The following is a 288,358-nucleotide window of genomic DNA, read 5'->3' on the forward strand; positions in this document are numbered from 1 at the left end:
CCTGCGAGGGCTACCCGGAAGCGCCGGAGCTGGATTTCTCGGCAGGAGAAATAGGCAGCTGCTCGTTCTCAGCGCGTCAGGAAGGCGGGGCTGCGCCAGCGGGGTCTGCTCTGCTCTGGGCTTCGGCAAGTCTGGCTGCTCCGTTCTCGTCACCACCGCGTGTGTTTGCATAGGGCAATATCGGTAATATTTATACCTTTAAGGTGCCGAGATTGACGTAAGGATGGACATAGATACGTCAATAAGGATGTCATACGACCAGGTCGTTAGCACATTCTTTTGCTGAAGTTCTCGGTGAAATCAAAACAATGGCCGCAGGGTTTTTCCCAGGTCTGTCATAGGTTTGATTTGTTTTGAGAACTCCGTATGCCTTATCAGGGGCTGGAGGAATATCGCTTGTCTAATTAGATGGCAAGCGTTATGACCTAATCAGATAACACGTTCCTGTGCCGTAGTGTGGCTTTATCAGATAACGGTTCCTGCATCATGGGGGTTTTCTGCCTCATGAGATGGCTGCTAGTTAACTTGTTAGTTTGCTAACCAGAATAGGGTCAGGAATAGGGGGATCGATACAGAATCTATAGGAATACATCACACTCCCAAGCCTTCAAATCTGACCTCAAAGTTCTCCTTCTTCAAAGACATTTCCAAATGTAATTCATGCCTTCTCTGCTATCTGAAGGAAGCCCTTCAACTACTGAAAAACCTACTTTATTTGACTATGGAAGTGTCTTCCAAGTGTGTTCTTGTGGTTTGAAAGTCTGCCTCTTATTGCAGTATTGTCCTTCCTCCTGTGTCTGGGACTCGTGGGTGACTTGCACCCGTCACTCTCTCCGGTAACACACTGTTTTCTACCTCCTACATTTGTTTGTTTCGACACCTGCACAAGTGCCACCAGTGCCTACGTAACGTTTGTTCTTGTGCTGGAGTGTCCTCCATATATTGCAGTATTATACCTCTATATTTATTTTGTACGCTTTTTGTAACCTGCACACGTCACTTTTTCCTACTGCAATGCACCGTTTGCTACCTCTTGTATTTTGTTGACTCACGATTGTCACTTTTGTAATGCACCGTTTACTACCTCTTATACTTTGTTGGCGCACAATTGTAATTTTGCTTCACTTAATGTAACGTTTGCCTTTGTATTTTGCTCACTTGTAATGTTCTCATGTATCAGTTCTGTTCCTAATGTGAAGCGCTCTGACACCTTCGGGTAAAGTCCGCGCTATATAAAAATGCATAAATAAATAAAAATAAATAAAATCGTCATTATGTATCTTCCCCTTGAGATGCTGCTGCTACTCTAGATGATTGCAACACATGGGGAGCAGCATTGGCAAGTATTTACACTATAACTCATGGAACCTCCTCATTAGCAGTACTACCGGGGGTATTAAAGCAAGTGCAAAATGAGCATGGACCTGGACCAGCTCTAGATGTATGAATTAAATTGATGCGTAATTTTGAAACAGCCTCTTCAATCATTCTGAGCAACATTCAAGTAGAAGCTGCCATGCTGGAGGTACGCCAGCGGTTAGCAACTATCCCTTTCAGGAACATGAATGGGAATTACTAACAATTATTTCTGGAGTTTACACCTCTGTGTGGCATGATACATTTGGCTCTTAACCTCATCTCAAAGCAAAAGGTAAGACTGAAGCTTGCGGCGAAGAGAAAGCTCTACCGGAGACTAAAAAGACATAAAAAGGAAAACTGAAAAAAATGGATTGGATCTCCCTCAATACAGGAAAACAGCTGGGGTATATCAAAATAAAAAACTGGATCGGTATCACAATCACTATGTCTGTTCTTCCCATTTTTTTCAGGCCTCCAAAAGTTGAAGGACAGAAGCAAGTGGACTGACTGAGTATCGCAGAAAAGCCGAGTATGTCAAGCAGAAACGTGACTCGGGATGAGAGACTGCTTAGTGTAAAGAACGAAGAGAAAGGTTCGATCAGACTCCAAGACTAACATTAAGAAAAAGACCCCAGGGGTCTTTGACACATTCCATGGGGGTCCTCAGGAGCAATTTTAAAAGCATTGAAAAGTTCCTTGTATAATTAGCAGTTTTCGAGCTACAATAAAAGTGTCAAGATAACACCAGTGATTAATGTATCTGCTCGGACAGAGTTTTGTCCAGTAGCCGCTTTGACTTATCTAAAGTAGCACAGAGGGTTAATACGCCTACTGCAAAGAACGTGTGCCATGCATTTAAAAAAACAAACTATTTTATGTGCATAGGTCAGTGGGGTACTGCTTTTGTCACAGATATTCTTTTGTTACTGTGCAGTTCATAAGTGACAATCGTAATCGAGCACAGTGACCTATAAATTGTCATCAAAGAGCTGCTTGCAAACTGCATGGTACAAGTTAGTAACTTATGTTTTTTCCCAGTCTTTCTGTAACCTGATTCTGCTAAAAGGTCTATTTGGGTGGAAATACATTTTTATTGTTAAAGTCAATGCTAACCACTGTGTTATGTTCTAAAACCTGAGTTTGTGCTTCTCCAGACCAAACACTGTTTACAAATGCCTACCAGTATGAATGACATGTGAATCCTACACCCTGTACTCCCCTTTGCCTTATGTAACATTTTCTATACACTGGTTTACACATATGATACATTGTCTCTATATGTGTTTGCTGTAAAGTGCTCTGACATCCTACAATGGTATGAGAGATACTATAAAACAAATAAAATACACGTGACAGAGGGGCTATGGAGAGATGAGAGGCACTGTTGGTGGGGGATAATAAGGGAATCATTGAAGAACCCCATGGTGCATTGTAAGGTCATCATTTACTTTTCTTTAAAAGCTAATACATTTCAATATATAATGATAAATGTGTTGTAAAATGCACTCTTGTTTCCTAAATTTACTTTAGGGGAGAGACTCCCAAAGCTCCCTTTGTAGATGTCAGGCTCATTCACTGCACTAGGGGTGCACCGTATGGGAACTGGTCTGAAAACATTTGCCAGGGCTGCTTTGGGTTTCCAGTCTTTCCCTGATAGGAGCAGGAGCCTTGTACTGCGAAATAAAACCAACCATTTAAAAGTTCGTCACAGAGATGCAGCACTAACCTTCCCATTAAAATATTTCCTTTTTTGCAAATTCTTTCAATATAAACTACTAAAATCCTTAGTAATTCAACATGTTTTTTCTGTGCACATGTGTGTTTATTTTTTTTTAATTACTGTTTTAATGTTTGAAATTTAAATCATCCAAATTGCTTGGGCATCCCCGGCTTCCAGTAGTGACTCAATGGGGGTCCTCAGGAGTCAAAAGTTTGGGAACCTCTGCTGTAAACTATGGATTCTTCTGTGGAACAGGAGTTGGGCAATAGTGCTTCTGTGCACCAGAAGTGGGGATAGTTCAACTGAATCTCAAAGAGCATCTGTTGGTGATTCCAACTAAAAAAATGTGTAAAGGTTGCAAATCCAGACCGACACACAAACACTCCTGCTAAGGCTCATAATGTAGAACTAAAGATTGTGGGGGAGGCATAGAAGCACTAGTCTGGCTTCTTTTATCGGATGCTTATGGTAACATTCTATAGAAGATGATTGGCCTCCAGTTTTCGTAAGGTATGCTCTTTAAGGGGAGGAGGTAATAATGTAAACCTTTTCCAACTTAGTACCTGAAGAGCTCAGGGAAAAATATGTGTGTGATTGGGATTTAAAGCAAGCTCCTGTGTTGTATAGAAACTTAGTGGAGAGGGATAGAGCAACAGTTTCACATATCTAATAAAGATTTCTAGCTGCAGATTCCTTACCTTTGAATTTCTCCAGATATCAGACAGGATCCAGAAGATTTTTCTTGAGAAGTACTCCTGCATGCCAGTAGGTGGCATTGGTCGGCTCTGTGTGGCATTGGTGTCATCTGCGCCGGAAGTGAAATCTGCGTCCCCTAAGGCGCCACCTCTGCAGTTCTTTTCTTTCGGCACAACTCCAAGTTGTGCTCTGATTGCTGGGCCATGACACTAAAGGCTTTGAGGGAGTGGTCCCTGAAGCTGTTCGCAGCCCAGCATGTGACTCCTTGGAAGTCCTGGTCCTTGTCGAGAGGAAGGTCCCAGGACCGTTACACGGAGTCCGAAGTCCTCTTAGTCCCATTAAAAATCATTAGGGCATACAGGTAAGAGGAACAAAAACATAAGAAGTTGAAGCGTGCTTTGATTTCTCCTCTTCCATTGACCGATGAAGGAACACCGACATTCGAGGCCTGGTTCCTTGGATTCTGTGCATGGGCCAACTCTGCACCTCCCCAGTTTTCTGGGAGCCAGAACGACCGCCGCTCAAATTAAAGAGTTTGATGAGGCCATGCATCTCATATTTAAGCAGCCTGACCCCTCTGTCGTGTTTTTGGGTCCTGCAGGGTCAGAGGGGGCCCCATCTGGTTTTGTGCCAGTGGCTCCGGCCCCCGCTCTGATGGGCCCCATGCATTCAGGTACGGATCCAGGCCACCTCCAGTCATGCCATCATCCCAACCTTCCACTGTTCCCAAAGCTCCTGGGGCCCACCAGCGACACCAGCCCCATTGTGATCCCTGAATCTGACACAGAGCTGCATCTACATACACCGATTCCGGTACCGACAGACCTCGTGTCCTAGGTTAGAGCCTGAGCCCTATTCCTAAGTGCTACACCTCAGGGAGGAAAGGGAGATGTCGCTGGACCCTTTAGAATACCAGCCTTATGATCAAGAAGATATGGACTGGTGTGAGGATCTGGTTGATGCCAGCGGACTCGATACGTCTCCAGATACCGGCATGTTTTCTCTCTTTGCCCTGGCTAGGGAGGAGGGAGCTACACATGCAATGGTGGTGCAGAGGACAGCTGAGGTCCTTGATCTTCAGTTGCCCTCTGCAGGGCCGGACTGACTATCGGGCAGTTTGGAATGCTGCCGAGCTGCTGGCTGATTTTACTGCAGTGGGCGCTGATTTTGTACATGGAGACCTACTTGTTCTTCGAAATAATGAAAACAAAACAAATTTCATTTTGTACCCACAGGTTCCCATCAACAAAATCAGCCCCCAGCTCAGCAGCATTCAAACTGCCCGGTAGCCATTCCGGCCCTGGCCCTCTATGTCAGTGAAGACAAACATCTTAACAGAGGTGACACAATCAGGAGTAGGAATCTCCTCCTCTGAACCCCTACTCCCGTTCAACAAAGCCCTCACCAATGTCCTTCTGGGGACATGGTCGAAACCCAGCACAGGGACTCCTTGAATAACTCACAATTTGAACAATTTGAACTCACAATTTAGCAGACCGTCATTTCACCATGCCCTTCAGGGTATTGATTATAAACCTCACCTCACGTTTCGGGACTTTAGAGAGAACCACCTGTTATCTTTCACCTTTGCATCTCCTCATTATTTCATTGCAAGCACCATGGGGCGCTTCATAACATGCGTCAGTTGGAACTTTAAACCAAGAAAATATTTCCTTTAAATATTAATTCTGTGAACGTCTACAAAAGACAAGTTCCATGTTGACGAAATTTAACACAAGGCACTTTAACACACGCCAAAATTACAGAATGGGCCCAAATTGATGATAAAAGTGAAGGTTGTAAAGTAAATTAAAAGTTTTACTTGATTTAGACCTCTGCAGAGATCAGCAAAAAAGATAAAATTAGCAATATTACAAAGCATAATTTTCATTATAAAAACCAATCACAATTTTTTTTTTAGAATTAATTTAACAACATTAAAAAATGTGAACAGATTATGGCAATCAAATTAAGTAGATGGCGATCTTATAAGCACAATTAGACCTTGCACAGTGAATACATTATATCTAAAGCATATTGGTTTTTTGAAAACGACATAAGGCCTCTACCAGTATTTTGTTTGGGCAGACATATAATACATAAGTTAAATCTTGTTTGTACACCTCCCTTACAGAGGTCGCATAAGCCTGTCCTATTGTCAGATTTAATCACATTTTTATTGTAGAATTTTAGTGGTAGAATCCCTAAGCGCAACTAAATAATGCAGCATTGGACGCTATGTGCTAACGTGAACAGCAGGTATCTTTTCTGAATCTCATATTCTCTTGCATCTACGTACGATTATAGTGTGAAAACTGAGAGCAGTGCTTTACGTCCATCTCATTGCTTATTCTTAGAGTCAAATTCTTCAAGAATAACTTAAAAAGTGAAGGAGTCCAAGACTTTAAAAGACGTATTGTGCACTGAGAAAGTTCTAGCTCTGTGTTAAGATTCTTAATAAAAGTATATTGCACAGATTCGCTTTTAAATGTTTCAAGGTTTAATAAGTCCCTTAAGGATCCTACTTCAGCATGTAATAAATTGCACGCCCATCTTATTATATTTACTATAGCCCCAGGAAAAGAGCTAACTATGGATAACTGGAGGCGCAGTGCTTCAACAGGGACCGCTGGATTAACCTTTACAATTTTTCGAATCAGGTTCCCTTCTTTAGGGTCTGGTACTTGCAATGTATGAAAAGGAATGTATTCTAGAGCATAAGATAAAATAGCAGGGAATTCAGGCTTTACAAAGCAGTTACATATGTGTCATTGGGTAAGCATGGACTTCTCCCTGTCGCAGTAGAAAAGAAAGTGTGTGGAGAGGGTGTCTGCTTTTAATATATCTTTTTGTGGAACGTAGGTGGCTCGAGGGTGTCTGCTTTGAACATCTCGTCTTGTTGCACGTAGGTGGCACGAAAGTGACTGAAGCACAGCTGTTTTGCTGCTGATATAGTGAACTGATTATTTGGCTGTTAAGTGCGCTAAGGAGAGTCGGTATGTAAGACAGACGTAGAAGGAAAGAATACAATGAATAGTTAAATGTAGAACCTAACGAAGGCACCGTCCCTTCTCCAGAGATACCTGGCTTTCTCAGACTATCATGCTGCCCAGGAGGTTCATTGCCAATGTTTCTTACATTTAATTCTCAAGAGTTGTCAAAATGCTCATTTAAAAATTGCTTTGTTCGTGGATTTCGAATGAGTCGTCCGTTCCAAAGATGTGAAGCGCATGCCAGGTTTATTTTCTGCCAAAACCCAATTGAATCTAGTGCGTAAACAATGTGCAGCTTAACGCCCGTTTTCTCTCACTGCTGTATCTACAGCAACTGCAAACAGCCACTCCTATGGTATAATAACAAATGCTGAGGTCACTCTATTAAATATTTGTTTTACCTCATGCAACGCTCTTAGCAACACCTCGCCTGGTGCTAAAACAGGGCTGCACCAGCGAAGATCCCTCCCGGGATTTATTATGCAGTATAATATGATATAAACTGAATTTTTGACCTATTTCCCTGCTTTCCGAATAGTTCAGCACCGATTGTATTGTGTTGCTCGTCTGTATTCTCTGGCTTGGTAGCTGAAAGCCACCGAGTGCAAGCACTGGTCCGAGTTAAGGCGGCATCTGCAGCAGAATCCGGAGAAACCTGTGTGCCCCCAAAAGGTACGTGCTCGCGCGTGGTGTGTACGTATCTGACCCAGGGGGTGCATTTTGTTCCTGAACTATGCACGTGAAATAGTTTCAAGAAATATTATAATCGTCTAGGTATGCGTTGACAAGTATTTCCTCCAGGGTTTTGCTGTAAAAATTGTGGTGTCAACTGCCCTCCGGTGGTCATCCAGCAGTGGTGGTTAGTTTAATGAAAGAAGAAGCCAACTAATGTATTCCGAAAATATCCTGAATTAATTCAGAAGATGGGGCGCTGGCTTTTGTCCTTGTCTCCGGTGGCAATTTCAAATATTGGAACCCCGGGCATCATACCTGCCAACATTTTAGGACAGGGACGTGGGAGATTTAAAGTAAAAAATCGGGAGAATAAAAATTCCCCATTTACTTCTATTGTTGAAAATGCAATTTCAGACAACTGAAATAAAGCCATTTTGGAAAAATCGGTAGTCTCCCGCCTGAATCGGGTCTGTTGGCATGTATGCGGGCATTCATTACTATACAGACAAGCCGGTGACGATGTTGTAGTACTGGGAAGCAAGGAAGTTCCTCTTCACACCCCGCTTCTACACTCCTAAATTAACCCAACTAATATTCACCTGGAATCAACAACAGTTGTTTCTAAAATTCTTGATATAAGCAGGTATTACTGTGAATTGGGCTCGGCTGCTCGGCAGCCCTGATAAGCGGTGGCACGTTGCCAGCGTTCTGCTTCGAGGCTCGAGCCCACTGTTGCATGGTACACGTTTCTATTTCACAACGTCTATGAATTTCAACTACGTTTTTTGTCTCAAATACAGACAGCCGTGCCTTTCTCTTGGAGATCTCATGTTATCAATCAATACTTATACAAATTCGTACAAAGGCGCAACTAGAGCCAAATTTCTGGGGTGGGGGCTAGGAAAACATTTCGGGGGGTGGCTGAATCTTTAAGCAATAGTCAGAGTGGAGCTGCAGGGGCTCTTAGAAGGGGTGAAACAACAGCAAGGCCTCATTAACATGCAAATGGTCTGAAAGACCTGTGAAGTGCTCGGGTGCGGCTGTGTGAGTGACCGGGAAGCTGTCTCATCCTGACACACAGGACGGGGTGGGGAGGCTGTAGCCCTTTGAGTCCAATGGGCATTGCGCGCCTGCATACGTACATGGATACAGTACAGTGTGGTGAGCTTTTGGTCTGCCCCCTATGGCCATTGGTGTTGATGTTATCATTTTTGAGAAGTTGCTTTTGGCTGGATAGACTACCCATAAAACCATGGCATTTTGTGGAAGGTTACATGGGCTTTTTAGGGCTTTTTACTCGTCCCCTGTGGTCATCACTCCACTGTTCTGCTACCGGTTTACTATTTATTGTGCCCTACCACACGGTCAGTCCCCACCCACGCAAAACTACAGGGGCGTAGCTTGGTCAGTAAAATTGGGGAGGGGCGAGGGGAGGGGGAGATTCAGATTTCCCAACAATCATGCTGGCATATAAAGTTAAAATACATTACATGACAAACAGGACAGGAGTGCTGATTGTTAGGGACACTTAAAACACAATAGGGCCAGATTTACCACTCACTCAAGCAGCACAGTCAGCTGCAAATGCTGCACTGCATGAAAAGGAGAGAGGAAATGGCCCTCTCCTCCCCTCTCCCTAGTGCCGGGGCTGCCATGTGCCACCGACACATCTTTGCATTATAGGGCAAGAGTGTCTCCATGAGTCAAGCATAGGTTTTGTACTGGAAGGTTACCCTTCCAGTACAAAATACTATGCATAGACGGACTTTAACCCTTTCCCCTCTTTGTATGTGTGGTGTACAGTGCAGCACACATACAAAGTGGGAAAAGGAAGGAGAAATGAAAGCATTTCCCCTTTGTTGCGCCTACTTTAAAAGGCCGGAGTTTTCTGACGCTAAACCCCATCTACTTTATTTAGTAAACAGGCTTTAAAGTCAGAAACCTTGGGTGGTTGCATGGGAACGCCCATGCTTCACCCATGGTATGCCACAAGTCTAGCGCTGGAAAGTAAATAGTAAAAAAAAGATTGTTCACGTTAGTTTTGTGCTGCAAACACTGCATAAAATCTTAGTGAATCCCCCCAATAGTTTCAAACGAACCAAGTTTTAAGACAGAGAGAGAGAGTATGTGTGTGTTTTTTTCTGTGAGTGCATGTAAAAACCCAGAGTGACCTCACAATACCTGACTGAAAGCACCCGTAACCAACTATTTACCATAAAATATATTTTTTAGGGGATGTAACACCCCACCCCAAACTCCCACCCTGAAGCTACGCCCTTACAAAAGTAGGATAAATGGCTCTGCCAAAAGATGCTCCATCCCACCCCGCAGGCACACACTCAGGCGCCAGGATGCTCCTACTTTTGACTTTGTCAGTGCTTGTTGAATTGCTTCACAATCATTGGAAAAGCCATATTATTCAAATATTGTATGTTTTATGTTTTATGTCGTCTTATGCTAATGTAATGAGGTGCTTTTTAGATTCGTGGATGTGGTTGTTGAGGTATTCACGGCATACATTTTTGAGTGCTTTGTAGGTAAGCAAAAGCAATTAGAAAATTGTGCATTTCTGGAAGGGGAGCCAGTGGAGGTCTATGAGGTGTTTGGAGATGTTTGCTCATTGAGGGAGGCTGAGTATGAGTCTAGCAGCCGAGTTTTGACCCATGTGAAGTCTGCTGGAGAGCTTTGTGCCAATGCCTAGGTAGAGGACGTTGCTGTAGTCTAGTCTGGAGAAGGCCACTGTGCATGCAGGAATGTACAAGGCTTCTATTGTGTAATGGATTTTCTTAATTGTTTTAAAAAATACATTATGAGATGACCACCGAATATGTATGTACATGCACAGCAGTCAACTTGTAATGGAGCTTAAAAAATGAGAAACCCCATTACAAGATGGGCACTGTGCACAAGGGTAGATTTACAGTGGTCATCTTGTAATTTAGATTATAAACAATTAGAAACTTATTTACAGGATGGCTGCCATGCATGGTTATGCATGCTTGACAACCATCTGGGCGGAAAAAACTGGTCAGTGGCTGGTAGCAAAAGCGAGACCGCTTGGATTTGCCAATGCTTGTTTTAGTTTAGTGCACCCAAGAGAAAAGATTCCTACCATGCAAAATCTATTTCAAAGTTTATCTGTAATTTCAGTGTTGTGTGTATACATGTGAAAAAATGCTCCTTTTTGCGTATTGACCCCCATTATTTACTGCATTTTACTGCTGATTTTAAAAATTGTTAACCGGGCACTGCTGTAGTGTATGTGCTCTAACACATAAAGAGCGTAGAAATCCCTGTTTGGTGTATTTAACTCTCCAACAAGGCCTTAGTACAAATTGCACCCATGGCATGGAAAGTTACATGCTGCCTGTGAACTGCAGCTCTTATTGTGCTATCCTCTACTGTAACATGGAAGACATGACTTCAGTCCAACAATTGTAGCCTGGCTGCTGCAGTTTACACTTGTAGTTCGACCTGTTAAAATAAACTTTGTTGCCAGGAAAAAACTTCCCTTGTAAATATTACTAAGTCACCCCTTTGCGTCCTTCTATCCCAAAAGGTGGGGTGCATGGTATTTAAAAGTGGTGCATGTAAAAAATCAAAGTTACCATGTCCCTACAATGAAAAGGCACTAATAGCAATTTTCACTGTGGAAGGTGTAGCTATCCTATGTAGTAAATTACAGTACAGATTAAAAACTGATACAGTACAATCACATCCCTAAACTTTTATGTTCCCGTTTAAAGGGGTGTTGGGAACAGAGTGGCGAGGTACTCCGGGGCCTCCCTGTTGGGTGTTCAGGGTATTCTCTACCGCAACAGATGCTCTAATTGTAAGGAAGTATTGGGGTGGGGGTTGGGGGCGGGGTTTCTTTTCAGTAATCAAAATGTTTTTGTTATTATAATTTATTGTACACAGAGACACAGTTCAGGCCCCATATGCGTAGTGACAGGTGACAGTCATATGGGTGGGGATGACAAGCTTGATACAACAGGCCCCAGTGGGGGAACTTTCAATCGTCAGCTGGAATGTCAGGGTGATAATGGACAAAGTTAAGCTGGGGGCATTTGTACAACAGGCCAAGTGCTGTGCAGTGGACATCCTCCTCCTACAAGAAACACACTTAGTTGGTAATAAAGCTCCCTGTCGGTCCAGGTTTGGATATCAGACGGTTTATCACTCCGGATTTGCCTGGGGCTCCCGGCGCACGGCTATACTCATACACCGCAGGGGCCCCTTTGTCCATATCAAGGTCTGCCTAGACCCGGGTGGGAGATATACTACGGCGTCCAGAATGCTATATGGGGAACAGATAACCATAGGTAGCATATGCCCTCCCCCCCTCGGGAACACCTTTGTTGAACAGATTACGCAGCTGTGGGGCGAACTCCTTGAGGGTATGACACTGCTGGGGGCGACTGGAACGACGTGATGGCCCCAATAGATAGGCGACTATCCCAGGGAGGACGGCTGAAGGGGGAGAATCAAAGTTACATCTCCTAGCCACTCCGTTGGGATGGGCAGAAGTCTGGCGGGACTATCATCCGGAGGTATCTGGCTATACATACATGTCCTTGGTTCATGGGTCCCTGTCCAGACTAGACTACATTTTCATATCGCGGCAGTGTGTTTCTAAGGTCTCACATACATCTCACCTACCGCGGGGTCTTTCGGATCATTCCCCTGTTCTGTGCAAACTCAGCACTTGGGCCCAGAAATCCCCCTTCAGATGGCACATGTCCCCATGGCATCTCCGGGATTTAGAATATCGGGAGCCCATATCCAAGACAGTGTCAGAATACCTGGCAGATAAGGTACCCTCAGCCCCATTCAGAGCTACTCTATGGGAAGCATTCAAACCCACCATTCGGGGAGTAGACATAAGCTTCTGCTCCAGGAGAAAACGTAAAAGACGAGCAGAGTTAGATGATCTTGAAAACTGTTAACGGACCCTCGAAGATCAACTCATAGCAGATCACAACCCACAGCACCAACGAAATCTACTGTTAGCGCAACAGAACATATGGCAACACCTCTCACAAGAGGCAAGAGTAATCTGGTTAGCCTCACAACACAGGGTATATCAGTGGGGGGACAAATCTAGTAAATTGCTACACAGGCTGACAGGCTGTGCCAGGCGAATAACTCCCCTTCTTGTATCCCAACACTGCGGGGGCTTGACGGGACTATATATTCCTCCCCCACACTGGTAGCCGAAAAATATGCCAGGTACTTCTCTGCCCTGTATAGATGCACTGAGCAAATTTTGGAAGCACAACTCTCCGAATTCCTGCAGGATATTCCCCCTTGCACACTCTCGGATGATATAAGAGAGCAGCTAGATGCCCCTATCACGGTTAGATGAACTTACTACCACACTTAGTAATATTCGCACGGGCTGAGCCCCAGGTCCCAACGGGTTCCCGGCTGAATTTCTTAAATCCCAAATAGGGGTTTTAACCCCATACCTCTTAGATGTAATTGATGAAGCTTGCGACAACCAAATGCTGCCAGCAGACTGGTGGCATGCAGAAATCGTCTTATTTTTAAAACCCGGCCGTCCACCTTAAGATACATCGTCGTATCGCCCAATCTCCCTCATAAATTTTGAGACCAAGCTACTGGGCAAGGTCTTTGCAGACCGTCTTCGAACCTGCAACTTGGATCTGATCCGCCCTGATCGGTCTGGCTTTATGCCTCATTGCTCCACCAGGCATAACATACAGAGAGTTCATAATGCATTGGCCAAGGCTCCTTAGCTATGTCGTCCCATGGCGATCTTATTAGCAGATATTGAAAAGCTTTTGACTCCCTTAGCCTGACATATCTGTTCCAGCTCCTGGAAGCTGCTAATTTTGGTCCGCGCTTTGAGACATGCATCAGACTATTATATACAGATCTAACTGCCTCCGTCCAGGTGGCTGGACATAGCTCGACTCCCTTTACGATCGGCCAGGGCCCTGTCACCATTACTGTTTGCTCTAATTGTAGAGCCCTTGCGGCATGGGCCCAAAGGGACCCGGTGATTAGGGGATTTGAATGGACAGAATCGTGCTCTAACAGCATAGCACTTTATGCTGACGATGTGTTATTCTTTATGACAGACTCCTGGATTTCTAGACCTCGTATCTTACAAATACTCTGAGTGTTTGGTGAAACATCCAGTCTTCATACTAACCCTGCAAATTCGGTTCTGTTCCCGGTGAGTGGGGAACAGGGATGCTCTACTTGGGTGGCGCAACTGTCACATGCGACTACAGGCTTTACATACATGGGCATATATGTCTCTCCATGCCCGAAAGTCTTGTGTGCCTATAATATAACCCCACTACTGGCTGGCTTGAGGGATGAGACGACAATTTGGTCTCACTTACCTTTGTCCTTGTATGGCCGTTCAACGATCTTTAAGATAGTCTCTCCCCTGAATTTTACATAGAATAAACAATTTCCCATACGACATAACTCGCACATGGTTCTCAAAAATCAGTGCTATTCATAACTAATTCCTAAGGGATGGTGGGGTGGTTAGAGTGGCAATGAGCACTTGTGCACAGTCCACGTACTGTGGGGGCATATCGGTGGCAGACGTGTTTGCGTTTTATGAGGCATCCCATTTATTGGTCATTAACGAGTGATGCCATCATTCACCAATGGATCCAGCCTACCAGTTGGAACATAGAGCTCTGGAACGTAAACCTCTTCTCCTATTCCTTTATAGTCACACCAGTGTGGATTTCTTGCTGCCTGCCGGTAAAGTAGTGATAAGAATTTGGCGACTTGGGGTTCAGCGGATTGGGTGGCAGGGCCGCATTACCGGTTTGACACCGCAATGGAAATGTACCTACTTTTGTCCGGTAGCAGCGCTGGGAGGGTTTCAGAAGTGCAATTTACTGGGGATATCCACCCTGGGTCACCGTACTAAAATCCTTCACCCAGATGCAGAATAATTTACAATTTTATAAGTCACAATTGAACAAGTATCTACAATTGAGACATGCACTTCACACCCAACTTAATGCATTAGAGACTCTGCCCGAATATCACCTGCTAGAAGGGTGACTGATCACAGGGGACATTGGGGCTCACAAAATACGCCAGCTATATCAGACGCTGACCACTCATGCCCAAACCACCATACATAAGACAAGGGCGTCGTGGCTCAGGGACCTACCGGATATGACTGATGATGATTAGTCGGAGGCTCTGGCCAGCCCCCGAAGTGCAGCAGTGTCCTCGCGATATCGCCTTATTCAGTTTAAATATATACATTGTATATATTACACCTGTGTACGATTGTGGCAGATGGGGGCTATTCCATCCCCAATGTGTCTCTGCTGTGAGACAGAACAGGGTTCTTTTCTACATACAGTGTGGAGCTGCGGAGCACTGCAGCCATTCTGGCGTACGGTGATGCCCTGCCTAGTGCAGGTCTTGGGTTGAGTCCTCCCAGTCGACCCGTGACTTTACCTATTACACAGCACAGACAGGATTGGAGGAAACATTTACAAACAGCAGTTGCTTTTCCTGGCTCTCACCCTGGCTAAGAGGGACATCGCAAAGCAGTGGAAGGCGACATCTCCCTCAACACTTGGGGGTTGGAAGAAAGCTTTAGATTCGTGCATGGGAGCAGAGGTCGCAGTATTCCAGGCAAGAGGGTGCCCCACAAATGTAAGAAAATATGGTCTAGGTGAGCGAGTTATCGAGGAATAGAACTACCGCCTCTGCCAGACATAGACCCAATATAGAAAGGCCCCCAATGAGCTGCCCATCCATACACTACTCAGGACCTTTACAAATGGGTTGAACGTGTGATAATTTATCTAGTCTTCTGGGGTTTTAAATGCTCTGTGTCATATTTCTGTTTAAGTTGTGTAGCCTGCAGGTTATTCAGGTGTTTATATTTGTTTGCTAATGCAGGTACTTTGGCCTTATCCGATGTGTCAACTGTTTAATGCGAGCTCCCACTCGATTTATACCTTGATAAATCAATAATATATGTTAAAATAATTTAAAAAACTGATACAGTAGCTCATGAATGGGACCGGCTAGAAAATAATTAAACAACAATTTTTATTAGGTATTAAACATCGAATTCAATAGTGAAGCCAAAGTTTTAATAAATATTTGGGAAAAGTAACTTTTAAAAGATACCTTTTCCCTGCCTGAAGTTCGTGAAGACTATTGTGCATAAACCCTCCAGAAAATCCTTTTACTGAGAGAGGTGTGAATGAGGTATGGTATTCTTCCCAGAAGCTACACATTAGGTCACTGTGATTGACCGGTTGAACTGAATGTGCAGGGATGACTCCTTAGAGCTCAGCAGAAGGTTGGGGATTTGCCATCTTGTTGGCTCTACAATGTCAAATTCTGCCTGACACATGTAACACTAAGGTGCACTTGAAAGAGAGCAAAACAAATGCTAGGACAATTCATGTGCATCACCTTTTCCTTGCTGATGAACCCTACTCTTGTCCTCCTGTCTTCTGGTTTGTTTTGGGTACAGGGCCTACTCAAAACTGGATTTTAGTCTTATATTTGGGTGGACACTATTGATTTTCTTATGACACCCCTCCGCACACCCCAGCCCTCACAGCGCAAGTTTATTGTGGCTGAAGACTTTCGCCAGCTTGAGAATGCCCTGCCTCCTGACATTTTGCATCTGTTTGCGGGAAAGCATACAGGAACTACAGAAAATATCGACAACGTTGCCACAAAGTATATTTACTCCATTGTAATAATAAATTGCAATTGTATAGCACTTACTACCTCTGATGAGGAATTGAAACTCTGGTTAAGGAGTGTCCAGGAGTCAACCCCCCATCCCCCTCCAACTAGTTGGTGCCAACCATAAAACTGGCAACCCCAAGTTTCCATCCTCAGAACATTTTCTGGAACTGTGGAAGAACAGAACCTGCTTTTTAAGTTGTAGGAGAACACATGAGTGGCTGGACCTACTTCACTTGAACAACTCTAAGGATCAGTTGGATGACCTCCTAGGTGTACAGGGACACAATAAGCTGCAAGAGGCCTTTTTCCTTAATGATCCAGCTGATTACCAACATTTAGACTTGACTGGACCCTTTTTTGGCATCTGTCTGACACTCTGAGTCTCTAAGTGTCTCCCAAGAGGTCCTGGAGGGGTTAGAAGTCTACTCTGTGGTTGTTTGGGCACCAGAAGAAAGTTTAGAAATAAATGAAAACTTCTTCTGATCAGTGGGAGGCTTTAAAACATTATACAACATTAATGTTTATACATTTTTTGACTTTCAGACATTGACCGGGACCAATCCACTTGGTGTATCCAGCCCAGGCTCCATCGTGGTCTGCCTGCAATTGCACTTTGGTCCTGTCTACCAGAACCATTGACTGTCATTGGCTGTTTCCTTTTTTTTGGCACCTGTTAGAAATGGGGGTCTCTAGTTGGCAAGGGTTTGCACCTTTGTTGAAGTAGGGACACTTCTTCCTAGTCATAGTAAGGGGGATACACTTATAAGATAACCTCAGCTCACCCCGTTGGTAGCTGGGCATGAACAGACAGTCTTATCTCAGAGATAGTTGGAAAGCATTTGCGAACACATACAATAATACAGCGAAAACACTACAAATGGATATCACAACAGTTTAGAAAAATAAGTAATCTTTATCTAAACTAAACTAAACAAAACAAGACCAAACAACAAAAATCCACAATACAGTAATCAAAATATTACTTTTGAAAGGTAAAAATAGTTCTGTTCAAAGCAAATTGTTGATTCAACACTTTTCACACAAAGTACCTTGGATGCAACGCTCACACAAACAAAAACTGATGAAGGAAGGTGATACGTCGGTTCCTTACGCCCAGGAAAGGTGATGCATTGGTTCCTTACTTCAGGGGAGGTGATGTGTTGGTGCCTTACTGAAGGAGAGGTGATGAGTCGGTTTCTTACTGTGCGGGGAGGTGATGCGTTGGTTTCTTACTGCAACCCCGGTGTTCTTGATGTTGTGGTGCCCAGATGCGGTACGTGAGGATCAGGAATGCATCGGTTCTCAATGCGGTGGCGGTGACGACACTGCGTTGTTCTCTTCAGCCGTGGTCCCATGATGCTTTGGTTCTTGCAGCCGCACAGTAGGGCCTGCGTTAGAATCAGTGCGGTGATCTCGGACTTTGGAGATCGTGCATGGGATTCAGCGGGCGGCGATTTGTTGAGATGCGGCAGGCACTGCGTTGATTTCGTTGGCGATGCTTCGGAAACAGGTGCAGATGCATCGCGCTTCTTGAAGTTGCATTACTTTTCCAGCTTCCAGCGGCAAACAGCCTCCAAAGGTCCAAATCAGCAGCAGGCACCTCTTAGCAGGTCAGAACTCCCAGCAAAGAAGTTACGGGGAGCTGGTGGAGAAGTCTTTGTGTCCCTAAGACTTCGGAACAGAAGACAAGCTCTATTTCAAGCCCTTGGAGATCTTCCTCAAGCAGGGGACACAGCACATAGCAAAGTCCTTGTCCTTTACTTTGCAGAAACAGTCACTGCAGGCGAACCCCAGACAGCAGACAGAAAAGGGGCAGTACTCCTCCTCAGTTTTTTCAGCTCTTTTCCAAAGCACAAGTTCCTCTTGATTCCCAGAAGCAATCTATCCCAAAAGTCTGGGGTCTGGGCCCCTCATTTTATAGTACAAAATCCTCTGTTGTCTGTGGCAGAGAATCTCTTTGCCCAGCCAAAACCAGTTCTGTCCTCTCTTGTGCAGCTTCCTTGCAGGAGGTGGAGACAGCATTGTCTAAGGCAGCCCAGGCCCATGCAGGTGTGAAAGAAATCTCCTGCCCTTACTCTGAATGCAGCCCATGTCCATTAAGCCCAGCCCTGACTCACTCTGGAAAAGCAGGACACACCTAACCCCCCACCCGCCAAGTGGTTGTGGATACACAGTATGCACATCCCCAGCCCCTATCACTCCAAGTCCAGACAGTCAATACACAAACATAGCAGAGGCACACTTTCTAAAAGTGGTATTTTTAAACCCAGAATGTAAAAATCACCTTCACTAAAAGATGCATCTTAACATTCTGAGTTCAGGCATATTTAACTTTATTTTCCGATCTTGTTCCTATGGGCAGTAAAACTCATAAGAGGTTATGAGTAAACTCCCCATTCTATCCTATGGGACAGATAGCCTTACAATAGAGAAACACGAAATTGGCAGTATTTCAATATCAGGGCATGCCACACACATCAGGGCATATCCTACCTTTCACTCACACTGCACCCTGCCCACAGGGGTACATTGGGCCTACATTAGGGGTGACTCACTTGTAAGAAAAGGGAAGGTTAGGGCCTGGCAAGTGGGTGCACTTGCTGGGTCAACATGGGAGTACTAGACTGCACACAGGCACCGCAATGGCAGCCCTGAGACTCTGTTGCAAAGCAGCTTGTGTGGGTGGCACAATCAGTGCTGCAAACTCACTAGCCGCATTCGGTTGACCGGCCCTGGGCACACACAGTGCACTGTACTAGGGGCTTAACAGTAAACCAAATAAACCAATCAGGGGAATACCAATCCATAATAACAATTTACAAAGGGAGCACTTGCACTTTGTCAGTGATCAGCAGTGGCAAAGTACCCAAAGCATCTAGACCAGCAAAACGAAATCCATCACACAGTCAAAATACAGGAGGCAAAGACAAAACATGCAGGGAAAACCTGTGCCAAGGCTGCCAGGTCTAACAGAACCATTTCTAATTAAATTTAAACAAAAAAAATCATATCTCCTGTTCCCCTTATTTGATTTTTGTCATTTTGGTGTCATTTTCTTCATTTGTTTTTACTCTGTGTTTCCAAATTGGAGTGAGATTTCATTGTGTTGTGGTTTCAACTTATTTACTTTTTTGGTATTTCTAATTACTTTACACTTTTTAAAAAATTAAACCTGTTTGTTCTGTGCAATAAATTCCAGGGGTTGAGCTCGGGATACAATTACTGAAACCTTTGGTTGGACTTAACAAGAAAGTGATTTTATCATTTGTCATGGATGTTGGAAATTAGCATATTTTGCCTGGTGAACCTGCAGATTTCAATGAATGTTTGTGCTGGTTGTAGAACCCTCAGCTTGTTATGCCTGCTATCCAGGGATAAAGTGCAGATGCTCTGCCTTTCAACATGCTGAAAATGTCATACCCTGAATTGGCATCTTTAACTTGGCAATAGGTCCCTGGTATAAGGTATGTGTAATGTACACAGGGCCTCTAAGTTAAATGTCTCCAATAGGCTGCAGGACATATTGTGCCACTTGCTGCAGTGACAGGACAAACACGACTTCAGGCCTACCACCTGTAGTACAGGGGTAGTGTTTTTTAACTGCAAATTCGAGCTGTAAGAGTAAACCCTTTTGATAGGCCTACACCCTGATTTTAAATATTAATAATAAGCCCTCAGTAGACCTTTTGCCCACTAAGGCCATGCACATGGTTTGTAGAAGTTAGATACGTGAACGTTTAATGGAAAACGTGCCTTTAAGTGAAAAGGTCCAAAAGGCCATTTTCACTATAGTGAGGTTAGGTGTTCCATAGGAAAGCACTGGGCTATATCATTAAATGTGATATTGCTATTTCCATTTAGGGAACATTTTCAGAATTAATTCTTGGACTTAAAAAAAAATATTATAAACCCAATTCATTGGTAAAGTGTGATTTGTAATAAATATTTAAAAACAGGTACTTTAAAAGTTTCCAGTTACCTGCCTAAAGTCTCTTCAAACCCATTTGTCTGAGCTAACAGCTGCTACCCAGGTGGTGTGAACTCGCTCTTAGAGCTGAGACAAAGGCCTTGAGTGTGGGGAGGTGTTCTGTTTCTCTGGCAGGCTAACTATCTGGGCTGTGCCCAGGAACATAAGTTCAAAGGGGCTTTTTCAGTCATAAGCAGATATACCTAACAACTGGACCTGCTCCTTTCTCTATTCCCTAAGACAGTCAGACACCAGGCCCAATAAGAGGAGCTTCCCCCAAAGCTGAGTGCCCACAGGAGTCAGGGTTGCTCCTTTCCATGGCCACACCTCCAGGGTGGTTAGAGGAGCCCTCCACAGGTGAAAGGTTTTTCCACGGTGGATTTGATCATAGAGGGGCACTCTAGGATTGATTACAATAAAACATACAGGACGTTCTGTAAAAGTGGGTAAGGTCATCTCTGGGAACTTTTACCCCTATTGGTTAGGGAGTGGGCAGGAGTTTCCCCCACCCTCATGCTGGCAGTGAGCATAAATGGTGTACCCACTGTACCCTCCTCAGATCACGTCTGGACCTGTGGAAGAACAGAAGAGGACTGGACTTAGTGTCTGTGACCTGAGAAGACTGGACCTGCTCTCCCTCTTGTACCCAGTAGAAAGAAGTGAATAACAAGGGTCAAAGGCTGGGCCACTGTAATTGTGTGGCAGGAGAGGGCTAAGTTATGCGGCAGGGTTGAGTAAATTATTTGTCAAGAAAAGGTAAGTTATGCAGCATAATGCAGCACATTTTACAATAGTATTACTTCATTATTTCGTCATTATTAAACTTGGTAACACTGTCTGGGTATTGGTTGCGCCTCATTATTACTTGGTTAACACCTGAATATAGCAATAAGCAACAGAAGGGTGACCAGACCAGCTTTGCAAAGGGCCTTCCACTGCACGGCAACACATGTCACTGCTTCTTTAGTAACTTTTGAACCGTTCGAACTAGAAACACATTTTTTTTGTTAACATCTGCAGATTATGTGGCAGATGAAGGATTATGGGGCAAAAGCGACACATCTGTAATTATGTGAAAATCACTGCGGCTGCGCAATCACATAATTCCAGTGGCCAAGGTCATAGGGCTGAGCTCATGTTTGAGCTACAGGGACACACAAGCTTCAAGAGGCCTTTTTCTGCATTCTCAGCTGACAAATTCTAACTAGACCTGCCTGCGACCCTACAGCTGGCCTTTGGTGAAGTGAGCCTTCACTCCCAAGTGCTGTCCCCTCATGACAACCTGTGTATGTGTATAGGCTCTGAGTCATTTCAGCCCATGCTGCTAGGTTCTCCTGTGATTTGGGGTCTTTTCTCGTCCTTCTAAAGTGTACTGCTTCCACTCCTGCCCACTCCACTACATTCGTTTCCTTAGCCACCCTTGTTGGAGCCGAGGTCAGTGGATTGCAATTATCTTTTTTGCTATAAGGAGGCCTAGAATAGCGTACCATCTACTGAGCTTCCTTTTTGGGTTTTTTGGAAGAAGGCCCAGCAGACACATGTGTATTGTCTAAGGAATCACCCAGCCAGTGGCCTCCTGTAACTAACTCGTCAGACCAAAAGTCCAGTATCATTGGGCAATGCCAACTCATGTGTAAAAAATCGGCAGAACCTGTGCGGCATCTCGGGCAAGTCGGATCCCTAGATGGATATATTCTGTGTAGGCGTTCAGGGTAGAGGTAGGTCATGTGTTTAAAATTATATTGTATTAGCTTAAAATGGACACACACCGCCACTTTTTAAACTCCTGCATCTGTCCTGAGGCACTCTCGTTGAGTCACTGGGTCCTCAATATGCTGCGGGCCTGCTGTTTCTATTGGGAGGTGTTGCAGTCATTTGTCGGAGTGCAATGCACGATATAAGTGTGAAATTAGTTTATAACTCCCGCCATCGACAGCAAGGTATCCAGAGTGTGAGTATGTTCCAGCACTTCTGGAATTGAGTTCCGGGAGTATCCTAACACCTTTCATCAAAAGTTCTCCCAATTGATACCATTTATGGGAATACTCTATCAATGCTCATTCCCAATGTGGTTCCTCATCCAGCCAGTGTACTGCATGTTGTAGCAAGTAGTATAGTTCCAAATTTGAGATCTCATTCCCTGTTCAGAGTAGATAGGCTCGCTCTACATCACTTACACTGCCAGGGAACTGTCATGATCAACTTGTCGAGCTCTTCAAACACCATTCTCGGAAGCTCGTAGAAGGTATCTTGCATAGCATAAAGACACAGAGGGAATAGCACCCTTTTCAGCATTGCTATTTTCCCCATTAATGATAATTGTAGGGTGTTCCAAAACTGTATAGAAGGCCTAAGACCTGCAACAACCCTCCCCATATTCAGATTAAAGAATTGCTTCTTATGACGGGCAATATTAACACCCAAGTATTTAACATTGTCCATCTTCAATGGTAGGCCTGATTCTGGCAGAAATTCCTTCGGTTGACCAGCCAGGAGGCCCAATGAAAGCAGAACCACTTTTGAAACATTTACCCAGGGCAAAGCCCCCCCTGTCTTGTTCCCCATTGGAGGGATTTTTCTTCTGAGTTGCAATGATCCGTGCGGCCTCTCGCTCTTGTGTTCGTGTATAGCAACTTGACCCAAATTATGTAGGGGGTTCCTAGTCCCACCTTGGCAAGAATAGACCACAAATACTCTCAATTAAGGGAGTCAACGGCTTGTTCGATGTCTAAAAATGCAAGAGCAAAGTTCCCCTCCTGAATTACAGGGGCAGTCATAACATGGACCACTCGTCTCAGATTACGTTGGGCATTGCTATGTGGAATAAATCCAAAGTGATCAACGTGGATCAGAGGCGGAAGGTGGGGAAGAAGGTGTGCCGCTTACATATGACTGAGGAGCCTAAGATCCACGTTCGGCATCGAGGGTGATAAGACCCAGGGTCAAGAGGGTCTTTTCGAGGTTTTAGTATAATGGAAATCAGGGCTTCACACATGGAACGGGGGAGTTCTCATCCATTGTATGCTTCTTTGAGCACCTGTATCAGCCTATCTATTAGAATATCAGGGAAATTCTAATAGAATTTGGATGGTAGGCCACCCCCTCCTGGCGCTTTCACTCTGGCCATTGACTGTAAGGCTTCCTGCATCTCTTGCATACTAATGGAATCCCCCATAGTAGTCTATCTTCCCACGATATGACCAGCAACGGGAGGTGATTTAAATATTCCAATATCACCCTACCGCCCCTGGCAGTCATGGCGCCACATACACATCATGGAGATAAGCTGCAAACTCTGAGTTAATGGCCTGCTGCATATGGACCACGTGGCCTCCTTGGTCCCTAACAGCAAGGATAGGATGCGAGGCTGATTCTACGCCAATCAGCCTTGCTAACAATATACCCGCTTTATCTCCTTGCATATATCAGTGCTGCCTACCTTTTTGCCTGTCATATTTTTCTAACTGGTCCCATAATTCACAAAGTTTGTACCTTTGCCGGACTTATCCCTGTCTAACTGATCCATCCACCCCACAAATCCTTTTCCATTTCCTTTAGGGTCTTTTCCTGTTTAGTTAGTTCCTGTTCTAGTGTGCGACAGACCCCCATTGCAGTCGTCAAACTTATTACCCAGATAACTACCTTCATCGCATCCCATTCTACGGCTCTTCTGCCAGCTATCTCCCAGTTCTCATTGAATTATTGGGTCAGCGACATAGTTAGAGTGTCCTGAAACACTGGAGCAGTCAAAGTTTTGGTGTGCGATTTGGTAACTTGTTATTGAATCGCAATTTGGCTTTGCAAATCGGTATTTGGAAGGGGTGTGTTTAGGGCTTCCCTTTCAAATAAAGATTCACAGTGGTATGTATCAATGTTTTGCAGCCGAATTCCGGTCGCGAAACATTAATATTTTACTGAAACCTCAAAGGAGGTGATAACCCATGGGACCTCTTCCCCTATGAGAACGTAAACAAAAATATTTTTTAAGAGCAGGCACTGGTCCCACGGACCACTGTCTACTCTAAAAAAAAACCCGTAAAGTTTCATTTTCTTTTTGAGTCTGGTGTAAGCCAAAACCTTTTGACATTGAAAAAAGAAATATGTGTAATATACTTATTCTGAGGGGCTTTCAGCCAGTTGTCATCATCCATTGGTCTGTTATCACATGTATGTTTGCCTTTATCCTTTCTATTGTATCTCTGAAAATTGCCTGCATCTTATTTCAAAGATCACAACCTCTTTCAAAGTCATACTCATACCCTGCACCTTAACAATATCTAATCTCCTGTAGCTCATCTATTAATACTGCCAACCAATGCGTGAAATTCCCATATGCCCCTCCACCACTAAATATTAAACCAAATTCCTACTAATGTAATCTACAGCATAGAAACTGGAGTAAAAGAGTGGAATGGTTCCTGTAGAGCATACAAGCAATCCCAATAACCAACAATAATTATAAAAAAAGCCACTAACCCTGGAACCTGAAGAAGGTGCTTCCCAGTGTAAATGCACAACAATGCCTCGACAGGGGTAGTAAGTGCTATATAATGCAATTGCAATACAAAATGTAACCCACACTAAAACTAATACCATAACACTTAGCAGTCGTACAGTCAATTGTAGTTCATAAATGCTGCTTAATAATATCCTTTTATTGCTTGTCTCTCTTACAACCACATAAGATAAAACTGCTAACAGTCATATCCATCACCCAGCACTATACCAGTCCACTGCAATAATTCACTCATTACCAAATGAACAGGCACAGAATACCTGCAGAGATCTGTCACATACATCTGGCCAACGAGGGTCTCTAATTTAGTACAACAATGTAGGTCCCAATTAGCAACCTACTACAACCACTTCTTGGCATCTCACATTGACACACAGGTTTGGGATGATATATTAATAAAGTCCATCCCAGCATATCTCTCCACCACATCTCCCTTTAACCTAAGCCTATCCCGACCATAAAATGAAAACAAAATATCTCAGAAATGGACAACCGAGTACACTGACCAGGTAAGTGGACTATGAACATGAGAAACACCCAAACAATGGACCAGCAGTGCGGCTCAAAGCTGCCAGTATATTGAAACCCATAAACTGCACACCTATTTCTCACACTTCTTCATCCATCACATTGCACAGCACTGCATTCCGTAACATGTCACACAGGATCAAAACAAAGACAGTGCAATTCTAACCAAACACCCTACACCGTGTAGCAAGCTACCCAAATAGGCAAGTGCTGCAGTGACCCACATAGGTTTATAAGCACTATGTAAATGTTGCAATACAACTGTAGCATATGAATCTGATTTTTAATATAAAAAAATGTTTTGTAATTTCTGGACACCTTTGTTAGCCACAAAGCTTTGGAGGTCAGGGACATTGTTGCATTGATTCAACGAGTAGGTAGCCAAATTCTTCACATGGTCCTAGTTATTTATTGTTCCTAAATAGGCCTTTTTGGGGGGCTAGAAAGGAGCTATATGAGCAAGCGCTGGGACTCAAACACATATCCCTTTGAGGTCTCTAAAAGGACTAAAGCACAGCTGTTGGAAATGACCATCTTCTTTGTGGAACCCCCCCACATTTTTGCCTTCCGTTGCTGAACCCATTTTTTATGGCCATAATTATATGTCCACTTTGTCCCTTAAACATGGAAAAATTGGTACACACCTAATTGCCATATTTAATTTACTTATAGGTCCCTAGTATATGACCGGACTATAACCAACTCTGGAGGATTTCTGGAAACATAATTTTCCAGCACACTCCTCTAGAGATCAATTTTTAATTAAAGCAGTGGACCTTCTGAATAAATCATTCCCGGTACCACTAGCTTTATTTTAAATTCACTCCTCCACGCCTACCCTCTTTTCTGGCCCCATACCCGCACTTCATCCATACGGCTGTTGGAAAAAGATCTCCGCCAAAGAGCCCCTCTATGAGGTGTTGCCCGTTGGGTATTGCACCGCCGACCCAACGAGGAGCAGGCCCAAATGATGATGCATGACACCTGAAAAAAATGGGTGTGTGAGGGCATTAAATCCAACGAAATGGATTCCCAGGGTTACCTTTCTGTCACCCTGCTATAATCATTCGCATCACAGACTGTATCTCCTCCCCCCCCCTCTTCCTTAGGAACAGCACGGTAAATCTTGTAAGACGTACCCTAGTATATGGTACCACCTGTACCCAGGGGCGGCACATTAAATGCCACTAGTAGTCTGTGGTCTGCTACTGCAAAACTTGGTGTACAGTTTTAAACTGCCATTTCAGCCTCACAAAATAATACTTGTAAAGCCTTCCTTTTTAATACATACAATTCCCCCCAAGTAGGATATGTATGTTAATGTTCTTGACTGTGGCAAGGCTGGGTCTCCCATAGCTTAGCAATGGTTTTCACTATTACCTTTAATAAGTGCTAAATTAAGTTAGGGACTAGCTAGAGAAATGATTGAAAGATTAATTTTAAAGGTAACTTAAAACAAACTTGGTGGGTGGCGCTAGGCAGGCCATGGCAAGGTGGCCGCACCTTAGTACAGCTCAGCCGGCCGTGAGCCTATGATCCGTCAATATCCTGACAACAGCCGATAAAAACGGGCCATCAAAGCTGGACGATACTAACGGAACCAGCAGGGACTGAAAATAACTACTAACACACAGGGGATGTCATTGATCTAAGCCCTACAGACCAAAAACCGCGACAGGTGAGGCCGGGTAAAATTGCAGCGCTGTTCGACAGGAAACTGAGTCCGTAACGAGCTAGTGACCGCAGCAAAGCCTACCAGAATATCCACAGACCTCAGCTTTGCCATTACGAGTGAATGAGGTAGACCATATCACCCGGGCAGGAGCCCTAAGCCGCCAAGTCTTACCGTAGTCGCGGGCAGTCCGCAAACAGCAATAGGAGATTGCGCCTGTGGCGCCAAGTGGGAATGCAGAGCCAGCTAGATGAAGCTAATCAGGGAAGGCGTGGTGAATCCAGGGATACCTGACCGGTCTGCCACAAACCCTGATCACCACTGAATCTACAGGTGAGCGAGGGATTGGGATCCAGTGCCTGCTCCCCGGTGTGCACAGACATCGGACCATATAATGCACTGGGGGCTGATACCTGTGTTCGTAGAGGAACAACAATCTGCCATAAAATGAGAAATGAGTGCCCTTTATGTGCGCAGAGGAGGCAAAAAGTTAGACTAGTTGCACAAAAGGGAAAGACAGATATGTGGAAAGTGCACCTAAAGAGACTGCAGCATAACTGTTCTGCACAGCACAGCACAAGTGGCAGCAACAATACAGAAGGCAGAGCAGCCCCCGCACTAAAGCCTGGAGGGACCAAAGCATTGTTGCACAGCTCCCGGTTAACGGCAAAAAGTGCACAGCGAACGTGCAAAATAAGAATCAAGCACCTGTGTGTGATAGCGCCAGAGTCCCATCACACACACCAGTGTGTGATGGGACTCTGGTGTGCCCCCCACAGTGGGTATGCCCCGAACTGGTAACCTCCGGATAGTATGGAACTTAAACGTTACAGTGCTATTTGACACATGGATGAGTTTTGTTTTACGGGGACTTCTGCAGCATGTTTGTGATGCGGAAGTCAGAGGGGGGTAACTGTTTGTATTGTTAACCACTATTGCCCACATTCATAGACTACACAATAATAATGCACACATAAAAGCTAGACTGCATGTGCGTATAATTATGTACCAAATACGCATGAATGCATAGTCAAGGCAGAGTTGCGCAAGTGCAACCGATCACCTAGAATGTGAGAGGTCCGAACAACCCTAAAAAATATTGACAAGTGTTAGCATACCTGGTTAGACATCAGGTAGAGATAGCTATGCCACAAGAAACCCAGTTAACTAAGACCACTGAAGCTGGAGTAGGGAAACGATGGGCAGAAGCAATAATAGCCTCTTCCTATTCTTCATACGCTAGAGGTGTCATGATCCTAATTAAAAAGGGAGTGCAGTTCAGAGTAGAACACATCATCACATATGATCAAGGCAGAGACATAATCGCTAGTGAAATAATACGTGACTCCCGTGGGCCCAATGTAGACGATCCAGGGTTTTACATGAACATATGGAACAAACTGAGAGACCTAATGCAGATGGAAATACTGTGGGATGGGGACTTAAATGTGGCACTGGATGGTGCCAATGACAGATTGATAACAGCAGTAGAGCATAACAAACAACCATATAAAGCAACACTTAATGGCATGGAAGAATTCAACACGGTAGACATTTGGCGGCTGCGCAACCCACCGACACAGGAAGGAACATACACCTCAACAGTACACGAGAGCTGGTCCAGGATTTATCACTGGTTAACAACTTGTGGTGCCAGTAACTGGGTACACAATGTTCAGCATCTACCCAAAATGCTATCAGATCACATGCCAGTGCTATTGTCCTTGGATGTCCCAACATACGTACCTCCACAATACACATGGAGATTCAACGCTACAGCACTACTAGACCCAATACATAACAAAACAATTAAGGAGGCAGTGGAAGAATACTTCCAATTGAATAATGGCTCTGTGAGGGATGCAAATACGCTATGGGAAGCATTTAAGAAAACCATTCGGGGGTCTGCATCAGTACAAATGTGGGAATACTGAGGGACATACGCACACAACTGCAGATCGCACACATCATGCAGATAAACTGGGTGCCATTAGAGAACAACTAACTCTATATAATGAAGTTGCAGACAACAAAATTAAATATATGGCTCAGCAATAGAAAGCTAGACCCTATGGCGAGGGAAGCAGGCCTGGCCACACATTGGCACATAAAATACGGGACAAAAAAGTGGTACAGACAATAATAAAAATAATAGACAACAGAGATATAGAACACTATGACACTAAAGGAATACAAGGAGCAGTTGCAGAGACATATGGCAATCTCCATGCATCCTGCAGAACAGCAGGAATGCAAGAAATTGCAGAATAGATAGACAACACTGCCATAGCATGGCTATCAGAGGGTCAGAGGGAATATATATCACAGCCAATCACCTTACAAGACGTACAAGAAGCCATTAAGGCGCTACCAAATGGCAAAGCTCCAGGGCCTGACGGGTTCACAGGCGAATTCTGTAAAGAATGTGGAATTGATAAGTCCCCATCTGGAGGGAAATGTATGAGGATGCATGCAATAAAAAGATCTTGACACCCACACTGCAAGAGACCATGATAATTGCTCTATTAAAACAGGACAAAGATCCAGATAGATGTGGCTCATATCGTCCACTGTCACTTATTAATATGGAAGCTAAGATACTGGCTAAAATCATAGCCATGAGACTGCAACCCTTAATGCAAAACCTCGTATTACCAGACCAGTCTGAATTCATACCAGCACGGTTCACATCACATAATATACGCACCATCTTTACATTACAGCACCAACGAACCCTAAAATTGGAGGCGGAGGCAGTATCACTTGATGCGGCCAAAGCTTTTGACTCATTAGAATGGACCTGCTTATTCACGATTCTGCAGAGAATGGGAATGCCAGGAATGTTGATACAATGGATACAATTTTTTTACACTAGGCCAATGGCATGATTTAGGCAAACAGACAGATATCGGAAACAATTCAAATACAACGGGGAACTAGGCAAGGGTGCCCTCTTTCCCCCCTACTGTTTACTATTGAAATTGAACCCCTTGCATGCAAAATAAGGCAACAACATGCAGACACAGCGCTTAAGTTTCGCTTATGCAGAATAGGTATATCCCTATATGCGGATGACATGGTGATATATGTCCGCGACCCTAAACATAATCTATCGCCATTATTAAGAGAATTTCTTACGTTCAGGAGGCACTCCGGACTCATCATAAACTGGAGCAAGTCTACGGTGCTCCCATTAACTGAGATTACTAACCCGCACCCACTAGAATTCCCTCTAACATGGAAAAAGGGTCCAATCAAATACCTAGGAATATGGATCCATGGGGACCCAGCTGAAGTGATAAGAGGAAATTATGGGGTGGCGATTGATCAATTGGAAACGCAAATCAGCAGGTGGACCATATTTCGTTATCCTTGGCAGATAGAGTGTCCATTTTGAAGATGGTTGTGCTGCCCAAATTTTTATATTTGTTCGATAATATCCCAATAACCCAACCAAACTAAGTTTTCAATAGGCTATAGATTTGCATGATCAGACTAATCTGGGCTGGTAAACAGCCACGAATCGATTGGAAGACATTAACACCACTGTATATACAGGGGGGGGGGGGGGGTTTGCAGCCCCGGATTTGCTGCTTTACTATCTAGGCGCACAGTCAGAATATGCACACTATTGGTACCATCCAGTACGCTACATGCAACATCTGGCGGTGGAGAAGGGAGATGCGCATCCCATCCAACTCAGTAGTATACTGCCGCACCTGCAGACACAGGAGACCAAGAACAAAATAAACATGATACAAACGACTGTCACAGCATGGCACCGCAAGGGAACTCTGTCACACAAACTACCACTATATGCGCCAGTATTACCTTTAGAAAAGCACTCAACACAAAATATTCAAGAATGAGACGGCTATGCAGATACCAAAGAATACAGTATCTATGAGATGTGTGTTGTAATGAGGAGATGAAGCATGACTATATTATGTTCATTACATGTTTCAAAGAAAATTTAATACAAAAAAAAATTAATCCAAAATTAAACTTGGTGGTAAAATTAGATTTTATATTACTATTTTGGAAATGAGACTTTTAGAAAGTTTTAATTTTCCTGCCTAAAACCAGATGGGTTTCCTGCCACTGTCCAGCTGTTAACTGACCTGTGATGGCTCCCATGTGGTGAGATGTGTATTGTGCCTAGACTGTAGAAAGTCTCTCTGAGTGGGCAGGGGGTTTCCTTCCTCTACAGGATGGTCTGGGGGCTGTGCTAAGGCCCTTCCTAAGTTTCAAAGGATCCCCACCCTGTCCGTCACTGGCAGATGAAGCTCACACCAATGCCCGCATCCCATTTGTCTCTCTACTCAGACTGACTCTGTAACCACTGAGAGGAGTAGAACTGAAAAGAACAGGTTTACGGGACGGACAAAGGATTACTCTCCATCAACAGGCTAGCACTGGGTATAACAGTGGGTCTCGTTGACCACTCCTCATAACACTCCTGCATATGTGAAGAATCAAAAGAAGTACTTCCCTGCTGTCTGAAGAATATGAAGGAAGGCTGGGCATACTTTCCTTGAACCCAGAAACCCGGTAGATGATTCAGTTGGCTGTCCTCCTGTTTAATCTACAGGATACAACAAACTTCCTGAGGCCTCTCTGCCAGCAAATGTCCATCTGACCACTTCCACCTGGACCTGACCTAGACCCTGCTGCTGGCCTCTGTTTGAATGTGTCCTCACTTCTAAGTAGTGCCCCCAACGTCCAAGACCCTTGGCAGGTATTAGAGTGTACTCTTCTTGCCCAAACATCAAAAGCTAGGACAAAGAATCTTTTTGTTGACTTTTTCTCCAGCAAACTGGCAGGCCAGCAATTTGACGGTCAGATCAAACTAGCCACACTGAAGAAGATCCCACCTCCAGAAAAGATACTAAGTATGAATGTAGAGGCATTTACAGAGAATGACGCCAAGCCAAATTCAATCGAAGAGGTGGTCATCCTGCGCATGGATTTCGCCCACTCAGATCTTTGTTGATGACCGCACTGGGACCCTCTTATCAGCAGCTGCCCCACCGATGACTCATCAGCGACTAATTTTTCTCAATAACAAAATCAGAAATTAAACTTTCCACTTGGATGAATCTGGTCTTTTTATCTAACAGGCGATCCATCGCTGTCGACCGTAACTTTTGACTTTGACCCAGTCTAGGCCCAACCAGATACCCGTAGTTGGCGCTTTGTGTTTTTTGGCGATATTTTTATTTCAAACTTCAGAATTTGAATCTATTGGATGACTGTTATTTTGTTGTCATTTAATTTATTAAATTTGACTCTGCTGTTCTAAATTGATTTGGGATTTTTCTTGTGATTTGTTTTGTGGTTAGTGTTTGAGTACTACATTAATACTTTACACATTTCCTCTAAGTGAAACCTGACTGCTCTCTGCCACAGCTACCAGGGGGTTGACAACAGGTTTATTTACTGACTATTGTGGTTCACACTAACATGAATTGTGATTATTATTTGTAGTTTGAATTTGAAGTTTCAACTAATATTCCAATTTCAAATGGCCCTGTCTCAGATTGCACCAACGCTTAACAGGGGCATTTACAATGTGACTATAGGGTCTCTGACCAGGCTTGGTGAAACGATGTTCACACAGAATACCATCAGGCTATGTTTGGAGTGGCTAAAGTACCTAACACCAGACTTGATCCTGAGGTGCTAAGATGGACCACAGCTTCTCAGGAACACATCTAAGTGTGTTGCAGATTTACCGGATCTTATCTGCAGATATAAAAATTCAACATCATGCCATTAACTCAGAAGACCATCTCAAAGGAGTATTCTGTTTCATGTTTGCCACACAGAAGTGAATCATCTGGAAGACTGGGACCTGATGGTGTTGAAAAGCATATATCTTAACATAAGAGAGGTGTTTTTGTGTTAGACACATGAGCACCTGAATGTTGCAAGCCTCATAGATTTGTCCTGGCATGCAGATGACCTGGGTGCTGCTTTTGTATTTCCAGAAGCTGGCATTTAAGTTGAGAGCACCTTATCACAGTGAAAGGTGTGGTCTACTGGAGAAGTTTCCGACTTTGCACCTTGGAATGCTACTTTCTAAGGTCATCTTAGGACCTTGAACAGACAGTGCATGATGCTGGGCAAATCACTTCATGTCCCTCTGCTTAACACAGTAAATAACTGTACATATTACCTTTGTGTATAAGTGTAAGGTAAATATGTGTAATTTACACTCTGCTTTCAAGTATAGTCTCAATTAGATGTTCTTACCACCGTTCCCCATCATATTTAAGATTTTGCACCCCAATTTCAACCAAACTTCCAAACAAACTCCACATTGTTCTATATATAACAAGTCGTATTTCAGTTTGTTTGACACAATACAATGTTCTGTCTTAAACTCTTTGCACCAACCTGGAGCAGGTTTTCTTCTACACCAAATTCCTGATATATAATAAATAAATGACTCATACAATTTCAATTGCTCTGGTCTTTTAATGCACTGACGCCATTTAAGTGCAGGGGTCCAAACTATATATTTGTATAGCAAGTGCGTGTGAGGATGGTCAGAGACTATAGATTTTTGAAAACATCAAATGTCAAACATAAGCAAAACATAACTTAAATCATCATAGTTCATAGATCCAGTAGGTATTTTATTTTCATACATAGGTAACTGGATATTCGGTCTAATTCGCTGAGTACCCAAAGACATTGGGTTGCAAAGTTATACACACAAGCATATCCATTAATTTCATAAGTACATTAATATTGTGCACCTGAATGAGGAACAAAACAATATATATTCACGATTCTTTCTAAGGATAGCTTGAATATTGTAAATCAACATAGCATAGTATTCACATTTCAAAACGATGCGCTCGAAGTGAACAAGAAAGGAGATAGTCAGAAGGGATGGGTGTGATGGAAAAGGGTGAGGACTGGGTAAAGGTGTTGTGATCCTGTTACAATCACAGTAAAATCAAGTGAAACCTTTACAGTCTAGTTTAGATCCTAAGTTCCACGAAGCTCTTAACCGCATGCGTGCGGCATGTTTTCCGCCCGTACGCTGGATTTTGCGGATTCGCACTTTACATGACGAGCTGGGCTCGTCATGAGCGTGCGAGGAGGCTACCTCATGACGAGCCCAGCTCGTCATGAGCGTCGAAGGGGTTAAGCATAGGATCAGTATCGTTCCATATTTTACTCCTATATTCAGAGCGGTGGCATGGTCTAGTCGTCGACGTTTCGACCCCTGGTTTAAGGGTTTGTTAGAAACCTCATGCTGGGGTCTTCATCAGGACAAGAGGAACAGGAGCGCCTATGGATAATGCAATTAAGATAAGTATCTCAAAATGGTAACTTAATTCGTTAATATACTGGAGCTGAGCTAGGGAAAAGATAGATACTTTGCGTAAGGCCATCCAGTGACTCTTAGGTAGGAATCATCAATGGTTCATGTAAGGAGATGTACCTGTAAATGGTCAAAAGGATCAACTAAAAGCTGAGGTGGAGGGTATACCTCCCCATAGAATACGAAATAACTGAAGTTTGTAAGGGGGGCAAAGAACTTACTGGGTCGGTGAGGCTTTCAAATCCATTTCCTCTTGTAATCCACTGGTAAGTTGCGTGCAGACAGTATCCAGTAGGGTGCGTTAAGCGTCACACTCTCTGTTTGTATCTGCGGATTAAAGTGGGGTTCTTGTTAGGGCCTGATCAATAAAGCAGCTAAAGAGATGCTAGATTCGCATGGACGCAGTCTGAATAAAAGAGACTCCATACAATGAGTAAAGTGAGAGCACTAGGTAAATACTGTGACCGGGGTTGTGGTCTGGTTAGTATCGTACCTGCATAAACAGTGATTTATCTAGATACAATGACTGCTTTGATTGAGTATAATTGAAAAATAATCAAGCCAGTCATGGCGGCATGTGTATCACAACTGTACCCAAGGTTGACAGTATTAAGTTTGATAAAACGAAGTCCCCATGAAGCTGTGTGGTGATACTATCGTTGATGGAAGAAAAATGTGGTTAGTGCCCCCAAACGTGCCTTGGCGGATGATGAGGTGCACTTTAGTGGTGCTTGGTTCAAGTTTAATGAAACTGCAACCTAGCAGGTATGCAATGGGCCTTAGCGTGCCTTGGCTTGGCGGGTGGTTGTCTACTCAGTGGCGGCGCTGAGTGGGGGTCTAATAAAGCTACATCCTCGCGATGTGCAGGGTGGAGAGAAAGGAGCCTAAGTTACCGGCGTCCATAATCGCGCTGCCTGGGAGGATAAACAGATTGGGTGCTTGCATCCCAATGATCAAGCTAATAAATAAATGTACTGTTGCCTACATTAAAGGAAAGAACACCTAAGTTAAATCCAGTGTAGCGTCAAGAAATCCGGGCGGGAGCTCACCTCATCTCTTGGGAGGCGTGCATGAATCTGTCACCGCCGGCTGCAGGAAACAGTCTGGGCTGCCTCGCGGTGCAGCAGCAGGATACTGCCTGGGGGCTCGCCGCCAGGCAGCCAATCAGGGAGCATTGTCAGATCTTCAATAGGGATCATGGTAAAAGAGCTGACGTCATTTTTGGAAAGAGTTTGTACACTGTCAAGGGGCCTCATCTGACGTAAACTGACTGGGTGAGACTAGTCAGAGGACATGGCGGGGCGTGGTGTCAAATTATCCATTTACCAAGGATAGTATTTACTATGTAAGGCACAGGCATGATAATGGAGGGAGGCTTCCTGTCCAGTAGAACTCAATTCACCTATACGTATATAGTATAAAAATGGATAGGGGCCCGCCCCGAATCTAGCAATATAAATGGCCACAAAGTATGCAAACAATAGAGACATTGTCCCGGGGTTAATATATTGCAGAAAAAGTTATATAATCATACAACACATTGAAGATTGAACAGACAAGCATGTGGACAACGTCTACATGGGTGTAATTGTACAAAGATACATGGGAGCACCAAATTGTGTCTGTATTAGCACAAAACAATTATCTCTGAGTGGAACAAATCATGAGTGTCAGTCTGGATTGATTAATGCCATTTTTGCAAAAGTGGCATCCACTTCATTTAATCCATTGCGGACAGAGTTAAAGGACTGCATCCACTTGCATTCTCTTACATTCATGATAGAATTGAGGTCGCCACCCCGAGGGCCTAGCGTGATTTTCTCTATGACAACCCACTTCAAGGATTCAGGTGTATGGTTATTTTCCCAGAAATGTTCAACCAGGGGAGCCCCTGACGTTTGGCATCTTATTCTGCTGCAATGTTGCAGTACCCTGTTTTTGATTTTTTGCTTAGTTTGCCCAATATAATTCAGGCCGCATGGGAAAAAGATCGCATAAATCACTCCATTGCTATTGCAGTTTGTGAATGATTTCAAAGGAACCGTCAGGTTATTGTGTGTGATTGTTTTAGTTTCTATGCATAATGTACATGCCTTGCAATTGCTGCATTTGTAATTGCCAAGAGTGGTGGGTAAATTCAACATTGATTGGATGGTGGGGATCGGTGGGCTTTCCAACATGGATCGTACTACACAGTCTCTAATACTTTTAGCCTTCTTAAAAGCGTGCATCGGTGGATTGGGTATTTCGATAGCATCAGACACAATGTGCCAGTGTTTGTTGACTATCTTCCTTATTGCGTGGCTCTTACTGCAAAAGGTAGTAACACATATCATCTTCTCCTCTGAATTACTTTTGTTTTTAGGTATCAGCAAATCCTCCCTATTGTAGAACCAGGCCCGTTTCCTTGCTCTCTTGACCAGCCTTTTCAGGTAGCCTCTTTCCAGAAGGCGAAGGATAAGTTCATCAGATTCCGCAAAGTAGTCATCTTTGAGAGTGCAGTTCCTCCTGATCCGGAGGAACTGGCCGAAGGGTAGGTTGTCCCGTAGGGCCCGTGTGTGGTGGCTTGAGTATCTCAATAATTTGCTCCGCTCGTTTGGTTTCTTGTAAAGAGTTGTGTATAATGATCCATCTCTTTCTCGAATGCTAATGTCCAGAAAGTCAATTGTTTCATTGCTGCAGCTGGAAGTGAATTGAATGTCCTGTGATTGGGTATTGAGCCATTGAGTGAAAAATTCCAGTTCCTGTTGTAGCCCTGTCCAGATGATCAAGATGTCGTCTATATATCGACGGTATTCAGAAATGTTATTGAGATATGGATTGTGTGGAGAAAGGATGTAGTGTTGCTCAAAGTCACTCATATAAAGAATAGCCAGGTCAGGGGCAAAGGCTGCCCCCATGGCTACTCCTTTGCATTGCATGAAGAATTTATTTTGGAATACAAAAAAGGTTTTAGTCATGGCAATTTCCAATAGATCTATTAGGAATTCCATAGGTACTCCCGTTGGTTGTGGTCTTCCAGCCAAAGCTCTACGTATTGTAGTTAATGCCGGACCCTGGGGAATGCTCGTGTACAATGACACAATATCCATGGTGACAAGCAGTTGGTTATTTTTGTCAAAGGGTCGTTGGTCAACCAGGTTGATCACCTGCATAGTGTCCCTTAGGTATGTAGGAGTTGCTTCCGCTAGTGGCTTCAAAAAGACGTCTACATACTTGCAGAGAGGCTCCAACAGGGACCCACAGCCCGATATAATGGGTCTCCCTGGTGGTTTAGTGGGATTCTTGTGGACCTTCGGTAACACATAAATGGTAGGGATGCGTGGTTGATTCACGTTGAGGTATAGATACTCTTTCTCAGTCAAGAAACCATCCTCTTTCCCCTTCTCAGTGACGGCAATGATCTGTAGTCTGATCTCCTTGGTTGGATTGGTTGCTATCGGTCGATAGCTGATTCCATCATGTAATTGGGAATATATTTCTTGAGCATAATCATCGACGTCCATGATGACTATTGCCCCTCCCTTGTCCGCTGGCTTAATCACTAGTGCTTTGTTGTTCTTCAACGTATCGAGTGCTGCACGTTCATTCTTTGAGATGTTATGTTTGACGTAGGGTCTCTTGGCGCAGGTCTTCAGTACATCCTTGAGTACCAGGCTCTCATATGTTAGAATCCGATGATTAATCATTGCCGTGTGTGGCGTGAATGTGGATGGAGGTCGTAAATCAGTGAATACTCTTGTCGCAGTAGAGGGTCTGTTCAGAAAAAAAAATTTTAGACGGATTTTGCGGAAAAATTTGGCAACTTCGGTTTGGATGTTGAACAGATTTGCGTGGGATGTTGGAACAAAAGAAAGGCCTTTACTGAGAACCCTAGTTTCATCCATTGTTAAAGTGTGTTTGGATAGATTCATAATGGGACAGTCCTTGTTCACCAGCGATAGGTTTTCCTCCGGGTGCTGATTTCCCCATGATTGTCCTGCTGGAATCTCACTTGTTTGCTGTTGTAAGCTTGTTGTCTCCCTTCGTCCCAGTTCTGTGGGGTTTGTCCTCTGGTGGGGCGTCTGTTCCAACCACCACCTCTTCCCCGAGGGGGTCTCCATGTGCTGTCCTCTAAAAAAGCCTGTTGCGGTCTGTTGGAGGGGTCTTGTGGGGGTTGATACCATGGATCTTGATTTTGGTAGTTGCCACTGGGTCCTGCTGTTTCGTTGTCACTGCCACCACTGTACGAAGAATCAGAGAAGTTTGTATATCTTCTTCCACCTCGGTAGCCTCCCCTGTAGCCTCCCCTGCCTCTGTAGAAGAAGCGGCCCTGGTTGTCTTGTTTAAAGTAATCCTCAGCAAGGTACGGGTATGTTTTCTTTTTGTTGTAATACTGGATGTCCTTTGATAGTTTTTCCAATTTCTTGTTTTGTGTTTCAACGTCGAAGTCCTTGAGGGTCTTGTTAAGACGTTCGAGCGTTTCCTTTGCGTTGGCAAAGGCTGAGTGACTTTCAATTTCAGCTTTCAGGTCGTTGATCTCCTTGGATAGCTGTTCAACCTGGTTGCGTGCAGTCTCCACCCCAAGGCCCATCCAATGGCGGGAACAGTTGTTAGCAACAAACCTAAACCCCGCCTTAAATTTAGGGTTGTCCACAAATATAGCTGGTTCGTTTCGGACTTGTAGGCCAGTGGGTATAACGTTTGCTCGGAGATACCCCGTTAGTAGATGACCATGTAATTTTGTGCGTACTAATTTTTTCTCCAGGCGTTCTAATTTGTTTATTTTCTCATTGAGCGAGAAATCAACAGTGGTGGTGTTGGTTGAGAGGAAAGCAGACCCTGTCTCGCCCCCTATGAGATCTCTAATATGGTCTTCAGTCTATGAGAGGGTTTCGGATTCAAACATGATCCTACCCCCTGCAGAATCCTAATGGATGAATGCACAAGAAATAATAGAATAAGATAAATTTGAGTAAAAGAACCCTCGCAAGAATGCTCTTGCACTGAGAGTGATGAGTTATAACGGGGAAGGCCCTGAAAACTCTCTGACCTGGGTCAGTTAAGCAAGTGCGTGTGAGGATGGTCAGAGACTTTAGATTTTTGAAAACATCAAATGTCAAACATAAGCAAAACATAACTTAAATCATCATAGTTCATAGATCCAGTAGGTATTTTATTTTCATACATAGGTAACTGGATATTCGGTCTAATTCGCTGAGTTTTCAAAGACATTGGGTTGCAAAGTTATACACACAAGCATATCCATTAATTTCATAAGTAAATTAATATTGTGCACCTGAATGAGGAACAAAACAATATATATTCACGATTCTTTCTAAGGATAGCTTGAATATTGTAAATCAACATAGCATAGTATTCACATTTCAAAACGATGCGCTCGAAGTGAACAAGAAAGGAGATAGTCAGAAGGGATGGGTGTGATGGAAAAGGGTGAGGACTGGGTAAAGGTGTTGTGATCCTGTTACAATCACAGTAAAATCAAGTGAAACCTTTACAGTCTAGTTTAGATCCTAAGTTCCATGAAGCTCTTAAACATAGGATCCGTATCGTTCCATATTTTACTCCTATATTCAGAGCGGTGGCATGGTCTAGTCGTCGACGTTTCGACCCCTGGTTTAAGGGTTTGTTAGAAACCTCATGCTAGGGTCTTCATCAGGACAAGAGGAACAGGAGCGCCTATGGATAATGCAATTAAGATAAGTATCTCAAAATGGTAACTTAATTTGTTAATATACTGGAGCTGAGCTAGGGAAAAGATACATACTTTACGTAAGGCCATCCAGTGGCTCTTAGGTAGGAATCATCAATGGTTCATGTAAGGAGATGTACCTGTAAATGGTCAAAAGGATCAATTAAAAGCTGAGGTGGAGGGTATACCTCCCCATAGAATACGAAATAACTGAAGTTTGTAAGGGGGGCAAAGAACTTACTGGGTCGGTGAGGCTTTCAAATCCATTTCATCTTGTAATCCACTGGTAAGTTGCGTGCAGACAGTATCCAGGAGGGTGCGCTAAGCGTCACACTCTCTGTTTATATCTGCGGATTAAAGTGGGGTTCTTGTTAGGGCCTGATCAATAAAGCAGCTAAAGAGATGCTAGATTCGCATGGACGCAGTCTGAATAAAAGAGACTCCATACAATGAGTAAAGTGAGAGCACTAGGTAAATACTGTGACCGGGGTTGTGGTCTGGTTAGTATCGTACCTGCATAAACAGTGATTTATCTAGATACAATGACTGCTTTGATTGAGTATAATTGAAAAATAATCAAGCCAGTCATGGCGGCATGTGTATCACAACTGTACCCAAGGTTGACAGTATTAAGGTCGATAAAACGAAGTCCCCATGCAGCTGCGTGGTGATACTATCGTTGTTGGAAGAAAAATGTGGTTAGTGCCCCCAAACGTGCCTTGGCGGATGATGAGGTGCACTTTAGTGGTGCTTGGTTCAAGTTTAATGAAACTGCAACCTAGCAGGTATGCAATGGGCCTTAGCGTGCCTTGGCTTGGCGGGTGGTTGTCTACTCAGTGGCGGCGCTGAGTGGGGGTCTAATAAAGCTACATCCTCTCAACCAACACCACCACTGTAGATTTCTCGCTCAATGAGAAAATAAACAAATTAGAACGCCTGGAGAAAAAATTAGTACGCACAAAATTACATGGTCATCTACTAACGGGGTATCTCCGAGCAAACGTTATACCCACTGGCCTACAAGTCCGAAACGAACCAGCTATATTTGTGGACAACCCTAAATTTAAGGAGGGGTTTAGTTTTGTTGCTAACAACTGTTCCCGCCATTGGATGGTCCTTGGGGTGGAGACTGCACGCGACCAGGTTGAACAGCTATCCAAGGAGATCAACGACCTGAAAGCTGAAATTGAAAGTCACTCAGCCTTTGCCAACGCAAAGGAAACGCTCGAACGTCTTAACAAGACCCTCAAGGACTTCGACGTTGAAACACAAAACAAGAAATTGGAAAAACTATCAAAGGACATCCAGTATTACAACAAAAAGAAAACATACCCGTACCTGGCTGAGGATTACTTTAAACAAGACAACCAGGGTCGCTTCTTCTACAGAGGCAGGGGAGGCTACAGGGGAGGCTACCGAGGTGGAAGAAGATATACAAACTTCTCTGATTCTTCGTACAGTGGTGGCAGTGACAACGAAACAGCAGGACCCAGTGGCAACTACCAAAATCAAGATCCATGGTATCAACCCCCACAAGACCCCTCCAACAGACCGCAACAGGCTTTTTTAGAGGACAGCACATGGAGACCCCCTCGGGGAAGAGGTGGTGGTTGGAACAGACGCCCCACCAGAGGAAAAACCCCACAGAACTGGGACGAAGGGAGACAACAAGCTTACAACAGCAAACAAGTGAGATTCCAGCAGGACAATCATGGGGAAATCAGCACCCGGAGGAAAACCTATCGCTGGTGAACAAGGACTGTCCCATTATGAATCTATCCAAACACACTTTAACAATGGATGAAACTAGGGTCCTCAGTAAAGGCCTTTCTTTTGTTCCAACATCCCACGCAAATCTGTTCAACATCCAAACCGAACTTGCCAAATTTTTCCGCAAAATCCGTCTAAAAAATTTTTTTCTGAACAGACCCTCTACTGCGACAAGAGCATTCACTGATTTACGACCTCCATCCACATTCACGCCACACACGGCAATGATTAATCATCGGATTCTAACATATGAGAGCCTGGTACTCAAGGATGTACTGAAGACCTGCGCCAAGAGACCCTACGTCAAACATAACATCTCAAAGAATGAACGTGCAGCACTCGATACGTTGAAGAACAACAAAGCACTAGTGATTAAGCCAGCGGACAAGGGAGGGGCAATAGTCATCATGGACGTCGATGATTATGCTCAAGAAATATATTCCCAATTACATGATGGAATCAGCTATCGACCGATAGCAACCAATCCAACCAAGGAGATCAGACTACAGATCATTGCCGTCACTGAGAAGGGGAAAGAGGATGGTTTCTTGACTGAGAAAGAGTATCTATACCTCAACGTGAATCAACCACGGATCCCTACCATTTATGTGTTACCGAAGGTCCACAAGAATCCCACTAAACCACCAGGGAGACCCATTATATCGGGCTGTGGGTCCCTGTTGGAGCCTCTCTGCAAGTATGTAGACGTCTTTTTGAAGCCACTAGCGGAAGCAACTCCTACATACCTAAGGGACACTATGCAGGTGATCAACCTGGTTGACCAACGACCCTTTGACAAAAATAACCAACTGCTTGTCACCATGGATATTGTGTCATTGTACACGAGCATTCCCCAGGGTCCGGCATTAACTACAATACGAAGAGCTTTGGCTGGAAGACCACAACCAACGGGAGTACCTACGGAATTCCTAATAGATCTATTGGAAATTGCCATGACTAAAACCTTTTTTGTATTCCAAAATAAATTCTTCATGCAATGCAAAGGAGTAGCCATGGGGGCAGCCTTTGCCCCTGACCTGGCTATTCTTTATATGAGTGACTTTGAGCAACACTACATCCTTTCTCCACACAATCCATATCTCAATAACATTTCTGAATACCGTCGATATATAGACGACATCTTGATCATCTGGACAGGGCTACAACAGGAACTGGAATTTTACACTCAATGGCTCAATACCCAATCACAGGACATTCAATTCACTTCCAGCTGCAGCAATGAAACAATTGACTTTCTGGACATTAGCATTCGAGAAAGAGATGGATCATTATACACAACTCTTTACAGGAAACCAAACGAGCGGAACACATTATTGAGATACTCAAGCCACTACACACGGGCCCTACGGGACAACCTACCCTTCGGCCAGTTCCTCCGGATCAGGAGGAACTGCACTCTCAAAGATGACTACTTTGCGGAATCTGATGAACTTATCCTTCACCTTCTGGAAAGAGGCTACCCGAAAAGGCTGGTCAAGAGAGCAAGGAAACGGGCCTGGTTCTACAATAGGAGGATTTGCTGATACCTAAAAACAAAAGTAATTCAGAGGAGAAGATGATATGTGTTACTACCTTTTGCAGTAAGAGCCACGCAAAAAGGAAGATAGTCAACAAACACTGGCACATTGTGTCTGATGCTATCGAAATACCCAATCCACCGATGCACGCTTTTAAGAAGGCTAAAAGTATTAGAGACTGTGTAGTACGATCCATGTTGGAAAGCCCACCGATCCCCACCATCCAATCAATGTTGAATTTACCCACCACTCTTGGCAATTACAAATGCAGCAATTGCAAGGCATGTACATTATGCATAGAAACTAAAACAATCACACACAATAACCTGACGGTTTCTTTGAAATCATTCACAAACTGCAATAGCAATGGAGTGATTTATGCGATCTTTTGCCCATGCGGCCTGATTTATGTTGGGCAAACTAAGCAAAAAATCAAAAACAGGGTACTGCAACATTGCAGCAGAATAAGATGCCAAACGTCAGGGGTTCCCCTGGTTGAACATTTCTGGGAAAATAACCATACACCTGAATCCTTGAAGTGGGTTGTCATAGAGAAAATCACGCTAGGCCCTCGGGGTGGCGACCTCAATTCTATCATGAATGTAAGAGAATGCAAGTGGATGCAGTCCTTTAACTCTGTCCGCAATGGATTAAATGAAGTGGATGCCACTTTTGCACAAATGGCATTAATCGATCCAGACTGACACTCATGATTTGTTCCACTCAGAGATAATTGTTTTGTGCTAATACGGACACACTTTGGTGCTCCCATGTATCTTTGTACAATTACACCCATGTAGACGTTGTCCACATGCTTGTCTGTTCAATCTTCAATGTGTTGTATGATTATATAACTTTTTCTGCAATATATTAACCCCGGGACAATGTCTCTATTGTTTGCATACTTTGTGGCCATTTATATTGCTAGATTCGGGGCGGGCCCCTATCCATTTTTATACTATATACGTATAGGTGAATTGAGTTCTACTGGACAGGAAGCCTCCCTCCATTATCATGCCTGTGCCTTACATAGTAAATACTATCCTTGGTAAATGGATAATTTGACACCACGCCCCGCCATGTCCTCTGACTAGTCTCACCCAGTCAGTTTACGTCAGATGAGGCCCCTTGACAGTGTACAAACGCTTTCCAAAAATGACGTCAGCTCTTTTACCATGATCCATATTGAAGATCTGACAATGTTCCCTGATTGGCTGCCTGACGGCGAGCCCCCAGGCAGTATCCTGCTGCTGCACCGCGAGGCAGCCCAGACTGTTTCCTGCAGCCGGCGGTGACAGATTCATGCACGCCTCCCAAGAGATGAGGTGAGCTCCCGCCCGGATTTCTTGACGCTACACTGGATTTAACTTAGGTGTTCTTTCCTTTAATGCAGGCAACAGTACATTTATTTATTAGCTTGATCATTGGGATGCAAGCACCCAATCTGTTTATCCTCCCAGGCAGCGCGATTATGGACGCCGGTAACTTAGGCTCCTTTCTCTCCACCCTGCACATCGCGAGGATGTAGCTTTATTAGACCCCCACTCAGCGCCGCCACTGAGTAGACAACCACCCGCCAAGCCAAGGCACGCTAAGGCCCATTGCATACCTGCTAGGTTGCAGTTTCATTAAACTTGAACCAAGCACCACTAAAGTGCACCTCATCATCCGCCAAGGCACGTTTGGGGGCACTAACCACATTTTTCTTCCAACAACGATAGTATCACCACGCAGCTGCATGGGGACTTCGTTTTATCGACCTTAATACTGTCAACCTTGGGTACAGTTGTGATACACATGTCGCCATGACTGGCTTGATTATTTTTCAATTATACTCAATCAAAGCAGTCATTGTATCTAGATAAATCACTGTTTATGCAGGTATGATACTAACCAGACCACAACCCCGGTCACAGTATTTACCTAGTGCTCTCACTTTACTCATTGTATGGAGTCTCTTTTATTCAGACTGCGTCCATGCGAATCTAGCATCTCTTTAGCTGCTTTATTGATCAGGCCCTAACAAGAACCCCACTTGAATCCGCAGATACAAACAGAGAGTGTGACGCTTAACGCACCCTCCTGGATACTGTCTGCACGCAACTTACCAGTGGATTACAAGATGAAATGGATTTGAAAGCCTCACCGACCCAGTAAGTTCTTTGCCCCCCTTACAAACTTCAGTTATTTCGTATTCTATGGGGAGGTATACCCTCCACCTCAGATTTTAATTGATCCTTTTGACCATTTACAGGTACATCTCCTTACATGAACCATTGATGATTCCTACCTAAGAGCCACTGGATGGCCTTACGTAAAGTATGTATCTTTTCCCTAGCTCAGCTCCAGTATATTAACAAATTAAGTTACCATTTTGAGATACTTATCTTAATTGCATTATCCATAGGCGCTCCTGTTCCTCTTGTCCTGATGAAGACCCCAGCATGAGGTTTCTAACAAACCCTTAAACCAGGGGTCGAAACGTCGACGACTATACCATGCCACCGCTCTGAATATAGGAGTAAAATATGGAACGATACTGATCCTATGTTTAAGAGCTTCATGGAACTTAGGATCTAAACTAGACTGTAAAGGTTTCACTTGATTTTACTGTGATTGTAACAGGATCACAACACCTTTACCCAGTCCTCACCCTTTTCCATCACACCCATCCCTTCTGACTATCTCCTTTCTTGTTCACTTCGAGCGCATCGTTTTGAAATGTGAATACTATGCTATGTTGATTTACAATATTCAAGCTATCCTTAGAAAGAATCGTGAATATATATTGTTTTGTTCCTCATTCAGGTGCACAATATTAATTTACTTATGAAATTAATGGATATGCTTGTGTGTATAACTTTGTAACCCAATGTCTTTGGGTACTCAGCGAATTAGACCGAATATCCAGTTACCTATGTATGAAAATAAAATACCTACTGGATCTATGAACTATGATGATTTAAGTTATGTTTTGCTTATGTTTGACATTTGATGTTTTTAAAAATCTATAGTCTCTGACCATCCTCACACGCACTTGCTTAACTGACCCAGGTCAGAGAGTTTTCAGGGCCTTCCCCATTATAACTCATCATATATATTTGTATAGGCGGAGGTTATTCCTTCTTTAACCTCTTTAGGCATGGCCATTCTTGGTCTTGTAGTGGTAGACATACTTGAGGTAGGGCGTATGTCACAGACACGTATTCCTTAGAGATTCTGTGAGAAATGAATTGATAATGCTTAAAAAATGAAGTAATCTGGTGATAACGATTCTGAAATTGCTATTGGCGTCCTTTCTCCAATTCTTCTTGAAGTCCTTACTTATTGGCAAGGTTTTCAAAGAGCTTGTCACAGTAAGACAGTGAGAGACACTTTGTTGGGTTAAGCTGGGTGGAATTTGGAAGAAAATCGATGACTCTGTTAAGGCTTGGTTCAAATCCACAACAGACCTGATACAACGGAAGGAGGTAGGAACTACAGGGGACACCGCAATAAGCCCCCTGCAGACTTTGCATTTGACACCGCAGGCTCAGACGCCGGCGCTGGCCCCCTCTAAATTCACGTCATTACCACAAAAGCCACAAAAGCCTGATCAATCTCAAGATAATCAGTCTGTTTGTCTAAAATCTACGACTCAGGCCTCTGCCCTGCTACCGCCTGATGACGTCATAATGCTGCCATCCGAGGCACAGGCACATCCCCAGACGCAGTCCTCATTGTTCTGTGAGGCTGTTTCAGATTGCTCAGATTGCTCAGACCAGTTAGCTGAGACCCAGAAGCAAGATGGGAAGTTACAACAGAATGGGGCTCAGCTTTCGACCGAAAGAGCGAATATTCATCAGATTGACATAACGACTATGCTGAATCTTATTCTGGAAGAAGTAAGAGAAATGAAGAAATCTCAGGAAAATGAGACAGCTTCTCTTCATCTGCCCCTAGGAGAAATTGAGGAAGCTGTGGCTTGTTTTCCATCTAGAATTCAAGAAGCAGAATCAAGGATCACTTTAATTGGAGGATCAAATTTAATCAATGCTCCTGAAAGCAAATGAGTCAGCAAAAGATAAAATTGCTCTGGAAAATAAACTTGAGGAACATGAAAATCATTCTCGACGCTCGAATTTACGCATCGTTGGATTACCAGAGGGAAGTGTGGGTTCCCAAACTCTCCAATGGGTTGAAACATTTATCAAGCAGAAGGTCTTACCAGAGTTTACCGGCAACCTTACGATAACAAGGACACATCAAGTTCAGGCACATACCCTACCTAATTCAATGATCCCATGTACAATTTGAATGAACTTTGCTGATTATTGGATCAGAGAGAAGATTTTGACTAGGGCGATACACAAGAAACAATTTCCTATAAATTAGGTTTCAAAATGTCGGATCTTTTCCGACATGTCAGCGGCAGCCGCACTTAGGCAGAAAGAGTTTGTGAAATTACTGCATCTTTTTAAAGCCCAAGGGGCGCAAGCCTCTATAGCTCAGCAATCAAAGCTTTGAGTTCTCATTAAGGGGAAATTCCACGTGTTCTCTATGATAGAAAAGCCCAGGGTTTGCTGAAAGAGATTTCACCTGTAAAATGATAATATATTTAATCGGATGCCAGCTTCTCCAGGGTCGGGTTGAGCAGAGAGAGTCACCTAGGGTGCGGTCCCAAGGCACCCCATAGCACAAGGAGAGGGTGAGACGTGGTTGGTGGGGATTTTCCACATTTCTGGGGGGAGCGTTGGGGGGAAAGGTGGGGGGTTGGTCACAGTAAAAGGAGCAGTGGTAAAAGGAACAAAGAGAAGAAAAAGCAGGGTTCTGAATTTGATTGAGTATTATGACTGTTTAAATCATAGTTATGGCTAGTAATTGGCGTGTTATTTCAATAAATGTGAATGGTATGCTAAACAAACAAAAATATGGAGGGCTTATAAGATGGCTGACCTCTTTTATGCCCCAAGTTCTTTTTATTAAAAAAAACACATCTTAAAACAAATTCACCTAGGCTCTTCCTGCCCAGAGAATTCTCAGATGCCTTTTTAGCTTCAGCAGGGTTGGCATCGAGAGGAGTAGCTATTTACTTCTCTAGCAGTATAGCTTGGAAATGTGTCCAAGTTCGGAGAGATCCCCAGGGAAGATGGCTATGGGTTATGGCGAAATTAAACTGAAATATCTTGAACTTTATCAACTACTACGGTCCGATTATGGATGACGTCTCTGCGTTTGGCAAATATCAATAAGCTGCTTAGGGGAGTCCCTGGGCAGATCATCGTTGGTGGCGATTTTAATTTTATCCAAGATTTAAAAAAAGATACTTCTAATAAAAACAAAAAACAACTGAAGCCCAAGACTAAAAAAGTCTTTAATGCCATATTAATTGATTATCAGTTGATGGATCCATGGCATAAAGCTAACCCGGCCATAAGTAATTACACATGGCATTCTCGCAAACTTCAGACTGCATTACGAATCGATTTTTTTTTTAACATCGCGGTACTTGAATATTATAGAGGCCGAAATTGGGGCTAATTCATTTTCAAGCCACCCCTTTATTAAGCTTGATTTAGAAATGAGGGGAGGAGGGAGAAATCCAGGTGGCAGATGGATTGTCTTCTTCCTCAAGAACAACAATGGGTAGATTTTAGAGTATTTTAGGATCAATGAGGGGACAGCAGAACCGTTCTTAGTGTGGGGGGGTTCAAGGCAGCTGTGCATGGGCAAATGATCACCTTCTCGGCCGCCCAGTCAAAAATATGACGTATTAAAATAGCAGAACTCCAGCAGGCAGGTGAGAGTGTTCAAAGTCTGTGAAATGTGTCTTAACAAAGTAAGCTTGAAAAAGCGAAAAAGACGTTAAGGTAATTTATTTATTGGAAGAAATGAGTTGTTCCCGAACCTTCCAACAATGGGTGTATGAAGAAAGCCAAATGGTGGGCAAACTCTAAGCTAGGTCCACAAAATCAAACAGGAAGCTGCTTAATCACAGAGGTGGTAGACCCAAAGACTGGATTTGTAGTGACAAGTAGGGAGGAGATTGTGCAAGCTTTTATAGAGTATTACCAACAGCTCTATACAACTGAATATGTAGTTGAGCAAAATTCAATAAAGAATTATTTTGAGGGCGTAAATCTCCCCAGTCTGTCTAACTCCCTCTTGGAACAGATACAACTAGATATAGCAAGCGTTGAAATTCTGGCAGCCCTGAATTCAACCGCTGGAGTGAAAGCCTGTGGCAATGACGGGTTGCCCATAGAATTTTAAAAATATTTGCAAAGGAATTGACCCTGTTCCTAACAAAGTTATTCAACTTTGTGAAGAAAGAGGTGCTTTGCCTTTGGTCTCTAAAGAGGCTATAGTTGTCAGCTTTGTGAAGAAGGGTAAGAACCCTAAGGATGTTAATTCCTATAGACCTATCAGCCTTCTCATTGCTGATTATAACATTTTAATGAAGACTTGGGCACAGCGTTTTATACCCTTAGCACAGGAAGTGATCCACAGAGACCAGTCTGAATTTATTGCCGGGAGGTCATGTCCTCAGACACAGAATTTTTAATACAGGCTCTCGATTATTGCAACACTAACAGTACCCCGGCTTGCATTATGATGGTCGATGCCGAAAAGGCATTCGACCTGGTAAATTGGAATACCCTTTTTTATGCTCCCGGTAGGTTCGGAATTCCTCCCGAGGTTATTAAAATGCTCTGGAATATCTATCAGGGGGTCTAGGCACAGGTGGTGATAAATGCAAATCGAGTAGGTACAATAAACATAAACCAGGGAACGAGACAAGGGTGTCCGCTCTCCCCTTTGTTATTTACGTTTTTTATTGAACCCCTAACCATTCAAATGTGTGACAATGTAGCAATCAATGCTCCAATTCCGGGTATGTCCAAATTAAAGCTGTTTGCAGACGGTATTATTTTAAATCTCAGTCCAGAGAGCCAGGATCTGGAATTTGTTTAACAGAATTTAGCCAATTTGAGTTGATTGGGGGCTATAAAATAAATCAAAATAAAACAGAAATTCTAATCCTAAACTCTGGTAGGAACTTTCTCCCCGTAAATCTTAAACATCAAGTCACTAAGTCAGAGCCAATGCGCTATCGGATTTATGTCTCCGATCAATTTCAACAACTCTATAAGCTGAATTACGTAGCTATGCAGGGAGAAATAAAGAATTTGTTGGACGATTGGTTGCTATTACTCGTAACATTGATAGGTCAGGTAGCTCTCATCAAAATGTTCATACTCCCTCTACTAGTCTTTCTTTTCATAAACATACCTATTAAAATTAATATCAGTTTTTTTAAAGAGCTTGAAACAGCGTTTAGAAAGTTTGTCTGGGGTAAGAAGATACCAAGGGTTAAACTTCCCAGCGGTACAATTAGCCATTGAACAGGGTGGCTTAGCTTTATCAAATGTTCGTACATACAACAAAGCAACTTTTTTAGATTTAACCGCCCGTTTGCTGGTTTCTAATGGTTTAATGGACAATTTTTTGTTGGATAACATGGTGCAGGAAGCTGGTTTGTAGATCCTGATATTTTTATTTATTTATAATCATTTTTATTGAATTTTTTGAGAAAGAAAGAAAAACCAATACAGCGATAACACACATAAATAAATAAATAAGTAATAAAAAAAGTATGTTATACATTATAAAACCATAAATTATAAGTTATAAATTGCTCAAGTGCCAAGATATTTTTAAAAACTTCTAAACTCCCCAAGAGGACTAGATACAAGTCTCTAAAGGATTATTCCTTTAGATTGCAATCCTTTTTCAGGCAAGTTGGCTCTTCTGGATTTCACTTTTTAAAACTAGGTGAATGTAAAAATCTGGGTCTCCAAATTCAATCTAGTCTCTTTGGGAACTGGAAGGACTGTGTGCTTGTAGAGCTAGGGCACTTTTCAATCCTGAATAGAGTAATCACCTGGCAAGGGTACAGAATAGAAGTAGGGATGGGATCTTTTAAATAGACATAACTTCTCGTTTAATGGTGCCCCCTCTAAGCTGGTGACTGCTCTTTTTGGAGCTAAGCTAAGAGGGGCGGGGAACTGTACCATCTACTGAGCACTTAAAGTGAAACTTTATTGGTCGAAAAGCATTTAGAAAGGATAACCCGAGAAACTCAATGTTCCTTCTCTAGTCAGGTTGGCAGGTCATATGCCAGTTAGGGAGTAAGGCCTTGAGAGCAGCCAATTTTAAGAGAATGACCTTTCTGTCCCGGTGGCTGGCATACTTTACACCCAAAGTCCTCAATAAAAAGTACCCAGAAGTCGAGAATACATGCTTCCGCTGCCAGGCAGAAGGGGAAGGGGCCTGGTTACATATTTTTTTAACGTGCCCTAGTTTAGGGTGTTTCTGGGGTGAGATTTTCTCTGTTTTAACCCGGGCGATTCAGAAGAGGGTAGATCTAGAGGCTGAGGTTGCCCTCTTCGGAATTAGTCAATTTAGGGCAAATTTGATAAAAGCAGAAGAGACTTTCATAGCCATATCTGCCCTTGTTGCTCGATCTCTAATTTTTCCGAATTGGAGTTCGGCAGAAGCACCTACATATGAGAAATGGTTAAATCAAATGAAACAGACCAGGATTTTTGAAGAAGCCTACGCAAGGCGGGTGGGTGCTTCTAAAAAGTTTACTGCAATCTGAGAAATATATAGTTATGCTTGAAACCCAGCATGATTAGTAGTCTTATTTGAGGCTAGTGGAACTGGGGGAAACAGGGAGAAATATCCTCTGGAGAGTTTTCTGGTAGATTTAGCACCTTAGCACTAGTTGTACTTTATCACTTTACCACTTTAGCACTTTAGTAAGTATGAATTGTATATCCATAAAGTTGTTATATGAATTCTAATGTTAACATGAAAATTAAAAAATACAAATAAAATAAGAAAGATACGTTGTTAAATTATTGATGTAATATGCTTCCTGCACCTATCTTGCACTTTTTTTGTATTGGTTTTATCCATGCCTGGTATATATTGATCTAACGATGTTTCCCTGTTATTTAATAATAGTGTCAGGTCCTTGTTGCTCTGCTCAACAAAAAATAAAAAGAAGGAAAAGTGTCTTTAATGGAATTCAGGGACACACTAATTTGTTGGTGGTGCCTCAAGAAGTGCGCGCAAATGTATTGAAGTTGACGCATGAAAGTCACATAGGGATGAAAGCAATGAAGAGAAAGATCAGGAAAACATTTTGGTGGCCAGGAATGGATAGAGAGGTGGAGCATTGTGTGCGAGAATGTGTAGCTTGCACTGTCACTGACAAGTCTCAGTGCACGGTGCCAAGTCCACTGGAGGCAGTTCCGGTACCGGAAACAACATAGATTTAACTAGGCATGGACTTCATTGGACCCATGAACATGCTCAATCAGGGTAGTAGGTGCGGCATTGTGCCAATGGATAATTATTCGCCATCATTCGCGATCATAACATCTTTATTGTGTTATGTTTTGTATTATGATCTGTTATGAAGAATAAGCATTTTCATATATTTTGTATAAGGGGATGATGTGTTGGGCTTAGCTGGGTGGAATGTGGAAGGAAGGTTTGGAATGTGAATTACCGGTTGACTTCACTGTATGGGATTGAAGAATGTGTTTGAATATAGGCAGTTGATGTATCCCTAGTTGCTCTGCCGGTTATACTTTCCTTTAGTGAAATAAACTTACTTGTTCTTGTGTCACACAACTCCTGTGTCATCATTACCAGGGACCTTTCACACGTCACCCTAATTTCAAATCTGTATTGAACTTTAGTGGTTGAAATTACTTGCATGTTTCTGCAGAGTGACAATTCGGAGCTTCTTGCCATGCTTGCGTCTCCCAAGTCTCTTGTTCCAAGTTTGATGTAGCTGTCACTGTAATGCAACCACAAGCTATGGAGACAGCACATAACATTTAACATTGGCGCTGGAGTTCAGGAACAAAAATGAGGACCACCTTCCAATTATGCTTCACCAGAAGAAAAACAATCTTAACATGTAAACACTTAGTCGCAATTCGATTTTTTTAAAAGAATTCGGTTCTCCAATGAGGTCCACTTAAAAATACACACGATTATTATATAAATACACATTAAAATACAAACTCAGTTCATTGCCATCGTAAAAAAAAAAAATTAACATATTACACTTCCGTGTAATTGTATCAAAGTATACTAAGATACAATATTTATAACTATATAACAACGGCAGTATTAAATTCAAAATAGCCCCTCATCAGAGAAATGTGCCCCTTCATAGCCAGTTCTCAAGATCTAGCAAATGGGAACAATCAGTGGCACGGAATATGCAAAAGGAGACAAGGATATTCATTAATCGACAAAGGAGATACATTTAAATACATTTGCAATTTTGTAGATAATATATTACAATATAATATCAACTTCACAGTAGATCTAAATTAAGTAAAGTGCAACATGGAGCAGCAAAGAATTATAAACAAAGCAGATTCTAAGGAGGTAACTAAAACATTTGTGACTAACAACTGTTTTTCCCTGGCAATGGCAAATAATAGCAAGATATGATCCAATTCTGTGCAAAGTGCATTTTTATAGCAGCAGAAACATATGTAAACATTAGGATAGTGTACGATATCAGCTTTCATGATGCTTCATGTAGCAGCAGAAAGTTGTAAACCAGACAGAGTTCCAAGGAACAAATTAGCAAATGTATAATTAACGATTCATTCTCCCTTAGCAACAGCAATTAAAAACAACATTAAGAATAGGGACTAGAATAAATAAGGGTAGTGAAGACTAAAATATATTCATAAACTCCTTAACAAATTGAATAATTATGTACACACTTTTTTCATTTTTTGGAAAAAGAAGGTGATGATGCATTCTTTTTAAAAAAAATCTTTTTTTATTAAACACAAGAAATGGCAAAAACATGAACACAATGTACAGTGGATCATCATTGTCTTCACCTAAGCCAAGTGCAATAATACAATATCTTTCAATCTGCTGCATGAGACCAGTTCAATTACATCAGATCTGGTGACATTCCCTATGTTATACATATTCATTCGTCTAAGTGGTCCCCTGCCTTTTGAGAGGTGACGCTGAACAGTGTACATAACATTCCGTGACTCTCGTTTCATGCTCCCCAGATTCTGGTCCATTTTTGTGGGCAACCTCTTCCGTCATATATCACCCGCTCTGCCTGCATGCACCAATCCATATCTGCCTCCCAATATTCAAATTTGAGCCTAATGGTTCCCTTCCAGGATCTAGCTATGTTACGTTTAGCGATCATGCACCCCAAGGAAACCCATATTCTCTCAGCCCTTGAGATGTCTGTAGCCTCCCACATGTTACGAAGGCAGCATCTGGGCGAGACCTCTATTGTTTTCCAACATCACCTTCCCCCAATATGTCTGGAAAAGCGGGCATTCCCACCACTGATGCATATATGTGCCTGTCTGCCCTCAGCCCCGAGGACACGTTGGGGAGTCCAAGACTCCCATTTTGACCAAAGCTGAACTTGTATAGTATGCTCTATGCAGGAGTTTGAGTTGTATAAACTTGAATCAGGATCACATCGCTACTGATAGAGCGCGCAGGTCACCTGACTATCAATTTTACCAAACACGTACTGGGCCCATATACTTTCAGTTTACCATATTTATTAGTCAGGCGACCTTACACTCTACTATCAGTAACCCTTGTTCCTTCCTATTTTATTTCCAGTGTACCCGACTTACCATTCCACAGCTACGGGTACCTAATGACCACAATGGATCAGGGAGCTAGCTGTAAAAGAAAGGCAGACACCAAAATACTTGTCTATATTTGCACTCATATAATAACCAGAGACACAGGAAGTTTTAAAAATCTTTATCTAATATTCGTCAGTTTCATTAAGCATTAGGTTTACAACCAATAAGCTGTCAATAACTAAGATTATGAAGAGCACGTATCCATATAGGAAATAAATCAGGCCAACCATTTAGAATTCTAAAGGTAGGTAAAAACCAGGGAACATGCTAGTAAGAATTTCAGGAATTTAAGCTAGACGTGGAGTGACTAAAGGACGGGAAAGATAAGGAACATACTAGAATGTATACTATAGCAAGAGAGAGCAAAATACGAAAATTTAGTTTGGTCTATAGAGACTCAAAGTAACATGTGACTATAGGGAGGGTTAAAAGTGGAACACGCTAATATTTCAGAGCAGATTACTTTATTTTGCTAAAGGAAGGTAAATAAAAGGAGCATCTATATCTCATGAACTGTATAGAAAATGTACTTAAAGGAAGGGAAAAATAGGAACATGCTAGAATAACAACGATAATGTATGACCTTCTCATTTAGCAGTGTGAACAGGAAAACATGGAAAATCAAATATGCAAGAGTACGTCTTTATTAAAGCAAAGAAAGAAAAAGAATGCAGAATAAGTTTTCCCAGCACTATATTTACCTAGTATGGTGTGAAGACCAACCCTGGCCACGGGTCAGTTAAGGACAGGAGAAACCCCAAGGAAGGAAAGTCGCCAGTAGGCCAGCAGGTGCAGAATGGATACCCCAGGACAGGACAGGAAGACCAGATTAGGATCAGGACAGGACCACCAAGGTAAGACCAGCACCCGCAGTTCGGAAGCAACGCCTGCGCTCCACCCTCTCTGCAGCTATTAGTCAGAACCCCGATTGGGTTACCGGATTTCTCCAGCAAAGTGCTCCGCCATCACTTAAGGTCTAAAACCCCCGGCTTGGGTCTGTGGAAATTAAGGACAGAGTGCTCCGTAGCTCTCTGTATCAGTCACCTAGTGAGTGCGTTGGGTCAGTGACAGGTCAGCTATTCAGACAAGTCGGACAATTTCTCTAGCTAAACCTAGGCTAGTTATACTGTTTTCGGGTCAGTGTACCACCCCCCAAATGTTGCAAGTGTAAGAATCCCTAATTTCGATTGGTCCACAAGTAGGATAGGTCAACACACCAACCACTTTTCACTTCAACAAGTCCTAATTTACATGTTTTGGGACCGCCTATTGAATTCGGGGTTCCCATGACATGGGTCTCAATATTACAATAGCGCATCTATGAATTATGATACATTTAGTACATTTCAGCTTCTTCTGCTAGGCGAAGGTGCATCTTCCCAGGCACATCTTGGCTGGGACCTCGGGTTGGCAAGGATTCAATGCCATAGAGTTCATCCACTGGCAGAAGACTGTCATGCGCAGAAAGGCTGTTCAATATGGAGTATTCCCATCCCTCATGCCCAAGGATTTCAATACATGAAAAGTAAGCGAAAACAATTTAGAACACAGAAAATAAATGAATACACTGCATACCAGGAATCCCTATATGACTCCCCTTATTTTATATTAACTATAGCATTACGATTAGTGCAAAACGAACAGAAAAGCAGAAAGCGGCAGGACAAGCTTTGGCATGTGAGAACACAAAGCGGCCATCTTAAGTCAAATGCGCAAGCGCGAAAAGTTCCCACCAGAACTGCGAGTACGTCACGTCACGTGAGTGTGACCAACGCATGCGCAGAAGAAAACCCCGCCAAGCAGCGGCCATTTTTAGAGGCAAGCGTGTTAGGGTTACTAAACACATAGGCAAGCATCACTCGGATACCCAAAATGTCAGAATAAATGGGAAATTAGTAAGACAAACATGTTGGTTATATTTCATTATTGTTATTTGAGGTTCTTGATACAAGCAAGCCGCTTTACGTGCGAATTTTTGCTCCATCAATCCCCTCTTTGATGATATTTTATATCATCACAAATCAATAGAACCAGATGCCAACTTTCTCACATTTTACCCAATTCAATTACTTCAAACATTCGATTCAGCTTCTCCTTTGTCTCCTTATTAGGATGAGAATTTTTCACCCTTTTGTAAATTTGATTATTCAGTTCCTCTAATTCAAGCTCATCCACATTCCTTTTCACTCCTCTCTTATTCACTGTGTACTTCTTTTGGTGCTTTCGATATTTACAACAAAGGAATATGATGAATATGACTGAAACTATTCCCGCAATTGGCATCGGTACTTTAATCAAAACCTTTTACCTAAGTTAGAAAACCAATGACCTACTGCAGAGAGACCATCAGTAAGTCTCTTCCAGGCACTGTCAACCTCCAGTGGTTTGAGCTCTTTTTCCAAATTTGAAATGTTCCTCACATACCTTTTAATTTCCACACTTTTATCTGTTATGTAGGTGCAACAATGATGTGCTTTCAACATTCTGCAGACCCCGCCCTCTTTGGCTAATAAGGTGTCAAGAGCAAGTCTGTTTTGTAAAACCATTGATCTGATCGCAACCACTTCGGTATTGACCATCAGGAAACCTCTAGCAGTGTCAGTAGATAACCGATCCACTACTGTTGACAATTTGCAAATTCTGTGTGTGTTCAGAGTCACTCCCACTGCAGGTATCAGTGCACTAAAAATATCTCCTACAATTTCAGCAGCACTTTCTCTTTTACTACGTACTAATTGATTAGTCTGTTCAGTGCTTCCAGTGATTTTCTCCACATGGTATATCTTTGGGAAGACAATACCAAAATAGCAACTCCCGTACCAATGGTCGGGCAATTTGAAGTAAGACTTGTTCCCCCAAATAAAATAAATTCCAGGAAACACAGGCTCTGTCCCATCTTTGAACCCCCAACCTCCAATTACCTTGTAATTATGTTCGCACTCACTGGCACCAATGAAAACATTGTTATAATAACTGGTCATTTCTCTTTTAATACAGAGCTTCCCTTTCTTTTCCAAATCCAGAAGCATTGCAGCACTAGTTCCACCATTTGGGGTGCTCCCTATGCTTTCTGCCCATTTAGGAACCTTCTGGTTCCTGTCTTTGGCTTTCTTTTGGAAACTCTCTCTTCTTTTCTCTACCATGTCCAGAAATTCCTTTTCCTTTTCATGTAAGGAACAGGTCAGGTTATTTTTATGTGCATCATCTATATTAATCTTTCCTACTGTTAGAAAATAATCACTCATGTATTTAGCTACATCCCTAGTCGTATGTACAGGGTTCAGGTTTCTTCGAACAGGAAGTTCAGAGAATGACACGTCAGAGTTTGAATAATAATACTGCAAAGGTCCTCTTTTGTAAAATAAGCTAGTTAATATGCTACAGGAAATTCCATAGGTTAAGGGCAAGTGGTGATAAGTCACACCTTCAGCTACTGAAGTGGGTAGCTTCATGCAGACATAACAGTCGTTTATTTCCATAGTTTCTACATAATGCAATAACAGGTTTGCGAAAACATTTAAATACGTCTTGTTCTTAATTTTGTTAAAATGTAGTCCTTCCTCATCTGGTGCTTCTAAATTTACTTGTCTCCTCTTCAAGCTAAGTGGTTTGTCCAATGAGTCTACTCTTCGTGGTGTATTTCTAGTGTGTGATTCTACAGTGTTGTCAGGTAAATTATTATTTGGGTATAAACTCTGATTTTTTCTCATCATAGAAGGAATAGTTATTGTTAGTCCTATCCACAGTATCAGTACTATGGCTACACTACACAAACATACTTGGCAGCATGTTTTACAACAACTTCGTCTCGGTCTCCCACTCTCAAAAGAATCAGACATTTTGACTCAAAAGAAGTTTTCAACCCCTCTTTGTAACTCTGTACAGCTTGCTTAATCGAGTAACTTTTCAGGTTGGGTTTGCTTCTTCACTGGTCTGTTCAGCAATCAACTCCTCATCACTTTCATCACTTTCGTCACTTATTTCTAGATTCTCGAACTGTTCCAATACAAAGTAGGTCCATTCAGGGCTCGCGTACTTGTTATTCAGCTTCTTGATGCGAGCACTTCTTCTTTTTATTTTTGTGTGCACTGGATCAGTTTGACTTGAAACCTCGTTTATTTGTTCAGGCTCCTAGTTTATTGTCTTCAGACGCAATCTCAGCCTTTTCACAAATCGAGGTACTGAATCACCTTTTCTCAGTCTTTTAACTGGCACTGTCTCTTGTCCTTTGTCCAACACTCTTTTGTTTTCGTTCAGCTGTGGCACATTTGGGTCAAGTCTGTCTTCAGTATCATTCCCTAACTGACTAGGTCCAGGTCTTTTGTTTGTTTCTTCTGCCTGGTCCCTAAACTGGCCTTGTTCAGGTATATGCTGAGTTTGGCTTTGATCTGTTTCGATCTCTTCTTCCTGAACACAATTGTCTAATCCTATCTGTTCCTGTTCACGCTATTCGAACTCTTGATTTTCTTCCGCATGAACTTCCGCCCTAATTTCTATCTGTCCCTGATCTGGTGCAGGTGTTCTTGGTGGAGTGTCAATTACCTGCTCTTCCCCTATCTGGTCCTCCTCAGAATCAGATCTTACATGGATTTCGATGATCTGAGTAGCTTCTTCTTCACCTGTCTCGTCCTCACTATCCCACTGTCTATCTAGCTGGGCTTGACTTCTGGTTCGTATAGGGTCGATTGTCAGATCGATGAGTGGAACCCAATCTTCTTGACTGGAGCTCGGTTGTTCCTCTTCAGCTATGTCAGGACCGATGGCTTGGGATCCTTCAGCTTGGCAACCTTCAGCTTCAGTTAGGTCTGGTTCAGTCACTCTCTTCGTGTGGCTGGCATGGATCCAGCGAGGTACTCCTGCACACTTTACAGCCGTGGTGGTAATCAGGATCACCTGTCGTGGCTTTCCCAACCTGGGCTCAAGGCAGCTTTTCCGAGTGTGCTTCTTTATTGCGACCCAATCACCAGGATTCCGGCCATGGGCTGGAGTCGTTGGTCTGGCGACGTCTTCTCCCCCAACCTGGCGAGAGATAGAACGTACTTGGTCAGCCAGCTCTTTGCAATATTCCAGTACCAAATCATCAGATATGCTTATTATTTTGTATCCTGGCACCCATGTTTGCCGCATTGCTCTTCCCATCAGGATTTCATGGGGACTAAAGCCCGTGTTCCGATCTGGAATACTTCTGAGTCCCATCAACACAAGAGGCAGAGCATCTGGCCATTCCAGTTGAGTGTATTCACACATCTTTCCCAATCTTGAATTGATCGTGCCATTTATCTGTTCTACCACTCCAGAAGCCTCTGGACGATATGCACAGTGCAGATGTTGCGTGATTTTGAATGCTTCACAGATTTGCTTTATTATTTCATTCTGGAAATGACTTCCTCTGTCAGATTCAATTAAGACCGGGAAACCGTAACGAGGTATAAGCTCCCTAAGCAATAGCTTTGCTACTGTGATGCTGTCATTTCTATGTGCAGGGAAAGCTTCCACCCATTTTGAAAACAGGCAGACAATGACAAGTAGGTATTTCATTCCTCGACAAGGGGGCAACTGAATGAAGTCAAGTTGTAATCTAATGAAGGGACCTTCTGCCTTTCCAATTTTCCCTGGTAACACTATGGTCTTCTTTCCAGGGTTAAATTGCGGGCAGGTCAAACACCTCTGGCAGAGTGCTTCTGCTACGCTTCTGAATTTCGAATTGAACCATGTCTGGTGGAACATGTGAATCATCGCATCTCTGCCCACATGTGTGTTTCCATGAATTAATCTGGCCATAGGAGCAAGCATACAGTCTGGCAACACAGGCATCCCATCAAGGTAAACAATGACACCATCTGCATCTCTCCTGCGGCACCCAAAGTTTCTCCATCTCTGTTTCTCTTGTGGCTCTGCTACTTCCTGTAAGTCTCTCACTTCCTCCCAGGTATTCACTCCTTCTAACATCAAAAGTTGGCAGCTGCTTCCAGTTCCCCCAACCCTTATATTGATTGAGATTTTGTATTTTGCGCAATGTTGGGCTAACTGGTCAGCATATCGATTACCTGCTGTCGCATTGTCATCGCCAGATGTGTGAGCAGCACATTTGACCACAGCCAATTCTTTTGGTAACTGGATTGCTTCCAGTAAATCCTGCACATAATTTCCATTTTGTATACGGGTACCTGAGGAAGTCAGGAACTCTTGATGTAGCCACAATTGGCCAAAGGCCTACACAACCCCATAACCGTACTGGCTGTCAGTGTACACGGTTATTCTCAAATTTCTCCCAAATTTACAAGCTTTAGTCAATGCAATTAATTCGGCTATTTGTGCAGACTTAACCCCATGTAAAAAGGATGCTTCCACTGGTCGCTCTAGAGTGCATACTGAGTAGGGGGCGCTTAGGCCACTGTCCTCGTGTCTCATGCATGAGCCGTCTACAAACAGCTCATAATCTTCACTGTACAAAGGGTTTTCTTTAATGTCAGGGCGGGGTTTTGTACTGATTTCAGTCAAGTCAATTGAGTCATGCGCAAATTCTTCCCTCACGTCTTCTGAAAATGAGCTAGGTAGTAAGGTAGCAGGATTCAAAATGTTACATCTTTCGATGGTTACATTTCCTGCACCTACAAGGATTCTCTCATACTTTGTCAGCCGACTGGGAGTGAGATACTGTGTCTTGGTTCGCGTCAGCAGAATTACAACAGAATGTGGAACATATACAGTTACTGGATGTCCCATTACAATGGATTCACTCTGTTCAAGACTCATGCAAGTTGCAGCTACAGCTTTCAAACACCCAGGTAATCCAGCTGCTACTGGGTCCAATGTGGAAGAAAAGTATGCCACTGGACGTCGAGTCATACCATGAATCTGGGTCAGGACTGAAAGTGCACAATTATCTCGTGTGTCACAGAACACTGCAAAATCTTTTGAGTAATCGGGCATTCCTAAGGCAGGAGCAGTACAGAGACAGTCTCTTAATTTGGTGAAAGCTGTTATGCTTTCGTCATCCCAATCTACAGGGTCACTTGCTCCTTTCTTTGTCATTTTTATCAATGGTTTTGCTAGGACTGCAAATCCCACAATCCACTGCCTGCAGGACCCTACAATTCCAAGGAACATTCTGATTTCCTTCTGGGTATTTGGTAATTCTATGTTTCGAATTATCCTGATTCTTTCTGAGGTGACTTTCCTGATACCTCTCTCTATCTGGTGTCCCAGATATTTTACTGATGTGGTGCAAAATTGCAGCTTTTCTGGTGATACTTTATGCCCTCCTTCACCTAAATGGTTCAGCAAGGCAATGGTGTCAGTCACACAGTCTTTTCGACTCTTAGACGCCACCAAGAGGTCGTCTATGTACTGCACCAGAACTGATTTTCCGGGCAAAATTAGGGTCTCAAGGCACTTTTTCAAAATCTGATTAAAGATATAGGGGCTTTCTGTATACCCCTGGGGGACACGATTCCAGACGAACACGTGACTGTCGAATTCAAATGAGAAAAGAAATTTGCTGTCTGGATGCAATGGGATTGAAAAGAATGCATGACATAAGTCTATGACGGTGAACCATCCAGCATTCCATGGAATTTGGTATAGAATCACATCAGGGTTTGGCACAACAGGACAACAGGGAACCACAATTTTGTTAACCCTTCGCAGGTCCTGTACTACCCTGTACTTACCGCTAGGTTTCTTTATTCCAATTATGGGTGAATTGCATGGACTGCTCATTACTTCCTGAATGATTTTGGCTTCTAGCAATCTTTTTATTTCAATAGCAACCCCTGCTTTCACTTCAGCACTCATTTTGTACTGTTTAATATTTGGGTATACCGCATTTTCTTTTATGGCTATTTTAATTGGGTCAACATTTTCCATTAATCCTACATCTTTTCCAGTAAAATCCCATACTTCTGGTTTCACTGTTTCTTGGAGCTCTTCAGGCAAGTCTGCTATGGTCAGTCTTTTAATTTCTGAATCGGGTCTTGCTAACATTAATTTGTAAATTCCATCTTCGTCTGGGGTCTGTATTTCAACGCCATTTGGTGTGCAAAAGATAGTGCAATTCATTTTACACAACAAATCCCTTCCTAACAGGTTTACAGGACTAGTGTCACAAACGACAAATCTGTGCATCTCTTTAAAATTTCCAATTTTAATTTCCATAGGTTTCGTAACTGGGGTACTAATTAGCTGATTAGAGACACCAATTACCTTTATTGCTTCTCCCGAGAGGGGTAGGTTTGGAACGTCTGCTCTTCTGACAGTAGAACGGGTGGCACCAGTGTCCAATAGAAAGGTGACATCATTTCCTTCAACCTTTCCTTCAATGTATGGTCCTGACTGGTCCACAAGCAAGGAGGCGCCAAGCACGCACTCCTCGTCCTCCCCCCTCAGGCACCGTCAGTAGGTGGCATCACAGAGAAATGTGTCATATAACAGGAATTGCGAGGTTGCTGCATTCTTATTTTCCCTTACTTCCCACACTTCGGTATCTTCACCCTGCTGTGCTTTGCTCTTATAATTCTGTCTAGGTGCACGAGGCAACTGATTCTGTTTTACCTGTTGCTGGGTCTTTCGTGGTTTCTCATTCTGCGTCTGTGGATTTAAATCATTAATTTGAACATTATCATTCTGTGCATGTGGACACTCGTCTCTCCAGTGACCTATCTGACCGCACCCGTGACAGGGGAACTTCTTTTTGGCCTCTTCTCTACTCATCTTCATTCTGGGCTTTCCCCCAACCCCGGGGCCTTGTTTCTGATTACTGGTTAATTTATTTAGCTGTTGTTCCTGTTGCTCTGTCAACTTTACCTGTGCCCACATGACCTTTTCTTTTAACGCTTTTCGTTTGTCTGCCATCTCATCCTCACAGTATTTGGCATACTTAAAACCTCATCAATTGGTTTAGACTGCCAGCAGATTTTATTGTCTTTGATCCACTGGGAAATTTCAGGTCTTAACCCTAATACAAACCTGTAAATAAAATGTGTCATGTCCTTCATCTCAATGTTATCTAGACCACTGTACGTTTTGAACACCTGTAACAGTCGTTCATAATAGGAATGCACAGTCTCATCTCTATTCTGGGTAGTTCTGTCTATTCGGGTCCAATCGGTTTCTTTTGCAGGCACTTTTCCCTTCAGATGTTACATCACCTTGTTGTACTTTTTCATCACTTCGGCTGAGGGTGCCCCTGTATTTGGGTCTCTCGGGTATTCCTCACTAGGCCAATCAACTGCAATTTTACATTCTGTCCACAGATCTACAGGCACCACAATGTCGAAAAACCCATCTAAATCTTTCCAGAGACATTTCTGGACCTTCACAAATCTTTCCACCTGTCTGTACCAATCTGCAGGTTTCTCTCGTAATTTCGGGAAGTCATTAGTAAAGGACACAATATCTTGTCGGGACCATGGAACATGCACATATTTTCCACCTGGCACTTCTCCCATAGGATATAATTTTTCTGCCTTGTCTGCTTCTTTTAAGACATACTCAGAAGCCATCTGTTTTGACCTTTTATCTACTTTTTTCTTGGCCCACCTGGATTTCCATTTTTCTAAGTCTCCCCATTTTTGTAACAGGTTTAACAATTCTCTGATCTGTACCTTTTTCCCTGACACATTCATGTTTCCCAAATCTTTGTCTGAAAATTCTGCTCGATAGTGCTTCTGCAAAACTTTTGATTTGCTAATATCTATTCCCTTACTAGCTGCAGTGTCCATTAGTTTCTCATGGAACACGCTGGTATTACGGGTTAGGCTCTTACAAATGAACAGCAATTCATCCTCGGAGAAAGTATTTAACCCCACATTTCCAGCCATCAGTTCTTCCAATTCTATTCTCAATTTGTAAATATCTAATGGTTTCGACTGAGGATTTTGTTTCTCTAATTCTCGACTCCATCTCTCGATTACTTCAGGAGTCACTACGGTGGCACTTCTAGTACCAGAGGCTGACTCAATCTGCACTTCTCCTGAATTGAAAGGAGAGTTCTTTCTCCGTGAACCTCTTTCAGGTTCCCTTATCGGTAAATCCATCAAAGAAATCACAGATTCACATTCACTTGCCTGGTCATCTACAATTAAGGGTTCTTTTCTCGGCTGCACTACAGCTGGGGTAATAATCGGAGTCTTTGGACACCCCTGTTTATCCCCGTACAAAGGAACAACTGGTCCAATGGTTACTGGAATTGTCAAGGCTTCAGGACTTGCATTTAGTTGAGAGATTTTCTGAATTAATTCTGTTCTCTGTTTAGCTATAGTCTCTCGCTCTCTCTCCTGCAGTACTCTTTCCAGGCTTGTTTCATGTAATATTTGCGGAGTCAGGGTGGGGGCATAAGTCGGGGCAGTTGGATGTGTCATACTTGGTCCCTCACCATAATTAGGTTTCAGGAATGGATTCCCTGTGCTTATGGGCCTTGACTCCTCCTCATAGGGAGGTCTCAAACAGGAGTCTCTAGCACTGAGGGGTCTTGAACTTTCATTATAAGGAGGTGGGTTCTTCATTAATATCTCCTCCAAATAATCATCATCTGAATCTCCACTAGTCATTAAATGCTTTGTTTTCTCCATCCTCTTCTCTCCCAGGGGCGCTTCTAGGGTTATTACGGGGTATAGTCCTTCTGTTATCATGTTCTGTCTCCACTGCTTCATTTTTTTCTCTCGGGTTTCTTGTTTCAATTTTGGATACCATTTGGTTAACCCCTTGTCCATTCTGGGGTTGTCTCGTTCAAAAGCCTCTATCTTCCATTCTTCTAAGGCCTCATATTGCGTTAATCTGGGTCTGGGATGTAAATCATTCATTCTGGTTCTCAAATTAAACAGAATCCGGCTATTAAATGTACCATCTAATGGAAAGGCCAAAACTCCGTCATTTTTAGTATATTCCACCCAATTTTCCAACCACACACAAGAGTGGTACCCTTTATCAAACATTATGAATGATGCAGGAGTATTAGGTGGCGGAATTACAGCTCCTTCTCGAGTTTTAATAGGTTTGTCTTTTTTAAAATAATTCTTTACTTTGTTTACAAGAGTCATTTTCCTCTTATTTACGCACATAATGCTGCAGTTACGACCTTTCCACTTTTCTTTAGCAAACCCTAGATATCTTGGATCAGGTCTAGTCTCCGGAGTATACGTATGCCACATATACCTTTTCCGCAATTTACTTTTGTTTACAAAATCACTTTCCAATCAAAACGCGTCTCTTATTTTCGTACAACCAATCAAATGCGTGATTTCAAAACAATTCAGCCAATGGGTGCGCGGCGTTTCTCGCAAGCGAGTTCTCACGCTCCTGTTCTCACCCCTCCTTCACAATTCCTCCTCAACTACACGCCTGCTGTCTCGACCAATACCAGCGCGGCACTGAGTGACGTCAGCGCAGCTCCGCAACTGACTCCCTCCTTCACAAGGTAAGAAACGCTACGATTTCAACCCCTTAAAGTGCAAGTGCTCAGTTTAGTTAACAACATAAACACATTCGCCACTGTACTCGAGTGTCTAGAAAGAAAAGATTTGTTTCACTGCAAGTAAACTTTTTCTATTTACTTTTCAAATACTGCGAGTAGATCCCTTCTGCCTACCCTTCACACAAGCATTAGTGAACCTGCTACTCCTTCGACTCATCCACTGTGGGATATATACTAAGCCAAAAGTTTCACTAGTGAACTCCGTTGCTACCAATCAAGCTTAGACGAACCTGCTACTCCTTCCGTGTGACCCTTACTAGGTTATATCACAATAGAAGTTTTGCCAGCGAACTCTTTGCTACCATTTATTCAAACATTTATTCAGAAAAACCCTAATCAGTGCTTCCAGTTCTGCCTAATCTGCACCAATTTTCCTCGAGCCACTGACCTCACTACGGCGTGGATTCTCCTCACCACCCGTTATTCAATTCCCCGGGGATTCCAGACAAACATATAACAATCACTAACGAGGTTTGTTAGAACATATATCAATATAGCAGCAAGAAAAACAACTTAAAACATTTCATAATTTTCACAGCAATAAAAATCAATTGTACATTCGATCAAATAGCAGCAAAATTTTCACAATTAGCAGCAAATAACCTACCTACCTATCTTAACTAGTCCTACCTAACTTTAACTAGTCCCTAACCATTTCCTCAGCTACCAGAAAATTACTGATAGAGCGCGCAGGTCACCCGACTATCAATTTTTACCAAACACGTACTGGGCCCATATACTTTCAATTTACCATATTTATTAGTCAGGCGACCTTACACTCTACTATCAGTAACCCTTGTTCCTTCCTATTTTATTTCCAGTGTACCCGACTTACCATTCCACAGCTACGGGTACCTAATCACCACAATGGATCAGGGAGCTAGCTGTAAAAGAAAGGCAGACACCAACATACTTGTCTATATTTGCACTCATATAATAACCAGAGACACAGGAAGTTTTAAAAATCTTTATCTAATATTCGTCAGTTTCATTAACCATTAGGTTTACAACCAATAAGCTGTCAATAACTAAGATTATGAAGAGCACGTATCCATATAAGAAATAAATCAGGCCAACCATTTAGAATTCTAAAGGTAGGTAAAAACCAGGGAACATGCTAGTAAGAATTTCAGGAATTAAAGCTAGCCGTGGAGTGACCAAAGGACGGGATATATAAGGAACATACTAGAATGTATACTATAGCAAGAGAGAGCAAAATACGAAAATTTAGTTTGGTCTATAGAGACTCAAAGTAACATGTGACTATAGGGAGGGTTAAAAGTGGATCACGCTAATATTTCAGAGCAGATTACTTTATTTTGCTAAAAGAAGGTAAAGAAAAGGAGCATCTATATCTCATGAACTGTATAGAAAAATGTACTTAAAGGAAGGGAAAAATAGGAACATGCTAGAATAACAACGATAATGTATGACCTTCTCATTTAGCAGTGTGAACAGGAAAACATGGAAAATCAAATATGCAAGAGTACGTCTTTATTAAAGCAAAGAAAGAAAAAGAATGCAGAATAAGTTTTCCCTGCACTATATTTACCTAGTATGGTGTGAAGACCAACCCTGGCCACGGGTCAGTTAAGGACAGGAGAAACCCCAAGGAAGGAAAGTCGCCAGTAGGCCAGCAGGTGCAGAATGGATACCCCAGGACAGGACAGGAAGACCAGATTAGGATCAGGACAGGACCACCAAGGTAAGACCAGCAACCGCAGTTCGGAAGCAACGCCTGCGCTCCACCCTCTCTGCAGCTATTAGTCAGAACCCCGATTGGGTTACTGGATTTCTCCAGCAAAGTGCTCCGCCAGCACTAAAGGTCTAAAAACCCCCGCTTGGGTCTGTGGAAATTAAGGACAGAGTGCTCCGCAGCTCTCTGTATCAGTCACCTATTGAGTGCGTTGGGTCAGTGACAGGTCAGCTATTCAAACAAGTCGGACAATTTCTCTAGCTAAACCTAGACTAGTTATACTGTTTTCGGGTCAGTGTACCACCCCCCAAATGTTGCAAGTGTAAGAATCCCTAATTTCGATTGGTCCACAAGTAGGATAGGTCAACACACCAACCACATTTCACTTCAACAAGTCCTAATTTACATGTTTTGGGACCGCCTATTGAATTCGGGGTTCCCATGACATGGGTCTCAATATTACAATAGCGCATCTATGAATTATGATACATTTAGTAAATTTCAGCTTCTTCTGCTAGGCGAAGGTGCATCGTCCCAGGCACATCTTGGCTGGGATCTCGGGTTGGCAAGGATTCAATGCCATAGAGTTCATCCACTGGCAGAAGACTGTCATGCGCAGAAAGGCTGTTCAATATGGAGTATTCCCATCCCTCATGCCCAAGGATTTCGATACATGAAAAGTAAGCGAAAACCATTTAGAACACAGAAAATAAATGAATACACTGTATACCAGGAATCCCTATATGACTCCCCTTACTTATATTAACTATAGCATTACGATTAGTGCAAAACGAACAGAAAAGCAGAAAGCGGTAGGACAAGCTTCGGCATGTGAGAACACAAAGCGGCCATCTTAAGTCAAATGTGCAAGCGCGAAAAGTTCCCACCAGAACTGCGAGTACGTCACGTCACATGAGTGTGACCAACGCATGCGCAGAAGAAAACCCCGCCAAGCAGCAGCTATTTTTAGAGGCAAGCGTGTTAGGGTTACTAAACACATAGGCAAGCATCACTCGGCAACCCAAAATGTCAGAATAAATGGGAAATTAGTAAGACAGACATGTTGGTTATATTTCATTATTGTTATTTGAGGTTCTTGATACAAGCAAGCCGCTTTACGTGCGAATTCTTGCTCCATCACTACCTCTCGGGGTGACACTAGTGCCTCCTGCCAGTCCTTGTCACTAATATACCCTACATCCTCTCCCCATTTGGCTCATATTTTCCCCATTGCATCTGGGGTGTTGTTAAGTATTTTTCTGTACATCAGGGAGATTGCCCTGTCGGGAAGGTAATCATCGAGCAGCCTATCTTCTAAGGGTGAGGAGACAGGTAGATACCCCTGGGATTCGCCCTTTGTAGTGCATTTCTGTCCCTGTTGTCGAACACTGGGTGTTTTACCAATAACCCCAATCTGTCTGATTCTAGCAATGGGGTGACTTGTGTGATCTTGTTCTTCCACCCCAGGACAGACATTGCCATGTGCCAGAGGGTTATGATAGCCGAGGTTGGGGTGTACTGAGGTGTATTCTTTATTCCCCCGTAAATTGCTCTGTGGTAATCACCAGGGGTCATATTGTACCTGTCCAGCCTATAAGCTGGATCAGTTACGGGACGATGAACCCAGTGGTTAGTGACCATCAATTGAGAGGCCCAATAGTAACTTTTAAGTGCTGGTAGAACTATCCCTCCATCATACCAGCTCTTCGTTAGTTTAATCAATGCAATACGAGGAGCACAACTGTTAGTAAGGAACGCCCTTCTGACTCAATTGAGTGGAAGTAATGGGCTGGAACAATGTGAGGCGTATTCTGCAAAGCATAAAAAAAGCGGGGAAGCGCCATCATTTTATATAAGGTGGCCCTGCCCAGTAACGTAAGGGGCAGGGTCTTCCAATGTAGCATATCTTCCTGGAAATGGCATGGGGGGAGCCAAATTACTCTAGTAAAATAAGGTGGGATTAGCCGTGATGTATATCCCCAGGTATCGAAACCCTCTGTGATGATTTTAGCAGTACAGCCACTAGGCAGGGAGGGACGCTTCCCACACAGAACATATACCAGGGACTTGTCCCAATTAATGGTGTACCCTGAGTACTTTTGAAAAAGAGTGAAGATGTGCAACGTCCGATGTATGGAAGAATAAGGTTTGGCCAAATAAAGGAAAATATTGTCTGCATAGAGGGAGAGTCTCTCCTCCCAATCTGTCGTCCAGTTCAAGCCTCTGGTGAGGGCATCCCCCCGATCAAGATTGCTAGGGGCTCGAGAGCTAGAGCGAAGATCAAGGGAGAAAGTGGACAGCCCTGCCTGGTTCCCTTTTGCAACCTGAACATTTTAGATCTTCCACCATTCACTATGATTAGGGCCAGGGGTTCCGAGTAGAGGAGTCGTACCCAGGATAGGAATTTCTTACCAAACCCGAATCGTTGAAGTACAGCAAATAAAAAAGGCCACTCAATCATGTCGAATGCCATCTTTGCATCCATCTAACCCTGATTGCTGCTGCCCTACCCATGACACCATGAAGGTGCCTTAAGTTAAGGGCAGTGTTTCTGCCAGGCATAAAGCCGAATTGATCCGGATGGATCAGTTTGCTTAGTAGGGGAGACATATGCATGATGATGCATTCTTTTTTTAGAGAGTGCACAGCTTTTTATTGAATAGTTACATTGTCTTTCCTTTTCACACATGCAGTTTAAGTCAGTTAACCACTTTCAAAACTGATATAACACTTGCAATTCTTTTTTTTAACTTTTTTTTTTATTAGAACCAAATAGCAGCGTTATTTGACAATACAGAGACATCTCAGCAGAAGGTGTACAGATTTGGCATGATATTACCGTTTGCAGTCCACCCCTAGCCCTCCCTAATAAACAGTATAAGAATTACAAACGTTCAATGAGGGTCACCCTATGGTCTTCGGGTTAGAGAACGCCCTCAACACACAGGGTTTTGGTAGATCGGAATTCACGTTACCATGTTCTCGTCCGCCCCCACTAACCTGGCTAGTCTCTCCCTTCTGAGTTCTATTGTCGGGGAGATGCAGATTTAACCCCTGTATTTATTCCAGTCTCCCCACTTGTGGTCCCATTTACATGGCCAGCCACTCTGTTTATATAGTTTTTTCCGCTAAATGATGCATTCTTAACGCTGTTTTGCAAAAACATAGGTTGAAGCCATCGGTACTGAAACTAAAGGAAAACTGGGCAAACACACAGAATCTGATCAAAATTCTGAATGCCCACATTAAAAAAGTCACAATAATTTTCAATTTTTGTGGCAGGGTACAAATTAGCTAGTAGAACATTTAATGGCAAAAGGTTTATACGACATAATGTAAGCCAACGCTGAACACCATGTTCTAAATTCCAGTATAAATATCTCTGAGGGATTCTTTGTGTGTTTGACATTGCTATTATCTTCAGCCTTTCTTTGGATCTGCAATACTTAACATCTCTCTGAAAGCTAACCATAAAACCTTCTTCTTTAATATCCTATTTAATTTAAAAGCATGGGGGATTACTTGATATATCCATCTAAGAGTTGTTCTGAGTAGAATAGCAATGCCTCCTTTTGCATGTCCTCTGTTTACTGGGAGCGCAGGATGGCTCAGCACAATATAATCTATCATGAACCAGTCCTCTATGGTCCAGGATTCTTGTACGCAGATTAAATCAGCATTCTGTTCTTTCGAAAATAACAGTTTGTTTTTATTTGTGCTTAAGCCAGCTGCCTTCCAGGAAATCTACCTTGTTATGTAGAGTTCCTGTGTCTCAGGCCCTAAGAACTATTCACGTTAAGAGCCCCTGCTACCAACTCCATTTCATGTTTTCCTCGTCTGCAGTTAGTAGTTGGGTATTCTTTTTCTCCGCAAGGAGTGAAACTCTCCTTCCACCCTTTCCAAAAGATGTCTGCAATATGCTTTCTTTCTTTAAGTAAGGCAAGTCCCTTGAAGGACGGTCTAAATAGGAGGAGGGTTGTTGATTGTAAATCACTTTTTTAAGCTATTTCCTCTTTAGCCACCAAAACATCAATACCACAACTTCTTAATCTATCGCTATTTGACAATACTAGATTGGATATGATCTTAGAGCCAAACATCGCTCTAGCTTTCCCATAAATGCTATGATTTTGAACTTGAACACTACTCTGGATCATATGGAGGTCAGGAATTACAGCAAAACTATTCAATAAAAATGTATATACATCTCATTATCAAAAATAAAAGAAAAGTCTAGGGAAAGTGGTACAGAAGGTAAATGGCTAGCTTGACAAACCGCCTCAGGCACCATTCCAATTAGATTGTAAATGACATTACTGCCTAGAGAGGAGGAAAATAAAGCAGCATTAGGGTTCAGATTACAAGGTGCCATCGATTTAGAACTTTAACCTGTAGTTGAGACTTCTTGTAAAGTTGGAATTGAGGTGCTGAAATTCAATAGCAGAGATTGAGGCCCCTTGGAATAGTTTCAACCTGTCCTTCTTACCTCTTTTGAACATTCAAGACCAAATTCAGGGGCACATTTAGGATTACATTAGGGTCAAAGCGTAGGCGTTTAACTCTTTTTTTATTTATCCTTCGACGTTTTACCCTATTTACCTTCTTTTTTCTATGGATAGATTTACTTTTGATTTCCTTTTCCTTTAATATAGGAAGTTCAGCCTTTAGTTCCTCCGTTTTAGAATGACCAGCTTTTTTATCTACTCTTTTTAGAAAAATAGGGAAACTTTTCGCTCTATATTTGTTATTTCCTTCTCTGGGCCCTGGGAAGACAGGTATTGGTGGAGGGATAGAGATCACAAAAAGCTGTTGTAATGAGGGGGGTAGAATTTCATCACAATATCTACCTTTTCTTTGCCATTATAATTTCTAACACCATAAGGTGTGCCAGTCTTAGTGCCACACTCCCGACAATTTAGATGGAAAACAAAAGTTTGTGTAGATTTGGACTGATTAGGATTACATCCTGAAAGAGGTTACCAAGGGATCCTGTTACAAGAGCTGGACTTATGACAGGGCATTGAAGTGACTTTAATGGGTGGGGATCTTCGATCAGAAATAACATTTTATGCCAAGGACAGACGTGAGTCCAAGATTTAATCTGAATTACTTACAGATTTCTCCACTAGGGCTAAAATAGACGACATAACTCTTTTCAAGTATTGCAGAGATTCAGACATCCAAGTTTTTTCCTCTGTGTCAATATTTAATACGAGGAAGTTTGACGATAGATCAGAAGTAACGGATGGCCTTGAGTTAAATATTTATATTCCAACTATAGATGTGCTAATAAACAGCTGCATCTTAATGGGAGAACCAAAAAGGAAAATCCTGAGAATTTGAGAGAGTTGAAGTATCAGCAGTGTTAGACTTTAGGAGCTAGGAGGACTGAGGAACCTTTGGGAGTAGGTTCAGATTAATATTGATATCTGGGAGAGTTAGGTCTTCCCTTGGAGGGCTTTCCACTTCAGGTTTGAGCCATCTTCCAACCTCGGCCTGAGTCCCTCCATTTTCAGGAGAGTAGACAGTAAGATTTAACAACAAGGAATTATCCACTTTAGGTTCAAGGATAAGTTCTTCCCCAGACTGAGTCACTTTGGTTTCAGAAGAAAAGTTGGTAGAATTTGCTAGAAATTATTTTTTTGAGTTCCGCTTCAGACACTTCGACCGCTTCGACTTTTCCAGGAAGAAATTCGAGCTTAGGCTTCAACATCACTACTTTGTTTATACTTGTTTCCTTTTTTGAGAAGAAGGTAGAAAATGTGTTAAATACTTTCAGGGTATTCAACTGTATTGATTTATTCCTTAAAAGGTTGTTTTTTTTTTTTACAGGCTCTTATATAAACCAATTTCCTGAGCTGAGTTTATTTGCAGTCATACCTCCAAGTAGGTAATTCACCTACAACCAAAGGGGTCCAGTGGCCTCCCGAAGCTTTTCCTGAACCCAAGGATCCAAATCCTGGGATTTAGGCTTAAGCTTGGAGAGGCACCTAGGCTTAAGCTTAGAGAGGCTACCAAGCATCAGTACTGGGGCTGCAGTTGAAGAGAATGACAATGATGATGGAAGCTTAAGCTAGCCGCAGACAGCAACCAACAGCCAACAGCTATGTCAACATTGATGTCAGCAGAGAACTAGCTGAGGACTGCAGTAGAAACAAAGCCAGCATGAGTGGGGCCCTACAGTGGATGTAAGCTGCACCCAGAGCGTAACCAGACTGCCTCCGCGCTCAACTGTGACACATTTGCTGGGCCGGGGGTGGGGGAGTGTTATGCCCTGGACTGACCGCCCTCCAAGATGTGTCCAGATTGAGGCAATAGGGGCTACTACTGACCTTCATTGGCCTATGGCGGGATACTAAACCTATGCTGGAGCACGGGCACCAAAGAGGACTATAAAAGAATACAGATGTGACGATAGGGAGACTATCTTAGAACCAGAATCAGGGAGGAAACTCTCCCTTTTTCCTCCACCTCCTGGCGGTTCACCTGCGGCCCAACGACCCTCCTGTGGCTCTGCTCACCGACTCTGGACTATGGTCCAAGTCCGAGTCCGCTCCACACCAACTCCACAGCCCTTCAGCACCAAATGCTCCTCAGTGCTCCTGCAGCTTCACGGCCTCCCCAGTCTCCGATCTCCAGTCACCAGCCCCCAGTCTAATATGGAAGGTCAGGCCGGGTTGAAGCTGGATCAGGGACAGGAGCAAAACAGCCCAACAATGACGGGCAAGCATGATGTCACACTTCACACAATGACACATGCCCCAAGTCCCAGGCTGGAACAGGGTATCAAGCAGTAGCCATCCGGCGCCTGCAAGCAGGGGGGTAACAAACGCCCACGCAGGCCCCGCGGTGCGGGGGGCCCCTCTCTCCTCACTTAATGAAGGGGGCCCCGGCCCCCCACCTCAGCTCTTTTGAGAGCTGTGAGAGAGGCTTGCAAGCCTCTCTCCCTCGAAAGCAGGTGCAGGATGCAGCCTGCTCTGAGCCCCTCGCCCCCTCCCTCTGACTGAAGAGAAACAAAGTATCAACATTGTTTCTCTTCAGTCAGAGCCAGGAGCAGGCCCGGGACAAGGGTGGGGGGCCCAGAGACAGCAGTCTTCACTGCTCCTCTGAGGCAGAACAGAGCAGGGACCCTGACAAGGAGGGGGTGGGGGCTGGGGGCCCCAGAGAGCAGGAGACGGCACAGAGCAGGGACCCTGACAGGGAGAGGGGTGGGGGGGTGGGGGCCCCAGAGAGCAGGAGGCAGCACAGAGCAGGGACCCTGACAGGGAGACGGGGGCTGGGGGCCCCAGAGAGCAGGAGGCAGCACAGAGCAGGGACCCTGACAGGGAGACAGGGGGCTGGGGGCCCCAGAGAGCAGGAGGCAGCACAGAGCAGGGTCCCTGACAAGGAGGGGGGGCTGGGGGCCCCAGAGAGCAGGAGGCAGCACAGAGCAAGGACCCTGACAAGGAGAGGGGGGCTGGGGGCCCCAGAGAGCAGGAGGCAGCACAGAGCACTGCTCAGGACCCTGACAAGGAGAGGGGGGGGCTGGGGGCCCCAGAGAGAGAGGAGGCAGCACAGAGCACTGCTCGGGACCCTGACAAGGAGGGGGGCCCAGAGAGAGAGCAGGAGGCAGCACAGAGCACTGCTCGGGACCCTGACAAGGACGGGGGCTGGGGGCCCCAGAGACAGAGGATGCAGCACAGAGCACTGCTCGGGACCCTGACAAGGACGGGGCCTGGGGGCCCCAGAGAGAGAGGAGGCAGCACAGAGCACTGCTCGAGACCCTGACAAGGACGGGAGTTTGGGCCCCAGAGAGAGAGCAGGAGGTAGCACAGAGCACTGCTCGGGACCCTGACAAGGGTGGGAGTGGGGGCCCCCAGAGAGAGCATTCTCCAGGGCAAAGTTCATATGAGAAGGGAAGAGGCAGGAAAATGGTAGATAGGAGAAGGGTGCAAGGCGGAGAGGAGAAGGGTGCAAGGCAGAGGGGAGAAGGGTGCAAGGTAGAGAGAAGGGTGCAAGGTAGAGAGGTGAAGGGTGCAAGGCAGAGAGGAGATGGGTGCAAGGCGGAGAGGAGATGGGTGCAAGGTAGAGAGGAGAAGGGTGCAAGGCAGAGGGGAGAAGGGTGCAAGGCAGAGGGGAGAAGGGTGCAAGGTAGAGGGCGAGGAGGGTGCAAGGCAGAGGGGAGAAGGGTGCAAGGCAGAGGGGAGAAGGGTGCAAGGCAGAGGGGAGAAGCGTGCAAGGTATAGGGCGAGGAGGGTGCAAGGCAGAGGGGAGAAGGGTGCAAGGCAGAGGGGAGAAGAGTGCAAGGGGGATGGTGATGAAGTAAAAAAATTTGCCCCCCCTGGAAACATTTCTGCGGACGCCCATGGCAATGCACACTACTTTGTGAGAGAGAGTGGAGTGAGAGAGAGTGGAGCAAGAGAGAGAGTGGAGCAATAGAGAGAATGGAGAAAGAGAGAGAGTGGAGCAAGAGAGAGTGTAGAGACAGTGGAGAGAGAGAGAGAGAGTAGAGAGAGAGAGAGACAGTGGAGAGAGAGACAGTGGCGAGAGAGTGGAGCGCGAGAGTGGAGAGCGAGAGTGGAGATGAGAGTAGAGAGTAAGAGTGGAGAGCGAGAGGGGAGAGCGAGAGTGGAGTGTGAGAGTGGAGAGAGTGGAGAGAGAGAGTGGAGAGAGAGAATGGAGAGAGAGTGGAGAGAGACAGTGGAGAGAGACAGTGAAGAGAGAGAGAGAGTGGAGAGAGAGTGGAGAGAGAGTAGAGAGAGTAGAGAGAGAGAGTGGAGAGAGAGTGGGGAGAGGGTAGAGACAGTGGAGAGACAGTGGAGAGAGAGACAATGGAGAGAGAGAGAGTGGGGAGAGAGAGTGGAGAGAGAGTGGAGAGAGAGAGAGAGTGGAGAGAGACAGTGGAGAGAGAGAGAGAGAGAGAGTGGAGAGAGAGAGAGAGAGAGAGAGAGTGGAGAGAGGGAGAGTGGAGAGAGAGTAGAGAGAGTGGAGAGAGAGAGAGAGTAGAAGAGAGAGTAGAGAGAGTGGAGGGGGAGTAGAGAGAGTGGAGAGAGTATAGAGAGTGGAGAGAGAGTAGAGAGAGTGGAGAGAGAGTGGAGAGAGAGAGTGTGGAGAGAGAGAGTGTGGAGAGAGAGAGTGGAGAGAGAGAGTGAAGAGAGAGTAGAGAGACAGTGGAGAGAGAGAGAGTGGAGAGAGAGTGGAGAGAGAGAGTGGAGAGAGAGAGAGAGTGGAGAGAGAGAGAGACGGGGAGAGAGAGAGAGAGAGAGTGGAGAGAGAGAGTGGAGAGAGAGTGGAGAGAGTGGGGAGAGAGAGAGAGTAGAAAGAGAGAGTAGAGAGAGTGGAGGGGGAGTAGAGAGAGTGGAGAGAGTAGAGAGAGTGGAGAGAGAGTAGAGAGAGTGGAGAGAGTAGAGAGATTGGAGTGAGTGTAGTGAGAGAGAAGGGAGAGTAGAGAGAGAGAAGGGAGAGAGAGAGTGGAGAGGGAGTGGAGGGAGAGTAGAGAGTGTTGGGAGACAGTGAAGAGAGAGTGGAGAGAGATTAGAGAGAGAGTAGAGAGAGTGAGAGACAGTGGAGAGAGAGTGGAGAGAGAGAGAGTGGAGAGAGAGAGTGGAGAGAGAGAGTGAAGAGAGAGTAGAGAGACAGTGGAGAGAGAGAGAGTGGAGAGAGAGTAGAGAGATAGAGAGTGGATAGAGAGAGAGAGTGGAGAGAGAGAGAATGGAGAGAGAGAGAGAGTGGAGAGAGAGAGTGGAGAGAGAGTGGAGAGAGTGGAGAGAGAGAGAGAGAGAGAGTCGAGAGAGTAGAGAGAGGAGAGAGAGTGGAGAGAGAGTGGAGAGAGAGTGGAGACTGACTGACACAGAGTCTGAATACTGACTGATGGAGAGACAGACTGGCTGAGAAACTGACAGAGAGAGAGATAAAGAGACTGACAGAGAGAGAGAGAGTGACCGAATGACTGACTAACTGACAGAGAGAGAGAGAGAGAGAGAGAGACTGACAGACTGACTGACTGAGATAGACTGAATGACAGAGAGAGAGAGAGACTGACTGAGCGAGAGAGACTGATTCGTTGAGAGAGAGAGAGAGAGAGAGAGATAGAGATAGAGAGAGAGAGAGAGAGACTGTGATGGAATTGGGGTCACAGTGTGTATGAAGCTATGCAATGCCTCTTAAGATTGCTATTGTCTACTAATAAAAATGTATTATCAAAATGTGCTCTTTGTAGTTACATCTGCTTTTGAAATACTGCATTGTTGCTTTGTCTAATGTTTTAAAACGGCAACCAGAAGGAGCAGTGTATGCACTTTTGTCAAAACTGAACGATGAGTGGGCCCGATGTTGTATATCATGACAGGAGTTTGCATCAGGAAACCCACCTAAAATTGGGCAAACTTCCCCGGCGTACTGATGGCAGGGTCCCTGTAATGAATGGACCACCACCTAAGACAGCCTGCTGGCAGACTAAGCCCAACCTTTAACTCCACCATCCAGTCTTACTTATAATGGCTGCAATGGTGACAGTGGCGTAACAATCTCCCCGCATCCCCTGAGGGATGGCGGGTCGCTGGTCTGAGAGCTCTAGACTGGCACGGAGGATGGGAGGGGGGCCCCTCCATGTAGTTTGCAGGGGGGCCCCCTCAAGTTTCGTTACGCCACTGCCTGCAAGCCGCACCCAGACCTAGCTGAGCCGCTTCATCGGGTGTCCGGGCTCTCAATAAGCGAGGGACAGCTAACCCCCTTGCGCTTGAAAAGAAATGGTTGAACACGGCTGCGGCTCACCTATTCCTACCTCGACTTCACAGCCGCAGTTGCAGCCACAACTGTAGCCGACGGTCCCCAAGCCCGGCTTTCCTTGCATTGCTGCCACGCCACAGTCGCACAGCCAGCCGCGCTCTCTCTCGCCTGACTCCAGGGTGTCACATCTCGCAGTCGAAAAAGGACCTTGCCACCCAGATATCCATTACGTATTCCTTGGAGAGGTGTTCCGGCATATCCTGCCCTCCTTCCTCAATGTTTTCTGTGTAGATTCGAGGATGGCAGTAGGACGTGTGGAGGCTAAATCTGGCTGCCATTTAGCACTCCATTTGGCTGATCTTGGCTCCTCCTCCTTCGTTTATTTTATTTCAGGCTTTTGAGACAGTAAAGCTGTTTTTCGGTCGGTCTTCTGTCATGATTTTGATTCATATTATGGGGTTAAAGCGGCGACCATATGCGCGGGTAATGCAGACACAGTTCAGTATTCCTGTCTCTATTTCAAGGTACAAACATTGAGTCACAGACGTAACATCTAGAGATTTCCAAAATTTGGTAAAAAATTTATTACAGTGAAAAATTGAAAGGTAACACAAAACAAATTCCAGTATTAGTCCTAGATCACAATGTTCAAAATAAAAATTTAGCATTAATATTTATTTAATCTGTTGCTTTTCGAAAAACTCGGAATATCATCCCTTGTTGTCTACAACTGTCTACAAGTGCATCGAAAGCAGAGAAACATAATTTGGATAGGAAAAGCTTTTGGATTAATAAAAACTGATTAAACTAAAACAATGACCAAACTAATGCCATGCCTCCAACAGTTACAATACAACTTGCTGTAGCCTATTTAGTATTTACTCCACTGTTAACTGCCATCTGCGTTTGGGAACCAGAGTTATTGGTGTTCAGCCGGGTAGTGTTTTTTCTTCCCATTGAGTCATTGTGAATGCAGAAATGAGAACTCTAGTATGTAGGATAACATTATTTTCAAAGTACTGTTATTTCCTGGTCTACTTAGACAGTTATTTTACATAATTAATTTTAGTCATTGTTCTGCATAGGAGTTCCTAACATCATGAAATCCCCCTAAAAGCACTCAAAGACTGAATGAGCCTAAATGGGACGAAATGGGATGGTTGAAATCTTTTTATGTAACTGATTGCAACTGGTAAAACTAAGATTCCATATGTCTAGACCTGACAGACATCACTAGGGGTATTTTAAGGCTTTTTCAGATCCTGCATTTTTTTCAATATATATGTCAAAACTTTAAGTCAAGTTCTAGAAAAAATGGGCATCCAGCTACATAAAGAGTAGATGTTGAGCAGCTTTGCTTAACTCTCCTCTGTAAATAGTATCCTAATTCACAAAAGAGGCATGTAAAAAAATTTCTTCTGGTCATCTGAGAACTCTTTAAAATTCAAACAACAGAAAAAAGAAGTCTTATACATGACCCACATTGTGAATATAATATTACCCACCCACCCCATTAACAGTAGAAAAATCATTGACAACTCACTTCCATTGGTACCCAACATAAAAAAAGTTTACCCAAATGGCTAATTTCCATCTACATCAACTACAAACAATCAAAAACCTCTCTAACATCACCTAAAGACTACCGTTCTCACACTCATAATCCCCAGACTAGATGTAGACAGTGACCTCCTATCTGGCCTGTCCTAAAAGCAGTTGTACATTCAACAGTTCAGATGATCTAAGAGAAAAGAAAATTTGACCACATATTCCCTACCCTGAGATAACTTCATTGACTCCCACCGGAGGCAAGAATCACATTTAAAACCTCATGCCTCATGTTCAAAGCCATTCACATGGGAAGACCAATCTACTTATCTGATTTCTTTAAAATATTTGGCTGCACCAGAATCTCACAGAGCGAGGACTCTCTCTCAAAAAAATACCCAAAATTCAAAATTGCAGTAGGTCATAGACAATTCGTTCACATGCTTGGCCCCTACCACCTGGAACATCATTCTGATAACTAAGAATGGTGCTAGACATCCTCTCAACCAGGATGAAACTCAAAACCTACTTGTTTGCCACTTTGCTGAATCAATGCCTTCCACTAAATTGAGAGACCCCACTCGATTCGTAAGTCACACATTTCTCTTGTAATTTAATGGACCATAGTCTCTTAATTTTCTATGTAAATATAATTTTGCCACTCTCAATGGTTATTCTATGACAACTGCCTCTTTTCTCTTCCCTCTCCCCTCTCCGCTCCCTCCATTCTCCTACAGTTTGATTGACCCTCTTGTTACTCTGTTAAACATATGTGTAATATGTAGTTTTAATTGTATGTAAAGAACTCAAATAACTGGTTGGTGAAGCAAATCTATAGCAAAGTGTACTAAATAAATAAATAAAATCAATAGGTTTCTTCCCTGAACATTAATACGCCTGCTACGCCTGCTACCCCTACACCTTACCCACCCTGAGGCCTAAAACTCTTTACTACTCCTAAACACAACACATCCCTAGGCTAAAAATTCTTTACCATCACTATCCTATACCCTTTCCTGAACCTTAAAAACTTCTTACTACGCATAGATACTATCAAACCCTAAACGCTAAAACTCCTAGTACCCCATACTCTACCCTTCCATGAAGATGAAAAATTCCAAACATAATGTAGTGTTTTATATATATCTAAATATGTCTATATTACAAATGTTACAACTTCCTAACCCTTTGGGGGTGTCATGCAGTGCCGAAAAGAGCTCCCAACCACAGTAATCCAAATGTACCATCTCCTTTGAAAGAAAAGGGGTCTGCGCTTACTCAGGATATCCATAAAGCATGATTTATTGCAATGACTCATGACACATTTTGACTGATGCTACTGCCTTAATCAAGTACATAGCTTGTATGTGCAGCACTAAACTTGTACAATTAGTTTTAGAAACAAGACTTAACTGAGATGCCTGGTTTGGATGTCATATTCGAATGGAGATCATTCCCATATTGTTCAATAACAAACATTGTACCCTGTAATTAATTTATGTCTTAAGCAAAAATGCACATCCGCTTTGGTACAAAAATAATCATAAAAGCAACTGCGCCTGTAACGTAGGTTACACTTAAATATCCTTTTTCTGCAATGCGTTACAGCAGCCAATATTACTAGTCACAAGTACGATACTTGTTAAAATTGTATTACTTCATGTTGCATGTCACAAAAATAGTGGTCCCAATACTTGATGTAACACAACTCCTGAGTCTTCTCATTGCATTTATCAGTTGAATCGGTGAAAATGTATTAAAACACATTAGGCCAGATTACGACCTTACAGCAGAGCGGTGGTGCAGCGGTTAAAATTGCCACACCACCATTCTGCCGAAGGTCACCGCCGCCTGCCAGATTACTACTTTACAGTGGTCTGGCAGGTGGGTGATGTGGTAGTTCCCCCTGTGGTGCTCCTTAAAAGGCAGTTGTGCCTTTTAAAAGGGCATCGAAATGGGAACGACTTGCAAGGTTCCTTCACGGCATGCACTCGAAAGTCCATACCGTGCAGGAACCTACGTGCATGCACACAGGGGGGCACATGTTATGCTCCACTGTGTGCATCCACGAATGTCTGAGGCACAGGGGGGTCCTGCCATGAAAAGCCTGGCAGAGAGGAAAATCATAATATGCTTGGTGGGATCTCGCTGCTCCTACGCTAGGGAACAGCAGTTCCCTGGCAGAGCCGGCGGCCTAGTGCTATCCGGCTGTCCAAGTCATAATCGGGTGGTCGCACCACCAGTGCTGCAGTGGCTGTATTCACCACCAGTGTACCACTATGAGTCTGGCGGTCCTTGGACCGCTAGACTCGTAATCTGTCCCTTAGTGTTATGTCCCCATAATGTACCATTGTATACCATGACCAATTTTCACCACACTTTCTAGGAGATAAAGGGTTGGGTTAGGGATACTTGTTGACTAGTCCCAGATGGATTACCCATGGGGTAAAATTAAAAAAAGATTTTTTTTTGTGGCGCCACAGTATACTCGTGTGACACTCACAGTGCCCCCCCCCCCCCCATGTAATTTCACAGAAGTACCTTGGTACCCCAGCATCCCAATGAAACATGGAGGCATTGCTTGTTGCAAGACCATGGGGGTTAGCCAGAAACAGGGTATTTGGCGCAGGGCCTGGCCGCATTTAGGTATGATAAAAAAATATGACTTCATGTTACACACAAAAAAATTAAATTAACAGAAAAAACTAAAGGTTCAAATCAAATTATAGTTAGGGGAAAATGTCAATTAAGATGTAACATTTCAAACAAAAAAAAACACTGAAATTAACCAGTTACAGTTAACTGAAGTAACTACTACTCAGACCAACCCATGCATTGCTTATGACCTCATATATTACATAGTGTATGACAGCATTGATAACATCAATGCGATATCTGAAATTACATCATTGATGACAACACTGTGCTTAGTGCTGGGGTCACTAGTTATAGTTACTTGAGTTAATTATTACTGATGATTTATTTTAGTTTAAAATGTAATGTTGCACTGTCACCTAACTGTAACATCACTTTATTTTTTTCAGTGAATTTCTAAGGTTTTTTGAATACCTAACTATAACTGTCACATTAACCTTTGTTTTTGTTTTTCAATCAATTTCTAAGGTTTAAAAAAACTGTAAAGTCAGATATAATCACAGTTCCTAACTTTGATACCACTTTAAACTTAGTTTTTTCGGTGAATGAAACATTTTTTTAACATACATTGAGATGTTCATTGTGGCGCCCGTACCCCCGTGGATGCAGGCCAGGATTCAACTCTATTCATATAGGACAGGCGTTAAACTCCTATTCCTTTCACGAGAGCCTCACATTTGTCTTGAATGCAAAATGTTAGCACTCTACTTGATCATTGGAAGTCTCTAGTGAAGCTGCTGTTTATCACTAGGGAGCTAACAGACATACTACTGCTGGTGTTAGAAGTACATGTTTCACTCTGCATACCAGACTTTTCTCTGACATTGATGAGGAAGACATTTGAGAGGTTATAGAAAATGTGCTCTTGTTTTCTCTCATCATAGAGCACTAACAGGAATACTATGATGAAATGAACCCCCTCATTTTTTAATTTGTAAAGGAAATATTTCAGTTCACAGGATTTATTACACCAATATGGCATCCAACTGTGCCACACTTCGTCGTTAATAGAGACTGTTAAGGCTCTAGTTGTTCAGTAGAACAAGGCAGTGAAGCTGCAGTAGAATACTAGGGAATCAACTGACACTGCTGGATTTGGAAGTATACGTTCACTCATCATGCCAGACTTTTTTCTGACATAGATGAAAAAGAAATTTGAGAACTTATAGGAAACTTGAACTTTCTAGAGCACAACCTTAATTTCTATGATAAAAATAAATCTTTCATTTTGTACATTTACTGAAGTATCCTCTTTAGGAAATGCAATGATGTTTACAGCTTTAATTCCATCTTGATGGTGTTCAGGTGTGCCTCACTTTTGTCATAAGTACAGAATGCCGGCGCTCTGGTTGTGTATTAGAACACTGTGGTGAAGCTAAAGGAAAACATTGCGGAATCAACTGACATTGCTGAGACTTTTTTCTCATAGGGAAGAAAAGATAGTGTGAATTCATAGAAAGTGTGTTCTCATTTTAGCTTCTGGAGCACCTTCTATGACCTCTTTTAGAAAATCATGAAAGAAAAAGATTTTCTCTCAAACATAGTTCATCAAATCTGTTAGACCGGTCAGCCTTAGGGTGATGTTCCCCAAAACGTTGGCCTTCACCCTCCTACTTTGCTGAATTCATTTTTGTTGGTTTTAGGACTGTGAACTTTACCACTGCTAACCAATGCTAAAGAGCTAGTGTGGTAATATTGGCTTACACCGGATTGACATATTTCATTTACTTATAAGTCTCTAGTAACGTGGTATACCATATACTAAGGGCCCGTACATTAAATATTACTTAGTGGGCCTGCAAAGCGATACCAAAGGGGATGATGGACGGAGCGTTTGAGCAAATCACACACTCACCCCCAGTCAACTGATCTGGGTTTAATCCATCATCATTCTTTAGCTCACTCCACCACCCCAGTTCAGACGTGAGTCCTGTGCTCTCCATGCCACTGGAGTCAAGCTATCCTGGCTGATGAGGGCTGAAACTTGGGCGCAGGGTCAAGACTGATTTGCATATGGCTGGGTCCAAACTGGAATGGCATGGTGAGGAAAAAAACAATGGATTTAGGCCAAGATCTTTGTACTGGGGTGAATGTATGACATTGTTCTGCATTCTGTCCATCAATTGTTATTTTTGCATTTGTCACTCCGAGTGGGACGGGTATGCTCAGACGTGAGCCCGGTGCTCTCCATGCCACTGGAGTTAAGATATCCTGGCTGATGAGGGTTGAAAGCCCGAAACAGGTCCTAGAATGCTTGTTTCCAGTCCAGAGAGGACCTGGCCTGCCTGTTCAGGCTGGACTGTTCCCATTGGGCGCAGGGTCTAGACTGGTTTGCATATGGCTGGGTCCAAACTGGAATTGCATGGTGAGCAAAAAAACGATGGATTTAGGCCCATATCTATGTACTAGGGTGATTGTATGACATTGTTCTGCATTCTGTCCATCAATTGTTGTTTTTTCATTTGTCAACCCGAGGGGGACGAGTATGCTCAGACGTGAGTCCCGTGCTCTCCATGCCACTGGAATCAAGCTATCCTGGCTGATGGGGGCTGAAAGCCCGAAACCGGTTCTACAATGCTTATTTCCAGTCCAGGGAAGACCTGGCTTGACAGTTCGGGCTGGCCTGTTCCCATGGGGCACAGGGTCAAGACTGATTTTCATATGGTTAGGTTCAAACTAGAATGGCATGGTGAACAAAAAAACAATGGATTTAGGCCCAGATTTCTGTACTGGGGTGAATGTATGAGATTGTTCTGCATTCTGTCCATCAACTGTGGGTTTTGCACTTAGTGGGCCTGAGGCACTTGTTATACTACCCACTTAAGTTGCCCTGTAAAACATGGTATACAACGGTAACCACGCATTTTTTACAACGCGGTACCGTTACCACGCTACTTTTACAACGCAAGTCGTTACCACGACTTGCGCTGGGGGGCGCTCCAGGATAGTAAATAGTTTAATTTACTATCCAACTCCTTTCCCTAGAGTCCACGGGGACTGGAGTTGGAATAGTAAATAAAAAAATTTACTATCCAGCGCCCCTCCACGCAAGTCGTTGTAACGACTTGCGTGGTAAAAGTAGCGTTGTAACGGTACGCGTTGTAAAAGTACGCGTGGTACCGTCATACATCCGTAAAACATGTCTCAGATCTGCCATTGCACCAGCAGCAGCCCTTGCAGGTAAGAGCGGTGGGGTGGGGTGGAGGGGAGTTTTGAGAGATGAGGACGAGGGAAAATTAGTTATTTATTTAATTTCCCCTTGTGGTCGTCTGTTGAATCCCCCCAACCCGGCCCACAGCCCCACCGATCTTACCGGCATGGGCCGCTGCTTCATTGCACTGCACTGCATGGCAAATACGCCACCCCTGAAGTAGGCCGTAGGCAACACATAGGTCAGGGTGCATTGCAGTTAAAAGGCAGGACATGTAATTTTAAGTTTTACATGTAATGGTAATGAAAACACCTAAATAAATTTTTCACTACTGTGGGGCCTTCATTTTCTGTAGCATAACATTGGGTTGCCTTACTACATTTAATAAGTGCTAAGTATTTACTGGGAACAGATGAATATTTTGTTTGGTGTTCAAGATATTATAATTAAAATACTCCTTAATGGTTAAGTCAGATTTTCAGTTAAATTTCCCTACTTCAAAGAAGGCACCAGGTATAAAATAGACCCTCAGACCCATTCTTCTGTTCACTTTCTAGATCTGTGGAAGGACTCTCAGAGGACTGCCTGCTGCTGTGGCCTTCTGTGTACTTCAGAGGGCTGCTTTGCTACACCTGGAAGGACTGATTAATTGCCTGAAGACTGTCTTGAACCCTTAGAGGCCTGCCCTGCTGCTTGAGCCCTGTTCCTTTTCTTGAAATTAGAAATACCAGAGTCACTTCAAGGGCTAATTGATTGGCCTCCTGATCAGAGCCTCAGGGACAGAAGAGGCTCCACCATCTTGCACCTGAACCTGGAACCAGCTGGAGTGCGTACTAACCGCCCAAGTAGTGCTCCTGCAGTCCTGGACCCATTATGGTGGTGTTAAAGGTGCACTGACAGCTAAAAACCCACACTATAGACTTTGGCTAAAAACTTTTCTGCGAACCGAGAAGAGACTGGGACTGACCTACTTGTCTATCCGCCTATGGTGCACCGTCGGTCGACCTGACTTTGCAGCAGTTCCCGATAAATTTTTCTCTGCAGCAGCAAATCCTGTTCAGTGGGCCTTCGAAAAAAAGGGGTAACCAGGCTTGTGGAACTCTCCTAGGCTACAGCCTTCAGCTTCAACCTGCTGGAGATTTTCGACTTCCAAAAAAGAGACTACGTTCGAACGCAGAACCTTTACCAGGACTTCGTCCAGTGAATATCCGATGATGGTGTCTCCTTCTTGGAGACTGCATGCAGCCTTGACCCGCTGAACTTCTCCCTTCTCATAGACTTTTTCTTCAAATTTCTTCTACGTCCAAAGATAAGCACAGACAATTCACTCTGTGTATTCGACTCGTGCTCCATCGAGGTGGGCCATATATTTCGACTTTCTCACAGTCTTGCGCGACTAGATGCCCGCGGTTGGCACTTTGATCTTTTAGGCACTCGTTTTTACATTAAACTTAAATATGTGTAATTCCGGTTCTACTATTTGGATTTTTGTCCTTTTGGTGTCAGATCATTTATTGAAATGTACTCTGTTTTTCTAAATTGATGCGTGATTTTTCTGTGTTGTCTTTTCACTTTATTACGTTTTGGGTGCTGCATAAATACTTTACACGTTGCCTCTAAGTTAAGCCTGACTGCTATTGTGTCAAGCCACTAAAAGGTTAAGCACAGGTTAATTTTGTGACTTTTATGGATTAGCTGACAGGGAATATGGCTGTTGTTTGTACAGGGTTATTACCCCATTCAACCAACAACCCAATTTCTCACCTTGGTGATCACTATTAGGATCCAGAACTTGTGTTTGTGCAGTGCCATACAATGACTGGTGTAACTCACGAATCCCATTTAAATAATCTGATTTCAGTTCTTTTTTGGTTTTCCATTGGCTGTTTTCGCCTTCTTCTAAATTTAAGTAACTGATCACCATTTGTTTTACCATGGAGACTGAGCTGGTAAACTTCAACACCATCACCAGGGCTGAGTTGCAGAAGCTCAGCAAAAAACAGAGAGGTAAGCAAAGCAAGAAGGCCACAAAGTTGGACCTTCAGAAAGTCAGAAGTAAGAAACCTTGACAGAGTGAAGGTGCTAAAAGTATCCACCTGATGAAAGGATTTTATCTGCTGCTAAATTTGAATTTCTCCTGCTTGGAGCTGTCCCTGCCAAAAACAATGGCTTCAGCAGGACCTTGTCTAACAGCCGTCCAACTTCAAGAGAACTGTGCACGATACTTCATTTTAGAGAGTTAGGGACTAATTACGAGTTTGATAGTCTATCGGACCACCAAACCCACATAGGAGGTGCAGTTGGTGGTCGGGGACTGCTGCACCGGTGTATGGCCCGCCATATTATAACCACGGCATTCGGACTGCCATATGATTGGCGGTGCTGCTACGGCACCACCAAGCATTAACAATTTTCCTCACCACCAGTGGTCACATGGCAGTGGTGCTCATGCAATGAAAATGCTGCCAGTGAGTAAACTAAGGGGGCCCTGTTGCCCCCCTGTTGCCTCTGGCCCTGGGAATACATGCAGGAGAGCACATGGTGTGCCCCCCTGTGTGCATGCATCCTCTTTCCTGCATGATATGGACTGCACAGTCTATGCTGTGCTGGAAATGGCTTAGGCACTCCCACTGCGTGTCTTTCTAATAGGCACAACCGTGGGACCGCCAAAGGACTGTCCAGCAGAAACTTATAATCTGGCAGGCAGCCAGTGGTTGAGTATGGCAGTGTGGGAGAGGGGTGCTAGAGTGGTAGATCGCTCCCACACTGACAAACTCGTAATCAGGCCCTAAGTCAGAAGGTAACAATTTTGACGGATGACGCACATGTTGTATTTGACTAACGCTCCATGACTGTTGGCTTGAGTTCACACCTAGGTATTGGTCACCAATGAACAATAACTTCTGATTTCCACCTTATTCTTACTTAGTACTTTTTACCTTAGCTCTTTACAAGTTCATATTGGATTGTTGATGTTTTGGTTTAATTTTGCTCAATATTTGTTTTTCTATTTTTTTTTAATTGGTGTGGGATTTTTATTTCATTGTGTTTTAGCTTTGTAACTGTTTTGTTACTGCTAAATACTTTAGAAATGTCCCTAACTGAGACCTGTCTTCTATGTGTCTTGAACTCAGGTTTAAATTATTGAAACTGTGTTTTACCCTACCAAGCTTGCTGCCTCATTACTTGTGGTGGACTCACATCCACCCCTAATTAACCCACTTTTTTACACAACCCTTAACCTGGCATAGTCACTTAAGGATTGGTCACAAAGAGCTCCCTGGTTCACATGCATTTCCCACAGGCTAACATTCCAGTACTTTCGTATGAGGCAGTTTTAGTTTTCGTTATTATCTTTGATCTCATAAACTAATTTTTTATTCATTTTAAGCCATTTTTATTATTACTTTTTTATTTTCATACCTAACTTTGTAGCTCTTAGGGTATGTATTTCATAGCTATAGTGCTGCTTCGGTTAGTTGTTGCACTAATGGCACATGCATGTTCCATGAGAAAGGAGTTGCTGCTTATGCCAAGCATCCAAGTGGCGAGCCAGGAATTCCTAAAACAACATTTCGCCTCTGTGATGACATTTGGCCTTGTGGAAGCTCAGACGCAGATCCCCTCATTGGATGGGCTGGTCTGAGGATACCCGTACTCAGTATAATTATATACATCTCAGGTGCAAAAATGCACTACCACTGAGGGGTGCTTGGACGATGTACTTTAAGGACAACATAATTACATTTTTAGGAAATGTAGTAGCTGATGGGATTGACAGGCAACTGCAGCCTTAGCCCCTGTTGTATACGTGGTGGGGTCTCTTTTGCCTTCTGAAAATATAATGCTGTGTAAAATCACTTGAAAGGCACTCTGTCTCCCAATCATAGGTATTCCCAGAAATTGTAAAGGAAACTACAATTGACAAGTATAATTATAACACCATGCAATTACTTTAGGTGCCTGAAAGAACATGATAAGTGACTAATGAAAGAAATATAGAGGAAGTGCCGGTGACACAACACACTCTGGCTAAACTGCACAGACCACGTGCTGTCTTCTGTCAGGAAGAAAAACCCACAAAGCCTATCTTTTATGATATCCTATTTTCTCAACTTTCATTTGCAGTTTCTTCAGACAATATTCTGCCTTCCCGAGGGAGGAAAATGTCGCTTCAAAGCAAAATAAATGGATTCAGTGCCTGGATAAACGTTCGCCTCTTTGTCTTCGATTGCCAAGTCAATAACGTATTAACTGAAATATTCCAAGGCACTAATATGAAGCATCTTCTTGAAAGTAAGTTAATATCTGTCTCTTTCCTCCACTAGCTTGTTCTGCAATTTGACGAAAACTGATTTTGGTCATGGATATGTTATGATTTATACAATAAAAGTCTTCAAATGTACCATACACGTGATGTGCAATATCTTTTTTTCGTAGCAGTGAAAGTAATAAATGAGACTCCATGCTCACATTTAAGCATGTGCTGTAAAACACACAATCACGTCATCATGGTAAAGATGAGTTTCCACTGACTCTACAATGCAGGGAGCCTTAATTTGATTGTTCTCAGCTAAGCAGATGCCATGACTAGCAATGTCAACTTGTTGATGATACCCGTCTGCATTTCACCGGAGGCATCTGTGGGCTGTAGGAATTGCTCACTTGATTTGAAACGTGTCGTGAACTTTAATTTAACAGTTGCATCTCCTTCCACCAACCACCCCGATATCTAAAGAATATTTTTTTTACTTTTCTATCTCAAGTGTGAACTAATAGTTTGTTTTTGCAGTTATGCAGGCTACTATGCCACTACAAATGTCAAAATATTGACGGCACAAATATAACGGTATAAAAATATTGTAAATTTATCAACATGAATATTGAGTTTAGAATTGTAATGTATTGTACAAAATTATCGACTACATACATAAAATGTAACAGCATATCAAAATTGTAAAATTTAAAAATGATTATAATGATAAATAATAGCCTATAAACATAAAATAGAATGCTAAATAGTTTTATAAACATCAAATATATCACAGGCTTTTAAATATCAATGTTAAAATAATAATTTGTAGGTGTATATTTTCTAAGCTAAAACGTGCTTTAAATAATAGTTTCAAAAACGACATTTAATACAAAACAGACAATTTTTTACATAATGCAAAATAGAGAACCAACGGTGGCCTCCAGTTGCCGCAATTCCTCTGTGTGAGCCCCAAGTAATGAGTTAGTAATAGTATGAGAGTCGGTGTGCACACTCTGCTCCTGCACCCGCCATTGTGGGGTGCCAACTGCCAAGCAGATATACAGAATAATGAGAACACTGGAGCGGTGCACTCCCAAATGAGTATAATGTCAACAATGAAGCTCAACTAAGTTTCTTTGTTGCAAAAATATAAAAATCTTTATTTGCAACAATCCATAAGGTTTGTGCAATGCATCAGCCAACACGTTTTGTTCAAAAGGTTGAACTTCGTCAGGGCTGAAAGAAGTATGACATAGATAACATAAAAACACTGATTATGTAACACATGAAAAATACCATCAACCACAATCTGTTAACAACCTAATATCTTATATTTAAGGAAGGCACTAGAAACACATTGATCTTGTCAAAATGAAATAGACATGATACATAGGATGAGTGGAGACAGTGGTGATGAAAAGACAATAACTGTTCTCCTGTCAAATTTGTGTACAGACCATATAAGACCATATAGCAGTTAAAATCTGTGCAGTCACATGCATTGACAACACTACAGGTACAAGACAATACCTGTTATCCTATCAAATTCGGGTTTATACCAACATACTAGGACAGATGAGGGGATTTACACAAAAGTGCAGAACATATAGCGGTTAAAATCTGTGCTGTCACAAGCATTGACAACACTACAGGTATAATCACATAGTTCATCATTGAATATTCCTACTCCAAATGGATCCTATAACCCAGACTCATAAATTTGGTAGACAATAGGTGAGGGACGGGGATGTACCATCCTTTTTGCCGACTTTGTGTTAGAATGTAAGTATGTGAAATGTTCCCTACTTGGTAGTTAGCATGACTGGTCTGTGTATGCTGTTCTTTGGATGAGTCCTGGCAGAGGTGCTGTCTCACAATACATAGACCAAACATTGGAATGGGGAGTGTGACTGCTGTTCACATAAATGGGGATACCCCCTACGTGTGTGCATGACACCATTACACTAATACAAACATTAGGTGCAAGCAGGGGATTGGAAGGATATCACCTACATTCATGAGAAGGACATTTCTGATAGCGCTCCCCCCGCATTATCATCTTCGTTTTTCTTAGACACACTACTGAAGCCCTTATCAAGAAGGCCCACACAGTGGCAAGCAGTCTTCAGATCTACAGCTTCTGACATTTATCCGGGGAACATCCTTTACGACGCGGATGTTACCCCACAGTACTGTTACGACGCGTCTTTTACAACGCAAGTCATAACCAGGGCGCTCTAAGATAAGGAATAGTAGATTTACTTTTCCAACACCTTCCCTACTGTACGTCGGCTGGTGTTGGAATAGTAAATTTACCTATTCCTAAGTCCAGCACCCCTACAGCGCAAGTCGTGGTAAAGACTTGCGTTGTAAAAGATGCGTTGTAACGGTACGCGTGGTAATACCATGCGTTGTACCATCGTACATCCCATTTATCCGGACCGGGGTCCGGCCCAGACCAGGCCCGGGGACCCATCCTTTAGAAGCACTGTATTTGCTGTATTCGCCATCTATCACACTCGATATGTACGGCCATGGCCATATTATACATTGTCTTTCTCATGAATGTTTTGTCTAAATTGAATATTGGGACTATCAGCTCACCTAGGTTTTTTTTTATTGTCAACTCAAATATACAAGTAATCCTAACTCACAGTGTACTGTGAAAGTTTAGTGACTGGTTTTCACCCCAAGGGGGATGTAGGTGATAACCTTCCAATCCCCTGCTTGCACCTACTGTTTGTTTTAGTGTAATTGTGTCATGCACACATGTAGGGGGTATTCCCATTTATGTGACAAGCAGGCACACTCCCAATTCCAATGTTTGGTCTATCTTATGTATTGTGAGACAGCACCTCTGCCGGGACTCATCCAAAGAACAGCATACACAGACCAGTCATGCTAACTTCCAAGTACGGAACATTTCACATACTTACATCCTAACACAAAGTCGGCAAAAAGGATGGTACATCCCCGTCCCTTACCTATTGTCTACCAAATTTACGAGTCTGGGTTATAGGATCTGTTTGGAGTAGAATAGTGCATGGATATGTGGGGGGCACTACATGTGCAGTGGCATACGGGGGACAGGGACCCTGGTTGGGGCCCTCAAGTCCCTTTTAGGCTGCCTTCTTATGGCGGTGAAACCTTCATGAAAAGGTAGTCGGAAAGGGATATCCTAATCTCTATGCCAGTGCCTGCGTAGACACTGCAGTCATTGTAGGGTTTCTGAATCGGACTGCCATCCCGATGAGGTCTTTGATCCTGTCGGAGGCAGCAGTCCTACCCCCGACCTCTGCGCTCTGACCGCCTGTATTGTAATCTGGCGGTCGGATCGATTCCCAGGCTGTCGGGCAGACCACCAACATATTGCCTGTCAGTGCCAGTCTGTCCAGCATCGTGATGAATCCCTTAATTTGGGGGAAAGTGCAGGTATTAGAAGGGTAGATGGGCCAGATTTGCTATTCTAATGCCAGAAGTAGCAATTTCCCTTGTGGCTTTCATATTTTGACCATTGTGTCTTAGTTCACAACAATTACGACAAGTCCTTCAAAATACCTGGCGTGTAATCCCACATAACATTCCGTGGTAGCTGCTCAGTCAGAGTTGTTCTCTGTTAAATCTTATGCACAGAAGGAGCAGTTGTTTGTTAAATGTATTGTATGCAAGTGTATGGATGACTGACTGGTGAATGGGATTTAGGTGTGGATATTAGGTTAGTTTTATGAAGTTGTTGTATAGTATAAAAAAAATGAAAAGAATGTATCATGACGATGAAGTATGTTTTTATATGTGTCCTGTTTGTCTAAAATAAGTATAATGAATTTGTAAGTGAAGAAATGATGGTATATGAAAAGAAAATAATACAAAAAAAGTTTTGTGATATATATACACTTACTTTTTCCTTTTTAAAAAAAAGAAAATAAAATCTGATAAATACATGTACGCTTGTTATTAGCATATTTTGAAGGACTTGTCGTAATTGTTGTGAACTAAGACACAATGGTCAAAATATGAAAGCCACAAGGGAAATTGCTACTTCTTGTATTGATATTTTCCCCTCTTTTCCCTGGCTAAAAGTACACTGAGAGGGGGTCCCCATTTTCATACTATACTATTCTAATGCCAGTCCAACAAACATTGTGGAAAGTGCTTATATTTGGGGCACATATTTACTTTTCTAACTTTGAATCCCCTTACATTGAGAAACGTGCTGATGTTGTGGGATTTTAATTTTACAATTCAAACTCTTACTCCAGCACCACATACATTTGGGACAGCACGTATTTACTAATCTAGCTCAGGTCCATATACTGGGTGGCGAAGGGGGCAGATTGAATATTCTAACATAAGGCTCACAAACATTTAGTGGGGTGGCTGCAGATTTACTATTTACATAGGAGAATTTTCATGTGCTGGTGGAAAAAGATCAACGTTACTAATTAAACCCCAGGAAACAAACTTAGAGGAAAGAGTAATTTACATGGGATAGTGGAAGCAAGAGGTAACTTTCAATATCATAATTGTACATTTTTAATTTTTAAAATAATTAAATACATATAATGAATAAATCAACAAACATTTTTAAATAAAATGCAGTATGGTATACATTAATTTCTATAAAAATCTTAGTTCAGATATGTTTAATAATTTAATTTAGATATGTTTTCCTAAGTGAGAAAGTATATCTTTTACATGGTTTAGCAAAGCACTAATGTTTATTACTTTGTGCTCCAAAACTAAATTCTAAGCACCTGCTTTTCTGATTATCTTAAGATAGGTGGAGTCATTTATATTTCGGTTCTTGTTAATATTTTTCGACATTATTTATTTCTCTGTTGTTTAGGTTTTACAGGGAAGTCTGTGAAAAGATTGCAGAGTTTGGATGGACTTACTAAGCAGCAGATACTTACCCGAGTGGAATGGTTTGTAGCTGAAATGAAAAAGCATGGTATCATTGAAGAGAAAGCCAACATGGACTGTCAGAGCATTGCTCTAAGAAACGTGGATCATGTATGAACTAATATTACATAGATGCTTATTTAAAAAAAAAAGTAGTATTCATAGCGCTAAATGTAAAATGTTTAGCCACAGGGTGATTAGCTAGCCACTTCAGACGAGATCGACTTGATTAAGATACTGATAACGACTAATGAGTAAAGGTCTTTCCTTAAAAGTGAGACATCAGAGATGTGAATCTTGTAAAAGTATTACTAGACATTTCTATGGGACATGGGATTAGAAAAGCACTGTTTAACTCGTGCATCCCCAGAGACGTTTTAAGACATGGACAAAGTGGGATTTGGCCCAGGGCCCCAACCTTTCATGGTGCCCCCTGATAGAGCCAACTCTGTTTTGCAGTCTAGTCCCATGACCTTGAAGAATTCTTATACAGATTGTTGTAAATACTGTTTTCCTTTAATTTATTTTAAATGTGGGTGATGGGGGAGAGTCTATTACAGGTATTTTGCAGAGAAATGTTGTGTTTATGTTTCATGCAAAAGTTTCTTTTAGATCAAAACAGGACCTCACTTATGAGAAATGGGAGGGTGTCAGAGAGATTATTTTCAGTAATATTAGTGAGCTGCTGCTGTGTTACAATATTGAAAAGACAAGTCACTATCCCTGAATATTAGATGCAAACACATTTAGAATTTTGACGATTGTGCCCCTGCACTGTCAGTGACTGGCCAAAGAGGGCCTGCACGAGCTGAAATTGGACCATAAATTCAAAACTGTTCCGAACAGTGGCCCCCAAAATATGTTTGGCCCAGGGCCCCCGAAATCCTTCAGATGCCCCCGGCATTAACATGCCTGCTTTTATGGAAATTCAAACCTGAAATTTATGAATTTATGATATCAGACAGATTCAGTATAAAACATGGCGTCTAATGGCGTAATATGTATGGATACAACGTGTCCAGGGGGCTTTGAGAACATTGCGAAACTACATAATTGACAATGGTGTCTTGAATTTGTGTTATTTTGAATACGAAAATACATTCTATCCGGAATCTTGGATAGTTTGACATGTAATACCACTCACTGACTATAGGTAGAGCTCGCTGCTAGCTGTTACAACTCGGTCATGCCATGAACCATACTGTTAGTTTCACATCAATCATTATGTTGTCCACGAAGACTCTGACTCAATGTTTGTTGTACTGTTCGGATTGAATTAACAAAAATATATCCGACTTCATTGCATCAATGAACGCGACTATGAAAACATTCAACTTATAGAGTTGCCTTTCGTGTTGTATTCAGTTCCCTTTAATACCCTTTATTTCGGTAAAATACCATAAAAGAGATAAACAACGACAGTAAAATATGAAGCACTGGGTATCAAAAATAGAACTTTAAAAATGTACATTCAATTCTAAAATTAGATATAGATAATAAATAGTTAAAAACGGAATGCTTGGTTTCCTGATACATATATATTCTGAACTTTAAAATCAATCATATCAGAAATTAATAGGCAGAGGAATGGATTGTACTAGTTCATATTTCTTCGTAGCACTACATATGCTTAATGAAAATCTAGAAACAGCAAACACCATAGGCACCATCAAGTCAGTCTGCATAACTTTACACGCCTCCAGATGTCAATTAACTCCTAAACTTCTACATATAGGGATGATCCACCCAGCCCTACTATAGGTTAGGCATAAAAACAGCATATGGGCTACGGTTTCCCTATCATGTCCACAGGTTTGGAACCCACTGCAGCTACATTTATTGAAGTTGCCCCTCTTGAGGTGAAAGTGCATAATGGCAAAGTGCCATATCGAAAGTGCATATAGATTTTCCTTGCCAGGATTGGCTCAATATCATCTAGAAAAGGTTCAGTGCACTAAATATCCTTTATCATTAAGAAAGAGCCTGTTGGATTACCAGGTGACGATGAGGTTAAAAGCTTATTCAGCCTATATCATCTGCATCGGATTTTTAATTCCTTGGCTGGCTGGCATATTTAACACCTGCCTCAAAAACCTATTTTCCATCAATTCTAGGCTATTAAGGTTTTTATGTCCTCGTAGCCCAGCCCCGTATAAGGCCACCCCCAAAGCCTGGCAGGAATAAAGCTGGGTAACCGATGAGTATGGTTTAAAATGAGGGCTTGATATATCTTTAAGAGCCCTCCATTCTGTTGCTCTAATTTATTTAGAGATATGGTGACCCCAATCAATCATTCCACTTAATGTGACACCCAGGTATTCAACCGATTAAGCGTTGGGTGCGATCGAGTCAAATGCCATGGATTGAAAACCATGTACTTGGTCTTGGACAATTTATTTCCAGTCCCATATCTGAGCAAAACTGCTAAACTGGTCCAGTAGTTTCTGAAACCCCATAGGTGATTTAGTCAGAAGAAGTGTATCATCTGCAAACGTGTGGGCAGAAACCCTCACGTTTGCTAGTCTGTCGCATTTTTATCGCATTTGTTTAGGTAGCTAACCAGATCGTTATTAAATAATGTAAAGAGGGTCGGGCCATCACACAACCCTGTCGCATACCTTTGTTTACAGGGAAGGGTTCGGTCACTTCACCGAGTTTTCCACATCGTACCTGGGCAAAGTTTGACTCATGCAGTCTCTCTATAATTGTACTTAAGTAACCAGGGATCCCATCTTTGCTAGGACCTTCCAGTGAGTATCTCTCGGCACCAGATTGAATGCCGCTCTAACCCCCAGAAATACAGCATAGAGTCTGCCCCACCAATTGCAACAGTCTTCCAGTATATTAACTGGAACCTGACAATCTGATCTATGGTCTCTGTACTGGAGTGAAAGTCAGCCTGGAGTGGACATAGGACTTCATGCTCGTCTATCCTTTGCAGGAGCTGAAAAAGAATGAACCTGCAAAAGATGTTCTGGGTAGTATCTATTAGGCTTATTGGCCTGTGCTTCTCAGGGTCTAAAGGAGAACCCTAGTTGTACAATTAAAACATGTCTGCTCCAGCACAGGGGCGTGGAACCTGTAGACCCTTAAGAATAGCATTACATATCAAAGAAAGGTAGGGGCCCCATAATTTCTATTCTGTCAGATATAAATCTGCTTGAATTTTGTCTATACCTGGGGCTTTGTGGGGAACTACCTTCCAGATAGCATGTTCAACTTCACAGATAATGAGACGGTAATCATCAAGACTTCAAATTAGTTATGTTAATAACTGTAGAAACCAGGGCATTCACATATTGAGGTCCACTACCTTGCGGGGTTGAGTATAAACTTGAAATGTGGGAAATCCAGGCCTCTGCCTGCTAAGTTGTTATCTATGTTGGCAAGTCCTTCTACATTGCCCTTGGCAACCAAGTTACAAAAAGTTGTGTGATTTTTTTTCCCTTATTGCTGTCAAGTCCAACTCTCATTTACCATGGTCCCACTCATTTTTTGCGAGTTTAGTATTTTATTGTAACCAGCTCTACTTTGTTGTATCTCCCCTCTATCCTTAGTTTTTAAAGCACGTATCAAGGCTTTTGTGGCCAAACTACATTGTTTATTATACCAGGTAGGTACTTCACTTGCTTCACCCATATTTTGCTCTTCTGTATAGAAAACATTTTTGGAGTCCTTAGAAAGGTTAAGGTGGATCTCCCCTGGTGCTTTTAAAGAACTTGCCTGATTTAAATCAAGTTCAAGGTTACAATAAGTTCCCAGGTCCCTTTCAACTCAGCTGTTTATGTGCCTCATGGTTTCCTCTGAGTGACTCACAGTCTGCCATTGTACTCTTTGCTTATTATTTGATAACTGGCATTTATAATCTATGGGTTTAGATATTGTGGCCGCAGCTTGTTTCCTTACTAGACCAGGTGAAAGGTCTAGTGCATTGTGATCGCTGCCTATTTTTCTGTTAACCGTCATGTCCGAAACACAAGGCCATTGTTAGAACTGGGGGTCTCTAGTTGGCTGAGGTAGGTACCTTAGTTCAAATAGGGACCCTTGCTTTTAGTAGGGGAACGGAGGGACACACTCTCAAATAACCCTGCTCACACCCCGGTAGCTTGGCCAAGCTTATCTCCAAGGCAATGTGTAAAGTATTTGCAACCACACTGCCAATAACGCAGTGATAACACCACAAATGGACAACACACTGGTTTTATAAAATTAGCGGTATCTTTATCAAAAGGGATACGATGAAACCAAATGATAGAAATGCAACATAGGCGTATTCGTAATATTTCACTTTGCTGGTTATTAGGCCAGCAATCACTTGTAGGTAACTTGCGTTATTAATGAGCAGTTCATGATGATCTAATGCAGTCCTAATGCAATGCTATGCAGTTTGTAATGCAGTTCGTATGTAGTAATAATACAGTCCTTAATGCAAGAACTAATGCAGTTTGTAATACAAGAATCAGGCAGTTCGTAAAGCAAGGAATAATGTGGTTTGTAATTGAAGAATCAAGCAGTTGGTAATGCAAGAATAATGCGGTTCGTAATGCAAGAATCAGGCAGTTGGTAATTCAAGAATAATGCGGTCCGTAATGCAAGAATCAGGCAGTTCGTAATGCAAGCAATAATGCAGTGCGTAACGCAATAATCAGGCAGTTCATAATGCAAGGAATAATGTAGTTCGTCATGCAAGAATAATGCTATGAGCTAATCTGCGAGGTCAACTCGGGCACCACTAGGCCCCAACAACAGAGACGACGGTCGTAAGCTTAAAGAGGCGGCCCTGGTACTGTTGGGCAAGTACGGGCCACTCAGGGGCTCAACGCGGTGCAGCGGGAGTGAGATTGGAGCACTCCTGCACACCTCCTGCACACCTCCCCAGGCCGCACACGCTTGCGGCTCCCGACCGGAGTCCAATCCTTACCTGGGGCTGCGCTGCCTCACTCTCTCTCCCTGCTCGTCGGACGTCCTGCTCGGCAGCCCCGACGATGTTGCAGCTCTGTGGCTTAGGCAACGCTGTAGCTGGACAGGTTACAGTGCTTCCTTCTCCTTCTTCGACGATATTTGGCAGATTCCTCTCGCGAACAGCGATCACGATCCCTTTCACCTTGCAGCTTCTTTAGCTTCAAGAAATCCTTTAGCACGTTGCGGCTCGGGCTGGCGGCGGCGATACTCACTGTTGGAAAGGCGGCCCCAGGGGAGACAGAAGGTGTCTGACTGTCCGCCCCGAGTCCCACCTCTCTCTGGGAAATAGGCCGAGCGCCGTGGGGAGGCCTCCTTGGCGAGGCTCCACTCCTACAATCGTACCAGCAGAGCAATCACACTACTTACAGATAGACACCACACAGGAAGGATATTCACACGAATCTTTATATAAGTGATCAAAGCAAGTTCTTGGCAGGGTAGCGGCAAGGATCGAGGGATCCGTAATGTCGTGGTCTCGGGGAAAGGGGGTAGCGGGACAGTCTTGGCACCCACTGGTGCGTGGATAGTTCAAGGGTTCAGGCCGCGACAGCGTCAGCAGGGCCTCGGAGATAGTTCAGCTTGGTCAGGCCGCGACAGCGTCAGCAGGGCCTCGAAGGGGGTTCAGCTTGGTCAGGCCGCGACAGCGTCAGCAGGGCCTCGAAGGTGGTTCAGCTTGGTCAGGCCGCGACAGCGTCAGCAGGGCCTCGAAGGTGGTTCAGCTTGGTCAGGCCGCGACAGCGTCAGCAGGGCCTTGAAGGTGGTTCAGCTTGGTCAGGCCGCGACAGCGTCAGCAGGGCCTCGAAGGTGGTTCAGCTTGGTCAGGCCGCGACAGCGTCAGCAGGGCCTCGAAGGTGGTTCAGCTTGGTCAGGCCGCGACAGCGTCAGCAGGGCCTCGAAGATAGTTCTAGGTGCAAGAGTTCGGATCAGGATCAGCCGCGACGAGGTCAGCAGGGCTTCCACTCCAGATACAACTGCTGTCTTGCTCCGGGGCTGGCCCAGATATAGGACTGGAGGGCTTTGATGTCCGGACCCTCGCGCCTGGGGGTCAGAGGGGCCGGGATGAAGGTGTCCAGACACCCAGCAGGGGGGCGGAGCCAGTGCCCAGGGAGCCGGGAGAGCGATCGATACCAGGCGTCCGGGGGCGGTGGAAGGCCCATCGAGACTCTCCTCCTCCGGGATCTGGTCGAGTGGCCACTTTACCACCTAGGAGGATCCTGGTGCCTCAATGTCTGGGCTTCGCTGGGGCCGGGCCCGGGATGGCTGCGGCCACGTGTTCGGGGCGTGAGGGTCCCAAGATGGAGTCGGGCCGGAAAGGGTGGCCTGGTCAGGGTGCCAGGCTGGCAGCGTTGGCGAGCAGGTTCTGCCGGGGTACCAGGGAGGGGGAGAGCTGTAGGTGGCCGGGGAGGCTGCTCGCGCCGATGGTTCACGAATGTGCGTGTCAGGGGGGTCGATAGTAGGTAAATGGGGGGCCGATGTCGTCCTGGGCCCTCCATGCGGACGGGGTCGGACCACGCCACGAGGCCGTGTCCAACACTCACTCACAGCCTCAGTTACGATAACGGCTCGAGCCACCAATAGCAATGCAGCAGCATGGATGATGTTTCATGCTGAGGGCACCTCGTAAACTACACCACAGGCCACACAGCAGTCTCAGGTGTGCAAAAGCTCAGGCACCAAGTGTCGCTGAGAACGGTTGAAAACTTTGATGTTCCTGAGTTTCCACAACAGGGGACCAGCTCTCCTCGAGCCCTTGGAGACAAGTTACTTCAGGACACAGCACACAGCAAAGTCCTCTCAAGCAGGGGGACACAGCACACACCAAAGTCCCTTGTCCTCTCCTTAGTCAAATCAGCAAACTGCAGGCCAGCCCCAGAACACACAGAAAGGGTAGTCCTTCTCTTCAATCTCTTCAGCTGTTCTTCCTTGGCAGAGGTTCCTCTTGATCACAAAGTAGTTTCAATCCTTTTTCGGTCGGGATTTCAGTCTTCAGTTCAGGGATTTCAGCTCTTACATTTACACCCCTAAATGCCTTTGAAGTCTTTGTGTTCAGGGGGCTCTCAGCCCGGCCCAAACCAGTTCTGGGTGTCTTCCTGCCAGTGCACACTTCTTTCTATGATAGTGAGGGTCTGGGCCTCAGACACTCCACAGGAAGTGGAGCCATTCTTTTTTGGCAGCAGCACAGGCCTTTTCTCATCAAAGGGGCTACTCCTCCCACCACACCAAATGCTGGCCAGCCTGTTCTGTCTCATCTACTCCTCCCTGGTGTCAGGACACTCCCCAGACCCTGTCACATCCAAACCCAGGGGGGTAGGACAAGAAACCAGCCACTTCTAAAAGTGTGGTTTCTAAACAAACAATTTAAAAACCATCTTCATAGAGAGATATGTTATTAAATTCTGAATTCAGGCACATTAAACTTCATCTCTCCATTTTATGACTATGGGAAGATATGCTGGAAACATGGGACCCAGAATTCTCCATTCTGTCCTATGGGCAAGATGGTCTTGCAACAGTGAAAAACGAATTTGGCAGTATTTCACTGTCAGGATATTGTACACACCTCAGTACATGTCCTACTTTTCACATACACTGCACCCTTCCCAGGGGGGTACCTTGGGCCTACTATAGAGGTGTCTGATCTAAACAAAAAGGGAAGGGTAAGGCCTGGCAAGTGGGTGCACTTGTCAGGAAAACAAGGCAGTTAACAAACTGCGTGCTGGCACTGCAGTGGCAGGCCTGAGATCTCTCTTTAGGGCTACTTGTGTGGGTGGCACAATTAGTGCTGCAGACCCACTAGTAGCTTTTGCATAACCAGCCCTGGCACACATAATGCACTTTACTAGTAAGACAAACATACCAATTATGGACAACCAATTACCATAACACTTTATATAGGGAGCACTTGCACTTTGACACTGATCAGCAGTGACAAAGTGCCCAAAGCTTCCAAGCCAGTAAAGCTAAATCCATCACAGCATCAAAAAATAGGGGTGGTAGAGGCAAAAAGTCAGGGGTAACCACGCCAAGAAATGCCAGGTCTAACAGCCATAATCTAACATCCACCAAGATGTAATCTAATAAACTCGGACTAGATGCTCTGTTGAAGGTGGATTTCCCAACCTTGTTTGAGTTTGTCCTTTCGTTACATCCTTGTATGCCCTGATTCAATGTTGTATTCACAATGGTGATGATTTGTTACAAATCACATGTATTGCTAATCTCTTCTCATTACACTCCTGTTTCTGGCGACGAACATGCCAGAGGCTTTGTAAATAAAATATTTGGTAGCAATCACACCAAGAATTTTTAATTCTATTAAGGACATGGGAATGAGGATTATACTTCTCTTTCTTTTACTGCAATACACAGCAGCCAATGATTTTTTTAACCCCAACATAAACAACATATACCATGATACCCTGTTTACAGCTACCAATCATGGCCCAGAAGTCCATATAAGAGCCACTATCACCAACTTGAGAGCCTCTCTCTTTGCACCAAACAGTCGATACTACCAATCATGGTCCAGCAGTCCATATAAGAGCTGATATCGCCATCCTGATTATATTTTTCTTTCCTTTACTGCAAAACACAGCAGTCAATGTTTTTTTTTAATACCAAGATTAACAACATACCCCATGATACCCTGCTTACAGCTACCAATCATGGTCCAGCAGTCCATATCAGAGCCAATATCACCAACTTGAGAGCCTCTCTCCTTGCTCCGAACAGTCCATACCACTCAAACTGTGACAATAACCAACTGTCTCTGCAGGACCAACTCTTGAGGCCATCTTCAACCTCTGAGAAACAGCTCATCCAGCAACAGGGGCATGAAGCGCCAACACAAAGATGAAAACTAGGCGGGATCACTCCAACTTCTGAACCGAACCTAGAAATGAAATAAGACCCGTAATATTCATATAAAACAGGCTAAATAGGGGCAGGTAAACATTTGAAGGAGCACAATGAAAGCATGACAATCAGTCAATGACTGATAATTCTGAGTGGGATAATCCTTGCCTTATTGTCCTTAAATAGAATTGAAAATTCTTGGAACAAATGCTAGCAAAGTTTTTATTCTATTCCAGGACCGAAGGCTCCAATTATGCTAGTTTAACGCTTATCGAAAACCAGAGAAGTAATATCACCCACAGGTTTATAATAAAATTGTTTTAAAGTAGATTCTGATGACCAGTCAGCTGATCTCATGTCCTGAATGGTGAAACCCAACATAAATGATTTGGAAGTCTTAGCCCGTTGAATAGAATGAGCCCTGAACATTCTATCATCCATACCAGCCTCAGCCATTATTAATTTCAGCCATCTAGCACTTGTGGCAGTTGACACTGGTTTAAATGGCTTCTGCAAAGCCATCAGCAATTGCATAGAATCATCAGTTCTCAAATCACAAGTACATTCCCCATAAGATTTCAAGCATCTAACAATGCACAACTTGTCATTAGTAGGAAAAACATTGTATTCAATACATCACAACATAGTTTTTGTTCTGCCAGTAAAGGGAAAGGAAACTCCTTCCGGAGTAAAAACTCTACCTGCTAAATCGAGAACTCCTTATTCAAAGTTCTTCTACATGCGGATAGACATAAGAGCATTGCTAATTTAGTTAACAACTGCTTCCTGGGAAGATGAGCATTATAATGCCGTAGATGAAAAAGAGTCAAAATCAAAGACACATAGAAAAGAATACTTAGCTTTGAGAGGATTGGTCACCCTGATACCTTTAAGAAGTTTACAAATGAAAGGGTGCATTCCTACCGGCCTACCATCAAACTGCATATGTCATGCTGAAATAGCAGAAGGAAAATATTTAATGACCTGTATGACAAACCATCAGAAGCTTTCAAATACAGACTGTTCACAGTGTGGGGTAATTCTGCCATCATGGGAACATGTGCCGATCCAGGCACCAACCAATCCACCATCTCCATGTTGTGCAATACCTCTTCCTAGTGGAGAGGGCTCTGGATCGTTTGATGAACTCTGAAACCCCCTTCCCCCCTCCCCCTGAAATGCCTGGCAAATTCCACTAGTACTAGAAAGCCCACAGACCACCAGGGAAAACTGCGCTGAGATTATGATTGAGTGCAGTTCTCAGTTTGGGCCCTTGAGTATCAGCTGAGACCAAGGCAGAAGGAGGGGGCAATCACACGTCATCCCTAAAAGAACCGGAAACCAAGTCTGTGCTTTCTAGAAAGAGGTAACTAACAGCACTTCCGCCACCTGTCCGTAGATCTAAGTCGCTACCCTGGGTATCAGTGCAAATGAGGGAAAATCATAATTCGTTGTCGTTCACCAATCCTGAGAAAAAGAATCCATCACTTTTGCTAACGGGCCTCCTGCTGAAGCATGTCTCTAACTGTCAGTTCAGTCTGGAGGCAAAAAGATCAGTTGTGCATGGGCCCTAAATTAACTGCATCCACCGAAACATATGTGGATGGAGCTGCCAATCCCTGTAATCTGTCAGATACCTGGAGTTCTAATCCGCTACTTTGTTGGATTGTCCTGGAATGTGTTCCACTATCACAGATATCTTGTGACTCAGGCAATAGTGCCAAAAGTCCTTGGTCTATCTCCACTAAAAGTGATGACATTGTACCTCCCAATTTATTGGTGTACCTCACTGAAGATACAATGTCCATCCTGAGGAGGATGCAACAGGATACTTTCTTGGGAGAGAGGGTCCTGCTCACAAAGGACCCCTCTAATAACTCCAGACAGTTGATATGGAAGGTTAATTCTTGGAGGGACCACCTGCCACCGGATGAGCTGTCTCCACAATGCCCTCTGCAGCCCCAATGGCTGACGTCCGCTCTCTAACACTATCTCTGGGTGGGACCTAAAGATGGCTCTACCATTCCAGGCAGTCACGTGTCCCAGCCACTAACGGAGTTCTTCTCTCACGTCCTCCATCAGGGGAACCTGGACTTTGTAAAACCAGATCTTCTGTAGTGTCATGTCTTTTAGGATAGTCCCGTCATGTATACTCTATTTTTATATACATTGTCCCATCCACACGACAATAACGATTCTAAACAGGCTTGATCCTGTCTCTTTGACACCAGGCTCTTAGACTCCTATCATAATTTCTGTACCTGACGTACATAAACATGTCCCCAGGCACAGAAGAATTATTCTGTATAAGGGTCACCACTGTTTTCATCCTTGGCCTACAGCCAGCTGTGCATGACCACACTTGTTTAGAAAAAGCATTGGTGATTGTTTTCAAAACATTTATGATTGTTTTCAAAACATCCATGATTGTTTTAAAAACATACTGATTCTAGGAAAAACCCTGGTGTGACTATTTTAATATTAAAGACCTTCACTACCCCCTACAAATTTGAGAAGAATTCCTTCCAAGCTGACACGGAGTCCTGCATACTGAATCTTCGAGACACAGCGGGTCATCCTCGAAGCAGAGACGGGGTCTTTCGTTCTTTCGTTCTAAACCATCAGGGGTTTGTTGGCTACAGATAAACATAGCTACATAGACGCATATACATGACACACGTACAGATCTTGGCTAGCTACATTTAGGCAAATTATGTAGGGCACCCATTTTAGGAATATGCAAGTGCTATTGGTTTCATCTGAACTGCTTAGGTTCATCTTATTAGCACTATGGTAGAAATGTATCTACTATTTACTATATTGATACTAGCAATCTCTTTCGCATGCTTCTGTCTCCTGATTGTTGGAGCCCATATGTTTTACACCAAGCTGTCGCTGGACCAACAAATTCTTATTGAAACATCTTAATCGCCATCTTGTGTATTTTCTGAGTAAGCAAGCATGAGTGTCTGAGCAATATACACTGTACTGTTTTTTATAATCCCTGAGGAATCAGGGTTGTCATGTTCATTGGTTGCCAGAGACCACCTACACCACTATAGAATTCTGGGGGGTGGTAGTGGCACTGTAGAGCTAGCTGGTCTACCAGCTGACATATCCTGTGGGGGTGTCCGCAAACGGTTGGGACAGCAAGCCCTCAGTTTAGGTCATCCAAAACGCGCAGATCCTGGGGGACTCCTAGGATTGTTGAATATTCAATTTCTGGAGTGCTTTGTAATGAAGAGGTCCCAGAAAGATGGCCTAGATGGAGGAAGCCAGAAAGCCGACCAGGCGAGCAATCACCAGCAGGGAAACTACTTGGCAGGAGTGGACCAATCTCAGTTTTTTTTTAATGTCTCGTAATTTGGTTTTGGGGAGTTTCAGTTGTGCACACTTAGAATGATCACAACCCCCAGAAAGTCTATTGCCTGAGATGGGCATAGTATTGATTTGGTTCCATTTATGACAAACCGCAAATCTTGTTAGAGAGAGGTTGTCATATGCAAATGAAGGATGGCCAATGTTTGGGAATGTGGCATGATGAGAATGTCATTCAAGTATACTATCATGTGGATCTCTTCTCTCGGAGATGGGGTACCACTGGCTTCATCACCTTGGTAAAACACTACAGCGCAGAATAAAGTCCATAAGGAATGACCAAATAGTCCAGATACCTGTCCCTCCAACGGAATTGAAGGAATCACCAGTGTGGCAGGAAGATGGGGATGGTTAGATATGCATCTTTGAGGTCCAGACGGACCATCCAGTCTGCTTTCCGCAACTGATCTGCTAAATGATGGATGCCCTCCTTCTTGAAATGTCTGCAGGTGATATAATAGTTGAAGTCTCGCAGATTCAGAACCAACCTGTATCCACCTCCTCTCTTTTGTACCAAAAAGACATTGCTGCGGAAGCCTGTGGTGTTCTTGTCGCATTTGGCCACCACACTCTTCTGCAGCAAGCCTTCTATTTCCGCATTTATAAAAGCAGACTCTTGTAGGGAAAAATGTAACTGTTGAGGAAGATTTATTTGCTGAGGAGGCTGATAAAATTCTAGGTGAAAGCCCTGACTGGTCTGTAATACCAATGCATCCTGAGTAAGAGTACTCCAATTGTGAAGACAAAAATGTACTCAACACCCCCAATTGAACTTTGGAGGCATTGAGAAGTCTATCCTGCAGTATTGTGGGACTGGAAACCTGTTCTGGGACCGCTTCTGCTAAAGCGGCATCAGGAGAACCATTGTCTGGTTGGGTAGAATAGACCTCCTCTAGCGGAGTATTGCCAGTCTCCTCTACCATGACTGTACACACCTCTGAGAGGGCCTTGGCAATAGTAACGGCCTGGCGAGCGGCCCCTGCCTCTAAAACCCTTTTTATATTTGACTGTGCTTTATCTAGGGATGTAAAAGTACTGACATACTTGGAAATGTACCTAGTGAATTTGCCCCTATGAGATGGCCCTCAGTTAAGAGCCCGGCTTCAGACGAAGCAAGCTCAGTCAGTTTTAAATCCATGCACATGAGAAGTGACTTGCATCAGAGGACATAGCACAATTTGCTGTTCCTAATAAGCAAATAGCTAACTGGGTCCAGCCTGCCAGTATATCGGGGTCAACAGGAGATCCAGTTTCTTTGGCCAGGAAGGCCATTTCCAGAATCTTTGTAAGGGGTTCTGCAAGATCTAGCATTTTGTCTTGACATTCATGCCAGGCACAGTCAATACCCTTCTAAGGGTCTTTGGCAACTTTTTTTTAGAAATGTCAACATTCTAGGGTTGATCTCAGTAGTCTCAGCAACCTTGTCAGGAATATCAGGTCTGGGACATTCAGCCCTAAGATGGTTGAGAACTTCTTTGTCGAACCCTTTACGTTAATTCTCATGTAGGTATTCAGACACTGCCGGAGCGGGGGCCCAATCAGACGATATTGGGTGAACAATGTCGTGAGGATTAACGGTAAAGGATTTGGAGGGGGATCTAGAAGGAGCCGGAGGTTTAACTGAGGCGGACATTTTAGCCTTCTTTCGTTTAGCAGTATTATTGTGGTCTGAATGGGTGGCATCTGTATGTTTAGAGTCAGTGTCAGTGTCCTTATCATCTTTATGCTTGTACTGCGACCCTTTGGATGTAGAGGGGGCAGAGTATCCATGATCTCCAAGTGGACCCTGGGAGAGATTAGACAAGGCGTCAGTATGAGGCCACTCAGACTACTTGGCTTTGCGGGGCACATCTGAATTGCCGTCCTTAGGATCCTTTGTCAATGGATAGTTATAACCATGTAATTTGGCAAAGTTTACAAATTGAGCTTTAATGGGCTTTAGTGCAGCCGCAAGAGCCTGATTAACTGTGATAAGAACAGCAATCTCAATTGCCCTGGTGACAGGCTGTTGCACAGAGGCATCCAGAGCATCAACCAAAATGTCCTCCAAATAGGGCCTCTGTGGTTGTTCCTCATAATAGGATTGGTATTCCTGCTCTTGAAAGGGGGCACAATTTTCTTTTATTGATTGAAAATATATATATATATTAGTATGCAAAGTCTATCCCAGAGGAATTAAGTCGGGGAGAGCCAAAACCCCAACTGCACATTAATAGAGAGTTACAGGCTCCTCAGCAGGTACTGTAGTGTGAATGTATTGCTGTCCTTGCTGATCAATGGGCATCCAGTGCCTTAATTAATATAGGAGCTTGCACACCGCTCACTTGGGTGGTTTAGTTCTTGCAGCCAGAGTCAGCGTCTTTTCTGAGCTGCAAGATGCAATTATAGCAGTTGGAAGCTGAACGTTAAAGGAACGCTTCGGCGAGGAGGCATAAACATAGAAAGGGGACGACGTGTAGCCCAAACAAGGCCAAATCCTCAGCCCAATTAGGCTACATGCATTCCAAAGCTCAGCAGAGGAAACTCTGGTCCAATTAGGGAAGGCACTGAGGGTTATATATCACGGCTGACACAACTGTGTATCTAGCTCGTTCAGGGGAGCGAGAACCAGAGGAAAGCTATGCTGTCGCTCAGACCGGATTTGAGGAAAAATCACAAGAGCTCACTTTTCTGCAAAATGGGCAGTGCGGGGAAGGAGCTAGGGCCATATGTATCAAGCTAATTAGCATTCGCAAAGGCCGAAATTCTGCGAATTTCGGTCTTTGCGAATGCTAATTTGACAAATGGTATGTATCAAACATGTTTGATGCAAAATAAGGAATAGCAAAATTTGCAATTCCTTATTTTGCGATTGCACTTAAGGAATCGCAAATTTTGCGATTCCTTAAATGCAATGTATCAAACAAAAAATATTCAAAAAATGCCATTAAGGATTCGCAAATTACCACCAACTTCTAGTTGGTGGTAATTTGCGAATTCTTTTCAAAAAGCTTTTTTCCAAAAAACAAAAGGTGCCATATGACGCCCATACATGCCCTTAGGGCATGTATGTGCGCAATATGCCCCAAATGTCTTTTTCAGGGGTGCATCAGGGTGTTCTTGAGACACCCCTGCACCCTTGAAAAAATTCCTAATTTGCGATTAGCAAATTGCTAATCGCAAATTGCCCCTTCATTCCTATGGGCCTCCTGGCCCATAGAAATGAAGGGGTAATTTGCGATTAGCAATTTGCTAATCGCAAATTAGGAATGGTAAGGAATCACTATTAAATAGCGATTTTGTACATACATACCGTTTTGCGAATTCCAAATAGCGATTCCTTAAAATTCGCTATTTGGAATTCGCAAAACGGAAGTATAATACATATGGCCCCCAGTGAATTAATAAGTAATAGGCTTCCACAATGCTAAGACAAGTATCATAAACATAGACAATATCGCAATAAGGCAAAAATAGAGGGTCACTTATCTCGGCTCCAAACAGCAAAGAAAGAGGCTCTCAAGATGGTGATATCGGCACTTATATGGACTGTTGGACCATGAGTGGTGGTTATGGGCAGTATATCATGGGATATGTAGTATATGTTAGTGCTAAAACGTTTTTCATTGGCTGCTATGTTTTGCAGTAAAGGAAAGAGAAGCATATTCGGAGCCTCCGGTCCTGAAACAGAATCATAGGGGCAAGTTCACGATTACTACTTTATTTTGCTGTAGGAAAAAAACCTGTATTAAAGAATGCAGAAGGCAATGTTTTCCAACAAGTAGCTTGAGGTGTTAGTGGAAGCATTGCTGCTGGTTGAATCAACTCTTTTAGATAAAATTTCCATAGCACACCATATTAAGAAATAAACAGAATGTGTGATAAAGTGGTGAAAAAAATGCAGTGGGAGCAGTGAAACTAGATGCAATAACTGTGGAAAATGGACTATCACCTGTGATGTCAGATAAATAAGAATATATATTGCAAGCTAAGGAACACACTTGGGAACAGGTGTCATATATACTTGTGAGGACTTTGCTGGCTATATGCTTCAGCTTGTTTATCCATGATGTACGTGCAAGGTGTTCTTGCCCACAGTAACTCAAGTGTTACCCTTATACTTACTATTACTAGTCTGTCAACATGTCAAATCACCAGTGTAGTGTAAGTTGAGATAACCTTTTTAAAAAAATGTTATTAATGCATGTTAGACATTGATAAAAAAAAAGGAAAACAGTTATAATTCACCATCTGCGGGGAGTGGAGAAAATGAAAAGAGCAAAGAAAATCAAAATTATGCATAACTTTTTTTCAAATTTTTGCCCCCTTAGGCCCTGCCCAGTTGGGCTGGAACACTCGTCCTCCCCATACCCCCTACCCCTCCCCCGAGGTTGACAACAAATAACGTATTTACCTTTGTTTCAGTTCTGTCTTGTTTCCCTTTTAACAAGTTGCCACGCATTCTTCGATCCATCTAGTCAGGGGTGCCCACATTTTTAGGCTCTTTGTTCGAGGGCGTAGACCCCTTTTTGTATAAATAGCTTTTTCAAGGTTATAGTTAGCTAAAAAACGCGATAACCATTGCTGAAACGTGGGCGGGTTAGGGTCCAACCATGCAGATACCAGACATAACTGTAGTATCACCATACCAATGAACAGCAGTTTCTCACAAAACTTCCCCCGAGTGCTCTGGGCTACACCGAGTCCTATCAAGGTAGGAAAAGGACACATTCGATGCCCAGAATCAGCCTGAAAAAGTTAGTGATGTCTTCCCTAAGTTTATGGAGGGCATCACAAGAGGCAACGAAATGCATCAGATCTGCCTGGAATAGTGCACCCCGAGGGCAGAGGGTTCCCCTCCCCGTCCCCCATTTCGCAATTCTTTTAGGTGTATAGTACAGATAGAAGCAAGCTTTGTAATATTAGGCCTGGAGTTGGGCCGGAATCAAGATGTTCTGTGCTAATTTGACGGAGTGAAAGAATAGATTTTCTGAGGCCCCTGTTTCAACTTCCCACTTTGCCGCTCGAGCACCCATATCATCTGTCATTAGTGAGTTAAAAAAATTATAGACTGTACCTGTAGATAGGTCTGTGTTCCTTCTCAGATTGTCAATTATTATCTACCCAAAATCACTGGCCAAAATGCGAATCATACCAATAAGACTTAGAGGATAATAGACTATAAATTTGTCTGTCAGGAATCTAATTACAAAATCACTATCTATTCAACTGTTTCATTCGCTCCTCTCTCTTACACTGCATTTTTTTTTTTTTATTATGCTGCACTGAGGTCACTGAGGGCACTGTGAGGGGCAACTGTGGGGGTGGGCCCCGAATGGGCAGCCAGCTTGGCGGAGACACAGGGCCATGATTACTCAGATGGCATCACCCGGGCAGGACCAGTAACCTCAGCAATAGATGGGGGGTGGTGGGAGAGCCGGGTTGGGAAGGGGAAAGGTGAGGGGGGATTTCAGGGTTAGGTGGGGGTTGGTAACACAATTTGAAATGTCTTAATTTTTCCTTTATTCTCTTTTTGCCTTTTTTTCCCGTCATCCTAGACGAGTAAACTCTGTATCGCTGCGATCAATATCTGTGGCCTGAATGAACCCAAAAAGAAGTGAAACACTGCAATTGGTCTACGCTTATTGAAGGCCGACATAATTTGTATGCCAGAGACTCACATTGAGAGGTCTCAGCAGCATTTACTCAAAACACTTGGATACACTCAGGTGGGGTGAACAACACAAAGCTCACGCACACGTGGGGATGCGATCCTGAGAGCAAACAATACTATACAATTTAGGCACACTAAGTAGATGGGTAATTACGGAATGTTTCAGGGATAATGGAGACCCGCTCACCATCTGCTCGATCTATGGCAGCCTACTAGAACACCCAGAAGTTTTTCATTATATAAATAAAGAATTAGCCACCTGGCCACTTCCCATAATTATCCGTGGGGACCTTAACATCAATATACCAGCAGCTAAAAAATGAAAAACAGAAACTGATTGGATATATTGTGGCCGCAAACCTAAGCTGTTCCGGGCACTGAGGACATTATGCCAGGAGCGCGCTCTTTCCGATCTCTGGAACTGGCAAAATCCTTCCAACCCTGGCTTCGTTTTCTGCTCCTTTCCCCATAATAAACTTGCCAGATTAGACTATATATTAGTATCGCACTCTTTTCTTCACAACTGTTTTATTGAAAAAGCACCTCACATTCTCGCTGATCACAACCCTCTAATGGTAGAGCTAAAGGGGAAACTGCCCAAGGGTGGGAGAAGTGCCACATGGAGTTTTGAACGTGCTCTACTTCTTAACGAAGACTACTGTCATCATATGAGAATGTGGACTCCGCAATTTCTCGTTGAGAACTTGGGGAGCACAGAAATTGAAATTGCCTGGGATGAACTAAAAGCTGGAATACGGGGGGAAACTCTTGGATTTTCATTAGAACTGAATAAAAAAAATGCTCCTTGACAAATGACAAACTAGCTAGATTAGCCGCCGCTGAAGAAGAATTAATTTCCGTGATTCAAACCGGGGGCGACCCCGCTGAAGCACAGGCTAAGGTAGCAGTCGCTAAATCAGCGGTTATTGAGATTATAGCAAACACAGCTGCTAATAAACTTATAACATGGCAGGAGGAGGTATACAAGTGTAGCGAACAGGTAGGTCACCACCTGCCTGGCAATCAGAGCAAGACAAAAAAACACCCGGAATACAATACAAGAAATAAATGACCCTGAGCGAGGGATGATTACAGACCCAGATGAAATTTGAGAGGTACGCGCTGGGACGCTCTAGGGCAGCCATGCGCTTTATAAACCCAATTTCATTTCATTTCATTTCATTTCATTTCACACATACTATCAGAAATGATATAGTGAAGATTCCTCTGGGAATCCAGGAGACATGGCGGCATATCTTAACCCGATCCCCTTGGAACAATTCTCCCAGGAACACCAGCTATGGCTCGATGAACTTCCGCAATGGGTTGAGGTATTATTATGCATCAACAGTCTCCCCAACGGCAAGGCCACTGGATTAGATAGTATACCTCTCGAGTTCTATAAAAAAAAATCTCGCCACAGCTCAAAGACTGTATGACTCATCTATTCATACAAATGCTCAAGGGTGGCAGACCACCAGAATCCTGGTCGCAGGCCAAGATTGGGGTTTTTCTTAAAAAAATAAAATACCATCTGAACCCGGTTTATACCGCCCTATAAAATTAATCAACAGTGATAGCAAGATCTACTCTAAAATCCTTGCCACTTGGTTGGCCTCTGTTATCCATAAGGTTGTTTCAAACAGGCAACATGGGTTTATACCAATGCAAGGCCGACGGACCACATAAGACGGGCTATCTCACTCTTTGATGCTGCAAATATCTCTAGTCACCCAATGGCATTAATTTTGCTAGACATAGAAAAAGCCTTCAACAGGGTCTCCTGGCTTTTTCCATAGGAGACCCTGTTGAGGGTCAGAGTGGGTAAAGGGCTTCTGCAAGCTTTTAACATTTTGTATTTTCACCCTACTGCATGCCTCTTTGTTAATGGCGCACTCACGGATAGCTTTAACATAACGAGAAGTACCCAGGAATGCCCAAGCTCGCCGCTTCTATTTGCTATTTACATAGACCCGTTCTGACACCAATTCGAAATTAATGAAACAATCAGACCCATACTTACCCAAGGTTGGGGAACTAAAGTACTAGCGTATTCGGACAACATCCCCTTGTGACTCCTGACCCTGTTACTGCTATGGTCGAAATAGAGGCAGAACTGGCGAGATATGGGACACTATCTTGGTACTCTCTAAACTGTACTAAAACGCAAGTTGTCGTTAATGAGAACTTAACCATCAATGACTCTCTCATAGTCAAACATGCAATATATCTTGGTGTTGATATATCAGCTAATATTCATAAAATAGTGAGTTAGACCCATTAATTGTTAAAACTAACCCTGACCTGCTGAGAATTCACAATTTACATCTGTCTATTATCGGCAGATGTAATATCATCAACATTTTATTTTTTCCCATATTTTTATATATTATGCACGCACTCCCACTTGATTTCTCCATGGATTGTCTTAAACAAATTGAAAATGTATTTTCTCATTTTATCTGGGCATATGCCAAACCAAGAAGAGCATACAAATATCTCTCTTTACCTAGAGAGAGTGGTGGCTTGTCTCTTCCTAATATACAACCTTACTATTGGGCTACAACACTATTATATAATTTAGTCTTAATATAAGAAAAGCCAAGAGATAGTATGATTGAGGAGGTACCAACCCCCATCGAACTTATAATGGGTGTGGAAGCGTGGGGCTGGGCTTGGCGATTTCTAGGCGACAACCACTATAAGAAGGTTCGCTGTAAAACCCTGCAAGCAGGACATCAAATCTGGAAACTAATACGTAAACTGATTGGTTTGGGCCGGTACAATCACTGTAAACTGCTTTTCAATAATCACAATTTACCCGATATCTTTAAAGGCCCAGTCATCCAAAAATGGTGCAATGCCAGGCTGACCAATCTGGAAGCATTCTTTTCTTCATCAGGTCTGACTTCCTACGATAATCTTAAAGAACGGTATGCGCTAGATTGGAGGGATTTTTACAAATACCTTCAAATTAGAGACTTTGTAATAAGAAAAGTGGAGGGCCAACTGGCTTCGCTAGTAAGTTGAGATAACCATAGGGGGCTGTAACTTATTATATCACGTCAGCTCCTCTACAGGCTACAATACTGAAGACGTTCAAGTAGAAACCACATCCAACGTGAATACAGAACACAACTTGAGAGGAAGCAATGTGCAGACAATCCCCATTAAGAAAGCAGCTAAAGTTGAAAGCCAGCTTGTGGCTGAGAGTATTCTAAGCACTCTAATAGATGCGTTAACGATACCATTAGCCAACAAATCCCCAGAGAATCAATCAAGAAGAGATTATATTTGACCCAGTTTAAGAGGACATTTCGTAGAAGATTGAAGTAAATCCTGTGGAGGTTACCCATTGAGAAGCAAAGGTGGTCTATAAGATACAGCTCGTCAGCAGCACGCACTTGCAACCAAAGATGAACTAAAAACTGAACATGCTTTTTTAGTTGAAAACTGCACTGACAAGAAAATAATAAACTGTGCACCAGTATTGATTGAATAGTCAAAACTCTAGAGACTATATACACTCAACAAGAGTCAACTTAATGTATGCAGGAAATCATTTTGGAATTCTGCCAAAGCAACAGTGAAGCTTTGCTAACAATACATACTGTGGTCAGTACAATATCTGTTGAAAAGGACTCTGCAGCTACTAATTTGTCATTAGTAGCTCAAATGTCTAAACAGTCCCCCCAACCCAGTGTCATGCTCCTTAAGTCCACAGCCAGTAAACACATTGAAAGTAGTAAAGTTTGTCAAATCATCATTTATTATTTGCGAAGTTTTATATAGCGCTGGCTAGACCCGGAGGTATCAGAGCGCTTTACATGAGGATCAGAGTGTTACAGGTTCCATAGTTACATTAATTACAGGCTTCAAGTAAAGACATAGGAGAAAACAAAAACATGATATGCTGGGGAAGTAAGGAAACACAACAGAGCGAATAGGAAAACAATGTCAGATGTCCGGCTGGGTAGGTGTCGGCTGAGGGGGTGAACCAGAGCCAAAACTCCTCTATAGCTGCATAGGACAGTTCCACTGGGCATCGACCAAGGTTGCTCGGGCTCTGAGGTAAGTACAAACAGTTATGGTATCCGCCCAGGGGGTGACAAATGCAAAAACAACAGTTGATGGACAGAATGCAGAACAATGTCATACATTCACCCCAGTACAGAGATCTGGGCCTAAATCCATTGTTTTTTTGCACTCCACACCACCCCAGTTCAGACATGGTCATATGCAAATCATCCTTGACCCTGTGCCTTATGGGAACAGTCCAGCCCGAACTGCCAAACCATGTCTTTCCTGGACCGGAATCAAGCATCCTAGGACCGGTTTCTGGCTATCAGCCGTCTTCAGCCAGGATAGCTTGACTCCAGTGGTGTGGAGAGCATGTCTGAACTGGGGTGGCGGAGTGAACTAAAGAACGGTGATGGATTAAACCCAGATCAGTTGACTGGGGGTGAGTGTTTGTATTGTCAACGCTCCATCCATCATCACCTTTGGTTTTTCTCCGCCCAGGGGGTATCATCAAAGTTCCATCGAAAGGCACTGGTCCTGGTATTACTGGGAAACGCTGTCTGCTACGTTCCCAAGCTGGCCCCCAGGACATATCTTGTTTACATAATTTGGGGGGGTCTAGTAAAGTATAATGCTCATGACCTAGAATTCATTGAACTGTATTTTAATTGTTGAATTCTCTTTGTGTGAGCATTTCACTTTGATTATCGTTCTCTAATATGTGAAATCAATAAAATATATATTTTAAAAAAAATATTTATTGAAAATGGATCTTACCTATGTACATTGCAGAGAATACTATAGATGATGTTACAAACCAAAATAAGTTTTTCAAAAGATATCATGTTCAACAAAAGGGAATGCTACCCTTAGACAAGGAGATGTGACCAGCCCAAACTACACACACATTTTTACAAAATAAAATATATTAAGAACAGTTTTCCATGTGTACGTTGTGCACTTCTGTACCTTCCCTATGCCTTTCATCTATATGCATGTTCCACTCTGTCATCTCCATCTTCATTGCTTTTGATCTGTAGTTTATCCAATATGAGAGACACATACAATCAGGTTGACACATTGTGCAAAATGCAGCACAACAGGATGGTCTTACACCTGGCAGTCCCCACCCAAAGTTTGCAAACACTAAATCAACATCAATTGTTTAAAAGTCCAAAAGTCCTTTCAATGGCATTTTTTGTTTTTAGAAGAGCCCATATTGGACTTAGCCCTTTTTACTGTGTCAGCTCCAAACTTTTAGTCTTCACCCTCCTGTTTTCTGAAGCAGCTGTTGTTGGCTTTTTGGGTTCTGTGCACCTTAATACTGCTACCCAGTGCTAAAGTGCTTGTGCTCTCTCCCTTAAACATGGTAAAATTGGCTTACACTCAATTTGCACATTTAATGTATTTGTAAGTCCCTCATAAAGTAGTACTACATGTACCCAGGGCCTATAGATTAAATGCTATTACTGGCCCTGCGATACCTACTGTTTCCAGCTTCAGTTCCGTCTTTATGGCGGAGTGTCGCCCCACCTGCTGAAAGTGCAGCAGCAAACTTAAATTAATAAAATGGTCATTATAATTTGATTATAAAGTGAAGTGCCACTATTCCATCTCAAGTGTGAGGGAGCAGCAATTCCAGGCTGATTGGCAGCAGGAAGGACTTGCCTAAAGCATAAAGTGCACATATGGGATTACCCGTCTGTTTTGCGATGGCCAGCCGACGAGTACCCTTCAGCCTGCAGCCTGCACCAATCTGAGCTTTTTTAAACAGCCGGGTGCATTGTAGACACAGGCCCCTGTCTCAAAATGAGTTCTGCGTTAGCTTTCTCTGACCAATCCTGGCACTTCTCTCATGCTGAAAATGGCATGAAAATAGATCCAGGAATGGGTAGGTTTGTTGGCTTTTCGCTTTTGTAAGGAAAGTTATTCATGATCCACCTTCCCTCCCTTTGGCACTGGATCAGGCTCTCTTGTTTGCTCTCAGTCAGACTCGGAACACACCATTAGGATCACGAGACACCGGACAGAATGGCAGTATCTGTAAGTCTCAGCATCGCCACAAAATCCTGGGATTTTGAGCAAATCTCCCAGTGCAAAAAAAAATAAAAATGAATTTGACTGTGTAATGTAACTGGTGCTCATGTGAGCGCTCCAACACCTTCCGGTGGAGTTAGCATTATAATTTTATAAAAAAACGTTATGTAGCAATGCAAGTATCCTGGGCCACAATGCATCGGAGCAGTTTTTCATTCTTAATCTTGCTCACCCATACTTTGAATGCCTTTCTTGCTCCTGCATACATTCCACACTGCAACCATACTACTTGACATGCAAACGTCCTTCCATTATTGAAGAAACCTTCGGCAGATCCTGAGGTAGCATGTAACTACAGACCCATCTCGCTTTTGCATTTCTTTTCGAAGGTTCTGGAAAAATTTGTCAGCAAAGTCTTAACGAACTATGTGGAGACCAATGATTTGCTGCATCCTAGCCAGTCGGGCTTTCGAGCCAATTTTGGAACTGAGACAGCTTTATTGGAAGTTGCAGAAACTATTAAAGCTGAATTGGACAGAGGAGATATTGCCGTTTTGGTGCTACTGGACCTCTCCGCAGCTTTCGACACCGCGCCCTACCAGAGAATACTGGAAAGATTCAGTGATAGCGTCATTGGAGGATGGTGCTAGTTGGTTGGCATCCTTTCTGGCTAACCGCTCTTAAACCATCTGGTCTCCTCCCTTCTCGGCGGTAGTTCCTTTTCTGAACGTGGGGGTGCCCCAGGGCTCTATTTTGAGCCCTACGCTTTTTAATTTATACATGGCCCCTCTGGCCCCTCTCGCTGAGAGTTTTGGTGCCAAAATAGTGTCATTCGCTGATGACACTCAGCTGTTGTTTACCTGCGAGAAAGGAGCTGAGTTTGATGGCAACTTAATTAACACCGGTCTTTCCAAAGTCTTCTCTAGGTTGTCACTATCATTTAAAAGGCAACCCCGAGAAGTCCGAGATTATCTTCTTTGGGCCTCAGCCACAGGATATCTGGCATGAATGGTGGCCCCAGGATATGTCTCCCCCTGTGTCAGCCGTTTCTACAGTGAACAATCTGGGAGTCAAGATGGATTCCACCCTTTCCATGAAGGCCCAAGTACACTTGGTAGCCGGGGTATGCTTTGGGTTGTTAAAATGCTGCGAAATTTCCTCCCATTGCTTTCTATCCCATACAGGAAGACAGTGGTTCAGGCGTTGATAATGTCCAGATTGGACAATGTTAACTACTTGTATCTCGGGCTGCCTGAATATCTTTTAAGCCGACTACAAGTGATCCAGAACTCAGCAGCCAGGGCCTTTTTCCTGTTAGGTTCTAGAACTCATACGACCCAGCTTCTGTCTTCTCTTCATTGGCTTCTAGTCCGGAAAATAATTCAGTTTAAAGCACTGGTTCTGGATTTTAAGGCCTTCCATAAGATCGGAGCTCCTTATCTTAGGGACAGATTTCAGCCTTATCTCGCTCAGCTCTCCCTGAGATCTTCATCTCAACTTTTGATCACTAGTCCTAGGGTGTTACGGGCCCTCATAGGAGGTAGATCTTTTCACGCAGCTGCCACACGGTTGTGGAACAGCCTCCCTTTCGCGATCAGACAGAGTCCTGATCTTCTTACTTTTAGGAATAGGCTTAAAACGTGGGTCTTCTAGTTGTGAGTCATTGGCAGTGTTATTGGTTGTGTTTTATGTTACTTGACATTTGTATGTTTTTAGCGCCGGGACACTCCAGGGAGTAGCCGTGCACTCTATAAATATGTGCTAACATAACATAACATAACATCCAAAACATCAATTTATCATGGAGCACCAGGGCTCTGCCAATTACCACATTCTGCAGGTTGGAGACATTTGGGGTTTGGTAGACCACAAAGCATGCCACTGAATCAGCAGGCTTAAATTGTTTCCTCTGACAAATATTTTCCCATGGCTGCTCTTTTGTCTGTGATATCCATTTACTTGTAATCTTGTACTGGTTCATTTTTATGACCGCCCCCTTCTCCACTGAACCCTGATCTGACATGTCCTCTCCCCACCCCTTACTGGCCTTTTATGTTACATGATGCTAGATATGTAACACGCCATCAACACAATGCCCTGCTGTGATATTCTCTCGCTGTTTGATTTCAATATTTGGAGATTTTTTAGCTGTTTATCTCAATCACTATTCCAGGTTTCCTCTTCTCTCCACATCTTTTTTCCTCTTCTCATTGACATCTTCCCCATCTCTTCTTTTTCATTCCATCCCCTTCTTGCCTGACTTTCTCAGTTCTGTTTTTGTTTCCTAACCCATTCTCCTCTCCTTGCAATTAACCGAGCCACAAGCACCACCACTAGTGTTTATGCCGCAATTGAGAGCTCTATAGCTGAAGCTGAAGGCTCTGCGAGTTTCTGACAGTGCCTGTCAGTCGGTCAAAAACGAGTTCAGAATACATTGCCATCAAATCCTTGGCCTCTTTGCAGAGAGAGCACAGAGCAGTGATCAGGTATTCAAGTTGTAATTGTCATTCTGTGCAGATGTGTATGATGGCACCTCCATCATGTGGTTGCACATCTTTAAAATAATGACAAGGTGAAAGTAAAAAAAAAGTGGTGCTCTCTTGCTACTTAAAAGTAATTCCTAACTTTTACACCTCACCAGTTTCAAATGTCTCTATCTGCCTCCGATTGTGCCACCCACTTAAGTCACCTTTTTAAAACATGTCTCAGGTCTGCCATTGGAGCCTGTGTGTGCAGTTTTAAACTGCCATTACGACCTGGCAAAATAAAACTTTTGACAGGCCTAAACCTTCCTTTTTAATACGTGTAAGTCCCCCATGGGGTATGCTGTAAACAACCTTAGGGCAGGTTGCAGTCTATTTAAAGGGTTGGACACATACGTTTAACTTTTATATATACTAGTAGTGAAAAACTCTTTCATTTGTTTTTCACTGCTGCAAGGCCTACCTCTTCAGTAGGATATCACTGGGTTACCTTATCACATTTTATAAGTGACAACTATCAATTGGGAGCGATTAGGAATGTAGAGTTTGGCGTCTAAAGAATTGTAATTTTAAACCCTCTTAATAGTAAAGTAGGATTTTAAGTCACAATTCTGAACAATTCACTTTTAGAAAGTTTGCATTTTCTTGTCCTAACCATGGTAACTTCACCTTTTATTTTTGGGTCACATGACGAGGTGTGACTGGCAGTTGGTCTTCGTGTATTGCTGCCAGACAGTGAGACAAAGGGGGAATAGGTGTTGGCAGGATGGGCCGTATCTGACTTGATAGGGGGGTGGAGCTGTCACTTAACACACGTGTACATCACAAAGACTCTGCCTCAGCACACTCACAATGGTTTTACACTAGTCTTTTGTGCCCCCAGAGAAGCTGGGCCTAGGGCAGGGAGGCAGAAAATTCCAGACACCGATGTAGGGAGAGGACCCTAGACGCTTCTCCCACTTCAAAGTGGGCACCAAGGATAAATCATGCACACTAAGATGCAAATCTTCAGTACACTTCTGGACTTTTGGAAGACTTAAAAAAGAACTGCTGTGCTGCTGCAAGAAGAACTGCTACTCTGCTATCATGCTACTCTGCTGCCTGAGTGAGAGGGACTGGACCTGCCTTCTGAACCCAGGATCACCAAAGTGACTCCAAGGGCTAATTGACCGGCCTCCTGATCAGAGCCTCAGGGAAAGAAAAGGCTCTAACCACCTTGAACATTGCACCTGGAATCTGCCTGCTGTGAATCTTGTCCCTATGTGGTGCCACTCCTGTCTTGGACATCATGTCCTTGATGTGGGATCTTCCGATTCTCTACAGCCAGGATTTAAGGTACTTTGTATAGTGGGCCTAACTTGGTCCTTCTATCTGGCCTGCACTTCATCGTAGTTGGCCTGAACTTGTCACTTTGTACCAGTCTGACGCGACCAGATAACCACAGTTGGCGCTTTGTGCATTTAAGCACTATTTTTCCATAAACATTTAAAATTGCATATCTCCATTTCTACTAATTCTATTTTTTGTTGAAATAATTTATTACATTTTACTCTATTTTTCTAAATGAAACAGTTGGACATACACGTTTAACTTTTATATATACTGGTAGTGAAAAACTCTTACATTTGTTTCTCACTGCTGCAAGGCCTACCTCTTCATTGGATAACACTGGGTTGCCTTATTACATTTTATAAGTGACAACTATCAATTGGGAGCCATTAGGAATGTAGAGTTTGGTGTCTAAAGAATTGTAATTTTAAATCCGCTTTAATTGTAAAGTAGGATTTTAAGTCACAATTCTAAAAATTCACTTTTAGAAAGTTTTCATTTTCTTGTCCTAACCATGGAGACTGCAGCCTGTATCCTTGGGTCACATGATAAGGTGTGACTGGCAGTTGGTCTTCGTGTATTGCTTCCAGACATTGAGACAAAGGGGAATAGGTGCTGGCAGGATGGTCTGTATTTGACTTGATAGGGAGTGGAGCTGTCAGTTAACACACTTGTACATCACAAAGACTCTGCCTCAGCACACTCACAAGGGTTTTACACTAGTCTTTTGTGCCCCCAGCAAGCTGAGCCCAGGGCAGGGAGGCAGAACATTACAGACACCTGGGTAGGGGTTGTACTCTAGACGCTTCTCCCACTCCAAAGTGGGTACCAATGATAAATCGTGCACACTCAGACGCAAATCTCCAGTACACTTCTGGACTTTTGGAAGACTCCGAAAAAAACTGTTGTGCTGCTCTGCTGCAAGAAGAACTGCTACTCTACTACCCTGCTACTGTGCTGCCTGAGTGAGAAGGACTGGACCTGCCTTCTGAACCCAGGATCACCAAAGTAACTCCAAGGGCTAATTGACCGGCCTCCTGATCAGAGTCTCAGGGAAAGAATTGGCTCTAGCCACCTTGAACATTGCACCTGGAACCTGCTTGCTGTGAATCTTGTCCCTTAGTGGTGCCACCTCAGTCTTGGACATCATGTCCTTGAGACAGGATCTTTCGATGTTCTACAGCCAGGATTTAAGGTACTTTGTTTAGTGGGCCCAACTTGGGCATTCTATCCGGCCTGTACTTCATCGTGGTTGGCCTGAACTTGTCACTTTGTCCCAGTCTGGCATGACCAGATAACACAGTTGGCGCTTTCTGCTTTTATGCACTCTTTTTCCATAAACATTTCACATTAAAATTGCATATCTCTGTTTCTATTAATTCTATTTTTTGTCGTTCTGGTGTCAAATAATTTATAACATTTTACTCTATTGTTCTAAACTGATGTTTTTCTTGTGCTATGTTTTCACTTAATTTTGGTTTGTTTGCTACATATACACTTTCCACATTGCCTCTAATTTAAGCCTGACTGGTTTTGTGGCAAGCTAGCAGAGGGTTAACCAGAGGTTGCTTTGTGGTGTGCTTGTGTTTCTCCCTGACAAGAATTGTCGTTGCTGTTTGAGTAGGCTTCCACCCCCTCAACCAGTAACCACATTTCTTACAGCTGGTGTCAACTACCATGGCTGTAAATGGTAGGTACTTTAACCTGGGAGAGACAAGTAATAATGAACAAGGTGCTGCTGCATTTAAGAGAGAAGCATACCATGATTTAGATGTAGATCTAACTCACCTTAACTTTTACCTGTCGCACTCATGTTCATGTTGCGGCTTTACAAATAGCCAAAATGCAACGAGGGCTCACCCAATAAACAATTGCTCTCCTACTGCAAGTCGATCATGAAGCATGGAATATTACTGCTCCATAGGATGTATATGCAATTCAATTTATCACAAAAAGTGATGTAGCTGTGTGTGATGTTTAAGTCTCCTCCCTCAAATAGTTTGGACAGTCAACACAGTTAGCACAGCCCAAATGTAGCCCAAAGGAGCCCAACCATAAAGGGGTTGGGCTCCTGCTCCCAGCCACCATTTTAGGTTTGGTGACCTGGTGGCTGGGAGCTTAGGCGTAGTGGGTACATTTTTGTAGGTGTAGTGGTGTTGCATTGGCGTATTTTCTGGGCAGCGATGGCACAGGAAGACGTGAGAGTCCTGGAGGCCCTCCGGCTGCTCAGCGAAGCCTGCCGGATGGACCTCATCATCGGCACTGCGGCAGGCCTCTGCAGGTGTGGCGGCGGCGGTCGCCACCTGCACATCCCCGAAGCGTAGCTGAACTTCGCCGGTAAGTGAGCGGGGCCGCCCGCGAGTGAAAAAGGCGGCCCCTGCTTTGCTGAGGCAGCCAGGGAGTAATGTGAGCTCTGGGGAGGTGGAAAGGCATGAGCGCGGAGGCGGGGGCCACGTTGTTGGCAGATGGAACGGGAAGCGTTGTTGGAGGCACTCCCCCGCTTGTAGGTATGTGGAAGAGGCCGGTTTCTGCCTCCGCAGTGCGGGGGCGGCGAGGGGGGCCCGCGGCGGTAAGCAGCGCTTCCCTTCTTTGTCTTTTGTTGGGGAAGTGAAAGAGGTGGGGGAAGGGGGGTAGGGCAGCGGCCCGGGGGCTCCAGAAGCGTTGAAGGGGCATGGCACAGGCGCGAGGTTATTGGGGAAACGCCACCCCCCCGGGACACTCAACACTTTTGCCCGAGGTGGGCGCCAGTGGGGGGATGGGAGGGACCGGCATGAGGTACACAGTTGGAATGCGCATGTGACCCCCCCTTTTAAGGTTCATTCGAGGCGCGCACTTGAAGGGGTTTTCTGGCAGGAGATGCAGGGGATTCTCGAGGGGGTGCCTCGTATAGCCCCCTCCTTTTTTCACCTCCGGGCCTGGATGTGGGGGGAGGATGTCAGCAGGGGGAGTTCTTTGGGGCAGGGGGAGTGGGCACAGGTGGGGGGTGGGAGGACAGGCAAGTAGAGTGACAGGTGGGGCACATGGCTCGGGTCGAATTTTTTCATGGGACAACTGCGTGGGGGGAGGGGCCCCGGGTCGGGAAGGGGGGAGGTTGGGGAGGCAGCGGGGGTGCCTGCTGGGGGGAGGGGGACGCTTTAAAAGTTGGGGAATCAGCAGGGGTTTCCCGGGCGTGGGAAGGGCTGGATATTTTCCCATCTTGGTCGGAAGGGGTCAGGGACGGCGGGGAGAGAGGGCATCCGGATGGCAGGCTACCCTCCTTTGAGGGGCAGGAGCGCACGTTTCAGCGGATTTTTGGTCCGGGCAGGGGGCGGGAAGAGGAACACAGGGCCGTTTAGAGGGTACGGGCCGGAGTTTTGGACAGGCATCAGCTATAGTACAGGCCATGTTGTATTGGAGCGAGGATGAAGAAGATGGGGACCCCCCGCAGAGGGGGTCACAGTGTTTTCGGGGTTGAATCAGAGCAGGAGTGGAATGTGCTGTTAAGGGGCCAGCAGGAGGGAGGCGGAGGACCGCAGTGAGGGGCCCAGCACATCAGTCCAAACATTTCTTTTACAGGTTGGGGGCGTCGCAGCGTGACGGACTCGGTAGGCCGGGGTGCAGCCCATGTACGCCGATGTGAAGGGAGGGTAGAGCCCTGCACAGCGCAGCCTGTACCGGCGGGGATCCCGTCGCAGCCAGTGCACGAAGGCCCGGCACGGCCTCGCTGGCCCCTACGTCACAAGGAACATGATGGTCAACTTTACCAGCGGATGGAGTAGCACATGGAGGTCAACGCATGGGGGAGCACCGGCGGGTACAGTCGGCTCCACCTCCTGGAGGTCAAGCAAGGGCCTTTAGGGCCGGTAGTAGTCAGGTAGGGTCCGGTAAGGCCCGGTGTGTAGGCGTTTCCACAGAGGTGCTTCAAGAGGAAGCGATTGTGCTGGATTATGACGAGGATTCCCCCGAGGAAGGGCAGTTGAGGGAGGAGGATGAGGGGGGGCCCTCTCATGTCTCATGTACTGTGTCGCAGGCAACGGTCACTAGAAGGGCAGTGGCGGCTAGGTCCACGAGAGAACATGGTGAGGGCTCCTCAGCCAGCGGGTTACGTTTGAGAGGCGCCTGTCCGGGCACCCTCTTTGGAACCAGGTGAGGTTGGTGGACCACGGGCCAAACCAAAAATGGTGTCTGTGGGGGCAGGGTGTGAAGGGGTGGGGGGTGCCGGAAGGAAGACTTCACAGGGGTAAGTACGTGACAGACACAGGGGTGGGTCCTGAGGCGGTCCCGGGAGATATGGTGAAGAGCGGGACAAACAAGGAGGTGGCTGGGGAGGTAAGGACCCCTTACATAGCAAGGAGTTGAAGATTAAGAAACTGCCTTATATCGGGGTGACCAAGCCTTTGGGGGCGCACTTAATGTTGGCCACCAAAGAACGCATATGGAAGGGGAATATGTTGAACTGTTGAAACTCTTGCCCAGGGAAGTGAGGGCTAAGGAGGGCTCTAAGGAGGAGGAATATGAATTGGCAAAAAGGCCTAAGGTGCCTGTGACTATTGAGAACTGGACGGCTGCATTTTTGATATACGCCAGTGTGTATTGTGAAAAGTTCCCTGAAAGCTGCGTAGCATTATTCGAATACATGGATGTCATCAGGAAGGCCCAGATTACGGGGGGCAGATATGCGTGGGTGCAGTATGATGAGGAATTTAGGGCACGTATGGTGTGGGACCCAGAGGTGAAATGGGGGAATTGGACACAGACTTGTGGCAACATACCATGGGGTCGGCCACTGGTGGCAAGACAGTGTTTACGGCGAGTGGACTGCCGTTGGTGTACCAGCCCTTTCAGGAGAAGCCCACCCAGGGAGGGGTGAGAAGCGCAGGGCCATCACAATCAGGGTCAGGGGCGTGCTGGGACTTCAATAAGGGCCTATGCACAAGGGAATACTGCAAGTTCAGACACGAGTGTTCGAAGTGTGGGAAGAGCCACCCCCTTGTTAAGTGTTGGGGAGTCAAGCCACAGGGAAATCAGCAGTGGCAACAGACAGGTAGCAGCACCCCTGGGCCCTCTCAGCTGTTCCAAAGCAATAGGGGGGCAAAGGGTCACAATGCGCTGGGCCCAAGAGCTCCTACGCCAGTTAGGTTGGAGAAGCTGGTTGAGGGGCTGAGGGGGTACGGGGACCAAGGAGCAGGTAGGGTTTTGATTGGCAGTTTTTGTGGGGATTCCATTTGGGATATCGGGGGCCGCGGCAGAGAAGGTGGGAGGACAAATTGAAATCGGCGGCAGAACACAGGTTGGTGGTGCATGAGAAATTGGACAAGGAAGTGAGGGAAGGGAGAATGGCAGGCCCGTTTGAGGATTGGCCGACAGAAAACCTGATTATTTCACCAATCGGGGTGGTACCCAAAAAAGAGGTGGGTCAATACCGGCTGATTCAGCATCTCTCATGGCCGGATGGTCATCAGTGAATGACTTTGTTGATGAGGAGGTGGCCTCAGTTTCTTATTCCTCAGCCGACGTGGCCATGTCACTAGTGGTGACCGCGGGGGTGACCGCAGAGATGGCAAAGTGTGATGTAAAGTCAGCTTTCCGGTTGTTACCGGTGCATCCGGATGACTGGGATCTTCTAGGGATCCAGTTTGAAGGGAAATGGTATGTGGACAAGGCGCTGCCGATGGGTTGTTCCATGTCATGCGCACATTAGTGATACACTACCTTGATGATTTTTTCTTTGTTGGTGTACCAGGCTCCACGGAGTGCCAGGCAGCCTTGGACACTTTCCATGAGCTCATGGGCGACATGGGGTGCCGTTGGCGCCTAAGAAGGCAATGGGTTGTGCACGGCCATGTCATTCTTGGGAATAGAGATTCGGTGGCAATGCGGGCTCGCTAGCCGGATGACAACAAGGTAAAAATGTTGCAATTGTTGAAAGGGATGCTGTTGAAACGAAAGGTGACAGTGAAGGAGGTGCAGGTGCTCCTCGGACATCTCAACTTCACATGCAGGGTGGTCAGAGTAGGGAGGACATTTTGCAGACGGTTGGGTAGGCCACTGTCAGGCCGGCACTTACCGCACCATCATGTTCGCTTGTCAGCAGGGGTGAAGGAGGACTTAAGGATGTGGTCAGTTTTCCTGCGGTCTTTCAATGGTCCAGTGGGACGTACAAATCTTTTCAGATGCAGCAGGCAGTGAAGGTTTGGGTGTGTACTAGCAGGGCAGGTGGTGCGCTGAGCAGAGGCCACGGCAGTGGAAGGACAGTGGGAGGAGTATTGCGCTCCTGGAGCTTTTCCCTTTACTGGTGGCATTGTCGCATAAGAAAGTCCTGTTTCGGGTGGACAACATGGCGGTGGCCGAGGTCATTAACAGACAGTCTGCAAGAGATGAACAAGTGTTGAAGTTGCTACGGGTTTTTGTGCATGGCTGCTTGCGGCATGACATTGCTTTCAGGGCATTGTATATACCAGGTGTGGACAATGACATACCGGATTCTTTGTCTCGTTCGCAGTGGGTGAGATTCCGTGGGCTTGCCAAGGAGGCGGACAGGACACCGACCCCTATGCCGGAACATCAGTGGTATGTAGGCAACGCAGGGTGCTAATATTGGTGGTAGGCTCCCTCTCGGCTTCCACCTTGGTGGCTTATAAGTTGGCGTGGAGGGATATCCTGGCATCTGGTGCACGTAAGAGGGCTGACGCTTGGCGGCGGTTGGAGGATGTTGTCCAGTTTATTTTGGTACTCCTTGACAGGGGCTTGACGAAGGTTACCTTCACAGGAAAGTTGGCGGGCATCACCTTTATGGGGAAACTCCTATGGAGGTACACTCCGTCGGCGGGGGAAGTGGGAAGGAGGATGTTTGAAGGGTGGGCTAGGGAGGGGGGGAGAGTGCAGCGCGGACCCTGCTCACCTGGCAGAAGCTTTTGCTGATCTTGGCGGTGTTGCTGGAGGTATGGAGGTACGAATTTGAGGCCTGTTTATTTTCCACTCTCATCTTGTGGATGTTCTTTGGGGCGTTTCGGGTATCGGAGCTCCTGGGTACTAGGCGGAAGACAGGGGTGAGGTGGGGAGATGTGGCCATGGGAGAGGAGGGGATACATATTTGGTTGGCCAGCTCAAAAACGGACCAGAGAGGATTGGGTAAATTCATGCATTTGGAATCGGCGGTGCCTGCAACCATGTGCCCATTAAGATGGGCCCCCTGTTGGTTTGCTATGCCCCAGGGAGGGGGATCGGGAGAGGTTTTCCGGCATGATAACAAGAAAAGAGTGACGGACTATCAACAGCGCATGGTGTTGAGGAAGGCATTGTGCAGTGTGGGGCTGGATAGGGCAGAGTACGGGACACATTCTTTTAGGATCTGGGCAGCTACGGAGGCGCATAACAGGAGTTGGTCACAGGGAGATATCATGAGGTTGGGGCGCTGGTCGTCTGCTTGCTATCAGCGCTATGTAAGGCAGAGTGCAGAGGAGGCGCATACGTCATTCTCTTTTGTTTGAATCTCAATTTGTTTTTCTCTTTACAGGTTCGGTGGCTGGGCCCCATCCAACGGTGCTGACAATTTAGATTGTGGGCCATTCTTTTGTCAAATGGGCTCAGTTTCATGCATGCCGGTGTTATTTGGGTGAAATGTTGGGGTTTAATGACCAAATGTACCGCATTGTTTGGAAGGGTAAGGGAGATGTTGTGGAAAGAGTTGGTCACGTGCCTAAATAGATGGTTGGTTGGGAGACGGTGCCCGGATGTGTTGCTGATTATTCTAGAAGAGAATGACTTGGTAGGGGTGAAGGGTGTGGTGTTGATGAGGGCCATGAAAAAAGATTTGATACTTTTGAAGGGGCAATGGGCTGGGTGACACGTTTTATGGACAGAGTTGGTGCCGCGCAGAGTTTGGAGGGGTGCTTTGAACCCGAGGGCTATGGACAGGGCCCGGAGGAAAGTCAACTCAGAAATTTCTCGTTTTTGTCATCATCTTGGTTTTGTCAGGGTAGCGCATAGGGAGCTTCGTTTTGAGGCAGTTGAATTTTTCAGGGGCGAAGGGGTGCATTTGTCCAGGATGGGCATAGACCTCTATTTGCTGGAGCTTTGGGAAGTCCTGGCACGGTTTTTGCAGGTACAGGCACGTTCAGGGTGAATGGATGGCAGCAGTCCTAGTTGGGAGGGGCAGGAGTGGGGGGTAGTTTTTCTCCACCCCTGTCTTTCTGGGTGGCGGAGGTGATGGAACCTTTGACAGGGTTAAATGAAGTTCTGGTTATTGTTGAAGTTGGGGTAGCGTCAGGAACGGTGTAGGCAAGTTATGTTGTATCTAAGTTGCGCAGGTTTAGGGGTTTTGACAGTGATAAAGTAAGAGGCAGGGGAAGTTGTTTAATGAAAGGTTGGAATTTGGGGGTTATATAATGTCTTATGGTGATGTGTAATGTTGTAATGTTGTAATGTACAGGTGGGGGTGGGTTTCAAGAAGATTTTAGGGGAGGGGGCGGGCCGGGGGTCAGGTATTTGATTGGGTAGTGAGGTTTAGTTTTGTAAGGCGGTTGCCAAGGATTGTATTATGTGATGTGCACCTGTTTCAATAAAGCGTCCTTTTTCACACATACCTTGGTTTGTGGTCTCCTCCCTCCCCCCACCCCTCTCTCCCAAGGGAGGCTTGGGGGGAGTGGCAGACCGCAGGGAGGTCCCCCCGGGCGGTTTGGGAGGGGCGGGGGGCAGGGTGGTTATCAGGCGCAAGCCGGACATTTTGTTGTTGCGCTTGCAGGTAGCATAGCCCAAATGTAGCCCAAGGGAGCCCAACCGTAAAGGGGTTCGGCTCCTGCTCCCAGCCACCAACTTAGGTTTGGTGACCTGGTGGCTGGGAGCTTAGGCGTAGTGGGTACATTTTTGACCACCCTCTCTCTTTTTCCTGTTTTTCTAGTTTTTTTTTCTATTTTCTTTAACAGTATAAGTTGCAGTGTAGGCGGTTTTCATTGGAACAGGTGTGCAGGGACATAGATTTTGTTCGTAGCTTGGAACAGGTGCGGTGCGGGGGTAATTGAATCATTGACAGGGTTAAAAGAAGTTCTGGTTATTGTTGAAGTTGGGGTAGCGTCAGGAATGGGGTAGGCAAGTTATGTTATATCTAAGTTGCGCAGGTTTAGGGGTTTTGACAGTGATAAAGTAAGAGGCAGGGGAAGTTGTTTAATGGTAGGTTGGAATTTGGGGGTTATATATTGTCTTATGTTGATGTGTAATGTTGTAATGTTGTAATGTACGGGTAGGGGCGGGTTTCAAGAAAATTTTAGGGGAGGGGGTGGGGCCAGGGGTCAGGTATTTGATTGGTTAGTGAGGTTTAGTTTTGTAAGGCGGTTGCCAAGTATTGTATTATGTGATGTGCATCTGTTTCAATAAAGCAGCCTTTTTCACACATTCCTTGGTTTGTGGTCTGCTCCCTCCCCACACCACTCCCTCCCAAGCATGTAATTTTCCTATTGTGAAAGCTTTAAGAGGGATGATCCATGTGTGTGTGCAGTCAATAGCACTCACCACGTGAAGAAATTAAATGAAGACATCAGTGCCAGTTTTGACAGCAGTTAACTCTGCAGGGTCTTTAGGAGTTCAGGTATAGTAGGGCGTGTCCTGTAACACAGCTTTGAGAACTTTTTTGTTTTTTTAGCAGATTTATATAGCGCAAACTCAACCCGAAGGTATAGGAGGGCTTTACGTGAGCACCGGTTACATTACACAAGGACACATTCATTCTTTAGGTACGCACAGGGAGATTATGTGATTTGCCCAGAATCATAGGATGTGGACAAGACCCCGAGGCTTGAACCTTGGTTTCCCCGCTCCAAAGTAGGCATTCTAGCCATCAGACCACATCCTCTCCCCAGGGTTGGATTGGGATCACTATTAGACTCGGGTACTCCAAAAAGAAAGTGGCCCATATTCTCAAATGGTTAGCATTTTATTTTTGCTTCATGTATGGTGAATTCGTTCCAAAGGCATCGGAGCTATTTGAACATCAGCTACATTGAGCAAAATCAAATTAATTTTTCATATAGAAAGGGAAATTAAGTGATTTGCTCAGAATCACTGGATAGTGAGCTGATGCCAGAACTCGAACATACTTCCCCAATTACAGCGTCAGCAGCTGTGACACCATGACTCTACGTCATATGTTTTTGTTTCCTCTAGGAAACTTTACCTCCCAGCGAGGCCTAGGCAAACACTCCCCTGCCCCGCCACCAAGGCCTAAAAGAAACTGGGACCCAGGTGACAACACCTGGCCCCTTACGAGGCCACTTCTTTTACTAACCCTCCTCCCCATCCCATTATAACTGCAGGGTATGACCCGGCAGGGGAGGGGGATCAAGAAAAGCACACTACTCCAGGGGGCTTAGGTGAGAATATCTCCCCCTGGAAGGCTCCCACCCTCCCTACATCCACCATGGCGTGAAAGTGAGGGGGGGGGTATTTTGCTTCTGGGCCAGGCCGACCACAGGAGGCTGGGGGCCCAAGGTGAGAATGCCCTTAGGGTGAGAATAACACTTGGCACCCAGCCTCAGTTTGACAGGGGAGTGCCAATGATACTAACGAGACTTCGCAGTGATCTGCCAGGACCGGGGAAGACAGTAAGTCTCTGTGGGCCGGTTTACAAGGGCTCTGAAAAACCGGCCCGCAGAAGACCATGAGTCACTGGCCCATTGCCCAATGCCCAACTGCCCGCCTTACCAATCCGGCCCTGCCTCTCCCCGCTTGCTTGAAGATCATGCAAAAGGATAGTTGGGGAAATCAAGGAGGCAAAGCAACAGTCACTTGGATAGAGCCAGTTGCTCCTAAATGAAGAACAACTAATAGTTTGCTCATTAGTGAAAGTCTTGTATGTATACTTGTGCATGGCTTTAAATTCGTCTTGAATATGTACAAGGTACCACTTATCCATTTGGTAAAGCTTCACCACCTGTTCATTGGTCATGCTAAACACATCCACTCTGCTTCTAAAAATCTAGTCATTTCTACTCTGTGGCATACTAGTCCAGGCAAATGTTTTGTTATTGTTGCTCTGGGTATCACAGTTTTTTTTGACAATGAACAAACTCTTTAGATCCCTGTGACCAGGACGATCTGACAGACGAAATGATATTTAACTTTTGCAAATCGGCCATTGGAGCAAGCATTTATAGATGAAAACACTGTAAGCTATTTTCATTTTTTCCTACTTTATTTATTATTTTAAATACTAGTTTATTTGAGTAAACTATGATCGATTTACACAAATGACCCCTTGTGAAATTTGAGATTTTGTCTAGCTTTCAGAAATGAACTAGCTTGTTGAGTTCACCCATGGGTTTCACACCTGTTTCCACCTTAAACCACAAAAAATAGGGAAAATGGACTACCGTATCAAGAAATACAAAAACTGGAGGTAAAATACTGTTGCTTTACACCTCTTGTTGGGTGATGTTATCACAGGAAACCTTTACGTGATGCCCCTTAAAATACATTTTAAAAAACATACGCTTTCCTGCACATCACTTTTTTCCTATCCACCATTTTGCTATCTTTTGTCTTTTTTTCTCGGTCCTCATGGAATGCACAACCTGTCTGCTATTGGGCACGCTTGTTCAGTTATTCATTTCCCACAATGGCTTGCTGTATGTATTGAACGACTGCTGTGCAATTTGATGAGACTGAAGAGGGAGTTTGTGCCTTAGAACCTAATGTCTGTGTCTGAATCTTAGGTTCTTAAATTCTTATGGAAGCTGATCGAACATGACATCTGGTTCACCTGGGAAAGTTCCTGCCAGCTGCAAGACAGTGATGCTGACATCGTCTGCTCTGTTCCTTTCCAGGTACAAAATTAACTCTTTCTGGCATTGTAGACACGGAGACATTGCGAGACAACATATATACACATGGTGGCAATGCGCTATGCAAATGCTAGCAACATTATATATCTCCTTGAACAAAATTCAGAAAACCTTCAGAAACTCTCATTCAGTTAAGCTACAATATGTTCATTACCTCTGCCTTTAAGAGCGTCTTCTTTGTTTTCCTCTAATGCTACAGGTTGACTGTTTGCGTATGAAACAGTAATACATAAAACTAAACATGCCATTTAATTTATTCCTATTGATGTTAACCAAACAACAATATGCACATGTAATTGAATTTTAATTACAATTGGAAGATTTATTGTTCAGAATGTTTATTAACAATTTCCGGGCACATGCCTAGGTCATCCAATCCTAATTATGGAATAAAGGTAATGACGTTTTCATCGAAGCAACACTTGCTTAACATATATTCCTATCTCAAAATTAGAAGACCTACGAGTTGGAGAAAAAACATGCTGTGGAGAGGAATCACTTGTTTGCACTGTGTGCGCATGCGCCAATGTGTGCAGGCATTTCATACTGTGGTATTGAGGTATAACTGATGTGCAAATTGGAAGCCTATGCAGCCTCCTCCAAGGTGGATGGATCCTAGAATAGTCTCGCTCTGAGAAGCTGTGATCTCCTGGACTGTGGTGTGTACCTTTTCTACTGGATGCTTTTCTTTGTTTGCAACGATGTTTGTGTGCTCCATTGGCTAGTCCATTCCTCCTACCAATGTCATATCTGACCGAGCTGGAGGGAAGCTGGCATGGACAGAGCCACCTCCTGCACGTCATACTGATGATTGGTAGGTATACGACAGATTTGACTTGCATATTGTGGGCCAGCTTTACTGTTCGACGCAATGCAATGCTAGTGCTGCCGGTGACATTTAAAAAGCTACACTAATCGAGAGTTGGTGGCTTTGCATCACTTTTCAGCCACAGAGTAACTCAACCCAGCTCCTTGCATGCCGTACATTACTCTGTGTTGGGTAGGCATTACATGGGTGGAACATGGGTGTTCTTATGCAGCCCCTCTCATGTATTTTGAAGCAAACCCAGATTACTGAAGTCATTACACCCGGTTTCAACCAAAATGGGGCACCTACCTGAGAGAGGCATTACGAAGTAAATAGCTTTATTTCCTCTTGTTACGTCCTCTTTGCATGTGTGTTGCATTCTGCAACATATGTGAAAAGAGAAATACGTATCTAAGGGTTATTTTTGTGCAGGAACGTTTCCCTTTCAGCACAAAAACATTTCTGACCACAATGCAAGCACCCTTGCACCAGGGTGTCTACATTGGCACTACGCAATTGCGCATTTCTGCTCATGCCCTTTCGCACAACACAACACTTTTCCTTGCTGTGATGCCTTGCATGAAAGAATAGTAAATCAGGTTCTGCGTGTCATGTGAAAATGTATACAGGAGTTGTCTAACGCCCAAAAAAACATAGTGCATAGGAAATAAATTAATACGAACAATAAAACAAGATGGCAGAAAGGATAGTGGCCAGTGTGAAAAATACTTCCTGTTGCAATAACTGACCCTTAGTCCATTTGTCTAAAACATATGAAATCTAAAATAATAATATTAAATCCCCAGTAAAGCGATTGTTTTTGGTATAAAACAATTCCATATTCTTTTAGTAAAAACACAAAGGGACTGAATGTAAACAGCACACAGCTGCCAAGATCTACGGTCCCTCAATGCGGACAATGCACAGTGCTCAAGCAGTCTCAAAACTGGTTCCCTAGTTGTTAACAAAGTCAATTAAGCAAGAATAAAAACAAGAAGCAGAGGTAGCTCTTCACGGTTCCTCTCAATATAGATTACAATCTGCCTTCCTCCAGCATTACAAGCAAGGGAGGCTCCCTCCTGTTTCATTTTAAAGCATTATCTGGAGAGAAGGGTCTTGAGAAAAAGACTGGGATCATGAACCTGAATCTCTGTCTCTCTTATGTACCAGTTTTCATGCCCACTTTAACTATTTCTGTCACGTGTGATGGTCGTTCCATCCTGGGGTTGGGCTTAAGAGTAATTTGCAATAACCAAATTCAACGCAAACCCCAAAGTTGCAGCTGAATTTACCTGTGTTATTTTTGTTAAGTAAGCAATTTGTGTGCTTTTTATCATTTGAATACTACTTGTACTGAATTCTTATTTACATATTGTGACATATTAATGAAGGTGCTGTTCTTAAAATAACAACCCTTGCTGAACTTTCTCACCAGTATTACAAGTGATAAATGAGGTATACTCTTCCTGGACTCAAACTTCACACTTCTTCCTTTGAGCTAGGCCATGACTGCCCGGACAAGATACTCATAGAGTCAAGTTTCATAAGAGCCCATGTATCCAGCGGCGTGGTTAGTGCTATACAACCGCATTGTCACCTTTAATATTGCAGGGTTGTGGTTGAGACTGTGAGCAGACATCAAACTGCAGAATAGATTAAAACATGAACCCCCAGATGCATCAACAATCCATTTTGCGATTCCTTATTAGCAAAAAATACCGATTCGCTATTAAGGAATAGCAAAATGGAATGCATCAAGAAATCACTAAAAAAATAGCGATTTCTTAGAATTCCTTAATTGCGACTCGCAAATTGCGTGTCGCAATTAAGGAATACCTCCCCATTCATTCCTATGGGCCTACAGGCCCATAGAATGAATGAATGAATGAAAATCGCTTTATATCGCGCTACTTAGCCCAGTGGGCGTCAAGGCGCCTAATCCAAATGCCTGTGATATCCCCTGGAGCAAGCTTACTGGTAGGCCTTAATAAAACACCACGTTTTCATAGGAATGAATGGGAAGACAATCTCAATTTGCGAATCGCAATTAGCGATTCGCAAATTGAGATTGCGATTTCAAGGGTGCACAGGTGTCCAAAGGACACCCTGTTGCACCCCTGAAATTGATCTGTGCACATATGTTGCGCACACACATGCCCTTAGGGCATGTGTGCGCAACATGAAACTTTGAAAAATGCACTTAAGTGCATTTTTCAAAGTTTTTGCAAATTGCCATGAAGTTGTACTTCATGGTAATTTGCGTGCCCAATTAGCGAATTCGCTATTAAGGAATAGCAAAATGGAATGCATCAAGAAATCACTAAAAAAATAGCGATTTCTTAGAATTCCTTAATTGCGACTCGCAAATTGCGTGTCGCAATTAAGGAATACCTCCCCATTCATTCCTATGGGCCTACAGGCCCATAGAATGAATGAATGAATGAAAATCGCTTTATATCGCGCTACTTAGCCCAGTGGGCGTCAAGGCGCCTAATCCAAATGCCTGTGATATCCCCTGGAGCAAGCTTACTGGTAGGCCTTAATAAAACACCACGTTTTCATAGGAATGAATGGGAAGACAATCTCAATTTGCGAATCGCAATTAGCGATTCGCAAATTGAGATTGCGATTTCAAGGGTGCACAGGTGTCCAAAGGACACCCTGTTGCACCCCTGAAATTGATCTGTGCACATATGTTGCGCACACACATGCCCTTAGGGCATGTGTGCGCAACATGAAACTTTGAAAAATGCACTTAAGTGCATTTTTCAAAGTTTTTGCAAATTGCCATGAAGTTGTACTTCATGGTAATTTGCGTGCCCAATTAGCGAATTCGCTATTAAGGAATAGCAAAATGGAATGCATCAAGAAATCACTAAAAAAATAGCGATTTCTTAGAATTCCTTAATTGCGACTCGCAAATTGCGAGTCTCAATTAAGGAATTCCTCCCCATTCATTCCTATGGGCCTACAGGCCCATAGAATGAATGAATGAATGAAAATCGCTTTATATCGCGCTACTTAGCCCAGTGGGCGTCAAGGCGCCTAATCCAAATGCCTGTGATATCCCCTGGAGCAAGCTTACTGGTAGGCCTTAATAAAACACCCCAATTTCATAGGAATGAATGGGAAGACAATCTCAATTTGCGAATCACAATTAGCGATTCGCAAATTGAGATTGCGATTTCAAGGGTGCAGTGGTGTCCAAAGGACACCCTGTTGCACCCCTGAAATTGATCTGTGCACATATGTTGCGCACACACATGCCCTTAGGGCAGAGGTCTTCAAACTTTTTGATGCCGAGACCCCCTTGTAAAACCTTTTTAGGCGTAAGGACCCCCTTACGACAAAAGATTCTAGAAACTGGTACTCCTCATCATCAACAACTATCGACAACCATAAATGCGCCTGTTAGACCTCATCACATCCATCCATCCATCCATCATTCATCCACCCACATTTTCACACATCAATCCATCCTTCATCCATCCACCCTTTCCTCCTTCCATCCATACGTCCATCCTTTACCTATCCACCCATCTATTCATCCACCCACCTTTTCACACATCCATCCATCATTCATCCATGCAACCTTTTACCCATCCATCCATACATCCATCCTTCATCCATCCACCCTTTCATCCTTCATCCATACATCCATCCACCATTTCACCTATCCATCCTTCATCCATCCACCCTTTCAATATTCCATCCATACATCCATCCACTCTTTCATCCATACATCGATCCTTCATCCACCCACCCTTTCATCCATCCACCCATCATTCATCCCCCCACCTTTTCACACATCCATCCATGCATCCATCATTCATCCATGTAACCTTTTATCCACCCATACATCCATCCTTCATCCATCTACCTTTTTGTCCATCCATCCATCCATCCTTCATCCATCCACCTACCCTTTCATCCATCCATCCATCCATCCACCCATCATTCATCCCCCACCTTTTCACACATCCATCCATACATCCATCCTTCATCCAGCCACCCTTTCATCCATCCATTCACCCATCATTCATCCACCCACCTTTTCACACATCCATCATTCATCCATGCAACCTTTTTATCCATCCATACATCCATCTACCTTTTTGTCCTTCCATCCATACATACATCCTTCATCCATCCACCCTTTCATCCATCCATCCTTCATCATTCCACCCACCCTTTCATCCATCCATTATTCATCCATGCAACCTTGTATCCATCCATACATCCATTCATCCTTCATCCATCTACCCTTTTGTCCATCCATCCATACATACATCCATCCACCCTTTCATCCATCCATCCACCCACCTTTTCACACATCCATCCATCCTTCATCCATCCACCCTTTCATCTTTACATCCATCCACTCATCATTCATCCACCCACCTTTTCACACATCCATCTATTCATCCTTACATCCACCCATCCATCCTTCATCCATCCTTCCTTCCATCCATCCATCCTTCATCCTTCCATCCACACATACATTCATCCTTCATCCACCCACCTTTTCTGTGCCTCTCTCATGGGGGTGGGGTCAGTATCTCACTGCGTCTTCTTCCTTCTTCTTCCTCTCTCATGAGAGGGCATCTCTGTGCTTCCCTGCTTAGGGGGGGGGGGGGAGCAGACAGGCTGTATAAACACCTCACCGTGAAGAACAGTCTCAGGCACATTTCTCCTGCACAGGCGCCAGGTATGAGGGCTCCTGGGACTTGAACCAATGACTGTAATGTCCTTCTGCTGTTTACTATGTGTGTTTGTAAAGCGCTCTGATACCTACGGGTTAAGCTAGCGCTATATAAAACGTTAAAAATAAAAATAAACCCCACAGCTAAGTCCATTGATTGAACTCAAAGGGCTACAGCCTCCTCCCCCAGACACCCCCACTCCCCAGCACGTGTAAGTGAGCCCGGCTGAAACAGCTTCGGGACACACAGAAAGGCACACCCGAGTACTTCACAGGTCTTCAGAAGACCTTTACTTGTTAATGAGGCGTGAATTAGGCCTCCGCCGTGATCACCCAGCCTCAATTAGCCTGACGCCAGGAACTGCTGCACGCTCCAACAGAATCTGCGACCCCCTTCCCAGGACTCCACGACCCCCCTGGGGGTCGCGCCCCACAGATTGAAGACCTCTGCCTTAGGGCATGTGTGCGCAACATGAAACTTTGAAAAATGCACTTAAGTGCATTTTTCAAAGTTTTTGCAAATTACCATGAAGTTGTACTTCATGGTAATTTGCGTGCCCAATTAGCGAATTCGCTATTTTTAAAACTTTCATGCATTGCATTTAAGGAATCTCAATTTGAGATTCCTTAAATGCAAATAATCGCAATTTAGCGATTTCTCAATTTGCGATTTTTGCATTTGGGATGATGCATCCCAAATGCAAAAATACCGGTCGCAAAGGGGCAGATTCTGAGAATCGGCCCCTTTGCGAGCGGATTTTTGTTTGATGTATCTAGCTGGAAGTGTGTTAGACCTGCCTTTCTTGGCGTGGTTTCTCCCTAATGTTTTGTCTTCAGACCTGCAGTTTTTGCTGACTTTGTTTTTGCTGGCCTTAACTGCACATTGAACCACTGCTAACCAGTGCTAAAGTGATTGTGTTCTCGCCTTAAAACATGGTAACACTGGCTTAAAGCCAATTGGCATATTTCATTTACTTGTAAGTTCCTCTTAAAGTGTCACTACATGTGCCCAGGGCATGTGAATTAAATGCTACTAGTGAGCCTGCTGCACTTATTGTACCTCCCACTCAGGTAGAGAGGGAGAGGTGTGGCACAGCGGACAGAGCAGCTGACTCCGGAGCACTGGGCTAACGGTTCAATACCAGCGGTAGTTCAGCTCAGCATCATATTACTCTGGGCAATAGCTCACTTAATCTCCCTGACGGGCCCCCAGCGCCTTCATCCCCATAAGGGTGAAAAGTTTGTGCTTCACAAACGTGGAATTAAATCATTATTTAAAAAAAAAATTAGTAGCCCTCTAACCATGGCTCTGGCCTGCCATTGCAGAAGCTTTGTGTGCAGTTTACACTGCTATTTCGACCTAGCAAGATAAACCTTGTGCCAGGCCAAAACCTTCCCTTTTTGTACATGTAAGTCACCTTTAAAGTGGGCCTTGGTCAATCCCCAGGGCAGAGTGTAATATATTTAAAAGGCCGGACAGTACTTTTAAGCTTTACATGTACTTTTATGTTTTACATGTATTTATAGTAAAACAACTCTTAAATTCGTTTTTCACTACTGCAAGGCCTATCTCTCCCATAGGGTAATTTTGGGATTACCTTATTATAGATAGACTTTTTAAGTTTCATGTCTCTGGAATCACAATTTAAAATCACAACTTATGGTGAAGTCAGATTCAAAACTGCAATTTTGAAAATGTCACTTTTAGAAAGTTGACATTTACTTACTTTATGCAATAGATATGATACTAAGAATCCTCATGCATAATAATTGAGGCTAGTTTTCGAAGAAAATCACGTACATAACTTGGTAAAAGGTCAGCGCAAGAACCATTATGTAGAGTAAGGTAGGACGAACATAGGAAAAATGTCGTGCAGCTACCTAGGCCTATATTGGGGTACCATGAGACTCATAACAGTCTTTCCCACTTCAAAGGCACACATGGGTATAGGTACCGGACCTCAGATGTCACTAATTCAGTACACATCTGAACATGTGAAGTCTCTTCCAAGAAGAGAAATTGCAGTGCTCCTGAAGGACTGCCACTCTGCTGGACTGCTGCATTGCTGGCCTCCTGCCTAGCTGGGTTTGCCTACTGCCTGCTGTTGCCCTGCATGGGTGAGAAGGACTGGAGATGCATCACTTGAACCCATAGTGACTCCAAAGGCTAGCTGGCTGGCCTCCTGATATGAAGTCACAGGGAAATAAAAGACTCCAACCTTCCTGCTTCCTCTCCTGGACTGTCTGAGTCTGCCCTGCCAAGTGGTGCCACCCCAGTCCTGGACACTTGGAAGTGAGGCCTAAGGTGCTTGCTTCAGCAAAACCTATGCATCCCATGTCGAAATGGCACATCAATGCCATTGCGTGGATCGGAATTTTTACATCACCCCTGTTACGTGGATCGGAATCAGAGCATCACTCCTGTTGCATGGATCGGAACCAGCACATCACTCCTGTGGTGTGACCAGTGCTTTAAATGGAAAAAAATAAGTGCAGGTACACATCAAAAGGAGCAGTGGGCGGAGTTTAGGGTGGGGCTAAGGGGGAACAAGGGGTGAGGTTAGCTTTTTTTTTTTTTGTGGAAATTCTTTTTATTGTTGCATCAGAAGTATCACAAATGAAAAATTAGCATACGGTAAGGCGTCAACATTCCGCCTTAACCGTTAGGTGCGCAACTTTTCTTGTTTCAGGATTTCACAAGCATCAATATAACACTTAGTCCTTTAATGTAAAACACAACAAAAGCATATTAAATAAAACAATCCCCCGAAACAGCAGCCTACCTACCCACCACTTCCCCCTCCCCCCTGGACCACCCCACTCCCACTGTGTTGCCGTTACCCACCTCGCGTACATGGTCTAAGCATTCACGTATGTATATGGCCTACAACTGTCACTGTCGTACGTCCTGCCGCGTCAGGAACCCCCCTACCTCCTACTTATCGCCCCCACTGCCTTATTCCAGTCCATGGTATTGTCTCCACTTTGCCCACACTCTCCGAAACGTTTTTGGACAGCCCCTGGCTTTGTAGGTCACTCTTTCTGCTGCCATATACAGATCCAGTCCCCTCCTCCATTCCTCTAATTCTGGCTTAGCGGGTGTTCCCCAGTATCGTGCAATATCCCTTTTTGCTACCACTAAAGCCAGTACCAAAAAGATGATCAAAGGGCGGGCCAGGTCCACTTCTGTCGTCAAACCCAGTAGCGCCAATCTAGGGTCGCGCGGTAGGTTTACCCCCAGCACGTCCTCCAATTCCAGGAATACACTCTCCCAGTATTCTTGAATGACTTCGCAACCCAAAAGTGTGTGGAAAAAATCGCCATTCAGCTGGCGACACATAAGGCACGCTGTATCAGTTATTCTCCCCATTTTAAAAAGGCGCACCCTGTCGAAATAGGATCTGTGTAGCACCTTGAATTGTATGAGCCGAAGCCTCGACTTAATCGCTACCTCGCGCGGGTGCATGAGAATCAACTCCCAATCCAGGTCTTCCATACCCCCCACTTCTGCCTCCCATTTGTCTCGTAGGTCCTGTAAGTCCCCCAACATATTGTTGGTCAAAGTTTTATACGTGAGGGATATCGCCCCTCCCTGTATTCGTTCCTGCAGCAGTCTACCTTCCAGTGGCGCGTATTCTGGGATGTCAATGAGTGTGATGTCTTGTGCCCTCCATGCGTGTCTCAGCTGTGCATATTTGTAGTACTGGGTGGGGTGTAAGCCAAATTCTTCCCGGAGCGCCTGAAATGTTTTCAATTCCCCCCCCGCGATCACGTCTCCTAACACTGAAATACCGATATCATCCCATCGTTTGAAGCGTCTTAGTTTATCGAGTTCTCCCAACCACTTGCAGCACCATAACGGTGTCTGTCGGGTGGGCCGCTTGTCCCAACCCATGCGTTTCGTCGCCTTATACCACGCCATCAGCGTTATCTTCGTGGCCGGCAGGAACTGCTTCCCCACCGTCCCTCCATAGAGGTAGTGCAGTACGGTGTTGTTTGCCCACTTAGACCGTTCTAGTGCGTAGGTAGGGTGATCAGCTGCCGCATGTAGCCACTCATTAATCGGGGCGAGGTGTTCCGCCCAGTAGTACGCCTCCAAGTTGGGAAGAGAAATCCCTCCACTGTACTGGTGACGTTGTAGAGTGGATAGAGCGACTCTCGGTTGTTCCCCCAACCACAGGAACGCCCGTAGATCTGCATGTATTTTAGTCAAAGTCTTGGCTGGCAGTGGATAGTATTCGTTTTGAAGTGCGTAAAGGAACTTCGGAAGTAGTACCATTTTATAGAGTGCTGCGCGACCCAGCAAAGTGAGCGGGAGCTGTCTCCACCTATCCATCTCGGCCGTAGCGCCTACCATAACCCGGGCCACATTGTTGGTGAAGGAGAGCTCTCTGTCCAGGGTTATATATATACCCAGGTATTGAAAGCCCTCTTTTGTATGAATGAATAGCTCTGGCAGGCACTCCCTCCGTTCCATGCCTTGCGGGTCATACAGGACTGATTTGTGCCAGTTTATGGTGTGTCCAGCCCTTGCACCGAAACCCGCTAGTTCTCTAAACAGTTCCGGGATTGTCGTGTCTGGGTCAGTGACAAACAACAGGACATCATCGGCATATAGGGATATTTTCTCCTGCGTAGCATTCGAGTCTCCCCAGGTGAAGCCCCTAATCCCCTGATTCTGTCTAATCCGTATTGCCAAAATTTCTATTGTGAGGGTAAAGAGAAGGGGGGACAATGGGCAACCCTGGCGCGTTCCCCTGTGAATCGGAAATTCGCGGGACAACCTCCCGTTGACCCGTACTCGTGCCCTCGGGGTTGCATACAGGAGTTGAACCCACTTTAAAAACTTGGGGCCAAACCCAAATCGCTGGAGGGCCACCATCAGGAAAGGCCAATGGACCGCGTCAAAGGCCTTCTCCGCGTCCAGGGAAAGGAACCAGTGGGGTTCACTCCGCCCTCGGACCTCCTGTAGCCAAGTATGAGTGCGGCGGAGGTTCAATTTGGTCGCCCTATCCGGGAGGAAACCGGACTGGTCCATATGCACCAGATCTGCAATGACCAACCGTAGACGTTTGGCCAGAATTGTGGCCAAGATCTTCGTTTCCATATTGAGGAGGGAAATGGGGCGGTAGGAGGCACAGTCATCCCTGGGCTTTCCCTCTTTGTGGATCGGGATGATAGTGGCCAAGGCGAGGTCCGGCGGCAAGTTACCTGCTTGGTATGCCTCCATGAATAAAGTTTTTATGTGCCGTCGTAACAGATCGGCCATCCGCTTGAAGAATTCTGCCGGAAAGCCATTTGGTCCCGACGTCTTCCCCGGTTTCAACGATGCTATGGCCTCCGAGATTTCCTCCAGTGTCACCTCCGCCTCCAAGGCTCGGCTGGCCTCAGGGGACAGAGTCGGCACCTCCATATCGCACAGATAATGTAGCGCCTCCTCCCTGCCTCCCAAATCTCTGGCCCTATAGAAGTTCTCATAATACGTCGCGAAGGCCTCTGCAATCGCCTCATCTGTGTACGCCCGTCCGTTTCCCGCTAACGTAATCTGATCTACCCACCTTGCCGCTCTTTCTTTCCTGCCCAACCTTGCCAAGAGTTTGCCGGACTTGTCGCCCACGTCATATAGTCGGTGGAGTGTCGCCAGCGCTTGAGTACGTGCCTCGTCAGTGACTATTGCCCTGTAGTGTCTCTGGGTGTCTAACAGTCTCCTAAGGAGTGCCTCTCCCTTCCGCTGGTGGTATTCTGCTTCCAGGGCCAAGATAGATACTTCTTCACTGGCTATTTTTTCCTGTTGCTTCCGTCTAACATCTCCCAGCCTACTTTGTATGCGGTCCCGCAGGACCGGTTTCATTGCCTCCCAAAGGGTAACCCGGGAGTCCACCGTACCCTCATTCTCAGCCATGTACACCCTTATGTCTGCTCTGATGCCCCATAGTATTTCCGGTGTTTGTATGTCCCAGGCCGCTAGTCGCCATTCTGCCTTCCTCTCTCCCCTCTCCCGCCCCAACTGCGCATAGAGCGGTGAGTGATCTGAAATACCCCTTGCTTTGTAGTCTGCCCGGTCACTCGCTGAAACATCCTGCCTGGATATGAAGAGATAATCTAGCCTAGAGAAGACCTTGTGGGCCCCTGAGTAAAAGGAATAGGCCTCCTGCGTAGGATGAAGCCACCTCCAGACATCGGCGAGGCCGATGACGTGCATTTGCCGCGCCAGGGCTGTAGTGGACCCTGGTGCAGGTGGTGGCCCCGACCGATCCTGTGAAGTGCACATTACGTCATTAAAGTCACCCCCCACTATTTGTATCGTGTCGGCCGTGTCCATGAGTATAGCGGTGATTGCCTTGAGTGTGCGTGCCTGCAACTTGGGCGGGGCATATACCGATAGGATAGTGTACTTGCGCCGTTTCCAGATCCCCTGGACTCCCGCGTAGGTCCCCTGTGGGTCCAGCCAAGTGTGCGTGATAGTGAATGGCGCAGTTTTTTTTAATAAGAATCGCCACTCCCCTGGAATCTGTTGTGTACCCCGCATGTGCCAGCACCACATGCCTGCCCCTCGCTATAAACGCGCACTGATTGCCTCTAAGGTGTGTTTCTTGGAGAAGGATGACATCAGGCGCTAGTCTTTTGAGGTAGGCGTTGACTAAGCTTCTCTTAATCTTCGACCCAAGGCCATTTACATTCCATGTTAACACAGTGACCCCGGCATCACCCATGTGCGGAGTACCTAGTGTGTCTGCCATTGTGTGTCACCTCCTCCCTCCCATGCAGGTCCCTGGCTTAGGGGCGGCTCAAGGTGCGGCCTGGCATAGTGCTGCTGTTTCTCAACTGACCCCCCCTCCCCCCTGCAACCCTCCAGTACCCCAACTTGAAGAAATGCAATAACCAAACCCCCCCAAACCCCCCTCCCCACCTCCCTCCCCTTCCAGTCGCGTCCCAACCTGGGACCAAACTATCCATGGGAGAAGGCCTGTCGCCCTCCCACATATCCCTCCCATCACACTCCAAAGAACTGTATAAACAACTCAAACAACATTTTGAAGGGCGTGTCAACTTGCGTGCTCCCGGTGGCCGGGCTGCAATCACACTGGTCCTTGAGCAGCTACAGTTATGAGTGGGAGTCCTGTGTGTCCACCGTGTGTCCCTGCCCCGACGCATCTTTCTCCAAGTGTTGTATTTCCTTGACCAGCGGATGTACTCAATCTCCTAGTACTTCCTCCTCATCCCCACCAGGACCATGACTCTCCGAGTCCTCCTCTTCGTCTCCCTCTGAACGGATGGCATTTCGCAGGCTACGGAACCTGGATCCCGCTACTGAGTCATTTCCCGGGGACGTAGATCTGCCCCCCCTTCTGTCACTGGCACCACGGTTCTGGTAAGGCGTTGCCGGCTGACGTCTCCTTGTCTTGCCAGATCTTCTACGTTGCGGTTTCGGTCGCTCCCAGTGTGTCCTTTCCCGCAGTGACCTGTCCATGGCTTCCCTTCCGGCCGCCCCTCTGCTGGTCAGGATGGGGCGTTCCTCGAGCCATTGCCATGCGTCCTCCGGGCATGTGAAGAAAATGGATTTATCTTTATAGATCACTTTGAGTTTCGCCGGGAAAAGAAGCATGTAAGCAATGTTCAGGGATCTTAGTTTCGTCTTGACTGAGTCAAAGGATCGGCGCTGCTTTGACACCTCCTGGCTATAATCCGGGAATATCATTATGGTTGCGTTCTCGAAACGGATCTCTCCCAGCTTCCTGGCTTCCCTCAGAATCAGATCCCTATCTGCATAGTTCAAGAATCTCGCAATAACTGGTCTCGGTCGTGCACCCTCCGGTGGCTTAGCCAGGAGCGCCCTGTGTGCTCTCTCAATGACGAAGCACGCCGAGAACTGCGCCGCCGGAAAAGTGGTCTTCAGCCAGGCCTGTAGGAAGGAGGCCATGTCCCTCCCTTCAATTCCCTCTCTAAAGCCGACAAAGCGGAGGTTGTTGCGCCTCGATCTGTTTTCTGCATCATCCACCTTCCATCGCAGGTGACGGTGAGAGGCCTGGAGCTCCGCCATGTCTTTTTTCAGGGCTGTGATCGACGCTTAATTATCAGTGACTCTGGTTTCGGCCGCGGCTACCCTGTCCGTTAGATTCCGGAAGTCCTGCCTCAGCAATGTTATCTCAGAGCCCACTTCTCCAATCTTCACCTCCAGGGCCGCCCGGGATTCCTGGATGTCACTCCTGGAGGCCTGGATAGCCTCTAGTAGCATCGCCGTTTCGGACCGCGCACCAGAGGACTCCGGTCGGTTTTCCATGGCTGGTCGTGATGTTGCATAATTATCCATGGGGCCCTGTTTAGATGCCTTAGGGGCCGGGTCTCTCTTCCCCATGGTGGTCCTCTTCTCCGGTAGATTGGCGCCATATGCGGCCTGCCTTCACCGCGTGGAACTCGCAGGTCTTGAGAGAACGCCACTCCGGGGGCCGTGGTTTCCCCGTATGTTCTAACCCAACTTTCGCCTCCTGAGCAGGAATACCTCCAAGGGGGGGGGGCACATTCACTGCCCAGTTCTCTCAGGTGCCCCTGTTCGGCGGCGCAGGCTCTCACGCTGATCTGTGCACTACACGGTCTGTCCTGGTAGTCTCCTCCTGCGTCACCAGCAACGCGGCACCCAGTGCCAGTCGTCCAGCTGCGCCAAGCTCCGGTTCTTGCTCCACGTCCAGGGGCGCCCCAACCCCTGAAAGGTCACTGTCCCCCACACTTAGCGAGGGCTGCCGGTGTATGGGCGGGTGTAGAGGGCGGCCCTGTTCCAATGGCGTCCAAATGTTGCTGGGTGCCCCCCCAACTTAATCCCGGATAGTGCGGTCTCTCTTAAATGCTCCCACTCCGGCTCGACCGCCGCCGAGGGAACACTGCCTCCACTCCAGTGTGCTCACTCCCCACCATATGTCTGGGCTCCGTATCCCTTCGTGGGTGTGCGCACGGCTGACTCCTCCACAATGCGGTGGGTGGTGACCTGATCTCCGCTTCCCCTCGGGGCATTGACTGCTCAGTTTCCCTCGCTCTGGGTCACCCAGCGGGGGGGACTCACCCCCGTAGTGACCTTGCTGGGCGCTGTCTCTCCGTCTCCGGCTATCACCGGCCCCCGTGCCCCCTATTCTCCCCTGTTCGGTTCTCCGGATGATGTCGGGGTAGGTGGGGGGGGCGGGGGGTGCAGCCCGCAGGCGGGGTTCCGAGTGGCAGGTGCAGGGGGGGCCGTGGGCAGCCCGTATCAGCACGGCAAGGTCCCCTCCCAATCGGCCCCCGTCTCCGGTGTGTGTCCCCGCGGGCTCACCTCCACTGCAGTCGGCCGTATCAGCCCCTCCTCCACAGGCTCACCCCGGCGATATCGGCCTTCGTGCTCCTCCGCTCCTTCCCACACACAGGGACCGCTTCTCCAGCGAAGCGCTCGTCCGCCGCCGCTCACCTCCGCCGTGCCGTGGGGGGGGGGACTGCTTCTTTTCTCCGCTGCTCTCCGGGACCGGGTCAGTCACCAATCGGCCGCCATCTTGGTAAAGGCGGCCGAACCACCGGGGGAAGTCTCCTGCTCCGGGCCAAGCACAAAAGTCACGTCCTCCCCGGGGCACAGGCCAGGGCTGATAAAGTGTTTGCTCCGACCCTGTCCCGTTATTGACGTACGGACACGAGTTCGTTCTGCTCCGTCTCGGCCGTCGTCCTAGCCACAGCCGCCATTTTGCACTCCGCAGTCGTTCCCGGCCCAGGCTCCGGTCGTCTAGGTTTTAGGCTGCCCCGCGCAGATGTCGATCCCTCGAGCTGCTCGCTGGGTGTCCGCCGTGATCACACCCCTGTATATGTAATGGCGTGCTCCCCGGGGTGTCTGTGTTCATCGGATTATGATGCAGCCCGGCCGGAGCTCCGGCGAGGCACCTCCTAGCCGGCCATGCTGCTGGCCACGCCCCCGAGGTTAGCTTTTTTGACCGTGCCAAGGTTGTATGCACGAAATCTGCATGCATTTTATCAACCGCCTAAGGATTACACAGCCGCGGCCGGTAGTGGGAGTACCGGCTGGGCGGTGACGTGGGGAGGGGGAGGGGCAGGGCGGGGGGTAGTAATGTATGGATTATGGAGTGTTACAGGTAAGTAAACATATAAATAAATAAAACAAATTTCGTTGCGGGCACTGCATTGCATTCTGTGATGCAGTGCACGCAACAATATTTATTTTATTTATTTATATGTTTACTTACCTGTTACACTCTGTAATCCATACATTATTACCCCCCACCCTGCCCCTCCCAGTCCCCCCGTCACCGCCCGGCTGGTACTCCCACTACCGGCCGTGGCTGGGATTACATGCTGCTTCAGCCTGCCTTAAATCGAACCAGTGGTCTACAGTCCACTGAGCCATCTGTCCAGTACTGGTACTCTTTTGTAACATGCACACGTCACTTTTCTTTTGTGACACACTGTTTGCTACCTCTTACATTTTGTTTGCTTTAGATACTTGCACAAGTGCCACCATTGCCTACGTAACGTTTGTTCTTGTGTTTGAGTGTCTGCCATTTATTGCAGTATTATACCTCTACTTGTACTTTGTACGCTTTTGTAACCTGCACACATATCACTTTTTCCTCCTGTGATGTATCATTTGCTACCTCTTGTATTTTGTTTGCTCACAGTTGTCACATTTGCCTCATGTAATGTAACGTTTGCTCTTGTACTATGTACACTTGTAATTTTCTCCTCATGTATCATTACTGTTCCTATTGTGAAGCGCTCTGGCACCTTTGGGTAAAGTCAGCGCTATATAAAAACGCATAAAATAAGTAAACAAGTCTCTCCTGGAACATTTGTAAACCGGAGTTAGGGCCAGAACTGACAACGTCTGTACTGGGGAACCAGGTGCCAATCTCCACATTTTCGATTGGTCTTAAGGTCTGTCCAAGGTCGATGAAATAGGAATCAGCGAGTGTGGAAGTGGAAGTGTGCAAGAAAGCAATTCAGATGCGTGACGACTGTAAAAGCCTTCCCATACGTTCTTTTGTTATGTCCTGAATAGTGCCTCCCACCGCCACCCATTAGATTTTACAGCCCCCTCTTAGCGCCCACTGTGAAAGATCTTTGGATAAGCAAATGACTCAGCAGACACACCTCTGCTCTGATTTACAAAGCCGCTCACGCTGGGTCCTGGTGACGAGCTCCATTGATTGATTCCGTGCAGTGCTTGAAAGGTGCTGCCGTGGTATAACTTGAGGGAAAAGGGAGCGCGCTGCCTCGGTTAAAGTCAGATCCCCATGAGTACCGGTACTCTCTTTCTTCTAGAAAAAAGTGCCGGTATTCAAGGGGAGAAAATGAAGAAGTGCCGGTACTCAGTACCGGTGAGTAGCGGCCCATTTAAAGCACTAGGTGTGACCAGAACCAGCACATCAGCTCTACTGTGTGAATTGGCCCCAATGCACTGCTCTTGGATCTGCACAAGGACTTTGCATCTCTGTAGACTGCATCTTAGACGACGATGCCCAATCTCCACCTCACAGCCCTACACTCATCAGCACCAATTTATCATTGCTGATGCCCGGATCAGGACCAGTGCATCGCCACCACTGCGTGGATCGACACCAATACATCGCTTTGACTATGGCCCACATTTTTTACGTCGCCTCCGCCAGGATCAAGGTACTTTTGTTCAGCTGGCCTGTCTGACTCCCTGTATCGGGCCTATGCTCCATTGTGGTCAGCCTGAACTTTTGACTTGGGCCTGGTCTGGCGTGTCAAGTGACCCCAAGTAGGGGTTATTGCTACTAAGCGCTATTTTACAGTTTATTCTTTAAAATTCATATCTTAAGATCCACTTATTTGATTTTTGTTGTTTTGTTCTTGTTTTGTTAATTACATTAAGTTCTATTTCACTAACCTGGTGTTGAATCTTTTTGTGTGGTGTTTTCACTGTTTTACTGGGTTGCACAAATACATTACACTTTGGCTTTATGTTAAGTCTGACTGCTCTAAGCCAAGCTACCAGAGGGTAAGCACTAGCTAATTTAGGGTTTGCCTACTTCTTACCCTGAGTAGGATTGTGGTTGCTGCTTGACTAGGGCTCATACATCAGTCAAACTACAACCCAATTTCTAACATTAATCCAAACACATTTGGACCATTTCACAAAAGCATTTATGAGTAGGGAAAGTACTACTACATAAACATTACTTAGTATACTCATAGATAACTTTCTTGATTGGCCTCAGAATAGTTAGTGTCTTGTGATCCCTAAAAGTGGTGGCACGGGATACTTACCATGGGTTCATCTAAATGTTTTCAAAGTTTGCCTTGGGTGCCCTCACAAACGTACCCATACACTGTGGGCCTTTGTGCCCTGGTGCAGCTTCACACGTTGCACCATTGATAGAGACACCCCTGACTCACTCATGTCTTTACTCACTCACTTTCCCTTATTCATACCTACTCTCACTCACTCATTTGTTCTCACTCTTTCATTGTCATTGACACTCTCAAGTACATTAAACTAATACACAAGTTCACACAATCTCATTCTGTCAATCACTCACAAGCACCCTTTCAGTCACATATACACAGAGAAACACAGATTTTTTTTTTGCTTACCTTTCTTCCTTTATGGCAACTCAGAGACTTCATAGCAACACCTGATCAGCAATTGGGTGCTGGACATAGGAAACAGCAATCCATGATTTCTAACAAGGAGACAGACTGATCAGCAGGTTCAGGTTTCAGAGCAAGACCCACCTCAATTCCTCTCCTAGTTTTTTGAAGTACAGTCCTATCGGAAGATGGGAAAATGTTGTGGGTACTGCCCCTGCTGCTCTGAATGGCTCATCCTTTGCATCAGGGATGCACTCATCTGCACTCTGACATCTCCAATTTGGCAGATATACTGTGCTGCCTGATGTATGCGGAGTATGTCGGCTAAATAAAAAGGATTATGTCTGTGTTAGGGGATTGTAATTCAGCCTCACCCCGTGCATGTGCAATCTAGAGATACATCTACAGAGTGTTGTGTTTCTAAACAACACTCTGTAGCGGGATTGTCGCTCAGCCCCCTCCTCCTCTGCCTATCACCAGGAGCCTAGTAGAGAGGCAGAGAGGGATGGCCTGCGTGCTGCAGAATTCATGTAAACATGAAAGTAGTGTTTGCATGAACACTGCTAAATTAAAATATTACCAGTTTATTAATTTAATGTATCAGTGGCTCCTTGGGCTGACAGGTGGCAGTACTATGCCCTGAAGTCCATGAAGAGGAACACCCTTGCTCAGAACTGTTTAAAGAAATCATAAGTTAATGTTTTGGCTTTGGGGGCATTCTGGCTCAATGATCACTCTTTAGGCACACATGAAAACAATTTTTCATAGTTGTCTACATTCTTATCCATGGAGCCATTTCTTAAAGGTATCTATGAGTACATGAAATAGTGTTTAATGATTACACCACATACTCATAAACCCCTTTGTGAATTGGCCCTATTCTGTTGAGCTATGTTTATAAATGCTTTTCAATGTACCTCACATGAGCAGAGTCTTTTTGATCAAAACGTGGATGCAAAGGGTACCTAATATGTCCTTTAACTTTACATCTTTTTAGGTCTCGCCTGCATGGGCTGCGCACATGCGCAGTCTCGCTGGCGAGATTTTCTGTTTTTGAGGGAGCTTCCGTAGCGGGCTTCAAGCCCCGCCCCTCTTTCCCATTGGCTGGTGTCACCGTTTATGCTAAACAGTGGCCAGCCATTGGGAAAGAGCACTTTGCGAAGTAGACTTTTCTCTTTTTTGGCCGTCCCACTTGGACTGCCTCACCTGCATTACGGCTGTCGTAAGCGATTTCTTATCTTTATGGTGCCATGTGTTTCAAACACATGGCCCCATAAAGACAAGAAATCGGCAGACTGTGCTTGATTTCTTTACTTTTGGTATAATCGTGGCACCCGCGCTTTACTTTTAATGTTAAAAATAAAGCGCGGGTGCTGCAATTATACCAAAATTAAAGAAAAAGATTGTTTTTTCTATTTCTTTACTTTTGGTATAAACAACGGCCCCCGCGTTTTACTTTTAACATAAAAAGTAAAGCATCAGTGCTGGGATTATACCAAAAGTAAAGGAATAGAAAAAAACATATTTTTCTTTACTTTTGGTTTAATCGCGGCACCCGCGCTTACTTTAGCGCGGGTGCCGCGATTATATCAAAAGTAAAGAAATAGATGTTTTTTTCTATTTCTTTACTTTTGGTATAATCGCGGCATCCACGCTTTACTTATAACATTAAAAATAAAGTGCGGGTGCTGCAATTATACCGAAAGTAAAGAAAAAGATTGTTTTTTCTATTTCTTTACTTTTGGTATAATCGCGGCCCCGCGTTTTACTTTTAACATAAAAAGTAAAGCATCAGTGCTGGGATTATACCAAAAGTAAAGGAATAGAAAAAAACATCTTTTTCTTTACTTTTGGTATAATCGCGGCACCTGCGCTTACTTTAGCGCGGGTGCCGCGATTATATCAAAAGTAAAGAAATAGATGTTTTTTTCTAGTTCTTTACCTTTGGTATAATTACGGCACTGACGCTTTCCTTTTAATGTTAAAAGTAAAGCGTGGGTGCCTCGATTATACCAAAAGTAAAGAAATAGAAAAAAACATATTTTTCTTTACTTTTGATATAATCGCGGCACCCGCGCTTTACTTTTAATGTTATATGTAAAGAGCGGGTGCCGCGGTTACACCAAAAGTAAAGAAATACAAAAAAAATGTAATTCTTTATTTTTGCTATAATCGCGGCACACGCGCTTTACTTTTAACATTAAAAGTAAAGCGAGGGTTCGGCGATTATAGCAAAAGTAAAGGAATAGACGTTTTTTCCTATTTCTTTACTTTTGGTATAATCGCGGCACCAATGCTTTACATTTAGGTGGCCCTCGTGTGCAGCCAACGGCAGTAAACATGCCGGGATTTGTAGTCCTATATTCCTCATCACATGCAGGAGACTACAATATTCAGCATGCTTTGTGGTGGTGGATAATAAACATGACACGTGAAAACAGCCTCCTGTGTGTATTTAGAGTGAGGGGGCTGAAGTTACAGGGACGTTAGCGTGAATCGGGGAACTTGTGCTTCTGTTGTTTGTTATGAGATGCTCTAGTGGAGCACGGCGGCGGGGTGGTTGACACACATTCCTGACTGACACCCCACTTTTCACTTGTTTTGTATTTTTAGAACTACTCCACCTCCATTGCTTCCTCCCACTGGACTTCACAAGGGCAACTCCCCCTCTCCCCCTCGCACTCCTCGGCCATTGTTTTCTCAAACTTTTTCTGATGATCTGCAAATTGCTAATAGGATGCTTGTTTCTAAAAAACAGATTTTCTGCACCTTTTATTTAATTTGTCACTCCAAGATAAACCACCATCTAGGTAAATGTAAATTAAAAAAGGGTTCTGCAGATATCCTGTAAATGTAAATAGTATTCATCCGTCCTGGAACTACTGTGGACACCTCTGATTTAGCCTTGTAGGTCTGTGGGGTCAGCATGGTAGCGCTGTTCCAGTGGATGCACTCATTCATGTTGTTCTGCATCAATGGCCCGTGCCAGCATTTAGTTCTACCTTTTAGCCAGTGAGATGGCCCGGTTTTTTTCTTTTGCACTGCTGCATTTAGATGTTAAGAGGGCTGTGAGAGCTGATGGCCTACTATTTGCCACAGTAGTTGGGCCTTGGTTCTTACTGTAGATATTACTGAAATGATCCGGTGTTTGTTATATTCCTCCATAGTTGCTCTCACATTTCTGCGTAGCACACATACTTGATGATTTCCAGCTCTGAAGCCCTTCTTGCTCTTGAACAGTTCTGTGGTTGCTGTACACTGCTGGCTTCTCCCATCTATATTGTATATCTCCTCATTGTTGGCCTTCCTGTGTAGTCGTAATCTGCCGTTCAACTCCCAGCTCTCTTTAAACAGATCCGTGGATGGACGTCTTGCTTCTGGGCCTTCTTGCATCTGTGTCCTTTTTGTAGGGTCGGGCCTAAGGCCCTCATGCTGGGTAAATGACTGGACGCAGGACACACTGCTTGCTCGGTGCAACTGGCCCAGAGCACGTGCGCTCGGCCTCTTTTATTGGTACTGTGTCACATGACCTGTGACATCAGTGGTGGGTGGGTGTTCAGTGTAGTTACAGGCTCAGCACTAGAATGCTGACTTGTGCTGGGCATTACATCCCTCCCCAAATTGGTTAAAAAGTAAACCAAACATGAAAAGTCCAAACACCTGTGGGGGAAAGAAAACACAGAAAATAACATTGGACTTGCGCTTTCAAAAAGAGTCTCTTTGGCTGCTTGCAAGCCGCAGGCAGTATAGTTCTGACTTTTGAATTAGCAGTTCTTGGTGGCACGGTTCTTAGTTGTTCGGCGGGTTCATTCTTTCTCTGTCGGCTGTTCTCAGCCCTGCCTTTTGCTTTGCTCTCTTGGTGACGAATGGTTCAAGAGAGATGGATGACGTGGTTGCTGTTTGCCTTCCGGCTTCTTTTCTCCAAGCTGGTTGCGTGTTGTTTCCAGGCAGGCTTCAGTGTGTTTCTTAGCAGGTGAATAGAGTAGGTGCGAACATCCCTCTCACTAGGATGCCCCTCTCGCCGGTTTTCTTCTGCCACAAGATGTCCGGGAGGACCTCTTTGCCAGGTTCCCACTGGACTGGTGTTTTTGGTCGCGTTGCTCTACCATAGCCTTCGGGCCGTGAGCAGGGCGCTCCACGAACCTCACCGTCGTGTCCTAGTTCCACCTGAAGGTTGAGTTGTCGACTCTCTTCATTGCTCTCGAGGCTTTCATCCTCTTGAGTCCTGCAGACGTGCCTCTGTAGAGCTGTCTCCCGTTTGGGACTTGCTGCCACCAGAGTTCCTTGAGGCCTCTTCTTGGGTTGCCACGGGTCGGTGTGGAGTGGTCAGTTCATCGGCTGGATGTGTGAGCACTCTCGCCATTCGATCTTCCGCCAACCCCAGAGGTAGATGTCTTCAACAGTCTATCTTGCTCCCTTCTGCGTTCGCCATGTGGATGGATGACTCGTAGGTGGTTGTCTTTGGTCTGCTCTGCCGGTGCTCTTACCAGGCTTGTTCTCCATTGCACTCCGGTGTTCCAGTGCCTGTCACCTTTCTTCTTTTCTTACGTGTTCCAGTGCCTGTCACCTTTCTTCTTTTCTTAGTGGCGGTGGCCACTCTGTTCTTTCTTCATTCTTCTTAGCTCGACAGTCGTGCCACTCTGATTGCGTCTTCCTTCTTTTCTTCTTAGTGGCAGTGGCCACTCTGTTCTTTCTTCATTCTCCTTGCAGTGACTGGGTGTCACTCTGACTTCTCTTTCCTTCCTTTCTTCGGTGGCAGTGTGCCGCTCCGATCTTTCTTCTTCTCTTCTCCTCTTTTCGCAATGTACCCTGTTCCCCTTTTCTTCATCTTCTCTGGCCAGGCTTCCCCATGCAGCGCGCGCACTCTGCACGTGTCTTCCTGGTCTTGTCCTAGTCCTAGGACACTATCTTCTCATTACTCGCTTCCCAGGGTTAGCGTCGCGACCTTCACATCTTCTTCCTGTTGCTTTCGTTAATTTGTGTGGTTGAAGTTCGTGGGTCTAGGTCGTCGGACCGTGCATTGTCTGAACTTCTTGGACGTCGTGCTGGTCCCTTCTGCCGAGGTCTGGCAGGTAGGATTTGTGGTGCTGAGCTTCTTGGACGTCGTGCTGGTCCCTTCTGCCGAGGTCTGGCAGGTAGGATTTGTGGTGCTGAGCTTCTTGGACCTCGTGCTGGTCCCTTCTGCCGAGGTCCGGCAGGTAGGCTTCTTGTTGCGACCATCTGGTTGGTCGACTTCGTGCTTTGTGACCAAGCTGAGTGGTCAGGTTGCTTCTGTGATGTATCTTCAATGCTGCGGGTTGTCTGCGCAACCATTTCCTGTTCATCGCAGTTGAGTTGGTTTGGTGCGCATCTGGGTGCGCTCTTCATGTCTTCTCTTGTGACTTGCTGCTTTGGGCTAGTGCTGTCCGCACTGCTGCGCATTTGCGTCATGCGCTTTCGCACGTCCTGGTGCTGAGTTCCAGAACCATTGTTGGTTCGTGTGGGGGTGTTCTTACTTTCGCCATTCTGTTGCAGCGATGGCCTGTGGCCACCAGGCATCGCTGTCTTCTTTTCTGGCGTTGTGTTGATGCTTCTTGAGTGTTTGCTTCTGGAGGGTTGCGTCACCGCTCCATGGATCTTCTTCTGGTCGTGCTTCTTCTTTGCGCTGTTGTCTGCGATCCTTTGGAATGTCCTGCGTGGAGTTGCTGCACTCCTGTTCCTGAGGTGTTCTTTCTGCTGTGGTGCACTCCCGCGCTGTCGCGTTTTCCTTCTCAGGCTGTGTAGAGTTCCTTCACTCCTTGCGCCTTTCTGCACATCGCAATGCTGTGCTAGTCCGGGTACCTGTGTATAGTCCTTGCGCTCCTGGCGCTCTCCCTTGTCGGTGTCGTGGCATTTCTCTCTGTGTGGTGTCTGTGCGCCAGTCTTGCGCAGCTGCCTGGTGTTGCTGTGCCAGTCTTGTGCTCCTGTGTGTGCACCTGCTGTGTTGACCTTTGTTCCTTGCTGCTCTTTGAGCGCTTGCGGCCTGTTGTCCCCTGCTGGGAGTCTGCTGTTCTGTGGCACCCTTGGGGGCTGCTAGGGCAAAGCTGCAGTGATCACTCGCCTTGCTGCAGGCTTATCTATGAGCTGTTCGATCCCCTTCACTGCAGTGTTCCTAATAGGCCACTAGATGGCAGTGCAGATCAGGCAGCTTTCCACCAGATGCGTGTCTCGCTGGTCGTGGCTGGGTGGAGAGGAGCAGGTTCTGGAGCACCAGGCAAACACACTCAGGCCACGGTACACGAGCTGATCAGGCAAGTGGAGGGGTCTTTATTCACTTTCCTGATTATGCCACAGCATGGGCAATCACTGGGGAGTATTGATTTAATATGTCCTCGAGCTGGGTGCTGCCTTCGTCCTTTCACACCCCGCCGCAGCTTCACTTGTTACACGCTGCGCGGCGGGGGAGGGGTGTCAGCGCTGGTCTCCGCTCTCGGCTACACACACATACGGAGCAGCGGGGGGCGAGGCAGGCGGTCATCGCTGGACTGCTGCCTTTTGCGGTGAATTTATGTTTGGCTGGGCCTGCGCAGGGATTGTACGGGTGATGTTACCGGCTGAGGCCGGGTGCTGATTTCACGTTTTCCACCCCCGCCGCTTTCACACCACACGCGGCGGGGAAAGAAGTTAGCGCTTGACGGGTGGGCTCCGTTTAAACTCTGGTTGATTGCGGGTGAGCTCCGCTTCAGTTGTCCGGCGCCTGGCAGCTCCCCTCACGCTGCGGGCGCTCTATGGTAGTTTCTCACCCCGCCGCCGCACTTCACACGCGCGGCGGGGGACGCTGCAGGCAGGCCGCGGGTGGGCTCCGCGAGCCTTGCTTAATTTAAGTCGATAGCTGGCGCCGCTCTCATTGCAGGGGGCGTATTAAGTGTTCGTGGCTCATAGCGGGTGGGCTCCGCTTTTAGTGCTTCACAGTCTGGGGCTCACCTTCGGCCGACGGGCCTGTGCTTCCGCGTGTGGGCACCGCGATGGCTCCGCTTGTCCTTTCAGGGCACCGCCACGGCAGGCTGGGCCACGGCAGGCTGGAGAGGTGCGGGGTGAGCTCCCGGTCACCTCCTCCTTCTTCTCTCGGCCCGGGGCTCGACACACGCCCCACGGGCCTCTCGGCGGCCGGCCCGTTTCTTCGCAGGGGGTGCTCTCAGGCGAGCAGCATTCTCTCCCCCTTTTCCTCGATGATGTTTCGAGCTGTGGCACGCGTGGACACAGCTACCCTCGTCGCCATTGTAGGGTCGGGCCTAAGGCCCTCATGCTGGGTAAATGACTGGACGCAGGACACACTGCTTGCTCGGTGCAACTGGCCCAGAGCACGTGCGCTCGGCCTCTTTTATTGGTACTGTGTCACATGACCTGTGACATCAATGGTGGGTGGGTGTTCAGTGTAGTTACAGGCTCAGCACTAGAATGCTGACTTGTGCTGGGCATTACACTTTTCACTTAGAATTGGGATGACCCTTCTCGCTTCTGTCAATCCTCTATCGACACCATTAGGCCTCCTCCGAGCACACAAGGGGCAGTCTGTGGCGCTGAGTGCAGAAACTATTAGTCAAAAAGCCAAAATTTGGTTTGCGAAGGTTTTCATCCCCACCCGTTTGCACAAAGCGTGTATGTTTGCAAGTTGTGTGCGCTCGGGCTTTTTGCTTAAGCAACTGGCAGTAATATTTTAGACATCCCCTCTGTAGGAAACACTCTTTCAGCCACAGTTAAACTAATCCCTGAGTGTAACCAATCTGTGTGTGGTTGCCTTGTGTAGTGCCTCGTACTGCCCAGGGACCACTGGAGGGGGGACGATGGAAAAAAGTGAACGAGGGCACTGAAGATGGGGCGGGGGAACATCCTGATTTTACGGGATTCCGTGTGTGTCCACATTTTATTTTTGCATTTTGCACTGTAGCCCTGTAATGCATGATTAGTTGATCCTACGATGCCCTCCCCAGCTCGAAGTAGCAGTGTCTGACTCTGAGCTCTCCCCTGTATACCCTTCAGGGATAACGTCCGATAAGTTTCTGCCATTGATGAATACATCCGGTAATCCCTCTTCAAATGGACCCCGGCGCCAACGCCCTCGTCTGTGCCCAACGACGGGTGACAAGGCGCCTGTTTAGGCCTCTTAAGTCCTAAGCAGGTGCCATTAGCATTTTACAGCGAGTGCCCCATCAGAGAGTCAATGTGTCTGCTGTTCGCAGTGCGTGGAGCATGTGGGGAAGGACCTGGCCTCTGCTCCCTTCGGGGTGCAGGGAACATACAGGAAGGCTGTTGCTAGGTGTCCCAGGGAAGGTGGTGGACATGGAAAATGTGGGGACAATGCACAAAAGAATTACTTATTACAAAATAAACAAGCATTGAAAATGCAACAGGTCTTGCCTTTTATTAAGTTAACGCCATTTGCTTTGCTATACAATACCATTCGCAAAGCTAATGCATTTTCAATGCTTGTATTTAAACTGGAATCTCGATTTCGAGGTATCTCCGTGAAAGCATCTAGCACAGATTTCTACTCAACCGAATTTGTAAGTAAATAAAGAACCTTGTGTGCATACATCACCTGACTCTGCTTGATCTCTATTGACAGTGGACGATGGAAGTAAAACCCACAGAGAAAGAAAAGCTGCCAGCTCCGGGATCATCGTCGCTGATGGCAAGCCTAAAGGAGTTGGAGAATCTGTCCTCTCCGTTGAGCTCTCTACACCTGCACATAGAGGCACAGCTCTCTGAACCGAAGGACTTTCAGCCATTCCCAGGTACGCTCAATTTGACTGGAATGAAGGAGGCAGTGGGATGTACTGTGACAATGAATATGCAAAGCACAACATGCTGAGACCAGAACAAATCTAAAATTGCTGTATTCCGGGATCTCACTTATTGTTGCCCATGTACTTTCCAGTTTGCTTCATACAATTGATCTAAGATGATGATGCTGAGGGAAAATTATTTATTTATTTAATTTTCCCTCGGCATCATCCCTCGAAATCCCCCTTACCCGGCCCCACCGTCCTACCGGTGTTACCTGCACGGACCGCGGCTGCCACCATCTTGTGATTCATGCAGTGTCAGACTGTGTATTTTACATTCGGGCTGAACTTGACAGTGAGAAGCAGATCTGTTACAACGGTTTCCCTACTGTTAGATGAGTTAAAGAGCTTCTTGTGTGAAGCGGTATTATGTGTTGTATTATATTGTATTGTAGCTGCCTTTACATGGTGTACCATACCCTGAATGTGTTTTAATGCACTTTGTAGACAGGTGGCATGCTACTCTGTCTCCAGAGGTAGTGCTTATTGAAAGGGTGTTGTAGAATTATTAGTTAGGGTGAATGGTTGTCCATGTAAAAATGCCACCATTCTTGTTAGATTCTATTACGTTTTCTGTAATTTACACCTGAGCTACCAACCTAGTAGCTGTGGCAATGAGCAGACAGGCTCAACTTAAGAAAATGTGTAAAGCATTTAGAAGTACCAATACAGCTACAAAGTTGAAAACTTCCCAACACCATAAAAATTCCACTCCACTTTATAAAATAGAGAATAATTTAATGAACAAAATGAAACTAAACCAACACAAACTCAATTTGGGAAACCAGAGAAAACATTTTTTTAAAGTTTTAAATAAAATTGCGCCAAAAAGCATGAAGTGACAACCACGATGGAATGCGGGTCGGAAGCAGAAACCAAGTTTGACCAGGTTAAAAGTTTTACCTGCAGATTTAGAAAGGTTTGTTACTGGCTACTTTTAGCGTGTTAGCCTAGTGATGATTTCAACTTTTGGATGTAGTCACTTTTTTGGAGATCAGATTCCTCCTGCAGGGCAAGGCCCTATAGTCGATCAGATCTCCACGTGGCCAGATACAGTTGCCACAAAAAAAACGTATTTACAGAAAAAATGTCCCAAAAGTTATTTTCACTGTAGCAGGGTTAGCTGTGCCATGGGAAAGCATTAGGATATAGTGTTCAATTTAATAATATTATCTCAGACTAGGAAATCCTACAAATGTTATTTTTTGCCTTTTTGAAATATGTATTACAAGCCCAATTCACTGGTAAAGTGGGATTTGTAATATATATATTTGAAAGGGTAATTTTAGAAAATTTCCTAAAGTCTTTAGAGACACATTTTTATGAGCTCCAACTGTCACCCAGGAGCTGAATATGGAGGTATTCTGTTCCTCTGGCGGGATGACCATTTGTGCTGTGCCCAGTAACTTGATTAACTTCAAAGGGGCTTACCCTGTCACAGGCCTTCTTTGTACGCTCAGCAAGGCACTCTCCAATCCCAGTGCATAATTAGCTTCCCCCAGAACTGGTTTGAAGTGAAGTGACCGCAGATGAGGGGTTGCTCTTTTTCCTCGCCACACCTCTGGTCAGCCTGAGGGTGCGGACCCCAGGGGGAAGGACCAGTGGCAGTGTGGAACTGCACGGAGGAGAAGTAGAGTGGCCAACAAGTACTATAGGCCTGGGGCTACTGCCCCCCACTCTGTGAGACAGCCAGGGTCTGAGACATCTGGATGGCCTAGGGGCCCGTCCGGGCCGCAACCGACGAGAGAGTGCCAGTGGGGTGGTTTAGTTGGTCCGGGGAGTTGTGATCGAGGGAACCACCAGGTTCCAGAATGGCGGAGAACCTGCGGGTCCCCTTGCAGTTGCAGTTGCGGGCCCGCGTCCATGTTTTCTTGCCCTAAGCAGGGAAGCCCATCAAGGCATTGATTGGTCCACCCTGGCTTTTGGCTGAGAGGGGGTCGTGTTGGACTTGATCCTGCTTGCAGGGTCATCCTGAACTTTTTCGCCTTCCTCCTAGCCTTTTTGCTGTTGTGGAATGAGTGGTTGTAGGATGTTGGGACATTTTAGCCCTGGTTAGCAGTGCCAAGTGTGTGTGCTTTCTGCCTTACATAGGCTTATATTAGGAGCCCCCCTTTTGGGGACATCTCCCCCATGGTAGGAAATGTATATGCCATGTGTGGTGTGAGAGAAATATAATAAATGCTGTGCAATGGTGTACGCACCTTTATTTTCGCCATTGCGGTAATGTCACTTTTAAAATGGATGCTTCTAGTGTGCTTTGAGCCTGCCTGTCTGAGAAGGGTTGGCACTATACTGATTTACTTTACATTGCTTATTCTGATGATTGGCCGGTAGGTGACTGTTGGTATTAAAATGAATTGTAGCACATTCCAACTAACACGTCGCATGTATGTGTGGTGTGGTATCGTATTTCTCTCTTCTCTGACATATCTATCTTTTCTTCCTACGTGCGGATTTTTTTTTAATCCAGTAGAGTGTGCTTTTTGTGCCCAGGAGGTTGGGGCTGAAGAGAGATGCATGCATTTTTAATTTTATATCTGTTTAAATATTGCTTGTGTTGCAATCTGTGTGGTGTCTCTACAAATTTAGTCTTGTCCTTGATTTCTCAGCTAAGTCTATGATGCAATTCTCTTTAAGGCAACCTTTTTGAACAAGTGCACATTTCTTTGAAGGGTTGAGGGCTGACTTGAGCCTGAATTCAGCCTGTGGTAGTGTTACGTTATTAATTGTTCAGGTACATGTGTGCATGTCTGCTCATATCATGTTCTCTTTTGTAGTTAAGTTATGACTAGATACGACTCCCAGGTGATCCAATGCCCAAATAATATGATGCGGATGAGGGTGTGGTGTGGTTTTGTACAGCGAAAGGTGTGTTTCAGGGCATACCATGGAGTGGTAATTACTTTGGGGTGCTTTCAAAATCTTTGCATGTGCTTTGTACACAGTTTGTCATCGGACTCCCGTCCTGATTGACACACACAAGCTTTTGGAATTCTATTTCTACTTGGCAAATAATATATTTGCAATTGCAGCACCTTCTCTGACATTGCTTATTTGCCTAATCAAACTTATGGATACATTACAAAATACAGGTGAAGACCCTTACAAACCATTTAATTGTTAATTCAGGAGAAATTATCTACTCTTGAGTTATGACTGCACAGCTTTACTGAACTGGTTCATTAAGTAGTTCATGCAGAGTATCCATGCTTTGCTTTTGCTTGATTGTATTGTTTGGATAAATCCCCTCACTAATTTAGCAGTGTAAAGCAATTTTTTGCCAGGGGTAGGTTTAATCAATCACAGTGCTGAAACCTCGTGAAGTAAAACAGTTTGCTTTAACGTCACTGAATTGTCAGCTGTAAACTGACAGAAAATGCAGTAAACACGTGTTTTTCAAACATTTTTTCCAGGCCACGAGCTATCTAAGAAATACAATACGAAGATACCCATGGGAGGCTGGAACTGCTATCCTACTGCCGAGAAATGCATAATTGACTTAATTAATGAACTTTTAAAGGTATCACTTTTGGTTTCACTGTTTTATGCATTCGTCTCAAGTAGGCCAGTGTGTTGTTTTAAGGCCGGCTTTTACAGTTGGTTCATTGAGGGCTGAGCTTGTGAGAGCTGTTACACTGATTTGCACATCTAGGCAGAGGTGTGAACATGTGTTTTATATAACCAAAAATAACCCAAATATGTTTCACTTAAATCCTGACGTACTCCTGTTTCTTTCAGATGTTTCATCTCTGTGTTTTTAATTATTCCATCTGCATTTTGACAGGCAATAGCGATTTAATGTGGTTGTCAGGGTAAGAAGCACACAAAACAAATGACATAAGGGGTTATGCCATGTAAACGTGCGCCAATTCGGATGATTATATGTTGGCGATACATGAAATTGAGATACACACAGTAATATATGTACAACGTATGAGGTAACGAAAAAAGTTGAATTCAAGGAGCAGAAAGGTAAGTATTTACATTGCCATTTCAAAGAAAAGAACATAAATGAATATGTTACGCAGGCATAGTGACACAGGTGGAGAAGAGAGTGGGTGGTGGGGAAAAAAATTAGGGGTGTAGACATCAAAATATTTGAGAGAAGTCGTGACGTGCTATGTCCACGAAGTTGAGTTTAAGGATTTAGTGCATGTTGTGAAGGGTGTTAGTGACAGGAAAGGAAAGGGCAGGGGGGAGGAAGGATGGATGGAAGACGGTGACATAAAAAGCATCGGTATGCAAAATTAGATTAATGAGATGAAACATCAAATAATCAGGTCAAGTATGATTAAACGATTAAACAGGGAGGCATCGTAACAACAGTAGTGCGACCGGTCACGTGTCTATTGTGACAGAAAGCGTGACCGAAATAAAGGAGGGAAGAAATATATTTACATGTTTGGTAGGGAAATCATGTTCAAAGGTCCAATCCGGATAAAAAAGAAATGATATTAGACTCGTTAATCAAGGAAAGACAACGTCAGTTAACAATTCAGTGCCATAAGTTGTGTCCCTAATAGGTCAATGTCGAGGAAAGTGACGCCCTATCCCCTTTTAATGCGTGCTACATATTCAGTCAGGCTTGCAAGAGTAGGGGTAGATGAATGGGGGGAATGTGTCTATTGTTAAGCGCTATTGCGGTGCTTTTTGGGGTAGCTGCTGCATATTGACAGTAATGAAATTCAGGCGGCAGTGCGTATGGTGGCCTGATCTTACTGTAAAACAATTCTTTAGGAGATGAGTCGTCTGGGAAAAAATGGGAGGTCCTGGTCAATCTGGGGGAATATCCGTATGGATTAGATACACGTAGTGAACATGGTTGGGAAGAAAGGAATGAAACGAAGTGGAGAAGCGCACAAGTCCTTGGGGAGCTTACCTAATGAAGTACGGGCGTAATGCCTGTCTGGTCTATCTGGATCTAGTTTTGTATCTGTGGCCCGTGTGGTGGTTTGCAACATATTTAAAAAAGGAATCTATCTAATACAGCGGGCAGAATTATTCACAGGATTTCTGCGGTGGGGAGGGAGAGAAAGAGGTACAGCCGGGTGGGTGGGGGTTTGTTTATACCCGTGCCAATGTACTATGTCAGACATTGTGGGTCATATGCGAGTATCTAATTGGAGAGTGGTCGCTATTCGAGGAGCGTGGGTTGGACTGCCTGCAACTGCTGTCAAAGTTGCTAGGCAGAGGGAAAAGAGCAAGGCCGCTGGTGGAGACAGGTCACGTAGGTCAAAATGTCTGGTGTTTGGGTTATATTGCGAGTTCTGAGTGGCATGTGGGTGGGGGAAGTTTCCGAGGGAGGAAAAGACATTCCAAACATATTGTAGACCTTTAGGGGCCATACATAGATGATGCATGCCCTTTAGAGGGGGCAAAAATTGGCATTTGTAGCAATCATCTCACAGCCATATATGCATTTCTGCATCTTTGTTTAGTCCCAGTGTCACTGTCTTGAACCTGAGAATGAGTTCGCTTTCTCTTCTTCTGAGTTTCAGTTCATGATCTCCCCCTCTTTTGGCTGGACGGACAACTTCGAGACCAAAGAAGGTGAAGTCTTTCTTGAGTGGATGTATGCGATGAAAGTGTTCTGTAAGTGGGTGGCCAGTGGCCAGTCCAAAGGGATTGTTATGTTGCTGTGATACCATCGTGATGTTTAATTGAGGTATAGAGACTGACTATGTCAATGCACACTAATACGAAGTCTGGTTCCCACGTGATGTCTTGTAATTTGAGAAGGATGTCTATGCTGTCTTGGATGAATGACGGAATATATCTCATTTGTACCTGTAGTTTCTTGTCAATATATTCTCCTAGCCTTGAGCATGGTGAATTGATACCCGCTATTATCGGTCTACCAGGTGGCGGGTACGTGGCTATATGTATTTTGGGGAGAAGGTAAAAAGTCTGCATGCTGGGATGTACTATATGAAGGAAAGCTTTTTCTGCCGAGGATATTAGGCCCAATGTAAACCACTTATTGATTTTTTATCTGATCAGTTTGAGAATTTCCGGTGCATGATCTCGTGTAAGGAGTTATTAGCATGTTATATCTTCAAGTTGACGATTGACTTCGAGGATATAATCGTCAATATGTAGTGCTACTGGATTTCCTCCCTTGTCCGCTTCTTTCAAAATTAGATAGTTTTTTTCTTTAAGCGTTTTGATAGCTGTTCTTTCTTCCTGCATGATGTTGTGGGGTAAGTATTTTGATTTCTTTTGATATTTGGTATATTCCTGTTCTAGATCATGCGTAACCGCCTGATGAAAGGCATTAATGCTGTTGCCTGAAGGTAGTTGTGGAGTGAAAGTTGATTTGTTTGTTAATTCTGTATCCATGGATGTGCTGGTTTCTATTCCTAGTTCCATGGGTGTTCTCATTAGTGTGTCATGTCATGTCATGTCAAAGGTTCTTATATAGCGCCTTTTCACCGCAAGGTCTCAAGGTGCTTGCTTTGGGAACCCGTCCTGGCTTTTCCCTGTGAGATAACCCGTACTGGACATCCCCAAGGTGAAAGCCAGGCATCCCGCCGCAGGAGGGGGGGGCATAGTGGAGATTAAGCAAGCTATTGCCCAGAGTTGCAGAGTGTGAACCCGTGATTCGAGTAGGCACCTAAGCGAGAATTATCGAGTCCGTGGACATTTGGGCTCAAGACCCTGCCGCATCGGGAATTGAACCCTGGTCCCGGGTCTGACCTCTGCTTCAGGGTCTGCCTCCTCTAACCAGTGAGCCACACTTCTCACGTCAGAATTGGTTTCTTCCTCACTGAGGTTGGTTAGTAGTTCGACATAAGTCAGATCTTGGATGGTCAGTTCTCAAGCTATTGTCATAGGTGGGTGTTCTTGTCGCGTGACTCGGTTGGCAAAGAAAGCTTTGAGTTTTAATTTGCGTGTAAACTTAAACAGGTCTATTTGTGTTCTTGTTAGATTCCAAGAGACTGTGGGCCAGAATTAAAGTCCTTTGTTGAGAATACTGGTTTCTTGGTTCGAGAGTTGGATGCAGGATAAGTTCTTGATCAGACATCCAGTGGTCAGGTTCTTCTTTCCAATTCCTTTTCCTGGACCTGGTAGTCATGCCTATTGTTTTCTCTCCTCTACCTATGTCACTATGCCTGCATAACATATTAATTGATGTCCTTTTCTTTGAAATATCAATGTAAATACTTACCTTTCCGATCCTTGACTTCAACTTTTTTCGTTACCTCATATGTTGTACATATATAACTGTGTGTATCTCAATTTCATGAATCACCAACATATAATGATCCGCATTGGTGTACGTTTACACGGCATAACCCCTTATGTCATTTGTTTTGTGTGCTTCTTGCCCTTTCATTTTATCGTTCTATCATTCTTGTTTCTATTTTTCACGTTCCGTATAATGATTTGCATTCCTGTATTATTGATGATGCTCTTTATTTACTACAACTTTGGATCCACTCCTTTATTCTTCTGTCTGTCTCTGTTATGTGGAATCACACTTTTATGTTGATTATTGTGTTTGAACGTACAGCACTGAGGAAGCCCTAGGCTGGATGGCCATGTAAAGGGGCGAAACACGTGTTGGCTGTCAGTCATTTCTTTGCTCACCCTCTCAGAATGAGTGACAATACCTTATATAAACAAATATCACCATGAATCCTGGCTTATTGGAATTTCTTTCCTGAAATAACATGATAAATCTGACTTGCCCTGACAACCACATTGGAACTCGTTAATGTTTAGGGGGTTAGGGGTTTCCCCCTGTCAAGGACAAGTGTCGCAACAAGACTTGCTCAATAACTAACGTCAGTGGACAAAAGTCAGGTGCGTCTTCCAGCTCGAAAATTGACTCACCGGCACCAAGCCTCAAAGGGGAAAACTCACGATGCAAGGTGAATTTTTTGTAGGAGGTGCTGCGCTACAGACTCGGTATCAGAACCACAAATACCACAAATACTACAACAATGGCAGGTTCCTCACAATACGGACGACAACAAACTCCAACAATAGGCGTGACTACCAGGTCCAGGAAAAAGGAATTGGAAAGAAGAACCTGACCACACGAAGTCGGATCAAGAACCTATCCTGAATGAATGAATGAATGAATGAAGGAATACGTTTTTGTATAGTGAGACGTTCACACCAAGGAGCATCTTGGCGCTTAGCGGAAAAGGACATCTAGGAAATTTCACCGAGGAGAGGATGACTGAGTGAAACGTTTAAATAAGAGATACCGGCAAGTGATCTGGGGTAGCAAAAATCCACGTTTTGGGGAGCTTCCTGAAAGTAGGTTCAGTCTGTGTGTGCCTCAGCAGAGTGCATACAACTCTCGAACCAAGAAACCAGTATTCTCAACAAAGGACTTTCGTTCTGCCCCACAGCCTCTTGGAATCTCACAAGAACACAAATAGACCTGTTTAAGTTTACACACAAATTAAAACTCAAAGCTTTCTTTGCGGACCGAGTCGCGCGACAAGAACACCCACCTCTAACAACAGCTTCAGAACTGTCCATCCAACATCTGACTTATGTCGATCTACTGACCAACCTCAGTGAAGAAGAAACCAATTCTGACACACTAACGAGAACAGCCATTGAACTAGGAATAGAAACCAACACATCCATGGATACAGAATTAACAAAAAAATTGACTATCACTCCACAACTACCTTCAGGCAACTGCATTGATGACTTTCATCAGGCGGTTACGCATGATCCAGAACAGGAATATACCAAATATCAAAAGAAATCAAAATACTTACCCCACAACATCACGCAGGTAGAAAGAACAGCTATCAAAACGCTCATAGAAAATAAGGATCCAATCTTGAAAGAAGTGGACAAGGGAGAAACCCCAGAAGCACTACATATTGATGATTATATCCTCAAAGGCAATCGTCAACTTGAAGATGAAACATGCTATCAACTCCTAGCACGAGATCCTACACCGGAAATTCTCAAACTGATCAGAGAAAAAATCAAATAGGTGGTTTACATTGGGCCTAATATCCTCGGCAGGAAAAGCTTTCCTTTAACAAGCACATCCCACCATGCCGACTTTTTACCTTCTCCCCAAAATACATAAAGGCACGTACCCGCCACCTGGAGATCGATAATAGGAGGCATCAATTCACCATGCTCAAGGCTGGGAGAATATATCAACAAGAAACTACAGGTACTAATGAGAGACATCCATCTCAAATCACAAGACATCACGTAGGAACCAGGCTTCGTATTAGTGTGCACTGACATCGTCAGTCTCTATACCTCAATTGAACATCGCGATGGTATCACACCAACACAACAATCCCTTTGGACACAATCAGCTAATTTTCTGGAGACCAACAAAATGGTTCTAGAGATGTTAGATTTCTGCTTGGACAACAACGTATTCAGCTCCAATGGCAACATATACAGGCAGACATGTGGAACTGCCATGGGGGCCAAATTTTGTGCCACCGTACGCATGCATCTACATGAGCCACGTGGAGAAATTCTGGCTCTGGGATCAAGACTTTGCGGTGTTCCCAACCCACATTGTATTGTGGAGAAGATATATTGACGATATCCTCTACATTTGGCAGGGTGACATAGCATTACTTCAATGATTTCTTGAAATATTGGATAAAAACCCCATGGGTATCAAAACCACATATACCTACTCACAGAAGGAGATCAACTTCCTAGACCTGACGCTGTATGTTAAAGATAGCAACCTTGCAGAGCAAACTCCATAGGAAAGAAACAGCTGACAATTCTATATTGAGGGCTGATAGCTGCCATCCTCGACACAATGTAAGGAACATTCCGAAGGAGCAATTATTAGGAACCCGCAGAAACTGCAGTGAAGACCAGGAAGGACAGGAATCAATATCGCGACTGAAACAACGAGGATATGATCACAACACCCTTATCAACACACTCACCTCAGTTTCTCAAATCGAATGGAAAAATACCCTCCAACCAAAGAGACAGCAGGAGGGCAATACTATGATCCGCTTCATTACAGACTACCATAATGGACATCACCATATAAGACAACCCTGAAACGTCATTGGTATCTCTTACAACACACACCCAGCCTAACTGACCACCTCAAAAACTATCCGGAAATGACCTTCAGAAAAGCACCTAAACTAAAGAGCCTATTATGCAAATCGGAATTTGAAGATAAAAGGAAACCTATCACCACATTCTTGGACAAAACATCAGGTTTTCATACATGAAAAAACTGCAGCTAAAAATTGAGCATAAGCAAAACGACAAAGGTACCAATGCCTCAAGGAAAAGAATTTACCATCACGGAATGGATTGATTGCAACAGTAAATTCACCATCTATGTAATCCTCTGCCCTTGCAATCTCCCATACATTGGGAGCACGATCCCACCACTACGGATTTGGATACAAGAACATTATCGAAACATACATAAGCACAACACTGGCCACTCACTTACGGAACACTTTCATCGCATGCATCCACACAAGAAAGACTTTACCTTCTTTGGTCTGGAAGTTTTCCATCCATCCAAAAGAGGGGGAGATCGTGAACTGAAACTCAGAAGAAGAGAAAGCAAACTCATTCTCAGGTTCAAGACAGTGACACTGGGACTAAACAAAGGTGCAGAAATACACGTATGGCTGGGAAATGATTGATACAAATGCCAATTTTTGCCCCCTCTAAAGGGCACATATCACCTATGTATGGCCCCAGGAGAAGATATACCTAACATAATAGCCAACATGTCCTTCTCCTTCTCTCCACCTGCAGCAGGGCCACATCATCTCGTTTTCTGTTTTTTAACTCCCTAAAGGTCTCCAATATATATGAAATGTCTTTTCCTCACTTGGAAACTTCCCCCACCCACATGCTGCACAGAACTCACAATATAACCCAAATACCAGACATTTTGACCTATGTGAGCTGTCTCCAACAGCGGCCTTGCTCTTTTCCCTCTGCCTAGCAACTTAGACAGCAGATGTAGGCATTCCAACCCACGCTCCTCGAATAGCGGCCACTCTCCAATTAGATATGCGCATATGACCCGCAATGTCTGACATAGTACATTGGCATGGGTACAAACAAACCCCACCCACCTGTACCTCTTTCTCTCCCTCACCGCCTCAGAAATCCTATGAATAATCCTGCACGCTGTATTAGATAGATTCCTTTTTTAAATATGTCGCAAAGCACCATGCGGGGCACAGATACAACACTAGATCCAGATAGACCGGACAGGCATTATGCCCGTACTTCAGTAGGTAAGCTTCCCACGGACTTGTGTGCTTTTCCTCTTCGTTTCATTTGTTTCTTCCCAACCATGCTCACTAAGTGTATCTATCCATACGGATATTCCCCCAGATTGACTAGGACCTCCCATATCTTTCCAGACGACTCAAGTCTCCTAAAGAATTGTATTACGGTAAGATCGGACCACCATAAATTCCTGTGGCACGCACGCACTATAGCCTGGATTTTATTACTGTCAATGTGCCGCAGCGACCCCACAAAGCAGCGCAATAGCGCTCCAGATTAGTTGCATTCCCCCACTCATCCACCCCTACTCCTGCACACCAGACCGAATATTTAGCATGCATTAAAAGGGGATAGGACATCCCTTTCCTCGACATTGTCCCATTAGGGCTACAACTTATGGCACTGAATAGTTAACTGATGTTATCTTTCCTTGACTAATGAGTCTAATTTCATTTCTTTTTTGACCCGGATTGGACCTTTGAACACGATTTCCCTACCAACCATGTAAATATATTGCTTCCCTCCTTTATTTCCGTCACACTTTCTGTCACAATACACATGTGACCTGTCGTTCTGCTGTTGTTACTATGCCTCCCTGTTTAATTGTTTAATCATACATGACCTAAATATTTAATGTTTCATCTCTTCAATCTAATTTTGCATACTGATGCTATTTATGTCACTGTCTTTCGTCCATCCTTCCTCCAGCCGCCCTTTCCATTCTTGTCAGTAACACCCTTCACATTATACACTAAGGGCCAGATGTAGGAGCCATTTACGACTGGTAACGGCCGATTTCGGCCGCTACCGACCGGTAAATGGGTTTTTGGTATGTAGGGAGCATATTTTACCGATTCGGTAAATTTACCGAATCGGTAAATTTACCGAATCTGTAAAATACCGAATCAGTATTTTTACAGATTCGGAAACTTTCAGATGTAGGTGGGACTCTTCAGAGTCCCAAAGGCCCTACAAATTCGGTATTTTACCACACAATCCAATTGTGTGGTAAAATACCGAATCCAGGTGTGCATGCACACCTAGCCATGTGACAGACAGACATGCCCTTAGGGCATGTCTGTGTGCCACATGGCTCACATGCCCGTCTTTGGGGTGCTAGAGGGTGTCAAAGTGACACCCCCTGCACCCTTGCTAAAATCGGTATTAACCGATTCTGTAATTAAAGAATCGGTATTTCCCATTGATTCCTATGGGCTTCAAAGCCCATAGGAATCAATGGGAAATACCGATTCTGTAATTACAGAATCGGTACGAATCTTAACGTTTCGGTATTTACAGAAACTGTAATACCTACATCTCCCCCCTTCATATTTACCGACTCTTAAATACCGAATCGGTAAAATTCGGTATTTAAGAGTCGGTAAATATGAATTACCTACATCTGGCCCTAAATCATTAAACTCAACTTCGTGCACATGGCATGTCACGACCTCTCTCAAATATTCCAATGTCTACACCCCTAATTTTTTTCCCCACCGCCCCCTCGCTCCTGTACCAGTGTCACTATGCCTGCGCAACGTATTCATTTATGTTTTTAACTTTGAAATGTCAATGTAAATACTTACCTTTCCGCTCCTTGACTTCAAATGTTTTCATTACCTCATATGTTGTACATATATAACTGTGTGTATCTCAATTTCATGAATCTCCAACATATAATGATCCGCATTGGCGCACGTTTACACAACATGACCCCTTATGTAATTTTTTTTGTGTGCTTCTTGCCCTTTCATTTTTTTATTTTTTTTTATAAATCTTTTTATTGTTATAAAAATTAAAAACAATAAGAGTGTATCAAGTGCAATGCAGTCTAACACATACAAGGAATCGAACAATTAAAAGGTCGCAATATCGGCAGTCATTGAAGCAGGACACTGAGATTCTAACACACGTTTGACGAATCAGGATTATAAAACCAGCAGAGTTAGTTTATATCAATGCGTGCCGCCCACAGGCCCCTCCACCCACAAAATCAGGATTTCAAAGATCATTGGCACCTCGATACTAGAATCGTAAACAGGATAAAGTACGGACATTTATATGCAAAAACGGACAAATCAAAATAATACAGCTCGCATCGGCACCTTAATACTAAGAACAGAGTCAGGATATCCACTAAATAGAGAAGTAAAATAAAATAAAAAACGCAACGTGCGCAACACCCCACCCCCCACCCTGTACCCCTGCCTGCAGCTTACGCCAATCCCAAACTAGCAGTGTGCCTGTCGCCCCATCTAATCTACAAATAGTAAAAGAAGTATGTGGAGGAGGGCCTTCGTACAGGCTCCCGGCCTCTCCCCCCGCCAGTTCTAAGCCTCCCCCTATTACGGATATATTATAATTTAACTATCAAGCAAAAATCGGGGGATACATTATTCGCCTACACTGCCTCCCGGTACCATCATTAGAAAGTGAATCCCGCACTACCACCATATAAATAAGAGTCTTGAAACGATTGGCCGTTCTCAGCCTTGACCCGTTCGATCAGTTACACGAATGTTCTTAAACCGGACAGCAGCCATCTTGAGAAATTCGAAAGAACAGTAGCAAGCCGGAAACAGCTGGGATTTCTCAGTCTCATTGTCATTGGGTCCCATCAGTATCGATAAGATCCACAGATGTTGTTTAAAGTCCAGGTGCACTGAGTTCGGAAAGGGAGAAAGGGCCACCCTGTCGAGCCACTCCTGAGTCGTCACATGAGTCATCCGATACATTGCCTGGTGCGATTTTCCCTCAGTCGATAACAATATTGTGAGCACTGACATAACCGGGACCTCCAATATATGGGCCTTAGCCAATTTGCAATCCAGGGTCTCCCGCATCGCTCGTTTTATGGGGTTGTTGGCCGCCATTAGTCTGGGTAGTGTGGATGTCGTTACTTCCGCAGTGGCATTAAATTGAACAAAAGCTATGTCACTATGTCCCAATCCAAAAGCCACGGCATCCAATGTGTGCTCCAAGGCTTGGGCTTTCCAGTTCAGAGAGAGATGAAGACCCTCGAACGCCGCCATTATAGCCCCAAGCGTAGGTTCAACCCTGGTCAGCACTAGATGGTCCCTCTCGGTAGGGAAATTCTGGTCCGGTCCCAGAGATCCCTTAGATAGGATATGTCGTCCCAGGTCATCCGTTCGAATTTTCCCAGACCTCTCGGAGGATCGGGTCCGATTCGCACGAAGGTCGATTTTGAGCGCCATTTTGCGCGTTTCGTTCACGGTCCGCCCCTGGGCCCTCGGGATAGACCAGTAGAATTAGAAGCAAAGACACACGTTCCAACCCCTCTGCATGCATGCATGCAAGGATATTGCGGAGCTGTCTACAGGATATGCCCGGAACCATCGGGTCGCAGTTTAGACGGCACCAAGCTGTTTATATTCCGGGCTTCAACAACCAATTGTTCAGCTCGCATCCGCAGTGCCATTGAGTTGCTCCATTTCGGCGCTAATCCATACGGATATTTGATGTTAAGATCGGACAAAATATGCTTTCATTCCGGTGGACCGGCTCCTTCCGAACTCTTATAGCCGATGTTGTTCAACTAGAAGCCGGCTGTACTCCTACTCGAGGCCTCGGCTTCAATGCTGATGTAGGCCGCAAACTTCAAGACGACGTCCTCGAAGCAGGTGGAACATTCGGGGTCACTCGGTGTAGCGCTATTTCGTTTCATCTACCCGGGAGAGTTGCATAGGCACAGGATAACTGGCAGGATCTTGTAGCAGGATGAGGAGGTCTGCGGAGCTGGGAGCCTAAGCGGCCATCTTGGTCGTCAGCTTGGCTCCTCCCCTGTTCTTTCATTCTTGTTGCTATTTTTCACGTTCTGTATATTTGATTTACATCTTTATTTGCATTCCTGTATCATTGATGATGCTTTTTATTTACTATAACTTTGGATCCACTCCTTTCTTCTTGTGTATGACTCTGTTATGTGGATTCACACTTTTATGTTAATTATTGTATTTAAACGTACAGCTCTGAGGAAGCCCCAGGATGGATGGCCATTTAAAGGGGCGGAACACGTGTTGGCTGACAGTCACTTCTTTGCTCACACTCTTAGAAAGAGTGACAACACCTTATATAAACAACTATCACCATGAATCCTGTCTTATTGGAATTCTTTTCCTGAAATAACACAATAAATCTGACTCGCTCTGACAACCACCTTGCAACTCGTTAATGTTTAGGGGGTTAGGGGATTCGACCTGTCAAGGACAAGTATCGCAACAATACTTGCTCAATAACTAACGGCCAGTAAGGGACCAGGACCTATTACCCTCCGCTCACACAATAGTGATTTAATGTTGTGGACATTGTCACACTGCAGGGACTCCCTTTCACTTACTTTCCGTTCTTAGATGTACCACAAATATTTTCATTCGGAGCAGAACTAGGCCAATATAAATGCAAGATGACGCAATCCATCTGTTGGCTTCCAAGAATGCAAAAGGTAGGGCATTGGACTGTGCTAAATACAAATACAGGTTCAACACATGCTGGTGGTAGCCGAGACCTAATTGACACTACGTAGGCATCTTGCTGGCTTGGGTTCTACATAAGCATTCCAAAGGTTGTTGGTGAATTCATGCTTTTGGTATCCCGGTCGTTGGATTATTATGGCAAAGCAATTCAGGCCTTATTCAGGACTGCACATCTTTAAATTAGTTTGCCAGTTTGCCCCTTGGTAATGCTTCCCAGATATTTCATGCAGCTAGATAAAGGGTTGGATGCCTTCTCCATACAGGTGCTCAACGCCGTTTGTGTCCAAGATACAGGGAAGTGGATCAGTGGGAAGGACAACGCCATCTAAAGTGGCGACTGAAACCAAGATAGATTTTGGTTTTATTTCCTGAATGTGCTTTTTCCATGAAAGGTGTGACTCACAATATGGCAGTGTGTCTGACAAGCATATTTACAAAAGCAGTCAAGCAGCACTTTGTGATTGCAATCTGGTTGCAATGTTTCCTGGAAGGAAATGTTATCAAGTGTTTGAAGACGATGTCACCTCAGACCCCGTTCCCTTGCAGTGCGGAGTTCCTCAGGGCTCTTTCCTGAGCCCTACTCTCTTTAATGTAAATATGTCTCCCTTATCAGACATTGTCACCCCCTTTGGGATCCACATTCTGTCATATGCTGATGACACACAGCTGGTCGTAGCATTGAACCAACCTGACTAGTCGCCTACGGAGCTCCACAGAATCAAGAGAGTTAGAAGCGGGGGCAGGCTCTTCTCGTACTGTGCCTCCAAGCTTTGGAACACTCTCCCACTTCACCTCCATAGAGAACCCAAACCATCTCACTTTTCATAGGTATATGAAGACCTGGCTCTTCCCTTAATTCCTTAATTTCTGGTTCCTTTCACTCTGGTGTATCAGCGCTGGGACACTGCGGGTTGCCATGCTCTTTACAAGAACCATGTGGTCAATCCCCATTTTGACATTTACACATCTTCACAATATGTAGCTACCTTTAAAGTGAATAACTTAATTGCTGATATGAAATTGTATGTGTCACCAAATAAGATACATCTTGATAATCACTGCCCTAGTTTGTGATTCCACACATCCTTGCATATTTTTAGGGCTATTGCAGTGCTTTTTATTTCAGTTGGGCACCATAAGACGTACCCAGTGGTTCGAGAGTGGACCCCACTTCTCTTATCATTAGGTGAGACCAATCATGGATTATTAAGTGAAGCAATGCTAGTTTCTACATAACTTAAATACCATGGATTTACAGTTACGAGATAATTTTAGTAATGAACTGCCATTTTGAGACCCATTTACACTGTGATGATAATTGAATGTATATTCAGGGTTTTTCAGACTCAGATCCAAGGTCTTTGTAGAGATAGTTAGGTGACATACGCTGCATGAGACACATGGATATTGCCCTGTAACTTGTTCAAGAACCCAGTGTTGAGACCGTTGAGATTGGGAACCCAAGGTTGGTTATGCACCAGGTAATCACGCAGGTTATGTCCCCTCTTATGGAAGAACCTAGGCTGATCAAAATTAAGCTGTCCAAACTTATTGATGTGCTAGTTGTTTTATACGATCCTTTTGATCACGGGTGGTTCTTGAAGACCATTCATTCATAATCACTATGAAGGCGACTTAAACTGGTATTATAATCTGAGTGGCACTGTCATTATATTGATTGATTGCCCATGCATTTGATTTCATCCTAGGGATCTTTGTCCAGTTTTTGATGAAAGATCATTGTTAGACATGGCACCATTGGCGTGGGTCTCCCCTGCATTTTTGCCATTGCCTCCTGTGTTTTTGCTGTCTGTTGGACTCCGTTTTGCTGGTCTAGATGCTTTGAGCACTTTGCCACTGCTGTTCAGTGCCAAATTGCAAGTGCTTCCTTTGTAAATTACTGTTATGGATTGGTATTTCCATGATTGGCTATTTGATTTAAAGATCAGTTGAGGGGAATGATCACTTGAAACTACGATACCAGGATTTTGTTTATGGTTCTAGGTGACCCTCATAAAAAACCCTCATACACGCATGTAGGTGGTGTGGCGGTATATCTTGGTTCTCCGCCAATTTACGTTGTGTGAGTGCATCATCATAGTTTTTGTTGTTGTTGTATGCAAACCTCCACACGGAAGGTAACCACTGGATGCGTAGTAGTGTCCAGAGACCAAAAAAGTGCTCATATAATAGTGAGTTTAAAAATTCTTTGAATCATCACAAAAAAAGGGGTATTTTATTGGAAGAGAATGATTTAAGAATTATTAAAAAACTATGCTGTGTAGATTTGGATCATGTTACTGGATCCTCTATACAAAGAAATAGGCCGACATGTTTCAGCCCCAGTGTGCCCAGCCGGGTCTATGGTGCTTTCTTCAGGACCAGAATGAAATTTAACAAATGTACTCACACAAGCTATGTAGCACCTAGAGGTGGTTCAGTACTCCACTCTCATTAAGTTGAGGTCAGTAGTACCTGTAAATGAAAAAAGAAATAACAACAACAAATATATATCTATTTATCTATTGACCCTATCTTTAGGTTGGAGCTTGATTTATACATTAGTAGCTATTATCTGTCTTTCATTAAATATCTAGGAGGGAACTAGGATGGTTCTACTGAGGACTGTAAGTTTACCTCATCTCTAATTTACATATTCAGAACATTCCTTGATCGTGAATTTGTCTTATCAGTGCTTTCGCATTCGCGTTTTACACGTCGATGTAAACCCGGGGATTATTGCTGTACCGATGGAATTGTACTATGATAACATGCATGGTTCCTTTTATATCTGATAGTCGTTTTATCTACAGTATAGCGTGACTACTACGTAGCATTTCCAATCCGTTTTGACTATGAACTATGAAGGTGTGCGAGTTAATAAATGGTGCCTGTACTAACATTCAATCATTCTAATGCACAAAAATTTCTCTTGTAAAGTGTTTCAATTAGGAAAAAAAACAAAAAAACTTGTGACACGTTTCAATTTAAAAAGGCATTGTTGCACGCTTGTTTGTTACAATTTCAATATTGTTAGCATGCCAGTACCTCAGAATCTGTGGTAATCTCTTTCCTCGGGGGCCTAGAGAAAGTCTCTCTGCCTCCAGTGGTACAGAAGAGAATATTAGTATCCGGTCTTACTTGTATTGACGATCATATCACTTTCACCGTTCTTTCCTTACCAGCAATGCGGAACGTCTCGGTTGTGCTGTCTCTGCCCCTGGAAGTCAGGAGGGAGACTTCGCTAGTCCTTTTTCTATCGTAAATGGCGATGACAACAGACGAAAGACTATACAATTACTTCTATTGTCTTTTTTCAAGTGAAAAGTCACAAATGTTAAATTTATTCACAAATGTTAAAGTTAAATGTATATAAGGGGCTAGTGTTTGGAGGATCACGAATTGTGAAAAAATTAGAGTGTGTATTTTTGTACATTGTGATGATTTTGGTTTTGTGGAAACAAGGTGACTAATTAGTATCCAAAAATTATTTTTCGTAGAACTATCTCCTTCCTGTGATTATTGATTTAAATGTAGTATTGTGCAACTCGGATAACAAGCTGTATAATAGTGATGACTTGTTAATGATATAGCCATTAAGAAAATGGGGTTTGACCCAGACAAAGTCCAAGGACCTGGGTATCGGATAGGATAAAGAACAAGGTGGTCCTAGACACAAATTAATCAACACATTTGAATGTACTACTCATTATGAATCTGAGTTAAATCTTTAGATTGAATCCTCGTTAATTATATAGGGCAATGTGTTTCATTAGTGTCGAATATTTTACCTGTTCTAAAAAACAAATGTCATTTTCAAGTCATTATACAATTGAAAAAGTTGTTGTACCACTCTAGGTGTCATTTTTCAAGATTCTTATAAAAAAGGGTCCCTAAGGTACTGTCTGAAATTATGCGGATTTCTTTGGAAAACAGGCACCTAGCTGCGTCCTTTTGACCTCTAAAACAATTGTAAAAGTGAGTCTAACAAAAGATACAACGATATCAAGGATGACAGAGAATATTGGCTTGAGCTATTCTGAGGATGATATAAGTGAAATCTTGTCTGTACCACCACTATTACAGAATTCAGAACTAACACAAACATTGGCCCAGACAAATGACTTGGATGACTTAACTGAAACAAAAAGAGAAGAAGTAAGAACAGCGATCCATGGCCTAATAATGCGAGAATACTGAGAGCAAATGTTGCTCCGAGAGGACTGTGGGTACAAAATGCTCCTTGCATCTGTCTACATGTCCTGACCTTTAGGAAAGATTGGTCTTCAATCTCCTGGAGATGCACACAAGATTATCTGGTTTTAATAATAAAGACCGCTACCAGGTTGTCAGAAGCCCTGAAGGTGAAAATTCAAATGAGTGAAGCAAAACTGACAACAATAGTACATACTTCAGTATATAAAAAAAGATTGGAAGAAATAAATAAAGAAATGGAGGAAACAAAAGAGTTTATAACTCAGAGTAAGATACAAAAGTTAGGAAAGGATTTGAAACGCTTCACACAAGAAAAGATGCATCCATATTCCAGAGAGGATTACACCATGCCTGACCAACCAACTGACAACGAATCTACAGGAGGCAATTCTTCAGACAACTAAGAATGGAGCCGAGATGAATACTCCACCCGAAGAGGTCGAAATCAATTTAGAAACCAACCACGTCGGAGAGCAAATAGATGGTACAGACCAAATTACAACAATCAACAGATGCCGTTTTTTCAACCATACATGCCGAATTACCAAGTTTGGTTAAATCCTTACAACCATGGAATGCAACCTCCGCCACAAATGATGGGACCTCAAATGATGGAATATGAAAACATACAACAGCCACCTTTTTTAGGAAGAGGTCAAAATTTACCAAGAGGAAAACGGAGAGGAGTAACATGGAGCGAACAACCACGTCAAGTAATGACACGCAGCATGTCGAAAGAGAAAGCAGGACCAAGCTCAGTGAATTGTTGATAGTGAACTTAATTGACAAAGTGCTCACAGATAATCAAGTGCAAGTTTTGAACAAGGGTTTGGTATTTGTCCCAACCCCTACCCTAGATACTTTCAAATTAAGATGCGAATTAGCAGAGTTTTGCATAAAATTAAACCTCAAGGCTTTTCTCCAAGAGAAGGAGGTCTCAAGACTGGATCAATGACATAATATAGAATGACAAAATATAGACTTACCAAAATATAGTCACCAAAATATAGAATGCCAAAATATCGAATTCCTATCTACAAACAGGTAAGCACAAAAATATCGAATCCAAAATATAGTCTGTAAAAAATATAGTCAGTCAAAATATCGAATTTTTTTAAATGACTTAAAAGTAATTTAAAATTAATGAAATAATAAATATAATTAACTAAAACATACTTAAAAATACTCAAATAACCTTACAATTAAGATATAATTAATTTAAGTTATTAATAAAAAATGTACAATATTTTACCCTTGGATAGCAGGAGGGTAACATTTAATATTACCACTCCAGTGAGTGCAACAGTAGGGAAAGCGTTGGATAGCGTAGGGGTAAAAAAATACTATTCCCACTCCAGAGAGTGCAACAGTAGGGAAAGCGTTGGATAGCGTAGGGGTAAAAAATACTATTCCCACTCCAGAGAGTGCAACAGTAGGGAAAGCGTTGGATAGCGTAGGGGTAAAAATGAATATTCCCACTCCAGAGAGTGCAACAGTAGGGAAAGTGTTGGATAGCGTAGGGGTAAAAAATACTATTCCCACTCCAGTGAGTGCAACAGTAGGGAAAGCGTTGGATAGCATAAGGGTAAAAATTACTATTCCCACTCCAGAGAGTGCAACAGTAGGGAAAGCGTTGGATAGCGGGAGGGTAAAAATTACTATTCCAACTCCAGAGCGTGCAATAGTAGGGAAAGCGTTGGATAGCGTAGGGGTAAAAATTACTATTCCCACTCCAGAGAGTGCAACAGTAGGGAAAGCGTTGGATATTGGAAGGGTAAAAATTATTATTTCCACTCCAGAGCGTGCAATAGTAGGGAAAGCGTTGGATAGCGTAGGGGTAAAAATTACTATTCCCACTCCAGAGAGTGCAACAGTAGGGAAAGCGTTGGATAGCATAAGGGTAAAAATTACTATTCCCACTCCAGAGAGTGCAACAGTAGGGAAAGCGTTGGATAGCGGGAGGGTAAAAATTACTATTCCAACTCCAGAGCGTGCAATAGTAGGGAAAGCGTTGGATAGCGTAGGGGTAAAAATTACTATTCCCACTCCAGAGAGTGCAACAGTAGGGAAAGCGTTGGATATTGGAAGGGTAAAAATTATTATTTCCACTCCAGAGAGTACAACAGTAGGGAAAGCATTGAATAGCGTAGGGGTAAACATTACTATTTCCACTCCAGAGAGTGCAACAGTAGGGAAAGCGTTGGATAGCGTAGGGGTAAAAAATACTATTCCCACTCCAGAGAGTGCAACAGTAGGGAAAGCGTTGGATAGCGGGAGTGTGAAAATTACTATTCCCACTCCAGATAGTGCAACAGTAGGGAAAGCTTTGGATAGCGTAGGGGTAAAAATTACTATTCCCACTCCAGAGAGTGCAACAGTAGGGAAAGCGTTGGATAGCGTAGGGGTAAAAAAATACTATTCCCACCCCAGAGAGTGCAACAGTAGGGAAAGCGTTGGATGGCGGGAGGGTGAAAATTACTATTCCCACTCCAGTGAGTTTAACAGTAGGGAAAGTAATGATTTAATATATTATTAAAAATAAATTAAATATCAATACCAATAAAACATTAATTGAAATTAATAACCAATTTAATATTATGTAATAATTAATTAGAAATACAACTACATATTATTTATTAAAAATTAATAACCTATTCATAATCATTTAACAACTAATTAATTTTCAATAACAAAAACTACTTAATAATAAAAATTAATACCAATTAAAATTAACAGTAAATTAATTATCAATACACAAAAAATATTTTTAATATGTAATTAATTACAATTACATTACTTCCCACCCTATTCCCCTATAAACCCACATCCCACTACAGAAAATACATTAATACAATTATCATAATTATCAAATATTTAATTAATACAAAATAATTACCAATTAATAAAAATTAATTGCCAATTAATAGAAATTAATTACCAATTAAAAATTAATTAACAATACATTTAAAATCAATACCAATAAATGAAAAAAAGTATTTACTTAATTACAATTAAATTACTTCCCACCCTATTCCCCTATAAACCCACAACCCGCTACGGAAAATAGATTTAGAAAATTAACATAATTAACAATTAATCAATTAATACAAATTAATTGGCAATTAATACAAATTAGTTACTAATTAAAAAATAACAATAAATTCAAAATAAATACCAATAAATAAATAAAAATATTTAATTAATTACAATTAAATTACTTCCCACCCTATTCCCCTATAAACCCACAACCCGCTACAGAACTCGAAAGCAAAATTTAAATTATTAATAATTGCTAAAAATTAATATTTAATTTAATATAATTAAATTACGTCCCACCCTATTCCCCTATAAACCCACAACCCGCTACAGAATTAAATTACACAAAAATTAAATAACATAAAATTCATTACTTAAAATACATTAAACATACATTACAAAAATTAATATACACTTTTCACACATATACTAACATACAAAACACTTTAAAAAATTTTATATTATTAAAAAATCTATATATTTAATGCCTATATTATATACTTCGATATTTTGACTTCTATATTTTGAAAATCGATATTACTTACCTTAAATTCGATATTTTTAACCACTATATTGTGTCCATTCGATATTTTGTCCATTCGATATTTTTACTTCGATATTATGTCCATTCTATATTTTGGAATCGATATTATGACTGTTTACCCTCAAGACCAGAAAGTGACACCAACTTAAGAAGAAAATCTACATTTAATCCCCCAAATAGCATGGTACCCATTGAAATACAAACATTTGAACAGGCTATCATGAAAGAGGCAAGAGAGGTAGAACGCTTGATCAATAAACCCTTCTTCAACATAACAAAAGAGGAACAAAAAGCACTTGACGTATTGAGAAAAAACGAAAACATAATAATCAAACCTGCTGACGAGGGGGGAGGTATTGTTCTCCTCAACAAGGAAGGATATTATCAACAGGGCCTCACCCTCCTCTCAGATACGAAATTCTACTAACGAATCAATAATGACCCGACCATGAGATTACAGAACACCTTCAAAATAATGGTCAATGAACCAGAGACGAATTCTTGGATAACAAAATATGAAGCGGTATATTTAATTGCACAAAAACCTAGAACACCGTACTTTTACTCATTACCGAAGACACACAAAAACAAATCACCACCGCCAGGACGCCCAATCGTCTCTGGAATAGGTTCAGTTCTTGAACCTTCATCACAATTTGCAGATCAATTTTTAAAACCACTAGTACAAAGAACACCTACCTAGTTGAAAGACACTTGAGACTTGTTAAACCAACTCATTGATATATCGTACAATGAAGAAGAAATGTTTTTAGTTGTTTTGGATGTAGAAAGTCTCTACACGAGTATCCCCCAACAGAAAATTTTAGAGACTCTAGAGAATATTCTCTTCTCCGTAAGGTGGCAGTACAAGACGCCTAGACACTTTGTTCTAGAGTGTTGCAGATTAGCATTGACTGAAAATTTATTTGAATATAATGGTACACTTTTTGTGCAAAACCGTGGTACTTCCATGGGAAGCGCCTTTGCGCCGTCAGTAGCAGGTCTCTACGTGAGTGATTTTGAAATCAAATATGTCCTGAACAACGACAACCCTTTCTTTTCCCACATTTTATTTTGGAAGCGGTTTATAGATGACATTATTGTCATCTGGAAGAACATCAATGACAACTTACAAGAATTCATGAAATGGCGCAACGAAAGAGATGAATGCCTAAAATTCACCTTTACGGCAGTTAAAAAAGAACTAGATTTCCTCGACATAACTTTATATGTAGAAAACAACAAGATCCAGACTAAAGCATACTACAAGCCTACGGCTAAAAATAGTCTACTATCATATAAAAGTTTCCACCCTAGACCACTAAGGGACAACCTGCCATATAGCCAGTTCTTAAGGCTCGAACGCAATTGCAGCAAACTTGGGGATTATAAGACCCAAGCTAAAGACCTTACGAATAAATTGGCCAAAAGAGATTACCCGATGAAAACAATACAGAAGTGCCAGAAGAGAGCAAGACACCAGCCACGAGAATGCCTCCTGGAAACCACACAAAAAGAAAACGTGGAAAATTTGATCACGAGCGTCACAACTTATAATACTGCAACCAACGCAGTAAAAAAGATAATTAATAAAAACTGGAAAATCATCACATCGTGAAAACTAGACTGGCCTAAACCTAGGTTTGCTAACCGCAGAACCAGAAACCTGAAAGACATGTTAGTCCATACACGACCCCAAATAAGAATGGAGTCCGAAAGCATTACGAAAGCCTGGAATATGGATCCAGTTACTGGACATTATCTGTGCAGTTCCTGCGCAGTATGCAAACTAACATCAGCCACTAAAACTCTCTCATTGTCCGAAAATTTGGTCTGGACACAACGACAACACACCAATTGTAACCCATCCCATGTAATCTACATGACCACTTGCCCATGTGGACTAAAATATATCGGGATGACCTGTCAAAAGGCAAAAGTGAGAATTGGTGAGCATAAAAGCAACATCAAAACAAAAAAAGTAACAACACAAATGAGTAAACCTTTTCTTGATTTCAACCATACAGCAGTAGAGATGAAATGGACAATCATAGCGATTTTACCCACGTAAAATAGCAATGCAGAGAGAATTTTATTCGAAAGAGAACAGAGATGGGTAGGCCGTTTAAAAACTAACAGTGAAGGAATGAATGACGAGATACCTTGGCATCAACTCTTCTGAATTGAAACATTACTAGTCAAAGTATTTACAAAATAACAAACACAAAAGGACCCAGCTAGATGCCTGTTTTCCAAACAAATCCGCATAATTTCACACAACACCTTAGGGAGCCTTTTTTATAGGAATCTTGAAAAATGACACTTAGAGTGGTACAATAACTTTTTCAATTGTATAATGACTTGAAAATGACATTTGTTTTAAGAACAGGTAAAATATTAGACACTAATGAAACACATTGCCCTATATCATTAACAAGTCATCACTATAATACAGCTTGTTATCCGGGTTGCACAATACTAAATTTAACTTAATAGTCACAGGAAGGAGATATTTCTACAAAAAAGAATTTTGGGATACTAATTAGTCACCTTGTTTCCACAACACCAAAATCATCATAATGTGCAAAAATACACACTCTCGTTTTTTTACAATTAGTGATCCTCGAAACACTAGCACCTTATATACATTTAACTTTAACATTTGTGAATAAATTTAACATTTGTGACTTTTCACTTGAAAAAAGACGATAGAAGTAATTGTATAGTCTTTCGTCATCTGCGTTTACGATAGAAAAAGTACTAGCGAAGTCTCCCTCCTGACTTCCGGGGGCAGAGACAGCACAACCGAGAAGTTCCGCATTGCTGGTAAGGAAAAAATGACGAAAGTGATACGATTTTCAATACAAGTAAGACCGGATACTAATATTCTCTTCTGTACCACAGGAGACAGAGAGACTTTCTCTAGTCCCCCGAGGAAAGAGATTACCACAGATTCTGAGGTACTGGCATGCTAACTATAATGAAATTGTAACGAACAAGCGTTATGTTCATACTCGAGCGCGAGCGCATTAACATTGCGGACATTTTCCCTCAATACAATGCCTTTTTAAACTGAAACGTGTCACAAGTTTTTTTGTTTTTTTTCCTAATTGAAACGCTTTACAAGAGAACTATATGTGCATTAGAGTTATTGAATGTTAGTACAGGCACCATTTATTAACACGCACACCTTCATAGTTCATAGTCGAAACGGACTAGAAATGCTACGTAGTAGTCACGCTATACTGTAGATAAAATGACTAAACAATATAAAAGGAACCATACATGTTATCATAGTACAATTCCATAGGTACAGCAATAATCCACGAGTTTACAATCGACGTGTAAAACACGATAGCGAAAGCACTGATAAGACAAATTCACGATCAAGGAATGTTCTGAATATGTAAATTAGAGATTAGATAAACTTACAGTTCTCAGTAGAACCATCCTAGTTTCCCCCTATATAGCTAATTAAAGATACTAATGTATAACTCAAGGTACAACCTAAAGATTGGGTCTTTAGATAAATAGATATCTATGTGTTGTTGTTATTTCTTTTTTCAATTACAGGTACTACTGACCTCAACTTAATGAGAGTGGAGTACTGAACGACCTCTAGGTGCTACACAACTTGTGTGAGTAAATTTTTTAAATTTCATTCTGGTCCTGAAGAAAGCCCCATAGACTCGGCTGGGCACAATGGGGTTGAAACATGTCTGCCTATTTCTTTGTATAGAGGATCCAGTAACATGATCCAAATCTACACAGCATAGTTTTTTAATAATTCTTGAATCCTTTTATTCCAATAAAATACCCCTTTTTTGTGATGATTCAAAGATTTTTTAACTCCCTCTTTTATGAGCACTTTTTTGGTCTCTGGATACTACTACGCATCCAGTAGTTTCCTCCGGGTGGAGGTTTGAATACAACAACAAAAAACCCTATGATGATGCACTCACGCAACGTAAATTGGTGGAGAACCAAGATATACTGCCACACCACCTACGTGCGTGTATGAGGGTTATTTTCGAGGGTCACCTAGAACCATAAAAAACCCTGGTATCGTAGTTTCAAGTGATCAATTCCCGTCAACTGATCTTTGAATATATAGCCTGGAAGCTGAATGGATCCATACTTCTACCTCCCTCACTTTTATTGATTGGCTATTTGATTTACCCGTTAGTCCCTAGTACTGTGCACTGTATTTGCTCGGGACCTGTAAATTAAATGTTGCTAGGGGGCTTGCAACACTGTTGGTGCCACCCACAGAGCCATCCTGTAACTGTAAAGTGGCCTGCCATTGCAGAGCCTGTGTGCAGTCTAGTACTGCCATGTTGACTTAGCAAGTGCACCCACTTACCAGGCCCTAACCTTCCCTTTTCTTACATGTCAGGCACCCCTAAGGTAGGCGCAAGGTACACCTGTGGGCAGGGTGTAGTGTATGTGAAACGTAGACCATGCCCTAATAGTGTATTATTGCCAATTTTGTTTTTCACTATTGCAAGGTTACCCGTTCCTATAGGACATAATGGGGAGGTTGTTTATAACATCTCATAAAAATAACTGGCCCTGGGAACAAGGTGAGAAAATAAAGTTTAGTATGCCTGAACTCAGAATGTTAAAATACATCTTTTAGTAAGGGTGATTTTTACATTCTGTGTTTGAAAATACCACTTTTAGAAAGTAGGTATTTTCTTGCCTAACCATCCAGTGTGCCTCTGCTAGGTTTGTGTATTGCTTGTCTGCCCTTTGTAGGACAGGGGCTGGAGAGGGGCAGCGGTTCCAGAAGTGTGATGAGTCAGGGCTGGGCTCAATAGACCTGGGCTACATTTAGAACAGGGGGAGGAGATTTCCTTTCACCTGAATGGGCCTGGTCTGCCTTCAACACTACTGTTTCCCCCTCCTGCTAGGAAGCCACACCAGTTAGGACAGAACTGGTTTTGGCTGGGTACAGACACGCTCTGCCTTCAGAGAACAAAGGATTTTTGTGTATAAAAAGAGGGACCCAGACCCCAGACTTCTAGATCACTTCTGGGAAGTCAAGAGGAACCTTTGCCAAGGAGAAGAGCCGGAGAAGCTGAGGAGGAATACTGCCCCTGTGGTGTTTGCTGTCTGGGGTTGGCCTGCAGTGGCTACTTGCTGCCAAGGAAAGGAGAAAAGGACTTTGCTGTTTGCTTTGTCACCTGCTTGAAAGAAGATTTCCAAGGGCTTGATGCTAAGCTTGCCTCCTGTTCTGCAGTCGCAGGGACAAACAGACTTCATCACCAGCTCCCCTGAATTTCCTTGCTGGGAATTCTAACCTGCAAAGAAGTGCCTGCTGCTGTTCTGGACCTCTAGAGCCTGTTTCCCGCTGGAAGCTGGAAAAGCAATGCAACTTTGAAGAAGTGAGACGCATCCGCACCTGTTTCTGCCTAAGAAACTGTCGCAGCACCTGCTGCAGCTCGAGAAATCGCTGCACGCTGCATCAAGTGCACCGATCTCTGAAGTCCGAGATCATTGTACTGAGTTTGACGCAAGGCCTGCTGTGCGGCTGCCCGAGTTCACACATCGTCACTGGATCTTCGCATCGAATTGAGGTGCCAAGTCTGTTGCATCGTTGGAGGACGTAGTAAGAAACCGACCCATCACCTCCCCATGCAGTAAGAAACCGACGCATCACCTCTTCTTTGGTAAGGAACTGATGCATCACCTTCCCTGTGCTGCAGTAAGGAACCGGCGCATCACCTCCCTCAAAGCAAGAAACCGACGCATCACCTTCCCTGAGTGTAAGGAACCGAAGCATCACCTTCCCTACGGCCCATTTTGTTTGTTCGCATGACGCCTCCCAGATACTTTGTGAATTTCTACAATTTGCTTGAACTGAACTATTTCTACCATCTGAAAGTCATATTTTTATTACTGTATTGTGTATTTTTGTTGTTTGGTCTTGTTTTGGTCTTGTTTAGTGGAGAAATGTGGCTCAATGGTTAGAGCGGCAGACCCTGATGCAGTGGTCTAGCCTGGGACCAGGGTTCAATTCCCGCCTCGGCGGGTCTTGGGCTCAACTTCCTCAGACCTGATAATTCTCACCTAGGGTGCCTATTCTAATCATGGGTCCCACTCTGCAACTCTGGGCAATAGCTTGCTTAATCTCCACAACAGCCCCAACAATGGTAGGATGCCTGGCTTCACCTTGGGGGTGCCCAGGAGTGGGCACTTCACAGGGAAAGGCCAGGAAGGGTTCCTCAGCAGTATTCGTACAAGCGCCGAGATGCCTCATGGGTGATTCGTGCGCTGTACTAGTACCACTACATTCACATTTACATAAAGATTGCTTATTTTTCTAAATTTGTGTGGTGTCCATTTGTAGTGTTTTGACAGTATTACTGTATGTGTTCACAAATTCTTTACACACTGCCTCTGGGATAAGACTGTCTGCTCGTGCCAAGCTACCAAGGGGGTGAGGATGGGTTATTTTACAAGTGTATCCCCCTTACCCTCACTAGAAGCAAGGATCCCTATTTGGACAAGGGTACCTACCTCAGCCAACTAGAGACCCCCATTTCTAACAATCATTATGTTTAAATTCCTGTTGACCCGCAAGGTTCCTATTTATGTATCCAAGTGTATTCCCTTATGGTTATTTCTGAATCTTTTACTTCTTTACTATAACAATTTGACACTGTCACCATATTGATTGAATGCCAAGGCTTTCAATTATTTTGTCCTAGGAACCTTTGTCTTATCCGTTTTTTGTAAAAGATCATTATGTTTAAATTCCTATTGGACCACTAGGTCCTCAATTTTTGATCCCAGTGCATTCCCTGATGGTCATGTTAGTAATTCTTTACCTCTTTATTATCAAAGTTTGTAGACCACTTTCACTGTTCTGATCTTTTACGCAACCATTGCACCTAACAGTGTGCATAGCAGGCTGCTTATGTTCATCGTACAAACGAAGGGCAGAGACACTATACTGCATTCGTTTTTGATTTTGGTTATTCCAGATTTACAGCAACTGGGCAAATTAAATCCGTATTGTATGTACGTTTGTGAGATGCATGAGTGAATGTAGTTTATGATTGATACCACAATCATCACGTTTATATCACAAATTGTGATGGTAATAGTGGTACCTGTGGGATAGTGTTCTAATTTTTTTGTTTTATTTATAAGGGATTTGTTCAGGGTCCTGAAGAAAGCAACAAGACCCGATCTGGGCATAAGTGGCTGAAACATGTCGATATTTTCCATGGATGTGGGGACTTTTAACTCATACTGTTTTTAATCTTACCTATGAACTCAATAAAGATTTTTGGGGGGAGACTTGAGGTAATTTAAATCTTTCCACAGATCCCAATACAATGTTTTAGAAGAGCTCCCTTCATTGTGAGGTTGAGCCCACTCAGACACACTAGGTGATCTGGGCGTGGACTCAATGATGAAGCATGCCGTCATTCTAGTGGATGAGAGTCCTTTTAAAAACAATAAAAGATTCCCAGATTAGGTGATGTAATATCCTGGTTCCATCCTGTTTTGGTTTGAAGACATTTTCAATTGGAAGCTGAGTAGATCCACTTCCAATACTTCTATTGTCCCCTCCTTGATTATTGTCTACAAACAATGGACCCATAGAACACCCCTTCAGTATACTCCTGGACCTGTGGACCTTACAAGAGGGAGGACTGCTTTGTTCTCCAGAGGATTGTTCTACTGCATGAGGCCCAGAGGATGACCCCCCTTCTTGAGGCCTGCCTTGTCCCACAGAGAACTGTCCTGCTTAAGGTCTACCTTGTTCTGTGAGAAGGAAGACTGAACATGCTCCCTTTTTCCCAGTCTACCTAACTGATTCCTAGGGTCAGTCAACTGATGTCCTGTTCTAAGCTACAGGGATACAACAAACTCCAGAGGCTTTTCTGCAACTGCCCAGCTGACCTGCTGTACTGGACCTGCAGCTGGACCTGCCTGATCCCTACTGGCCATTGCTAAAGTAGGTCCCTGATCTACAAGAGGTCCCCCCCCCCAGTCCCTGGATCCTTGGCTGGCATCAGAGTGCATTCCTGTGTGAAGCAAGGTGAAATCCTGACGTTTTGGGTTCTTTGTGACTGCAAAACCGCCAGTTCATGGTGAGACTCTGATGCCTGTGACGGACACCAACATGAAGCTCCCCGCTACAGTAACAACCATCTATGAAGCCCTGCCTGCTCCATGTCACCTCTTCCATTACGAACGAGAATCTTTGCACAGGATTTTGACACCGTTGACCTGAACTTGTAACTTCCCCAGTCTAGCACGATCAGATCAACGCAAAGCATGGTGTGCTTTTAGGGACGATGGGCCTTACTATGTGAAGGGCACACTTTCTCTGTTTGCGCACGGCGCACCTTAAAACAGGTGCGCTGGGCGCAAACAGGGAAAGTGTGCCCTATTACATGGAATGCGCTGCTCCCAGAACAGCGCATTCATGTGAAAAACAGAGCGGCCGCTCCGTGTTTTCAGATCGCAAGCAGCAACCTTCCTGCACTTTTAAAGGGGATTAGAGATCCCCTTACAGCTAGGTGCAGTCACTGACTGCATCCGCCTGCAAGGGGATGAATGGGGGGTCCATGGGACCTCCAGAGGGGTGCCCTAAGGGGGTGCACTGAGAGTGCGACTCTTGACAGCTTCTTTGGCACTGCGCCCACATCTGTAATATGGCGCGGGCCCAGAGGCAAAGGGATTCTATCACTTGCATGGGGCACGCTGCCATGCAAATGAGGGAACGCCCCCTGAAGATAGCACTGGCACTGTGTGTGCACCAGCGCTATTGGCATTACAGAAGGGCCTGCGCAAATGTCTGCGGCCCCTTCTGTAATTTCCAAGTGCACCTTGGGCTCGCAAAGCGAGCGCAACTGTCCATTGTGCCCCCCAGGGAACTTTCGTAACACAGCCCTATATCCACCTAAAACTGTAAGATTGCATCTCTTCGGTTTTACTGATTGAATTGTTGTTGTTCTGGTACCATTTTGTTTATTAACATTTACTCTATTTCTCTAAAGTTCATTGGGATTTTTCTTCTGTTTTGTTTTCACTATTTTACAGGTTGTATACTTCATAAATACTTTACACATTGCTTGACTGATTTTGTGCCAAGCTACCAGAATGTTAAGCACGAGTTAATTTACTTACTTTTCGGATTGTGGTTGTTGACTCAGTAGGGCTACTACCCACCCCTCAATGAACAATCATATTTCTTACACACCAGTGTACATACTATCTTTTTAAAAACCTGCAAAATATTTTCTCAAAAAAATCTTGGTGTGATCTAGGCTTTTTGCTACCGTTCTGCATTTTTCCATGGATGCATTTACACCTAGTTAAGAATGTTGGGGTAGGGCTACTGGCCGCTGGGTCTGGTAACAGTTGTCATTTCTTCAAGTGATCAAATACTTGACAAGTGATGCTTTAGCATGAGGTATTTACTATTGAAAATATTGGTAGTAGTAGTTGCGCTTTATTTGTTAATTAAAACACATTTTACTTAATGAATAAACCAAAATTCTAGCATTTTTCTTATATTTCTATAGAAACTGCCTAAGGGAATAATTACCAGGTATCAGCAAACCTACCCTCGCCTAATCTGAACTGGCATTTATTTTTTCTACTTGGATAAGGCTAAAACTGTGGACTCAGTAATGGCTTGACAGTAAATTGAAGTTCAAAACCTACGTAGCTACTAGCATAGTGATGATGTTCTACATTTTTCAGTAATTTTAATTAAACCAAAATGTCTTCTACCTATGTTTAGAAAGTAATGCAGATTGCAGATGCAAGTCACATTGATTTTTAAGGAGAGATCTTTTCAAATGTAATACATTTGTATTTTAAATTAGATTCGATGTCCCTTCAGCTGCTCCTGTGGGCATCCACAGCAATTTAGTCATGCATAGAAATCAGGCCGTGTTCCAGTGAAGTAATGATGACCTCAGAATTTGCTATTTTTAGCTCTGGTTTTGCATGTGATTTTTTTCATCAAACAGTGAAATCTGGAGCATGGTAACAAGCAGTTCAGGGACCAATATTGGTTTATTTTATTTAGAGGACTATTTTAGCCAGAAATAAAACACTGTCCCAAGTATCTAAATTGTAGCTGTAGGAATTCATGATTTTTAAAAGAGGACAATAACAATGTTTTGGAAGAAATCAATATAGCTCACGCATTGTCAAATAAAGAAAACAAAGTTAATGACACAGCCAATAGGTGTGCCCTACGCGCAGATGCACACAACACAAGGGAACACATGGACACATAGACAAAGACACATTGTCACAAAGTCACCCACGCAGAAAGACAACAGCTCCACCACTCTCTGAGCGGTACAAAAACGAAAAATTAAATGATCATAACAAGGTGTTATTATCATTTTATTATTCCGCACTGGCTCAGTTCGGTTGCATTTTAGGTGCGGGCCCTGCTGAACTGTCATCACAGCCAGCAGGGGGAGGAGTGATGGGCACTTTCTAAGTCCTGGTCGGCAAAACAGTCATGCACATTTAGCATTTGTCCACCCGGATATATTGCACAACCTGGGTGGAGATCATGCACAGGCTCCCACTCAATGTCTGAGCGCCGAATAGGGTGCTCAGACCAATCATGACACTGCTGTCATGCTCGTGACAGCAGCGTTGCGATTGACTAGGGGAATCTGGGAGCCTGTGTGCTTCCTGCTTCGTCGACAGAAGGACAGAGGAGAGACAGCGGCGGGTAAGTCAATTTATTTTTAGCTCAGCCAGCTGGGGAGCTACTCTGTGGCTGAGCTCAAAAGATTCTGCAGAGAGAGGGGGTCTTCCAGTAACCACACACTTCAAGAAGCAGGAGCTCCAGAAAGCTCTCAGGTCCTGGGAGGAGACTAGCTAGTTACAAGTCAGAGCTCAGGAAGATGATGACATGTAGCAGCAGGAGGACGAAATATTGGGGGAGAGGACAATCCCCTGATGATTGCCTAAGAGGAGGAAGGGTAGACCACTGAAGTGAGGTAACTTGCCAGAGTAAGGAAGGCAGCAGCATCTCCTCTCACAGTCTGTCCCCTGAATAACTGGAAGACAGAAAGTCTGAAAGAGAGTTCAAGTTGCAGCTTACCAGACTCTTGATGGAAGAGGAAGCTGCCAAAGAGGAGACAACTGCTGGTTAGAGAGCCCTGGAGAAGAGGAGGGCTGAGGCAGAGATTGCCTTATCCAGGAGAAAGCTTAGGCGGAAAGGGCCTTAGTCAAGGAGTAGGCTGAGGCCGAAAGGGCTGTGACAGAAAGTAAACTATTGATGGCTCGCTAAGTGAGTATCAAGGAGCTGGACCTGAAGACAAAACAAAACATGGCCTAGCAACAATGGTGCAGTGAGACGACAGTGTCCAGGGAGGAGAAGAGTCCACATTCCTAAAGACTTGGGGCCTAGGTATGTGGTGGGGATGACATTGACAAATGGTTTTCAGCATATGAGGTAGCCCCTAAGAATGCATTGGGTCCCAAAAAAGGATTGGGGAAGGGCCCTGTCTCTGGAAACAGAGGCCCACGGTGAGGAGGGGTACCCTGCTGACATTAGAGCTAGATGACCAGATGTGGTACGCTTGCATAAAAGTCATTCTTGTCACCAGGTTTGGGCTTGCCCCAGAGAAAAAACGCATGAGGTTCAGGAACTGCCACATGCTGCAAAGCTAGTCTTGGGTGGATTTCATTGATTACTCTATTGAGGCTCGGAATGGTTGGGTGAAGAGCAGCAAAGTGAGTGATTATGAGGGGCTATATCATCTTATTTTGAAAAAGCACGTGTTCAACATTTGGTTCACAGATCTACACCAACACCTAGTTGACAGTAAGCTTACTTCACCTTGGCAACTTGTGAAGGAGGTGGACCTCCGGAGCAGGGCCAGGGTATCCAAAAAGGAATATGGGGGAATCACTGAAATGGTGGGCAGAGTCACCACCAAAATTAAGAGGAAGAGACAAGGATAATACATCTTAGTTCTCAAAAGGCTCCCAGAAAAGTTTGCAGGGGAAGGATTCCCAGTCCAATCCTGACCATAAGAAGGAAGGTTTCTATGGGAATAAGCCTTCAGGTCACTTCACCCCTTCATACTTTGAGTGCAACAGGTATAGGCATTCAAAGGGTGACCCCCACTGCCGAAAAAATCAGCAGCCTCCCACTGGTGGGCAGGCCCCAGAAATGGCTAGTGTAGTGCTCAGAGAGGAGGTTGTCACAGTTAGTACGGGTGGGAAATCAGAGGTCACAAGAGTGTAGCACAGAGACATAGAGATGGTACACAAGACTCATGTGCCTACTAAAATTAAGAATTATAGGCACTAGGTCACCGTCAATCGGCAGAGGGTAGAGACTCTAAGACACACAGGCACCAGTATGACTATTGTCAGGTGTCATCTGGTGTCCTCTGTGGCAGGTACTTCCCAATCTAGTCCATCAGGTGGATACTATTGACAATCACAAGATTCACGACCCAGTGACTGTCTTTGAATGGGAGGTGGGGATCTCAGGTTCCTTGAAGCTAGCTGTGAGTACAGCCATGCCTGTGGATTGTCTGTTAGGCAATGATGTGGAGCACACCATCTGGAACGAAGTGGAGTTCCAGTCGAAATTGGAGATGCTAGCATTGCCTGAGTGGGTATGCCTGACCACATCGTCCATGGCCTCCTGAGAGAAAAATCCCAAAGTCCTGGAGCCATAAACAGTGGCTCAGCCAACCGCCTAGAGGAGGACGGGCAGGGGGCACTGTATACCCACCCCGTGGCTTCACATGGTCCAGGAGGAAGCAGAAACTGAGGGCGATGCTTCAGAACCTACAGGGGAAGACTTTTCTGCCCTGGGAGACCTACCACAACTGGTTGGTATGCTGAAGGAGGCCACTCCAAGGCAGAGATCTGTGAAGTGCAGAAGGAGTGCCCACTGTCGAGGTTGTTTGGAGCCAGGCTGAAGCCCAGGTAAATGAAGATACGTCTGGTGATTACCTCATTTACTCGGATATAGATCTTCTATATATCAAGCCTAAGGTTCTTGAGCCCGGGGCAACAATGTGTTGGTGGTCCACCAGTTTTACAGGGCCTTCCTACGGAGACAGGCTAATGATGTGCCCCTGGCCATACATCTGGAACAAACCAAGGCCTCTGAAAGGCTGGTCGCCCTCTTTTATTGGCCTTAAATAAGAATGGATTCAGATGCATTCTGTAGGTCCTGTACTGCCTTTCAGACCATGGGAAGACCGGAGGGAAATTGAAGTCTCCTCTAGGTCGTCTTCCTGTTGTTGGCACCCACTTTGATATTCTGGGGCCTCTGGACCCAAAGACAGCATTAGGCAACTGGTTTATCCTGGTCTTGGTGGGGCATGCCACCCGATTACCTCAGAGAAAAGTGTTGGCGCGGGCTGTAGTTGATGATGTCCGTCTCTGGACCTGATTAAGATCTTGGCAGACAGGGTACTCCATCAAACACATTTCATTACGTCCTATGGAACTTGTAATACGGCATACATGATATCCGTCATGTTTGTGACAAAGTATCCCATCCACCAAGATTATAATCAGGGCCTGAGTATCTCCATTACTACTGGTCAGGCTTGTTCCATTTTGCCTAAATATTGTGGTCTGAGCAGAGGAGCAAATTCTTACCTGGTCGGATTATTGTTACTGCTGCCCTGTTGTCCTGTTTTTGCTGCCTGTCGCTCTGCTGGAACACTGCCCTGCCACCATTGGACTTCGCATCTCACCCTCGCTCCGGAACGCAGGACCGCCGGCTGCCAGGGACTCCATCCCCCAGAAGGCAGCGCGGTCTCGCGTGAGGAGCTGCGTCAGCCAACCACCGGCAACCACCGGGCCTTTAAAATTCACCAGGGCCTCCCGCGGGGCGGGACACCCATACCTGGTCGGATTATTGTTGCTGCTGCCCTGTTGTCCTGTTTTTGCTGCCTGGCGCTCTGCTGGAACACTGCTCTGCCACCATTGGACTTCGCATCTCACCCTCGCTCCGGAACGCAGGACCGCCGACTGCCAGGGACTCCATCCCCCAGAGGGCAGCGCGGTCTCGTGTGAGGAGCTGCGTGAGCCAACCACCGGGCCGTTAAAAATCACCGGGGTCTCCAGCGGGGCGGGACACGTGCGGGCTCGCCCGGGCTTTGCGGGCGGGCCTGTCCTTGCCCATCTGGGCCTGGAGGAGGCTGGGCTGGGCCCACCCACTTGACCCCTGCATGAGACAACTGGACACAAACTGACAGTAAGGAACTGAACTGTTTGATTAAGCGATCTGACTCACTGTAGTCTTGGCATCTATACGTACTGCATTTGGGCAGTGCCGAGTGCACTTAGATCTTATACTGTCATTGTATTGTTTGCATCTATTGCGGATTCGGTCATCAGCCCAAGGGGGCGTAAGTGGCATTACGTGGAACATTTTGGGCCCCTGCACATAGTATTAAGTATAGAGTTGTTCCCTATAACATAGCTAGTAATGGGCAAAAAGGAAGATGCCAAGTCCCAAGCCCGGAGGAGCAACACGAGCCCCCAATGACACACAACAAACCCTACTGAGCTACCTTACAGGGGCAATGGGGGCCCTGGATAAGCAGATATCGTCTGTAGAGGAGTCATTAGAGGCAGGTACATCGTGCACAATTACTGAACCCGAACAACCCAAAGCTCTAGATACCTTGGGGCGCGGTTTAAAATCTAACACAGTCCTGAATGCTGTATCCAGCATGTTTCTGAGGAGATTCTATCGAGTGATTCCAATTCCTCGTTACAACCTCCCCAGAAGAAACAAAAGAATCCAGCCCCTGGTGAGAAAATAATTGTTGAACAAGTCACAGGTGAGGGTGGTAAAAAGCTAATAAAGGCCACTTCTCTCAATGCGATGAAACAGGGCCAACAAGGGAAAAAAAGAGTAGGGTCAAGAAAAGGCTCACACAAAGGTAAAGAAGATGTTAGTAAAAGATGTGACGCCCACAGCAATGATCTGAAGAGTCTAACGGCCTTGGTTGAAAGACTGGATCTTTACGTGAGAGTCACTTTAGATCAAATGGGCGCTAGACTGACCCTCATTGAAGAGTTTATGTCTAGTAAAATTAACCAAGGTAATAACAGGAAATTGATACCTGTCGGGCCAGGTTTGGTAAATTGAGGTATTACTACGCAAACCAGGGACTTACGTGTGATATAGGCTCCCAAAAAATTAACGACAATGAGTTGGCTAACCCCTCAGATAGTGCAAACACCGCTAGAAACGAGCCTCCCCCACAGACCAGGATGAGCAATCTATTAACTGTTACAGACTTTGAGAATGGGTATAGGGACACCATGAGAATAGGAGAAGTTAACAGGTCCAATCCCCTTGCCCGAGTGCCACAGATCCACCAATATTCAGGGCTCCTTCTCTCAGGTCAATCCCAGGACAAATTTGGAATAGACCAACATCTAAACTTACCACCTGATGCAACCCTTTACATACTTATTCTGGCTAATGTGCCAAAAAATAATAATTTCACTATGAGCAAAGCTCTAAGAGAAAGAGCTAATCAATTATGTTCAGTTTTTACATCTTACACTCTGATTTAAAATCAAAATGAAACATTTTTACCACTTCAAAAATCAATAAAGGTTTGGTTTAGGAATATATTTTCAATTTATTTCAAATTAAAATGTCGTTTTCTAAACATACACCATTATACACCATTTTGTAATTGTGTCAATGGGAAAAAAATGGAAAGGAATAACTAACTTTGATTGTGAGATGAATGCAGTTTGTTTATCTTGGACCACTCATATTGAATGTCTTCCTACCTTTCCTAACTGCATTAATATTAGAATTTAATTTAAGATTATATTAATCTAACGCCTTCACTTCATTCTTTTCTTTATTTTAATGAGACAGAGCTGGAAAGGATTTGTTTTGTGATTGCGGGCTTTGGCCAATTTATTAGGATTGCTTTAAATTTCACCAACATTAAGAAGCTGGTAAAGGTTTAAATAAAAATAACAGGTGAAACCCCATATTTGCTAATGCACACTCTAACAAAGAACCTAATATTTAGTAAAAACATTTGCTGGAGATTTTGCACTAAATAAGTAAGTCACCTTTGGACCTGTATATGTGCAAAAAATATAATTTCATGCCAGTTATATTTGTAATGATACATAATAAATATATTCGAAGACAATCTCATTTATTGTATCTCTTCTACTGTTCACAAGGTTACTATATTGATCTTTAAATTAATTTTGATAGTGAAGGTAATAAAAAAGAAAAAGTCCCCTAAATCCCTCCTCATTAGACCTACTTAATTCAGGTAATATTAATCTTTTGCTGTGTTTTCTTTTTTTGTCACTCTGTTACAGATGTCCTGTAAAACTAAGAAACTGAAAGTCAAAACCTTGCATGATCTGATGGACAGTTGGGTAATGTGCAGCATGGTCAATGCTTTCCTGCCGAACACATTTACTTTGGAAGTGCTCCTCAATGACAGGTCAATATTATAAATGAAAATTGTATACACAAGCTAGTGACAGTTAATTATCTCCCTAGGACACATGCATGAAACTCACAAGGCCTAATTATTGTGATTTTAGGTAAATGAACACATTTAATTACATGATATGTGGTAAATTACCTAGCAGTTGGACCAACATTCTGTCTAAAAAGGTGACAAAGGGCGTATTAACTCTTATTGTATGATCTACTTCAGAAAATGTTAAACTGTTATTTTAGGATGGTAGAGGGTGAAATGTTGACGTGAAATTGCATCCTCTTGAAGCGCATATGTTTTTGTCCCAAGCTCAGTTCCTACCATCACATCTTTACTCTGTTTGTACATTGCCCAATCATGTAATAATGGTAAACCTTATGGTTGTTTACTTTTGGGCAACACTCAGTACTGTTATCATGAATATTTATGGCTAAGGATGGCAAAAATGAGTATAAATAAATCTCTATACACCATGATTAAACTTTTTCATAACAGAAATTGGAGAGTTTTCACTGAAATTCTTCACTAATATTTGAATGTTCTTCCTTTTTGTAGGTGATTCAGTGATATTGGCTAGCACACCTACTGGACTGCAATATCAATTGAAAATTGATTAACTATCAGTGTGAATAAGACACAAATCATGCTTTTCAGAAGACACTTAATTAACATGGAGCTAGAGGTTATCAATCAATCCAAATATCTAGAACTTTCAGTCAGGTGCACTAAGAGAGGGGTCATAAAAAGTGATTACAAATTGTGCAGGGAGGTTTGCAGTCCATCTCTAATGTTTGCTAAGTTACATATGTACTAGTAGGTTGCATTGTAAAGGTGGCTTCGGAATGACCTGCCTAATGAGTATGCATTAGGCAGGTTGTTATTCCCAACCACAGGGATGGTGGCCAGCAAGGTACAGTAGACCACCATTCCTCTGTTGACAATCCCAAACAGGAAATCTTATTTTAAAGCAGCTCGTGTTCATTAAAGAAACCGGTGCTGGTATTAAAAAAAGGTTCTACTTTGAGAAAACATTGAAGGTAGGGGCAGGCAGTGTTCCCTTGGAATATTGCCTACTCACCTTGAGATCACTGAATATCTGAGGAACATGACAATAGTTCTCAACAACATTATCGTTGTTGGCTGCAAAACATGTTTGCTTCCTGATTTAGGGGCTGATTTATATCTTGGCAGTATAGAAACTCCATCGCAGCAGTAATGGAGTGTCTATCCTGCCAAAATAATGGTAGACCGGCCGGATTTAGATGCAGGTTTACCATAGGTTTAATCACCACAGAGACTACTCAGTTTATGCCTTGATTAAATCCCTATGGCTGCCATGTGGAGTAAGGTTTGTCGGAGGAACACCTGTAATTCCATGTACATGATTTACATGGGTGGAATGAAGGTCAGTTTTCACTGCCAGGAAAACCCTTGCGGAAAGGGGTAGTCAAAACTACCTAAATGAACCCCACACCATGGGCAAGGGCTCCCCTGATGATGGGAGCATTTTATTTTAAATTTTCGAAACGAAAATCCAGTTTTGGGACTTTCTTTTTTAAAAGAAAAAAGAAAACAGTTTGGTGCAGGGCTCCATCCATACTTCAATAGACATTGACAAGAACTGCTGTGTTGGCAGTTGCTGCCAATGTTAAATAAGAGATCACAACTTGGTGGTCATATAAAAATTCCGGCAGCTACATCTCCTTAAGGGCGACTGAGTAATTTACTCGATTGTCCTGGTGAAGAAACAGGCCACCTGTCAAAATTTAAATTGGTTCCTAAGTCATTGGCCAACAGTGGTATAATTTCTTCTTTTTGTTTGTTGAAAATATTTTATTGATGTTTAAAACATAGCTACAATAACAACAGCAAATTTCACCATAGTTCAAACAACTTGAATTGGAAATTGAGTAAAATGGAAACTAAAAAGTGCTACATAAGAATTAAAAGAGAATTTATATGATGTTAATGAGATATCCAGCGTAAGATACAGATAATTATATTAACTATTAATTATTAACCCCTGGATAGTTTGCTTTTGGACTACCTAATTACTGGACTTATCCTTTTGAGTGAGTTTAATTAACTGAGTCTTACTCATGTAAACTCTGTTAAAATCGATTGAAAGTACAAGCCACTGGTGACTGCCTTTTATGATAAGGTCTGCTGCTGAGCTAAGAGGCTCTGAGTTGCCTGCATATCACACTTGCACACGCATGTGCACATGTGTGCAGGCTGAGCGAGTTGGACTACCGTCTAGCTAAGCCCAGTATCTGTGCACTGATAGCCTGTTACTGACAGGACTCTTCAGGTATTAATACTGGCCAAGAGTGGGTCTTATAATATGACTGGAATTTCATAGTTTAAGTCTGTAGTGCTTAACTGAGAAGGGAATGCTTTACTGAGGGCGAAATCTGCAAAATATAGTTGCCCTATAGTTAAGCCTAGAGAGGTGTGTGAAATGTTGCTTGAACTTAAAATACCTTGAAAAAACAAGAGACAAGAGGGATTTGGCAAAACAGGAACAGTTTGTTTAATTTAACAATGTGGCTGGGAGCGCAGTCACAAGCATAGGGTCTGAGGACGGTCTCAATTTACAGTCGGCCTTACATGGGTTTTTATACAGTTCATTGAATGTAATAAAATAGTGATCCTTTTTTGGTAAGTAATGTGTACTTCTGTCTTTGGAGTCATACATTAATGTATTGGATGAGGAATCTAGGTGGGCATTGATCTTGCAGGGACACAATGTGGCAAGTGGGTAATATGTCTAGATGTCCGGCATGGGGAGCATGTGATCACTGCATGTACTGTGTGTGCTGTGTCCGGAATGGCTCTGGGTTCCTCACTTCATTTGGCATCTGACTTTCTGCTGTTTTGGGAATGTGCACACCCCTCTGGCCATGTGTGCTTTATTGGGGCCAATCTCCCAGGACCGTTGTAATGTCGCTGCGCGTATCTATCGGATTGATCTGGAATTTCATGTTTGCACATTTGTGTGCCAGCTACGTGCCACCCAACCTGTGACCTGTTAATTATTGACCAACGGGCCTGGGTCTCAGTGCCTGACTGACTATGTATTTATCAGCCAGGGTTGACGTGGAGTTCACAAGGGGCGGATTTGTCAATAAAGATGTGATTTTATTTTTAATGTAAAGAAAAAGGATCCCCTGCTACAAAAATATTTGCCCATGGCAGGGAAAAAAAGATTAACAAATAGGAAAAACTAAGGCAACTAATAATTCTTGTCACAATACTAGAGGCACATAGTAGGACAATCAAGAGAGACAAACAGTACATCGAATGGAAAAACATGGGCCAGATGTACGACCTGCCAAATAGCGAAGTGAAAATTGCATCGGTTTTACGACTCGCAATTTGTACCTCGCTATTTGGCATGTACACCATGTCTTGAACACTGTTTACGATCCCCATTGGGGCCCCAAAATGCGAGGCTCATGAATATTAATGAGCCACTCGCATTTTGGGGCCCCATTTGAAATGTCTGGCCCTCCCTGGGATGGTGGACTGCTGGTCTCAGCAGACCACTATGTCTGGGACTGCTTTTAAATAAAGCAGCTTTTTTTTAATGCAGCCCATTTTCCTTAAAGGAAAATGGAATATTTACATTTTTTAAAACATTTTTGTTACATTTTTTAAGGGTAGGCAGTGGTCCCTGGGACCACTGCCTGCCCTTAAAATATAATTTTGCATGTATTTCCAAAGGAGACGGGGTCCCCTGGGGACCCCTTCCCATTTGCGAATGCATTACCACCTACTTGAAGTAGGTTGTAATTTGCAAGTGTTTTGTGACCGCAATTGCGGTCGCAAAACATTCGTACATGGCTATGGAGTCGCTATTTGGAAGGGAACGCCCCTTCCAAATACCGAGTCGCAAAATAGTATTTTGCGAGCCGCAGTACCCATTTGTGCACGCTAAAAGCTGTCGTACATCTGGCCCCAAATTCTTATTTATTGTTATAGTAAAAATAGCGATATATCTACAATATATTCTTTTTACACAAATACATGATCATTGTAAATAATACAAACAACCATTCATTAACAAATCATACTCTCCCAACCGCACACAATCATAAAATTACAAATATCTCTTGCACAGTAGTGAAAGCAAAATTCATTATAAATATATATGTTACAGCAGACTGAGTATTAAAATGATGGTTACAGAGTAGTGGCCTAATTTATAAGTTGTTCATTATTCTAGTGAAAGCAACATTCATTATAGATATATATGTTACAGCAGACTGATTATTAAAATTATTGTTACAGAGTAGTGACCTTATTTATATGTTGTTCATTATTCTACGTGCGTTTCGGCAAAATGTATTCGTCAAAAAACCAAAAAATAAACATTCTCTATCTGATTTTAAAACTCGCCATTCTTAGAGTGAGGCTAATTCGTATGATAGTGATTTTTGCATCTCTATTAGATATGGTGGATGCTCATTAGTTTGTCAGGATCACCTGACTCAGATATCATATGTATAGACATGGTCTGTACTGCACAAAGGTTCTTCTAATAGTGTGCCGCAAAAATATGTCAAGATTCAACATCCGGGTAAAGGCTGTAGCAGTGCAAGGGGATCCCATGTACTGAAACAGATATCTTAGCACAGTCAATACTTCCTAGAGTATTCGGCATACCATCACGCAGGTAACCGCCAGACCGCGAAAGTCACGTATCAGCAAGAATTACAGACACATGCCGTTGATGAACCGGAATCTCGCGTATCATTATTCATATCGACATCGACCTTTTCAATTTTAAAGAAGCACTGATCATATGGCAAAAATGAATCCCAAATGAAAATTCGTTTTCACTTTTGTCATATCTAAACTTGAGAGCGTGTCATATTTCTTGAGTTCACCTCCTAATTAGATTCTAAGATGTGTTACCCCTTCTGGGCTAAATTCATTACTCTGCTGGCCAGCTACAAGAACACAGGTCTCCCCACATAATCACACAGTAGGGTAGTTTGCCAGTGCTGGGAGTATGCATGTGATAACTACTTTTTACACTGCTCAGGGTCTGATAAGGGTCATCTTAAGGGGAAAGGCTAGACCTCTAGACTCAATCACAAGATAGGCTCACCGCCTCACCTTTGAAGTTTTGGAAGAAGGAGACACGGCAGCTGTGCCGGTTAGATGTGTGGTTTACAGCTCTTGGAGCAGTCTTTCAACAGATTACTTCAAATTGCCATTTTGAAATGTATCAAGATGCTTTGCAGTACGGTCAGGACAGGGGTAGAGTTATGATGTGTCATCCTAGGATTCAACAGAGGTTATACATTCTGGAAATGTCTGCTCCACTTAAAAACCTTTGCACAGGCATGAGAAGGGAGAGAGATGAATTACGCAGGACCCGGAAGAAAAACTGACCTCTGTCTTGGGTGATGGAGCACTCTGGACTTACCCAGGGAGGGACTCTGTGGACTCAATTCTCTAGGGTCAGTGGCACTAACCACTTTTAACCCCTCTTGGGGACAGTACAGGGATGGACCTGCTAGGGAAGCCTGGAGAAGAAGAGTTCCGCTGGAACGTCTGAGGACTGGGTCTGTAGAGGTGTCCTGTCTTCTACTATCACATAGGTGCCCTCATGGTGGCTACACAGGCTAGGGGACCTGAGGAGTGCAGGCAAGGAGGGTAGTCTGAGTTGGGGATATAGCTGGAGATGACCCCAGACTGAGGACAACACCAGATTCCGGACAGATGACAGGTCCTGAGCTTAAGTGCAGAAAAGCAAGCTTCTACAGAAATGCAAATGTTTAGCGGGCAGTAGGTTTAATATTGACACCAGGGCTGGTTCCCGGGAGTAATAGAAGCCCAAACTCATTAAATTTGGCCCAATGGGGCCGGTAAAGCCCAGCAAGAAGCCCGTTCCCCTGGGGGACTGGTAAGGATGGATGCGCTCGGCGTCCTGCTCCTGATTGCCTAAGGAGGACCAGGATTCCAGGAAAGAAAATTACTAGAGGAGTGCGTATTACACCCCCCCTTTATCTTTCTGAATTGTTGTTTGGTTCCCTATTCTCCCACCGCCCAACACAAGACAAGCCCAACCACCAGATAAATAATCTGGACGTTGTTGCATTCTGGAATGTATCCCTAGGTCTGTAGAAAAGTGAGTGCTGTCCCGCACCAGTACAGATGGGTGCTTCCTTGATCTCCTGTGCCTGTAGGAGGGTGGAAGCACCCAGAATCAACGTAATGCCTGATGTCAGTTGGGGCGGAAGAAGAGTATGCCAACTGGCTCCTGTGTTACTGAAAAACAGCTGATCGTGTGTGGTCGCCCGAAGAAGCAGCCCATAATTCTCTGGAACACTAAATAAACTTTTATACAGGGTTTTGTGATGCCCTCAGATATGGCAGGTGCACCACCAACAGTTTTATTAGGGCTATGTGAGCTGCCATAAGTGCAGCAGCCCCCAGACGTGTGCCCCCAAATGTCACCATAAGTCTCCCAGGTCATGGGATTCTGACTTGGGGAGGCTGTTCAGCAGTATTTTAAACACTCCTGAAGCTAGGCTTTTGCCCATAGGCTTTGAAATTTAGGATCCCTGCTGATGGTTCCTGATGTGGTTATGGTCTTTGGGGAGGTTGTGCATCAGCATGTTAGGAGTAGATGACAAAATCATGCTCTTGGTTGCTTGAAATTGAAATGCTTGTTGGACAATGATCTTTCACACAGAGACACCTGGGTTTTAGGACAAAATCGCTCATCCACAGAGGTGGCACGCTTCATCATTGAGATTCTCCTGGAACCGTGACAGCAGATCACAGTTCGGGCTACAACTCCCTCTCTAAGGAGGCGCTCTTCAGATATTTTGATATATGGTAGAAGCCCAATGGAGACATGAAGGGTAGTGAGGCTAGCAGAGCATGCATAAGTCGAACAGAAAAGTAATGGCACTGATTAAAATGAACTCCACAGCAGGTGTCTAAATGTATTCTTGCATCCCTGGCAGTGGCATAGCTAGCCGTCTGTGCTTGCTTCCCGCAGCGGGCGAATCTAACTGCGGGAGGGAAGGGGGGGGGGGGGGAGATTGCTGGCGATTCCTACTGCTGCCACCTCACGTAGGAGCAGGGGGTGCCGGTCGCCGCTCCCATATCTTGTGTTGCCTGGGGTGGACGCCCCTACCCGCCTTGCTACGCCACTGATGCCAGTACCAGGATTTTAAAAAGTGAAGACACTGCAGCGGTCAACAGATCCTGCCTCCGTGTGTCATTGGTCAACATGTTTCTGCCGAATGGACCCCCATGGAAGGTGTATTGATATTCATAAGGACCTTAAAATAACACTTTCGCTCAGGTACCGTGCATATAAAGGAAAAATACAGAACCAAAGTTAGGGGTCCACAATATTTCAACAGCGGATTCATTTCGTTAGGACCTGTAGGGAGATATAAGGACAGGTAGGTTACTGTGAGCGTGTTGATAACACTTACTAATATAGTGCAACCAAACGATGGTACAATGTATCACCACAAAAGTGTGTGTTTAAATATATGTAGTCGTGGCATTAGTACAAAGCACTCATGCTTACCCGCAATCGTCTGGTGTCGTGCCTCAGCTTGAGGGATGCTGGCATGAGGTTCGGGTGCACTCTTGTCCTATTAGGAGGGACGTAGGTAAATATTACATTGCTAAAATGGCAAGGCTCCTTGGTGCTGGCACACTCAGCCAACATTGTCCAGTCAAGTAGCGACAAGAAAACAGGCTAACTTAGGGTGACCAACTGGCATTGGTGCAAATTCAGGACGGTGAGTGTAAAAATTCAGGACAAAGGGTCAAAATTCAGGACACAAATTCAGGACAGGAGGTCAAAATTCAGGACAAAACTTCAGGGCAATAGGTACGTTTTACAGACACATCAGAGGTCGCGCAACAGTATATAAGTAAGCCCAGCCATTTCCAAACATATTCAACCATTTGCAAACCTATCCATCATGTATCCTTCCATCTATCATTTCACTCATCCATCCCTTCATCCATCCCCTCATCCATCCTTTCACTCATCCTCCATTATCCATCCATCCATCCACCCTTTCACCCTATCCATCTGTTCACTTATCCACCCACTCTTCAACCAATCCATCCATTCACTCATCCATTCAGCCATTTACCCTTTCACCAATCCAGCCATCCTTTCACTTACTAATCCTTCCACCCATCCACTCTTTTAGTCATCCATCCATCCTCCCTTTCTCTCTCCATTGACCCTTTTACTTAGCCATCCTTCCTTCCATCCATCCATCGATCCACCCACCCACCCATCCATCTACTCATTCACTCATCAATCCATCCATTGACCCTATCATTCATCCATCTATCATTTCACTCCTTCACACATCTATTCTTCCTTTTGTCCATCTACCCTCCCTTTCACTCACTCATCCATCCTTACATCCCCCCTTTCACTCATATGTCCATTCATTCACCCTTGCACTTATCAATCCATCAATCCATCCATCATTTCACTCATCCACCTACCCACCCATAATCCACCCAACCATCCACCCACCCACCCACCATCCACCCACCCACTCATCCATCCTTTCACCCACCCACCATCCAATCCACTAATTTATCCTTTCACCCACCCACCATCCACCCACCCACTCATCCATCCATCCTTTCACCCACCCACTCATCATCCATCCATCCTTTCACCCACCCATCATCCATCCATCCTTTCACCCACCCATCCATCCATCCTTCCCCTCATCCGTCCCCTCATCCATCCATCCTTCCCCTCATCCATCCATCCCCTCATCCATCCATCCTTCCCTTCATCCATCCATCTTTCCCCTCATCCATCCATCCATCCTTCCTTTCATCCATCATCCATCCTTCCCCTCACCCATCCATCCATCCCATCCATGTCTCCTTCCCCTCATCCATCCATCCTTCCCCTCCATCCATCCATCCTTCTCCTTCTCCTCATCCATCATCCTTCCCCTCATCCATCATCCTTCCCCTCATCCATCTTTCCCCTCATCCATCTACCCTTCCACCCATACATCCAGCTATTTACATTTTCTCTCCATCCTTCCCCTCACTCATCAATCCATCCATCCTCTCTCATTATCCATTTATTCAATCTTTCATTCATCCATTCACCCTTTCACTAATTCATCCAGCCATTCACCCATCCCTTCACTTACTTACTCGCCCACCTTTCCATATTAATTTTGAGCTGAGCCCTTTTGAGAAGAGGCCCATCAAGAACTTCACCCTCACTGCAGGGGCCGTTCCAGGACTGGGACAGAAGCCACCCAGGGCGGAGACAGGATCCACCACAGGGGGGACAGAAGCCATCACAGACGGGCGGGGGGGGGGTTGAAAGGAGCCACCACAGGCGGGGGGCGGGGCAGGAGCCACCACAGGGGGGGACAGGAGCCATCACAGGCGGGGAGGGGGGGCAGGAGCCACCACATGGGGGGGACAGGAGCCATCACAGGCGGGAGTGGACTGGAGCCACAACATGGGGGGACAGGAGCCATCACAGGCGGGGGGTGGACTGGAGCTGCCACATGGGGGGACAGGAGCCATCACTGAGGGGAGGGCAGGAGCCATCACAGGAGAGGGAACAGGATCCACCAGGGTGGGCACAGGGGTGGGCATGCAGTATTCTAGTATCATCTTGGGCTCCTCGCCCCCTCCTGCACAATACAACGAGAAGACAGGCTCTCTGTCCAAAATGCCATCCCCCACTGTGATGTACAGTACTTACAGGAGATACTCTAAGAGAACTGACTGAACTGATTGTCCTCCATACTTTGTTAATCAGTGTGGGTGTGATTGTGCCATTTCTTTATTGGATTACAACATACACTGCATGTTTGAAGAACCGAGGTTTGCTTACAATTTAGTAACAGTAATTAAGCTCGGTGCAGAGAAGCACATGCTGCCTCGGTGTAATCAGGGGTGTAATCTGGCCGAGACTAGGATGTTTGGGGCCCTGGGTAGAAATGGAATGTGTGAGCCCCCCTCTAAATAGCAGAGACATGACGCATTTAGCGCTGTTTGCATGTGAATAGATGTCGCTGCTCCTGAACCTGCAGCCCCGCCTCTCAGTCTCCTTCGAGCACCTCTTAACAGATCATCAAGGTCTGGAGGTGTGAGGGGTGCCATCCCGCTGCACCTCTCCAATGCTGCGGGGTATCTGAGGAGCTTTGGTGCAGCATCGGAGTGAAGAAGGGAGGTGGGGGCAAGCTGTGCTGGCTTTAGGGTGGGGCGACCAGTGCCCTGTTAAAATTACGGACAAATGGCGTCCGTTAAAGAATCCTTCACGGACAACGGACAGACGCCCGAAATTACGGACTGTCCGTGAAATTTACGGACGGTTGGTCACCCTGGGCTAACTGTGGTATGTCATGTACGGAAGAAAGGAATAATTATTAAAAGAATGACGCAAGTGTTGTGTTACGATTCAGTCATAAACATAAGAAAGATTGACATGTAAGTGTGATGAGGAGGCATGTATATGTAGGATGAAGACCTCACCATCTAAAGTGCTGCCCAAAGGATCATAGTTGCACTGGTTAAATAGTCCATGTCGAGTAGAGGTAATGTTGGGTAAGAAAGCCCTCCGTCCAAACAGGGCTTGAATGCTCATGAATAATAGTGGAGATTCTGAGGAGCGAACAGTGCATACTTCGCTGCACTCTTAATGCCAAGAGAAAACAATGCTCAAGGTAACAGCATGCTGCCTATGCCTGCTCACTGAGTTATTTAAGAGAGCAAAGTTATCAGTACGGGTGTGCTGTGCCAGTCGGCGGTGGTATTCACTCTGCGGCCCGCACAATCTGTGCTTCTTGGTACTCACATTAGGAGGTGTGAAGAGTTTTTAATAGCAAAGAATGCATGTTCTAATTAATTAGTCTTGAAAAGAGAACTGTGCCCATAGGTTGAAAATGACAGTATGTAACGTTTACAACGTAACTTTTACAACGCACTACCATTACAACAAAACTTTTACAACGCAAAAACTATTACAACGCATACATTTACAACGCATGTTTTTACAACGCAGATACTTTTACAACGCATACCATTACAACGTAAGTATTGGTAAGTATATAATTATATTTAAAATGTTATATGTTTGGTTTTTGGGTAAAGGGGTATTTTTAGGGTTCTGGGTCAGTTTTGTGTTTTTTGGTAAAGGGGTATTTTTAGGGTTCAGGGTCAGTTTTGGGGTTTTTGAGTAAAGGGGTATTTTTAGGGTTCAGGGTCAGTTTTGGGTTTTTGGGTAAAGGGGTATTTTTAGGGTTCAGGGTCAGTTTTGGGTTTTTGGGTAAAGGGGTATTTTTAGGGTTCAGGGTCAGTTTTGGGTTTTTGGGTTAAGGGGAATTTTTAGTGTTCAGGGTCAGTTTTGGGTTTTTGGGTAAAGGGGTATTTTTAGGGTTCAGGGTCAGTTTTGGGTTTTTGGGTAAAGGGGTATTTTTAGGGTTCAGGGTCAGTTTTGGGTTTTTGGGTAAAAGGGTATTTTTAGGGTTCAGGATCAGTTTTGGGTTTTTGGGTAAAGGGGTATTTTTAGGGTTCAGGGTCAGTTTTGGGTTTTTGGGTAAAGGGGTATTTTTAGGGTTCAGGGTCAGTTTTGGGTTTTTGGGTAAAGGGGTATTTTTAGGGTTCGGGGTCAGTTTTGGGTTTTTAGGTAAAGGGGTATTTTTAGGGTTCAGGGTCAGTTTTGGGTTTTTGGGTAAAGGGGTATTTTTAGGGTTCAGGGTCAGTTTTGGGTTTTTGGGTAAAGGGGTATTTTTAGGGTTCGGGGTCAGTTTTGGGTTTTTGGGTAAAGGGGTATTTTTAGGGTTCGGGGTCAGTTTTGGGTTTTTAGGTAAAGGGGTATTTTTAGGGTTCAGGGTCAGTTTTGGGTTTTTGGGTAAAGGGGTATTTTTAGGGTTCAGGGTCAGTTTTGGGTTTTTGGGGTACAGGGGTACAGGGTAAAAAAAAAATTACAATAAATTAATTAAATTAAATTAAATTATATTAATTTTACTTATATTACATTAAAAAAATTATTATATACTTACCAATACTTACGTTATAATGGTATGCGTTGTAAAAGTATATGTGTTGTAAATAATTGCGTTGTAAATGTATGCGTTGTAATAGTTTTTGCGTTGTAAAAATTTCGTTGTAAAGGTAGGCGTTGTAAAAGTATGCGTTATAACGTCATACATCCGAAAATGACAAACGGGGCCACTCCGAAGCCTGGTGTCTAAAGAGAATAATCCTCCAATTATACACGTGGTGAATTAAATATGATAACGCATTTGTGGAAGGTCATACTCATTTGTAAACAACTAGATGTGGCTTAAAACGAAGCTTGTGCACAGATGGAGCCATGTGCAATTTCTGAACTGCAACTTTGAGCCATGTCAAGCCTCAGCATGAGAACATTGACGCCGGAGGAGATTCTGTCACTAAACTTTAAAGCAGCATCCAAAAATGGACTGTGGAGTAAGCGTGCTCCTCAGATTCTGTAAACCAGTGAAGGCAGTGCGGCTCAGGGGAGAAGAAACCTCATGTTACAGTGAAAAGGATAACGTTACAAATACAGCATGGCACATGTGAGCTGCTTACCTTAGGTTGGTGCCCATGTGAAGTCCGACTGAGAGATGTAGAGAAGTGCTTTACATATTAACAAAGGTTGGACCTAGTTGTATATTTTGTGACATACTGATATGAAAGGACCGTGGCTATAAGTTCAGAGGAAAAGGATCAACCGAAATCTACAGAGGTTGTATAAGAGTCTGTGCCTCAATGGTGCTGGAGGAGCACAAGAGTTGCTGAAGCTAGACTGTCCTGGTCTAGATGTCCATGGTATCTCATCGTTAAGAACGTTCACATGGCTCTCCAACTTAAAAATTGAGAGATATCTTGGACAGTGGCCAGTGGTGTTGTTTTGTCTAACACCGTCCAGCGTTAGCTGTATGGCCTTCTTCAATAAAAATGATTGGTCAATTTCGTGGACAATTATTTGCATCTTATGGCGCTCCTATGCACAGTAATGCGTGTTCTGATTTTGCGGTTAGTCATGCTTACATGCCGCAGTAGGCAAGCACAAGTAACAAGATAAATCAGTTTCTCTCTGTTACAATTTGTTTGTTGTCTGAGCTTCCAGGGTGCATCGTGCCAATATCTACATGTGTGGTACACTCGTCGAAAGGCACACACAACACAGGAGCCATACTGAAAGTATCCTTACACAGGCTGTAAAACCCACAAGGTTTCCTGTCTGGTATTGGGGGAAGGAAGGAGTCTGGTCTGTGTTTACCGGTTTGTCTCTCAGATTCTGACTTTGTTTGAAAGTAAACATGGGGTGCTTTGTATTGTCTGATCCCCCTTTTTCAGTATGTGCCATTTGCTTCATAAGGCCTCTTGATGGAGGAGGAGAGGCTGCTAAAAATGTTGACGTAGACTAGTCTCTTGAGTGGGGGATTGGGTGGTCTAGTTTCTAAGGGTCCAGCCCGATTGTTGTTTCTTGGCCTTTAGCCGCTGAATGTACCAATGGTGCAGGGTATTGCCTATGTAAAAGTTGGATGGCAGGTCTTGAGCATGTAATTTAAATTTCTCAACTTGGGAGCAGTTTTGTATCAATCGAAGAAACTGGCGGAATAGTGGATTGTCCCTGAGTGACTTTGGGAGACAGCTGTTGTAGGACGGGAGAGCATTCCTTGCCATGGGTTTTCTGTTGTGCTCAGTTGCAAGAATGCGGGCACAGGAACATATCAATAGATCTAGAAAAGAGAGCTCGTCTTCACTGTTTTCAGAAGTGATTTTAGGAGTTCATATATTCATGAAATTATCCTATTGATGCTGCATCTCTGTTCCAGTGACAAGGATGCCATCGACATAACATTTCCAAATTTTTATGTTGGAGCAGGATGGGTTCTCATCAAAGAGAACATGCTTGCTTTTCAAGTCATGCATATAGACATTTGGCAGACTTGGGGTGAAGGTACTGCTCATCGAAGTCCCTGCGGTTTGAAAGTATAGACACTGCTCAAAGTGAAATAAATTCTCTTTCATTACCAGAGTGGCACACTCCATAATGAAAGAGATAGGTGTGAAGACATCATGGAGACAGTCTGAGCAGGGACTCTACAGTATCAAGAGTCTGATCTTGAGGGATGCAGGTGTTTAGTGACTCAACATCAAAAGAGATTAAGAGCTCAGTGCTTGTGTCCAAGGCTAGACTGTCAAGGTGTTGGAGGACATCTTTGGTATCTTATAGGTACCTGGGCATGGCTCATCAAAGAGGTCTTAGGAAAAAGCCTATGAACTGAGAAAGGGGTTCTAGCAGTGACTGGATCCCTGAGATAATAGGTCTGCCCGGATGGGAGCTTATGTATTTTAGGTAGCATAAAAAAAAGTAGGGTGTAGCTGGGCCAGCTGCAATCAAGAATTCGGCTTCTTTGCCATGATCCATCCTGTGTCTTTAACGTCTTCCACCATCAGTTTGATGCTGGCCTGAAGGTGTTTGGTAGGATCGTATTTAAGGGGTCGAGAGGAGCCCCTAAGTTGTCTACGGTTTTCAGCAATGTAGAAGAAAGTGTCAAGAAGGACAATCGCTCTTTGTTGTGATAGCCGTATCTATACTCAATGTGGTAATGACTTTCTGTTCAGATTTAGAGAGCCTGTAAAAAGGTTGTCGCACATTGTGTTTGTTAGTCTCCAAATCTTTTGCTACTGCCTTCTCAAAGACCAGTACTTCAGGAGGAAGCATGTGAGATGGAGGGGTGAACAACGTTACCTGTCTATCTTTAAAAAGTAGTGCAGACCTATTTTGCAGAAGAACTTGGCCAGTTCCTTGTGAATTTGGAAATTGTCACCTTTGAGCTCAGGGACAATGTCCAACCCTTTCTTTAATAGGCTGGTTTCTTGTGGTGTCTGGATACAGCTGCTGAGAGTGAAGAATGTCTTGCTGCTTGTCCCTGGTTGTGGGTCTTCCTTCGTCATGCTCTTTATTTGTAAGTGTGACGGTGGGGGGCTCCAATATACATGACCGTTGTGTTGTGTTGTCTTTTTCTCCCCATTGATCTCAGTCTGCCTGGTCCTTAAAAAGTAGGGTTGTGATAATGGGGTTGAGATGGTTGAAAGTGTTGCATTGGGAAACCCCAGAGAGTTGGAGGCCACCATGTGTTAGGGGGCACGAAGAAGGGTTCAGCCTGCCCCCACGTCATTTCTTTGAGAGGAGGAGCAGTTGGACCCACTGAATCCTGGATCAGAGCTGCCTGACCACTCATCTGTGGCTGAAGAGAGATTGTGTGTGCCCTGCTTTTGCCCAGTTGAGCCTTTCTCTTTTTGATTTGTGGATGATGGAGTGTAATTATCACTTGTGTATAGATACACCATCTCTAATGAGAACTGAGACAGATCCTTCTTGATCTTTTTAATTTTAGATGTTAGTAAGGAGTCTTTGTAGTCTTTGGCTGTTTTAGTGGTGTCTTCCATCCATTTTTTATGCTAGGTCGCGGAAACAATTGTTTTTAGGTGTGTCTCTTGGACTTAATTTTGCACTAGGATTGCATCCCCAACCTGAATGTTAGTATTGGTGATCATCAGGAGGAGCCAGTCCCAGGCGCAGTGCCAAGCAATAACGGACCAGTCTTTTCTGAACACCTTATCATCAGGAAACAATCTTGGGGCATTAGTAACTATCAAGACCATTGGTGCACTGTTTCCCTTTACATATTCAGTCTTCATTGCCCAGTGAAGGGAAGAATAGTTTTGTGAATTCCTAAGATTGATCAATTTGGTTCAATCATCCGATTGGGCCAAAGTATGAGTAATGGGTGTATCTAGTAGACGTGGGCTGGTGAGCTTGGATTGAGCCATGGAATCATGTGACAGTCCTGTAAGTTCCGCCATCTCAGTAAGTCAGTGAAAGAGTGGGCATGTAGCAAAAGTGGAGTCTCAAGCCTACGCAATGTAAGATTAAACTAAGATAATGGCCCACAGCTGCAGCTGTACATGTACAAGTAAACACAAAAAGAGGGTCGGGTAGATTTGGAGACCCACAGGTGTTCACTCCAAACTAATATATCTTTTACACAAAGTTAACAGTGAACCATTACAATGTAATGCCGAAGTTCACACTAGAATATAATATAGCTAGTAAGGGAAAAGGCTTAACCATATTTGGTTCAATTTAAGGTCCGTTTAGGAGCTGTACTAAGATCCATAGTTTGAATTCATAAACATGCATGCCTTCTTGAACAAGCATTTGCAATGCTAACTGGCTTTCAGAAAATATGGTCTTCCCTTTTAGGTCGAGCATTCGAGACCTCTTGTATATACTTTAGTATATACTTATCCGTGTATGTACTTTGTGGGCTTGGGAGATCAGCCCTAGGATTTGTCTGCTCCCGCTTAGGAGCTTTGTTTTCTGTTCAACTGCCTCTATTTAACTGCCTTGATAGAAAACGACCAGCAGAGGTCAGTAAAATACCACAATTGCTTTTTGCTGAGGGACATTATTTTTTTAATTTACTGGCAACGGCCTCTATTTAACTTTCTTGATAAACAACGACCAGCAATGTCAGTAAAATACCAGAATCACTTTAGCATTCTCTACATTGCAGTCCATAGAAATTGTCTTCCATGAGCACCTGTAGACAATATTGTTTTCAAAACTTGTATTTTCAGTGATATGACCACCGAAGGCCCTGATTTTATATTAAAAACAGAGCTTTGGACTATACCATTTCCCGCTGAAAGGCAATATTTCTCTCCATGTGATCCCATACATGGCATGTCACGCAGTTTGGTGCTTACTTTCCCTCCATGTTACAGAGCAGTAGATGTTTTAGCACACAGACTAATGTGCTACATAGCTAAATACATATAAGGCTTCGAAGGCAAGACCGATTGCATTGCAAATGCTTGTTATAAGTGCATAGTGTCTATAGTGATTTTGAATTTCTATGTTAATGCATGAAGCGCGGAAAGCACAAATCAGCTGTGCAGTTTGCAGTTCATGAAACACAGAAGGTTATAGGAGAAATGTTCACTCCTATCCACAATTTAGTCCCTTCTTTTGCTAAATGCCGTATGCATATTGAAATATTATTTCTCTATTTATAACCCCTGAAGAAAATATTTTGACTTAGAATATTAAAATTACATGATGATCTAATCTGTAACGTGGACTTTTATTTCTTTTTGAAAGGTGGACTGTGAATATCGCCCTCAGAACACTTGAAGCTCTTCTGCGTGTATCAACCTCATTTTCATCAGATGACCTCGTTAAGGTAGGTAATATCAGGAACGTCTTGAACAAGTTGCTTGTTTTTTCTCACTCTTGCAGGTTTCTGCTTTCTGCCTTCACTACGATGTTCTGTTTTTCTATTCCTCTGTCTTTCCGCTTTGTTTGTTTTTCCTGCTGATGCAGAAAGTTCTGGTCCCCGAAAGTGAGGACCGGTGGCACCCACCGGCAACCACAGGCTCAAATTAGGCACTGCATGTTTCACTACTTCACAAACCAAAGGAAATGTTGAAAGGGGTTATACTGAGCACTAAATCACAACTCCTTCGAACGCAAACAATTGACGCCTTGCTGGACTTTGCAGTGATCTAACAATTGAGCAAGCATCTGGCAGAGAAGAACCACACTGCCCTATTTCGTTCCTTTACTTTTATTATTAACTTTTGACCCTGATCCTCTTCTCTCTGAACACTTAATTTAAGATCTCGAGTTTGACTTTGGGTTTCAAGTATTTAATATGATCGGAGCAGTAACACTTAAACAACATTTATACCAATTATAAATCATCACAGTATTATCAATATGCTATATACATTACTAACGATGTATTAACTACGTACTACAAACTGAATCTTTGAGTGGTGTTTGGCTCATAGATTTTGTTATCCCCTATCTCCATAGTTTAATTTTATCAGCATATAACAGATGAAAAGAAAGAGGAGGTCCCAATGACATTTGAACATTTGTTATGCCTATTGTCTGGGAAATGGCTAACCATAAATGTAACACATTTATTTGCACTTCCACTTGCCTCAGGACATAAATACCTGACCTCTCACTTTCCTGTTTGACTCATTTTCTGGGGCAGTTTTGGGACCGAAAAGCCCTTTGGGTGGTGATGGACGTGTACCCCTCCCTTGAATGATGATAGGCGGACTCAGGTCATGTGTGTGTGCCATGACATAGGCCTGTCTCGCGGACTGTGTGTATTTTTTTTTAACGGGAAGCATGCCCAAGGCACTACCCACATAGTGGTGAAAGGCCACTGCCTTTACCAGGAGTTAAGCAGCATGAGAGCGTTGTTTGCAGAATACCATGTAGTGGTCAGTAGCTGTGAACAAGCCTTCTAATCTGTGTAACTGGAGTGAGGCCCACAGGCTCACTCATTTAAAGGTTTGCTGCTTGCCTACATCGGTTTAATGTGCAGTCCTGCACAGTGGATGTGTGTTATACATGTGCGGGGGTATTTGTGTGTCTTTAATGGCAACATTCAAGGATGGTGCAGTGAGAGTGTGTTATATGCATGTGCTGGATACATGTGTGCCTGTGAATGGTACAATTCATATAAGATGCGGAGTTAAATTTTGGTAGACTCAGGGCTCACTGGAGGAACATGAGGAGTGCCTAAATACAGAAACACCACGATCACAAGACTTCCTTTACTAAATATCCAATCAATTGATCTAAAAAATTACAAAGATTGAAAAATACCTGAAGGAAGAAACAGACAACATGACAACGATATGTGTTATAACCTCAACAGAAAGAGACAATAACCATATTTCCTTATTACAGCCAGACCATCAGGATCCCCATCAAACCCAGCAGCACCAGAGAATCTTTAAAGATATCCTTTGCTCAACCTGTGCAGGAAAGGTAGCCAGATACCTACTCAACAAGACCCCGGAACAAGGTTAATTCCAGACTGAGCTCAAAACCTCTCAGGTCTTTCCTCAAATATGAAAACATTGCCCCATATGATCCAACAAATTACAGGCTGATATCAAATGGACCATTCTTAGGCAAAATGTTTGCGAGAGCAGTGTTTACTCAACTCTCTAATTTGACCAAACATTATGACTTAATGTAAGATCAACAGTTCAGTTTTAAACAAGGCATATGCACAGAGTCAGCTATTATATCCATCTGGGATGATCTAAAACTCACATTGTACAAAAAGGAGTAGCTTCATTATTACTTCTGGATTTGTCTGCTGCATGTGATACTGTCCACCATAACATCCTACTGCAAAGACTTCACAATAACGGAATCTGGGCAAATGTTTAGAAATGGATTGCATCTCATCTCACAGACAGGCAAAGTGTAGTCTATCTACCTTTGTTCACATCACCTCCTCACAAACAACACTGTGGCTTTTGTCTGGGGGCCATCATATACCCTCTATTATTCAACATCAACCTAACCCCCTTACCAAATCTGTTTTAATGTTACAACCTCACGTTATAACAATGCAGATGACACCCAAATCATTTTAAAAATAGAAAGCCCTGAAGACCTCCTCAATTCAAAACTTGATGACTGTCTTTGAGTCACAAAGATGATGAAGAGCCATCTATAGTTCGGGACGAGTTCAGCACATTTTTCAGTGGGGCCCAAATTCTTGGCAGGGTGGACGGCGTTAACCCTGCGAAAATAGTGGGTGGATGTACCCCCGACTCGTGCCCTACCTATGACCCACTGTGGTACAGAAGGAACCAACTTCTTCATCTTCATCGGAACCAGCACATATTCGCCAGGGCTTGTATCAGAAAGGCACATCATCCACTTTGCATAAATCGCAAATGGTGCATACTTGTCACTGCACAGAGCAGACCAAGCACATCACGTTCAGAAGCTGCGCATCGCCCTTGGAGGCGACACATCCTCTTCTACCAGAGCAGAACAGGTCCTTCACATTCGGGACCAGTGAACCACCCTCAAACGTAACACATCGACGGCTTTGCGGTATTTGAACCAATGCATCGCCTCAGCTGCACTCCATATCTTCCTCAACATCGATCCAAACCAGTATCATGGTACTTTTGTTTAGCGGGCCTAAGTGGGTCCCTGTATCTGGCCTGTGCTCCATCGCAGTTGGCTTACATTTTTGACTTTTCCCTGGTTCAGCGTGACCAGATATCCCAAATAGGCGCTTATTGCTTCTAAGCGATACTTTACAGTTTAATCTTTAAAAAATCATATTATGAGTTCTACTGATGGATTTTTGTCTTTTTGCTCTTGTTTTAATTATAAAATGAGTCTTTATTTTTCTAATCTATGTGGAGTCGTTTTGTGGTATTTTCACTTTTCACTGGTTTACTGTTTGAAGTGTTGCCTCTTAAGTTAAACCTGACTTCTCTGTGCCAAGCTACCCGAATGTGAGCAAAGGATAATTTAGGGTATGTTGTTACTTATCCTGACCTGGATTGTGGTTCCTGCTTGGACAGGGTGCATGCCTCATCCAACCAGAAACCCAATTTCTAACACAGACCATGTTTACGCTAATTGTGCACCAAGTGATCCTAAGGTAGTGTTCCCTCATTTTCTTGGTGGTGTGACCCATTGAAATGAGGGAATTTGTTGTCTATGCACCTATGATATATTACAAATGCCAGAATATAGAAGTGGCGGACAGTAAGTAAGTCTCCCCTGGGTACCCCTGGTGCAGTCTGTTACACCTAGATTGACATGTGGTACCCCAGGCACTACTCTAACTACCCCTGGCACCGGGTCATAATAGCAGCAGCTGTCAAAAAAACGAATCTGCATATAAATATGAATTTACCATTAGAAGATGTATCATTGCAATTCCATAGGTACTAAACATGACAGCTCTACCCCCTTCCAATTCGGAATTACACTGAATAGATGTAACAAGGAATCTCTAATGTTAACCTATGGGAGGGGTATGCCTCACAGTAGTGAAAAGAAAATTTGTGAGCTGTTCACTACAAGGATACGTAAAGGTTTGAAGTATCTGTCCTGCCTTTTACTTACACAGCAGCCTGCCCTATATAAAAGGGGAGTGTAAGGCTTGGCAAGGGGTTTTAAATGTCAAGTCAACATGGAAGTACAACTGTACACACAGGCTCTACAGTGGCAGGCATGAGACAAGCTATGAAGGGCTACTTAAGTGAGTGTCAGAATCACTGCTGTAGGCCCACTAGTAGCATTTAATTTACAGGGCCTGGGCACATGTACTGCCCTTTACTAGTTGTCTGCTTTCCATCATCAAAAACGTGCAGGCGGGGACAGGGCTTTCTTATTTTAAACTCCTGCTGGGCCCATAACAAAGGCCGAATTTGAGGGGTCATCGAATATCTTGGCTGGGAGCAGTCAGGAGCCTCACACCTAATGCAACCGAAACGGAGGGGAAACAAAGGCTCACACCTTGTTAGGACTTGACACATACTTAAGAGAGGCAGCTTTTCACTTTTTTCAGTCCCTGTGTAGGACATATGCATGCACTGTAAGAATGTCAGATGTGTTGGTCTTTCCCAGTATTTACACAAAACAAATTGCATTTAAATAGAGCTTACTTCCCCTGAGGAGTCATTGAAATATTTAAGTACCAGTATTTTTTCTTGTAAAAGTAAAGTAAAGTCCACATTTGTAAAGCGCACAATCACCCGTAAGGGTCTCTAGGCGCTGGGGGCCGTCGGGAAGATTAAGCGAGCTATTGCCCAGAGTCACATGGTGCTGGGCTAACCTGCCGCCGGAGCAGGGGATCGAACCGTGATCCCCAGATTCCAGAGTCAGTCGCCCTGGCCGCGGCGCCACACCTCTCCCTCCTATAACCCTACTCATCCCAATGCTGGGTGTCAGAGCGTGTTACATCAACACGTGCATATTGCATGTACAATAAATTATATACGTTTGTAAATGATTGTACAGGAATGTGACATATCATTGTAAATATGTTGCATTCCAATGCTGCAGACGTGCCACGCTGTGGCACTTCCTTGTAGATCTGCCCCAGTTATCGTGGCTGAAAGTGCACATGGATTTGGCGTAGGCTCGTCCAGAATGTGAAGGACTCGTCTCTAAAGCAATTGCTGAGGTGGGGTCACCAAAAGTGATTGAGGTGTAGCTGAGCCTTTGAGCAACTTATCAGTATCACCTTGAAACCTCCAACAAATTTGTTTTAAGCACACTCATACTTCATCAGCACAGTATATAGAAGGCTTTAAATTGCCTATTATTTCAAATAAATCATAAAACAATTATTTAGATTAACAATCTCATTAATTGCTCCAATGTTTTTATATACTAGTTTCACTACTTCTCCTAATTCAAAACGTAAAATATATGCTGCTCGAAAAAAAAAACATTATTACATGAAAACCAAAATAACTATGGTCTCATTCCATATTATCATGCCCTACCATTTTTATTCTTTCTGGAATCTCCAATGGAGCTATTCAAAGTACATCAGTGCCACCTATTGGAAATTTTTATTAATCATTCTCACATGTTAAAATAAAACTATCATATTCAATTATCAGTGATAAATTTATATTTGTTCAGTATTATTGTAAATCCAATTAAACGATTTCTAAGTTACTTATGCGGGATAATTCGCACTGGATATATGGTACTGAACCAATATATTTGGAAGAAATTAATAACATGCTTAATGATATTCAGTATACTGCGCTCAGAAGAATGAATGACAGAGCTCACCTTGCCTTGATTTGAAATTGTGACCTACATATTACATCAAATGCCATTGTCGAGCGTAATTTTACTGAGCCATTTTGCCAGCTAACAAAGTACAAACTAGCACAAAACTAGTATTGGTTTGTGAGAAGTTGGCCTGGCATATGCTGTCCACTATTCTAGTGGGCACCTTGCACCAGTCCAAATGACCCTTATTGATGGTAGGTTTAAAGACAACCTTTATAGAAAGCTATCCTAGTGGTAGCTGTGGAGAGCAGCCTTCAGGTTAAGTCTTGGAGGAATGTAAAGCAGCTTGTTTTACCAGTCTATAATCTCGTGAATGACCAAATGAAAGGAGAACCACACCAGGTATATATATAAAATATATGTATTTATTCTAAACACATCCCACTAGTCTCTTAATGAGGCAGGAGGCAAAATACGGTACACTTAATATCACACAGTAAATTAGCACAATATACGTTGAGCCCTAGGGGCGTACCAAACCATATATTAAGAAAGTGGTATAAGAACCACGACTTGCATAGACTCAAGGCCTAGAGCCTGTAGAACCCCTGGGGCCACCAGGAACCACCTAAACAAGTGACACAGGGACCCACAGGGGACGCGTGCAGTGTGTGAACACTGCCGCGAATCACCATTAACTTCTAGGAGGAAAGTAGCGGTTGGAATTTTAAAGATAAAGGTCACTTAGGAGAGGACTTTGAGAAAACCCCTTTAGACTTAAGGGGTTCTAGAGCCAACACCCACTGGAGCATTGGAGTACTGGAGTTACCTCTCCCAGGGAAGCCGGGTGCATAGGTGTCTTTTGGTGTCAGGAATCGTTGTCGTTTCCAATGGCGATCTGCTGCAAAGTGCTGTCATAGAGGAAAGGGTCCTGTGTGATCCAAGCCTGGATCAGAGATGAGAAGAATCTGAAAGCAGAGGGGACAGAGTCTTGGTCAGTGGCCAGTGACCAGAGGCGCGATAGTCGAACGCCCACCGATGTCGGGTGATTTCAGGTGAAGTAGGTGAAGCTTGACTCCTCAGCCACGAGGACCAGGAGGCGTCGACGACAACCAAGTTCTGGATTCGAGCTGTCCCATAAAGGATGTCAAGTGCTGCGGTATCGGTTTCTGGACTGGACCCAACAAGCTTTGGCAACAGCAACCCACGCAGGAATCAAAGAAATCCTACGGTATGGACCAGCACGGTCCGAGGGACTCACCACTTGGTAGGGAGTCAGGGCACGTCTGGAGCAACCAGGGAAGTGCAGGGAAAATCGGAGTTGCCTTTGTGGGGATCCACCAGTTGATGGAGCAGGGATCGCAAAGGAGCCTCAAGCTGAAATGCAAAAAGCGAGCTCACGGAACACTTGTGGAGCGTAGGCCCACAATCTTCGGTGCAGATGGTGCTCGGGGCTTGGGCTACAAGTAACCAAAAGCACAATTTCAGGAAAGGTCGGGAGGTTAATGCACTAGCAAATGTGCACGGTGGCCAGGGGTTCCGGTCCCACATCACTCGTGAGGGCTGCGGGTCTCAGTTTTGCTCGGGACTCGGGTCGGCCTATGAGAAGTCTGGAAATCCTCTTCCTGGGCTGCAAATACTTCAGAGTCCGACAGGAGCTTCAGAGATGCAGACCGGTAAATGCTTTCTTGATGCCTGCTTGAGCAGGGGACATATAACAGGGAAATATACCAGGACCTGTATTGTTTTGGCGTCTTTGGATTAGCGCTAGACCAAACTATTTCCATTCATTTGATCTGGTACTTTATTTATACCTTTTCTTTCAACGTTTAAAAAATATTTTTGTTATGTATTCGAAACAGAAAGAGACTATAAAGTCTATATACAGAAAATATGTGTGTACATATGATTAACAACACTTTAAACAACAAAATTGTGTATTGAATCCACAATGTGAATAAACATTAATGTGAAAAATTATTAGAGAAAAAAAATCATAAACAAAACATCCTGATGTCTTAGAAGTCTTATGTTACCTTTAGCCTCTAAATCAAAATCCTATTTCATATATAGACATTATTTTATAAGCATTCTACAAATGTTGTATGTATCAACATTTCAATTAAGGAAGAATGAGAAAACACGGGGAAAACGTTGGTGTCAAATACATGGAGCTGTTCCTATATACAAAAAATTAATTCATAATTCCTCCATGTTCATATCACAAATCATAGTGAAGCCAACGCGTTTCGAGTCTCTGATATTAAATATGCGGACTCTCATCAGGGCTCTTGATTGTTGGCAGCACTGTGGGTTTCTGGACAATAGTGTGTTTTTTGCCCGTTCAGTTTTCTTCCAGTCGAGATTGTTTAGCTGAGAACTTCACTGCCTTTTAGTCATTTTGTGTGCCGGCTCTGAAAATCGTAATAACTACTTAGCGTGGTGGATCCTTCGTGCTAGTTGGGCTCACGGAGGCTTTTTAATGAGCAGGAATCCGTGTTCTGTGGTACTGAAATTCTGGACCCGTGTCATAAACATTGCCGTATCATGACGATTTTGGTATCAGCAGACCGAGAATGACGAGTATACTATATACAAGCATTTTCGTCGTATTCGAGTGGCGAGACTGCCCTGAAATCAGGGATTCCGTCCTGAACCCTCGGGTTCCATTTTGTGCTTGGCAGCCATCTTGTGGTTGCCCTCACATAGGCCGATGATTAAGGCCGAATGAATCTTTTGGGACACGTACACCTTTAGCTGACTTCTGTGTGACCTGGGCAAGTTGACTCCACTGCCCGAAGCCAAACCTGTTCGGCCAGTTCCTTTTCCAGTGGCCGATCGAGATTAGGATCAAGGCACAGCATACCATAAACCTTTCATTGCACACAACTTTGTCTAATCTTACTCACACCTGTCCCTGTTCCTTTCTTTATGGCCTGCTTTACGATGAGGAGGTGCCCGATTTTATTAGGGGTCCGTCCGATATCTGATGAAAACTGTTGGGCCTTGCCGGGTAATTGATTATGGGCTGGACAAACTGAAAATGGGCTTGTCATCATGAATCTGCTTTTCTTTGTCGTAGAAATATGTGAATGGTCAACTGTAAAATAAGGAATGTTTGCCTAAAGCATCATATTTTGTATATAAAGGGATGGCTGGCTTTGTAAGTTGAGCAGTCTCCTGAGAATATACACCGTGTTGTACTTCTAGGATACCTGTTACTGGCTGCAGCCAATAAATTTGATCTTTGAAGTCACCAAGAAGTCTCTGCGTTTCTGTAGTCTGAGACAGGAGAACTCGAAGTCTTTGGGTGTGTTCCCTGGCACCGCTGGGTTCTTAAAAACCCAGTACTTCAGTTGGCGCCCAACGTGGGGCGATTTCAGTGGTACCGGTCCAAGCCAGAGGTTCGTGAGGAGCTTCGTGTGAAATTCTGGAGGAAGGCCAACCACTTCATCGACCCCTGTATGTCGTCGTAGTCCGAAAGTCTTTGCTGCGAGGTTCCCCGCTTCCCAGCGGCTACGAAGGACTGCTGCCCTGACTATCGCCCTGTCTTGGACCCTTTGATGATTTGTAGAGCGAGACGATAGACGAGGCTTCTAGTGACATCATCGATACCTCAGTTAAGTATGAGTGGAGCGTCTCCCAGTCCTTAGTTTCAGTTCTTAGTTTTGGGTATCCCCTTGGGATCTTTGATTTGGAACTTGCAAGTACCAAAGCCGAAGGACTCGTGTATTCACAAGACTATCGTATTCGATAATCCTTTGAAGTTTGAAGCTAGACTAGAGAGCGAATATGCCTGGTCTTAGCAGACTTGGAAATTTGTTTTGTCTTGTTGTAATAGGGATTCCCGATTGGAGGACTCGTGTCCGGTTCCTCCGATTGGAACTCCAACCTATGAGCTTTATGTGAAGCATGGCGTAGGCCCCATCACATATAATGAAGTATGGATCCGATACACCAGGAAGGATGGTGTTCTAAAGTGGCCCCAATATGGTAGTTTTGACACAGAGATTTTAGATAATCTAGAGGTTAGACTTTTTAAGAAGAAAGCCCGGCCGGCAATGTTTGACTCTTTCCGCCTATGGCGAAAGGAAGCCAAACAGAAAGAAATCAAATTAGCAAAGAGGAATAAAAGAGAAAAGGGTATCTCGATAATGCAAGCTGCTATGCAGTATAAAGATAACGAAGAGGAACAAGCAAGTGAGCAGTTGCACAGACAACGTAAAATGGTGATTGATAAATGTTACCCAGTTTTGTCACCTCTCCAGCAAGATGTAACAAAAGAACTTGAGAAAGACCCCCTAATGTCACATTTATTGAGTTCGCCACCCCCCTGTGCGCAGAGTGCTACTGCACCTCCACAACCTTTAGTTGTGCAACCTCCGGTTGTTGTGCCTCAGGTTCTTCCACAGCCGCCAGCTGCTCTTCAGTTGGCTCCTACTGCTACGGCGCAGCCCCCTCAAGGGCCGCCGACTTTGCTACCTGCTCCGCCTTTACTCCCTACAACTTTGCCTACTGCATCAACTACCATTTCTGATGTTCCTCCTGATACTGCCTCTGCGTCTGCATCTGAGTCTGCCTTGCCTCACTCTGTTTTTCCCCCCTGTTCTTTCGTCAACTTCTCCTTCTGTTCGACAGAGAATTACTGACACTGTTGCTAGTCTTCTGTATCCTCTCTTTGGGGCAACAAGTATGACCCCTGTTTCAACGCACAAACAGCTTCGTAGTCAACTGCCCGACTCTAAAGAGCGGGAAACATTGGATTATTTGGCACATAAATGGGTTACTGACCCCACAAGATATGAGCTAGAGTCTGTCATGGATGTCTTCCATCAGTGGGAAGCACCAAAGCAGAGATATGTTTTCGAGAAAATGTGTGCTTTTCTTTGTGAGGATTTGGAGGATAATGATTTGGAGCCCAATCCACCTGAGTTGTGTCGTGTACGGTTCGAGTTCGCGAAAGGCACGATTGTGGGTTCCGATGTTGAGAGAGCAGTTGCGACATTGTTGTCATTTAGGAGTGAGGCTATCTCTCGGTCGTTGTTTGAACCTGATCCCTCTGCTAGGAGAAAAGCGCGACAATATCCGATGAGAGAAGTTCCCCCAGTTTGGAAAGAAGGGGACCCAGCAGCTAACCAACCTGTTCAGCCTCATTTTCAGCGTGTTTGGGTACATGTTCCTTGGAAGCGAGCTGAAGTTTTGGCCCTTAAGCAGACTTTGCCTGACCCCCGTAAAAATCCTGCAGGGTATTATAATGAATTATCACAGACTGTAGACTCATGTGTTATGAATCTAGCTGATATAGACATGTTGTTTGGAAGTGTTGTTCTACAGCCTTTATGGGGTTTAATTCGTCATACAGATCACGCGCAAGAGTTAGGTGATACCTGGGTCAATATTGCTGCTGCAGATGGCCGACAAGTTGGTGGTGCTAAACCTGAGCCTTTAGTTGCAGAACTTCCTGGCAAGATCGTTACTTACATGAAGACTTTAATGCCTGCTATGCGAGTGAATTGGGACAAATTGTCTGCATGTAAGCAGAAGAAAGAGGAAACTGTGTCTGATTTCTTCACTAGGTTTGAAGAAACGTTTATCGACCACAGTGGTCAAGACATGAGTACAGAAGGTGGTCAACGGTTGTTCGTTGACAAGTTTGTGCACAATTTGCTCCCCGAATTGTGTAAGAAATTGAAAGATTCAGAGAGTTCTTGGGCCGTTTCCTCTTCAGCACAGATATTGGCTACTGCGCAGTATTATGAAAATAGGGATAAGGATGAGAAGGATAGATCAGACAAGAAAACTAAAGAGTTAAAAACGAAGGTTCTTTTACAGCAAGCTTATCCGCCTCGTGGTGGTCAGCGTGATTATCAGCAACCTCAGCAGTTTCAGAGAAACTCGCAAAGGTTCGAGTTTTCTCAACCAAGTTTTCCTGTAGGCCCTAATCAGTGTGCATATTGTAAAGAAGAGGGTCATTTCAAAAATAGCTGTCCTGTTTTGTTACAGCGTATGAATGGTGTTCCTAGCGCAAGAGGTCGAGGTGTTCCACAAGCTCTTAGAGGTAGAGGGCGTGGAAGTTTCTCCCAGAACGCACGTCCATTTCCTCCTCAAAATTCAATGAATAGTTTTGATCAGCAGAATAACGCGTCTGGTAGGACGACTCAGTACTATACTGACGACTACTATGCAGAAGGTGAGAATATGGAAGGTGATGATTGCTAGGACAGCCATAGACAGAGAGAGGGAGTTGTTTCAGTTCCAGTAGATCAGAGTGGACCTTATGTTGAGGTGATTACATCAGGTGTGTCAGAGCCTTTTCTGTTGGATACTGGTGCTACAAAGAGTTCAATTATGCACTCTAAACTCCCTGGCGCACCTTTGTCTGGCCAAATGAATGTTTCAGTAGGTTTTTCTGGCGCCCCGGTTAGGAACCCGATTTCTAGTCCTATGTCTCTGTCTGTTGGACCTTGTGAATTTGAAGCACCCCTTATTCTGACGACGGGTTGTGGTGAGAATTTGTTAGGATTGGATCTGTTAAATAGATTGTACGCAACATTGTATTGTTCTCCTTCGGGAGTACAACTCACATTGGGTAAGAAAGTTGTCTCCCCGATGTATTTATCGAAAGATAAACTTCCGGCAGAATTGTTTTCTCTTCCTGACACTATTTGGGCTACTGGTCCTAATGATGTGGGTCTTTTGGAGATACCGCCACATGTTGTGACATCAAAAGCGAATGTTAAAATGCCACGTATTCCCCAATACAAGATCTCTAGTGAAGATGAAAAGGCGTTGCTAGCGATCATTCATGACTTGATTGAAAAAGATGTAATTGAAGAAACAAGAGGTAACGTTTGCAATAGCCCTGTTCTGCCTGTTCTGAAGCGAACTGACTCTTCCCGGACACCTGTTTACAGGTTTGTGATTGATCTTAGGGAGGTGAATAAAATAGTTGTGCCACAGTTTCCAGTTGTTCCTGATATCACTGCCTTATTAACGATGATTCCAGCTTCCACCACTTGGTTCTCAGTGATTGACCTGAAAAATGCCTTTTTCAGCATCCCGATTGAGAGTAGGGATATTTTCGGCTTCTGTTTAGGAGGATGAAGCTTCCGGTTCAAACGCGCTCCCCAAGGCTATTGTGAGAGTCCATCAATATATAGTCAGGCATTAAAAACACAGCTTGATACGATTGTTTTACCTGATGGCGCTACCCTTATTCAGTACGTTGACGATTTGCTAGTCGCTGCAGATACTGAGGAAATTTGTAAAGAGGCAACGTTGTCGTTGTTGCGTCATTTGTCTGATTTGCATCACAAAATGTCCCTTTCGAAGTTACAATATTGTCAACAAGAAGTGACCTACTTAGGTCATCTCTTATCGAAGGAGGGAAGGAAACTGACCCCAGAAAGGATTCAGGCAATTGCAAAATTGAGTGTGCCAATGACACAGAGAGAAGTGCGTGCTTTCTTGGTTATCACGTCATATTGCAGACAATGGATACCAAATTTTTCCCTGCTGGCCAAACCTTTAGTGGCATTGACCTGTAAAGATACGCCTAATCCCCTTCCATGGTCTGAAGATTGTCAGAAAAGTTTTACCGAATTGCGTGATGCATTGTGTTCGGCTCCTGTGTTGGGTACCCCCGACTACAGTAAGCCTTTTACACTGTATGTCCATGAGAAAGAAGGTTGTGCATTGTCAGTGTTGACCCAGTCTTTTGGGGACAAGCAACGTCCATGCGCATATTTTTCGTCGACTTTGGATCCGGTAGCTAGAGCGCTGCCGAGTTGCTTGAGAGCCACAGCGGCAGCAGCTGTTTCTATTCGATAGTCCGCTGGTTTAGTGATGAATAATATGTTGATTGTAATGGTTCCACATGCAGTGGACACTTTGTTAAACAGGACCAAGACACAGCACTTAACTAGTGCTCGATTGTCAGGTTACGAGTTGACACTTTTAGCGAGTCATGTACACATAAAGAGATGCAACACGTTGAATCCAGCTACGTTGTTGCCGATTGTAGCAGAAACAGATGTTTCTGAACAGCATGATTGCTTTTTTAAGACAGAGGAAGAAACGAAAGGGAGAGTAGATCTTAAGGACACTCCTCTTGTGAAGTGTGATGGTACCTTATGGGTGGATGGTTCATGCTTCAAGCTTCCGAATGGTGATACAACTGCGGCATATGCTGTTACGACTTTGCACACGATTGTTGAAGCTGCACGCATCCCACATAATTCAGCTCAAGCAGCAGAGTTGATTGCACTTAAAAGAGCGTGTGTGTTATCAAAAGGAATGAAAGTGACCATATATACTGACAGCCAGTATGTATTTGGTGTGGCTCATAGTTTTGGACGATTGTGGAAAGAACGTGGGTTTTTGACTTCGCACGGAGCCAAGATACAGCATGGTCAGTTGGTGAATGAGCTTCTTGAGTCACTTACTTTGCCGTTGCAAGTTGCGATTGTGAAATGCAGTGCACATAAGAAGGTTACTGATGATGTTGGTCGTGGCAATGCATTTGCTGATGAAGTCGCGAAAGAAACAGCAAGGGATGTGATGAGTCGAATGTATGTTGCAGGCCCTGCGAGATGGGTTGGTGAATGTGTGAAGATACGATGGAGAGTGTGAAGTCTATTCAAGCTGAAGCTACAGAGAAAGAGTTGAGTGTGTGGAGAGAGAGTACGGGTAAATTAGACTCGAATGGTTGTTGGGTTGAATTGTCAGAACATCAGCGATGGTTGTTGCCCGATGCATATGTGCTTGCAGTGGTTACAATGGCCCATGGGATGGCTCACATCAGTGTGAAAGGGATTTGTAAGTTGTTGGCTCCAGTATGGCAAAATGCTAGAATTCCCAAGTGTGCAGAGAATGTGGTCAAGAATTGCATGGTGTGCTTGAAATACAATCCTGGTGGGGGAACTCCTACTCCAGCTGGTCATTTTGCGCCTCCAACGTACCCGTTCAAGGTTTTGCAGCTAGATTTCATCCACATGGAGAGGTGCAACAACTTGAAATACGTACTCGTTGTTGTTTGTGCCTTTTCGAGATGGGTAGACGCATATCCCCTCAAAGACAATACTGCCCTATCCACAGCTAAAGCCCTTGTCAAAGAGTTTTTCCCTAGGTTCGGCTTACCGAGAATGGTCTGGAGTGATAATGGGAGTGAATTCGTGGGTCCAGTGATGAAGAGAGTATGTGAAGGGCTAGGCATACGCCAAAAGTTTCACGCTGCAAATCACCCCCAATCAGCTGGACTAGTAGAGTGCTACAATGGCATGTTAAAACTGAAATTGGCCAAGATACAAGCGAGCTCTGGTCTTAAATGGCCTGATGCTTTGCCCCTAGCACTTCTATCTACAAGAATGACTGTGCACTCATGAGTGGGACTTAGTCCGTTCGAAATTGTGTTTGGCCGCCCGGCCAACATATGGGGAGTGCCTAGGCCGACAAAATTCAGTGAGATTGAACACCCTGTACTGCTTGATTACTTGTATGATTTGACGGCTAAATTGCGTGTTTTACACCAACAGGTTCACGATACTCTGCCTCAGGACTCTGAAGATCCAGGACACGCTATTGACCCTGGTTCATGGGTGCTGGTCAAAAACTTCCAGCGGACAAAGAATGATCAGCCCCGTTGGACTGGCCCCCACCTAGTCCTTTTGTCAACGAGATCAGCCGTGCGAGTGAAAGGGAAGAAGAACTGGATCCACGGCGTACATTGTAAGAGGGTCCCTTTGCCTCTGCCGTACGACCGGTGGGTCCAGGAGGGTATTGCTGACTCTGAGACTGAGACTGTGCCTCGTTTTCTGCCTTTCAGCGATGCACGTGTAAAAGGAACAAATTCTGAACGTGAAAGTGTCAATCTTTTGCAGGAAGCTGTGCCACCGTCAATTCGATTGGACATTACCGAACCTGAACTCTTGTTCCAAGACCAGACATTATCTGGAAAAAGTCGTTATAATCTGAGGCCGAGAACTATGGACAAATACATATTTTTCTTTACTATTTTTGAAAAGTGCAGCTCTCTCATCTGAGAAACTTTTTTATTTTTGTTTTTCGAACTACCATCCGGGTTCAGCTGTAGGGTCGCGGGCGACAAGTCTTTGGAGTGCAAACCGAAGACACAAGGTCGACGGTTCTGGTAGGTTCTTGGGCATTTCCCTCGGACTGACAGGCGCATTCCTTAGCACGGAACACCCTACCTCCGCGAGCAGCAAGGTTAGAGGATGGAGTTTTTCAAGATGGAGAGACCTGCCAAAGAAATGAACTTTAAAGCCAAAATATGTATAATTATGACCAGAAAACGCTTTTTGATATTATGCATTTTCATGTTGTTTAGTGTAATGACGTTTTTAATAGGATATGTTTTATTCTCTTTTCGAGTGACATTTGCACCCACTGCACAGCCCATGCCTCCTTCTACTGTTTCCTCACATTCTTTTCACCCTTTTCCTGAACATGAATCCGTTAGGAGATTAGAGTTTATCAATAACTCCTTCTTTCAGCTTTTGCACCAACACCAATTAGTAATGAACACGACTAACTGTTGGGTGTGTGGTCTTATGCCTCATACTACTGATAAAGGTATCCCTTATCTGGTCCTGCCATTTAGCTACAATGGTTCTGTATGGGCATACAGAACGATGTTCATCTATGCTCATGAAGTCCACCCCCTACGTTCTGTAAAAGATAATCCAAAGAATAGTGCTCTAGTTAAGGGTATAGTAGATATGATTAGAGAAGCTACTTCCTATGAGACTATCCCGAGAGATGAGACACTAGCGTATATTGGATGGAACGTGACCGGATATGGAGTTACTCTGAGTGAAAACCAGCGAGCAACGAGATCCTCCCCGATTTGGATTGTACCCCATCAGGGTCACCTATGTCTGCAAGGTAATGGCAAGAATCCCAGAGCTCAGTTAGGGCAGAGTATCTGCACTGAGACATATGTTTTTGCATCTCAGACTTCCCCTTCGTTCCTAGCAGCTAGGGGTACCTATTTCATCTGTCATGATAGAGCCTACACATGGTTGCCCCCTGACTTCTTGGGCTCATGTTTTGTTTCGTTCCTGTTGCTTCCCACCCACACAGCTGCGGCAGATTACCACAAGACAAGGGTAGTTAGAGGTGTCTTCAGTAAGGAAGATACTGCAGGACAAGAATTAGGAGATTTCTTGAAGGGTTTTCTGCCGTTTTGGGGACCTATGGTTAACAGCAGGAACATACGACAATTGACAAGGGTGGTCGAGTCCACCGTAATTGAAACTGCCGGTGCCCTTCGTAACTTGACTGCTGAGCTCCAGTCGGATCGTCTTATGACTCTTCAGAACAGAGTTGCATTAGATGTCATACTTGCAGACCGGGGTGGGGTATGTAAAGTGATCCAATCAAGTTGCTATGTTTTCATTCCAGATAATGCTCCAACAGTGTACCAGGCCATTTCCAAACTACATAAGATCTCTGAATCTATTCATGTGGATAACGGAGATTGGTCGTTGATGGGGTGGTTCTGGGAACTATTATCCGCCTGGGGATGGAAGATTCTGATGGTCATTGGGATGATCTTAGCCATTCTTTTCCTGTTCTGTCTATGCGTACAGTGTGCTCCTGCTATATGTGGCCTCTGTGCTGCATTATGTGTAAGGAAACCTGTATCGAGGGATGGGCTAAGTAATAGGATGATGCTACAGCACCATCTCAATGATTTTATGAATATAGACCTGGACTCAGATTAGCGTGAGTGTAGGCTAATTGCCTATGTAAGGGCAAAAGGAGGGTCTGTGGTACTGAAATTCTAGACCCGTGTCATAAACATCGCCGTATCATGATGATTTTGGTATCAGCAGACCGAGAATGACGAGTATACTATATACAAGCATTTTCGTCGTATTCGAGTGGCGAGACCGCCCTGAAATCAGGGATTGCATCCTGAACCCTCGGGTTCCATTTTGTGCTTGGCAGCCATCTTGTGGTTGCCCTCACATAGGCCGATGATTAAGGCCGAATGAATCTTTTGGGACACGTACACCTTTAGCTGACTTCTGTGTGACCTGGGCAAGCTGACTCCACTGTCCGAAGCCAAACCTGTTCGGCCAGTTCCTTTTCCAGTGGCCGATCGAGATTAGGATCAAGGCACAGCTTACCATAAACCTTTCATTGCACACAACTTTGTCTAATCTTACTCACAGCTGTCCCTGTTCCTTTCTTTATGGCCTGCTTTACAATGAGGAGGTGCCCGATTTTATTAGGGGTCCGTCCGATATCTGATGAAAAGTGTTGGGCCTTGCCGGGTAATTGATTATGGGCTGGACAAACTGAAAATGGGCATGTCATCATGAATCTGCTTTTCTTTGTCGTAGAAATATGTGAATGGTCAACTGTAAATTGCCTAAAGCATAATATTTTGTATAAAAAGGGATCGCTGGCTTTGTAAGTTGAGCAGTCTCCTGAGAATATACACCGTGTTGTACTTCTAGGATACCTGTTACTGGCTGCAGCCAATAAATTTGATCTTTGAAGTCACCAAGAAGTCTCTGCGTTTCTGTAGTCTGAGACAGGAGAACTCGAAGTCTTTGGGTGTGTTCCCTGGCACCGCTGGGTTCTTAAAAACCCAGTACTTCAGTTCGGTACTTAGTGCAATGGATCCTTTGTGCCCTTTAAGCTCACGAGAGCTTTTTAATGAGCTTTAATTGTTTCATACAAGAGCTCTCGTTTTTGTGCTGTGCTCTCCAGTTCTGCGTGAGTCTTTCTTGCAGTTTTTCTGTTCTCTCTCATCGGATTCTTTCAAGTGAAGTGGCTTGAGCAGGGGAGTCACTCCTTGACCCCAAGGGAGATCCTTCCGTCCTCTAGTCTTCAGTAGAGCATCCAAGTTCCAGGATTCAGTGTCAGAGTTTCGTCAAGGTGTAATCTAAAGTCCTGTTGCCAGGGGTTCCTTACTTATACTAAAGAAAGGGGTTGGACATACTCTGGGGACCCACCTATGGGAGGGACTGGAAAGAGGGGTGGCTACACCCATTTCCTTTGTGCAGTTTCACGCCAGAGCTGGGGCTGGTAGCCACTGTAACCTGGGCTATGCAGAGGGACACCAAATGTGCCCCCACTGCTGACTTCAAAGCACTCTCAGAGAGCACCCACCCAGCCCCAATACACAAAAACCTGTCTGGGAGGTGGTTACACCTCCCAGTGACAGGAAACCTATTGTCCAGGCCTCCCCTGCCAGAGTTTTGTCCAGCAGCTGGAGGTCAGACTCATGTCTGTGGCTGCAGCATCCATTTTGTGATGCCAGGGCTCTTTTAAACTATTATCGGTTAGACCAGTGTGTACATGTCTCTCCCTCTAGAAGGATGGAATTCTACCCCTGCCGCCAGGACTGGAGGTGGGGTTAGGATTCCAAAGTGTTTGACACCAAACACGGCATGTTTCCATGCAGCCATTCCAAAGTTAGCATTTATAGCAAGGTATTAATGCACTTAAGAGTATATGGTCTGGCTGCTTCACAGAACAGCCTCATAGAATAGACTCCGAATGCTTAAAAAGGGGCCCAGCTCATGCATGGGCACCCTCTCACACAAAACCAAGCACTCTGCCTTCAGGATTGATAAGGCCTGCCATAGGAGTGTCTGATAGGTTTAAATGTGTCAGTGATTAAAGGTAGATATAGGTAACCTATATCTTAGTAAGGGGTGAATGCACCACCTTACCCAGGCTGCAGTAGCAGTCCTGTGGTGTCATATTGGAAGGCTTCCCAGGGGTGGCATAATACATGCTGCAGCCCCTGGGAGGCCTCTGGAGGACCTATGCGCTTAGTACCTAGTGTACCATATACTAGGGACTCACAAGGGTACGCCAGTAACCAAACTGTAGTGTACCTAAAGTACATGCAATCATTTTAGAGAGGAAGCAGCTAGGCTGGGGTCCTGGATAGCAGGGCCCCAGTCAGACTATAGTCGAAAAACAGTGAAACACCAGCAAAAAGTGGGGGTAACCATAGTAAGCAGATCCTACTCTTCTACAGGTGTCAGAAAAGGTATAAGTGTAGGCTTCATTAGGAAGGATGTGTCTCTGTAAATGTTACTCATTATTTTCTCTCCTTGTACATGAGGGCCAGATTAAGAGTGTGGTGGCCTGGGTAAAAAGGAAAGACCTGGCAGTGAGTGAAACAGAAAAACAATAATGTCCCCCACACCGAGGGAGAAATCTCCAGGCGTGAGGGGGTCATTAGTTTTTCTATTCTTCATAAACAACTCCCACCTTGGGAGTTTGTTTTTGAAACAGAAATGTCAGTAGTTTGGTGTACAGTCCAAAAACCATAGTAGGCCATACACCAAACTTTTTAGCACAATGAAAGGAACCTCGGTGACTGTGATTTAGTGTACTTAGATAACCCTTGGCCCCGGAGGTCAGCTCTAAATTTGGTGGATAGAATACCCTCAGGATCGGACACTACTCCTTCCTCCAAACTTCTAGGCCCTTAATTCTGCAAATTGCATAAAATGTAAACCCTCGGGGTTGCCTTCATGTGTGTTTAACATATTTTACCGTTGTTCAGTATTTGTATCATGGGTATTGGCAGACCCTCACATGTCCTAAAAATGCTAGTCTTAATAGCTGATATACAATATACTTCAGAAAGGTTTTTGAACCTCTTTTCATAAAATTATTGGTACTCACAGAGTTCTACATTACGTAAGAAGGATTCACATATTCCATGGGATCCAATTACCGCAAATGCTCCAAGTAGAGAAACACACCCTTCTGTTAAGGAGAATATTGAATGTTCCTCTAGACCATTAGCTGCAGAGCAACGAGACATGAGGAATGATATACCCTGCATTCATTCCTTCATAAAATATTTTACTTGATGATACATAAAATAAAACACACGCTAATTGTGATTTATTCCTCTTATCTTTTCCTTAGTTAGGTATTCAGCGCCTAATCGAACTGTTGGTATTCTTCACCCACATGATCCTGTTGTTTTTCGATTTATCAAAAGTATTGCAGTGATAGCATTCTGGTTCCCACGTTCTTTTTATTTTTATTCATTTAGTAACATTGTATACTACATGTACATGTGTTTTCGGTTATGTTGATGACCTGTTAGTGTTTACTCACATAGATTTGAAAAATCGCCAACATCCTTACGACAGGGAAAAGACATTTCAAACATTTCTAGGTAGAGCAACACTTTTATGAATTCTTTTTTTGATGACTGCACCATATTTTTTAACTGTATAGAGTCTCCCAGCATTTTTTAGGTCGAGCCTAGAGCCAGCGGCAAGCACTGGTCTAGCGATGATCTGTTGTAGTTCAGTACGGGAGAGAAGCTCCGCCCACTTCCCCACCCATATTTTTCATTGGCTTGTGTCTTTGTCCTTCCTAAATGCTGCCTTCTGATTCCTAAAGAGGCATGTTAGTTGCTTCGTAGTACAGCCATGTCTTCATTTGTAACCTCCCATGGCTACTGGCCCATTTGCTTGATTACTAAACAGTACATGTACTATTTTCTTGATTAAAGTTTCTCCTACTTTAAGCATGACATGCTATGCTTACATTGAGCCGTCATGCTCGCTTTCACTTTGAAAGCAGCCGGGACAATGCGGCCTTTTGTTTACAATGTCATAGGTTTCACATTTAAATGTGAGACCTATAGCATTACAAATATTTTTGCTGGTGGGGCGCCACAATCTTGCGCTGCGCCACTGCTCCTGCACTTGTCCTTCCCCAAACACTTTAAGCTGCAACTGTGAGGGCTGTACTCTCCATGTCTGTGCTCGCATTCCATGGGACTTAGCCTGGCACTTGTCTAGGAGCACAGGTTTTACTTAGAAACATGACCAGCTTGTGTGACTGCACCGAGGCTCACGTAACAAGATACATATGATATGCGCAGGGCAGTGTGTTACAAGCCCACTTGTGCTGTTGGCACAATGCTGTAGGCAAAAGGGAAAACCTTGCATGCAACGCTAAAATTCAGACGTTTTGCTTCCAATAATGTAATTTTTGATGTTGATGCCGTCCATGGCCACCATGGTGGTCACGGCTGCAGCGTCAGATTTCTGTGCAGACAGTGTGCATTTAGACTGCCTCCTGGACTAGATTCAGACTGCAACTGTGATGTTTCGAGGCAGGCACTTTTGTTCTTTACTTTCGCTTTTAGTGTTGTTTTAGCATTTCTTGCGTGCTATGGTATGCTTGTTCATAGCGCAACATTCAAATTTGTGTATCCATGTTGTGCTGTTGTTAGTTCACCTGTGGTATTTTCCTGGAGTGTGGAAAACCAACCCTACGTCATTTTATTCACTGATTGGCTGCATGTAAACATCAATTTGTTTTGCAATACTTAACAGTGTATTGAAATGTTGTGCAAACCTGCTTTTACTTTTAGAAAAGCACTTCAAATGTGAGGAACTCCACTAAGAATTAATGTTCAATAATAGGCACGTTGTTCTCAGCTAAAATGCCCACTGTCTGACAACCTGACTTTATTTTTTAAATCATGTTAAGCTGAGAGAATGAGTCTGCAGGCAAGGCCCTGTGCAATACCAAAATAAAACAAGCATTTGCAATGCAATAAGTCTCACATTCATGCAAGTTTGAGCTATTGGCATTGTAAATGGCAATGCCTATTATTTATGTTGTGGGTTTTAAAACATAAATAAAAGGCATTGTCATTTACAATACTAACACTGTAAACTCTCGAAATTGCGAGACCTTTTGCATTGCAGTAAAGGGCCTTCTTGACCGCTTGTTAGATTGTAAATATCAGAGGAAGAGACGGCCTGTGATGTCTTCAAAGTAGTGATAAATAGGGCAGTGGATAAGATGTGTAAGTGTTGTAAATTACACAGACACAAAGTGGGAAGTGAGAGTTACACATGATCCCAACTATAAACACTACTTTCGCTCGGTGATTACACTGTCGCGGCTCAGGAGGAAGAGCAGGAGGGGGGCTATATCCTGCTCTCTCCGTGATTTGAGTGCGAGTGTGTGATTTGAGTGTGCAATGTGGCTTTGCATAATGTCATTGCTATCTTTGGCCTAATAAAATCACTCCAGCTGTAGTAGGGCCCTGGCTTCACCTCCTGTTGCAGGGCGGGCTGTGCTTTATGGCAGGCATGGAGGGAGGGTGGCATGGTCTCGGCTGCAGCTCCAGCCTCGTACAGTGCCTCTGCTATTACTTGTGAGCGAGAGGCGCTGAGGTGGTGGTATTGGTTTTGATGGTGGGGGTACTTGTATTGGTGGTGGTACTGGTATTGGTGATGGCAGTGTTGGTGTGTTGTTATTGGTATTGGTGGGGGTGGTATTGGTATTGGTGGTGGTCTTGGTGGTATTGGTGGCGGTGGTGGTATTGGTGGTGTGGTATTGGTGGTGGTATTGGTGGTTGTATAGGTAGTGGTGGTGGTATTGGTGGTGGTATTGGTGATATTGGTGGTGGTGGTCTTGGTGGTGGTTTTGGTATTGGTGGTGGTATTGGTATTGGTAGTGGTATTGGCTTTGGTACTGGTGGTGGTGGTATTGGTGGTGGTGGTATTAGTTTGGGTGCTGGTGTTGGTAATGGTGGTGGTGGTACTGGTATTGGTGGTTGTATTGGTGGTGGTATTGGGGTGGTGGTATTGGTACCAGTGGTGGTGGAGGTGATAGTGGTATTGGTGGTGGTGGTATTGGTGGTGGTATTGGTAGTGGTGGTATTGGATTGGTGGCGGTGTTATTATTGGTGGTGGTGGTATTGGTGGTTCGTATTGTTGGTGGTGGTGGTATTGGTGGTGGTGGTTATATTGGTGGTGGTGGTATTGGTGGTGGTAGTATTGGTTGTGGTATTGGGGGTGGTGGTAGTGTTGGTGGTGGTGGTAGTGGTTGTGTGGTATTGGTGGTGGTATTGATGGTGATGGTATTGGTGGTGGTGGTATTTGTGGTTGTGTTGGTAGAGGTGGTGGTATTGGTGGATTTGTGGCGGGATGTGCAGTGGTGTTGTTGGTGGTGTTATTGGTGGTGGTATTGATGTTGGTAGTGGTGGTGGTACTGGTGGTGGTGGTGGTGTTATTAGTGGTGGTGTTGGTGGTAGTATTGGTGGTAGTATTTGTGGTAGTGGTGGCATTGTTGGTGGTATTGGTGGTGGTGGTATTGGTGGGGGTGTTGGTTGTGGTGTTGCTATTCGTGGTATTGGTTGTGGTGGTATTGCTAGTATTGGTGGTGGTGATGGTGGTATTGGTTGTGTTGGTGGTGGTATTGGTGGAGGTGGTGGTATTGATGGTAATTGTGGTTTGGTGGTGGTGGCATTGTGGTAGTATTTGTAGTTGTGGTATTGGTGGTGGTATTGGGGGTGGTGGAGGTGGTGGTATTGGTGGTGGTGTTGGGATTGGTGGTGGTGGTGATATTGCTGGTGGTGGTGGTGTTGTTGTTAATAAAACAGGCTTTTGAAAACAAACTGTCTGGTGGCTTCAGTACAGATGGGAGGGTACAAATGAATAACACAAGAGGGGTACAAAGTTCCCCGACAAGAGTGTGTGAAACAAGAGTGCGTGCAGCGTACAGAAAGTGAGAAAGGGAAGGGCATTTCCCTTTGTGGAACTAAAACCCTCACACACCTAGCAAGCTAGATGTCATGCTTCATCATATGGGTTCTACTCCTCGTCAGACTGGCGCTGCAATGTCTGACGGGCACCCGTAAAGGGGCTCTTTATCGGAGATCTTTTGTTCCGGCCATATGGTGCATGTGGGTGAGAGGACTAGTGAAGGTGTAGTCATGCAGGAGTGGTGAAGAATAAAAAAGGTGGGTCAGTCCACAATGAAATTTATTAGCGTGGCTGACACGCGGAATTAATCATATCCAATTGCACAATTTTCTACTTGTGCTTTTGTAGCTCCCTTCTTACTTTTTTCCATTAATTATAAGGTTGCCCTTGCAACCAGTGTCTACTGTACTCACAGTTTTGTGTGTGCTTTATATGCACACCTGCTGCGTTACTGTCTACATTTTTTATTCTTAATGGCTTTGTTTTCTCCTTCCTTCACAAACTTCCAACATAGTTTGGCAAAAGAAAACCGCATCTCTCGCGTTTCTTATGTAGCTCTGTTGTTCTTGTTGTAAGAACATAATAAAATGGCATTGGATAATATTTCATTCACATTTTTAGGTCGGGCCCAGCGGCAGCACGCATATGCTACTCGCTCTATGAGACTGCTGTAGTAGAGTATGGGAGAGAAGCAGAGCCCACTCTCCCATATTTTTCATTGGCTTGTGTCATTGTCTTTCTTAAATGCTGCCTTTGGATTCGTTAATAGGCTTGTTAGTCCCTCCTTAGTACGGCCTTGTCTTCATTTGTACCCTCCCATGGCGACTGGCCCTTTTTTTTATTTCTGTAATTTTTTTTTGAAAAAAAAAGATATATTTACATTTACTTCGGTTGTTTCACGGGACCTGTTATTTAGTCTGTAAGCACTATTTACTTTATTGAGTTTCTCTGACTGCAGGCAGTACATGCCCTGCATTCAGCTGACATTCAGCTGACACCGCTTGTGTTTTCTTAAGCAGCACAGTCACCTCCGTAACACGGCGCCTGCTTTCAATCACTTTAACCGAGCATTACCTTGTGTCTCTTGCAACCTCCCCCCAAATTAAAATGGATTCAGATATGATTAGCAAATTAAGTCATGTGGATTCCAGGTAGCACATAATCCAGTGCTAATGGGCTGAAGCTGACAACAGCACATCTGTGTTACATGTCATCTGTACTAAAGCCACCTGACGGGTTGTGTCATTGTCTTTCGTAAATGCTGTGTTCAGATTTGTTAAAAGGCTTGTTAGTCCCTCCTTAGTACGGGCTTGTCTTCATTTGTACCCTTACAACAACAACAAGGGGAACCATAAGAGGACAATATTTAACGGGGTCCAGTGTACATGTCCAGACAACAAGTAACACAAGAGGGGTACAAAGTTCCCCGACAAGAGTGTGTGAAACAAGAGTGCGTGCAGAGTACAGAAAGTGAGGAAGGGAAGGGCATTTCCCTTTGTGGAACTAAAACCCTCACACACCTAGCAAGCTAGAAGTCATGCTTCATCATATGGGTTCTGCTCCTCGTCAGACTGGCGCTGCAATGTCTGACGGGCACCCGTAAAGGGGCTCTTTATCGGAGATCTTTTGTTCCGGCCATATGGTGCATGTGGGTGAGAGGGCTAGTGAAGGTGTAGTCATGCAGGAGTGGTGAAAAATGTAAAAGGTGGGCCAGTCCACAATGAAATTTATTAGCGTGGCTGACACCCTTGGTTAAAATGGTGGGAGGGGAGATATATGCCGAGAAGTGTGTTCAGCAAAATACCTACAACCCTCAGATTAGGTCAACATGTTTCTTGCTCTGGTTGGCAATTCCTCAGGACCTAGGTGCTCAGTACTACACAGTGAAATTGAGTAAAAGCTCAATGTACAACCTTATTCCCGGAGGTCAAAAAGGAAGGCAGGCAGGCAGGTCCTGCTATTGAGTGGCGACCTATAAGAAACACAGGAGAAATGCAACGAGGGAGTCAATGCATCATTCTGTTTCAGGGTCACAGCAGTATAGTGTAAAGAATGCACTCTTGTGAAGACACTCTCAATGGTTAAAATGGTTACAGTCAAGGGAGACGACTGTAAAAGGGGGGGAAAGGAAGCAATATAGGAGCTTACCCTAAGTGACTCCCTAAGACGCCTCGCAGTCTGCTCTCGTGGGACCTGCGCGATTGGTCAGGTGCCTGCAGAGATTGAGAAAATAAGCGGCAAAGCCGCAGGCTTAGGGGCGACTAGTGAAGGGTGGTCAAGGGTTTTGGGTGACCGTATGGTGAATAGCTGTATTACACACCTAGAATGGCACACCTTATCAATGAGCGGCAGGATCGCGGGTACTGGGGGTTGCATCCATTGGAACTGGTCCCCACAACACTCAGCAGCTCAGTCAGGTCCCAGTTCACCCAAACCAAAATCCGGCGTGGGTAGGGCCAGACCCGACCGGCGTGCCCGCGTCAGCAGGGGGGGCAGCACCCAATAGCTACCGAGATACAAAGTAGCCTGCTACATTGACAAGTCGAGACCAACACTCTGTGTACAAACGCCAAAACACGCGGGACTGCCATCGACCCTAGCCCAGTACGTGATCATGTCGAGCAAAACCTCGCGTACAACCTGCAGCGAACTTACCGTAGGAATGCGCGGTCATCACCGTAACAACCTACCCCCACGAGCCTGGTCAGGGCATTTGAGCAGCTGGTAACCTCCACTGCTCCAGTGCGCCGTATATGTAACGGTCATCAATGCGCCTCGTCAAGCTTGCGGTGGGCGGGGCAGTCGGCATAGTCAACCGCGCATGCGTTAGGCGCTCATGCAGAATGTAACGAACCTGCCCAGACTGACTGTAGTAACCTGCGGAAACCCGTGGCGGCCATATTGGTAGTAGGCTCTAATCCTGGAGAGACAGAGGGTTGAATAGCCTGATGCCACAGAAGTGTGGGCCGGTAGGACAGTTACCGGTATGCATAATCGGGGTGGGATACTACTCGAGCACTAGGTCCTACAATAGTAAGTAGTCATGTCCGAATGTACAGAGGTGTATGAGTGACGATTTAGTGGTATGCAAAGGTACGAAAGGCAGTATTAGTGTTTTATGTGTTAGCCAATAGCCAATTGGCACAGGGTCAATGAAGAGTAAAGACCGAAAATAAAATTAACAAATAAGGTCTATTGCTCAAGGTATAGACAGTAATCAATTGCCTCAAGTGAGTTGACATGACAACCTCAACTGATCGTGCACGGATGATGGTCCCATGAGGGGGGGGGGGAATGAAGAATATATATACCAGTTAAGCCCTGTATGGCCAGGTGAGATATATATAACGTATCAGACTCGTAGTTAGCGTGCCAGCAACGCCCATGGTACTGAATCATTGAGACCCAGGGAGTCCAGTTTAAGACGGTGAACCCATCTTTGTTCAATTCTGAATAGGACCTCTTGTGAAATGGCAGGGTGTGATTCCAACACAATCCAGCGTACACTGTCCGCATGGTGGCCTTTTTGAGCATAGTGTTCATACAGTCTAGTGTGTGTCTTAGAGCATCTTATGTTACTCTTGTGCTCCATTATTCTTTGTTTCACCTGTCTCATATTCATACCTACATAGTACTTGTTGCAAAGGCAGATCAGGATGTATATGCATCTAGTGCTGTTGCAATTGGTATGTGTGTGAAGGCGCCAGCTGAATGTCTCGGTGAGACTAATCTCTTTGCAAGGGTGAGTTTGTGGGCAAACATCACATCCACCACAGGGGAAATGTCCTCTAACAGGAGGGAGGTCCCATAGCGTATTTTGACTGCTGGTGTGTTGTTTCTTGGGCCGTGTGTGAATAAGGGCATCTTTCAAATTTGATGTTCGTTTAAAGGCAAAACGAGGATGGGGAATATTCAGGTCCCCAGTATTGATGATACTCCAGTGTTTCTTTATGCATCCCTTGATGTATGCTGAGTTTTTGGTGAAACTAGGGACACAGGTTATCATTTCAGATTGTTCCTTAGGACGTGTTTCTAGTAGTGCCTCTCTGGGGTTGTTGAGGGCCCGTTTGTATGAGTCGTGAACAAGTCTGGCTGGATACCCCCTATCTTGTAACTTATGTTGTAGGAGACTCGCCTCTTGCTTGAAATCAGCCTTGTTAGTGCAGTTTCTGCGAACCCTGAGGAACTGGCCAAAGGGGAGGTTGTCCCTCAGGGCTCTAGGATGATGGCTCTCAAAGAGCAAGAGACTGTTCCTATCCGTGTTCTTGCGGTAAAGTGTTGTGCTGAGCCCTGTGGATGTCAGACTGATGTTAAGGTCTAAGAAAGGGATTGTTCTTTCTGAGATGGTGCCAGAGAATTTCAGGAAGGGATTCTGCAAGTTGATCCAGGTACAGAAGACCTCAGAAGTAACGAGATCTCCTTTCCATAGCACCAGGATATCATCTATGTACCTACGCCATAGTGTTATGTTGTCACTGAATGGGTTGTTGTCAGCATTGATCACACTTTCTTTGAAAGTGGCCATGTAAATACAGGCCAGGCTTGGGGCGAAGGTAGAACCCTTTGATGTCCCCCGAATCTGATGGTATAGTTGTGTTCCATACTGGAAGAAATTTTCCGTTAGGGCAAGGGTGGCACAGGCCATAACGAAGGAGATCAGTGTGGGTGATTGCCATGTGCCCTGTCGTAGAGTGGTTTCAACCGCTTCCAGAGTAGCCTGTTGTGGGATGTTGGTGTATAGCGCTTCTACGTCTAGTGTGAGGAGGAGGTCAACACCCTCCCTCCCCTCGATGTTGCCTAGTAGACGGAGCACATCCCTGGTGCCTTGGAGAAAAGATGGTATTTCCCTAACCAATGGTTGGAGGAAAGAGTCACAGAATTTGGAGAGTGGCTCTAGTAATGAACCAATTCCAGAAACTATAGGTCTCCCTGGGACTGGTGTTAGCCCCTTGTGAATCTTGGGGAGGGTGTAAAAGTATGGTATCACGGGGTCAGTGGTAAGCAGAAATGCTGCCTCGTTCTTGGTGATCCATTCGTTGGTCTCACCCTCCACAAGAAGGCTGGTGATGGCAGTAGTAAGCCTTTTGGTGGGATCCACGGTCAAGGGACTATAGTGGGTGTTATTTGCTAGCTGGCGCTTACACTCTCTGTCGTAGTCACCGCTGTTCTGGATCACAGTGGCACCTCCCTTATCCGCCTGTTTTATGACAATGGTGGTGTCATTGGACAATGACAGCATCGCTTGTTTCTCAGCTTTGCTCATGTTGTTAAAGCTACTCGTTTTAGGTCTAGTTTCCAAGCTTTTAAGAACTGCCCTTTCAAAAGTGAGGATTTCAGGTGGTACCATATTGTCAGAGGGTGTGAAAGTAGAAGGTTTGCGGAGGCCGGTATCAGTACTTTCACTAGTAGGTTTCTCATTGAAGAATGCTCGCAGCCGCACCTTCCTGAATAACTGTTTTATTTCACACATCTCGGTGAAGCTGTCAGGTATTGGTGTCGGGACAAAGCCCAGGCCCTTCTCCAAGATCTTGGTTTCTAGAGGGGTTATTGTCCTGTCCGAAAGATTGACGAACAAACTCTCCTTCCTCCTTTGTATCTCGGTAGCTATTGGGTGCTGGCCCCCCTGCTGACGCGGGCACGCCGGTCGGGTCTGGCCCTACCCACGCCGGATTTTGGTTTGGGTGGACTGGGACCTGACTGAGCTGCTGAGTGTTGCGGGGACCAGTTCCAATGGATGCAGCCCCCAGTACCCGCGATCCTGCCGCTCATTGATAAGGTGTGCCATTCTAGGTGTGTAATACAGCTATTCACCATACGGTCACCCAAAACCCTTGACCACCCTTCACTAGTCGCCCCTAAGCCTGCGGCTTTGCCGCTTATTTTCTCAATCTCTGCAGGCACCTGACCAATTGCGAAGGTCCCACGAGAGCAGACTGCGAGGCGTCTTAGGGAGTCACTAAGGGTAAACTCCTATATTGCTTCCTTTCCCCTCCCCTTTTACAGTCGTCTCCCTTGACTGTAACTGTTTTAACCATTGAGAGTGTCTTCACAAGAGTGCATTCTTTACACTATACTGCTATGACCCTGAAACAGAATGATGCATTGACTCCCTCGTTGCATTTCTCCTGTGTTTCTTATAGGTCGCCACTCAATAGCAGGACCTGCCGGCCTGCCTTCCTTTTTGACCTCCGGGAATAAGGTTGTACATTGAGCTTTTACTCAATTTCACTGTGTAGTACTGAGCACCTAGGTCCTGAGGAATTGCCAACCAGAGCAAGAAACATGTTGACCTAATCTGAGGGTTGTAGGTATTTTGCTGAACACACTTCTCGGCATATATCTCCCCTCCCACCATTTTAACCAAGGGTGTCAGCCACGCTAATAAATTTCATTGTGGACTGGCCCACCTTTTACATTTTTCACCACTCCTGCATGACTACACCTTCACTAGCCCTCTCACCCACATGCACCATATGGCCGGAACAAAAGATCTCCGATAAAGAGCCCCTTTACGGGTGCCCGTCAGACATTGCAGCGCCAGTCTGACGAGGAGCAGAACCCATATGATGAAGCATGACTTCTAGCTTGCTAGGTGTGTGAGGGTTTTAGTTCCACAAAGGGAAATGCCCTTCCCTTCCTCACTTTCTGTACTCTGCACGCACTCTTGTTTCACACACTCTTGTCGGGGAACTTTGTACCCCTCTTGTGTTACTTGTTGTCTGGACATGTACACTGGACCCCGTTAAATATTGTCCTCTTATGGTTCCCCTTGTTGTTGTTGTAAGGGTACAAATGAAGACAAGCCCGTACTAAGGAGGGACTAACAAGCCTTTTAACAAATCTGAACACAGCATTTACGAAAGACAATGACACAACCCGTCAGGTGGCTTTAGTACAGATGACATGTAACACAGATGTGCTGTTGTCAGCTTCAGCCCATTAGCACTGGATTATGTGCTACCTGGAATCCACATGACTTAATTTGCTAATCATATCTGAATCCATTTTAATTTGGGGGGAGGTTGCAAGAGACACAAGGTAATGCTCGGTTAAAGTGATTGAAAGCAGGCGCCGTGTTACGGAGGTGACTGTGCTGCTTAAGAAAACACAAGCGGTGTCAGCTGAATGCAGGGCATGTACTGCCTGCAGTCAGAGAAACTCAATAAAGTAAATAGTGCTTACAGACTAAATAACAGGTCCCGTGAAACAACCGAAGTAAATGTAAATATATCTTTTTTTTTCAAAAAAAAATTACAGAAATAAAAAAAAGGGCCAGTCGCCATGGGAGGGTACAAATGAAGACAAGGCCGTACTAAGGAGGGACTAACAAGCCTATTAACGAATCCAAAGGCAGCATTTAAGAAAGACAATGACACAAGCCAATGAAAAATATGGGAGAGTGGGCTCTGCTTCTCTCCCATACTCTACTACAGCAGTCTCATAGAGCGAGTAGCATATGCGTGCTGCCGCTGGGCCCGACCTAAAAATGTGAATGAAATATTATCCAATGCCATTTTATTATGTTCTTACAACAAGAACAACAGAGCTACATAAGAAACGCGAGAGATGCGGTTTTCTTTTGCCAAACTATGTTGGAAGTTTGTGAAGGAAGGAGAAAACAAAGCCATTAAGAATAAAAAATGTAGACAGTAACGCAGCAGGTGTGCATATAAAGCACACACAAAACTGTGAGTACAGTAGACACTGGTTGCAAGGGCAACCTTATAATTAATGGAAAAAAGTAAGAAGGGAGCTACAAAAGCACAAGTAGAAAATTGTGCAATTGGATATGATTAATTCCGCGTTTTCTTGGGGTGAGGAGGGAGGGGTTTATTTTCAAAATGTTTGCATAGATTCAGGAGTCTGTACTCGAGAGAGGAAAGTCATGTTTGTTTGTATTTCCTGTTGTCGTCACATGTCGTAGAGTATAGGCTCAGAGTGTTCAGGGGCCAAAGGAGATCTTATTAATTACGTGGAAAACACACCGAAACAGTGTTTTAACATGTGAGTGGTTGTGAACAGTTGTTTAGTCACTAGCTTCTCAGATCATATTTCAAAATCGGTTCGCGTCTATCTCGAGTAAAGAACACGCTTCTGTTTCAATCTAGTTAGTGCGCCTGATAAGTTTCAGTGTCAGACCACACTGTGCTTCACCTCCACATTACTCTGCTGCACCACGTCCCTGACAGAAAGCAAAACAAGCCTTGGCAAAGCTAGCAGGTCTGACTTTGGCTGCCAGTCTTTTGGCTTTGTCAGTGCTTTTTGTCTTTTGTAAAACATTTTTTTTAGAACCTTAACCCCTTTCCCATGGTCCCCAAGACAGTCTATATGGATTCAGTGGTGCAACAAAGCTATAAATAATCACAATGAGGAATGCTGACAATATATATTCTTTTTTTTTTTTTTATTAATTTCCGAAATTCTTTATTGTATATATAAAAATATAATTTTACATACAGGGAAGAGGCTTATACATGAGCGGAAGGTCAAGCACTCAGTCAGGAAGCCAAGGCGGAGCTATGGAGGTCCACTAGTAGGAAAAAAGTGACGGCCACGCTGAATCAGACAAAATTCTGGCTGATACACAAGGCATATTGGACACCAGCCCGATTAGCCACTGTGGGCATTAGAGACAGCGACATGTGCTGGACAATATATATTCTTTATATTTACTGAAGATTATTTTTTTAAGTGATAGTCACCTCCTAGCCTTTCCCGAAGGGGGGCCACAGAAATGGAAGACAGAGCCGGGGCGTTTTATCCTGCTATAATGAAATACGCTGAGAAGGATTCTGTGTGTGTAGTGGTATTGTTGAAAATACCTCTGCAGTGTTTGACCAGAAAGGATAAGATTGGAATACTGTCTGGCCTTTGTTTAGGTTTGACAGAGAATAAAGGCTGCACCAGGCAATCCGCAGTTCATCTGGGTCACCAAATTATGTGAAGGGTGTATTGAGGGGCATCGCAGAATTGAGCAGTGCATGTTCCATTTTACTGGATACTTACTTATTCCTGATATACTGTTGAAGCCCCCAACCCCTCCTCCATTTGAGCGATGTTCTTCAGCCCAACTTGTGTGACGTTTCTGTGATGCATGCTCACATGAGTGGCAAGGCGGACATCTTAGGAAGGTTTCTTCATTCCCTTGTTTCACTCTCTATCTCTTTTCTGGGCCAGCCGTAGAAAGCCTGTCAACACAGTATGTATTTATTTGGGTTTGAGTGTTAAAAAGTAATATAATACTGGTGGCCAAAGACTAGCTGGCTGAGGCGTCAATGTGTAGAAGAGAGCATCATGGAAAATCGCATGCTGACAAGTATTCTCTTAGGAGCCTCCAGGGGCGGCTCTAGGCTCATGGTGGCCCTGGGCAGGGAGCGTAGGTAGGGGGCCCCGGAAGAGGGGGTCCGGACGGGGCGGAGCATGGAGGCCAGTGAAGAGGGGGGGTCAGGGTGTTTGGGAGTGGAACAGAGCCGGAGGCGGCCAAATCCCTGCCAGGGGCCGCCACGCAAATATGTATCCATCCTCAGAGGATTATTATATTAAGGATATATATTGGCGTGGTGGCCCCTGGGGTTTGGTGGCCCTGTGCAGGTGCACAGCTTGCACATGCCTAAGGCCGCCCCTGGAGCCGCTGTTTGATGTATGAGTGTGGCTATTATGAGGAGGATGACGGTTTCCAAGTTGACTGTTTAAACGGGAAGATTGCTCTTAAAGTTCATTTGTTTATCTCTGTGGAACGGATAGAAGAGCAAGGGAATTATTACTACATTGCCTCCTCCCTCAGGTATTTCGTAAGTCGTTTTGCAGTGGTAGTGCTAGAGGAGGGTAAAGGCGGGGCTGCCACTGAATTAAGAAGTACTACAATCGAGATTGTGCGTATACATTCAGGTTTTCTGTCGCCCAGTTGTTCCAAATTATCCCTCTCAACGGCTTGGGCAGTGATCGTTTTGGTCTGGGCTTGAGAAGCACCCCTCTGGATAGAGCACATTGTGAAACATCATTAAATAAAGAAGTAGGCACTGCCTTCCAAAGTGTTTAAATCTCATCTGTGGAGATAGCCACTACTGAAGGGAAATAGGTGCTAAGGTATATATATTCACTCAGGGTCGCTATGCATGTATTATCACAGAGGACTTTAGAGCAGGAATTCTCATTGTTAAGGATTGGTAGTTGCAGGATCATAACTGACATTGGGATGGAGACATTTAATCAAAGCTATCAGCATTTTCTTTCTCCTGATAGCCCTTCAAATCAACATTAGATTTGGGGGGCCTTCTTTTCAGGTCCACATCATGATTCATCAATGGTCCCAGAAAATGTTTTTCTTAATATCTTGCCTAGGGGTGGTCCTACTGGTTAGTCTTTTGTGGTCCGTAAATATCCACAAATTCCCAAATTATTAGCTGGCTTGTCTGTATCTTTTGCTTCCTGGACATTCAGCTCCTCCTTGCCCTCATAAGGAGCATCAGAGAGTGGTTTAAGATGGTGAGCTGGTTTACTTTTGTTGCAGTACTTCCTGGGGACTCTAAGTCGTAAGAGTCATTTACTCAGATCCTGTTGATTGTTGAAGCACACTTTGGGACACACATAAATGCAGTTATTGTAGATGCGAGAGAAGTCTAAGTAACTTCGATCAGTCGATAAGAAATGTCAGCAAGCCCGTAAGAAATCTCAGCAAGTCCTACCCCACAAATGGTTCTTCTTTAGGGGCATATATTAAAGTGTTTTGCATTTTTCTGTTTTTAGCAACTTGGTCATGTTGCCCCCTTCTTCTGCATATTACCCATACTCCCTCCTGTTGAGTTACAAACTCTTTTGACCTTTAGACACAATGCCCAATCAATCATCCCCTGCTCAGACTTCAGTAGTGAATAATACCAACTGTCCTAATTTGGGGTGCGCTCCTGAGTAGCTTCCTCTTAGGTCATATTTAAGCTTGCCAGGATGTAAGGTGTGGATGCCATTTTAAGGTCTTAATGCATGTGAACAACAATGGTTCCGGTAAAAGTAACTATTTTACATTAAAGACAATCAATACAATGACTACAGATACAAGACGTTTTACAAAAAAATATTGCAAACAAATATATAAGGTGCCCACACAAGTATTCAGGATTTTTAAAATAATTATTGTAAATAAGTTTTCCAAATAAACATAACAGAGACAGTAAAATACATGAATACTTATTGCTCAATATATGACACAAACAAAAAAGATTTTGGGCAATAAATAGTGTTTAACAAAAGAAAAGAAAGTTGGCATTGGGGTTACAGCTTCATCCAATGAACCGTAAATAAAATGAAAACAATTATGGGTACCAATCCCTTCCTAAATGCCAGTCAAGCACCGACTGTGTTTCAAACTCAAGAGTCAAAGGGTCATCATCAGGACAGAGACTAATTTTGTGAGTTAGAAGCCAAAGAATGTCTAGACCATCAATCATAATTAGGGACTAGACAATTATATCCAAAATCAGTCCTAATAGAAAAATATTCTGAGCAAAATCACGCGGATTAGGCGTGGTACTCACTATCAAATTCAATATAAGTAAATGCATCTGCAGGAAGCAACGGTATGCTGTTCGCATTGTTGATCAAGCCCGAACCTCATTGGGTGAACCCTCCGTGGTTTAAGGCAGACTTGGGGGGAAGGGAGTAATCCAAGATGGAGAGGCATTAGTTTTTATAGAAAGAAGGGTTTCTAAAGAGCTGGGGTACTTCGTTCTCTAAATCTGTGCATCAGTTGCATTGCAGCAGGACTTCCTGTTTTCATGGCTTGACTATAAGTGGATTGGCGAGTCTTTCTTACTTCCTTCACTCCAGAGTATTGCTTTTTGGTCATAGGGCCAGGGCAATTGGGGTGGTGTCTTTGCTGTTAGAAAATATGTCCGATTTTCGTGATGAGAGTGCCACTTCTGCCTGTTTCTTCTCTTTCAGTAAAGTTTTGTGTGAATTGGAAGTGTGTGTCAATTGTGGCCCAGGAAGATTTGGATTCCTGGTTTTTATCTTTATGTCATGCCTGGGCAGCGCCTGCGCTGCTCTGCGAGGCATGCTGTATCCGAGTATAGACTTGAGATTCTGCCCCCTCTCGGCCCATATTTTTCATTGGCATGTGTCATTGTCCTTTGTAAATGCTGGTGTCTGATTTGCTAATAGGCTTGTGAGTCCCTCCTTTGTGCCACCTTGTCGTCATTTGTAACTTCTCACCATGAGGACTGGCCCTTTAGTTCTGTTGTTACACAGTATGTCTTATTTAGTCTGTAAGCACTATTTAATGAGTTTGTCCTACTGGAGGTACAACATGCTTTCCTGCGGCATACAGCGCGCCATGCGCACTTTCACTTTCCAAGCAGCCCGAGACAATGGCACAGCTTCTTTGAAATTAGATATCGCATTTACAAGAGTTTGAGCTATTGGCATTGTAAATGTCAATGCCTTTTATGTATGTGTTAATTATCAAAACAGATAAATGAAAGGCCAATAGCTTAAACTGTGGCAAATGCAAGACCTATTGCATTGCAAATGCTTGTTTTCGCTAACCCGGAGGGGCATACTCTTCTCCGCCAGCGTAGTTTGCAGAGTTTTACCACCAACGTGCCCGCTGTGAATGCAAAGTGGAGGCAAAACTCTGACTCTGTGGCAGAGCGGAGTACGTCCCCCAGCCCCTGAACCACCGGGCCCAAAAAAGGGTAAAAAAGCCACTTACCTGCTCTCTTGCATTGGTGAGCCGCCCCCCTCCTTGCTGTGGTGTCTCTTTGTTGCTGCCGCACTCCTCCTCATTGCTGGTCACAACCCCCTACGTTTTACGTCTTACGTGAGCTGCGCAATGAGGAGGAGGACGGCGGCGATGAGGAGACACCACGGCGAGGAGGAAGGCGGCCGGCAGACGTGGGAGAGCTGGTAAGTGTTTTTTTACCCTTTTAAAAAAAAATTCCAGTGGGACAGTGGAGGAGCAGAGTTCCACTGAGTTTTTTTAACTCCGTGAAACTCCGCGGAGTGCCACTCCACATACTCTGCCCAGACTTAGTTTTCATGTGTGATCACTTTTTCCGGGCACTGCCTGTCCACTGAGTTCACTGAGCACGTTTGAATTCATTTATTGTCTATAAATGCTCAAAGGTTTATTGTACCATGCCCTACGTTTACTTATTCTAGCAACATATTTGTCTTTATAATTATAATATATAGTCATGTTTCTTGAATTTGGCTACCTACAGTCATTGTTTCACAGATACATTTAGGGTATATGGCAAAGGATGTACACTTTGTATTGAAACTAAAACTTTTTCGCACATTGTTGTCTATAAATATGAATATCCCTGTCCAGATTGGTCTATGGTTGCTTCTGTGGTTTTTATATAATTCTAGGAGTGGCACTAGGGTTTGAAACATGGCAGATAAGTGACCTGAAATAATCAGGCCTCTACACACCTGCCAGATACAATTTTGTGAGTGGTATTGAGGGTCAGCTTACCAGACAGCTGGACAGTCTATAATGTATTCAACGTCTTACTTATTGTGTAAAGTGTATGGTAGCAATTGGGAAGGTAGAACCCCAACACCCTTATCTGAGAAGCTGCCACCATTCTACAGAGCAGAAGGAACAGATTTGAGCACTTGCACCCTCTATGGAAAACCCAACATTATGGAAAACAAAGTTCATCGCTCTTGGCCTCTTCTGTAGAACACAGACTGAGGTTTAGTAATAGTGTCAAGAATGTGGTCAGGAAGACGCATCAGGAAATGGAAGAATACTTTGAGATAGGTACAGTCTAAGGATTTTCAGCCCACCATGTAAAATAGCGGTTTGACTCCTAGTACGTTACCTACACACTGTTTTTTGGCACCTCCACTGGCCTCATACAAAGGCCTTACCTCGCTCTTTGGAAAGGCTGACTCTGATTGTGGAGATGATATAAATGGTATATGGTAACTCTTCGCTTCCTTCGCATTTGCCTACTGCAAATCCTCTAAGTACAGAAACAAAGCCTGCAGGGTATAATAAATGCCTTGTTCTCTTTGAAAGGAGCAAGTATGTGTGGTAGACTTGTCAGCCTTAGGGTGGTCTTCCCTCAAACGTTTTGCCTTCTCCCCTTTTTTTGATGAATTCGTTTTTGTTTGCCTTAGGACTCTGTGCACTGTGCCACTGTTAACCAACGCTAAAGTGATGTGCTCTCTTAAACAGTAAAATTGGCTTAGACCCAATTTGCACATTTAATTTACTTATACATCGCTAGTAAAACGTTACTACTTGTACCCAGGACCTGTATATTAAATGCCACTAGTGTGCCTGCAGCACTTATTGTACCATCCACTTAGGGAGCCTTTTCAAACACGTTTCACTGCCTGAGTATCGTGCATAGTCACAGTTTTGTGTATCTCACGAATGTGGGAAATGTTATGAATAAATCATCGCAAGAAACAACATTAACTTTTTGGCATGTGCGAGGCAGCATTTGTGTGCAACCCTAGAGTGCTTATTAAAATTTACTATCATTTCTATATTACCAGATGGATACTAGGCAAATAATAATATTTCGCTGGTCAATTTTACAGCCTCTCTTCCTTGAGATGCTGTGATATTTGCTCTTTATATTTATTAATTGATTATAATTGACATTGCACAATGTCATATTTTCTAAGCAGACACTCAGAAATTCTAATTATAGAATTCTACAAGCCCATCTACAGTTTATATATTTCTCTAATAATATATGGCTTATGGTCCCTGGATAATCAAAAGAAAAATATTGCAGCTCCAATTAGAAATACAAATATTTTTCCACAGAACAAATATTATAATTCCTCTCTGGTTGAAAACTGCAACTTATTTTGATCAAATCTGAATTCTATTTTTAGGCTGAACCCCAGGCTATATGCGCTTATGCATGCTTCATTTTCATGGCTGGCTACAAGTACAAGCAAAGCAGAACTGTTGCAGAATCCATGGTACGTGCTGACATTTCAACAACTCTATTATAAGTACATCGTTGTAATGATGTGTAAATAATACATATCCAAGTTGTGATTATATTAGATTAGGAAATCTATGCGCAATCCTGACACGGGTATCACAAATGTCCCAAAAGTTGCTGAATCCAGAACGATGTCCATGAATGAAATACCACAGTAACTGAATTGCTTTATTAACCTTCCTTACCCAAACTTGTGCCTCCAAGTGTTATGCTATTATCTATGCCTTACGGTTTGTGCTTTCAACATGATCGAGGACATTTATCACAGCTGATTTCTTAAGGAAATACATAACATTATAGCTGCGTAGCTATCAACAAAAGTGACGTTTTTAATAGAGGTATTCTGAATAGGGGAGAATGAAATCGCAAAGTTTGTGAACTTGCAACTTTTAAAAGTGTAGCTCACCAAGCTTTTTAAAAAAAAAAGGCAAACTACTACAAAATCTCTTGCCCCACCTGTTAGAAACGGGGATTCCCAGTAGGCCAGGGCATGCGCCAAAGCCAGGCAGAAACCCCCATTTCCAGTCATGGCAAGGGAGTTACACACTGAAGATAACCCCTTCTCACTCCCTTCGTAGCTTAGCACGAGCAGTCAGGCTCGGATGTATGACATTACAACGCATGCTTTTACCACGCATGCCTTTACAACGCATAGTGCTTTGGGGCGCTGGATAGTGAATTGTTTAATTTACTATTCCAACTGCAGTCCCCGTGGATAGTAGGGAAGGTGTTGGATAGTAAATTAAACCTATTCCCTATCCTAGAGCGCCCCCCAGCGCAATGCGTTGTAATGGTTTGCGTTGTAAAACTTGCGTCGTAAAGGCACTGCGTGGTAAAAGTTGCGTTGTAAAGGATGTTTCCCGTCAGGCTCATCCCAGAGTCAACGTATAAAGCGTTTGCGCAACATACAATCACATGTGGCCACACACTAGGCACACTACAAAAGAGACTCCACATAAGGTTATATAAGAATAGACTTTGTATTATGTAAAAGACTTTAGAATCACCATCACAGATATATACACTGTGCCAACTGGCAACTGGTCATTATTTACAGGGGACTATGTACAAGGCAGTGCCAATCGGGTCGCTGCCAGAACCAAGCATAAACAGTAAATCTGACCAACCAGTAATAACAGCCAGTAGCTACTGGTAAAAGGAAGAACTTAGCACTATACCACGATAGGCATAAATCACATTTAGATCAGGCATGAACTTAAAACACCATAACATGATATTAGGCATGCACATTAGCATTAGGCATAATCATAGCGTCTCATAGGGCACAAAAACACATTGTCCAGAACATCTGCATGAATGCATTACACACAAACCATACTTAGGCATAAAATCAGCATTGTAAACCATTGGGAAAAGCTGCACACATTATAAATGCCCCCAACGTTGCAGGTTAGCCTTTGATGCCACTGCGCCGGGGGGGCCCCACTCTAAGACCCTCAAAGAAAAGTTTGCCCAACTTTGCAGCTTCCGCTAACTGGCGGTACAGCTGTGCAGATTAGCATGTGGCAGTATGGCACCTGGGGAGCCCCTACTCTGGGACTCTCAAATAAAAAATGTTGCCCACAATGTTGCAGCTGCCCGCTCCTGCGGCGCAGCTGTGTACAGTAAAACCAGTACTGTGGCATTGGAGCCCCCTCCGCGACTCTGAAATTAAAGGTGCCCCAGAATGTTGCAGCGGCACGCAACTGCGGCGCTGCTGTGTAGCCCACAAGAATGCTGGCACGTTGGAGTCCCCCTTTGGGACGTTGAAGTTCAAAAATACCCCCCGGAGTCCCACTCTGGGTCTCTCACAACAGTGTTGCCAAAACGTTGCAGCTGCCCAATATCAACCGGGGCAGCTGTGACAGCAACTAAACACAGGTCCTTCTGGTGCCGCTTCCTGCAACCTCGATAGTCCCCAGAGCCCCCACTCACCGGGACTCTTCTTGTGCCACCTCCCCTGGTCACCGGACTCTTTCCAGCAGGGGACAGGCACCGGTATGTGCCTTGACAGACCCCAGCTCTGCCAGGACCTCTCTGGATGCCTTCTCGGGCTCTCGCCACCACAGCTGCCACACCTCGGCTACACGCGGGGCTCTCTCCAACGCATGGGAGCCCTGCCCGTCCACCAGCCACAGCTTCCTCTTCGAACCTCACCCACAGTCAAGCGCGGGCGTCTGTCTTCCGCTTTTGGTGCTCCTGGTCAGCCACAGTGATTCCCTGGAGGTTTCGACGGCAATACGGTGTAGGCTCCCACTGGAGTGAAAGACCACTGCGGGTTGGGCTCCCGCTAATAAAACATGCAGAAAATGCAGGGTGAGCACCCGCTCAAAGGCACAAAACATGGGGTGGGCTCCCGCTAATAAAATATGCAAAAAACGCGGGGTGGGCTCCCGCTTTCTTTTTATAAAAATGCAGACAATGCGGGGTGGGCTCCCGCTAGTCAGAGAAGCAGAAATGCAAGGTGGGCACCCGCAAAAGAGCTGCAAAATGCGGTCTGGGCACCCGCTCTTCTCGGCCACACGTAGGGGGAATCCCACATGCCGGGATTCCCTCGCAGCACGTCGGCAGCACAGCACTGCAAGATTCACACTTCTTCTTGGGGGAATCAAAATATAGCGCTCACGAGGCACTAAGAAGCAGGCAAGGGCTGGGCAAAGATCAGCAGGCAGTAGGGCAGCTCAGCCCAACGAAGTAGCAGTTCCTAAAAGCAGTCAAACTTAGCAAGGTGGCAATCCTCCTGGCGCAGTAGCCTTTACTCCAGCATAGTCTCCTCCAAGTCCAGTGTTGTCCCCAAATGTGTAGAGGGGCTGTGCTGGGCACAGGCCGGCCAGCACACAGGTACCCTCAGGAGTCGGCAGCTGGGTCCCGTGGCGGTTCATCCTGGCAGATTGTCCCCCCAAGTCAGCACAAGCATACTACTCATGGGGTCACAACCTCTGTATTCATACACCCTTCTGCCCTGCTACTAGAAAGGGGCAGAAGCTTCTGGAAGGGTCTTTGGGGAAACCAGTCCCAACTGGTCTTTGGGGAGTGTAGAGCACTTTGTTTACCAGGTTCCCCCCTTCCTTTGTGAACTGGGGCTTGGTTATCAGACACACCACGGGTGGGAAGAGCCAGCATTATACATGGCAGGCATAGACCTATTCAGGGACAAGGAACTTCTCCGCCCACTGCTTCAATTGCAGGCCTCCTATTCAGCCTGACACTGACTCACCCTGCCCTCCCTGGAGCCACCCACACCTCACCAGCCCCGGTCACGTCTAGAACCAGACATGCAATACACATCAGGCAGGCAGGCACACAAAAATGCCAACTTCTAAAAGTGTCATTCCTAAAATAGTGATAGCAGCATTTATTATTTCCATTTCACACATATCAAACATGACACCCTTATTTTGTTCCCCTTAGGAGTTATCCCATAAGGGGGGTAGGTTCCCAATGTTAGCCCATAGAGGGCACACACTCGCTGCTTGCCCGGGAGCCCCCGTTACCTGCAGCACATTGGGGTGCCTCAGCCGCTGCAGCAGCACCATCTCCTTGAGGATCTTGTGGAGAAGTGTGGCTCTATGGTTAGAGCGGCAGACCCTGATGCCGAGGTCTGGCCCGGGACCAGGGTTCAATTCCCGCCTCGGCGGCCCTTGGACTCAATCTCCCCAGACCTGATAATTCTCGCCTCGGTGCCTAGTCTAATCATGGGTCCCACTCTGTGACTCTGGGCAATAGCTTGCTTAATCTCCACAACGGCCCCAGCAGCGCTTGGATGCCTGGCTTCACTTTGGGGGTGCCCAGGAGTGGACATTTCACATGGAAAAGCCAGGAAGGGTTCCACAGCAGTATGAGTGCAGCGCCGGGATGAACTGTCGCGTGGGCAGCCGTGCGCTTTACAAATACAACACATTTACATTTACATTTACATCTTGTAGGAGGCCAGCCGGTAGCAGTACCGGGCCGCCCCGTACTGCCGCACGCACGCAGCTCTCCATGACGTGCCCGCCCAGGTCCACGGTCTTCGTGCAGCCCAGCCCGGGGGGCTCCAGAGCCAGCCTCTGTCTGGGCTCCGAGCGCGGCTCCAAGTCCATCAGCCCCCGCTCCAGGACTTTCACCTGCCAACACCACCCCTGTACCGATCCATTCCTCTCCCCTGTGCCCTTCCTCTAAGCTCTCCTATTTCAGGACCACCAATCGCCTCTGCAAACCCCCACATTTTCCTGGCCCCTACCAGCACTACATGCTGCTGTCCATCCAGTCACCTCATGCAGTTGAAAGAGTTGCAGACTCATAGGCAGCCTGATTCTATGCTGCTCCTGCTACTGTCTGTGCTGCAGGATGTCCTGTTGACGGGACATCCTGCAGCAGGAAATCAACTTTGTTTGTGGGTACCAAGACATCTCCCTGGGTGATATCCTACAATGTTGGAAAGCTTCATTCAACTTCACCAAGGTCCACTTTTCTGACTTTACGTCGAGTGCTACCCCTAGCTCTGAGTGATAGAATAAACAACAAGAGTGAAGCTCAAGTAGTCTACAATATCACTTACACAGAGATGAAAATATCCTAGTTACTTGTCTTTAATTTTATGCCGTGTATGGCTCCACTCCACCATGCATGTGAAGCTGATGGGATGGATCAATTGAAGAGTGGCAGAAGCCATGCAGTAGTGTGACTTTCTGTTCTTTCTTGGTAGATTGAACTCTAGGGAATTATAAATAAACATCCTGCCAACCTTTGCCTCCTCCCTGACTCTTACCACTTTGTTAACACTTGGTTGGAAATTTACTAACTTTTAATGCAACGTAGTGCAGCACCGTAACAATAGTTGCTGTGCTGCATTCCATTAAACGAAGAAAGAAAACAACACTAAGAGGAGGCATACTTTTTTTGAGCAAATCTCTGTCTACAGATGTTAATAGATAGGCATTTGCATCAAAACCCATTGGTGGTTGCATGGGAACACCCATGTGCCACCCATAGAAAACCATCTTGATGCAAAACTGTGATGATTTGCATTTCCTTAGGCAACTTCTCAATGAAAATCCCAACACAATACTTTTTGTGACACAAACCTGGTGCAAAGTGTTAGTAAATTTCCTTCTTGGGGTCCCGCCACCTCCCCCAAGGTATGCTTCATGTCCAAGTAGGGACCACAATCCTAGAAAAGGGTAAGTAAATTACACACCCTAAAGTAACCTTTGCTCACCCTCTGTTAGCTTGCACAGAGAGCAGTCAGGCTTCTGATTGCGCTGGACCTGGTCAAATCGGAAAAGTCAGGCTGACTGTAATGGAGCGCAGGTTGTATACAGGAGCCACGCAGGGCCTGCTGCAAACAGTACTTTCATGGAGGTAGCATTGATGTCGAGGAGCAGAATGCGAGGAGCGTCAAAGGCAATGCGTGGGCGTTGATCCGTAGGATTGTAGGTGACGATTCATGGTAGATGGGAACGGGCCGGTTCCGACTGGTGCAAAGTCCACTTTGTATGGATTTTAGTGCTACAGCACTACAGCACAGGAAAACCTCTTCCAAAGGCCCAGGACTAGATTGGTACCACTTGGCAAGGTATGACTCACAGATGGCAGATTACAGGTGCTGGTTGGAGAGATGCAGAGAGTGTTTGATGTCCCTGAAACTGCAGAACAGGAGGCAAGCAGACAAGTCCTTGGAGTCCCTCTGGATTCCAGTGGTGTAGGTCGAGTCCTCCTCACCCAGGCAGAGAGGTCAGCAGGCAGGTCAGCAAAGCAGAAAAACTATTCTTCCAGAGGAGCAGTCCTTCAGAGTGGAAGTCTTTCAGCAGGATAGCAGTTCTTCTTTCTGGTAGAGTATCCACAGGTCCAGAAGTGTACTGATTTGGTGGGGTCAGAAGTCCAGTTCTTATACCCAGTGGTGCCTTGAAGTGGGGGAGACTTCAAAGAGGAGCTCTGAAGTGCACACATGTCCTCTCTTTTCTGCCCTGCCTCAAGACACACTACATAGGGTATGTAGCTCTTTTTGTGGGGAGAGGCTTACCCCTTTTAGGTGAAAGTATTAGCTGCTTCCTCCTATCCTGCCCAGGATGACCCATCGAGATGTTAATGGCCCATCAGGATGTGAATGGTCCATCTGGCACACCTCAGCTCCCTTTGTGTGTAACTGTCTATAAGGAAAAGCCCCCAAAGCCCAGCTGTCACCCACCTCAGACATGTTTGGAGACAGGCAGAGGCACACAGTGCTTAAGAGCAGAAAATGCCAGCTTTCTAAATGTGGTATTTTTAAAGATGTAATCATAAATCCAACTTTACTATTAAAGATGATTTATCATTACAAGTGCGTAGGTGCCAAACATGACTGTACTACTCCTTTTCAATCAGAATTACACTTAACACATGCATTAAGGAATCCCCAATGTTAACCTATGAGAGGGGTAGGCCTCACTGTAGTGAAAAATGAATTTGGGTGTTTTTTACTACCAGTACATGTAAAACCAAAACGTATATGTCCTGCCTATAAATTACACAGCACCCTGTCCTATGGGCTACCCAGAGCCTCCCTTAAGGGTGACCTCTGTTTATTTAAAAAAGGGGAGTTTAAGACTAGGCGAGGGTTTTAAATGCCAAGTAGACATGGCAGTGAAACTGCACTCGCAGGCTCTGCAGTAGTGGGTCTGAGACATGATTGAAGGGCTATTTAAGTGGGTGGCACAATCAGTGCTGGAGGCCCACTAGTAGCATTTAATTTACAGGTCCTGGGCACACGTAGCATATTTCACTAGGGACCTGTAAGTAAATTAAATATACCAGTTGTGGATACACCAATATTACCATGTTTCAGGGCAGTGAGCACATGCACTTTAGCAGTGGTTCGCAGTGGTACAGGGCCCAGAGTCCTAAGGGCAACAAAAACAGATTAGTAAAAAGTGAGGCAAAACAAGCAAAATGTTTGGGGGGGAGACCGCCCTAAATTTCCATATGCCTTACATGGCATAATGATAACATATGCCTCCTGCCTTGGGGCTTCCATTACCATTCTCCTATACTTTCCATGTCATTGAGGCTGGTCCAGATGCGGGCATCATGCTCACCAGTGGCTCTGTAACCAAAAGTTGCCACTGACCATAGCAGAGGTCTGTTGTTTCCTGGGCTCTCTATAGACACACAGGATCCAGGGTAGAGTATAAGAGAGATACTACAGTATTACCTGGTACTGCTCAATTTGCCTTAGTATGTGGAGACCCATAGGTGGTGGTGAGCCTGTGCTAGATTTTCGTTGGACATCTGTAAATTCATTGCCTTCCTAGGGTCTGTGGTGGTGGATGCATACGTGCAGCACTTTACTTGGTTTTCTGGTGACTAGGGAAATATAAGAGAAGGCAAGGAGAAGCAACAACTTCCTCTGTGCTGTGTTATAAAAACAATGGCTAACTGATTTAGTTCTATATATTACTATTGTAACATCCTGTGTAAGCCATACACAGCATTGCAGATTGAGGTTGCAACAAGGAAATAACTACCTAATAGTAGAAAGTGACCACCATGCAAAATACTTGGAGGGGAGGCCATACACTAAGACTATGACTACAACAAATAAAGGAAAGGGGCCGCAATTCTTCTGGGTCATCTCAGAACATTATTAAAATATCATTCAGGCATTGTAAGGAATTGATTGAGTGAGGTGAAAACTCTACCCAAGCAATAACAATAATTCTTGTCATGGTGAATTACAAAAAGTCACTAAATTAAACTGTGCTTAACCCTCTGCTAACTTGGCCCAAACACAGTCAAGCTCAACTTAGAGGCATTGTGTTAAGTATTTATGAAGACAAACAGTAATAAAGTAAAGAACAACACACAAAAAATCCCACACCAATTAGAAAAATAGAGAAAATTGTACTAATTAAAATTACACAGAAATTAATTCAATCCAACCATAGAAATTTCTGACTTAGAAGAAATTCTCTGAATAAGTCCTGGAGAAGCTAGAGTTTAAGGGGGGCAAGGTAGCAAGCTGGTAGCAAGCTGTGTCCAAGGAGGAGTCGTCGTTGCCGGTGATGCTGGACGAGGTCTCAATGAAGTCGTCAATGATGGCGGGAACAAGCTCAGAGTGTGAGAAGCCTGCTTTCCAGGCTGAGGAGGTCCTCATCGTTAATGCTGAGCCTGTCTCCGTTGAGGCGGGTGAAGATTTTTACCTTCGGGCTTAGACAATAGTTTGAGAGAGTTATTGAACCTAACATTCCTCTGGAAAGAGTGAAAATTCCCTCACACTGACCAAAACTCTTTCTCAAAGCAAGATTATTAATTTGGTGATTTGGGGGTTCTAAACAAATTTGTCATTGAGGGTTGTTCATAACTAATGAAAGCTGACATTTCAGTGGATAAATGAGCATTAGCTTTCAAGAACTGATCCCTAGACTCTAGTAAACAAGGACCTGAGTTCAATGACTGAAAGACCTTTATTAACTCTACAGTACTCTATCTGACCTTAATTCAGAGACATTGGGGATAAAATATATTCACCAATACGCAGATAAGTCTGGGCATCAGAGCAACAAGCTTAGAGGGAAGTGATCACTACTACCAGAGCAGAGTAACTAAACACTTTGACTGTAACATGTTCAATAGGAACAAAACTGTAATCTATATGGGCATTAAAAGCACTGTTTGCAAATGATTCACGAGCTGAATGGTCAATAGAAGAATAATCGGCAACCCTTTGAGGCAAATGCCAAACTCATTTTCACAGCCTTTGATCTGATATATGTTCTAGAGCAAACTGCATTGCTTACTGAGTGTGTTTCGAAGCTGTCAGCTGGTTTCTGATCCAAGTAATTTTGATCAGTTCTAAGATTGTATCTCCCTCTAGAATAAAAAAAGGACTCGTAAAGTTGTGCCTGTAATTTTACAAGATTTGCTTAATGTTGTCGGCCTATATTTCCATAACTCTTTGCAATTATTTGGGCAATAGATGTTGATTAAGACTGGAGAAGAAATTCTAAAATCATTATGTCTGGCAAATTAATACAACAGAGAAGTATCTAATCACAGACAATTTCTATTTGGTGAACTGATAAATTAATATTAGTAGAAACAAAAGTGAGTACTTATCATACAAACACTCCATAGGGCTTTTCATAGTTTTTGCCACTGAGCTGAAATCAAAACAACTGAGGTCTTACCAGTAGTAACGTCTCTTGGAGCAATAAAACATCATAATCCTAGAAGTGCATAAACGAGTTTTACAGCATTTAAGGGCAATTTTGAGAGGTTCCATGGTAAAGATGTGAAAGGATTTTCATATTATGTGGTTGATTCCGTGGCAAGAGATGTTTGTGGCGGGAATAGAGAAAAAAAGCTTCCGAAATTAGAATCCCGCTATATTATTGAATTTAACACCAAGCAACTGGAAGGCCTTAATTTAGAAGAGGATCTATATTCGCACTTGTAGATAAATCATTTATGTAATTGAACAATTTTGCCCATGAAATTGCCAAATATAAACAAAATGAGGCTTTTAAAGTATTATAGAAGGTTTTAAATCACATAATTCACGTCACAGACATATTAGTAGTAGGCAATATCCTTAGTGTAGATGTATAGAGTATATTCATGCTGGCAGGGGTAATGAACTAGTATCTTGAGAAATGGATGAGGTTAAATAAAAGCCCACTGGGACTTGATTGAGGATCGTGATAGGCGTTGTATGCCCACTTGGTCAGTATTCTTGTATGCTGATTATCAAAATCAAAAGAGGGTCTGAATGTGTATACATAATAACGAATTTCATAATTGAATTTAATATTGGATTTTTGCTATAACTTGGCTTTTCCTTGTTTCAAATGTAAAGATGCTCAAAATACATCCTGCCGTAGGGAATCGTACAAATGTCATGAATTGTGGTGATTATTCTTTTTTAACAAACCACTCAATGCTTTGAAAAATGTGAAAGACACTACGAGTCTGTTTTCACTGTTTTCTGTTTTGTAGTTTTGCACGTGACACGTAACAATTACGCATTATTTACAAATGGTTGCTCACATTGCTTCTGTTATCGGTGAGCAAGGCTGCTGGGTAGCCGAAACGCGTTAGATGGGGCCAAAATAAGGTAATTTGACCAGCTACACAAGGTGTCGTCATCGTTGAGTGAAAGAAGTTAATGCACATATATATGTGTGTGTATATATATATATATAGAGATATATATATGGCAGTAATTCTCCTCCAAAAAAAAGAAACAGTGACCCTGGCAGGGTGTTCAAGGAAGCACTTTATTAACAGCTGAGTCCCGGGTGAATGCATTTCGGCATGTGTGCCTTCGTCAGCGCTCCTCTCCTGCTGCTTACTGTGCTGTGGCGTGGGCAAACCTGTCTCGATGTTGGAGTAGTCCATTTTGCTCCGCCCCCTGAAGGTGTCGTGCTCTCCCTTGTAGTCCCAATGAACAAAGACTACACAACCCAGAATGCCTCTGTATGGTGCACTCAGGGAAGGAGATGCTGTGCGGGGAAACAAATCCGGAGTAGATATCAAAGACAGGCACAGACTTGAAGACAGAAGGAGGGTGGGAAAAAAACGATAATCCAATGTCTCCTCGAGTCCCCTGCATGCGACCGCAACAACCCTTCCGCCTGGTGTCCATTACATATATACACACACACACACACATATATTACCTACTGGCGGTCGCCAGTAGGTATATATAGTTAGGATTTTTTCCCTATGGGATTTTTGAAAATTCTATGTCTAATAACTTTGGCGTTTGTGGACGGAATTGGATGAAATTTTCTGGAAAATGGAACATTTTGTTTCTGAGCAGCCCCTGAAAATTTGGGGGGTGTTCGTCCAGGGGGGGCCGAGAAAAAAGGGGGGTCCCAAAACGTGTTTTTAACATTGAGTTTTCCATAGGGCGGTTGGCCTCACTTTTAGCCCGAACGGCTGAATGGATTTGCACGAAACTTGGCAAAATTGTAGGGACTGGTAGCCCGATGTGCCTTTTGTAGGTCTCAATATATGTGCTACAGTGGATTTTGAGAAATTAACGTTCAAAAAAAGATATATATCTAGAGCCGCGCCTGGAGCGCTCCCCGGTACGCGTACCGGGGAGCGCTTCAGGCGCGCCACGCGACTTGCGCACGGCAAGCTGATTGGTTCTCGGGTGTCTGTAAACATTCGAAACAGTCCGCAGCGGCCGCCATCTTGTGTCTCGGTAGGATTGAGACACAAGAGGTGGCAAAAATCAAAGGGGGAAATGAGCAAGAGGGGGCAGGGTACACACCCCCTGACCCCCTAGGTTTCATGTGGGGGCCATAAAAGGCTCCCGTGGGTGAAAAAAAAAATTAAAAAAAATTTGATTTTCGCGGGGGTGAGCGCCCGGTACGCGCACCGGGGAGCGTACGGGGGAGCGTACCATGGAGATTAAAAATGACAGACTTTTAAAAAAATAAAGCTTCTTTTTAAAAAATGGAGGTAGTTCTGAAAAGAACTTTTTTTTTGATTTTGTTGTTTTATATATTTTTTTTTGTTTTTGTTGTTTTATATTTTTTTAGACTTTTTAAAACAATTTTATATTTTTTTTGGATTTTTTTCAAGGGAAAAACAAAAACAAGGATTCCAAAACTGCTCAACAGGAGCAAAAAAATTTGAAAATTTAGGGACTGGAAGAGCAGCGGTGTTGCTGTTTCTTTAGGGCAATCAGTTCAACACTCTGCTCCCCATAGCAGAGCAGTTCGTCACACTCTTTGCACAAAAATTTGATGCCCGCAAACACCGGCTGAATGTTAGGAACCATTCTTCCACGGGGTGGTCCCGAAGGTGTTGCTCCACCAGTGGAGGTGCTGCCGCCATCTGTGGGTACATTCCGTGCCAGCTCTCTGACACTCTCCCTGGCAAAGTTGTTAGGGTGTCTTCTTTTCACATGCCGGATCAAATTAGCATTCCCAAAACTATATTTTTTCAGAGGATTGCCTCTGGATAAACTACTCCCACATATTTTGCATGTTACTTTGGGAGCGTTGACTTTTTTCTGTCCTTCTGGGATTTCGTAAAATTTCCAGATGAAATGGGTTTTTTTCTTTTGCTGAGGAGGGTCCTCATCTAAAAATCCCTCTGAATCACTGCTGGATGACTCTCTTGCAGCCATTGCTGGAGATCAGAAAAGTAGGAGATAGAGTAGACACGACAGCTCTTGCTCTCTCCAAGTACAAAGCAATAGTGAGAGAAATGGGTGGGTTTCACACAATTTGGAAAAAAAAAAGTTCTGAACCAATGAAAAGTGTTATTTTAAAGTCACATGGTTTGACGCGCTTACGCTACGCGCCCCGGGGCGCGTCCCGGGCGTGTATCGTAAGCGCATCGGGGCGCTTACGTTGCGCGATCGTATGCGCTTCCGGGTGCGCTTACGCGGTGCGTCATAAGACGCATCTCGCGGCTACGCGATACGTGTCTTATGACGCAAGGCGTGGCGGCTACGCGATACGTCACGATGTTGTTTTCGTTCTCGGCAATAGCGCTTCCGGGACGCGCATTAGTACGCGCCCCGGGGCGCGCCGCAAGATTGCGCTTACCCGTGCGTTCACCTGTCCGCGCCCCGGGAGCGCACTAAAAATAATATTAAAAAAAAATAAAAAAATTATAAATTTAAAATGTATTATTTTTATAAAGATTTGCTATTAAAAAACCTATGAAATTCACTGAAAAAACCATAGGTTATAGACCATATATAGTTAGGAATTAGCATTTACAAAACCTTGAAAATTCACTGAAAAAACCATAGGTTATAGACCATATATAGTTAGGAATTAGCATTTAAAAAACCTTATTTTACTCACACAAAACCAATGAAATTCCATATATAGTTAGTTGTACTAACTATATATCGCGCACCCGCAATCCACTGCTGATGATGTCACATATTACATAATTCATGACATGGTCAGTGACATCACTGATGACATCACTGATGACATCTCAAATGACATCACTGATGACATCACTGATGACATCTCATTTCACATTACTCATGACATCATTCATGTGATGATACGATGAACCTCTTCAGACTCTAATAAAAACGTAGATACACTCAGTGTAAACAGACACTCACAGACTGTCACTCATCCATGGAGTTACTCACACACCTAATCAGTCTTGCAAAGAATCAATCACACCTCCATTTCCGAAAACTATATAGTTAAACACACCTTACTTATTGAAACATATAATAACACATATTTACTCTGTTATACAATCCCTGATACAAGTTCACAATAATCCATACAGCCACTCACACATTCACTGGCTCTTATGCACAGTTATTTATATATGTCAACTACCACATGTACTGTGTTTTACATATGTACTTACTTTGACATGTAGCACTGAGATATCCATTCACTCACCAATACACTCATGCACACAGTAAACCGCCCATACAGCTGTTTCCACATGCACTTTTGAACCCATACATCTAGTGAATCAACTGCTCACACATCTATGCACAGAGTCATACACCTCCCAGCCACCCACACACACACTCAGTCTCCCATACAAATACTTGGCCAACTAATCAATAACCCATATAGTTAGTCATATAGCTAATGATCAACACATGCATCAGATTACAAAACAACAGACACAATGGTGCACAATTTAAAACAGTTTAGTCACTAACCCATGCACTCAGTGAGACACATTTAATCACTCACTTATACAGTCAGTCATGCACCTACTAAATACATCATCCAGACACTTATACATCCACTCATTCTTCAATATATAAGACATATTTTAACTTTAAAGAAACATACAGTCACTGGATGTTGTCATCAGTGATGTCATCAGTGATGTCATTTGAGATGTCATCAGTGATGTCATCAGTGATGTCACTGACCATGTCATGAATGATGTAATATGTGACATCATCAGCAGTGGATTGCGGGTGCGCGATATATAGTTAGTACAACTAACTATATATGGAATTTCATTGGTTTTGTGTGAGTAAAATAAGGTTTTTTAAATGCTAATTCCTAACTATATATGGTCTATAACCTATGGTTTTTTCAGTGAATATATATATATATATATCCAACAATCCTGTCAGAATAGCCGCCACGTCTTGAATCACGCGCTGCCGCCAGCAAACAGGACACAGACCCGATATCGGTGCTTTAGTTGTTTATTTCCCCAAAGGTCAAAGACGCGTTTCGCAGCTTGACGCCGCTTGTTCACTCGACAAATGTTGTGGACTTGGGAAACATTTTTAAAGTGGTAGTGCATAATTCAAGTGAGTCACGTGATTAACAATCTCTATGGAAATGGAAAAAATACTGTTGCGTACTTATTTACAATATTGTTTGCAAATTTTTATGCTTTTAGATGTTTGTTTATGTGCAAAGTTCGCAATAAATAGATAAATACAAGTGTATAAGTAAAATACTAAACATCACTTGACCCTGAAGGGCTGCCTTACACCGGAAAAATGTCCGTATTGGAATTACTCTCCTTCCAAATCTCAGTCACTGAACCGTATCGTAAAATACTGATACATTGCCTTTTTCCAATGCCTAAAATTTACACATCATAAATGATTTGTGCATTTATCAAAGTATAGTGTGGCATGCCCCTTACATATTGTCCTTGCAAGTTAAACTCTATGTATTGCTTTGTTACTAATTGCAACTATATATATATATATATATATATATATATATATATATATATATATATATATACATACACACACATCTTTATATATATATGTAGACAGAAAGAAGTACAAAAAGTTAACAGAACATACATATAGATATATATATATATATGCAAACACTTAATCCAACCAGTTCTCGTCAGAAAAAACGGTGTCAGATATTAAAGTTTATTTAGTCTCCAAACCCCCTTCACCCCCGACAGACGCGTTTCGCAGTTAAGCTTCGTCAGTGTCAGTTTGTGCAAAATTTCAAGTGCCATTTTAAACCCCTCGCGGATATTCATTTCATTGACATAGAAGATGTTCCCTCTGATGCCACGGCGGCCATCTTAAAGTATGTTATTAACAGCGATTTACAATGGTAAGAAATGGCAAAACATTGATATTAAAGTGCTCTAGTGCAATTAAAAAAATTATTGACAGCAACAAACATTCATAACTTTTTCTGCACACTTCAATTATATATTTGATTAACATCATATCATTTAGCTTAATGCCTGTAGAGTTTAGTAGTTTCATTCTGGGAAGCAGGGTTCGTGTGTGTCTCATATCGAGGTATATCCCCAAATACAGTTTATTACATTTTCGATCTACACGACATTCCCCTGCTCCTACCCTTTGAGCCCAGTATGGGCTATGATCCAACTTACTGTCATACAGGTATTTACATATTTACAAGGCTTAATCTGGGGATCCTGCAAGTATGAACTGATCTCTTCCTCTCATAGATCAAATGCACTCATGTTTACTACCCATGTTGTCTTATAGGTGAACCCACATTTCTGCATCATTATTGAGACCCCATGGTGTCATCGTCTTGAGGTCCATAATGTACCGTGACTCTGTGACGCGGAGTAGTTTTTCCCTATCCCCGCCACGTTCTAATCTTACTATTTGGTCCAGGCAGTAATACATGAGTAAGTCCCTATTGCTTTCATGGTATTGGGCAAAATGACAGGCCACCGGATAGGTTTTATCCTTATTCGTGATGGCCCTCATATGCTCCAGGACTCTCAGTTTGGTGGGTTTAATGGTGCTACCAATGTACGGTTTGTTACATGGGCATACCAGACAGTGCACCGTAAACTCTGAGTTGCAATTCAGATGTTTTTTGATAACCCTGTTGGGTTCACACCCTCCAGATCTTCCTGGGTATTCTTTTATTTTTTTACTGTACTTGCAGGCTTTACAGCGCAAGCACGGGAAAAATCCTGTGACCCTACTGGTAGTTGGGGTTGATGTGGCTGGGGAGAAGTGACTGTGTATCAAGTGGTCTGAAACTGACTGGCATCTTCGATATGTGATGTTAGGTTTGTCGTAAAGATGTTTTTTCAGGATATTGTCTGTTTTCAATATGTGCCAGTTTTTCTTAAAAGACTGGACAAGATCACCTGATTTTACACTAAATGTAGTGATCATTCTAACCTGATCATCCCCTTTTTTAGCCTCCTTCACCAACAGACGATCCCTCCTGTTGATGGTATCTGCCTTTTCAGTGGCTTGATGTAATATCCTCTGTGAGTATCCCCTTGCTCTAAATCTGTTGTTGGCTTCTATTTGGGCCTCTTTATAAATCCATTTCCACTGAACAATTCCTTTTCAGACGGAGACATTCTCCATAGGGTACATTGCTTATTAGACTTCTGGGGTGATGACTTGCCGCGTGTAGCACGGCATTTCCCGCTGTGGGCTTTCTATATAATCTAGTTTGTAGATTATTCTCTTTCACAAATACTTCCAAGTCTAAGTAATACACACTCCTATCACTGATTGTGCTCGTGAATCTGAGGTTCAGATCATTCTTGTTAAGCGCGGATACAAATTCCTCAGCCAAGGTTCTATCTCCGCGCCAAACAATAAAAAGATCGTCGATGTATCTTGTCCACATCAAAATTCTTTCATTCCAGATCTCATTGTCTCCTCCCCAGGCCTCGTGCTTCTCCCACCAGCCTACGAATAAATTCGCATAGCTGGGAGAGAAGCACGAGCCCATGGATGTTCTCGTAGTTTGTTTACATAGCTGGCCAGAAAATAGGAAGAAATTATTATACAGACAAAATCTGATCATACACACAAGCATTTCACTATGTGCCCGAAACTTTTCACTTTTCCTATCCAGGAACCACTTCATGGCACTTATCCCTTTTTCATGGTCAATGCAGGTGTATAAGTTCACAACATCCAATGTTATTAACAACATGTCTTTGTCCCAAGTGACACTGTCCATAATGCGAAGGAAATCCTGCGTATCTCTCACATACGACGGTAGATCCTTCACAATAGGAGCCAGATATGTGTCAATAAAACGTGAGGTATTCTCAAGGAGGCTCCCTATCGCCGAGACAATAGGTCTGCCCGGTGGTCTTTTAGCGTTCTTGTGAATTTTCGGCAGATGGTAGAATGTAGGGAGAACAGGAGATTCACAATGGAGAAAAGAGTATTCATCTGAGCTCAACATGCCATCACTCTTCCATTTGTTCAAAAGAGTGTCGTATTCCATGGTGATCTTCACATACAGTTCTCTCTTTACCATAGAATAGCATTCTGTGTCCCTCAATTGTCTCAGTGCCTCAAATTCATAGTTCTCCTTAGAAAAGACAACAATGTTCCCGCCCTTATCTGAGGGCTTGATCTCAATCGATTTATCATTGCGTAGCGATTTTATTGCTTCCCATTCTTTCCTTGTGATATTTGATTTTTTTATATCCATTTTCGTATTTGCCATTTTCTCCAGATCTGCCGTCATTGCCTCACTAAAAACGTCTATCGCATCGTGAGACGCATTTGGTAATTTTTTTGATTTATTTTTTAGGTTGCTCGGGTCTCTAACTTGTGCGATACCTGTTTCATTGTCGCTCTCTGCATGAAGTTCACCTGTTTGCAAATCCTGTGTGGGAGTCAACAAAATATTCAGGAGACTATCCTCTGTTGTTACCTCTCTAGATGTGTTTTCAGTCATTGCTTGCAATGTTGGTTCTTGCACTCTCGTTGGATGTTGTAAAAAGATTTTTTTGAATTTTAATTTTCTTATAAATCTGAACAAGTCGATTTTGGTGTCTACAAGATTGAACTCGCTTGTTGGACAGAAGCTCAAACCCTTTTTGAGTACCTTGATCTCATCACTCGTTAGAGTCCTTTTTGACAAATTGATGACATTATTGTCTTCCATTTTCTTCATTGTTTCCTTTGATTGGAAACACTCCGTGTGACCATCGGGGTGGTGGTGCCCTGCGAACCTCCCTTTGTGCCTCTTCCCCCGCCTCGTCCTCCTCTTCGGCTTGTTTGGGGGGATGGTTCCTCAATTGTGGTCTTTGCATGGTCTCTTTCATCACCTGGTACTCATCGAAAAAAGGTTTTGCATTGTCTTTTCCTTTCGTAAGAGGAGCCGTATTCTGTTCCCCATCCGATAGCTCTACCTCCGACTCCTCAGTATCAATGGCATTCGTCTGTCCTTTCCCTTGAGCGAGTTTCTTTCTTGTGGCATCATACTTGCGTGCAAAAGTAAAAATTCTGCCCGACAAGTAGTCTTGTTCATACCTTTGGAATTTCGTCTGTTTTCTTTTCCGTATTTCCAGTTCATATTTTTAAGTCTTTTGGCCATAGCTGTTCTCAGTTCCTCACAGGCCTTAGTATCCTTTTCTTTGGCAATGGTTTCCTCCAGGTCTGTTATGTTTTTAATGCATTTGTCACGGTCACTCCAAGCATATTTAATGAGCATTCTGACCATTCCCTTCGCTGATTCCGCCGTGTAGTCCGCCCAGTCCTTCAAGAGGGCTGGGTCTGGGTTCTCATATGATGGGATTGTGTAAATGCGTAAACCCCTGGGGATCCGATTGCAGTCTATATATCTTTCAAGGTAGGTAGCTTCCCACCATTTTCTCACTTCTCGTTCTTGTAGCCTCTCTAGTTGTTGAAACAGGCTTTTGAGACTGGTGGTTGCCACTATAGGCGTAAAGGTATCATTTATGCTTGTCGGTCTGTCTGTTGCCGACATGAACATTACATTGGCAGCTGCCTCCCTTTCCCCCGTGAGTTCTCCCAGGGTCGCCATTGCAAAAAATGTCTGAGTGTGCACTTTTAATTTAAACCAGTTTCCGGGGCAGTGTCATTACACACGTTTTGTATGGGGGTTTGGAGAGTTGAAGTTACACCTTGCGTGACAGAGGGAGAGCGTATTTAATTCTATATGCGCGTTGTAAGGACTGACTGAAGTCACTCACCGCTGCCGGATACGACGTTCTTTGGGCGTCCACAAACCGTCGGCGTCCTCCGTTCGTCCTCTCACGACTCGCGGGTGATCAGTCGTCCTTTACCCCGCTCCTGCCGTTGTTTTTTTCGGAGACCGAAATTCGTCCCTCTTTAATCCATTTGTCGCTCCATTTCCCTCGGGGCAGACGGCCAAAAATGTTTTGCACACAGGTCCTCCACCGCCGTCGCTCCACAGCGTCACGGGTGCTCAAAGCCAGCGCAGGTGAGGCGCTTACGATGCAAACACTTAATCCAACCAGTTCTCGTCAGAAAAAACGGCCAGCACTCCGGTGTCAGATATTAAAGTTTATTTAGTCTCCAAACCCCCTTCAACCCCGACAGACGCGTTTCGCAGTTAAGCTTCGTCAGTGTCAGTTTGTGCAAAATTTCAAGCGCCATTTTAAACCCCTCGCCGATATTCATTTCATTGACATAGAAGATGTTCCCTCTGATGCCACGGCGGCCATCTTAAAGTATGTTATTAACAGCGATTTACAATGGTAAGAAATGGCAAAACATTGATATTAAAGTGCTCTAGTGCAATAAAAAAAATTATTGGCAGCAAAAAAAAAAAAGAAATATATATATATATATATATATATATATATATATCAACGCTCCTGCACACCAATTACGAGTCACTCCTGCAGCGGGTGCCGTTTTTCGCGGTGGTGCGCCGCGATCGAAAATGCTTGCTCCACTCACTCCAAATTCTCCCAGCCGGGATTGAAGATAAAGTAAGGCACTCACGGGGTTCATTTAGCTCAGCAGCAGTATTTATTTTGCAGACGCGTTTCGGGAGAACACTCCCTTCGTCAGTGTTTTACAAAAAGCGCGCGCAGTGGCAGCATATTATATCATTTCATTTCCGGTTTACAGGCATAGACAAAAACATAGGACAAGCTTCGAATCTAATCGTGCGCTCCATCTTGTAATGTCCAATGTCATCTTTTGCAATAATGGGTGTGTGGCTTCATCCAACCAAATTGCCTAAATGAAAATTATTATTCATCTTATTCAATGTGTATGGCCATGATGCTTACTGGTAATTCACAAGTTAAAATTGTGAACACTTTAAGAACGCCATAATGCGTATTTTGTGACCCTCTAATTAAATAGGTGGTCATGATGTGGCCGTGGATCGGCTATGGCAGCAATAAAGCTGCCAGTATTTACAAGCAACAACATAATGCAAAGCGACTGCAGACCAACCGGTCTACCTGTCATGATCTCGCCGTGGATCGGCAACGCAGCCAATAAGGCTGCTCAATACCTGAGTATGCTTCATGACCATAATTCCACATAATCAATTCTAAGGCTGGTTATTTTGTCACACCCCAACAAATAATTTTCCCTCCAATGCTTCGGTCAACAGTACAGGACTCAATGGGTTCCTGCTTCGCCCCCAGCTACGCGAACTTGTTCGTGGGCTGGTGGGAGGAGCAGGTAGCCTGGGCCCCACAACACGAGACATCTAACAGGAGGGTAATTGCCTGGTACAGGTACATCGACGACCTGTTCCTTATTTGGAATGGGTCTATAGAAGAGGCTAAACAGTTCGTCCAATCACTAAATAACAATGATTGTAATCTGTCATTCACGGGGGAGATCAGCAAAGGGCAGGTCAGCTATCTAGACCTACTAGTCACTATTAGGGATGACAAAATCTGTACCTCATTGTACCGCAAGCCAACAGCGGGTAATAGCGTCTTGCACGCCACAAGCAGTCACCCTGAGAAATTAGTGAAGAGTATCCCTTACGGAGAACTATTCAGATTAAGACGTAACTGCACTTTAGACAGTGATTTTGAACAGTCTAAACGGCGAGATCATGACAGGTAGACCGGTTGGTCTGCAGTCGCTTTGCATTATGTTGTTGCTTGTAAATACTGGCAGCTTTATTGCTGCCATAGCCGATCCACGGCCACATCATGACCACCTATTTAATTAGAGGGTCACAAAATACGCATTATGGCGTTCTTAAAGTGTTCACAATTTTAACTTGTGAATTACCAGTAAGCATCATGGCCATACACATTGAATAAGATGAATAATAATTTTCATTTAGGCAATTTGGTTGGATGAAGCCACACACCCATTATTGCAAAAGATGACATTGGACATTACAAGATGGAGCGCACGATTAGATTCGAAGCTTGTCCTATGTTTTTGTCTATGCCTGTAAACCGGAAATGAAATGATATAATATGCTGCCACTGCGCGCGCTTTTTGTAAAACACCGACGAAGGGAGCGTTCTCCCGAAACGCGTCTGCAAAATAAATACTGCTGCTGAGCTAAATGAACCCCGTGAGTGCCTTACTTTATCTTCAATCCCGGCTGGGAGAATTTGGAGTGAGTGGAGCAAGCATATATATATATATATATATTTTTTATTTTTTTATTTTTTTTGCCACTTACAATTGGAGTCCGGATCTCTCTCATCGCCAGCTGGAAGTTGGGAGATCAAGCTTTGTTTTTATATTTTTATATATATACTAGCAGCCCGTCCCGACGTTGTCCGGGTATGAAATAGAATGTGTGTATTCAGATACGGTCATTCGCGTGTTCCCCCGCTTGATGCCCAGCTGCAGCCCTGGTTGATGTTAGCAGGCGCATGTCCCCCCGCTTGAGGCCCAGCTGCAGCCCTGGGGCATGTTAGCAGGCGCATGTAATTAGTGTAGTGATCCGCCGCCTGAGCCCGGCTACAGCCCTGGCTGATGTTAGCAGGCTCGTGTAATTTGGTTTAATGTGATAGTTCAGTAACAGCGCGCATGAGAGGCTGCAGTAATTGTCCCCGCAGACACGCTCAGTCGCGTGTGCCCCCGCTTGAGGGCCAGCGGCGACCGTCTAACAATTAGAATTGTGCGAGTCTTGAATGATTGTTTACCGCTGTTCTTATTTTTTTATGACCGACGCTCTTCGGCCCAAGTGCTTTTTAGAGGCACCCAGGCCAAGCCACACACTGCGTTCGGCCCTTTCAGATGCACCCAGGCCAAGGCACACACTGCATTCGGCACCCCCAGTATGTGTGAGACAATGGGCAGTACCCCAAGGGAGTCTTGCGAATGTGCACTTACCATGCTTCGAGGTGAATGCCTTTGTGACGCCCCCAGCACACAGCCACAGCAGACGATCTGATTAATGTACGACCCAGATGGCATGAAGTGCGAAACGTAGCACACGCCCCCAGCATGCCCCTTGATGCGGCGCAATTGCGTAATTGGCGCTTCACATAGCATGAAGGGCAGACACACGCACACAGCACGGACACACGCCCACAGCGTTTGTCACAGCTCCAGCGCCCAGCGCCCAGCCCCCAGCGTGACACGCCCCCAGCGTGCCCCTTGATGCGGCGCAATTACGACTCACATGGCATGAAGGGCGGAATGTACCACACGCCCCCAGCGTTTGTCACACCCCCAGCACACGCCCACAGCAGAACGCAGACACGCCCACAAGGGACTACTTTGCTGGTACGTTTTTTTTACCTTTTAAATGTATATGGTGGCCTCTGCATAGCCTATGTCCTTCTGCTGCAACTGCCCTTTCCAACGCTGTATTGGGTGTTGTGATTGGTGCTGTGGTTACTGAGATTACCCGCCTCAAATGTTTGGGCTCACTCTTTATAATATTAGTATGTATATGGATGGATGGAGATATATATATATATATATATATATATATATATATATATATATATATATATATATATATATATATATATATATATATATATATATATATATATTACCTACTGGCGGTCGCCAGTAGGTATATATAGTTAGGATTTTTTCTCTATGGGATTTTTGAAAATTCTATGTCTAATAACTTTGCCGTTTGTGGACGGAATTGGCTGAAATTTTCAGGAAAATGGCACATTTTGTTTCTGAGCAGCCTTTGAAAATTTGGGGGGGGTTCGTCAAGGGGGGGCCGAGAAAAAAGGGGGGTCCCAAAACGCGTTTTTCCCATGTTAATTTCCATAGGGCGGTTGGCCTCACTTTTAGCCCGAACGGCTGAATGGATTTGCACGAAACTTGGCAAAATTGTAGGGACTGGTAGCCCGATGTGCCTTTTGTAGGTCTCAATATATGTGCTCCAGTGGATTTTGAGAAATTAACGTTTAAAAAAAGATATATATCTGTAAGCGCGGACCGGGCAGAGGCCTAGGACGCGTACTTTTCGCGCAACGGAGCTTTGTGAAGCGAAGCTGATTGGTTCTCCGGCGTCTGTCAACATTCCAAACAGTCCGTAGTGGCCGCAAACAGTCCGTAGTGGCCGCCATCTTGTCTCTCGGTAGGATCGAGAGACAAGAGGAGGCCAAAGCGAAGGGGCAAATGACCATAAGGGGGAATAGTAGATCCTCGCTGACCCCCTAGGTTTGATGTGGAGGTTTTAAAAGGGCCCCGCGGGGCAAAAAAAAAAAAATATAATAATAATCTTACGGCTGAATGGATTTGCACGAAACTTGGCAAAATTGTAGGGACTGGTAGCCCGATGTGCCTTTGCTAGGTCTCAATATATGTGCTTCAGTGGATTTTGAGAAATTAACGTTCAAAAAAAGATATATATCTGTAACAGCGGACCGCTTCGCGTACTTTTCGCGTTACGGAGCTTTGCGAAGCGAAGCTGATTGGCTCTCCGGTGTCTGTAAACATTCCAAACAGTCCGTAGCGGCCGCCATCTTGTCTCTCGGTAGGATCGAGAGACAAGAGGAGGCCAAAGCGAAGGGGCAAATGACCATAAGGGGGCATAGTAGATCCTCGCTGATCCCCTAGGTTTGATGTGGAGGTTTTAAAAGGGCCCCGCGGGGCAAAAAAAATAAATAATAATAATAATCGAACGGCTGAATGGATTTGCACGAAACTTGGTAAAATATTAGGGACTGGTAGCCCGATGTGCCTTTGCTAGGTCTCAATATATGTGCTTCAGTGCATTTTGAGAAATTAACGTTCAAAAACAAGATATATATCTGTAACAGCGTTCCGCTTCGCGGAGATAAAATTATATCTGTATTACGTAGCTGTTGCTAGCACCAGTTAGCGACGGCTAGTAGGAGATAGCGACCATCTTGGGCCCCACTTTGCATGTGAGTGATATTTATCACTAATGACATGCAAAGTGGGCATGCCAAGATGTTAGCGACTGGAAACAGTCGCTAACATCGCTATCTCCTATTATCAACTTTTGGAAATATTCGAGATAAGCGCGAATATCTCCAAAAAGTAACAGCTGCCCTGAGCAGTTCTTAGCCATGTTATCCAATGGGAGGTGGATAACATGGCTAAGAGCATTAGCTCGGTAATGCATGAATATCGCGGAGTTTTCAGCGATATTAATGCATTGCGCTCGTTTTTTATCGTATTTGCGATAAACCTTGATAATAGCAAGGTTTATCTGCGATAATTTCTGACGGTAAAAAAATCTTTGCAATGCATCGTTAGGGATAAATATCGCTTAACTTTGGTAATATGCCCCAACGTCTGTTAACGTTCGATTCGAAGGAAATCAGGAATTGTTGAAAAACATTGTGTGCGCCATCTTGTCTTTTTTCAAATGCCACACTTTTGTCGTGCACGGCAGCCATTTTAGATGCCTTGACCAGATCCACTCTGTGCACGCTGTCGATCCTTAGCATGGCTCCCCACCCTCGCAAGCATCTCCCCCAGGCAGTGGTCACCCCCGCTCTCTGTTTTATGCATGGGTAATAAACCTCCCCCCATCTGCGCTGTTCTTCCCTGAGAATCACACCCTGTGCCCGCCCGACACCTCCCTTTCGCCCTATTCACTACCGCACCCTCTGACACTCCTTTTCCTCTGTGTCCGATTGTCCAGGCCGGTCCTAGGCTATCAGCTAGCCCTGCAGATGTAGTTTATAGCCACAGCTGTAAAGAATCACCCGTCTTCAAAGGAGTTATAGTAGATCAAGGCCCACACTCGATGAGATCCGTCACAGCAGAAGCGTTGCTATTATCTGAAAACCATCCTGTATTGTGATTGGGGAGGGGACCGAGCGTGAAGCGGAAGATTCCAGGGATGACTCTTTGTACATCAAAGTTTTTACAATTATGTGTCACATTAAAAATATATAGCACTCCGACAAAGTAGTAAGATTATAAAACTTTAATAATTTATAAATATATACAAGAAAACAAAAATAGTAATAACATATAAACATTTTTAGAGAAAAACAACGAAGTAGCGGTCGGCTGTGCGAATAGTCCCAACGCAGCACAACGTCCAGATTTCCGGCGTGGGGCGTCGCGGGGGGTGGGTGATCAGTAGCAAACTGTTGTGCGAATAGTTCCAAGGCAGCAGAACGCGCCGAAATCTAGATGACACAAAAGTGATGTCTAGTAAGTTGCCACCCAGCAAATAACGGCGTGGGGCGTCGCGGGGGGTGGGTCATCAGTAGCAAACTGTTGTGCGAATAGTTCCAAGGCAGCAGAATGATGGCACCAAGGTGATGTCCAGTAAGTTGCCGCACTGGTTTTGGTATCCTACAATGCTGCTCCGAATAACGGCGTGGAGCGCCCCGGGGGAGGCGGCGTGAACGGGCCTCTCCAGGTGGAGTCTCGTCTGTTGTAGTGGGGCGCCCCTTTACCGTTTCAGTTGCCATTCCGTCCGCTTTTGGTCCACTGTGTCAAAATCCGCCATTCAGCTGAGTTGCGCCCACTCTTGCGGTGCAGCGATAGGCGGCTGTCACAGGACTCTCAAAATGGCGGCAGGCTGTTTCCTTTTTGGGCCTGGTCCACTGAAATGGCCCTGGGACACCTTGGAAATCGGACGCTTGTCTGCTAGGTCTTGGACCCCATTCTCGAAAGCGTCCCCTCCGCCTTGAGAATTCATCAAAAGTTTTGGGGGCCCCGACTCCTGCAGGCTTCTGGTGGGGAGCGGCTGCCATGATTGCTCGCGGAATGATCACGACGGAGCTACGAGATGGTGGTGCTCTCATGGTGACGCCAGCTTCAGTCTGAAACATCCAGAAACAAGGTGGGGCTTTCATCGTTTGGGGGAAAAAAAAAGTTTTCATCCAATGAAAAGTGTTGTTTTTAGGTCATATGATCAAGCCTTCCATCATTAGGAAACCAAAAGTAAAATGAACCAATGAAAAGTTTTATAAACAAGTCACATGACCTGTTATGCGGCATAGGGTATAAAATGCGGAGAAAATACGTTGGCACGTGAGGCGGCGTCAGTAGCGGACCGATGTGCGAATAGGCCGAAGGCAACACAACGCGCCAAGATCCGGATGGCATCGAGGTGGTGTCATAGTTGAGAGTTCTGAGCAGCGGTTGTAACACTGTCTGAAGCTTATTTGCAGCTGCTGCAGCTTCACTACGCGCCAAGATCCGGATGGCACCGAGGTGGTGTGTAGGAAGTTGCCGCACTGGTGTGGCCATCCTACAATGCTGAAAGTCGGCGTGGGGCGCCCCGTTGGCCTGTGAGTTTGCGTCAGTAGCGGACCGATGTGCGAATAGGCCGAAGGCAGCACAACGCGCCAAGATCCGGATGGCACCGAGGTGGTGTCTAGTAAGTTGTCGCACTTCTGTGGCCATCCTACAATGTTGAAAGTCGGCGTGGGGCGCCCCGTTGGCCTGTGAGATGGTGTCAGTAGCGGACTGATGTGTGAATGGGGCCAAAGGCAGCGCAACAATATTTTCTACTATATTTCCGGTGTAGAAGAGACCACAAGGCGCTGAGATGCCAAGATCCGGATGGCACCGAGGTGGTGTGTAGCAAGTTGCCGCACTGGTGTGGCCATCCTACAATGCTGAAAGTCGGCGTGGGGCGCCCCGTTGGCCTGTGAGATGGCGTCAGTAGCGGACCGATGTGCGAATAGGCCGAAGGCAGCACAACAATATTTTCTGACTGACACCACAAGGCGCTGAGATGCCAAGATCCGGATGGCACCGAGGTGATGTCTAAGTTGCGGACTGATGTGCGAATGGGGCCAAAGGCAGCGTAACAATATTTTTTGTATGGAAGATACCACTAGGCGTTGAGATGCCAAGATTCGGATGGCACTGAGGTGATGTCTAGCAAGTTGGTGTGGTCATCCTACAATGCTGAAACTCGGCGTGGGTCACCCCATTAGCCTGTGAGATGGCGTCAGTAGCGGACCGATGTGCGAATAGGCCGAAGGCAGCACAACGCGCCAAGATCCGGATGTCACCGTGGTGGTTTCATAGTTGAGAGGCACTTCATCTGCAGTGGGGCGCCGAGATCCGGATGGCACCGAGGTGATGTCTAGCAAGTTGCTGTACTGGTGTGGTCATCCTACAATGCTGAAACTCGGCGTGGGTCGCCCCATTAGCCTGTGAGATGGCGTCAGTAGCGGACCGATGTGCGAATAAGCCGAAGGCAGCACAACGCGCCAAGATCCGGATGTCACCGTGGTGGTTTCATAGTTGAGAGGCACTTCATCTGCAGTGGGGCGCCGAGATCCGGATGGCACCGAGGTGATGTCTAGCAAGTTGCTGTACTGGTGTGGTCATCCTACAATGCTGAAACTCGGCGTGGGTCGCCCCATTAGCCTGTGAGATGGCGTCAGTAGCGGACCGATGTGCGAATAGGCCGAAGGCAGCACAACGCGCCAAGATCCGGATGTCACCGTGGTGGTTTCATAGTTGAGAGGCACTTCATCTGCAGTGGGGCGCCGAGATCCGGATGGCACCGAGGTGATGTCTAGCAAGTTGCTGTACTTGTGTGGTCATCCTACAATGCTGAAACTCGGCGTGGGTCGCCCCATTAGCCTGTGAGATAGCTGTTCTTTGGATTTGGGCCTGGCTCGTCTGCTGTAGTGGGGCGCCCCTTTACCGTTTCAGTTGCCATTCAGCTGAGTTTCGGCTGCTCTTGATGCTACAGCGACAGGCGGCTGCAACAGGACTCTCAAAATGGCGGCCTGTTCTTTGGATTTGGGCCTGGTCCACTAAAATGGCCCTGGGACACCTTAGAACTCGGACGCTCGATTTTTTTTTCCTTTCCTGTACATGCAAAAAAAGGTAAATGCCCGGTACGTTACACGCTTCATCTGCCACGATGAACTCTCCAGAGGAACCGAAAAAAAATATAGTTGTGGTAACTATACCATGCATCGTCATATGGAGAGGTGGCACCAATTAATTATAGTGCTGCATAAAAGAGAGATTTGGAGGAGAACCCCTGACCTGCTAGTACATTCATCAAAGAAGTGGCACTGAGAGCTTCAGAGGCAAGGGAAACGGTCCCAAATTTTTAGAAGAACTTTGGAAAGATTAAAATGACATGTTTAGATTGTGGCAAATTAATTTCATGTGGACAGATGAGTGTTACTCTAATAAATACAGCATATGAACATCATCATAGTCGATGGTTGGTAGAGACATTTTGACTATATCCTGGACCTGCCCGTCCTCGCCCAAAATGGCGCCGGAATAAATGGGACTCGTAACTCCTTGTTGGGTTGCAGAACCTTGAAATCACGAGATACGTATGCAGTTTTGAAGCACATGGCGGGCGGGGACGAGAATTGATTGAATATTTCGACATCCCTATTGATATTAAGTTCTGATGTGTTATTGATTACTGTACTGTTGAAAGTTCGAATTAACGTCACCCATGGTACTTGCCCGCAAATGTATATCTAGATAATTTTATTGTAACTGGCCCTGTCGTATTTTAATTATAAAATGTACGTCCACCGATTCCGTAACTGTTAGACACCTTAGTTCTTGCAACCTAATGGCCCGCCCGTTACGTTCCTCTACAGTGTAAATGTCTACTCATCACATACGATTACAGTTTGCTCCGTGGCCGGCCCACGTGGTTATAGGCTCGTATTTGTATAATGAAATTTTCACAATAAAGGTTTTTAAAAGAAAACATGGTAGTAGTATATACATTGGTAAAGTTTGTAATAATAGTCACTGTTTTAGAATCATTAAAAGGCAAGTGAAATAAAGCAGACCAATTACATGAAGGGTAAAAGGTATAATACGAAGGAACGCAGTAAAGATAAATGGTCAAGGGCTGTTGTGTTTTCTATTCCTGCAACATAAAGTGATCGATAAGAATCTCATATTCAGGCGTATCGGCGACTAAGACAGCAGGTCGACCCTCTTTTGCTCAACGGCTCCATCATGGGACGAAGAAACGCTCTTTTTCTCGAAAAAAGAATATATTTTACTTGCAGGACAGTTGTAAAATTTCCGGGAAAGTACATTAGTCTGGAACATTATAACATATATTTAAGAAAAAATAATGTTCGGAAGTAATGAAAAGCGTAATTTTTAGGTCATATGACCAAGCCTTTCATCATTACAATAAGAAAAGTAAAATGAACCAATGAAAAGTTTTATTAACAAGTCACATGACTTGTTATGCTTACGTTACGCGCTGCGCGCCCCGGATGACTTCCGGATGCGCTAACGCGGCGCGTCATATGACGCATTACGCGACAACGCAGGTCCAGAATATAGTCAAAATGTCTCCACCAACCAGCGGTCGGAACACAACCCCTTTCAGCAGGCTAAATAGTTCTGTTAAATGACAACAGAAGGGACAGGCAACAAGAACCATCAGTCAAAGAGGGGAGGGCTAGTTCTTCTCTACCGGGTTACATTGGGGCGCTACCGGAACTGATCGAATTGGTAGTCTACAGTGTTTCTGGATGTTTCAGACTGAAGCTGGGGTTAGCATGAGAGCAGCATCATTTCGTAGCTCCGTCGTGGCCATTCCGCAACCAATCATGGCAGCCGCTCTTTATCGTTATTTTGGGCGGGGTGGGTGGCGGAGCCGAGCTGTTTTGCAGCCATCATTGTGTGGAGTTCAGTTCATCTCACTAGTTTTGTATTTGTCATGAGGGGTTGTTCCTAATGTTTCTATTTTAGCGAGGTCAAAAAGAGATCCCATTAGTGGCCTACTGATTTTGCTCGATTCCTTTTCTTTTTTTTACACGATTTTTCGTTATCTGCAAAGACTAAACAGAGTATTGCGACTCTGTGTTTGTTTGTAAATAGAGAATGAACCAAAGAGAACTAATTCTAAAACAGTAAATACTTGGATAACAATCAATCAAATGGAGAGAGAAGCAGGCACGACGGATTACAACGGGGGCAAAGGCCTGCGTTAACTACCTTTCACTATCTGCAAAGAGAGAGTACTCCTAATAGAAATGAGGGGGGGGGGGCACCATTCAAAGCAGATCAGTGTGCATAAACACGAAAATGTTTTCACTTACCACGTACTTGACATTCGACAGCTTATGATATTTGCTATTAAAAAACCATTGAAATTCACTGAAAAAACCATAGGTTATAGACCATATATAGTTAGGAATTAGCATTTACAAAACCTTGAAAATTCACTGAAAAAACCATAGGTTATAGACCATATATAGTTAGGAATTAGCATTTAAAAAACCTTATTTTACTCACACAAACCATTGAAATTCCATATATAGTTAGTTGCACTAACTATATATTGCGCACCCGCAATCCACTGCTGATCATGTCACATATTACATCATTCATGACATGGTCAGTGACATCACTGATGACATCACTGATGACATCTCAAATGACATCACTGATG

At 44.2% G+C, this 288,358-nt stretch overlaps 2 protein-coding genes across 2 annotated transcripts in view; both read left to right on the forward strand.

Annotated features, from left to right (window-relative positions):
- Positions 1 to 7,264: 7,264 nt before the first annotated feature.
- LOC144762712 (uncharacterized) lies at positions 7,265 to 134,823 on the forward strand. The gene is made up of 4 exons (XM_078647959.1): positions 7,265 to 7,440; positions 90,271 to 90,438; positions 95,244 to 95,410; positions 134,701 to 134,823. Exons 2-4 carry the CDS (start codon positions 90,309 to 90,311, stop codon positions 134,821 to 134,823), a joined length of 420 nt encoding a protein of 139 aa, XP_078504085.1. The 5' UTR covers positions 7,265 to 7,440; positions 90,271 to 90,308.
- A 26,686-nt stretch (positions 134,824 to 161,509) lies between these two features.
- LOC144762717 (uncharacterized) overlaps positions 161,510 to 288,358 on the forward strand; it is a 924,777-nt gene continuing 797,928 nt past the window's right edge. Inside the window, exons 1-5 of the mRNA XM_078647968.1 lie at positions 161,510 to 161,674; positions 165,139 to 165,245; positions 201,602 to 201,729; positions 218,930 to 219,011; positions 257,755 to 257,844. Coding sequence (XP_078504094.1) covers positions 161,512 to 161,674; positions 165,139 to 165,245; positions 201,602 to 201,729; positions 218,930 to 219,011; positions 257,755 to 257,844 — 570 coding nt within the window. The 5' untranslated portion in view covers positions 161,510 to 161,511. The remainder of the gene's footprint in view (positions 161,675 to 165,138; positions 165,246 to 201,601; positions 201,730 to 218,929; positions 219,012 to 257,754; positions 257,845 to 288,358) is intronic.

The sequence above is a fragment of the Lissotriton helveticus genome, chromosome 1_1 (genome assembly GCF_964261635.1).
Source record: "Lissotriton helveticus chromosome 1_1, aLisHel1.1, whole genome shotgun sequence".
NCBI lineage: Eukaryota > Metazoa > Chordata > Amphibia > Caudata > Salamandridae > Lissotriton > Lissotriton helveticus.

What these genes read in the sequence shown, in the direction of transcription:
- LOC144762712 (XM_078647959.1), top strand. Translation starts at nt 90,309, where the DNA reads ATGTCGCTTCAAAGCAAAATAAATGGATTCAGTGCCTGGATAAACGTT. An exon ending in TATGAAGCATCTTCTTGAAA is followed by an intron (nt 90,439 to 95,243) that starts GTAAGTTAATAT and finishes TCTGTTGTTTAG; the next exon opens with GTTTTACAGGGAAGTCTGTG. An exon ending in CTCTAAGAAACGTGGATCAT is followed by an intron (nt 95,411 to 134,700) that starts GTATGAACTAAT and finishes TCTGAATCTTAG; the next exon opens with GTTCTTAAATTCTTATGGAA.